The sequence below is a fragment of the Cryptomeria japonica genome, chromosome 8, assembly GCF_030272615.1.
Source record: "Cryptomeria japonica chromosome 8, Sugi_1.0, whole genome shotgun sequence".
NCBI lineage: Eukaryota > Viridiplantae > Streptophyta > Pinopsida > Cupressales > Cupressaceae > Cryptomeria > Cryptomeria japonica.
The window spans coordinates 458,567,979-458,856,336 of NC_081412.1; the positions used below are offsets into that span (position 1 = coordinate 458,567,979).

General features: G+C 36.9%; 2 protein-coding genes across 3 annotated transcripts; both read right to left on the reverse strand.

Moving 5' to 3' along the window:
* Positions 1-34,116: 34,116 nt before the first annotated feature.
* Positions 34,117-34,767, reverse strand: LOC131857724 (uncharacterized). Its single transcript, XM_059210433.1, has one exon. The coding sequence runs from the start codon at positions 34,765-34,767 to the stop codon at positions 34,117-34,119; it is 651 nt and encodes a 216-aa protein (XP_059066416.1).
* Positions 34,768-39,438: 4,671 nt separating this feature from the next.
* On the reverse strand, positions 39,439-211,066 carry LOC131061694 (uncharacterized). Of its 2 annotated transcripts, XM_057995511.2 has the most exons (14): positions 210,338-211,064; positions 195,739-195,874; positions 169,271-169,490; positions 169,058-169,158; positions 127,471-127,592; positions 127,300-127,391; positions 126,973-127,078; positions 90,752-90,906; positions 63,264-63,415; positions 60,809-60,948; positions 42,786-42,883; positions 42,122-42,384; positions 41,449-41,872; positions 39,439-40,447 (listed from the first exon to the last, which is right to left on the reverse strand). In XM_057995511.2, the coding sequence occupies exons 1-14, from the start codon at positions 210,818-210,820 to the stop codon at positions 40,357-40,359; spliced, it is 2,583 nt and encodes an 860-aa protein (XP_057851494.2). In that variant the 5' UTR covers positions 210,821-211,064; the 3' UTR covers positions 39,439-40,356. The 2 variants fall into 2 exon arrangements, with proteins under 2 accessions (XP_057851494.2, XP_057851493.2); XM_057995510.2 differs by having other exon boundaries at positions 41,449-42,384; positions 210,338-211,066.
* Between the last annotated feature and the right edge of the window lie 77,292 nt (positions 211,067-288,358).

Here is a 288,358-nt window from a genome sequence, read left to right on the forward strand (position 1 = left end):
CGCAAGGGGGCAATTCGTTTAATCATTCCATTCCTCCTTGTAGTGTTCCTCCTTTCCAATCATCTCCTATGACTAACTATCATAGTGTCCCACCACCTTACTCTCTACCTTCTTTCAATAACATAACACCTCCATCGCAATCTAACACGTCTAATATGAACTCTTCGACTGAAGCGACCATCAACAATCTTGCACAAACTGTCTCTTCTTTATAGCAACAAATTGCCTCTATGAATCAATCTAAGTTTAGTGTGCCCACATTTGATGTCGCAAGCCCACTTTCTCTTGACATTGTTCGACCTATCCCCCCTAAACATGTTGAAATTCCGCATTTGGAGCTTTATAATGGTAAGGGTGATCCTCTAACACATGTTAAGACCTTTCAAACAATATGTACTGATTTTGCTTATGACCAAAGGTTGCTTGCAAAACTGTTTACTAGAACATTAAGAGATAAAGCCCTACAATGGTATTGCTCGTTGCCTTCCTATTCTATTACTTCTTTCGAACAACTTGCAAATGCTTTTATTCAACAATTTCAAAACAATATAAGCCCTAAAGTTACTTTGATTGATTTAATGCATTGTAAACAAGGTGTTAAAGAAAAAGTGTCTGATTTCATTGGTAGATATAAGCATTTGTATGCTCAAATTTCCTTTCCAGTGCCTGAAAAAGATATTCAAAGAATCTTTATTTCTAATTTACAAAAAGATATTAGAGAAAAACTCTTGTTTTCTGAGTTTACTTCTTTCCAACAGTTGTGCGCAACTCTTCACAATTATCAACTGACTGTGAGTCAAATGGAACAAGCAAATCCTATGGCTCCGAGTGATAAGGGTGATAGTAGTCAACAACCATTTGGGAAGTTTAAACCAAACAAAGAGTCAATTAAATTCAATGAAAACATCATCAACAACAATGTGAATGCAGCATCAGGTGTGCCTCCTATTTCTAAATTTTTCAAGAAAGAAAGAAAGTTTACTCCTTTGAATGAATCATTGCATAGTATTATGAATAAGTTATTGGAACAAAATGTGCTTACTCTTCCTCCTATAAGGCAAATAGATCCTACAAAGATTAATTCACCCTATTTTGATAACAAATCTTTTTGTCAATTTCATCGTCATCCTGGGCATGATACCGAAAAAATGTTTTGCTTTAAAGGGAAAAATTCAAGATTTGATTGATAATAATACTATCTATGTTTCTGGTGTGAATGATAAAGGCAACACATCTATAGCTCCTCCTAACCAAAATCTTCAGATTTTTACTGATCCATTGCCTTCTCATACCTCTAATGCGATTGATACTATTGGTTCCTCTGTCTCACCTGATGATCTTGTGTCTATGACTCTGAATGTGATTAACTTTGTGGAACAACAGAAAATCCATAAAGAACCTTCCATCACATTTGATTCCAGTGAAACTATCAGGGCACCTGATGGTCCTTTATATATAGTTGCAAAAGTCAAGAATACACCTTGCCGTGGAGTGCTTATTGATCCTTATTGTACGGTTAATGTCATTACTGAAGAATTTCTTTTTACTTTGCAATTGAATCAAGTGATCTATGACGAAACAAATGTGGTTGTGAAACTATTTGATGCATTTTCTTCTCCTGCAATTGGTTCTATTACATTACCTATTGAGGTTCATAACAAATCCCTTGATGTGGACTTTGCTATTATTCCATCATCCGAACAATTTCGTGTGAAGCTAGGCTATCCTTGGCTATCTTCCATGAAAGCTATTGCTTCTCCTATTCACAAGTGTTTGAAATTTCCCCATAATGGTGAAGTTGTCACTGTCAATCATAGTCTCTTTAAACCTGCTAAAAGAACTTCTAGCATTCCTATTGATTACTTTTGGCCTAAACAATTCCAATCTCTTCCACCGCGAAGTGATCATCTTTTCAAATCTTATCAAAAGTGGAAAACAGATATGATCCTATCTCTAAGTGAACCTAGAACACCCAAACTTGATATTCCTATCGTTCTTGAGGAGGAAGTTCTTCCTTTGAAAGATAAAACTAATGTCTTTCCTCAAGAAGATTCCCAACCCATCCCTATGAATGTGACTATGCTTATATCTAATAAACTTCCCAAAAGTAGACCTATACCTCCTCGTCATGATGGGCTTGGTCTCCTTCCTAAACCAAATATTCCTCCTTTGTATGGAGCAGTTCCTCCTCCTTCCTCTTATAGAGAGAAGAGACCTTCCTCTTCTCCTATTATTCAACCTAAGAGACCACAACCTAAACACCCAAGTGATAAGGATGAGAATATTCCTCCTCCTCAATCTTCTCAACTTCCTACTAAGACTAGACGAAATCGTTCTGCATGTGAACATCGATGAAAGCGTCGTCTTAGAGCTCAGGCAGCTGCTTCTCAAACTTTGCAATCCCCAAAAACACCTTCAGCCAGTATTATTCCATTTTCTCCTCAACTGACGATTGAGCCAAAATCTCCTAAACATAAGATGCATGATGGTCTTGATCATGTGCGAGTTAAAGATCCTATTTTTATAAATCTTGATGATGATATAGATGAAAATGTTATTCATCATGAAAATGTTACTCCTATTCATTCTAATAGTGAATATGAATATGTTGATGTTGATAACCATTTATCTAACGAATTTTCTAAAGTGCTTATCCTAGCTCCTAGACAAGAACAACGTGGCTTGGAACATGAACATAGCCCTTGTTTGGATCTTGTGATAGCTCCATCTGCTGTGTTGGATGTTCCTCCTCTAGCGTGTTTCCTGCCTTCCCGAAATATTGATCAGCAAGATCGGGGGGTAGATGACGTGCTAGACTAGTTTCATTAGCATAGCAGAATCTCTCCTCCTCTCTTGATCTCTTTTGTTACTTCTTCTATGTGTTATTCTCATTCTTCTATTTGTTCTCCTTAGTGTTGTCTACTTGAGGACGATGCAAAACATTGAGATCTCTTTTGGTCTCTCTCATGTTGACTCAAAAGACACATGTGTTCCCTTCCTCTAGGTGACCTTCCTTGATTGGGGAATGAAGAACAATTATGCATACATACATATGATATACATGAATTATCATACAGCATACTGATCCCAAGGAAAGAGAAGTCACCTCGTGCTTTGTGTTTTGTGTCTATTATCCTTGGGCTTATCTCGCACTTGGGGGCTAAATCCTTGTGATAACGTGCTCCTTTCCCTTCTCATTTTTATATGTATCACTACCTTAAAGCAATCACCCCCGGTGAGGCATGTGCGATCACTTTAACGTAGAGGGGCATACATCCCATTCATATCTTTTCAAGATACTTCAAAATTTCTTGACAAATTTAGCTTTGCCTTGAAAATTTTTGATATCTTTCTTGCATGACTCATAGTGAGGGAACCTTACTACTGACAGTCATGGTTCTCCCTCATGATCTTCCCTTTTACTTTGTCAATCGAAGTCGTAAGATCTTTAGTCCACTGGGGGCTTGGTGTATCTTGCCTCCTTGACGTGGTGAAAGTTTTTCAATGTTGTTTCCTTGTACTTTACCGAAAGTATGAGCGTACGCTTATACTCCCGCTAAAGTGGGGGCTAAATGTAGCATCCTAAAATTGTAACACTTGCAATTTCGACTGCATTTGGGTCTTCACGATGGCGGTGCAACGTTAAACCTGAATGGAGACCCCGAAACCTGTTTATGACACCAAAAACTGCATTTTTCTACACCCTGGCCTGATCCTCGTTGCACCCTGTTGTCCTGGGAGGTGGGACCATGGCGCCCAGCGCCCTGGTCCTTCAGGACTAGGGCGCCCAACGCCCTGGTCCCCCAGGACCATGGCGCCTAGCGCCCTGGTCCCTGGCCCTATTTTGGGCCCGGTCTCTTTTGGGCATCGGGTCTTTAAGTTTGCAAATTGGGAAATAATGTTTCCTAGTCGGCCTAAGGTCGGGAAAATCAGTCTATCAGCCCTAATTGACAAGTATATAAACTACATTTCCTCTCTCAAAAAGGGAGGAGGACATATGTGTGCAAAGACACAGAAGCAATATTCAAACATTCAAACATTCAAGCATTCAAGCATTCCTTCAAGCAATTGAGCATTCTAAGTCTCCATTCAAGGCTAGGTGTTGCATTCAAGACAAGGATTCAACCATTGAAGAGGAGATCACTTACAACATACAACATACTACATACATTACACCTTCGCATGTAAGAATACAAGCATTCTTACAACAAGGTATCAGTACTTGTTTACATTACAAACATTTACATTTACAGCATTCTCATTTCTTGGTTAATTCCAAAACCGGGGTTTGACCTAAAGGCAAACCCCTCATCCCTAACCCCCCAATCGTCCTCTCTTTTCTGTGTGTAGGTTGCAGGTACGCAGCTGTAATTGAAGATCTGGAATCCTTGTGCAGAGATGAACAGATCCCCCTTCGTTTCGCGGATTTTTCGGAGGACCGTGTGCACGTCGGGCGCCATCGTCCCGTCAACTTTCGCTCAAATTTGCAGAACAGCACCGTCTCGGCATTTTACTACTAATTCCAGGTCCGCAGCTTCATCCCGTATCCCTATCTCTGTTTATAAGCGAATCTTTCCTACTTTACATGCATTCCTAGTTCAATCTTTCTATCCACATTCTTTACAAAAGAGGGTATCCTTGATGTCTAAACCCTTGAAACTCATTTAGAATCCAATCTCGAATTGTGTGGGATTGGATCTTGTGGGTTCCAACCCCTCTTTTGAATGTAAAGTCTCCCCTAAGTGAAAACCATCAACCCTAGTGACTCTCCCTTCTCTCTCGGAGTTGGGGAGGGCAGAACGACTAGGGTTCGATTTTTCCGCTTTACAGGTTCATGAACTAGAAAGTATCTTTCCTTGTAGAAAATGAGACTATCCCTTACCTTGTACAAGTTATCTTGTAAAGATCCATATAGAATATTGTTGGAAATGATATTCTTTGAATAATTAGCTTGTATTTCCTCCTTCCAATTTGTTTTTGATTAATAAAGAAGCGATAACTAAGGTGCCGACCCTTTACATAGTCAGAGACTATCAATAACACTTTAACAACAACCAAACCTTACAATTCAACAACAACCCAGACCAAACTCAAGGAGGAGTTTCGGGGGGTGGGGAAAATTTCCCCCTTCACCTATGACAAACAATAGTCCAGGAAATACTGTCATTGAGACCATCAAGAGAGTGATCAAGCGGTAAGGTCCAAGGGAGTTTCATTGAGACCATCAAGAGGGTGGTCAAGTGGTAAGATCCCTTCTTGGATATCATCAATAGGTTCAAGGGAGTGTAGCTGCAAGGCAGCAGGTGACTGTTGTAGAAACAGAGGACTGTTGCAGAAAAATAATAGGTTGCTATAGAGGAGTGGCTTCAGGAGCATAAGCATAAGACATGGAGCGGAGATGCAAGTCGAAGGCGACAGGAGTTGAATCCAATACTAGAGCCATAGGAGCTGGGACCTCACAGACAACAACAACATCATCCTCCTAAGGGATTCAACTGAAATAGAGTCAGAAGAATTGATTGTCAGATGATCTTCAGTAGCATCCTTCCACCAAGTAGCAACACCCCTACGGTGAGAGAGACAACAGTCTAAAGCTAAGTGACCTGTTGAGAAGAACCTTTGGCAATGAAAGGGGACTCCCTCGTTATCCAACGGTTGAGTCCATGGCCTATCCCAAACCATCAAAACCACATCCCTAGAAAGGGGGAGAGATATGTCGACATCAATTAATAGAGGGGCACAGGTAGAATGACCCATGCAATACATGGCGCCATCAACCTTCAAGAAGCTACCAATGGAGTTATCGATGGCCTCAAAACAAGAAGGCTCCCAGAAATGGAGGGGAAGATTGGGGATATAGACCCAAACTTGACAAACAATTAGAGATTCAGTAAGGGGGTTGAAGGAAGGAGTCCAAGGCTTAATAGAGAGAGAGTGATCCCTCCAAGCCCACAACTTTCACAAAATCAAATCACGATCATGAGTAGAGGTAAAAGAAGCAATGAAAAATCCTGTAGTACAAGGAAAAAGCTCAATACCACAAGCAACTAAAGGCTTCCAAGAATCACACACCCAAAGATGCAAGTCCGAAAGAGAAGGCCAAAACCTAGTAAATTTGCAAACCAAAGCACTATGTAGATAGAAGTCAAAATTTTCCACTACCTCCTTGCCACAAACTGCAATAAGGGAGGTTTTGACACAAGGAAGAGGACGAATACCTTTGTGTGAAGCACCAACGGATCTAGCTACGCGAGAAAAGCTTTGCCCAATAGCAGGGGGAGGAGGTTTGGGAACCACACCCTCATTAGTGTTCACAACAAGAGAAGAGCCAACACCAACATTCAACGAAATAGAGCTAACATCCAAACCCTCAGAAGATAGAACAAAGGGCCTGGTAGAAGCCCGAGGAAGCATAGCCCCAGGTGGAGCAGAAACCCCAGTACCCACATCGCCAATGATGCCAGCAATAGAGAGGGTGCATCCATCATCACATGAACCAAAACTAGGGGAGAGTCTGCACCCACACCAGTAACACCACCGATGCGAGGAGGAAGTGGGGAGAAAACAACGAAAGAGGCCACGCTAGGCGGGAAGGACCCACCAGTGCTAGAAACACTCATGTCCACCCTAGACATAGTCGCACGACCCACATAAACTCCCACGAAAGGCACAATGGATGAGATGCAAGAATGAGCAAAGGCAATAGGCAAGTTACAGGTAGGAGTCACCAAGGTAATAGTCGCCTTGCGAGCAGGAGAACCCATTTCATCCTTCCAATTTGTTGCTATCTCTAAAAGTGAACATAATTGTGGCTTTCTTGATAATGCATCAACCACTATATTCATTTTCTCCTTTACAAATTCAATGTCAAAATCATAGGTTTGGAGTGTGCTAACCCAGTTTTGTTTCCAATCATTGAGATCCTTCTAATTTAGGAACTACTTGAGGATATTATGATTATTTTTAACAATAAATCTCCCTCCCACAAGGTATTGTCCAAATTTAGACAAGAGATGCATTATGTCCCTCCTTATCATAGGCATGGAGTAGCTCCTCTCACCTCCTTTAAAATTATCTCAAATGCAATTGGGTGTTGGTTTTTGCATTAGGACAACCCCAAAACATTCACCTATAATATCACACTCAAGCTCAAATGACTTAGAAAAATCTTGACATGTGCTCATCAAATTCTTGAAGTGATCAAAAGATTGTTGCATTGATTCAGACCAAGTCAAGTGTCACATCTCAATGTTTTTTTGCATTAATAATACAATAAACTAGATGAGACTATTGGACAGTTATATTATGGTGTTTTATTTATGGATAAATGTGTGTGTGAATAGTAAGTAGGTGATATTTGTAAAATGCATGAAATTGAGATTAAAATGATGATGCATTATTATGTTGCAAGTACTTTCAATTATGATTATAGTTTTTTGGACTATCTTATTAAATAAAATATGAATGCAAATGAGTGCAGGAACAGGTTGAAGGCAAGAACATGGTTGAGGTAGAGATGACCTAGCCATTTGGCAATAGTTGGCATGATGGAAATCCTACACACACATGGTTACATTCATACTACATTTTTGAATGATTATGTTATGCATTATCTCTTACAAATGATTTAAATGACAAATGTTAGCTTATAGATATGAGACTTATTTTATGATATATTCATTTTGAAGACAAATAGGACTAAAAATAAATAATATTTTTCTATTATATATAGTCTTAGAGGAAAGTTTTGAATAGCATCCCATCTTTGGTTTTAGAAGAACAAAATAGGTTGCTAATCACTAGCTTCTTTATAAAAGAAATCACGAAAGTGCTATTTCAACTACACCCTGATAGGGCACCAGGCTTGGATGGATTTCCAACATTTTTCTTTCAGAAGTGTTGAGACATCCTAGGGAAATACGTCTTTGAAGCTACTGAATATTCAAGAGACTTTGGTAAGCTTATAAAATAAATTAGAAATATTTTTTTAGCTCTAATTCCTAAGAAATATTTTGTCACCTCTTTGGATGGTTTTAGAACTATCTCCCTATGTAATACCTTTTACAAAATACTAACAAAAACATGGAAAACAAACTTGAGAGAATATTGTCAGATATAATATCAAAAGAATAATCAAGTTTTGTCCTAGTAAGATCCATCATAGATGGGGTTAAATAATTTATCAATAAGCAATTCACTCAATTCAAAAAGTTAAATCATTAGTAATGATGATTAAAATCGATATTAAGAAGGCGTATGATCGAGTTGACTAGAGATTTTTATTCAAAGTCATGGATGCTTTTGGTTTCTCAAAAGGTTGGCTAGATTGGATATGTAACTAGATTGATAGCCCTTACTTTTTAGTTTAATTACTGAATCTCTAGAAGGTTTCTTTGATGTATCAAGAGGGATAAGAGAAGGATATCTAATGTCACATTTCCTCTTTATCATCATGGTAGAGGCAATAGAAAGAACATTAAACTATGCAAGATTGAGGGGAAACACTGAAGGGTTAAAAGTTACTAACAATCTCCCACCCATTTCTCATCAACAATTTGTAGATGACACACTTCTCTATCGTGAAACGAAGAGACAAGAGGCAAAAAATTCAAGGAGATACTCAATATATCTTCCAATGATTTACAGAAAGAGGTTGGGTAGGAACAAATTATAAATTATTTTGTTTTCCACAACTATGAGGAAAGAACAAGAAATCATAAGAGCCCCAGGCTTTAAGAAAGGTCTTCTTCCTTGTTCATATCTTGGGGTACCCTTGGATAAGGGAATTATAACAAAAAAATTATGGGATAATCCTTGTGAAAAAATCTCTAATAGAGCTATCTCTTGGAAGGGTTGATGGTTGTCTTAGGCTGCTCAAATCACAATGTTGAAGGTTGTTCTCTCCACCATTCCCATATATGTAATTTTGTTATATTTCCTTTCAATTGGAGCCAATTATTAATTAAATTGGACATTAAGAAAATTATTTTGGCAAGGCGGTGAGGATAAGCATAAGGTTGTGTTGATCACTTGGGACAAAGTTACAAATCTAAAGAGTTGGGTGGGGTTGGTATCAGACAACAAAAGCTGCAAAACAAGGCTTTGGGAGAAAAACTCATCTAGAGAATGTTTAAGGAACCTCATCTAAAGTCGACAAGAATTCTTCAACATAAATATTTAGATGATAATTTGGATTCTAGAATCTTAACCACCTCAAGCACTCCAAGGGGCTCAATAATTTGGAATTTCATGCAAGAATTCAAGCCTCTTATCTCCAATTTTCTTACTTGGATTATCAATGATAGTCAAACTACTGTGTTTTGGGAAGACTTTTGGTGTGGTATGTAAGTCTTAATAAACTCTGGAGGTGGATGTAGTTAAGAACTATCTCAAGTAACATTGTTCTTCCTTTGTGCGAGACTATTTGCAAGTGGATTTGAAGGATGTTACGAGGATTTGGTCTTGGAAGGACATGGGTTCTTTGGGGCTGCCTAATAGAGAGGTTACAAAGTTAAAAGAGGTTCTTAAGGAAAGAACAATAGTATTACGTGATGGGTAGGATTTATTCACATGGAATGGTTCTAAGTTGGGTTTATACAATGTCAAAGATGGTTATAGACCTCTTGAAAAGAATAAGATTCAAGGAGAAATGTAGATCCCAATAGGATTATGCTAGCATAAGTTATTATTGCCTAAGGCTAGAAATTTCACATAGGCAACACTTTAGAAGAATGTATTGACTATAGATAAATTCAAAAAGATGAGCTTCAAGGATCCCTCTAAGTGCAAATTAAGTAGATGCAATGAAGAGTCTATTGACCACTTATTTCTTGGTTATCCCGTTACATAAGTGTTGGATTTGGTTATGTGTGAAACTAGGTGGATGGGTTGTCTCTAAAGAGACATATTAAGCATGTTTAGATAATGGCCTCTTATTAAGAGAGATGCAACCTTCTTCTATCTTTGGAGAATGAGTCCATCCATCCTAACTTGGGAAATTTGGAAGGAGAGTAACATGAGACTCTTTTAGGACAAAGAAATAAACATAAGTTATTTCCTCAATAAATTTGAAGCTTCAATAGTAGAGGTGGTCGATAGTCCTTTAATGGAAGAAACACTTAAACACGTATCTTTTGGTGAATTGGATGCGTGTATGCAAAATAATTGGTATGGATTGAGAAATCCTCTAATTGTAGGTCTTAGAGAGGTGGATACATGACTAAGGGGGGAAGAAAGATGGAAACCACCCCAAGTGGGGTGGGTGAAACTAAAATTTAATGGTGCCTTGAGGGGTAATTTTAGATTATTAGGTACAAGCTACCTAATAAAAAATTAAGAAGGATCGCTATCAGCAGGATTTATTTTCCACTTCCTAAAGGAACAAATAATGTAGTTGAGTTTAGGGCCCTTACTTCAGGGCTTCAAAGGTGTAGAGAACTCAATTAATTGAAGTCTGAGATAGAAGGCAACTCTTCCATAATGATCAATGCATTAAGGAAATGGGTGAGATCAAACTAGAAGCTCCAACACTATTTAGAGGAACCTCTAGAGATTGCTCGATCTTTTCAATTTTTTACAACAAACCATGAGTATAGGCAAGCCAATAGTGAAGTTGATAAATTGGCTAACTTGGCCATTGAAGGGACACAAACAAATTAAAGGAAGGATGAAATTGGACTGTCATGGAAAAGGAGTGTCATGTTCCTTCATAAACTTTTGTTGTGAAAGTAGGAACTACTCTCCCCCCTCTATCATTCTATGCTCTATGTATACTAGTAGATTTTTTGTTACGTTGATTCAAAGGTCACAAAAATTTCATTGGTTGTGGGTGCATTAGGGACTAGGTCCCCTTGGGGTTCTCTGTATTGGATTCTAGTACTCACAATTGTGATAGTGGCTTTAATGGTGATTTATTGGCTAATTGATGTTAGCATGAGGACTTCCATTTTGATGTTATTACCTCTCCTTTCAAATGCAAATTAGAATGATTAGTTCATTATGACCATTAAATGCAAGTGGTAAGGTATTATGTCTCAAAATTAATTGTGAAGGAAAGCTTGACTTTAAATAAAGTCTTAGATATCAGTAGCAAATGTCTTTGGCTAGGAAATGAAGTTTCATACTCATTATTTTGCACCATTTGAACTACGAATTACTTTTCTCCCAAAGCAACATTTTGAGCCTCCACATCTTGAATAGTACCACCCTATTTTACTTTGATTTGCAAATTCTATCCTACCACATGAGATAAATTCTCTTCTTAGTATGCAATGTATCAGTCCATAAGACGGATCTAAACAATTTTGAAGATCTATAATATTTTCCAACATTTTCAAAAATTGAGATCATGTAGGTTGGTATTGCATTCATAATTGATTTTGAAAGTGTTAATTTTACACCCCTTGCGAGCCATTTCCATTTCTAGGTGTTTATAGCCAAGATGGTGTGCTACCAAAAGTCTTTTTAACTACTCTTGAGAATAGAGAAATAACTAAGTATTTGCAGTAGAGATGTTTGATGAGTAACCCATTTTTTTAAATATTTTTTTTTCTCGCCCTTGAAGGGACATTTTGGAAGATCTTCAATTTTAAAATGTTAAAGGATTGGCCAAAAATTGAGCAATATGAAAATATTACATTTTATATTACTTAAGATTAAACAACACTAGCTTGACCAAATAATAAAGTGTCATATATGAACAAAGCATGTGTGATTGGCTTTGAATACCTCCTTATCCTAATATCTTTACATTGGTTTGATTGACTTATTTCTATAAGTGATCTACTTAATGCCTTAGCCATAATTATGGACAAAAAAGGTGAGAAAAGATCCCCTTGTTTCAATCCTTGTAATGAATAAAAGAACCCATAAGTGTTCCATTAATTAAATCTAAAAAAGATGCCCTAATATGCAATAGAGAATCTATTGGCATGATTTTTTGTTAAAGCCAAATTTGATGAAGACTTTAGATAGAAATAGTCAAATTGACCTTGTCAAATGTTTTCATCATGTCTAATTTGAGAAGCGTTGCAAATATCTTTTCCTCCAAGATAGAATGTAGAACCTCATGAGCAACTATTGCTCTATCAAAGGTCTGTTAATCTAGAATAAAACCTGCTTATTCTTTTAAAATTATAAGTGACATGTTATTAGCCAATATAGTAGTGATTTCCTTAGTGGAGATCTTATATAATGTATTTCACAAAGCAATGGATCTAAAATTAGCAAAAGAGTATGGAGATGAATTCTTAGGTATTATGAACAAAAGAGTTTAATTTTTTTCATTTAAAATGTTACCTTGTTTTCGAGAGTCCTCTAATGCCAAGAGTATGTGCCCTCCCAAAATGTCCCAACATTTCTAGAAAAAAAGAGTAGTCTAACCTCAAGCACCAAGAGCCTCATCTAGAGACATTGAAAAGATCATTAGCTTTAGTTCTTCCAAGGTAAACTCAACTAATAGGAATTGGTTTTGTTCTTCAAAAACTAAATGTGAGATATTAGATAATTTTTTCTTGTGTTGAGGGCCTTTATTAGTTAGGAAATATTTGAAGAATAGATTAGCCTACTCCTCTATTTTGTCCATCTCTAAAATATATTCACTTGAGGAAGAAGTTATGGAGGATATTTTATCTCTCAATCTCCTAAGTTTGGTTGAGGCATGAAAGAACATTGTATTTCTATCTCCTTCCTTGAGCCAAATTTCTCTAGATTTCTATTTCCAATAGCTTTCTTCTCTATGTAAGATCTCTTCCAAATCAAATTTTAGATGCCTTTCTTCTTCTCATAGAGATTCATCCATTCCTAATTTAATGCCATTTTCATAATATTTATTAATTGTTCTTCTACAATGACCTTTCCTACAAAGATATTTTTTAAATGTAGTTGAATCCAATCTTTAATTTGTTGTTTGAGGAATTTTAGTCTAGGATATAATTGAAACACTCTAGAACCCACCATAAAGGGAACACTCAACCACCAGTATTTTAATAAGGAGACACACAAAGGATCTTGAAACCACAAATGGAGGCTTTTGATGGGACCTTTATCCTAGATAAAAACAAAAATGGGAAAATGATTTGACCTAGATTAGAAAGTATTTATGCGCCAACAAAGTCATGTGACAAAGAGAGCCATCTTGTAGAGACTAAAAATCTACCCAATCTGACAAGGTTGTTGGAACCTCACCAAAGATCGAGAAATTATTCATAAACATGATTAAACAAATGTTTTTCTAAAAGATGACTTGTCAATAATGTGAGAATTTATTTCACATAGATAATATCTCCCCTTTTAGCTTCAATTTATGGTTTTGAAACCATCATTGGGGTTCGATAAAGTTTCAAAAACCCTATAAACCTCTGACAAGTTAAATCATAGCTTATATGTTAAAAGGAACTAAAGTTAATTGATTTGATGGAAGAAAGCATGCATCAACCTTAAAAGTGCCATTATTGTTCTCACAAAGCTCAACAACATTAAACACAAGCTAATATAAAGCTAATGTGAAACATAGAGAAGGGATTTTAACAATTATTGCCAAGAATGGTATAAAAGGTTCTGAAATTCAATTTATAGAGTGTATCTAGGAAGATGTACATGAGGAATTCTAAGGCGGTATACAACATAAAGGATTTCAATTGTTAAGGTATATAACTATTTTTTACTCCCATAGCTTATAGGAGGAATTCTACTTTTTAGAATAATTTTCATGAAAACTTTCCTAGCACATAACTACTTGCTAAAAATAAAAATGTCATTGAATTTATTCAACTGTGTTGCAAGACATAATTTGCCTCATGTGTACGTTAATTTTATAAAAAAATATGTACAAATTTCTTGGATATGAGAATTTGTATATGGTTTAGGGAACACCTTGCCCAAAATTGGGAATATGAAGCTAGGTCACATATATTTTGAAGAGCTTTAGAAGAGGATGAATGTGGAGAACAAGTCTCTAATCACCCAAAAATTAGTAGATAGTGGTTGTTATAAGACATTGGTTTTCTCGTGGTTGGACAGTGCACAAGCTTGGTTCTAGAATGTACCAACTACTATGATACCTATACTAGAGAAATGAAACCAAAGATGAGAGGGGGGAGGGGGGGGGGGGGGGGGAGGGGGGGGGGTGAATCATATAAACTCACTATTCAATATATTCAATAGATTCAACCTTAGTAGCATTTGCTTTAATATGCAACCTAGACTGTAAATCATTCAAACTCATCACAACACATTTAACAACAGATTTAACGTGGAAACCCAAATAGGGAAAAACCATTGTGGGATTTCAGACCCACTAAGAAATATACCCTTCTAGAGTATGCTCGGTTAAAAGCCAATCCTGTTACAGATTACATAAACACATTGCTAGATGTGACCCGGTTAAGGGATTTCCCTCAGATCTGTTCGAATCTTACACTTTATTAGAAGTGACCTTGTCAAAGGATTTCAAACACTCATTTAGAATGTTACCTTGCTAGAGGGTTTACTTATAAGACTGTTAGGTCCACTCGATTAAGAGATTTTGTCATGCCCAAACTTTTGGGCATGAATGGAATAAATTTTTTTTTAAATACTTAACTTAATAACTACTTACTTAATTAAAATAATGCAACTTGTTTGGTCTTAACTACATTTTGTGTGAATCGGGTAATTAAATTCAATTTGGTGATAAAGTTAACTAGGTCAACATCGAACTAATATTCCTCCAAAAAAAGTTATCACTAATCTCCATTAATAAATAATTAAAATCTCAAGCATATCGAATAATCTCAAATTTAGATGACCCAAAATTTATCTTATCACTCTTAACCACCTAGGTTCTAAATTTGATTGTTCTAGTTATTAAACCACCTTATTAAAATAAAATCCCCATGAATTAAAAATACATTATAATTTAGGCTTAAATGGCCCTCTTGCCCCTACAAATATCATTATGTTTATATATATATATATATATATATATATATATATATATATATATATATATATATATATATATATATATATATATATATATATATATTTATTTTCTGAGTCTAATCTACCTAAGTATTTAAAACCTTCTTATAAAACCTCTCCTATATTCATTAATAATTTAAAAGAAAAAAACATTACTAAAATATTACAACCAACTATATGCTTTCATCTAATTAAAGAAATTAAACCTCTTAAGAGATTAAACCCCTTCTATATATATATATATATATATATATATATATATATATATATATATATATATATATATATATATATATATATATATATATATATATATAATTAATTACATGCTTATGAATATACCAAAAGAAAGGTGGGACTTTTATTTTATTTATTTAACTAACTCTTTTTTTTTTTATACCTCCCACACACATGTTTATTTTAAATCCAAGGTGTGTGTTTGCCCTAACCCGAAACTAGGGTTAGGGCAAATATGTCATTATATAATTTTCTTTCTTTTTCTTGTGTTGTGTGTGTGTGTGAAGTCTTTTTTTTATTTTATTTTATGAGTGTGTGTATGCAGGTGGAGTTTGGGCAGCAGCCATGGGAGGCGACGCGCGCGGGGCCGAACCGGACTGATAATGGCCGAGCGAAGGGGCGAACATTTCCCTTTTTTTTTTTGCTGTTGCGGGCGTAGGGGGAAGCAGTGCGGGGGTACCGCCGGCTGCGGGCAGCGCCGCCCACAGTCTGCGGCTCCCGCAGGCCGTGGACGTCGCCGCCCACAGTCTGCGGTCCCCGCAGGCCGTGGACGTCGCCGCCCACAGTCTGCGGTCCCCGCAGGCCGTGGACGTCGCTGCCCACAGTCTGCGGGTTCCACAGCCTGTGGACGGCGCCGCCCACAGCTGCGGGCTCCCACAGACTATGGGCGCCGTTGCCCAAGGCTGCGGCCCCCAACATACAGTGCATTAACATTTAAAACCCCTTTTTTTTTTAGGGTTCAAATAAATGCGAAATTTCTTTTTCTTATTTTTTTATATATATATATTTTTTCTTTATATATATATATATATATATATATATAGGAATATAAAGGTATGACAATAAACACAGTTTTAACTTGAAATAAACAGATTTCATTTACAATGTATAAATAATATATATATATATATATATATATACATATATATATATATACATATATATATATATATATATATATACATATATATATATATGTATATATATATATATATGTATATATATATATATGTATATATATATGTATTTTTTTGAATGACTTAGTTAGGGAGTTTATCAGCTTTCTCCTTCTTTTCTTAGTATTACTGAATCTGTAAAACATCTTTTTTTTTGTTATAGACAGATTTTCAAAAGAATGAATTATATATATATATATATATATATATATATATATATATATATATATATATATATATATATATATATATATATATATATAACTTGTGTGTTACCATTTATAACTCATTTGGGCATATTTCTTTTTTTTTAAACTAACATTTTATAACAATAACTACAATGCATTCTAATAGCAACTAAAAATATAATCTTTTTGGGTAACATAATAAACCTAAAACTAAATGTCATCATTTTTTTTTTTAAACAAAACAGACTATTATAGAAAGGTTTTATTTCTGCTATTCATGGAGAAGTACATAACTGGTTTATTTATTTGCAGCGGCATATTAACATAAAGAACATGCAGTAATAACTTTCATTTACTTGCAGAATTCATAAAAATGCATTTACTTCTCTTTCTTTTTGTAAAAACATGAAGACCTAAATACAATCTAATACATTGCTTCTTTCTTTTGCAAACTAACTAAAGTAGGAAGGACATTATGTGTTTCATTAGCAAAGTAGATACAAAGGATATATGGATACAAATGGGTTTGAAAACCCTACAATGCCCTTTTTTTTCTTTTTTTTTTTTGATAATATGAATGAAATACTACACTTCTTTCCTTGAAAATAAATACTACAATAGCTCACATTTTGTTTTTTTTATACAAACTACAACATTGAATACATTTCTTTTTTTTCTTCAACACTTTTCTTCAACATAAACAGCAACAAGCTTTCTTCTTCTTTCTTTTCCCAACCTAAGCAACCTGCAATAAAATACAACTTGACCATGGAGAGCTCACCTCCCAGCCTAGGCTTACTAGAAGCCACCCCCGAGCTTGGAGAACCAAGCACTAGACGGGTTACAAACAAGCAAACTCCACAACAAATAAAGGAAGGCACTCAACATACAACTTCCCATCCCAAGCTACACTTTCACCACATTTGTGATGAATCTTCCACGGGTGGAAGTGGACCAAGTACCAATGGGGAGATTGCAAGCCAAATACTACTCAAGCCACCTCATGGCAATACAAATGCAACAAAATACTTCCACATACCTTATGCCCCCCCAAAAAGGCTCAAGGCCATATTTACTCCCCTTATGACCCCCAAATGCATACCCAAGGCTATGCAACAAGGGTCACAAAGGACACCCTTGAGATCACTCTCCATAAGGAGAGCCTCTCACCCAAGGCTGTCATACTCCTTCCACCCCAAGATCATCCTACTCTCTCAAGAGTAGGAGATCTTGGACACTCCCAAAAACAAGAACACAAACAAACAAAAAACATAGAAATGAAACTACACATTTTTTTCTTCAACAACAATTAACATAACACTTTCTTTACAAGCATTTCTTTCCTTCAACAAAACAACATAAACTAACATAAACAACATAAACAAGAGGAGATAAAAACCAACCTTATTCTTCCAATAGGTATGCTAGATTTAGTTGGGGATGAGCTGCCCAATTCCACACAAACTTTCCTCCAAACTTTTCCCAAAATTTCTATTCTACTACTAATTTTTCAAAGCAAAAGCATAATCTCCAAAAATGGAGAGTGGGTGATTACTCACTAAGTCTCCAATTCTTGCCTAAGAAGGCCTCTCACACACTTCCCAACCCCTTGGGTGAGGTGAGAGTTCCCATTGGTTGCTCTTCCCAAACTCTTACACCTTACTAAAACTAGAAAGGGAAAAGGTGAGAGAAGATGGGGAAGAGAGTTTGACATCAAAAGGGAAGGTTGTCTATCCTAGGAGGAACTTTCTAAGTTGAATTTTCGTTCACCTTGGAAACACCACTTTTTGAGGTGACTATACAGTCACATGGGAGAAGTCACATGTTTCAAAATACCCCCAACCCATAGGTATACCCTTTGGACCTTTGGAAAAGCCTTAAAACTGACCCTAGGAGTCCATTTAACCCTTTAGAAACCCAACTGAAGTTTACCTACGGGTCAAACCTGAGTTGACCACTCCCAAGACTCCCTACCCAAGGCAAATTTGGGACCACACTCATGTTTTTGAATGGCTTTGGTAGAAACAAAACTCCCTCCAAGAGACAAGTCAAAATCAATGACACTAATCAGCACATGTGTCAAGTGACACAATAAAAATACAATATAAAATCACACATGGAATTTGTCTCTTGTAGGATTACACATATACATAAAAATTAATTTTAACACTCAAGCATCATACACTTCACAAATAAAATACGTTACAAATGGGGTGTTGTCTCTCCAAATAGACAACTCCAGGCTTAACAAATGTACATTGGTCTAGGTTTGGTTCTCCATATAAATTCCATGGTCACATGGATAATTTTCCTGCGCATCTCAATTAACACATTAGTAATTCCAAATGGTCACAATTTTACATAATCAAATACATGGATTTCATTGCACATCAAACACTTCATACATTGGCAACAATAATTCAATATCTCTGTCAATTAAATTCGATTTCACATAAGCAATTAACGTAATTCTCAAAATTGAACCATTCATAAAATAAGCATCATTTTTCTATCATCAAAATGAAGTCCTGCAATTCCAATAATGACATTCACCATTTCAAAATAATTCTATTCTAGCAACATGTAAAGTTTCATAATCATCAAGCATAAAATAAAGCATCAACATATGTCAATGTGATCCAAATCATGGAATCATATAAGTTCTAAATCCATAAAGCATAAAATAAAGCATCTATAATAGTCTCAATATGCAAATAACTGAAAATGTCAAACTAAGTCGGGGTAGGGCCTCACAGATTTCCTATCACTTACAGAATAAATAACAGTAATAAAATATATCTGCAACTTCACATCTGAAATGCTAAAGCAGATTCGATGTGCTCAATGTACTCAAGATAATCTTTGTCATAAGAATTATCTTGCTTCTTGTTGGGCTTCTCAATCTGTCCTTCAATCGGATCTTCAATCTTTTGCGCTCGGTGATCACTACAACAACATCATTGTTCCTCTATTTGCCCGCATACATTGTTCTTCAATAATTCCTTATTTATAAACAATTCCTAACCGCTTAATCTCCTTGATCACATTTTCCATGATTAATCTTAGTCATCAGATCATCGTACTTGACTAGGTTCATTGAATCCTTCGATCTGAAAAATGTTTTATCTCGCCTTGGAACTTGTATTCCTTCCTTGGTACTTGTGCTAGGTTATGACCATTTAATCTGTGTTGTAGATCTGACTCTTGTATTTTCATTGTCGTAGATCCTCAACAAACTTCTTGCACGACATACCAATCATCTATACATCTCCAGCTCATTGGCATCCTTCATTTAATAATGCTTTTATTCATCCAATGCATTCTGTTACTACTCAGTTGTTACTCGGTTAATACTGAACTTCACTCGGTGAACATTCTGCCTTCATTAACCGATATCGATAACCTTGGGGTTTACCGACTAGCTCCTTGCTCGGTAGCATAGAACAGTATCAAACCTTTACTCATGAAATCTTTTCTCCTTCTTGTTCAGTCAATGAATACACATATATAGGATATTAAAACAATCAAAATAACATAATCTCATCACTGTCTAACTCGGTAATAGTTGCCCATTTGAATAACATATTTTTCCCTTTCATTTTCACATTCATTCTGTGTCACTTACCGACATCTTTATACTCATTAAAACATAGTTCTTAAGATATGGTAACATCATACTGAATCAGAAAATCAATTTCTTGACATCAATGACAAAATAATATTATTAAGATATTAATTATCCTTTATCAGTTGTATCAATAATCTCCAACAACCATCTCAATATCCTTATACCAACAGACTTATTGAAATGCCAACAGCTAGGTCATATATATTTTGAAGAACTTTAGAAGAGGATGAATGTTGAGAACAAGTCTCTAATCACCCAAAAATTAGTAGATAGTGGTTGTTATAAGACATTGGTTTTCTCGTGGTTGGACAGTGCACAAACTTGGTTCTAGAATGTACCAACTACTATGATACCTAGACTAGAGAAGTGAAAACAACAAATGATAGAGTAATCGCAAGGTTGGATGGGGAATATTTCATCTCAATCCTTAGACTATCCCCCAAATTAAATTTTTGTAGACCTTGATGCAACGATTTCTCATAAACATTTTATTGAGAAAAAAGTGCTTACTGCAACATAAATCTTTCTTTTTTGGTTGTCAAGGCCTACTCATAAATTAAGAAACCAATTGGAGGTAAACCATGGGAAGCTCCAACACTTTCTAACCTTTCTCTCTTTTTCCTCCCTTATATTGTGATTGATGATTCACTAGGAACAAAGAATAGATTGACTAGGAACCAAGAATAGGTCAACATTCCCAAGATTCTAGGAACCACCAAAAGCTCCTATGGTGCCATACTAAGCCATTTTTACTCAAAATTATACCAAATTGAAATTTGTGGCACCCATTGAGCTCTTCTATATGCTAGCTCTTCAAAAATTTCACACACCATTTCACATTTTTCTTTGTCAGCAATTTTATCCCTGTTGGGAACCAAATCAATGTAGAAGAGGGTTGTGGAAACCGTGTTGGACTTAGAACCAAGAGGAAGTCCTCACTTCTTCACTTAGCAACATTTCTTCTTTTTCATTGCACGCTAAGGGAATACGAATATGAACGCGAACTCATTGATGGTTTCGATGGTTTGAGGAACACTGATTGACATTAATGATAGTTCTAAGTACCACCAAATGCTCTGACTAGACATTACTTGTCCTTTTTTTCCATCTGCCTTCAAATTTGACAAGGGGATACCCATTTTGACATTTTACAAATTAGAAAACTTGGCATCCCTCTTACTTAGCTAAATTTTTAGTTTTCTCAGCATAAGGTGCTTGACTTAGGGGGAACTTCAATAGAGACAAAGGGTAAATCGAGGGGTAAAGATTTTCAAAACTCAGATAAGACAAAGACTTGAGAATGAGACAAAGATAACTACAAGGAGTCAATAATAAAAATTCTAGTAGGAAGCATCCCAAAAAGGCATGCAGATAGAAGAAACATTGAAAACCACCAAACTTAGATTAAATTGGAAGAGGGAAGGAGGCATTAAGGGTCAGGGATCGAGGTTGATAAATATTAAATATCAAAGTGGTATACAGGTATGGAAATCAATGAAGAACCACTGAGCAATAGAATTATATATGTGCAAGGTTTTGATGAGATTTTGGTGATTGAAAGTATGGATGGGAGTGAGCAATGAGGGGTATGAAGGTAGGGAGAAAGGTGATGGATCAAAGGATTCAATAACACAACACTTAGGTAAATTTTAAGTCAGAATTTAAGAAAAAAAGGAACATGAGGGGAATGAAACCTCAACAAAAAGGAGGCAAGAGGAACAATGACAACTCGATGGGAAAAAATACAAACACTAAGTTTCTTGATTATTATTTAGTTCATGTTTTCTACTAAGGCAAGAATATGGGAGCAAGACAACACAAAATGAGACATGAAAATAGGGGTGCCAAAATTGGTTCTAGTTGGTGACACACCTCTCTTACAAATTCAATGAGAATTTAGATATTTGGGAGCATACCAAAAAAGGGGAACATGATGGATCAAGACTAACACACAATAGACAAGACTGCATACATGATATAATCATAACAAAAACTACCTATACTACAAGGTTTTTGAAACCTTACCCTTATAATAAGTAGTGCTTGTGTTGACCATGAACTTTTATCTCCGTGAAATCTCAATCAGGGTACTTAAGGTAGAACATTACTTGACCATAAAATTAAACAATAAGAAAGGGCCCAACCCCCAAGGCATCAATTTTTCAATGTTTTCTCTTATCATTTAACCTAGAAGTTCCTCATGACATCCCTCTAAATAAAGAGGCATTTCACCTCTTCTTTTCTTAATAAATTTCTCCCATGGACAACCCTTCTAGTTTCTTTCAATTTAGTCAACTCATGTATCCTTTGGAAAATGGCACTTACTCTATCCCTTCAACTTGTTGTATCAAACTATAGAAATGTAATTCAAGGCTTATTGGAAACTTATATTTAGCATGATATATTAATTCAAATGGACTCTTCCCAATAGCCTTCTTGTAGGTGACCCCTTATGCACAAACAACAAACTTTAATTTACTATCTCACATTGTCTTGTTTGCATCCAAAAAATTTATAATGATTTTCATGATGCACTTGTTGGTTGACTCAACTTGTCCATTCCCACGTGGATGATAAGGTGATGAATGTGTTAGAGATATCCCATTTTGTGAACCAATGCCAACAAAATATCTAGATTTGAAACATGTCGCATTATCAATGACAATTCTTGATGAAAGACTAAACCTAGTGATTATGTTATTGAGTGGAAACTCAATTACTACCTTTGAAGTTGTATTCTTTCTGGGAATTGCCTGCACCCATTTTGTGAAGTAATAAATGACTACCAATATCTATTTCCATGTATTGCTAAACTTTTCAATTATTTTTCCTATAAAATGAATACACCATTACTAAAATGGAGCATCTGTTGAAATGGTGGTGAGGGGAAGTGCACTGGCAAATTTTAGCTTGCCAAAAAACATTTGGCAAGTATCATATCCTTTTAAAATCTTGGCGACATACCTAAATAATGATAGTCACCAGTAACACACTTTCATAATCTTATGAGCAACGATCTCTGACATGTAATACTCACCACACAAACCATGGTGGCATTTCTTAATAACTCTCATAGGCTACTTTACATCTAGACATCTTAGGAGAACATCATCTAGGTTTCTCTATATTATTTTTCTTTCCATCATGACATAGGTCTAATCTTAAAGTTTCAACGTCTTCTTATTCTTATCATTCAACTTGGGAGGACAATTAAGGTTTTCCAAAGAAAATACTATATCCTATACTAAGGACACTCCTTCAACTACAATGAGACAACACCTAGATCAAAATTTGCTTGATTTATTGCAACAACTTGTAAATTTTCCTCAACCATAACTTTTATTAGGGCTTGACCTCTAAGTAACTTGGTTGTTTTCAACTCTATGTCATACTTTTAGATCTTGCTGATCCATCCACACCTTTTGTTTGATGCCTCCTATTGTAAAAAGATATCCCTAACAATAGTATGCGACACACAAGTTGTGATCTTGGACCCTACAAAGTAGGAACTAAAATTCTTCATGACATTAACAAGAGCATATGCACACTTCTCCACCATGGAATAATTCAATTAAACATCTCATTAAGATTTTCTAAAGAAAGCTATTGACTATTCATATTCCTCATCATCTTTTTGTAATTGAACATCAATAGTGTAGATAGATGTAAAGGAAAACAATTGAAAAGGCTTAGAATAATCTAGACTTGCTAACACTAGTTCCTTCTTTAATGCTTGTTTGACTTATAACAAGTAATTATTTTATTCCTTATCCCAAATTGATGATTGATCCTTTCTTAACACCTTAGAAATAGTCTTTGTCTTCTCAGCAAAGTTAGGAACAAACCTCCTAACAAAGTTTATCTACTCAAAGAAATATTGGACTACCTTAACTATTTTGGCATGAGGGATTAAGATCAATGGCCTTGACACATTTTGGATCAATCCTTACCCCATCCTTAGACACAATATTCCCTAATATTTTTTCTTCTTCCACAACAAAAATACACTTCTTGGGATTCAATAATATCCCATACTCTAAGAATATTTGGAAGATTAACACCCAAGTGTTTCTAGTGATCATTTGGATTATTGGGGTATGAAATCAAAGAATCTTGGTGTACAACCATGATTTTATCTACAATTTCTACAAAAGTGACATGCATTATTTTGGTGTAGAGCCTAATTAGTCTGCAAGAGAGAGATTTTTTGTATGTGGCGGTTGATCATGCTATTAGGCTTAAACTTTGGTGACTTTGTCAGCCATGTTTTCCCCCCAAATCAATTAACAAGAGAGTGTAGGGGGAAAATCCCCTTTTGTGGAGCCTAAGGGGATCATCCCCCCGGTAGGGGTATGGGGGAAACACCCCCATCTGGGGCTTCTAGGGGAAGCTCCCCTAGCTAGGGGTTTCAAGCAACACCCCCAAAGCAAAAATTGCCTATTATTAAACAAAGGAGTGGACTATTATTTTGGCATGCAAATTGACCTTTGTAAACCACCTAAAGGCTTGATAAATAAGTGGTTATATAATGTGAAATCATCATATTTTAATTTTCTCTTTGTTGGGTAATAGAAAATAAGTGGACGTTTGTTTCTCTGGTGGATGTAGCACACGTTGGGTGAACAATGTTAAATCTTTGTGTTGTTGTGATTTGTTATTTTTACATCTCTTATTCTGTATTATATTTAATATTGCTTATTGATCTAGTCTTCCTTAAACCCTAACATACATAGCTCTTTGAAATGTGGCTTAAACATTCTTCAACCTAAATGACATTTAAAGATACATAAAAGTTCTCGATGACTTGATTCTAACCTAAGAAGTCATCCATCATATAGATCAGGTCTGACCTTGTCACCCACTGCAACAAATGGTCCATGTTGGGAAATGGATAGTTGTCCTTGTGAGACTTAATATTCAAATTACTAAAATCCATGCACAACCTAATATCCCCAATCTTTTTTCTGACTAGAATAAGGTTAGACACCCATTTCAATTTTTAATTGGTCTAATAATACCCCCTTCTTTCAATCTCATTAGTTTCTTCTACATTTGAGGACAAGAGTAGTGTTGATAGGGAATTGTTTCTATTTGAATAGCTTTATACCAGCCATAGAGAGAATAGTGTACTAGAACAAATATTCTCTATAAGCATTTAGTTCGTCATAGGACAAAGCAAGACATTTTTTATGCTTTGTCAATATTGCTATCAACTTTTTCTTTACTATTCATCTTAATCTCTTAACAATGTAAATCATTTTAGGAGTTGATTCAGTCCCTAAATTTATTCCCTCTATATCTTCTTCACTAACAAGCTCACTTTTGTCTTATAACAATCAACATTGTCAAATGTCCTTTCCAAAGCAACAAGACCTCTAAGAATGGTATTTTTTTTCAAATTGAATGATTTCATTTCCAAAGAGACTCATTATCTTCTTCATTCTTTTCCACTATGGCCTACCAATCAATTATCTAGTTCTCAAAATGATGAATGCAATTTAAGAACTCATAAATCTATTGATCATTGTTGAAAACTTTTCAAATATACATTTTATTTGGAATACTAGGCCTAGCAAGAACTTCAACATCATACTTACACGGGGAGAGGCAAAGGAAGCATCAATTTTTGAAGCTAACATAGAAAGGACATTAAAAAAAATACATTATTTTCCATTTCAAACCAAATGATGTTGAAATAATCCAAAATTTTAATATCCCAAAAACATTTTTATACTTTCTTAATCTCTTTTCTTTTTCCAGATATGTGCCTCAACTTGAGGCACTACAAATTTGAATCACTGTGCAATTTAATGCATTTTATCCTATATTTTGAAGCCATTTTTAAACCGAGAAGAAGACCCCATACTCTAGTACATTATTGGCGCATTCAAAGTTCAATTTGAAAATGAATTTATAATCGCTACCCTCAAGGGACGCTAATGTAATTTTTGTAGCATTATCCTCTCATGAAACACCGCCCAAGTATATTTCAAGGGCCTCATATATGCTAACTTTGTTTTCCGAGTCTTTGGGAACATTTGCAATTTAATTTGGTTGATCAAATATAGTAAGGATAGAGATATATAGAAATGTCATTTCCCTATGCTTAGGGATCCTTAATAGCTCCTTGATTGACACTAGAAATTTTAATTGACTCAAAGCTCAAGCCATATTGATTGTCTACTATGCAGGTAGAGGAGTAGAGGGTGTAATTATCCCAACATTAGTGTCAAGGATGAAAAGCATCACTAGATCACCAACCATTATTTTCTTTATGTTCACCTTTTTTCAACCTCCTCTACAACCTTTTGTTTATCATTTGTTGTTTAAATTCCCTAATTTTGTTTGGAATTGTCTCCATTATCCTTTCAATTTTCCATATTATTTGTTGAAACATCAAAACCTTATTGTTTCGAGACATACACTTGTTGCAAGGGTGCATTTGACAATCACATCTTTTCCTAGGTGGTGACATCCTTGTAGTTATATTAGTTGTTCTTTCTGCATTGCAATCCTTTTGGTTTCTTTTGTTCAACTATGTAGTTGACACATTTGGGGTAACAACTTTGTCTTTGGAATCTACTTGCCTATTCCTTAGATAGTAATCACATTGCACTTGTGCGATATCAACTTCAGTGGGAACTTTAATGTCTTCATTAAAAGGCTTTTCTCTATTATACCTTTTCCTCACGTGTTCCTTGATTTGTTCAAAATATTTGTTTGGTATCTCATAATGAACATGGTGGTTGTCATCATCATTTTGAAAAATTCCTCACCCTCATAAGCATCCAATTGATCCACGTTGGCATTGTCATAATATTCGAGTGTACCTTCATGCTCTTTAAATTTTTTCTTTATCAAGTGCAACCACAATGATGCACTTGGATTGATCATGAGGATAATAACATCTGCCACATCAAAATGAATCTTGTTGAAGATTCACACGATCTGTAAGATTCACACGATCCATCCTCAAGGGATCATGAGTGTGCTTCTCTTGGTACCCTTGGTTTGAATTCCTTTGTACTACTTGTTTGTCATTTCTTCTAGGTTCCTTTGACCACTCATTGTTATATGGTTTTTTCTTTAACCTTTTACACTCATTAAAATGTGTAGGGGTAGTAGTACTAGAAGGCACACCTTTTTTCATTTCTTGCAACCTTGTATGAGAGATCGTTCATAGCTCCCATTAACTTTCAAGTTTTCCTTCAAAGTTGAGAGACTTATTAAGAGTTTTTGCATTTGGTTTCAACAATTTCACATCAAAACTTTTTCTCTTTACCAGATGCCCTCAAATTTCTCTATGTTTATGTCATTGCATAAGCTTCCCTTAATATCTAAGGGCTCTTGTCTCTCAAAAGGTAGCTCAACTTTGAATAAAATGCTCCATAATATTAATCAAGAGACATAGATTCATTTGGTATCATCAAAGGAGGTACTTTCCTCATTGTCACAATAAAATTGTTATTGAAGTAAAAAATCACTTTATTTACCCCTTTTCTTATGGTAGTCAACTCATGAATTGCAAATTTTAGATCTACTCTTTTTCCATATTGCAATCTAAGAACCCTTATAAACTCGTGTCATTAGTCTATGGTATCACGTGGAAGACTTTTGTACCATTTTTTTACAATTTCTTCTAGTGATTGCACAAATACCTTCATAAGGACATCTTCATTGTCTATCTCATATTCATCAATAACATCAATGAGATGTCTTAAGTGGACTTCACCAGTGATAACAATGGTACCTTAGAATTTTAGCATCTTTCCTCTAATCTTAATTAGAATGACGTTAGGATAATTAGGAATGCCATAAAATTTCAGTAGCATGTACCTTTACAATCCAAATGGGCGTCCCATTGGAGCAAAAATATGATCTTGTCTTCTAAGGTTTACCACAACATTTTGTCCTACATTTTTCTATTGGGGGTTTTGCTGATTTTGCTATACATTGGGTGCTTACTCATTTGGAACAACTTGTGCAACATTTTGAGGTTGAATAGCACTTTATTGTTGAGCAACATTTTATTGATTCTATAGAGAAAGATTCTAATTTTGATTGAGTTGTAGGGTCTATTGAGTAAGTTGGTCCTTCTATAGTACAAATTGTGCCTCTATTTAATGTTTCCTTTCTCTAATATGGTCCTTAAGATATATGTGTTGATCAAGCTCTCTTTGTTATATATTCATTCTCTATCTAAATATTAGAATCAACATCTTGAAATGGAGTCTAGTTCTTGTTCAAAAGTCTGAACAATATTATGCTTGCTTTTCCTTTGATTTCTCAGAGGCGAAACTAAAGGTACACTCATCTCTACATTTCTTGCACCATGATTTTGTCTATTTTCCATACCTAGCATATTCACATATAATGGTTCTTTTAGTAGTTTTGTCCCTATCATCAACTTAATCATCTAAGGTATACTAATCATAATCCTTGGATGTGGATCTTCTATCAAAGGTTCCTACTCTTTTAGTATTTCTTGAATTACGCAATGATGACTAACATGGATTTTTAGCTTTCCACTATTCTTGTCACCTTCCATTAGAACAAGTAACCTCAGGCACTTCTTGACATTTGATGCATTGGTCTCTTTCCATTCTTTTATCTTTTGAGGCAGGCTTCTGAATCTTCCTTAACATAGTTGCCACTCAATCTGAAAAAATAGAATTTTGTTGATTCTGATTATTTTCTCCTCTTGAGTGGCAACTATGTTAAGGAAGATTCAAAATCCTACCTCAAAAGATAAAAGAATGGAAAAAGACCAATGCATCAAATGTCAAGAAGTGTCTGAGGTTACTTGTTCTAATGAAAGGTGACAAGAATAGTTGAAAGCTAAAAATCCAGGTTAGTCATCTTTGCGTAATTCAAGAAATACTAAAAGAGGTACCTAATTGTGCTACAAACGAGGAATACATACCCCACCCCCTAAAGATTGCCACAACTCCGACAAGGCGGAGACTTGGGCCCCTGACAAAGGCAACCATGGGAGTCAACGATTGGAATGCTAGTAGGAAGCATGCAAAAAAGGCACATGGGTATTAAAAACCTTGACAATTGCCACACTTGAGCACATATACAAAAGGCAAGGAGGCGTCGGGAGTCGGTGATTGGATATGATTAATATTAGATGCCAAAGTGGTATCAATGTATGGATACCAATGAAGCACTAATGAGCGATAAACTTAGACATTTGCAAGGTTTAGATGGAATATTAGGGGTTGAAAGGATGAAGGGGAGTAAGCGATGAGGTGTATGAAGGTATGGAGGAATTTGATGGTCTGATGGATCGAAAAACCTAGTACTTACACAAATTCCAAGTCAAACTTCTAGCAGTAGGGGAAGATGAGGGGAATGAAAACCTGACATAAAGGGAAAAAATGGAACAACAACCCAATGACCAAAATACAAATTCTTAGTTTCTTTTGATTATTCAATTCAGGATTTTGACTAAGGCAAAAATATGGGAGCAACACATCACCAAACGAGACATAAAAAAAGGGGTACCAATAGGTGGTTTGGTCAACTCTTTTGAAGACAACCTTATTTCAGCTACCCTTGAGATGTCTCCAGCTTTTATGGACCAACGAAAATACCCAAGAATTATTTGGTTCTACAACTTTGTTGCTTTTAAGATTAGATTAGATAGAATATAATTCAAACACAAATGCACAATATTTACCTTGGGAATACCTTCCTCTTGAAGGTGAAAAACCCAACAACAAAGTATATCACTTTTATTTCAAATATGATAAGTATCTTTACAAAGAATTACTTCACACTTTGAAGTTGTATGATGATATAGATTCACCCTAGATTGTTGTATGCAATCCGAACTGTTGTATGATGATCTATCTTGATCGATCTTCTATATCAATTAATTTGCTTGAAGATGAGAGCACACTACTGAAGAATGGAGTCAATTTGCTGAAGAAGAACACGAATTGTTGAAGGATATCAATATGTTGATAGAGGAATACGATCTGATGAATGTTTGATGCTTAATCTGCTTGATGATAACTTATTTGATCATCTTGGAAAGAGGGAGATAGACAATATATATACTCACACAAGTGTGCATCCAATCAACACAACTATTCCAAGGGTCGACTTATTATTAACCAGCATGTCTCTTCATTAGGGATCATTTATATTATAATTAACACGTCTTTCAAGGTGGCAGGTCATATATTAGTTACATTTTGTCAACAAACAATTTTAATATGAAAGTCGACAATAGATAAAATTCAAACATGTTAAATGTGTAAGGCCGATACGTCACTCATACATTTTCATTTGCTATGTCGGCCTGAAGGATCCGACCATAGCTATAACATTAACACTTCCTCTTAGCTAGGGAGGAATCCTTCCCGATCTCTGTAGTGATATCCACCATGGCTACTCCCAGATGGTGGGTCCATCATGGCTACACCCATGAATGGAAATGCAAATAAACACAAGTACTTATCACAGAATCACTCATGTGATGTCGCCATCTCAACATGATGTTCACCATGGCTACTCCCAGAGGGTGAATAAACACAAGTGCTAAGTCATGGAGTCTCACATGACATCCACCATGGCTACTCCCAGAGGGTGGAACAAGGGCTTTCACCTCAAATTTATCTCATAGAGAAGAATACATTAACAAGGGCTTGCACCTCAAACTTCTCTCATAGAGAAGAATGCATTAACAAGGGCTTGCACCTCAAACTTTTCTCACAGAGAAGATTGCATTATAGTACATCTCAAGAAATCACTGATGTTGAGACTCCCTCTCAACAAGTGCTTCATTCTCCACAACTCCAAGCTTGTCTCGAAAATGCACAAACTTCACTTTGGCAAGGGGCTTGGTGAGAATGTCAGTCATTTGTATCTCAATACAAATGTATCTCAACTGAACAACATTCCTTTGTACCATTTCTCTGATGTAGTGACATTGAATCTCAACATGTTTTGTTATGTCATGGAACACTAGATTGAAAAATAACTTCACACAACTTTGGTTATCACAATAAATAACTGTAGGCTCCAACGATTGTCCAAACAATTCTGCAAGGAGCTTCCGAACCCACACTGCTTCGCGAGTTGCCACACATGTTGCAATGTATTATGCCACTGAAGACTGCTTCCTGCTACACCAAGAAATCACAATAAACCCCAAACTAAAGCAACAACTAGAGGTGGTCTTCCAATCAGTAACACTCCCTACCCAATCAGAATTAGAATAGCCTTGCAGATTCAGGTCCACACTGGAAGAATATTTCAAGCCATATCCAACTATGCCACACAAGTATCTCGAGATATGCTTGGCTGCAACTAGATGTATCTGCCCTAGTTCACACATGAACTGACTAAGTGCACTCACTGCATAGCAAATATCTGGTCTAGTGTTAACTAGATGCATCAAGGATCCAATCAACTGTGTGTACATAGTATGATCCACAAGCTCTGAACTAGCTGCAAATTCCCTCAATTTCTTCAAGTTAGTTTCCATCGGTGTAGACATAGACTTGCAATCTAAGATTCCAAATCTATTCAAGATGTCAATGGTGTATTTTTCTTGACTCGGGATTATCTCATTAGGCCTCTGCCATACTTCCAAACCTAGAAAGAAATGCATGAGTCCTAGGTCCTTCATCTCAAATTCCGAAGTCAACTCCTTCTTGCATCTAAGGATGAGATGATCTTCCCCAGTAAGAAATAGGTCATCGACATATAGGACCAAGATTAAAAATCCACCATTGAATACCTTGAAGTAAAGATTTGGGTCCACATCATTCTTGCAGAAACCCAAAATCACCAAGTATTTGTCAATCCTTCCATACCATGTGTGAGGAGCATGCTTAAGACCATATAATGCTTTCTTCAATTTCCATACATGAGACTCTTTCCCATGAATCACAAACCCTTTAGGTTGCTCAATGTAGACCTCTTCCTCGATCACACCATTGAGACAAGTTGTCTTTACATCCATTTGATGTAGTTTACATCCCTTAGTTGCTGCAATGGCAATGATGGTCCTGATTGAAGTATAGCGAGCAATAGGAGAAAATGTTTCTTCATAGTCTATTCCTTCTTTTTGAGAGAAACCACGAGCCACAAATCTAGCCTTGTATTTCTCAATGCTTCCATCGGCTGCATGTTTAATTTTGTACAACCACTTGGAAGATACAACTGACTTCCCCTTAGGTCTAGGAACAATATCCCAAACGTCATTCTTAATAATGGATTGATACTCTTCATCCATAGCATCTTTCCATACTTGTTGTTTTGAGGCTTCCTCAACACTGGACAGTTCAGTCTCAATAAGATTACACATAAATGCAACATAGCTAGAGAATCTCTGTGGTCTTTTACTTTCTCTGAATGTGCCTCTAGGAGCCGCAAACTTTTCTGCCTCCTGCATAGTGTTCCTTTCCCAAAGAGGTCTCTTTCGATTCACAACAATATCTCTAGGCCCATCAATAGGATCTAGAGGTTCAATTCGATCATCATCTACTACAAGTTCAGTGGGCTCCCTCTAAATCTCAAGAGTATGATCAATGTCCATGTCTTGAGGAGTCTCATGATTTTCATCATCTATCTCCATGCATGAACCCTTAGATTTTCTAAATGCAACATCTTCCTCAAATGTAACATCTCTACTCACTTCTATTTGCTTCTGACCGGGAATGTAAATATGGTAGGCTTTAGAGGTTTCATTGTAGCCCACAAATATTCCTCTCTTGCTAGAAGGTTCCAACTTGGTTCTTTTGTCTTTGGGTATATGAACATACACTGGACAACCAAAGATCCTCAAGTGACTAACATCAGGTTTAATCCTTGAAAAGGCTTCTTCTGGAGTCATATTCTGCAATATTCGGTGAGAACATCTATTTTGAACATACACTGTTGTTCAAGAAGCTTTTGCCCAAAGAAAGGTTTGAAGGTCTTGATCATGGATCATGACTTTTGCAACTTCAACAATAGATTTGTTCTTTCTTTTTGCAACCCCATTTTGCTGAGGGTTGTAAGGGACACAATATTATCTCTTGATCCCTGCTTCAATATAGAAATCATGAAATCTACCCGAGGTGTATTCACATCCATTATCAGATCTTAAAATTTTAATTCTTTTCCCAGATAAGTTTTCTACTTGAGCCTTAAAATCTTTAAATCTACCTAGGACTTAATCAAACTCTTTAGACCTTAAGAAATAAATTCAAGTCTTTTTAGAGTAGTCATCTATGAAAGTTACATAATACAAAAATCCACTTGGGGATGCCATTGACATTGGCCCACATAAATCAAAATGTACAAGATCTAGAATTTCTTTAGACCTACTTTCACTATTATGAAATAGACTCTTAGTGTTTTTACCCATAGCACAACATTTACATGTATTATCATGAACATGACTAAGTTTAGGAATACCTTTCACCATCTTCTCCAATGATGGAAGAGCCCTGAAATGTAGATGTCCAAGTCTTCTATGTCATAATTCACTTCAATTTGAAGAGTCATTTAGGAGGGCTTGAACTGGATGAGTGGAAAGCTTGTACAAACCTTCATGCCGATTCCTAATCACACGTGCAGTCTTGATGTTGGAGTTCTTTGGCCATGCAAGAACTCTCCCTTCCGAAAATGCCACTTGATAACCTTTATCCTCCAAGGCTGAAATAGATATTAGATTCCTCTTGATTCTTGGCACGAATAGAACATCACTTAGATGAAGAGAAATTCCAAATTCTAGATTGAGTGATGTAGCACCAAATCCTTTCACCAAATAGCATGCATCATCTTCGATGATTATTTGAAGGTTAGACTCTGTTTCCACCAAATCTGAAAGATGATCTCGATAGCCTATGATGTGTCGAGAGGCCCCACTATCAATTAGCCAGGTGTCACTATCCATGGGAACATTACTTGATAAGGCAGTTATGAAGAGGAATCCATTAGAGTTGTCTTTTGCTTCCTTTTGAGTAGAGACTTCATTAATGTTTGCCACTTGTTGTTTAGGCCTTGTCAAACAATCTCTTGCGAAGTGACCAAACTTGTCACATCTAAAGCATTGGATGTGGGAGAGATCTTTCTTCTTCTTCTTTGAATCAGATGCAAAGTCTGACCTTAGATACCCATTCCTCTTGAAGTTGCCTTTCTTTCAATTTCTTCCTTTCTTCTTAGTAGATTGGGTGGCCAGAACACGAGTGTCTTCATTTTGAGAACTTTTGACAATTCCTCTTGTAGCCAACCCTGATTCTTCTTGGATGCAGTCAACGCGAAGACGATCAAACTTAGGGAATTTGGATCTCCCACTTATACCTTGAATAAATGGCTCCCAAGAATGAGGAAGGTCATTCAATGCTAGCATGACAAGATCCTTGTCCATAACTTCATCTCCAATGGCGCTTAGTTGATCTCTCAATTCTGAAATCTTCATGAAGAAGGATATGACTGATTCTCCCTTCACCATCTTGACTTTATGAAGTTGTCGCCTCAATGCAAGTGCCCTACTTGTGATGTTGATCTCATACATCCCTTCCAAAGTTCTGAACACGTCTCTTGCATTTGACATCTTGGAAATGATGGGCACTAGGTGATCATTCACGGAGTCAATCAAGATCTTCTTTGCTTTGACAACATTCTTCTTGAATTGAAGTTTCTCCTCTTGATCTTCTGGCTCAATTAAGTCTTTCTCCTCCACAAACTCAAGAAGATCATTTTCTTCAAGTGCAATAAGAACTCTAAACTTCCACGAGGTGAAGTTTGATGTGCCTTCAAGCCTATCTTCAACCTTTAACCCATACACCATTTTCAATGTTTTGATATTGCTTCTTGAAGGTGAGAGATGAAAGAAAAAACTTTGTTGTTATACAAATCTGATTATGATCTACTTCACCGTGGCTCTGATACCATGTTAAGTTTTTAAGATCGGATTAGATAGAATATAATTCAAACACAAATGCACAGTATTTACCCTAGGAAAACCTTTCTCTTGAAGGTGAAAAACCCAACAACAAAGTATATCTCTATTATTTCAAATATGATAAGTATCTTTACAAAGAATTGCTTCACACTTTGAAGTTGTATGATGATATAGATTCACCCTAGACTGTTGTATGGAATTTGAACTGTTGTAGTTATGTGAACTATTGTATGATGATCTATCTTAATCAATCTTCTATATCAATTAATTTGCCCGAAGATGAGAGCACACTGCTAAAGACTGGAGTCAATTTGTTGAAGAACACAAACTGCTGAAGGATATCAATATGGTGATAGAGAAATACAATGTGTTGAATGCTCGATGCTTAATCTACTTGATGATAACTTATTCAATCATCTTGGAAAGAGGGAGACAGACAATATCTATACTCACACAAGTGTGCATCCAATCAACACGACTATTCTAAGGATCGACTTCTTATTAACCAACATGTCTCTTCATTAGGGATCAGTTATATTATAATTAACACGTCTTTCAAGGTGGTGGGTCATATATTAGTTATGTTTTCTCAACAAACCATTTTAATATGAAAGTCGACAATAGATAGAATTCGAACATGTGAATTTGAACATGTTAAATGTGTAAGGCCGATAGGCCACTCACACATTTTCATTTGCTATGTCGGCCTGAAGGATCCGACCATAGCTATAACATTAACATAACATGAAAAACTACTCTTATACCAAATTTCATATATAATTGCACAACAGTATTCAAACAAATGTTATCATAATTAAGTTGTTGATCTGGAAGATGAACGACTAGAATTCCACAAAAATATTGATTAAAAATGGTTTTAGCTACAATTATACGTTGATGTGTTTCTGAATAAGTGTATGACTACACTTTTGAAAACACAAAAGATATCTACAGCTTAATTTTGATACCATGATCAAGAACATGTAAACAAGTATTCAACTTATTGCCATGTGAGAATGTCCATTTAGTTTACTCCATTTAATAAGTACTGATGAAAAGGGTAAAAGAACATGAGGAAATTACAATGACATGGTCACAAGAAAATTATCCTAGAAAGACCCTCATGGGATACATAAACTTACGTAATGAAAAGGTTATGGCTTAAACAATCATTCGTCATGGCTAAACATGTATGCAAAGAATAAACTCTCTTTGGATGATGCAAATCTCCTATAATCCTCACTGTGTACGGTTTATCATCATCCTCTTCTTGCTTTGACCCCAACTCCCTTAATAATGTCATTACAATGAAACAATGTTCTATGACATTATAAATATGTTTGCGTCTTATTACCATGTCAGAAATGTTTACCCAACAAACTCCTTTCAATGTTTTGCAACGCAAAAGCTACAATAATGTAGGGACATCATGTAAGATATATTACAGATGGAATTAGTGGTTACATGAACACCTAGATTAGGATCATTTTTACCACCATAGTTACAAGACTCAAACTCACCTCGAACTCAGCAAGCTGATTTTTGACTCGGACTCGGACTTGATGCTTGGACTCGACAAAAACTCGACAAAGACTCGACAAATAGAAAAACCCAAGAAATTCAAATTTTTTAACAATTTTAAACTTGTTTCATGTATTTTTTAATAAATAAACCTCAAAGACACAATAATTTCATCAAATAGAAGCTACTTTGAACACATACACAAGTTTACATTCATCACATAAGTAGAAATGCAAATTTTAGGCTTGAGCTGAAGGAAATAAGCTAAACTAAATAACACATTAGAAATATAAATAGTGTCAAATGTCTACAAAATTCATGTAATATGAAATCCATGTCATCAAAAGTTCAAAATATACATCAACATAAAAGCTAGAGCCTAAAAGTCTAAGGCTCAGAGGAGCCAATATCAGTGATCGCTCAACTCCGCAATTCGAGGCCCAATGCTCACATTCACACTACCACAGACCAATACTTTCAAATCCAGGAAAAGGAGGTTGAGGATTTGAAGAACCCTCTCCACCAATGGCTGCCATTTCTTCTATGTGCTTCCTTTATAATTCGTTTTTCTCTTTAAATTTTTGTAATTGAGCTTGCACTTCACGTATAGCCTCAAGGGGTTCTTTTTTGCATGGGTTTGCAACATGGCATTCTATTTGTGCAATGTGATATTTCAACCAGTTAATACCTCCCCCATTATATTTTGTTTTGCAATAGATACATGTCACTTCTCCTTTTTTTGATCCACGGATGCCATGTTTCCAAGCCTTATCCTGTCTAACTTGGGCACCACTTCCACTACCAGTAGGCTGAGACATTATGCTACAATATATTATAAATGAAAAAAATCAGCATAATGTCTCTTATTCTAATTAAGTTAAGCTTAAAAATAAATAATAGAAAGAAAAAACAAAACTAGGGTTTCAAGTTCAACTTTCATATTTTTTCCATCAATACAAAATAAAACAAAAACAAAAACAAAACAAATGTAAAAAAAAATGGAAAATATAAAAGTAAGAAAATAAAAAAATAACAAAAAATGGTACTTGCCTCTATAAATTTGCTAGAAACCTCTTCCAAATCCTTCTTTAACACCTTTAAATGCTTATATGCAAGCTACAAACTTGCACAAACAATGAACAACCCTTATCCCCTCTTCAATCTATTTGCTGGTTTGCTCTTCAACGCCTCTGTTTTTTTGCTCAAAATCCTCTTTTTAACTCCTAGTGTTTGCAAACAACAAAATGACTTTTTAGGGTGGGAGACAAAACATATTAACCTTTTGTTTTATTTAAAACAAAGTTTTTTTGTTTTTTTTCACTTTTTACATGCTGCCTAGGTGGCAGAGTCTAACCCACGGGACTCGGCGAGTCTGCCAAAACTCGGGCAGACTCGGCCGAGTTCGAGTCCAAAGGCCACTGGCCTCGGGACTCGGCGAGTCTTGCCCAAACTCGCAGAGTCTTGCAACTCTAGTTACCACTTTGCTGAGATTTCATTTTAGTTTTCTTGTGTAAGTTGTGTCACAAATAGTCAACTTGGTTTTCCTTAGTAAAGGTATTTAATAGGCACATTTACAATGATAATGTATCACTAATTTGAACATTTGTAATCCTGGAACTCTTTCTCTTCTTCTCTAATATAGTGTTAGAGAAAACTTTGATGTTTCATGCCTCACAGGCCTGTGGTCTCCAGCAGGATGAAGATTGTTGCATTGTTACATACGTCTAGAGTACTACAGAATTGTTGATTTCATATAACAGATGTGTGATATGGCACAGGTGCTCATAGTATCCTTCTGTGCAATGGTCTATTACTTTCTTTGCAGCACTTCCCCTGCTTTATCTGGCTACCCCACAACAATGGTGCCCAAACGAAGGCCATTGCCACTGTAAAGCAGTACTATGGGTAGAGGTAATTTGTGGTCATCTACATCAACAATGACTATGGTATCAGCATGCTCTCACCTCTAACAAAGCCCTCCTGCAGTTAGGATACCAATTTACCTACACATGACAGCTATTATATTTTTCATTGACAATTATGCTTATTGGTTATCAACTGTCTTAAGACATTTGCAATTAGTTGTTCATCAGCTTCACTGTTGCTTGTCATTTCTTATATTTTCCTTATCTAAATCGTCCCAGATCTGCAAACTGAATGCAAATAGTCGTAATGATAACCTATTTGGTGATTCATTTCAGATCACTCATGCAGTCTCTATAGTTAGACCTGTGTTTCCATCACCTCCAGTGACCATTGGTCCCAAGCAATCTGCATCTCAACAACAGCCACAACTACAGCCAATTTAGTTCACTTCAGGAACATGGACTGTCTAAAAACTGGTTTCACAATCTAGTCATCTTTTCAGTTTGACCTTAGATTTAAACCCATCACTTATTGGTGTGCAAGCATGTTGCCATCTTTAGAGAAGGTAAATGTAAGTATACTTTTGGTTACTTGTCATTTTCTTACCTAAACTTTCATTTAATAAAGAAATCATCTGTTTAATATAGGAATATTATAATAAAATATCATATAAAGGAATAACTTAAATACTTTGGGATTAACGTCAGCCATATCATTGTTGTATGCAAAAGCTACATGTATACTAAAGGAGTATGATGAAAAACTGTATAATATAAAGTCTAGACACATCTCGGTATTAGTTTTAACTTATATCATGGTCATGAGCAGAAGTTACATTCAACTGCACACACACACACATCCTTTGACTTTTGGTATTAGTGTTTTAAGTTATATCATGGTTATGAGCAGAAGTTACATTCAACTGCCATGTCTAGCAGAACTTACATTCAACTACACACACACACATACACACGTATATCCTTTTTTTAAATGACAAAAAAGTGGTCCATTCATCTAAATGAAGGCCTGATGATATATTGAAATTATATGGTACGTACATTGCATGAGATTGTAATGTAAACATTAGTACGTATTAGATGCATATACCTTCTCTAAGTCCTTTAATTTGTCATATGTATATCCTTTTTTAAAATGACAAAAAAGTTGTCCTTCCATCTAAATGAATGCCTGATGATATATTAAATCTATCTAGTACGTACATTGCATGACTTTATAATGAAAACATTAGTACACATTAGACTCATATACCATCGCTTCTTTCAAGTGCTGCTTTAATTTGTCAATCCTTTGTTCAGCTCATTTTCATGTTATAATCTGAGTATAATGAAGTAAAGACAGACTTCTGATAAAAGTAGCATGTCATTGTCCATATACCCACTAAACTTCCTAGTTTAGAGTCGAAACCAAGAATTATTGTTTGAACAGTCAGTGTAATTTGAAACTGTCAGCCGCCCCTACCTTTCAGACTTGAGTACAACGTTATAAAATTTAAATGAATGCATGTGTACATTATCTTATGTGAAAGATGTAAACCTGCTTATATTATGCAGGTTATGACCTTACAAGCGTAAAGATCAAGAGAACAAATAAGAAATCTCCTTGACCAACAAGAATGGGATACTAGTCCTCCATGAATAAGATTGTCTCTTCAGAAAATTTTAAGAGTAAAATGCCCTTGTAGTGTAGATGTACAATGGAATTGCAGCATCCGCTCTGTACAATTTGAGCAGCTTTAGAAGATGATTAGAGGTGAACAGATCTTTGGAAATTGTGGCTACAATTCACATAACTATCTTGAGTAAAAACAGGAATATTTCCTTCCTTCAGATTACAATCATGGATTCCTGATCCCTTGATTTTTATTTACAAATCTATTATATTGTTTAAAAATACAATTCACCTTGAGATCTTTGATAAAGACGTACAACAAAGGTGATCAACTTCGTTTGAATTCTGCCTCAGTTCTTTGGGGTGCCAAAATTGAGAGCTGCCTCACAGATGAAGAGATTGACAGGGCATTTAAAGCCTTCAAAACTGGAATACTTGCTTCCTATCCACTGAAATGGACTAAACTAACTCAGAAGAGTCCAACATGTCATTGTTACGACAATCTCTCGAGTTCCATGTTTCAAGAACCTTTTGCATTGCATAGTGAACTCTGAAATATAGAAATTACAGAAGAATTATTATTTAGAAACAGTTAAAAGAGTCTAAGATAGCATGGCATTTTCAATAACTCATTCTGCAAAGAAAACTAAGGAAACAAAATAAGTTGCAAGAAAATAACTTGTTGTATAAGGCTTCTGGCTAACACACAAATAAGACAATTAAAACACTTAAAGGGAATGATATGATAATTTTTAATTTTTTTAAAAGTGGAATGTTTCAAAACAATATCCAAGTCCCATCATGCAGTCTGAGCAATCAACTCAGTTCCTTCAGTAGATTGTCATTAATGCATGTCCAAATGAAAAAAATATTGACTTCTATGGACTGTCATCCCTCCAGGCTCCAGCTATAAGGGGGATTTGGCACTGAAAGGGGTAAAAATATCTACCAAGAATCTTCTACCAAGAAACGGTCAGTTTCTTTCTGTCATATGTGGTCACTGGTTTAAGAACCTGATACCTTGTCCATTTTAAGATCGGAGGTCACTATCAGGCAGGCCTTTACAAATTTCAATAAACAAGAGTGTATGTAATGTGACTATAAAATTTTTTGGGCAAGGAACAATGCCACGGTCTAACCTGAATCCTTTCTGGAATTACCATTAAAGGTAAAAGGATGATGACAGTGATAGAGCATTTGTACTGTGGACTTATATAGATAGGTTTTTTGCCTAATCTGATATGTTTTGCAGCTCACTTTGACTCTGAATGATAAGTTCAACAACATCAAGAAACTAAGCATTGCGTACCTTAGGAAACAGTATGGCCCAACAACTGACAAGGGAGTTTCATGGTGTACAGTGCATGTGCTATAACATATTATGAACTTGGTAAGCAGCACAAAGCGGAGATACATTAAAAGAACTATTAAGATAACACTGAAAAGTTTTATTGCTTACATTAATCCCTATGTCAATCCAAGAAGATCATTTTCAATGTAAATACTAAATATATAGAGGAACTTGAGCATAAGTATATTTAACCTTCTTACCTCCATGGCATATGGTCGAGAAACATCGATGGTGAAACAACAATGTCCTTGAAACTGTCTCTATGTCTCAATATTGCCCTGTGAGAGTGATCCTCACCACGATGCCACTTCCAATTTCTCCATGAAGGCCATGTATTTTCCTTGGCTTCTGGAACAATATGAATGACCAATCCTGGAACATACATTTCTACTGGCTCTCTCTCTGTAGCATCAATTTCTAAATTTGTATCCATAGGCTCAGATATTGTATTTCCAGACATAGCTGTCTGTGTAATTGTTGACTCAGAAGAGTGCACACAAAAATCATTATTATTGGTTTCTTTGTGTCTACCCTCATCCTCATCATTGCCAGGCTTCTCTGCATCAGAATCCTGAATTAGAACTGAACGCTCTTCAAAGGAGGCATTATCCCTTGATTCTGCACCTGCAGGCAATGCAGATGTCTGCATATCAGAAATGCTTGTATGCTTATGCCTTATACTCCCAAAAGATAAGGACTCTTCAATCTCTGCAGCATCAATAATTACATCCCTATGCTTCTCATCATTCAGTAAATCCCCTTTAACTGATGCATGTAATTTACATTTAACAGGATTCCTCACAGGACGAGTAGAACTAAGTTTTGTCATGTTTGTGATGCACGAAGTTGCATGATTACAAAGGAATACCCCACCTTTTATCGTGTGTTTAATACGCCTTCGTTTCTGATTCTTATTCTTTTGGATCACAGAGCTGGATTGAGATATCTGAACAGAAACCTCTTCATTGTTCTTACCCTGAAGATATTTGTTTGCACGCAAAAGGCGCCTTGTAAGTTTGGATATTATAGCAGAATCTGTTGAAGAGTCTGCTGCAAGTGCCGCAAGTGCTGCCGCTCTCAACCGAAGGATTGAAGTAATTGAAAGCCTAGATGAAAACTCATCATTGTAGATGATACTGCAAATAATAATCAGTTAATAGTGTGCAGATTTCTGATATCAAGATTGATTACACAATCGCCATCAATTAAAATGATTATGTCAGTCAATAGCTTATATATTGAAAACAATGAAACGGAAAAAGAGGTTATTATGCTTTTCAAAGTTTTGTCAATAGTTGTGTATCCTATTAACATTAGCACTGAATTCAATTGACATCATATAAATCTCTCATTTAGTTAAGTCCTTGGATATTATGAATACTTTCTTCACGTGAAAGAAATTAATGATTATTAGTTGATTGATCATTTCTGAAGATTAAATTACTTGGAAAATGTAACTCTTGCCAAAATTAACTTAGCAACATGGAATTTTGATATAGAATACACATGATATAACCACCTTAGAAAGAGATTTTACCTTGTAACAAAACCAGAGCATGCATCAGCTATAACTGCATCTACACAGGGAAGGACACCATATGCATATACATGCATGTTTGGGTATCGCCCATACATCTGCAGATCATGGAAGTCACAAGGCATGATACATACATTTTCTATAAAGCAGAAACAAATTAATCTCTTGCAACTAAGTTCTATGGATTGATTGTAAGAACCCCTTCCAAGTGCACCCTAGATTTTCACTCGCAAACAGATATCTTACTGTTTATGCAAATTACTGTTTTTCTATTTGTATGGATTCAGATCATGTTTTGCTGATTGGTAGTGTTTTATCAAAAATATTGCATAAGCATAAAAAATATTTGATTTGCAATCTGAGCATATAATAAATATAATAAGAGCAGCAGGCACCAGATAAGGTCTGACCTTTATTAGCAGCGATACCCAAGATACAAGATATAGATAAATGCAACTATAGCAGAGAAATATGCCTGCGTTGGAAAGCACTAGGCATTCATACATCAACATTGCAATCATGACAGAAATAATACAAGTCCAGGCGTCCATTAATGACAACATCTAATCGCCATGAGGGAATCCTTTGCATCTACGAACAGCAGGATGAGCAGACTATAAAAAATCATCCCCTTCCAAGGGCCACGCCTCCAATCACCATGAGGGAATTCTTTGTATCTACAAACAGCAGGATGAGCAGAGTATAACACATCACCCCCTTCCAATGGCCATGTCTCCAATCACGATGAGGGAATTCTTTGAATCTACAAACAGCAGGATGAGCAGAATATAACAAATCACCCCCTTCCAAGGACCACACCTCCAATCATACTCCATGTCTTGCATTCAATACTGCAAATTAAGCCACGACCCTTCAGCCAAAGCCTCACGTCTAAAAAATAGACTAGTTTGATGCCAATTAAGCTCACGCCCAAGTAATATACTCAGCAGCCACTCTTGCCAAGGAATAGAGGAATCAAACCAAGGGAGAATAGTCCACACCAAAGGTAGGATCCATGCCAAGAATGCACAACAAAGAATAGACCCTCACGTCCCAAGATAAAAGCCTCATGACCCATAGGAGACTAAAACAAAGACTACAAGAGCCAGTCCACAAATATGAATCTACGCCAAGTAATAAGAGGGAGCAGCCAAGCTTAATAGAATCCCATGCCAAGAATATCTTCAAAATGATAATCTTCCAACATCCAAAATGGCATCTCCGATCAAGGCGTGCATATCAAATATCTCTTGCAATGAAATCAAAACTCCCTGCGAATTTGTCTCTAAAAGAGACTTCACAAATTTGATCAACACAACTATAGAAGCACGGTGAAATACCTGAGTGATATCTTCAACTCTGGCTAGGGCAGATAATTTCACTACCGAAACCAACAATCCCTTAAGGTTTTTGTCCTAGGGTTTCAAGCTCCAAGAATCTCTCTAAATTAGAATGAGTAAATAACCAAGCATATCTCAAATGAGGCCCAAATTGCTCTTCTATAACCATTGGAGAAGCTTCTAGACACATTTTAGGTTTTCCCTCTCTTTTTTATTTAAACTTGAGCTTAGAGAAATATTATAATAAAGTGACTATTAAAATCTCACTTAACTAATAGTTAAAATCACTTTATAAACTTTATTAAATAAATTATTAAATATTACCCTTATAATAGACTTTGATGGATAATATTAAATAATTAAATTGATTAGTTGCCTTTTTCCCGACTATAGTCTATGGAAAATAAATAGGCTAATAAGTTCATCTGGAAAAACTACATGGAAGGGGGCATTACATTGATAGAAGACAAGCATGTGCAAGATCATTTCTTCACCATATTCAGAAAAAGTTCTAACATGAATGAGAGAGCTAGCCATCTAATAAATGTTGCAAGTAGAATTGCTGGGATTAGAGATCCATCTTTATGGCTAATGTGGTCTAAAATTGGTGACAATTCATAGGGTATAACAAAGTATGCTAGGAAAAGTTTATAGTCTATTGTTTAATCATCTTTTATTTTCATCCTATGTAAGATGTAAAAAGTAGAAAAGTAGATTCCTAGTTGTTAGGCCGTTGGCCTCTGTTAACTAGTTATTTGTTTTGATTTTGGTTCTCACGTTAGCTTTTTATCTATGTTCCATGGAAATTCAGAATGGTGGGATGGGGGAATACAGGGACAAGTGTTGAGGATGGGGGTACCATGGAACAAAATTTGGGGATGGTGGTGGATATATATATATATATTATGACATGTATCTCCAAGTCACTAAGAATACTCATAAGGTGGAGCAAAAAATTGGAGGATATATTCCTCATAGCTCTTGGGCCCATGGGCCCTTCGAATGTTTCCATTTGAAAACTGTGTTTGCATCAATGAACACTTGCAAAGTAAACTTGAAGCTGTTGGCAACAGCAAGAAGGAAAATTGAGAGGGCAAGTGGGGTGGGCTGGGCTGGGCTGGGCTGGGGGTGGGGGGCTGAATCAGTTTTCCTTCTTGCTGTTGCCAACAAGTGGTATTAGAGCTAGATCCTCCGAAAGAAGCTTAACCGCTAGAGGAGATCTGGGATGGCAACCTATGTATTTAAGGAGATTCCTAGATTTGATGGAAATAATTATACTGTTTGGAAGGACCGGATGGAAGTTCATTTGAAGTGTCTTGGTGAAGATTATTGGAAGATTACAAAGAATGTTTACAATGTTCCTCGGAATGGACCAATTACTGCAGATGAGATCAAGGAAGTTGAACATAACATAAGGGCTAAGGAAGCATTGCTGAGTGCTTTGACCAATTCAGAGATGACTAATGTGATGGGACTTCAAACTACACATGAGATATGGAAGAAGCTTGAGGTCTTGTATGAAGGAGATGCACAAGTTAAAGTTGCTAAGTTGCAGAGTTCGAAGGGAAAATATGAAACATTAAAGATGGGAGAAGATGAGAACATAACTTCCTTTATGGCTAAAGTCAATGAGCTTGTCATGAACATCAGATGTGTCGATGGAAGTCTTGAGGGAGATGAGATTGTTGCTAAGGTATTGAGATCCTTGCCTTTTGCTTATAAAGATAAAGTTGTTACTATTGATGAGATCCAGAGTGTGACTACTGTGACAAGAGATATGTTGGTTGGTAAGCTTGCCGCATTTGAGTTGAGTGAATTTGGAGAATCACATGGTAAAGCTGAGACTGCATTTAAAGCCTTTGTATCCGGGAAGCAACGGTATGATCCGGAAGAGAGTTCATCTAGGGTTTCAAGATATGAAAAAGAGTTAAGAGAGATGGAAGAGTAGGAGAGAGAGTTGGATGAGCTTGAAGCACTTATTGCTCGGAGATTGCCTAAGGGAGCCGGTAAGTATGATGGAAAGTTACCTTTGAAATGTTTCTCTTGTAATAAGATAGGACATTTTGCTTCTAGGTGTCCTGAAAGAATGTCTAGGTATGATAAGCATAAAAGACATGATAGATTTGATAAGCATGATAGATATAAGAAGCATGATAAGCATGATAAGCCCTACAAGCCCTACCAGAAGTACTGAAATCAGAAGAGATGCTATTATGCTCCTGATGAAGGTGTGACAGATGAAGAATCAGACAATGGAAATGCAAGAGATGAGTTTGTGTTTATTGCTATCAAAGAAGATGATCCGGTACCAATGAATCCTACAAGCTGCATTGTTGAGGAGAAAGCTTTGGCTACTAAGATTGAGGAGAGAGATGAATGGGTAATTGACAGCGGTTGTTCACATCATATGACAAGTGATAAAAGCAAATTTGTAAGTACGGAAAAGTATGATGGTGGTATAGTAAGATCTGGAGATGATAAAGCTTGTGTGATTCGTGGTAGAGGTTCTATATCTTTTGATGGTAAGAATAACACTGATGATGTCTTATATGTTGAAGGATTAAAGCATAATCTTCTGAGTGTTGGACAGATGGTTGACAAGGGATATGATTTGCAATTCAAGAATGGTAAATGCAAGATTATGAATGGCTTTGGTGTAGAGAATGCAACAGGGACTAAAACCAAAGGCAATATCTTTCACTTGAATGCCGGTGAGAAAAGTAGTTTGATTGCTCTATTAGATGAAAGTTCGATGTGGCATAGGAGGATGTGTCATGTTAACTTTGATTGTATGGTGAGGATAAGCTCTACTCAAGCTGTTAGAGATCTACCTAAGATTGTGAAGCCCTCTAATCCGGTATGTAAAGAATGTCAGTTGGGGAAGCAAACAAGAACATTATTTAAAAGCAAATTGTATACATCTAATGGACTGTTGGATCTTGTGCACACTGACTTGTGTGGTCCTACTAGAGTGAGAAGCATGCAGGGTGACAGGTATTTCATGTTGCCAATTAATGATTACTCTAGAATGATGTGGGTGACTTTTCTAAGGTAGAAATCAGAAGCATTGGAGAAATTCAAGATATTCAAAGCAAAGGTGGAGACTGAGATAGGATTGAAGCTAAAGTGTCTGAGATCTAACAAAGGAGGAGAATTCACGTCCGGTGAGTTTGATACATTTTGTGAGAGGAAGGGAATTAGAAGATAGTTATCTACTCCTAGAACTCCTTAGCAGAATGGAGTTGTTGAAAGGAAGAACAAAACAATCTTGGATGCTGCTAAAACAATGTTGATTGAAGGAAATGTTGTGCAAACCTTTTGGAAGGAAGCTGTCAGCACTGTTGTTTACACATTCAACCGGGTGCATATAAAACGTGATTCCGGTAGGACTCCTTATGAGCTATGGTTTGGTCATGTTCCTACTGTTAGATATTTCAGATTTTTTGGAAGCAAATGTTATATAAAAAGAGATGAGGATATAGGAAAGTTTGATGCAAGATGTGATGAAAGAATCTTCTTGGGATATTCTACTAAGAGTAAGGCCTACCGGTGTTACAATAAGAGAAAAAGATTGAAAATGATAGTGGAGAGTGCAAATGTAAAAGTTGATGAATGTTTTGGTAAGCAGATCAAAGCATGTGGATATGAGATTGATCAATAGGACATTGTCTCTAAGCCTACACAGACTGAGATCTTGAAGCAAATTAATCCGGTAGAGATAGTTGATCCAAATATTGTTGCTGCTGGTGAAGGACTTCAAAAGCTTGAGAATCAGAATAATCCGAAGACTCTGAGGTATGTAAAATTGAATCACTCTGAGAATCAGATTATTGGTGATAAGAACAAGGGTGTGATGACTAAGAGAAGACTTACTGCTGAAGAGATATGCCCGATTTCTAAGATTGAGTCTAAAGATGTTGCTAAAGCATGTAAAGATGAGAATTGGGTAAAAGCTATGGAGGAGTTGAATTAGATTGAAAAGAATAACACTTGGGAGCTTGTCCCGAGACCTAAAGACAAAAATGTGATTGGCACTAAATGGGTGTTCCAGAATAAACTCAATGAAGCCAGTGAAGTGGTAAGAAACAAAGCAAGATTGGTATGTAAGCAATGTTCTCAGATGGAAGATATTGATTATGAAGAAACTTTTGCTCCTGTAGCTAGAATTGAAGCTATTAGATTGCTGCTTGCATATGCTACTTATAAGAATTTCAAAGTTTATCAGATGGATGTCAAGTCAGCGTTTTTGAATGGTGATCTTGAGGAGGAAGTTTACATTGAGCAACTAGAAGGATTTTCTTTATTAGATGTAGAAGACATGGTATGCAAATTGAAGAAAGCACTGTATGGACTGAAGCAAGCCCCTAGAGCCTAGTATGCAAGATTAGATAAGTATTTGATGAAGTTGAGATTTTGTAAAGGTACTGCAGACAATAATTTATACTTTAAGGTTGAGAATGATAACATTTAGATTGTTGAAGTATTTGTGGATGACATTATTTTTGGAGGTGATGATGATTTGAGTATGAAGTTTGCTGATGATATGAAAAAGGAATTTGAGATGTCTATGATAGGTGAGATGAAATTCTTCTTAGGATTGCAAATTACTCAGACGGGTAAAGGTATTTTCATTTCTCAATCTAAGTATGTGAAGGAATTGTTGAAGAAATTTGGGTTAGATGATTCTAAACCTGTTGGAACTCCTATGGTGACTGGATGCAAATTACTAAGAATGATGAATCTAAGAAAGTGAATCAAACCTTGTATAGATCTATGGTTGGTGGACTACTATACCTGACTCAGACTAGACCAAATATTATGCATGTCGTGTGTCTTTGTGCCAGATTTCAAGCTGATCCTAAAGAGACTCATGTTTCTGTTGTTAAAAGAATTTTCAGATAATTGAAGGGAACTGTTGATTATGGGCTGTGATATCCGAAGAATGATGATTTTATACTTTGTGCCTATACTGATGTTGATTGGGCAGGTGATGTAGATGACCAGAAGAACACTACCGACGGAGCTTTCTTTTTGGGGAAGAAGTTGGTGTCATGATGAGCCTACAGTTATTTACTGTGAAAATTCAAGTGCTATTAATATTTCCAAGAATCCGGTATTGCATTCTAAAACTAAGCATATATCAATTAAGTATCACTTCTTGAGGGAGAAAGTGATGAAGAAGTAAAATTGGAGTATGTATCTACAAAAGATCAAATTGCAGATATTTTCACTAAGCCTTTTCCTGCAGATACATTTGTGCATTTGAGAGACAAGTTAGGGGTCTCTGCCCCTCCTGATGAGACATAGGTGCATTGAGATGCATCAATCCAGTGGACTTTACAGTCTTATCTCTTTGTCCGGGTTGATGAGTTGATGTTGCTACTCAACTGAAGTAGTTAGTGAGTTGTTCAGAGCTGTGACTATGTTGTTTGGAGGAGGGAAGCTTGATCAGTTTATATCTTTGGTATTGTTGTCAAAGGGGGAGAGAAGCATGTGAAAAACTGTTTTATCTCTAGAGCTTGGTGTGCATGATCTTAGGGGGAGCCTGTTGAATTTTGCTAGTGTTGATTCATTCCTTTACATTGATTGTTTTTCACACTTATATGTTGCCATCAATGCCAAAGGGGGAGATTGTTGGACATTGTTGCTGCTAGGATATGTTGTTGTCATTGATGTCAACATATTCCTGTGTTTTGGTATTGCAGAGAATTGATTTCAGTGATCCAGAAGTCTTCTTGATCATATCACTTGATCCAGTGTTGCATTTGAGTTTTTTGTCTTTCTGTTCAGTGGTTGGCAATCTAGTTTTTGATCCGGTGAGCTCCGGTATGATTATATCTTGTGTTGCGGATTTGGGAGAATGTTTTGGATGTTCGTATGTATCTTCATTTCAAGTGGTTCGTGATTGTGTGCTTTGGAAGCTATCTTTCTTATCCGAGTTGTTGTTGAGTGTTCTTGAATGTTAGAATGTTGATCGATGAAGATTTGCATAAGTGGTGTAGGTGCAGCTATTGCGGATTGTTCTAACATGCTTTTTGGTGTTTTCTAATCATGTCCTGTTTGTCTTGGTGATCCGCATTGATTGTTGTGCGAGTTCTTGATGATTTTCTTGGTCCGATGATACTCTTCGTGTTATGCGGTATTTTGGTGGTGTAACGTGTTGATGTTGGTCTTGGTGAGATTTTCGGTGGTGATGAGCATTTGGAGATTTGATTTAGGTCCATTTTTTGCTATCTATGTCATTGTATTGGTCCGGTGGTTGATTTATGTATCATGTGATGTAATTTTATAATTAGGTGCTATGGGTTTGGCCGACCTTATAGTCAAGGTTGATGATTTGTATAAATGGGTGTAATATTCATGTAATTTGATGTCATGGTGTTAAGTCTGCATTATCAGAGAGTGGTGTATGTGTGAACAAGTGAAATCATCTTTCGGTGTGGTGTGTAAAGCAGAGATTGGTGAAGAAGAAGACATTTGAGCTTAACCGGAACTGTCATCAGGCATTAGTAGATGCCTCATTCTTTCCAAATTGTAGTTCGAATCTTTTTGTAAGGTAGTGAACCTTCCCCGAGGGTTGGAGCCTTCTGGGTCATTGTAATTTGAGCAATGAGCTCTAGGCACTGTGCCTGAATGCATGTGCATTCCCCATTGTAATATTTACACGTACTATTACAGAGTATTATCTCATTATGGTAGGTTCCCACCGTGGTTTTTCCCTTAATTGGGTTTTCCACATCAAAAATATTGGTGTTATGTGTGTTGTTATTGCTGTTATCTTTCTTTTTGCTGCAATTGATCAGATCTGAGATTGTGCTTAATTGTTTTAATCCGGTGAAAACTGATTCTCCTCCCCCACCCCCTCTCAGTTTTCCTTCTTGCTGTTTTCAACAAAAGCAACTAATTTTTGGGCTCTTTTGAATCCCCTTTAGAACTCCAGTGAAATTTCTTTGTGATTTTTTCCACCTAGGCCAACTTAGTTGATTACCCTTTCACTTTTAGGGGAATTTAATTATTTTTATCATTTCTTATCGCATTTTTTGTGATAATTCATAATTTCATATTTAGCCAACCTATTAGTGAATCCCTATCACATTCGGTTGTGATCTTTCAAAAGAACATTAATGAAACCTATTTAAACATGTTTCACTATTTCAACTATATGTTGGGAAATATATTGTTAGTGTTCACATAATATGTATGATTTTTTGTTAGAGATTGTTTATAGGTTATTATATTAGTGGCAGGAATGTTTGATTGTAATTGAGTTGTTAAAACCTAAGTCACCAAGTTCGAATTCGAAGAATTCGAATTCGGCAACAATAAAATTCAGATGAAGTTCAAGAAGGGTAAAAAATTCGAAAAAAAATTCGACATTAAATTTGCCTATATAAATTTGATTTTTTTAAATGTATAAATAATAAATTCATTAAATTGTCAAAATAATTTAGCATTTTAAATATATTTGAAATAAAATGATCAAATTTATTATTTATTCAAATAAATTAATATTATATTAAATTTAAAAATTAATATAAATATTTTTCATATATTAAATTAAAATTATTAAAAATAAAACAATATTATGAATTTTCTAATACATAATAATAAATTTAGAAAAACATTGTAATATATATGTATTTAATATTTTAACTTTTTAACTTATTAATATATAAATAAAAAATATATTAAACATGCAAGCTTAAATATATTTATTATTTAATATGTTCGAGTATACGAGAAAACTCCATGTCGAAGGCATTTTCCGCTATGGTATTCATCATATACACATACCCTGCAAACACGGTATTGTTCTCAACACCCATTCCTTTGCAAACGGGCATTAAAAAAACTACAAGATTCTAGCCAAAAGAGGGTTCTTATTGCTCATGGCTTTAAAAAATTAGTGCACTCCCCACATGCTCATGTAGGATCCTTTGGCCACTGTGGAGCCAGTGAGGACTACCCCGAGATCGTCCGTCAATAATAGTTTGTTCCCCTCATACTTTGATCTACCGACAACCCTAGCTCTGTTCCGTACGAATTTTCTGTCGAATTAGAATGAATTTTTAATATTTTATTGAAATTCGCCAAATTTCAAATTTGATGCATGAAGTTCGGCGAATGCGGTGCCTTAGGTTCAAACTTTACCCATTTTTATTTCTTTATTTATTTTATTTTTCACTTATTTATTTTTCCTTATTATTTTCTTCCCAAGCAATTGAGTCAAAATGAACAATTCACAATATTTTATTACCACATTTAATAGACAATTAAATCAAATGTATGCACTCTTATCCAACAAGATATTCCTTACACAACTAATTTATCCCTTATTTTACCAATTTCACGGAAATTAAACATTCAATAGAAAATTCATTCTTTTTAGTCATCAATTTTATTTATGACCAACGAGAAATTTAAACTATTTAACTCATGCATATACTAGTGTTTTACAACAATATCAGATTTCAAAATCAAGTCTAATTTGGGTCTGGGTTAGCACCAATAATTCACAACACATCTCATACTCGAATTGAGTATGATTGATTAATCCAATTGAATAACTTAGCGTCACATCTCTGAAATAACCACCGTTGGGGAATAATTCATACAGGTATATCTAGGTGAAGAAATAACCTTGTACCTATAACCACTCAACACACATGTCAAGTGTTCTTGCTCAATATAACCACTCAACAAAGTTCATCCTCTTTATTGTAAAGACGAATCCTTTGGCTAGTCAAAATTGAGGTGAATGTCTTGAGTTGTTCATTAGGAGTTGGGATGAGATGCAAAAATTTCCACATTCTTACCTTGACTTAATTAGCAAAATGAATTTGGATATAATTTGCCACTTTTAGGCCTCATTGGTTAGAACGCATTTTCCTGAACTCAGTAATGTGCGTTCTCTCATTTAACAATTGATGACCATTCCAAGAATTAATCTAAAAGGTTGCCTTTCTCCTATTTTTGACTTTCCATGTAAGGTAATCAGAGATACTATTTGCAATTTTTCTCTTAATGATAAAGTTCCCTATATGTGAGATCAATGGGGAATTCTTGGTTGTGAAGATTCTTTCTCATCCATTGTATCTAAATACTCTTCCTCATTAATCTAGTCCATAGCAAGTCCTTATTTGCAAAAATATTCCATGCCAGCTTCCCACTAAGTGCTAGATTATGAAAATTAAGATTCATAATATTTGCAGTGCCTTTTTTCAATGGAAATTGCTCTGTTGAACAACTCTACTATGCTTTGTAGAGCCTTGAGGTACCAATTTAATCATAGTGATTCTTTCTACAAAAATCAACCACTTGCCTCACCATGATGCCAATCTAGATTTGATGCCTCAACAGGGGGAGGCTAGAGGGAGGCTTTACAGGACCCCACAAATAAGGTGACACCCAAGCATTTTCCAAAAAGAGTTTCTTTGTGAAATCTCAAAACAGCTGTAATTCTTTTTTGCAATCTTGGAGAGATTAGAAAAAAACTCCACCAATTTGACTTCATTGATTTCCTAACTATAGGTGGCAATATTGGCAAAGAGGATAGTTTTTATTACTTTGCCTTCTAGAATGCTAGCTTCACCAAAAAGTATGGTGACATCCATGAACTGTAAATGGGCGAAAGCTTCTATGTACTTTGTTTCCTTGATTTTGTTCCAGTCACCATCAACATGGGAGAGATAGATGCTTTTCTTCAATGTCTTATCCATCAATATAAAGAGACAAGGTGAAAGAGGGTGGCACAAGTGGGTCCTCCATGTGGCTTCAAAAAGCCCTTCAGGGCATTTACCAAACTTGAAATTTGTCGAGTTGAAATGCATTTAAAGATCAATTCTCTCTAGTGTTGATTGATACCATAAACCATAATTAATAGTGATATCCAAAAATCCTTTTAGCTGCATTAAGATGAGAGACCTTAGGAGCATATTGAAATCTAAAATACCAATCATAATAAAATACCAATCGTAGACCTATATTTTGTCTGGTTTGTGTCTAGTGAATCATCATTTTTAGTCTACTTACAATCCGTGATCATTGGTGTACTGATAAGTTTGCAATCCTCCATTTGGAATTTCTTAGGCATCTCTTTGGTGTATTTAGTCTGAGAGAGAAATATACCTACATCCAACTGAGACACTTGCAATCCAAGAAAAAATGAAAGCTCTCCTATCATGGACATTTTGAATTCTGTTTGCATTTGGGTGGCAAAATCTTTGCAAACATTATCATCACCACCAAAAACAATGTCATCAACATAAACTAGTACCACAAATACATGATCACCAATTGACTTGAAATATGGGTTGCTACTTGCATTACCTTTGTTAAAACCTTGCTGAAGAAGATGTTGAATCAACCTAGAGTACCAAGACCTAGAAGCTTGTTTTAGACCATACAAAGCCTTTTTTAAATTGCACACATAATATTACAACATAGATAATCGGAGTTTGTTTGTAATTGAGTTGTTAGAACAACTCAATTATTTAGGGATGTCGTTTATGTTGTTTCCTAAATAATAGATTTGAGAATCCTATATATATGTATTATGTATTTGAATCTAAGTTGCTAGATTCTTCAAAAAATCTGCTAGGTCCGGGTTCGGTGCGAATTCCGGGCCGTTAGAAATTCGTTGAAAATTCTGGCAGGGTTCACTTTTAGCCTAGTAAATTTTCTCAGAGGAACCCGAGAGGAATTTAGGTGAATTTTGGGCAAATTTGGGCGCCAGCGGCAGAACCCGGGAAGAATTTGGGCAAATATGCCAACTTTTTAAAGTTTTTTTTTGTCTGATTTAGTCTATTCGATCCTCCAACCCTAAATTAGACCACTAAAAAGGCTAAAAAGGTAAAACCTATCTCATTTGTGCATTTGTGAATGAAAAGAAAAACTTCTTGTTTCCATTTCTAAACTTTCTTGTTTGCTTGCCATGTTGAAGAGTGATTGTTGCATGCTCTAAGCTGGTTTGTGAGCTATTCCTAAGTGGTTGCAAGTGTTGAGAACTCCTCAAAGACATTGAAGAGGAAGATTTCAACAAAAGAGGTAGGTTTTTGTTGATTTTGATTGTTTCTTTAATTTTTCTTTGCATTTGTTTTACAAAATGAAATGATTTCTCTAGTTTTACTTTTATTTTATTTTTTCATTTTGGTTTGTGGCTTTGTCTGTTGTTTAATGTTTATAGATTCAATATTCAGAGAATGGCAAGTGCTTCTAGCACTGGGAACGCCCGGTTCAAAACAGACCCAAGCTCTCCACTATGGAAATATGTGGAAATGGTTCAACAACTACTAGGTGGAGGAGGTTTCCTTTGGATTTGCAGCCATTGCTAAGAGGAACATTAAAACTCTTATAGTAGAGTAAAAGCACATTTCTGCTTTATCCCTCAAAAAGGCATCAAGTTTTGTCCAGGCAAGCCAAAAGTTCCAGGGCAGCCTGCACCTAAAACCTTGCTTGCAAACTCTACTGTACTAAAATATATTGAAGAGCAAAGACAAGCAGATGAAGCAGTTGGGAATGCAGTTACTCATACTTTGGAAAGGTCAAGAAGTAAAAGAGCAACAAAGGCCTCTATGTCTTTGGCTTCCATTTCCAATGAACAATCCGTAGAGGACCATCCATTCTTGAATTTTCCTGAACAACCGGTGACAAATAAATGAGCAAAGGGGCCCTTGGAAATGTCATTTCCAAATGAGGCTAGAGACATTGCCGAGCAAGACATAGGTAGATGCATCTATGCAAATGGATTGGCATTTAATGTTGTTTGCTCACCGTACTAGCAAAAAATTGTGAGATCAATTAATGAGGCTCCAAGGGGGTTCAAGGGCCCAGATTATGTTAAACATTTTCCTATCACACATTGTCATGTGGACCTCTGACTCCTATGCTTCTTGGTTCCATATTGGTTGATATTAAAGCATCTTTTTGATTCTTGAATTAGGGTTTTCAAATCTCTTCTCTATAAATTTCTGTTGGAGGGACCATAGACAATTGAAAACCACCATCATTTTGGATCAGCCAAGAAAGTTGATTCAGCCTTTCACTTCATCCAAGTCAAACACATAGAAGCTAAGTTATTAAGGTTTATAGTTTTGATATATATTAAGCATACATATTCAGCACATCCCCATGCATACCACCAAGAACAAAGATATTACTGCCTGTAACTTAATAACCGATCTGATCTGATCTGATCGATGGTGATGTCACTGGATGCTTTTGATTCCTTTCCTTTACATCTATCAATGTGAGGGAGAGGTCACACCTCTTCATCATGTATGCCCTTTGGCAAGAGACACACCCTTTCACCTTTAGCACCCTTTGAAAGGGACACAACCTTTCACAATCAGATCTGCACTTCTGATTCCCAAATTATCCCCCTTCTCAAATGAGGTTCTTTTCTCCCTTTTATATCTCATGTTTGAGGGAGTCACAATTTTTCCTTCCATGTCTTTTGACCATTCATAACCTTAATTAAATTTTAATTATATTTAATTATATTTAATTATATTCTTTTATATTTTAATTTTATTTTTATTTTTATTCTTTTGTATATTAATTTTATTATTATTATTTATTATTAAATTCTATTTCAAAGTGGAGGCATTACACAGTAACGGAAACCAAACAATGTTTGGGTATATAATCACAGGCTCGAAGTAATGATGCAAATTAGGAAAAACTTCCTGGTTAAAAAGGCAATGGTTCATTAAGTGGATTGTACCCTAGTTGAAAAGGCATCTAATAGAGCAATAGACATCAAAAGTGAAAATAAAACTTTCTCACACCCTAGGCAAGGAAGCAAAGATGATTTTGATGATTTTTATAAAGCCCCACATTTGGTGCAGTTCGTTTTAGCACTGTATGGAACAACACTGTACACTTATTCCCTGATCTACCACAGTAGGTTTTTCACCTTCCTCAATCATACAATCTCACCTTGCACAACCCTGTCATACAAACCTCAGCATACACCTTCCTTCAACATCTGTCCTTCATCGTATGATCCTACTTCACCTTACCGTCAATGTTTAACCATTGAATGGCCTCTCTTGCTTCATACCAAACAGTCCTTGATGGTTCATGTCATACAACCTTCTGTATTTTATAATGTTTGGCTAGTTGATCAACCTGTATGGCATCCTTCCTTGTGGCCTCCTTGCTTTGATATGACCGTACAACCCTCTAACCAAACCATATGGTCTGAATCATATGGTAAATCTAATTATGCCTCGTATTTTGCTTCTACCAGCACTGTACATCCTTCAACAAACAGCAGTATGGTATCCAGTCAGCACTGTACGACCTTCTCTTTTTTTTTGATAGGTAATAGGCCGAAGCCAATAAGGTGTACATACCCTACCCCCTTGTGGGAGTTGAACTTGTGACCTCTCTTTCAAGAGCACAAGTCCTCCACCACTAGGCCAACTCAGGTTGTACACTGTACGACCTTCTCTTGACATTGATTCACACTCGGATTTTAATTGTCCTTGTACAACCCTCAACAATTTCTGGATTTGTACAGGCGCTAGCATATTCATTCTTCATATTAACAATAAAACCCTAGGTATATTGGAATAAAAAGGGATGGGTTTATTAAAAAAAAAAATTTGTTTCCAAAAGAAAAGAAAGAAATTCTCCAATGTCCAATTTGATAGAGGAACATAATCAGTACTTTCAGGGTTTTCTGCAAACCTTAAAAATTAAAGGGCCCAAGGACGACAATCAACATACTGAACACAAGGATTTCAGTAAAAATTTCAGGTTTTGCTAACATTGTAATGGCTGAAAAGAACAAAAATTGGTAAAATACATGAACTTTGTCTTTGCCAAAAATATAGAACACTGCCTTAGATTAGGCATTCCCTAAATACAACACCCCTTGAAAAGCTTGACTACTTCTAGTACAAACTATCGAGTCCCTCTCCAGCGATGGTTCAAACATCTTTCCCAGCAGGTAATGCCAAAGGCATTAAAAAACAAAAGATGGGAGAAGCCAGGAAAAAGAAAATAGTGCCCATGCTAGAAACTCTCAATTAGATGAGTTTAATAGCCACAGAATTTAAGCCTTGGTGCGCCAACAAGCTAGATAATCATGAACTGAAGATTGCCCTTCACAAGGAAGAAGCAAATAAAATATTGCATATGCCTTAAGTGAGTGTGAATTTGAACCCTTATTGTTCTGTGTGATATCCAATTATGACAAAGATAGGCATGAACCTTTTGTACTTTTCATAGTTTAGGAGGTTCAGATCATTTATACCCTGGCAAATTTCACTATAATTTGAGGTACTCTCTTCAAGAACTTCGGTGCAAAAGCCAACCAATAGAAATCAGACACAAGCACAAAAGACTTATCTATTCAAACTCTATGGGGAGGACATGACGAGTACAAAGGTGGCACAAAAGTGAGCTAAAGGTAATAAAGGTTTGAAGAAAGAAAATCTGGCCACCAGAAAATGGTGTTGAATCATGGATATCATCTATTGCAACCTAATTGGTGCTACCTGAACCTGGGATAAGGTTATGTGGATGATCAATTACATGGAAGGGTTGCATCAGGTGAAGTCTATAGGTTGTCCTCTAGGATTAATGAGTTCCTCTCCCTAAACCACAAGGGGTTCTACATAAGTAGCAGGCTGTCAAATTCATTTTGAATGTAGTCTACACTCAAGCAACAATTGATGGAGAGTTGAGACATTAGGGCAAGTACCAGTTATGACACTAATTGGCCATTTGCTTTCAGATGGAAGTAACTGGATACACAGCTAGCAAATGCTAAGGGACAAGATGATGCCTCAAAAGATAACCAACCATTTAGAAATGCAAGATAGTGGTAATAGAGGATGCAGTCAATAAAGATGAGTGTAGCGGCTCAGATAGGATCAAGATGAGACAGAGAGAACCAAGGCACTTGAATTTTCCTAGACACTGCCCAACCCTGTTTTACCTCCTTTAGATAAGAAATGTAGTATTGAAAAGTGGTTGGGCAAATTGTGTGTCTCTCTGAATAGTAATACTATGTTGGATACTCCTTGTGGGAAACCAATCAACTCCTTGTCTGCAATTCTAGTTGTGATATCATTGAATAGATTATTTGAATAGGTGGAGTGTGCACCAATTTAGGAGCTAGTTCAACTATTCTACTGTACTGTTATACTCAGGTTCAAATAGCTCTTCTCAACCATCGAAGGAGTTTATCTTTGAAGAATTCCATCATCCAGTTCCTACAAATCAACATGGCACATTGCATCACTTTATCTCTGAATAGTAATACTATGTTGGATACATCTTGTGGGAAACCAATCAATTCCTTGTCTGCACTTCTAGTTGTGATATCATTGAATAGATTATTTGAATAGGTAGAGTGTGCACCAATTTGGGAGCTAGTTCACCTATTCTACTGTACTGTTATACTCAGGTTCAAATAGCTCTTCTCAACCATCAGAGGAGTTTATCTTTGAACAATTCCATCATCCAGATCCTACAAATCAACATGGCACATTGCATCACTTTATATAGAGCATGGGGCCTATGCACAAGCAATGATGTATGTTTCTAAGATGTGGATTTTTCTTATTCTCCTTTGATTTTAGAGGAGGCAAAGCGCCCCTGGAAGTTCATCAAGGACAACTGTCATTTAGAATTTGTGTGGATTTTCTTTACCGTTGTTTGCCCCTGCAGAACACTCTGAAGATGCAAGAGTAGTGGCTTCCAACCAGGTATCAACATGTTATAGCTTCTTCTGTTAGTCATATTTTGAAGGCCCTGTGCTCGATTGGGCACCACATTTGATATCAGTACTTGATTTTGCAAATGTCTTGTGAAAGCAATACCACTTATCATGGGCAGAGACCAAAATCACCCTCACTAATGAGGCCTTGAGCAGTGCATTGGAGGAACAAAGGAATCATTTCAGAAACAGCTTGCTAAAAAAACGTAGCCTATATAGACTTATGCCAGTAAGGCTGCTAGGTATGAGCAGGAATTATATCAGTTGAAAGATCATTGCAGAGTGCCACTTGAAGCAATGCACAGAGAAAGTCTATGCTCTCTGAGCTGAAGTGAAGTAGCTGCAATTTCTTGGGGCCACCTCTTTGGGTTCAGCTTGGGGTAATGTATGTACAAGGGCATCTTCTTCCTCAACTCTTCCTTGATCCTTGTATCTTTTTTTTTAATAAGCTATGTTGTATGAGACTAACTTTTCTTTTGTGGGGGATAATGTATAGATCATAATATATTTATGTTAATAAATGTGCCAACTTAGTTATGTTGCTATCATTACCACCTTATGTAGAGTAAGTTATACAGTTGTTTTAAACAGCTAAACCAACAGTTATTATCAACAAACAATTGCTGATGAGGTATGGACAATAATGTTACGATGATACTCCTTGTACTATACAACACTACCAATGAAATAAAAGAGTCATTTTCTAAATCATACAATTGTTCTTGTGATTCCAATCCTTTACATGTACAGCTTGTGTTTTTGGTAGTGTAGATTTGAGAGTTGACGTTATGCAGCACTTGTTTTCTACAATTGCAAGGAATAAATGCCAGCAGCAAATGAAACATATCTATGTGAGCTACATTGACAATTCATCTTATCAACAATCAAATCAAATCATGCTTATAAGTAGATGAGATCTATGAAGGAAAGACAGAGATAATAAATAATACCATTATCCCTGCTAAAGTGCCAACTGCACCTCCTAGGGAATGCCCAACGAACCGTAACGCGTACCCTTGACACTCTCCACCATCACCGAGCAGTGATGAAAGAATTCCTCTTTTTGGATGGTGGAGAACATCTTGGGAACCTGTTTAATTTCAAACGAGTCATCCAAATTGAATATGAAGTTTTGCAAGATAAAATACAAAATGATTTTATTATAAACTTACATATAGACTTCCAAAGTTGAAAAAGAAATTAATGTATCTTCAATGATGGTTGTAACATGTTTAAAACCAAAGTTCTGTCCTGCATCACTGCATAATGATTGTTGAGGAAATCAAGTAATGACATATTATATAGTAGTTTTGATTTAGTTTTCGTTGAAGAGTAATGACTTTTGTTGAATAAAAGCATATTAATATTGACATATGTTTTTAAGTTATTATGATGCATAATTAGTTCATGTTAATACAAATACTTCTCTATGGTATACTCTTACTTACATGATCTTGGGATGAGGCTGTAATATTCTACACTTTGGTATGAAATCCTTTTTATTCGTGAGCATAACATAAAGAATGGGACGATAAGATATGCAGATATGGATAGAAATTTTTGGTGCTTGTTGACAAAAAGTGTAAAATATGGAAGACCAAATTCTTCATTGAACTAACCATTTCAATTTTGATTTTTTTCAATCTGGTTACCAACAGCTTATAAAAAGTAATAAAAATAGAAGCAAAATTCAAATATCATGAATATCTAGGATTCACCTAAATGAATTTTTAGGCCAACCTGTATATAATTATGAAAAAGTACAAAAACTTAACATAAAAGATATAAAATGAAAGAGAGCTACAGGAAAAGAATTATACCTAAGAGCAGGGATATGATATCGAGAATATCAAACATTGTGAGATCAAGTTAGAAGGGTATAATTGTGGAAATTTGTTTAATGAATTAATTTTTTATATACAATGATAAAATAAAATTTTGACAAATTGCAGAACCTGGTGTAAAACTGATTCAAACATGGAAGTTACAATTGGAGCCTTCAAGCAATCACACAAATAATGTGAATAAATGATGAAGGATACACAGACTAAACGAATATTTACCAAATAGGAAATGTGTTTGTTAGGAATCTGTGTTTGTAAACCATACTGTATGAATTATAATACACTAGGATGTATTTCTAGTTTGATTACTTTAAATCATAGTCAGGTTAGTTAGGTTAGACAGCTTGGTCAATTGGATTTGTTAGGCTTGATAGGAGATTCATGAAGAATAGATTTTGTTGGACAAAGAAGTGATTTTACATCCTAGAAAATAGGATGGGAAACAAACAATATTAATTGTATAAATATCTCTTTTTAGTTTAATAAATTTGATAACAGTGTTTCAAACTTTCATTTAAGTGTCTTACATTGTCTTTTCTAAGACCAAATTCAACTTTTGGTATAACAGTGCGTGAGAAAACAAGTGGAAGTTTGAAGAGAAATATGAAAGGGAAAATAAAGTTCTAATTGACAAGATGCAATTCCAGAATGTTTTAGTTGCCTGATTGCTGATAGCTCCATTAGTTAAATGTACCTGTAGATGTAGTTTTTTCCATTAATTAGACTACTTTTTTACTAATGTGAATTTTCTGTGTAATTATACTTTAGTGAGATGTTTTGATTTGGAGCATGAGGAAAAAAAAAGTGCCTGTGTGTTGGGAGGAGATAATATTGCTGAAGGAAAGCTGTATATTTCCACAAGTGCCATCTAAAAGCAAAGGATTGAAGGAGCTTTGTGATTGCAAAGAGGCAAAGACAAGAAGTTGTGCCTACTACAGATCTGTACAAAAAAACAACATAAATATGCAGCAATAAAAGTAACATCCAGAAACAAGGCATTTTATGTTTGCTCAATCAAACAAAAAATTCAATGAACAGTGACAATTCAGCCTGAAGAAGAGCAGAAATGAAAATTCAGTCTGGAGTGGTGTCTTGTGATGTATATTTAGAATCCACAGGAAAACAGAAGTTATTAGGTCAAAGGAAAGTCCATCCCAATAACACACAGTGATATCTTTTTATTGCTTCCGAACCCTGGGGTAATTAATAATTTCAATTTTCAAAGGAACATATAGTCCCTTCTTGGAAGAAATAAAAAATTCCAGAAATAATATATATAGTGCAAATCTCCAACATTATTCCAAAGTAATAGAACCAAAAATTAGATCTCCAAAAATCCTTCCTAATTAATATCAGTTCAATATAGCCATTCAAATAACTATATTAATGTCAACCTCTTTAACATGCAAAAATATATTGCTTTAATCATTTTTTAATATACCAAATAGCAATAAAATAGATTGCAGAAGCTAATTTACTCATCTGTCAAATACATAAGCCAATACAGAAAAGAACATAAAGAAAACTTTCAGACATACAAGTTTACAATGAAGTCCCCTACCTTCATGCACTAGAGATATCTGCTCTTCATTCTCTATATTTCCATCTAATTGCATACAGAGCTCCCTGGCAGCTTCGACTATGCCTGCATGCCCAAAATGAGGGAAAGATGCAGTAACATGTTGCTTTACATTTCCCTCAACAACATTGCTACTGCAAAACCATGACTTAGGAAAGATTAACTGATTGCCAATTCTGAATATGAAAAAATGAAATAATAGATAGAATGAAATGTAATGCACTTAACAGTGTGAAACAAGAAATCCTTCTCTCCAAAACATTAAATATCACAAAAAATTGATATAACATGTTCACATTTTTAATTGTGCTAACTTAATGGATTCCAAATGAACCTGATTTTGAATGGGCAAAAAATTCCAGAGGACATAAATGAACTGAAGGTAATCAAAAATCACAATCTTGAAGTGCCTCCAATGGGGTATATTAGTCAGCAAATTGAAAAAGCCATGAAATATATAGATATTTTTGAGGGTTTAAAATGTGTATCTTGCACCCTTCACTAATAAACTAATCAAATAAAAGCCACTTTGATCATATACACAAGTATACATCAATCACGTGAGTATAAAAGTGGATTTTACCTTGAGGAAACAACATTTTTAGGGACATTATATATATTGTCAAATGTATACAAAGCTCATGGATTATGAAATCCATGGCATCAAAACAAATATAAAAATGGCAATTATAAGTCTCAAAGGGGCTTACACCACTTAACCCAACATCCATAGTTGTCCAAGTCCTATTTAGACAATTTGAGATAGGTCCTCAATGATTATACAACCATGATATTTGCTTGTTTATCAACGACACCAATATCCTACAGCTCGCCTTGTTTTCTATCCTCTAACATGGTTATGGTTACTACATCTCTAGATTTGCCTGATCAACCCATGCAAAGTCCTTGCTGAAGAGAGGACCCTTAACATCAGTGATGCAATCTGACTATGGATCAACTTCCTCTAAAGTGATGGGAGACGAGTCAATGCTAACTTTGAGGGCGTAAACTTTACCCTCGTGCTCTTCCATTGTGCCCACAATCCCCCCTGTTGCTCCTCTTCTTCATCTTCTTCCTGCAGGCACGACTCTGTTTCCCCCTCATCCTCTACGGTGGTGTGTTCCGATAGATGGAACCCTTCATCCCCACTTTCCAGTTCTTTTGTTTCTTCCGCTTCCTCAGACTCCTCCGCACTAGTAACCTCCTCCACTTCCACAGATGTGTCTAGCTTCCTCCTCTTCCGTGCGGGTTGTGCTGTGTCACCAAGGGTGTCCAGGTGAATGTAGTAGTACATAGTGGGTTTATTTGGTTCTACCCGTCCCTGAGGTTCAAATGTCCCCCAATCCTCTGGCGGTACCTGTAGGCGTACTGCATCTAGGAACAAACTGATGGCATGATGGCACATGTAAAATGCTTTGTGCTCTAATCTCAGGAAGTCGTGAATGCGTTCTGCCAGGAGTTGCCCCTAGTTGTACACTTTCCCGCATCTGATCCCGTTCATTAACCCAATCATCCATATGGCGATATCTGAAGCCCGACTTGCCTCTGTCAGGCGGCTTTTAACCAAGTCCATCAACATCCTCCACTCTTCTGGTGCGATAAAACTACGCTTCATTCCTTTGCTATCGACCTAGACGCTCTTCCACTGTTCTTCTGTAAGGTCGTCTCTGCACACCAGGTCTATCAACCATTTTTTCTTTTCTTTGGTAAGGTTTTTGGTTGGTTTGGCAGCCGCTGCTCCTTTATTCGATATGCCAAATACACGTCTGAAATCCTCAGGTTTGAATGAAACCCGCACTGTGTGCCCTTGAAAATGGATGACCGAAGCACGCTCGTGAGGGTTATAACCGGATACCATGGTCCGTAGGACTGGCTCGAACTCTTTAATGTTAAATATGGGCATCTGCACAGCATGGTCGACCTGTGCTTTTTTAAGCAATTCCTTCATCACATGATCTGGAGGGTTTTCCTCCCACCAGGTATGACATTCACTACCAGTCACACTTTCGAATGCTACATTGGCTACCGTGAGTTCCTCTGGGTCCTTTGTTGTCTTCGGTCTGCTCCTGGTTTTCCTGTTGCTGGCAGGCTCTATGGCAGTCATGGTTGTACTGCAACTGCCTTTCTCTACTCTTTTGCTTAAGCCCCTTCCTGCGTCCTTATTATAACCATCTACCAGATTATCTCGCTAGTTGGTACGGCCCATTATATCACTTCCAGTTTCCCAGCTATACGATCCCTTCCTTGTGTTCTGCGCTTCGTCTCTTATACCCTCGTGCCTTGATTGCCCAGTCAAATGCCTGCCGTACGGCCCGGTTATTCCCGTCGTACTACTTCCTTGTCTACCACTGTACGGATTTTCCTTGCTTCTGCACGTGTTGGTTTGCGTTGTTTATACACCGCTCAGTGAAGATGTGTCCCTGCCTTGTATCGTGTCCGTACAGTCAAGCCGTACGCCATACGGTGGGTCCCCTTTGTTCTTGCTCCATTTTTTGTACGCACCAACACCATGCACTGAATGTCATACTCGTATGCTGGAGGGAGGCCGTACGTTGTACGGTAGCTTTCGTTTGTGCCTCGTGCTGCATACGTCGTACAAGTACGAAAAAGTCTTTCTTTTTGCTGTGTTTCTGGTGTCGTACGTCATACGGTGGTTCCTGTTGAACTCTCTGGCGCCTTGAATCTGTACGTCGTACGGTATAACTTGTTGGGCAATCCATACACTATACGGCCCAGCTCCCTGGCTCTCTTGCCTTCCAGACTGCGTAATCCGTACACCGTACAGATTGGTCACTCCCTTCGGGACTCCTTCTGCATCTGTACCAGCTGTTCTGCTCAATGCTGTCTGACTCGCAAGTTCACCCCGCTCTCTTTCCTGCGTTGTGCCTAATGGGGTCTCCCGGCAACTTTTATAAGCACTTTTCTTTTTGAGGGTTAGGGTTAGGTAAATGTGTTTTATTAATTTGACATAAAATACTTGCTTTTTCAGTAACCTTACTTTTTCCTTACTACGTTTACTTATACTTGCCTGACATTTCAATTTTCTAACACCTGCAGATTTGGCCTTCCTTGCTTTTTCCCTGTATTTCCCCTCTTCAGCTTTTAAGACCCCTTGTTTTACCAATCGTCTTATTTCTTTTGTCTGGCATAGTTTTTTCAATATTAGCTTCCTTGCCTTCAGTTTACCTTGGTATCACTTGGCCTGCTTGTGCCTTCTGGTGCAGGCCACTAGCCGGTTGATTGAGTTTACTTCGCGCAAGAAGTTCCCTTGTCTCCTTTGTTTCCTTTTCCCCAGCCTGTTACCTTGTTTTTTCCTCCATTCCTTCCCTGGTTCGTCATTCCTCGCCTTGTCCTCCTTCCGTTTCTTATTTAGTTCCGCGTCTCTCTCCTCATTGATCCTTCTTTTTACTCCTGATGTATTGTTGGGCATCCTCGCTTTAATTTCTGAGTCGTGCAACCATGTACACACATGTGGCAGTCTTCTGTAGCATTCTTGTGTGCAGCAGGTCCCTACGTATTCCAGGTCCCATATTTTGTCCACCAATGGGGCGGGTCCCACACCCTTGTAGCGGTCGTCAATGTACCGGTCCCCGTATTGGTGGTACCATTTTACTCTTTCTCCGTCGATCTCCGGTGGTCTAGCCGGGTTGGGAATCACCCAATATAATGAGTTAGGTCCAGCCTCCATCTCGCCTGCCCCAGATGCGATGACAAACAAATCCTCTGTCTTCAGTACCATTTTTAAACATGGTCCTAGGGTTGCCCCATATTCCTCCAGGTTAAGTTCTTCCTCTAGGTCTCCTGGCTCCTCTTCTTTAAGTGGGTTCTCAGTTTTCATCCGAGCTTCTGCTTCTTCGTCAATGTCATATGCGACGTACCCTTCCCGAGCTCCTTCGTATGGTGCCCGTTTTTCCAATATCCCGAGACCCGTACCCACACAGTTGGGCCTCCGAAATACGCATTCGTGAGATGTTTGTGAATCCTGGGAATTGCTACACCTTCCACCCTTTTTGGTACAAGTCGTTCTTCTATAGTCATTGAGGGCTTTGCCCAATCGTCATCCCTCCGGTAGGGTTCCTCTTGTACTACTGGGTCTTCCTGGATCTCCTTGTCTTGACCAATGGTCCAATGTCCTCTCGTGGCATATCCTGGCATGTTGATCCCAATCACATGTTTATTTCTTTCTCTATAGATTTTTAACTTGGAACCGTTCACGGGGTCCCTGATTGGGTTGTTATCCAGAGTTGCGAGTTTCACTGATCCGTTACTGCCGACCTCTCTGATTTTATAGGGCCCGAGCCAACAGACCTTGAACTTTCTTGGTCGAAGTTTGTTCCGACCGTTATACTTCAAAACTAACTGTCCCAGTCAAAAGTTGGCTTTCCGCAAATGCTGGTCGTGCCAATGCTTTCGCCGACGTGGTGCTACCTCAGTCGCCCATTGTGCCATCAGTCTCCGTTCATCCAGCTTTACCAACCCATCCAGCCTTGCATTCATGCTTTCGGTATCCCCTAATCGATTTTCTACCGCGACCCGAAGGCTTGGCACGGTGTACTCAGCTGGTACCACTGCCTCCTGCCCGTACATGAGTTGGAACGGTGTATGTCTGGTAGTGACTTTGTATGTTGTACGGTAGGCCCATAGCACGGCTGGTAGTCTTTCCTCCCAAACCTGTTGTTCCACTCCACATGACTTGTAAATTATTGATACCAGAACTTTGTTGGTTGCCTCGGCCTGCCCATTAGCGTGGGGATAGTACGAGCTGGATAGGTTATGGAATATTTTAAATTCCACGGTCATGGTACGGATTACCTAGTTGACGAAGTGCACTCCTCTGTCACTAGTGATTCGAAGTGGTATCCCGTACCTAGTGACAATCTGTTCGTACAAGAACCGTGTCGTACTCAAAGTTGTGTTATCGGGCAGGGCCCTAGCTTCTCCCCAATTAGTGAGGTATTCTGTGGCTACCACAATGTACTTGCACCGGTGTAGGCTACTTGGTTTCAGAGGTCCCACAAAGTCCAGGCCCCATCGTTCGAATAGTTCTTGCGGCTAGGAAGGAAAGAGAGGCATGAAATCCCTCTTGAGGGGTTTTCCGGCTCGTTGACAGGTGTCGCATCCGATCACCCACTCTCGGGCATCCGTGTGTAGAGTTGGCCACCATAGCCCCGCCAGAAGCACTTTCCTGGCAGTTGCATCTGGTCCCATATGTCCACCTGCCAATCCGTCGTGTGCCTCTAGTACACCGCAAACTTCCTCCTCCATGACACACCTCCTCAAGATTTGGTCGGGGCCCATCTTATATAGAAGTCCATTAATTAGTTGGAAGGTTTTGCTCTTTAGTGCCAATTTCCTTCGTTCCCCTGAAGGCATCTCACTTGGAAATGTGGAAGTAGATAGATACTGCCCTATCTTTTCATACCAGGTTGGTAGTATTGCAATTTGGAACAAGTGTGCATTTGGAAAGTCTTCATTTACTCCCTCGGCCGGTTCTCCTGATCTGATCCTTGATAGCTGATCTGCAATCACATGGGACTTCCCTGGCCATACAACAATGGTGAAGGTGAATTCTTGTAAAAGCAGTAGCCACCGACTTACCCTCCCTTGGATGATTGGTTTATTCACTAGGTACATTAGTGCCTAGTGGTCCACATAAAATGTGAACGGTGTGGCCAACAAGTAGTGTCGGAACTTCTGAACTGCATACGCCATCCCTAGTGCCTCTCGTTCTATTGTGCTATAGTTCCTTTCTGCTTTTGATAGGAGTCGACTTGCGAAGAAGATGGAATGGTCTAGTCCTTGTGCCCCTACTTGGGCGAGGGTAGCACCAATTGCAAAGTTGGAGGCATCCACGTGCACATGAAATTCCTTGTTCCAATCCGGGTATAATAATATAGGTGCACTCACTAGTCAGTTTTTTAATTCCATGAAAGCTTCTTCTTGCTCCGTACCCCATACAAATGGCTCACCTTTCCTTGTCAGCTTATCCAATGGCCACGACACCTGCGCAAAGCCCTTGATGAACCTCCGATAATAGCCTACGTGACCGAGGAATGATTTCACCCTTGTTACGTTCGTTGGACTTTCCATGTTAATAATCACTCCAATCTTATCTGGGTTTGTCTTCAATCCTTCCTTACAAACAATGTGGCCCAGGAGTTTCCCTTGTGGTACCATAAATCTGCACTTCTTTGGGTTCAGGGCTGCGAAGGGATCGCCGTACAGTTCCCTCGTTTACTCCTTCGGTAGCAGTGGTACGTCTGTCTTTCTTCGGCCGTAGGGGCATCAAGTGCCAGAGGTACGACGCTGACGCTGACTGGCCTCCCTCTCCTCTTCCTCCCTACGACTCCGTTCCTCGTACCGTTGGAGAACTTGTTGCCGCCTAAGTTCCTTTGTTGTTTCTTCTCTTTGGTTTTGTCGTGCAATCAAGTTTCTGGCAAGTAACCTTGGAATGCTCCCAAGGAGGTCAAAGACGGGGGTGCTGACGGTGAGTTCACCACGTACCGTGCCTTCTGAGACAGCTCTCTACTGAGCCTCTCGCTGCATGTATTGTGTGATTGACACGTCCCACAACTCTAGCAAGTTCGCCGTCAACTGGTCCTCTCGTTCCTGTTCCGTGGTATTCTCCTCGTATGTGTCGCTGTCCACGACAATTAATTGTTGGTCGAACGGCCGGCCCATTAATTGCTTCCGCTTGCCGCCATAGTTATCTCCAAGTTCATTCAGGCAACGGCGCCAAAATGTTTAGTCCTAAATGTATAGTTGATGGATAATCAGATAACACAGTATTCCCTACACATACCAAGCATTCATGGAACAAAACAATGTACATTACAACATTTGATGCCAATGATAATAGATAGACCAGAAAGTTATATCTTTATTCCACTATCCCGAATTGTTCATACCTCCCCCCTTGCCAAGGTTCCAACCAAACAATATATAGACCCGACGGTTGGCCAAGTTGCCAACCGTCACCAACTCCCAACTACCCGACGGGAACCTCTCGGCAACAGCAAAACATAAACACACATAACACACTTATAATTATTATTCATACTAACATACGTTTTTACCCTTAACAAGGGTAGCACCCCTCGCGGGGGTCTGAGGGTGAGAGAGAGAAATAGAGGGATAGGCCTAGATCTTGGGAGAGTGAGGAGAGAGTGAGATAGAGAGTGGTAGAGATAGGGGATTGGGGAAGAGTGATAGTGTAGTACCCCTACCCTGTCCAAACCCTTTTTGACCTTGTTGACCAAGGTTGACTTTTCAGTGGCTTATGTGGATGGTTGATTTATTGTGATTGTGATTCTTTATTCTGGTATTATGCTTTGGAGTATGATTGGTGAATTTGATTATACATAATTTCTTATTGATGTGTAGTTGTTAACTCTGTTTATGCATTGTATTTTATTAATGAGGAAATGTTAATGTTATTTATGTGTTGCTAACGATGGACTAACACATTTGCTTCAAGTGCACGTTGCTTTATGTATATGTCGTCGTGTTGTGTGGAAGTGTATGGAGTGCGAGGAGATGATTTTCCGTCACTCACTTCGGTGTGAGACGGAATGTCACGATACTTCTTCATCGGTGTGTTTATCGTGTTTGTATATATATGTATGCATGGTTCAGTGATGCTGGAAATTGCAGGTACAAGGCATCGACTCCACTTGGCTCCACAGGTCTGAGCGTACCTAATTAACCCGATGGAAATGGAGGAGGTAGTTCTAAGGCCCTAATGTTAACCCTAGCCTTGCTTGTTGTGAGTGTCGTCAATCTTTTGTCTACCCTGTCGGTTAGCCAAGTAGACCACTTTTCCGATGTTGGTATGTGGGTCATGTCTTTATTTTATTTTTAGTCATATGCTATGTGTTATGCGTTTTGTGTATTTAATTATTCTCTTCTTGAGTAGTTAATGAGTAATTAATGTGTGTTGTGTTTTTACATGGAATTAAGGATAAATTAAATTAAGATCATTTTTGTGTTTAATTAGACAATCGATTATTCTTAATTGTCTAGTTAGAGTGAATGTTGGATTATTAGTGAAAATTAAATTATGTTTTGGGTAATTGTTGTTAAAAAAATAAAAGAGAAAGAAAGTTGTTTTTTAATTATTAGTTATTAAATTATTTATTGACTTTTGTGTTGAAAAGAAAAAAAGTAAAAGAATAATAGTATTTTTGAATATAGTCATGCAAATGTTTTATTATGAAATTAGATTTTCTATTATTTATTAAAAAATTGAACTTATGCCCTAAATGAGATTTTGGAGGAAAAGGGCTTTATAATTGGGGTGGGCTGGGCTGGGCTGGGGGGGGGCGCCCCTTACCACCACGTAGTGGATGGGGCGCTGAAACTCCTCCCCACAACATCCATGCATATTTCTTGTGCAATTCGATATGTTGTTAAAACACAGTTAACATGTTTTCGGTGATTTCAATTTTTTTTATATATTTAATGCGATATATATATATATATATATATATATATAAATTTGTAATTTTAATTTGAATGAGGTGTTTTTCTTAAATTTATTCAAATTATGTGATCAAGAAGATAGAAGAGATGGAGATATAACCTGAAAGTTGTATTTGAACTGTTGTAGTGTGAATTGAAGGATGTACAAAACTTATTGATTTCAGTGTGCTCATCCTCCTCATTGTATGTATGTTATATATGTGAAAGAGGGGTTACGTAGTGAAGAGATATGTCTTCCATGTACAACACTTATTGATTTCGGTGTGCTCATCCTCCTCATTGTATGCATGTTATATATGTGAAAGAGGGGTTACGTAGTGAAGAGATATGTCTTCCCACGTGGGAAGACACATCTCTTCCCTACGTACCACTCACCACAGCACGTTAACAAGCATTAAGGATCATTTACTTGACCGATCATGAGGAGCGCGATTTATTAAGAATCGCTTAATCACAACCCGATAACATGAAACGGTGTAACCGGTGCCAAACACAATAATTCAATTTTGATTTATTCATTATTTGTTAACGTATATACTAATAGTTAATCTATTATTATATATGTTAACATGTAATCAAATTTATGCATCGGAATCATGAAATTGCACGACCGACGTTACAAGAATTAACACTCCCTCTTAACTAGGAAGGACACATTTCATGTTGGAGAAAACATCACAATTCATCCATTGATTGTGAAGAGAAGAGATATCACACCATAGTAATATTCAAAGATATGGTTCAACAATGAATATCAAGTCTCATGATACTCACCATAACTCACAGTTATCAAGTAAGGTATGTGCACTAGCATCAAGTCACATGTTGCCTACCATACTGATAATGATTCATGGCATGTCCACGAATATTATGTTCATAATATTCACCATGAAGATCTCTATCATAATTATGGTTTATTTAATGATATCAACCAACTAATATCTACCATAATGTCTCAGAGATATATATACTATCATGACATGTCCACAGATATCAAGTCACATGATATCCATCAAGATAGATAAATTGATAATTGTAAAATCGTCACCTTACAATATCAATTTGAAACAAGTGTTCATTATTGAAAAGTCGTCACCCTTTGTAATGTACCCTTCTCATTGATGACCTTCCAGTGGTCCATTAGCCTATTCCTGAGACCCGTAGGCTAGGTGGAAGGAAGAATGAGGGTCCAACATTGATGAAGCAAGGACTTACTATTTTTAGTAAGTCAGGGAATGGCTATTTTGGTGACACTGTCCTACTGAGCTTTCTGTGCTCTGTCACTAGGCGTGAAGATCATGCTTTTCGGAGCATTAGCTCTTGACTTACTATTTTTAGTAAGTGGCAGTATGGCATAATTCTATGTCTGGCAGTGGACAGGTTCCTGATCTTGCAACAATTCAGTGGTCTTGCTGGCTCAGTTTCATCTTGGTTTTGACAGTAATCAGTACGAGAGTCATATGTAACGCAATTAAATATTATTTCCTTATCCTAAGGTTTAATATTTAATTAATCTGAATAATTGCTACTGATTTATGGAATTTGGGATTAATGTCTATTATCTCCTAAGTTTGGCAAAATTCATGTGTACTAAGGGATATCGAAATTACTTAGAGGAATATTATTTTTATTGCATCTCTAATATTTGCCAAAGTGTTTAACGTGGGTCCATGCCTTTGGCATGAAGTTTGACTTGTGGGAAATGGCCCTACACTTGGGGTCCACATGAGGTGAAATGAAATGCAAATGAAAGGAGTTGAGTTTGAAGGAATTTGCATTTGGATTTGATGGTGAGAAGTTATAAATAAGAGCCTTGGGCTCCCATTTGCTTCATCTTGAAAATTGATAATGTTATGCTGTCGGTTTGGCGACAGAACTTGAGGCTTCGGAGTGCGTCTCCCTAGTGCTTCCCGGTTTCGTACTTGAAACATAGTACCTAGCTACGTGTTGTATTCTACTACATTCTCAGAGCTTGCCTTAGACATTTTTGGTGTTGAAGTGATTCTGGAGACTTGTTGGTTTGCCTGTGGTTGAAGTACCTTTTCGATCATACTCTCTGTTGAAGCGACTGACGGTTATGGGTATCATCTCTTTCTTCCTTCCCAGCACTGGCGATATACTTTCTGAGTTTATAGCATGTTTGTTTGAGTTTTGAATTTTCTAAGCTAAATCGAAACTCTCAGGCTTAGCGTGGTTTTTTTGTTTGCATTGGGATGCATGCCAAATTAATGAGGGGTTTTTGGTAACATGGTTTTGGTTAGTTGTTGTTGCACGAGATATATTGTGGGATTGGGACTGGTTTGAAGTGATTTGGATGTATATTGAGGAAGTTATGAGTTTTTTAGCATTTTCATAGGCTGCTAATTTGTAATTCCAGCTTGCAGATTGGTTTTAGCAGAAATTCATGTTCACATTGTTATAATCTGCATTACTCTCCTTCTCTTATCTCTGTTTTTGTAAGGTTAAGTAGTAGTACTACTAACCAGTTCTGCTTTGTAATTCTCATCCCACTAAAAAAGTGGAAGAGGCTGGCTTGCCGCCTACTTTCAAGCAAGTTTGTAATTTCAGTCCTCCCACTGCATAAGTGGTCGAGTGATAGTTACATGTAATGGTCCTCCCGCTGCATAAGCGGTCGAGTTGAGGTTGATATGTAATTGCAGTCCTCTCGCTGAAATATTGTGATTGAGTGATTCTTATTTTGTGTATCTTACTTGGCTGGTTCACTGCCAAGTTTCCTTGTTTTCCCGTTGGATAAGCAGAAGGGGCCGGCTTGCTGCCCGAGCATTGCATTGCATTTCAGTTTCTTAAGCTAATGATCCCCTCAACACCGTATGCTCTCACCTTCCCACATTGGGCACTTGGTGATCAGAAAGTGAAAGAGTTACTTTCCCAGCATGTTTCAGTTTATGATTTCTAACCTTAATGGGTTAATTTCTTCTTGATGTTCATTGTTGGCCTTAAAAATAAATAAAAAAATAACTGGCATATTACACCCTTCAATAATGTTCACAGGGGGCCCATGAAGTCATGGAGTCACACACATGACAAAAAGAGTTTACACATTAAACATCTTAAATATATTAGTATATCAGAATAAATGAGACTATCTCAAAATTAAATAACATTTTCAACCATACCAAGTTTATCTCTAGAGTGTTCAACCTTGATCGTGAAGAGAGGCTTGGTAAGAATGTCTACAATCTGATCACCTGTACTAATATAATTCAGTCGGATCACATTCCTTTCGACCATATCTCGAACATAGTGATAAGGAATCTCAATGTGTTTGAAATACTGGATTCATTGAAAGCTTGATGCAACTCTGATTGTCACAATAGATGACAGTAGGATTTAAGGGCTGACCAAACAGTCCTAAAAGCAATTTTCGAAGCCATACTGCTTCTTTGGCTCCCATGGAGGCTGCAATGTATTCAACTTCTGTAGAACTCTAAGCAACTGAAGACTGTTTTCTACATATCCTTGAGATCATTCCTGATCCTAAACTGAAGCAACATCCCGATGTGCTTTTCCTGTCAACTACGCTTCCAGCCCAATCAGAATCAGTGAATCCATGTAGGTCAAGGTCTATATGTTTATATTTCAGACCAAAACCAATAGTTCCTCGAAGATATCTCAGAATATGCTTTGCAACAACAAGATGTATTTCCCTAGGTTCATACATGAACTGACTTAGTGCAGTAACAGCATAACATATATCAGGTCTTGTGTTTACCAAATACATCAGAGATCCAATAATCTGTCTGTAGAGGGTAGGATCTGCAAACTCTGATTCTGCAGCTGCTTCCTTTAGCTTGTGCAGATTTGTCTCCATAGGTCTGGTCATGGATCTACAATCCATCATTCCAAATCTCTTGAGTATATCAATGGTGTATTTTCCTTGATTAAGGATTATACCATCTGCCTGCTGCCAAACTTCCAATCCAAGGAAGTAGTGAAGAATTCCTAAATCTTTCATATCAAACTCAAAGGCTAATTCTTTCTTACATCGAGAAATGCAATTATCCTCTCCTGTGATTAGTCGATCAGCAACATAAAGAATAAGAATTAATAATTCACCATTGATTACCTTGTAGTAGAGATTTGGATCTACTTCATTCTTGGAAAACCCTCATTCCAAGAGATAGTGATCAATTCTTTCATACCATGCTCTGGGGGCCTTTTTCAGTCCATATAGAGCTTTCTTTAATCTGCAAACATGTAATTCAGCCTTATGAATCACAAAACCTTCCGGTTGCTCCAAATAAACTTCTTTAATCTTACCATTCAGAAAAGCAGTCATCCATTTGATGGACTTTCCATCCTTTAGATGCTACAATAGCCAAAACTACTCGGACAGAAGTGTATTTGGCAACAGGAGCAAATGTCTCTTCATAGTCAATACCTTCTTTCTATGAGAAACCTCTGGCAACAAACCTTGCTTTGTGTTTCTCAATGCTGCCATCTGCTGCATGTTTGATTTTGAAGAGCCATTTAGAAGATACCACAGATTTGCCTTTAGGCCTAGGCACAATATCCCAGACATCATTTTTCAGAATTGACTGATAGTCTTCTGACATAGCATATTTCCAACCTTGATGCTTGAGAGCATCTCCAACACAAGAAGGTTCTGCATCAATGATCTCACTCATCGAGGCAGTATAACTGGAAAATAGGTTAGGTCTCTTACTTTCTCTAAAGATCCCCTTTGGAGCAGCATAATTTTCAACTTCTTGAAGCATCTTTTTAGCCCAAAGTGGTCTCTTCCTAGTTTTGGGATAATGTGCTTCTAAAGGTAAGTCTTGAACTTCATGCTCAACGTTTTCAGGGGTCTCCCTCTGAATCTCAGGGGTGGAATCCTCATCCATGCTTGTAGGAGGATCTTGGTGTTCTGATTCCTTAGAGCTTTTGGAATGCTCTGTCTTCTTCAAAGATGACATCTCTGCTTAGTTCAATTTGCCTTTGACCAGGTATGTATACTCTGTAAGCCATAGAGGTTTCACTGTACCCAACAAATATCCCTTTCTTTCTAGAAGGTTCTAACTTTGATATCTTTTCTTTGGGGGCATGAATATAGACTGGACACCAAAAGATCCTGAGATGACTTATGTTAGGTTTGTTACAAGTAAAGGCTTCTTCAAGGGTTTTATTATCAAGAAGAGAATGAGGACATCAATTTTGAATGTACACAGCTGTCCTAGATGCTTCAGCCCAAAATGAGGTTTCTATATTTTGGTCAAACAACGTAGCCCTAGCAACTTCTACTACAGACCTATTCTTTCTTTCAGCTACCCCATTTTGTTTTGGGTTATAAGGTACAGTTAACTCCCTCTTAATCCCAGCATTTATTCAATAATCTTTAAACATATCAGAAGTGTATTCCCCCCCATTGTCTGTTCTTAAGGTTATGATTTTCTCATCTGTCATGTTTTCTGCAAGAGCTTTGAATTCCTTAAATTTAGAAAGGATTTCTTCAGACTTTTTGTACCTCAAAAAATATATCCAGGTCTTCCTAAAGAATAATCATCTACAAATATTACATAATATAAAAATCCCCCTAAGGAGGGTACAGACATGGGTCCACATAAATCATAATGAACTAATTCTAGTACATTTTTGGATTTACTGTTGCTAGAATTGAAAGACCCTTTAGTATTCTTTCCCAAGGCACACCCCTTGCAGGCTCCTTCAAAACTTTGACTTAGCTTGGGTAAGCCAATCACCATCTTCTCTCTCTTAGGTAGGGCATGGAAATGAAGGTGCCATAATCTTCTGTGCCAAAGTTCATTCGAATCTGGAGTCTCATGAATCAAGGTTTGAGGTGGAGTGGTGCAAAGTCTACAGAGGCTCCCTTGTCTTAGTCCAATGGTGTGGGCTTTCTTGATGGTGGAGTTCTTTGGCCAAGCAAGTACCTTTCCTTCCATAAAGGTTAATCTGTAACCCTTATCTTCCAGTGCAGAAACTGAGACAAGGTTTCTCTTTACACCAGGTACAAATAGAACTCCAGTCAGCTGTAGGGATATGCCTGACTTTATGTTGATATTGCAGGTTCCTATTCCAATAACTGGATAATTTGAGTCATCACCAATTGTCACTTCTTCATTTGAATTTTCCACAAGTGTATCTAGGTGCTCACGAAATCCAGTGATGTGTCGAGATGCTCCACTGTCAATCACTCATGTGTTGGAATTGGAGGTGACTTGACTAGAGAGGGCTGAGTAAAAGACTAGTTTCTCAGAATCACTCCCTTTCTTAATTTCTACCATTGAAGCCTGTTGCTTGATCCTGTCTGGACACTTCATTGCATAGTGCCCATATTGGTCACATCTGAAACATTGTACTTCAGAAATGTCTCTCTTCTTCTTTGAAGACCTCTTTCCATTTGAGCCGTTGTCCCTCTTTCTCTTAAAGTTATTCTTCTTTCCTTTCTCGTGGGAATTAGAGTTTAGAATTTGAATGTCTTCATTACCATTGTTTTGTTTTATTCCTCTTGTGACAAGCCGAGATTCCTCTTGAATGCAATCGGTTTTCAATCTATCAAACTTAGGAAATTTAGAACAAGCACCGATTCCTTGAATGAACGATTCCCATGAGGTAGGAAGTCCATTTAGGGCCATCATAGCAAGTTATTTGTTGTCTACTAGATGTTCAATAGTGGATAGTTGATCCCTAAGCTCAGTGATCCTCAAGAAATAGGATGTAACTGTCTCTCCTTTATTCATCTTTATATGGTGTAGTTGATTCTTTAAGGTGAGAGCCCTGCTAGAGTTGTTGATTTCATAAATGTCTACTAGGGCTTTGAACATCTGAAAAATTGTCTCATATTTAGAAATAACTGGCACAATGTGGTCTCTCACTGAATCCACAATTATCTTAAGAGCCTTCTCACTATCCTTGCTCCACTGAATTTTCTCTGTATCATCAGAGGGTTCAGGAATTTCACTTTTGACATGGGAGTCAATTTTATTTTCTTTCAAAACAAGCATGATCTTGAATTTCCAAGATACAAAATTTGATGCCCCATCTAATCGATCTTCAAACCTAACTCTGGTTGCCATTAGGATTATAGGAATGTGATCTACTAAGGGTCGGGTGAAAGTCTATAAGATCGTTACAGAATTTAATTTGATCTTCCTTAACTTCGCTCTGATACCATGTTAAATCTATTCAAATTCTGTGATCAAGAAGATAGAAGAGATGGAGATATAACCTGAAAGTTGTATTTGAACTGCTGTAGTGTGAATTGAAGGATGTACAACACTTATTGATTTCGGTGTGCTCATCCTCCTCATTGTATGAATGTTATATATGTGAATGAGGGGTTACGTAGTGAAGAGATATGTCTTCCCAAGTGGGAAGACACATCTCTTCCCTACGTACCACTCACCACAGCACGTTAACAAGAATTAAGGATCATTTACTTGACCGATCGTGAGGAGCGCAATTTATTAAGAATCGCTTAATCACAACCCGATAACATGAAACGGTGTAACCAATGGCAAATACAATAATTCAATTTTGATTTATTCATTATTTGTTAACGTATATACTAATAGTTAATCTATTATTATACATGTTAACATGTAATCAAATTTATGCATCGGAATCATGAAATTGCACGACCGACATAACAAGAATTAACAGTTGTGAGGTGTTTTGGTTTTTAAAAAAAGGGAATTATCACTTTCGAATTTAATATATAAATAAATATGTATTACTATTTATATATGTGTGTGTGTGTGTGTGTATTTTAAATTAGCAATATGAAGAGAATGTTAAACTTGACTGGATATAATCGTAAATGATTTTGTGAAAACAAAGGCTATAGGAATAATCATCAATTATGTTAGTCGAAATGATTTTAATTTGGAAAGTATTATTTTGATTTAAATATTGAATTTAGTTTTCAAATGTATTTTAAATATTATTTTCATTAATTTGAAATTGGAATTCAAATGGTATTTGTTATAGCCAAATTGGCTTAAATTGAAATGATTATATATTTGTTTTTAAATGATGGTTTATTTAGGCAACGAGTTGTTGTTATTCTTTAAGGATATATGTTTTTAAATCAAGCATTGCTCAAGACTATTTGGGGTGTATGTTTACTTAGACCCTTTCTTTATGCGTTATTCCTTGTTGAGGTATTTTTTATCATGGAAAAGTCAATTTTTGAAAGAGCTGCAATTAGAGAATGTTAGTTTTTAATTATATTTGGAGTAATCGTTATGATTCCTTAACATGGATGAGTTTAGAGTGCAAGTGTATTCGTTTGAGTTTATACTCTGCTTGGTAGATTTTTGGTGCTGATTTGTAAGAGTCATTTCCGTGTCATGATGGCATGTTGTTGTATGTAAGTCTATCGTGCAAGTAGATTTGGTAAAATTTTGGTTGTGGTTGTAATTGTTGATACATGATAGCCTCGGTAAGATAAATGAAGTCTCTCATTCAATCATCTATCTCATCGATAGACTATGATAAGACTTCAGTTATCATTCCTTCATTTGATGATTATTCTTCGATTTACATATATATAACCTTGCATGCAAATTCTGATCAACATCCGGTTCTTAACCAATGCCTAACTACCGATTAATATCGGTTGCAAATCGTAAAGCACAGAATACCGATTGGTATCGGTTTTACTTGTTAATTATATGCACACTGATTGGTATCGGTTAAACTTGTTAATTATATGCACACCGATTGGTATTGGTTAAACGCGATTATGGTTGAAGAGGTGAGATCAAGTAACATCTTGATCGGTCATGTCTAATAGACATGACCGGTCAAGGTATTGCTTGATCCTCCTTATTGGCATATATATATATATATATATATATATATATATATATATCGATCGGTGATTGTGAGAAGAACATCGAAAATTATAAATGCTCCTTCTCCATCTGCAACATACTAGATAATAATCAGATTTATTATATTGTGAATTAACATATACTTGAAAATAAAAATAACCTTGAATATAACTTGCACCTTGAATTGAAAATTGAAATACATTTGCATGGTATCAGAGCCAAGTTAATTCGAACCTGAGACTATTCAATTTTGTGGAAAATTCAAGTCAAGCATATATTCAACATCACATTTTTCAAATGGCTAGCACTATCAGATTCGAAGATAGACTCGGAGGAGGCGATGACTTCTAAGCATGGAAGTTCAGAATTAAGATGATTCCAAGAGAAAATAAAGTTGAATCATTTGTAAAAACTGATACTACAGAACCTGAGACTGAACCTGACAAAGCAACTTGGATAGAGGGAAATGAAAAGGCCATCAAAATCATAGTTGATGGGGTGAGGAATAATATTATGCCCATCATAAAGAAACATGAAACGGCCTACAACATGTTCAAAGCACTTGAAGATGCATTTGAGATATCCAATGCAAGTAGAACCTTGGCTTTAAAGAGAGAAATAAATCATATAGCTATGATCAAAGGGGAGTCAGTCAATGCCTACTTCATGCGGATATCAGCCCTAAGGGATGAGCTAGCAACCCTTGGATATGAGATCCAAAGAAAAGAATTAACACTCATTGCTCTAGATGGGTTGCCTAGTATATGGGAAACATTCGTCCAAGGCATCAGTGCAAGGGATAAATTTCCAAAGTTTGAAAGGCTAAAGGCAAACTGTCTCCAAGAAGAATCAACGTTAAATAAGAAAGGGATCAAACAAAAGAATATAGATGAAGATCTTCAAGTCCTAAATACAAACTCCAATAAGAAAAGCAAGCAGAAACAATTTAGGAAGAGGAAAGGTCGTCATGGCAAGAACACCTTCAAGAAAGATCTTTCATAGATTCAATGTTACAGATGTGACAAAGTTGGACACTATGTTGCCAAATGTCCGGAAAGAGCCAAACAACAAGCTACATTTGCCAAAGCAAGAAAATTTAAAGGGGAAGATGACTCCGAGAAGTATGTACTCTACTCAGCACTTACAAACCAAGCATCAAACAAGGTTAACTCCTGGGTGATCGATAGTGGCCATCCAGACACATTACAGGGTTTAGAGAAGTGCTAGACTCCATGATAGAGGAGAATGATGAGGAAGTGACTATCGGAGATAACTCCACACATCTAGTCAGAGGAGTTGGAACCTGCACCATCAAACTGAAGCCAGACATATCATTGCAACTTAAAGGAGTACTACATGTCCCAGGCATCAAGAGAAATCTAGTCTCCATATCAGCACTAGAGGATAATGGGTACAGAGTGACCTTCATGGACAACAGAGTGTTGGCTTGGCCAAAGAATTCATCTATCAAGAAAGCTAAAACCATTGGTCAAAGACAAGGCTACTTGTATGAGTTGTGCACAGAGCCCAACATAGCCCTAATCCATGAAACTACAGATGCTAATGAAGTTTGGCATAGAAGACTAGGTCACCTGAATTTTAGAGCTTTATCATCAATGGGAAACCTTGTCACAGGCCTACCTAAGTTAAAGCAATATCATTCAGGGGCATGCAAGGGATGTGCCCTAGGTAAAAATGCTAAGGGTGTTTTTCAAAATAGTACTAGGAAAACAAGCAAAGTTTTAGAGTTAGTTCATTCTGATGTATGTGGACCTATGTCCGTACCTTCTTTAGGGGGATTTTTGTATTATGTAATATTTGTTGATGACTACTCTAGGAAAACTTGGATCTACTTTCTAAAATGTAAAGAATCAAAAGAGATCCTTAATAGGTTTAAGGAATTTAAATCACTAACAGAAAACTACTCAGGAAATAAAATTAAAACCTTAAGAACTGACAATGGGGGGGAATACACCTCAGATTTGTTTAAAGATTTTTGTAAAAATGTTGGGATTAAGAGGGAGCTTACTATACCTTATAATCCTCAACAAAATGGGGTAGCTGAGAGGATAAATAGGACAATTGTAGAAGCTGCCAAAGCCATGATTCTTGATCAGAATCTAAATACCAATCTTTGGGCAGAAGCAACCAGCACTATTGTATATATACAAAATAGATGTCCTCACTCCCATCTTGAAGATAAAACCCCTGAGGAAGTCTTTACTAAAACAAAGCCAGATATCAACCACCTTAGAATATTTAGGTGTCCTGTCTATATTCATGTACCTAAGGAGAAAAGATTAAAATTAGAACCTTCTGGAAAAAGGGGAATACTTGTAGGATATAGTGAAACTTCCAAGGCCTACAGAATCTATGTACCTGGTCAGAGGAATATTGAACTGAGTAGGGATGTAATCTTTGAAGAAGACATAGCCTTCAAAAGAGCCCAAAGCTCAATAGAACCTGAAGTCTATGTCCCTACCCCTAGCATAGATGAAGACCCTACTCCTGAGCTTCAGAGGGAGAGTATTGAGGAAAATGAAGTTGAAACTCAAAACTCACCTAGAGAAAATTTCAAGAAAAGACCACTATGGGCCACCAAAACTGTAGAAGAAGCTCAGAAGTATGTTGCCCCTTCAGGAACCTTCAGAGAAAGCAAAAGGCCTAACAAACTTACCAACTATGTTGCTCTCATGAATGATCTTTCAAAAGTTGAACCTACTAATGTATCAGATGCACTTAAACATTAAGTATGGAAGAATTCCATGTCTGAGGAATACCAATCCATTATGAAAAATGATGTTTGGGAGATTGTTCCTAGGCCAGCTAGAAAATTTGTTGTCACCTCCAAATAGCTCTTCAAAATCAAAACATACTGCAAATGGCAGCATTGAGAAACACAAGGCTAGATTTGTAGCCAAAGGGTTCTCACAAAAGGAAGGAATTGACTATGAAGAAACCTTTGCACCTATAGCCAGATATACTTCAGTAAGAACAGTCTTAGCCATTGCGGCAGCAAAAGGATGGAAAGTACATCAGATGGATGTAAAGACAGCATTTCTTAATGAAGAGATTCCACAAGAAGTATACCTAGAGCAACCTGAAGGGTTTGAGATTCATGATATAGAATCTCAGGGCTAGGCTTCTCAAAGAATGATACAGATCCAAATCTCTACTATAAACAAGACAAAGGTGATATGCTGATATTGATTTTGTATGTTGATGACTTGTTAATTACAGAGAAAGATCAACTCATAGATCAGTGTAAGAAAGACCTTGCTAAAGAATTTGACATGAAGGACTTGGGACTCCTTCATTACTTCCTAGGTTTGGAAGTATGGCAAAATTCTGATGACATTATACTAAACCAGGGTAAATATACCTTGGACATTTTGAAGAGATTTGGAATGCTAAACTGCAGACCCCTGACCTCTCCAATGGAAACAAACCTTCATAAACTTAAGGAAGCAGCAACAAAATCACAACCCTCAGATCCTACTCTATACAGGCAAATGATTGGGTCCCTGATGTATCTTGTAAATACGAGACTAGATATTTGTTATGCAGTTAATGCCTTGAGTCAGTTTATGTGTGAACCAAAGGAGATACACCTGGTAGCAGTAAAACATATCATGAGATATCTACAAGGTACCCTAAAACTTGGTCTCAAATATGAGAGAGTTGAACTAGATTTACACGGATTCACAGATTCAGATTGGGTTGGAAGTGTAACTGACAGGAAAAGCACCTCAGGATGTTGTTTCAGTTTAGGTTCAGCCATGATATCCTGGATTAGCAGAAAACAATCATCAGTGGCACAGAGTTCCACTGAGGCTGAATACATTGCAGCCTCCATGGCTGCTCGAGAGGTAGTATGGCTTAGGAAGCTACTTGTGGGGTTATTCGGTGAACCAATGAAGCCTACAATTATTCATTGCGACAACCAAAGTTGTATAAAACTTTCAGTGAATCCGGTGTTTCATGACAGATCCAAACATATTGAGATTCCATATCATTATGTACGAGACATGGTAGATAGGAATGTGATCCAATTGGAATACATTTGTACAGGAGATCAGACAGCAGATATTCTTACCAAACCACTTTCAAGGGTGAAAGTTGATCACTTCAAAAAAGGTCTTGGTATGATTGAAATTTAACTTGCTTTGTACTCTTATACTTATTAAGTTGTTTTATGTGTAAACTTCTTTGTCATGTTAGGACTTTTATGGGTTTAACCCCCTATGTTCATGTCTAAGAGGTGATGATCTCTCAAATAATGAACACTTGTATGTAGACATTATAAGGTGACGATCTTATGATGTTCAAACCAGTTATCATGTTGGATCTCTGGTATGCCATGGATGTGCCATGATTGTGTTGTGATAAAACATTTGGATAAAATGTTAGTGCACATACCACAACTTGGATAAGTTGAGAATTTAACTATTCTCATGTGCTTATTCTTAAAGTATTGTGTGTTTAGGCAATATTGATATCACGTTCTTAGGTGATATCTTGTCATCACAAATTGATGTGATGAACGTTTGTATCACGCATTTAGGTGATACTTCATGTCACGTGCTTAGGTGATGTGATTTCTTGTATCAGATGATTGATGATATTTCATGTCACATGTCTAGGTGATATGATCCCCTAGAGAGTAAGATTATGTATGGAATATTGACCATCATGAGAAATGTGATGCTAGATATGTTGTCTTTCATTTATCTTCCCTAGCTAAGAGGGAGTGTTGATACATGATAGCCTCGGTAAGATAAATGATTGAATGAGAGATAAATGAAGTCTCTCATTCAATCATCTATCTCATCGATAGACTATGATAAGACTTCATTTATCATTCCTTCATTTGATGATTATTCTTCGATTTATATATATATAACCTTGCATGCAAATTCTAATCAACATCCAGTTCTTAACCAATGCCTAACTAACGATTAATATCGGTTGCAAATCATAAAGCACAGAATACTGATTGTTATCGGTTTTACTTGTTAATTATATGCACACTGATTGGTATCGGTTTAACTTGTTAATTATATGCACACCGATTGGTATTGGTTAAACGCGATTATGGTTGAAGAGGTGCGATCAAGTAATATCTTGATCGGTCATATCTAATAGACATGACCGGTCAAGGTATTGCTTGATCCTCCTTATTGGCATATCTATCTATCTATCTATCTATCTATCTATCTATCTATCTATCTATCTATATATATATATATATATATATATATCGACCGGTGATTGTGAGAAGAACGTCGAAATTTATAAATGCTCCTTCTCCATCTGCAACATACCAGATAATAATCAGATTTATTATATTGTGAATTAACATATACTTGAAAAGAAAAATAACCTTGAATATAACTTGCACCTTGAATAGAAAATTGAAATACATTTACAGTAATTGCTTTATTTTGGGTTTTGGTCTTGTCTTGTGGATAGACCAGTTGTTTGTTTCACACCTCCAGTTGGTTTAACCTTGGTAGAGGGTTTGTAACTTTGTATAATCAATTTGTTCCTCAACTTTATTTTTTGAACTCCTTGTGTTAGTTGGCTTTTGTGATTTGCCTTGGGGTTCTTTGGAGGTTGTCTAGTGTCATAAGGAAGAGTGGCTTTCAAGTGGGGGCCGCGCCCAAAGAGGTTAGCAGGATAACCCATCGAAAGTTGTTTTAAATAAGTGATAACTAAATTAATTAACTGGGGTTGGGATTTCAAACACTAATCAAGATTAATTATGCCCCGCTCATGGTTGAGTGCTAGTACAGACTCAGGATGCAGTGGGAAGGTCTAGAATGGCAAACCAACTACCTTGTCTTCACAAAAGTTTTGTTGGGTCTGCATGAGTCATGGATGGGGGCCGAGGGTTCAAGAGAGGCTACCAGGATAAACCACGATGGGGATCGAGGGTTCGAGAGAGGCTACCAGGATAAACCAGGATGGGGATCGGGGCCTATGGAGGCCTGCCAGGATAACCTATACCAGCTATGCGATGACACCCTTCCTTTATGTTCACTAGTGTGTAGTCATGTGTTGACTTTACTTGGAGCACTCTTGTGAGAGACATATTAGTATGCTTGTCTTGTGAGAGTACCTGATGTTCATGTTAGACCATGTGATGTTTTGTTGTGGCTTGCTTGAGGGCCTTAGTACTATCTCCTAGCACGGAGGAGTGGTTCCTTTTTGGTCCACGTGGTCGAGTGGTAGTGCCACTTTCCATTGGGTATTTGGTTTGCGCCTTCTTGCGATGGATTAGCTTCGCAAGTGCTCCAGATGTTTCTCTTGGATTCATTTCATTCTATTGTTCCAGTTGGATTCTCTTGTTTTCTTGGATCATTTTTGTATCTCTTGGACCCTTACGTGGTCGGTTGTATCATTTGTTATAAGTATGCCTTCATGGCAGTTGTAATTTGATGTAATCATTATGTAATTTATATGTAACTTGATGTATAAGTGCAATTGTAATACTAAGTTATCCTTGAAATGTAAAAGAAATGTATTATGATGTGAGTTAGATGTTAGGAATTCTATCTTTAATTAAATCATTGTTGTAATATAATTGAATGTGTTAACATGAATGAAGTATAGTAATGTTATTGTCATCTCGTTCAAAGAATGAAACAATCATTGATTTGTATATTTAAGTTCTAATAGTTAAATGCATATCTTAAATGGATTAATTGACCTTAAGGAAAGATTAGTTTAATTAAGTAATTCACGTTGGGAAACCCTTTAAGAGTTTGTGTTAAGTCTTCCGCATGTGCAACTTCAATTGCAATGTTTATCTTTTACGTTAATGTGTTCGAAATTATTTTGCGCTCTTTTAGAGTGTTTGTAGTTGTTTCCTTTAGGGTTTCTTGCCGGGGCATTACAGATAGGGAGAGAGATAGGTCTAGAATTCAGGGCAGATAAAGCAAGTGAGATAGAGAGAGCAAGAGAATGCTGATAGAAGCCTACTGATTACTGAAATTTGACTAAGTTTGAAAATTTATAAGATCTTCTAAAACCTAGAATTTGCATTATAACTCCTAGAGATTTGAAACCACTCTCAAACATCCTACCAATATATACATGCATTATAACTCCTAGAGATTTGAAACCACTCTCAAACATCCTACCAATATATACATGCATTATAACTCCTACAGATTTGAAACCACTTTCAAACATCCTACCAATATATACATGAAATACAACTTAAAGTATAAGAAGTCTTTTTCCTTTCTTATACTTAATTGTTTTATTTCATCTATATTTTCTGATGAAGAGAATAAGACTGATTTGAAGAAAAAAAAAAGAGTAGATAATTTTTTGATGCATCTGGGCCTCTTTCTTTTATGCAGTTGAGTTTTTGCCAAAGACTCGCCGAGTTTTTGTGAAAAACTCGACAAGTTTTCTATGTGAATTTTTAGCTGAAAAACTTACTGAGCAAAAAAACTCGCTAGTTTTTAGAAACTCACCAAGTACTCTACGAGCCTTGCATCTATGTGCTTAAGTATTCTGATAATCTCCCTTTTTTCCAGCTCCCTTGCTTTACAATTGGCACTAACTTTCTAGGTTTGTGTCAGCCTGATCAAAAGGGGTAATTTGATGTTACCAATGGTTTAGTGGAGATATATGACACTTTCAAATATTATTCTGAATTCCAATTTGGTCTCCAAGATTCTTGGAGTGAGAGTCTATTTTTATTGAGTCACCCGAACGAGTTCATTTATCAGCTTCCATCAACGAGATCACTCCTACACAATCAGTTTTCGATTCCAATGCATTTTGACCATTGTGCTATTTGGGTATAATTGAGAGCTATATTTAATTATTTTCACTAAGGTTTCCATTTTAATTAAAATGAGTTATTGAGCACCTCAGTGGTATAGCTTGTTGGAAACAAAATGGAAAGTTTTAAATGATGAGAAGCTTACAAAAATCTTTTAAAAGTAAAATAATTCACTTTTTGGAGTTAAAATGCTTATTAAACTAATGAAGTGATTGTAAAAAGGAGTTTCTAGAAAGTTCTCAGTAAAGCTTATAAATAAGAGGCTTGAGAGCTCATTTGGTATGTTGAAGTTTATTCATTTTCTCTAATTGAGACCCTTGTGGTTCTCGAGATTGAACTTTGTTCATCTCAACCTTTGGAGGGTAAAACCCTCATGGGAAGATCAATGTTGGTGGTGAAAGATTCTACCCTAGTTGGTTGCAGGAGAAAACATTCAGGTTTTTTTCTTGGATTCATGAATGAAGATTGAGAAACTTGTAAGGTTTTTAGCAAAGACAAATTTCAGAGTTTGGAGTTTGATATTTTCAGGAAAGATTTGGATGCCAAGTTTGGTTGAGTTCAAGAGTTTAGAGGTTTGAAAGCCATGGCATTTGAAGCTTTTAATTTGTATGTTTGATCAGCTATTGTGCACACCAAGATTGGGAGCTGAAGTTGTTTGTTTTTGGGCAAATTGGATGCTGGATTTAGACAACATTACCATTCATTGCAGAACAGATTTAAGTGAAGATCGTGGGTTTGTCTTGCTGTTAGACATTTTCAGTTTGGGGCTAATTTGTGTTGCACCGGCTATTGTTTAAACATCTGATTTATCTCGCCTTCAATAACAGTGTGGAATTTGGTATGACTGCTGGACATTTGAAGGTGAACATTGCTGGTGAGGTGTGGGATTGTTGTAGGGTTTGGACGTTTTAATGAAACATATACCAGGCGTATGCCTCTGCTCAATATAGTCGCCACTTCTTGCATGACACTCTTGGTTTGAAAGGTCTAATAGACCCTCATATTGGTATATGATTGTAGCAGCAGTTGTGGGTTGGATACCTAGTGGTACGAAGTCATATTTTGTCCCTTGGCATGGAGGAGAATGATGTTATACAGTCCAATAAAGTCTGCTCCATATTCCTGAATCTAAATGCTGCTTCCCAAAAGTAGCGTGATTAACGAAGATCAATGAAAGAGGTCAGAAATACATTTGTCTATCTCTGTAATTTTTCTGCAATAGGTTTGTCAGATATTCTTGAATCTTCCATGTAACAGCAGCTTATTATTTTTAATTTTTTTGATGTATTCAGTGGTATTGTGGTTTCATTTCCATACATTGTGCAATGCTCATTAAGGTCTGAAAACCATTATAACTGAAAATAACAAACCTGTAAACAAGTATTTAATTATTCTCAGAAACATGCCAACTATTTGACAGAATGTCTAATGATTGAGTGTGGATAAAAGAGAAAATTTGAGCAAGATTCCTTAGGGGATCTTGCAATTCTACTCATGGTAGCATTTCATTTATATGGCATTGATGCAGGATGGCAAAAGCGTACACAGAATTCAATCACCCAGGCTTCAAATGAGAAAAACTTGGAAAAAATAAGGAAACTTAAAAAGCATGAAATATTATAAAAAAGGGGGAATATTTTGATTTTATTATATCATGTTAAATATACTGGCTAGAGATTAAATATAAACATATCATACAATAAAATGCCTATCACCAGAAAACTACATAGGGTTTAAAAAAGCTATTTTACTTTTACCTACAAAAGCTTTGTAAAAGCCACAAGGGCTGACCTTACAATAGTGATGTGTGCCACATAGACCACAGTCTACTAATTTAGTAGGGCAGACTTGTATTTTTCTCCTGAACTCTCACTAAGATTAATATATAAATAAATTAAAAATTTAAATGTGGCACAAGGCTTATTATTTTAGAGTCAGCTGTATTTTTCACCTAAAAAATTATTAGAGAATAAATTTAAAAAACCCTCACTAGCATTTACTATTCAACTTCTAAATAAATCTATTGGAAGTAAAACTTTAAAATTGAAAATTCTAGTCCCTGTGTTCTATATTCTTCTTCGTTTTAGTGTAAAAATAAGCCAGAAAGGGATATACATACATATATATATACATGGAAAAAACATGGACAAATCTCAGGGATGAGGAAAATGTGATGTCATGATTAATCCTGAATTTCTTGCGGGTAATGTGACCATGATTCCACTGATAAATTTAAACTACGTAGCAGGCCAGTATACCTTCTATAGAAATGGTGATGGTGTGTGTTCTATAGAAATAGTGACAGCGTGTATTCTACATATTATTTTTGTTCAAAGAAGCATGCCTGGTTGAAACAATGTGAATCCACTTACTTGAGTAATCCATGTAAGTCTTTTTCTGAAAGCATGCATTCCCTACAAAGGCCATCTGTTAAAAGATCTTCAGGAGTTTCAGTTCCTCGGACAGCAATGACAACACATTGCAAGTGGTGCACAACCACAACGAAGTATGCAGCTTCTCGTCTTGCCTGACAAAATTAAAAATAAGTTAATGAAGAAAAAATATTCGATAAGATGTTCCAACTGCCAACCATATACGAAAAGTCAAAATAAATACAATATAGCATCTAAAATTGAAGATAAACGGCATATATTCCAAAGTAAAATATTGTATCCTTAATGGATTATAAGAAAAATTCAAAATACAGCAATTCAAAAACTTAAACATTTTTACCCATCAAAACATAGCACTTATATTTGTACATCCGAAAACCAAAGGGATAACATCTCAAGACACCGACAAATTTATCTTACACAGGATTTAAGTCCATGTCATAGAAAACGGACAACAGCAGATCACAAGGGAGATTTCAATAATAAATCTCAACTGGATTTTCGTCCATGTCATAGAAGAGCAGCAGCAAATAACAAGGAAGATTTCAATAATAAATCATAATTATTTTTTTCTATCCTTGATCCAATACCCAATGCTTTCAGCAATTCTTTCCACAAAATGTGGGTACAACAACTAGAGCACTATTACATGAAGATATTAGCATCTCGGAAAGGTATGGAAAGAGTTAGGATTGTAGAGAAGAATAAAATGTGAAATAGAGCCACGCGGTTCCATTTTCACCACCAAAAAGGAAGCATATGACATAAATCAAGATATAAATAAAATAAACCCTAATGAATTGCATATAGATGAATCGGCTTTTCAGGCAAGACATTTTAAGAAATTTATGAAAGATAATCTGATTTTATTACTGATTAGAAGCAAGGCAAGGCATAAACTGTATGGATGGCCAAGAGAACCAAATAAAACCCTGAAGCACATACCTATATCATTCTGTGGCAAATCCAAAAACTGTATAACATTGTATCACCTAATGTATGTCCAATTAGTATTACCATGTGACTCAAACCTTTTCTAGTTTTAACTCTTCTGCTCCGTCAATCAGCAGAGGATGACAAGAGGCACAGTTAAAGTTTAGAAATTAAATTATTTTTATTTTATTGAATTTATCTCAATTCTATATTCTCATCTCATAAAAGTAAATTATGTCCATAACCTCATGACAACCAAAATGTACATGATCCTCTCTGTTTTGTTTGAAAACTCCAGCAAATAACTATACTATTAATGAGGTATTAAGACAAAAGTTAAAACAATTACCAGGGAACTATTTATCAATTAATTCTAGGCAATCAGCAGTGGTAGATTTTGAGATTTCTTTAATGAAAGTATTTTTGATTCACATAATAGTCTTCTACTTTTAGACTTCTTCCATGCTCTTTCTAACCCTAACCACTACATTCAATCTGATGTCTCTCAAGCTCAGAGATCCATCCCTTGATACTAAGAAAACTTCCTTCCAAGGAAGAGTAATGGTCTAATCCAGAAGCCCAAGCCTAGTCAACCCAAAACAATGCACTTCTCTGAGGCTATCTCAAGAAGGAAAAAAGATCTGCAAAGATGATCTCAGATGTTTCGTCTCCCAGTATGCAAAATGATCCATCCATAAACCAACATTCCATTCGCCAATGCAAATAGCTGTTATATTAAAAAGGAAACCCCACAAAAGTTGTCTTCTCTATAGAGACAGAATAGAGAATCTAGCTACTCACAAAACATAACCTCATCTGATGACTCATAGGAGCTTTCCCAAGAACAAAAACACCAAGGTACTGAGTCTAGGAGAGCTGGAAAGTAACAGATCTACTGATTTACTGATGATATTCAACAGTTACTTTCTTGCAGCTTTTGCTTCTAAGAAAGAAAAAGATCTTATATTTTAAGGAGGTCCTTGTTTTACAAAAAATTCTAGCTTGTTTATGAAACAATGGATCTCAACATTCAAGATCTTCCCAGCACAATGAATATGGTGATTACTACAAAGAATCTTCTTTGTGAAAAAATCATGTCATAGGAGAATGTATTGTGTTAACTAAGCCAACTGAACTCATTAAGAGTCGTCGCATCCTTAATTGTGCTAGAACAAGTGTCAATCATAGCCTGGACTAACCAATCCCTGACAAAATCATTATAGATAGGGGGCTTAGAGAATGGGAGCAGCCATGAGGTCATGAGAACATCCTTTTCAGATATAGATTGTACCATGAACATGGACAGTTGGCAAGGGTGTGCCCATCTGAACAATCACATAATCACTAGGAAATTTCTAAAGAGGATCCAAAAAGTGGGGCACAAGAGGACACACTAGGCACATGATGCAAGAGAGAACACAACCCCCTCTGCTGCAAACACAAAACTCAAAGCACATGAACAAAACATAGACTCTGTTTACATTTGATCTGCTAATTTGCAACAAAGAATTAAAATTTAATACCAAACAACTTGCAATACATTATTACAATTTGGCCTCTCCACGACCTTAGCCTTTCTCTGCATATCAAAATTTTAACAGCCTCCACACTTTCACACTCTCTATTCTCCCTTGGCTAGTTCTTCACTGCACAGCCTAACACTGACTCCCTTCTATGCTGTCTTCTCTCTACAGCCACACCTTTATCTCTTTGTGCACCCTCTCATTTCTCATGGGTCGCTTCTCCAGCACCTACACAACAACATACACTCATACAGGCCAATACCTACACTATGCAACCACTAACCAAACCTTCTTCATTGCGTAGGTCTGGTTCTTTATTCATGCTGCTCACACAATGGCATTCTTTTCTTATAAACCTATCACATTAAATGACACTGCAAACAAATTTCATGCCATCATAGACCTTTCATATGTTGTGCAGGCCCATCTTTCATATGCTGTGCAGGCCCCTTGATTTCTCTTTGTGCTAATTTTTATTGTATTTGTTAATATGCCCTTTTGTTTTCCATGCTTCACATTCCCTTCATGGACCGAGTTTATTTCTTCTTTTCTGGACCGTTTTCTTCAATCGATGTCTTTTTGCAAAATGTTATATCACTACAATTTGGTTTTACATTATCTCAATGGCTCAATTTCCCTTTCAAATCAACAGCTTCTTTGATGGATGTCAGTTTGGACTTTATTATTGCAATTGTTGCAAACGTTGTGAAGCCTTCTCATTATGTTGCACAACTCCCTTCCTCCATGAGTGGTTGGCCATGTTTTATCTCCCATATTGCAGCCATCATTAAAAACATCTGTCCAAATCGATTTGGCGTTTGGCATTCCATGAGAGCACATTTCATTTCGGCAGACTTGTCAACTACCAAATGCATTTGTTTGAAAGTTTCTAAAGCTTTTCCATTAGTTCCATTTTGTACATATCTGGCAACGAGTGCTCTATCTGTGCTTCCATATTTACATTTTCTGCCACAATTTGCATTTAAGACCAAGTTGAAGGGTAATACACACATTCACCTAAAGGCCATATTGCAACCTTAACCATGTTTACTTTCAACCAAATGAGGATGGATATTACCAAGTGTAGAAATTCCACCATTCTCATACACATGTATGTGGCTATTTGAATCAAGTATTACTTCACAAACACGTACCTATCATGAGCCGAAACTCTTCAAAGTTCAATGGAGAGAAGCTAACAAAACTGAGACAAACCAAAAATGAAGCAAATAAACTAAAAACAAATTATTTTTTTGGAGGTGCTAATTGCTTGTAAGCCCATGTGCTCCTGCATCAGACATGCCGGGAAGGAAATTTTTTTCGTAGAACTCACAAGATGGAGTGGAGTAGTTGGACTACTCTTTCTGGTTGCTAGCGACTTGTAGCGAACTCCGTCACTGGAGTAGACAGAGATAGCTTCTTCCTCCACCTCTTCCAGCACATAGCTAGGACCCTTGTCCTCCTCCACCTAGTGTTCACCAATCACCTCTTCACGCACGTGGATTCTCCTCCACCATAGATCATCCTCATCTGCCAAAGGCACTCTCCTCTCCCCTTCTCCTTCGTGGGATCCAGCCCACCACAAATTGACCACCTCCACCAAATCACACCAACAACATCCTATATTGCTTCTGCACACAAACACACCACCTTCTGACACCAATCTGCAAAATCCACTTGTACTCTCTCTAACTCCTACATGCTGATATGAAATATCTACTTGCACTCACTCATCCCTTTTTCATCTCTTTTTCACAAATCTCAAAAAAATCAATTACCACGTCAACTGCTCAGCATCCTCTTCTACTGCTACATCTTTATCACCTCTCGTTGTGACTGCAATTTCTTTAGGTAGCCAATCTTCTTTCTTATCTTCTTCACTCTAGATGAACAACTCACAATCTTCATCAGGTTCTCGATCAACCTCTTCCTTCTAAACTTTCACCTCTTCTACTAACTCAACCTACGGGGTATTTTCACATTCTCAGCTTTCAATCACCAACTGACAATCCTCCATGACCATGCTCTCACTTCTTTCTCTTTCTAGCTGCAACTGTCCTTTCTCAACATGAATCTCCACATCCCATAGCTCTCCTCCCAAAAATGCTGCAAAAACGAGATCGACACGGGCCTCCTCTCACACCCACATCATCCTCTTCTTCAAACTCATCCTCTCTCATACGCTGTAATCTTTCACCCACATTCACTTTTCTTCGTTGCTTCCAACTCTCAATCGATCAAGATTTCGCACAACTGCAACGATCCTTTCAAGCCCTCCACAACCACTTCACACTCTCAACTTTTGTGGGTTGTCCCTCTTAGCTCTCAACTGTTCAGTATTCCTACAACAATCCTCTCGAACCTTTGAAACAACTCTATCACTTCAGCTTCACCTACAAGTCCTAGTGTAGACTCTACACACTCAGGAAAAACAGCTCTAATACCAATTGATTTAAGAGAGAACACGCTCCCCTATGCTGCAAACACAAAACTCAAAGCACATGAACAAAACAGAGACTCTGTATTTACATTTGATCTCCTAATTTGCAACAAACAATTAAAATTTGATACCAAACAACTTGCAATACATTATTACAATTTAGCCTCTCTAGAGTCTTAGCCTTTCTTTGCATATCAAAATTTTAACACTATCTCCACACTCACACTCTCTATTCTCCCTTGGCTGGATCCTCAGTGCACAGCCTAACACAATGACTCCCTTCTATGTTGTTCTCTCTCTACAGCCACGCACCTTTATCTCTTTGTGTACCCTCTCATTTCTTATGGGTCGCTTCTCCACCACCTATGCAGCCACATACACTCCTACAGGCTGATACCTATACTATGCAGCCACTAACCAAATCTTCTTCATTGCACAGGTCTAGTTCTTCTTTATTCACATAGACCACAAAATGTCCCTCTTCTCTTATAAACCTACCACATTAAATAACACTGCAAACAAATTTTGAAATATCCCTAGCCAATTTTTTGAAATTTTTGATCAACTTAATTACAACAACTATATGAGTGATCAATTAGTTCTGAGAAAAAGTATTTGATTTGCTGAAGTAACCCTAACCAGAATGGCACCGTGTGGATGAGCATTGGTCAGAGGATCTTAGTTGCTTATGCAAAGAACTCTAACCAGTATGGCGCCGGGATGGCGAGCATTGGTCAGAGGATCTTAGTTGCTTATGCAAAGAACTCTAACCAGTATGGCGCCGGGATGGCGAGCATTGGTCAGAGGGTCCCTGAAATCTAGAACTGGAAGGAACTCAACGCCAAGTATGTGCTACCCACTCCAGACGGATAGGGGCTACCATATGACGGAGTGGAACTTAAATGCTTGAATTTAATTGATTGCAGAAATTAAAAAGACACTCGACATCCAGGATGTGCTTTCAATCCCAACAGGGAGAGGAGCTACCATAGGATGGAGGTAGATAAGATAAGTTTGGTTAGCTTGACAATTACAACCAAGATCACAGTTCAAGACTGCCAGTACTACTGGCCAGATTACAATCAAAAGAAATTCTTTCACAACTCCCCTTTTTGAAGAGAGTTTCTGATTCAACATAAATCTGCACATTCAACTGCGAACCCATGGATCACTGCCAACAACTCATTTCTTCCTCGTACGATCTTCTTTCCTCCGGAAACTAGTTGCAAAATGCCTTGGTGACATGGAAACCTGCGAAAGACTCAAACAACACTGCAAAACCCTCACAATGAAAAATGGCACGATTTCCAATGCATTTAAAATGGTACGGCTGGCTGCAAAATACGATTTGTCATTAAAATTAAATGCATGAACCAAACTTGCTGAAACCCTAGGAAATGCAACGCCTATGTGAGGCAAATGCAAAGAACTAATACCCACAATGCAATTTTTTTGTATTTTCTGGTTGTGAACAAAACATGAAATTAGTCGCGGGAATTCTAGATGCAGAAAACTGAATGAACTATAAGCCTAAATGATTACAATGAAAACTCTGATGATAAACTACGGCTAAATGCAATTACATAGAGAATATAAACACCCTAGTTGCTATCTTTCAAGCAAGAAGAGATGCCTATGCTAGAAGGCTTCCATTCCTTGAAGCATGTCCAGAGCCAGACGGCTGCCCAAATACAAATTCTGCCAAAAGATCCCTTCAATCCTCCCAAGACTCCAATAAATAGCTTCACTTGCCTCCTCAAAACCCTAATTCGATTTCCAAGGCAAACCCTAATCCCCTCCTCAACATGGCGCCATCACACCTAGCCAAAAAATCAATGAAATAATATAAAAATATCACCTTGGTAAGTTTCGCCATGTTTTTGACTTTGGCCAAGGATAAAAATATTAATTAAATCCTCCATGAGGGCGCCACCCATAAAGTCCCCCTTTTAAGTGATGTTTTTAAGTTGTTGGACTAGGCCAAGGGGGGATAAGCAACTTTATAATTATAATGATTATTTAATTAAAATAAAGTTACTTGACCACACAACTCCAAAATCTGAAGCTAGAACCTGACCATGCTCCTGGAGTTAGCTGAACAGGATGTAGAGATTGCCCGATGCCCCGCGAGCCCTGCCAAAAATAGAACTTACTAAAAATAGTAAATTCTGAAAACTGCTCCAAAAACTGAGATGAAGACATCGTTGCGAAGCCCTCTGAACCATCAGAAAAAGCCGACGATGAACCCATCCAAAAAGACCTCCTCAAAAATAGGAAACCCTAATTTTACCCTCCGACTGGCCTCCGAGCTTCCTAGAAAGAGACCAACGGTTGCAGAAAGGATCAGGTTTGAGAAGGGGACATTACAGTCCGCCCTCCCCAAGATTGCTTGCCCTCAAGCAATCGCAACCCAGGATGCTGCAATATCTCATCATTTTCCCATGTTGCATCCTCCAAAGGTAGGTTCTTCCACTTCACTAAATATTCTCTGACAGTTCTATTCCTCAAAGAACGTTCTCTGACATCAAGTATCTCCTCGGGAACTAGAATCAATAGTCCTTCTTCGTCCAACGGTGGCAACTGTGAAGAAGCAATCACATTGTGTCCAAGTGCCTTCTTGAGGCGAGACACGTGGAAGACGTTATGCACTCTGCTATCTGAAGGTAGCTCTAATTCATAAGCTACAGCCCCAATCTTCCTGATGACCCTAAATGGTCCATAGAAGCGCGGTTTCAGCTTCTCAGCTCCACTCTTCTTGAGAGTAGACTGTCTATAAGGTTGTAACCGGAGATAGACCATGTCCCCAACCTCAAAAGAACGCTCTACCCGTCTCTGATCAGCATATAACTTCTGCTGATTCTGTGCAATCTGCAAATTATCTTTTAAGGACCTCATTATGTCTTGACTCTGCTGCAATAAATCCTTGGCTAAAGGGGCTTTGCTATCCCCAAACACCAAATCTGCAAAGTTGGGTGCTTCATACCCATAAAGTGCCAAGAAGGGAGACATTTTGATTGACATATGATAGGTAGAGTTGTAGCAATACTCGCCTATATGCAGCCACTTAACCCAAGCTTTCTGCTGCTCTGACACATAATTTCTCAAGTAGCCTTCCAGCCACTTGTTCACAACTTCAGTTTGCCCATCAGTTTGGGGGTGATAACTTGTGCTTGGAGTCAGCACAGTACCACTCATTCTAAAGACTTCCTGCCAAAATGTACTTAGGAACTTACTGTCCCTATCACTTACAATATTCTTTGGCAATCCATGAAGCCTAAACACTTCTCGAAAAAATAAATCTGCAACTTGGGCTGCAGAAAAAGTACTGGTAATGGCAAAGAAATGAGCAAACTTGGTTAATCTGTCAACCACCACGTAAATGCAATCCCTCCCTTGGGCCTTGGGCAACCCAGTGATGAAATCCATTGAAATGCTTTCCCATTTTTGATTGGGAATGGGAAGTGGTTGCAGCAATCCGGCGGGCAATGTATGCTCATTCTTATTCGCTTGACAAACAGGACATTCCTGAATGTAGCGTTGCACCTCCTTCTTCAGACCTTTCCAAGAAAACCTTTCGCGGATCTGCCTATAGGTCTTGAAAAAACCTTGATGGCCAGCAACTGGGATGTCATGAAAATTCACAAGGATCTTTCTTTTGAGCTTAGAATCAGCCACCAAAAAGATTCTTCCCTTATAGTGAATCAATCCCTCAACCACCTGATACTTCTCATCATGGAAAGTACCTTCTAAAATGCTGGTTGCAAACTGATTTTTGGCATAATCAGCAAGCAACATGTCTCTCCAATCTGCAGTAAGCTCACACAATGAGCTAAGATGAGGCCGTCTGGAGAGAGCATCGGCCACGACATTATTTTTCCCTTTGACATATTCAATGTCAAAGTCGTAAGCTTGCAGCTTACTCACCCATTTCTGTTGCCTCTCATTTAAATCCTTCTGGTGCATAAAATGCTTGAGGCTATTGTGGTCTGTTTTTACCACGAACTTGTTTCCCACCAAGTACTGCCTGAACTTGGCTAATGCATGCATAATGGCAAGCATTTCTTTGTCATAAATTGAATAGGATCTCTCCACACCCCTCAATTTTCTGCTCTCAAACACGATAGGGTGTTTGTCTTGCATCAGGACAACGCCAACTCCTTCACCTGATGCGTCACACTGCAACTCAAATGGTTTGGAAAAATCTGGAATGGCTAGAACTGGACACGAGCTCATGATTTTCTTAAATTTATCAAACACCTCTTGAGCTCTTTCGGACCAAACAAAGGCCCCCTTTTTGGTGAGATCAGTAAGAGGAGCTGCATTATGGGAATACCCCTTAACAAACCTCCGATAAAAACCACATAGACCTAGAAATCCTTTTAATTGAGTCAAGTTCTCGGGAGGTGGCCAATCCATTACTGCTTTTATTTTCTCCGGATCCACCTTTACTCCCCCAGCACTGATTATGTGACCCAAGTACAATAACTCCTCCATTCCAAATTCACATTTGGAAGCTTTTGCAAACAAACTTTCTGACTCTAGGGTACTAAGCACTACCTCCAAATGTTTAAGGTGCTCATCCCAAGTCTTGCTGTAAATCAGGATGTCATCAAAAAATATCAGCACAAATTTCCTTAACTGATTCTGAAAGACCCGGTTCATGCAAGACTGGAAGGTGGCTGGAGCATTAGTCAACCCAAAGGGCATGACTAGGAATTCAAAATGGCCATAGTGGCATCTGAAGGCTGTCTTTTCCACGTCAGATCCCCTCATCCGAATCTGGTGGTAGCCCGACCTCAGATCGATCTTTGAAAAGAACTTGGCCCCATGCAACTCATCAATGAGTTCATCAATTCTGGGAATGGGGTATCTATTTTTGATGGTGCTTTGATTCAAAGCACGATAGTCCACGCACATGCGCATGGTCCCATCTTTTTTCTTAACAAGCACTACTGCTGAAGCAAAGGGACTCTTGCTTGGGCGAATGAAACCCATCTCCAGGAGTTCTTGAATATTCCTTTCTATTTCATCCTTCTGCCTCTTTGGATACCGGTATGGAGTTGTGATCACTGGTTTAGCTCCTTCCTTGAGCTCTATAATGTGTTCTGAACCCCGTTCAGGGGGAGGTCCAGGAGGCAAGTCGGCAAAAACTGCACTCTTCTTTGCAAGCAGAGACTGGATATCAGGAGGTTGATCACGCTTAGCCTCAATGGGACTTGCAGGGAGGATCATACATTCGGCAACCCATTCAACTTGATCATGACGGATCAGTCTTGCCATTCTTTTGAATGACACCACTCGCGGACCTCCATTAGACATGCCTCTTAGAACTACTCTCTTCCCATCTGATTGAAACTTTAACTCCATAGTTTGCAGATTCAAGGAGATCTCTCCAAGAGATCGCAGCCATTGAATACCTAAGACAGCATCAGTATCCCCAATGTGTACTACGTAGAAGTCATCCTTGACTTCGTAGTTTCCCAACTGCATGGTCATGTTTGAAATCTTCTTGGTGCAAGAGATATGAAATCCATCTGCGACCATGACCTTGAACCCTTCAAACTCTTCAGTTTGCAGCCCCTTCTTGGCTACTACAACTTCATCAATGAAGTTATGTGTTGCTCCGGTGTCGATCAAGGCAACAATTCGCTGCCCTTTGATCATCCCACGAACCTTGAATGATTCGTTTCTTTGAAAACTAGAGAGCTGGGCCAAGACTCCACCACACTCCTTTTCATCTCCAGATTCTTCTGGGGCTCTATCACCTTCACTTTCTTCATAATCAGATTGCTGGTCGGATAAATCAGACCCACTTTCACCAGCAGAATAATATTCAATCTGATTGAACTTAACCCCCTTTTGACAAACATGATCTTGAGACCTTTTTTCTCTACACCGAAAACATAACCCTTTCCTTCTGAGTTCATTCAGGGTTTCTGGATCCAACCTGGTAACATTTGGATTGCGGTTCTTGAACTCTTGGTGTTGAGGTCTCAAGGGTGGTCTATGCTGAGGCCTTTTTCCCTTATCCCTTTTCTGAAAGGGGGAATTTGACTGAAACTTGGCCTTAGGAGCAGCCCACTCCATGTTCCTTGCCTTTTTCATGGCTTCTTGCAATGATGGAGGGTCAAAGGCTTTGATCCAACCTTTGAGAGGTTCTGTCAACCCTTCACTAAACAAAATCACCAGTCTCCTTTCCGTGATTCCAGTCACCATGACTGAGAGCCTTTGAAACTCTGCAATGTAAGCCTCGACCGTACTATATTGTCTCAGTTGAGCAAGCTCTCTGAAATGGATTTCAGGATCCTTCTTCTCAAACCTCTCGATGAGCCTAGTGGTGAACTCATCATACGTTGTGATAGACCGATGACCAAGAGTAATGAGGCCATGGTACCACCACTCGTGCGCTACTCCGTCCAGGTGCAGCGTAGCGAACTTAATCGCTTCTTCTTCTGCCATTGGCCTAAGAGCTAGATAGTTATCCAGCTTCTGAATCCAAGCTCGGGCTGAATTAGTCTCACTCCCGTCAAAGTGTGGAAGGATGACTTTGTTGACAGCTTGGTACAAATCCCCTTGATTGAATGATCTCCTTTGGTCATAATACCTCCCTTGTCCTTTGTTTTTCCTTTTATGATCCATAAAATCATTATAGGACATATCCATTTTGATGTCTTCAGGCAGAGAATCATACTCTGCTCTACCGAGTCTCAACTGCTCCACAAATGAAGCATTCTCCTCGGGATCTGGCTGGTTGATTGTAGGTGCCAGGAAAGTGGGTTTAAAGGGTCTGGAAGAAATGTTGGTATTATTAGGCACTATTCGGCCTACATGCTCATCATGCGGTTTGGAAGCACTATACTCTCCTCTATGGCCTGAGTTATTCTGAGGAGTGGTGTTCTGACCCATTTTTCCCATCATGAGGGAGACCATGTCCATCAAAGCATCCATCTTTCTTTCAAACCTCTTCCCGGGACTCAGAGATCTTTCCCTTTCCTTTCCGCTATCTTCTCTGTTGTGGGTGTGCCTCTCATTACCCCCAACTGATCTCTCACCCTCTGCCATATCAGATTCCTGAGAAGACTCCCAGTGAGCCCACAAGACTTCTGAGGCTGTTTGACCCTCAGGAGGCTGATGAAACTGAAATTGTTTCCCAACCTTCTTATCTTCTCTTGCCCAATATCGTTTTTCTCTGTCACTCATAGACAAGTTGCTCACAGGATGGCAGAATCTTGGCTCTGATACCACTGAAATATCCCTAGCCAATTTTTTGAAATTTTTGATCAACTTAATTACAACAACTATATGAGTGATCAATTAGTTCTGAGAAAAAGTATTTGATTTGCTGAAGTAACCCTAACCAGAATGGCACCGTGTGGATGAGCATTGGTCAGAGGATCTTAGTTGCTTATGCAAAGAACTCTAACCAGTATGGCGCCGGGATGGCGAGCATTGGTCAGAGGGTCCCTGAAATCTAGAACTGGAAGGAACTCAACGCCAAGTATGTGCTACCCACTCCAGACGGATAGGGGCTACCATATGACGGAGTGGAACTTAAATGCTTGAATTTAATTGATTGCAGAAATTAAAAAGACACTCGACATCCAGGATGTGCTTTCAATCCCAACAGGGAGAGGAGCTACCATAGGATGGAGGTAGATAAGATAAGTTTGGTTAGCTTGACAATTACAACCAAGATCACAGTTCAAGACTGCCAGTACTACTGGCCAGATTACAATCAAAAGAAATTCTTTCACAACTCCCCTTTTTGAAGAGAGTTTCTGATTCAACATAAATCTGCACATTCAACTGCGAACCCATGGATCACTGCCAACAGCTCATTTCTTCCTCGTACGATCTTCTTTCCTCCGGAAACTAGTTGCAAAATGCCTTGGTGACATGGAAACCTGCGAAAGACTCAAACAACACTGCAAAACCCTCACAATGAAAAATGGCACGATTTCCAATGCATTTAAAATGGTACGGCTGGCTGCAAAATACGATTTGTCATTAAAATTAAATGCATGAACCAAACTTGCTGAAACCCTAGGAAATGCAACGCCTATGTGAGGCAAATGCAAAGAACTAATACCCACAATGCAATTTTTTTGTATTTTCTGGTTGTGAACAAAACATGAAATTAGTCGCGGGAATTCTAGATGCAGAAAACTGAATGAACTATAAGCCTAAATGATTACAATGAAAACTCTGATGATAAACTACGGCTAAATGCAATTACATAGAGAATATAAACACCCTAGTTGCTATCTTTCAAGCAAGAAGAGATGCCTATGCTAGAAGGCTTCCATTCCTTGAAGCATGTCCAGAGCCAGACGGCTGCCCAAATACAAATTCTGCCAAAAGATCCCTTCAATCCTCCCAAGACTCCAATAAATAGCTTCACTTGCCTCCTCAAAACCCTAATTCGATTTCCAAGGCAAACCCTAATCCCCTCCTCAACATGGCGCCATCACACCTAGCCAAAAAATCAATGAAATAATATAAAAATATCACCTTGGTAAGTTTCGCCATGTTTTTGACTTTGGCCAAGGATAAAAATATTAATTAAATCCTCCATGAGGGCGCCACCCATAAAGTCCCCCTTTTAAGTGATGTTTTTAAGTTGTTGGACTAGGCCAAGGGGGGATAAGCAACTTTATAATTATAATGATTATTTAATTAAAATAAAGTTACTTGACCACACAACTCCAAAATCTGAAGCTAGAACCTGACCATGCTCCTGGAGTTAGCTGAACAGGATGTAGAGATTGCCCGATGCCCCGCGAGCCCTGCCAAAAATAGAACTTACTAAAAATAGTAAATTCTGAAAACTGCTCCAAAAACTGAGATGAAGACATCGTTGCGAAGCCCTCTGAACCATCAGAAAAAGCCGACGATGAACCCATCCAAAAAGACCTCCTCAAAAATAGGAAACCCTAATTTTACCCTCCGACTGGCCTCCGAGCTTCCTAGAAAGAGACCAACGGTTGCAGAAAGGATCAGGTTTGAGAAGGGGACATTACAAATTTCATGCCATTGTGTCTTTGCGCATAGACCTTTCATATGCTGTGCAGGCCCCTTGATTTCTCTCTGTGCTAATTTTTATTGTATTTGCTAGTTTGCCCTTTCGTTTTCTACGCTTCACATTCCCTTCATGGACCAAGTTTATTTCTTCTTCTCTAGACTGTTTTCTTCAATCGATGTATTTTGCAAAATGTTATATCACTACAATTTGGTTTTAAATTATCTCAATGGTTCTATTTCCCTTTCAAATCAATAGCTTCTTTGATGGATGTCAATTTGCACTTATTGGAAGCTGAGTCGGTATTTTATTTACTTTTATTATTGCAATTGTTGAAACCTTTGTGAAGCCTTTTCATTATGCTGTGCAGCTCCCTTCCTCCAAAAGTAGTTGGGTGTCTTTTTATCTCCCATATTGCAGCCATCATTAAAACATCTGTCCATATCAATTTGGTGTTTGGCATTCCATGAGAGCACATTTCATTTCAGCAGATTTGTCAGCTACCAAATGCATTTGTTTGAAAGTTTCAAAAGCTGTTCCATTAGTTCCATTTTGTGCATATCTGGCAAAGAGTGCTGTCTATGCTTCCATATTTGCATTTGCCGCCACAATATGCATATAAGATGAGTTGAAGGATAATACACGTTCACCTAAAGGCCATATTGCAGCCTTAATCATCTTCTTTATTTTCAACCAAATGAGGATGGATATTACCAAGTGTAGAAATTCCACCATTCTCATAAACATGTATGTGGCTGTTTGAATCAAGTATTACTTCACAACCACCTACCTGTCGTGAGCCAAAACTCAAAAAAGTTCAATGAAGAGAAGCTAACAAAACTGAGACAAACCAAAAATGAAGCAAACAGAGTGGAAACAAATTATTTTTGGGGGGATGCTGATTGCCTATAAGCCCGCGTGCTCCTGCATCAGCACACCCCACAACACTTCAAATCTACAAAATATAGAAAAATATATCAAGCAGGTAAACGAATTTCAGAAGGCACATAGCAAGAAAGGAAAAGACTCGAACAAATTTCAGAGCTCCAACCATCTGGAAACCCCACATGTTCTTATGGAGGAAGGGATGAATAAAAATAGTTGCTGCCCTCTGGCCCAGTTAAAGATTCAAATTCATATGCAAGCAAGAAAACAACCCTGTATTCCTCTCAGTATTCAAACCTGCAAAATCCAGAACAAGAGCTCAAACCTTGAGTAAGAAGAAATCGTTTTAAGAAGATTTTACCCCTAAATAGTAAAAGCCTATAGATCAGAGTACACTGGTGAACAAAATGAAAGGAAATTATCTAGTGAACTCCATTCAAGTTCCCCTAAGTTCATGGACAGCTTGGATACTCAAACCAACAAAATAATTCAGATCTAGACACCAGAAGGACCTAGGGAAATCATAGAGTCCAAACAGAAGCCTCAAATAGAAGAGTTCCTAACATACAAATACCCTCTTGGAAGATGAGGTGAATTGGAGTCCCCTACAAACTTCAAATGCTTGAAGTAGTTGTATAACTATTATATTGATCTAAGTCTCCTCTAAGAAACAACGTGTTCAACACATATAAATTATTAATTAATTGTAATTCTAAAGAGCTTTGGGCAGCAAACACTAAGACAATGATCCAATGGATCCAGTGACAGCCAGTGTGTTCTCTATATTTATCCCTCACAACCATAGGGAGCTTTGGCAAGTTTATTTCAATGACAAGCAAGTTTCATGGTTACCAACATCTATATTCCTGATTCCTTTACCAACATCTATATTCCTGATTCCTCAATTGGGTACTTACCGTATAGAACATCTGTGAATCCTTATGGGACAATTTAACTCAGTAAAAACTGCAGAAGCAAACCAGGGGGCGGGAAATACAATGCATGTAATGTCCCCTTTTGTAAATGCCCTAGTTTTGCCCTAAAACCACAAATTCCTTTCAAATAAGAGATGTAAGATGGTTGGAGTTATAACTTTATCAATTTCATCCTGATTGAGACCCCTCAATCATGTTAATATAAGATCAATCTTTCCTAGTAGGATTAGAGACATTATCTTAATCATCATTGTAGTTTACACAATGTGCATGTGGATTCCCTTCAGGCTTTACCCAACAACCTATCCACGTTATGAAGCACCATAGAAGATCATACAAGACACCTTGAGCTTATCCATCAAGCCTAGGAGCACGGAATGACACCCGTCATTCGGTCTTCCAACTCCACTCAGGATTACTCAACTCGAATGGACCATCAAGCTACTTGTTTTCCTTATATGCCCACATCTCCCCTCCATAACAGAACAGTAGATTGGATGAAGCTTTAGAGGAACCTTATCATAATTAAGATTATAAGGGATACGTCATAATAAAGATTATACATACATCATGCCCAGCTCTTTGTGCTTAACAAAGACTGCTGACTATTCTTAATATCTCCAATCAGAACTGTCTTTTATATCTGATTGTCTTTTAATTCTCTGTTGTTCAATTGAAGTATTTACTACTTCCTCTGTCCTTGAATACCAATCTCCAATATATATCCTCTTCCTTGGAGTGGAAGAGTCATGTCCTTCCATAATCCACGTCCCTTTCTTCCAAGGTAGTGTCTTCTTCATAGTGACCACTGCCTTTTGACTACCGCTGATTGTAATTATCTTGATTGTTATTAACTTAATAAAAATCTTTTGTGCCTCTTTAATAATGAGTTGCAGCTGCTGGCATGTAATCGCATATTCTTAATTATGCATATCTTAATAAAACATCCTCCTATATCCTATCGCTGCAGAATTGTTATCTTACGTGGTATTGGAGGACTGTCTAGTTTAATAATCTATAAGACTCTAACCTAACTGACCAAGAGAGTTTTGACCAAGGGAGAAGAGTGACATCTTGGATTTCATTTATTTATATTCCTTTTAAGGATATGTTTCTTTAATAAAATATACTTCTCTTTCCTAACTAATTTTTCTGTTATAGAGGAAACCGCTATTGCCAAATGGGGAAAAGGTCGATCAAACAATGAGTCTTATTGCCTTTGATCTACAGAAATCTGACTGCTGTTAACGAGTTATTGTTTCTATTGTCCATGAAATTGTGAAGTCTTACTTCGTAAGACAATTACAATTGCGATCGGCTGTTTCAATCAATACTTGGATTGGGTCATGACAATGCATGAGTTGCAAAATCCTTGCTTGGTCTTATTTAACAGGCTAACTTATTAGATCTCAAATTTCAGAATGGAGTTTATACATGGACAAATAGACATAAAGACCTAGGAAAGATCTCTCAAAAAATAGACAGAATACTAATGTCCAATAACTCAGTTCCTTAAAAACAAATCAATGCCAAAATTCATGACTCTACTCTCTCATACCAATGGTCCATCATTCTTAAGATCATGATGCCAACATAGTGGAAGTGTCAACTGTATAGGTTCAGAAGTATGTGGCTAACACGTCCAAAAAATTTAGGAAAGGTTAAGTAATGGTGAAAAAAACATCCAAACTACCAAGTCATTGTATGTTAAAATTTCATCAGGATTTATATTTTCCCCAAAAATAAATGTGAGTGTAGAATGTCAACTATGTTCACAATGTTTTTATACAAGCAAGAGATGGAAGATGCCCTGATAAAAATCCAAAAGCAGACAAGGGAAGATGAATTCAAAGATGCTATGGTAATAGACAAGCAAGGATCGATCTCCAAATTATCCACTCTGATCCAGAGAGAGGAACTGTGATGGAGAAAACATTTCTGTGACAAATGGATCCTTGCTGGTGACTCAAACGCTTGTTTCACAAATGAGTCCTAAACAAACATTATACAAACTCATTGTCCACTAGCAAACACAACCAAGGGAGTGAATTACCCTATGATAATGAGAACATAGAACATGCAACAAAATATTTCAAAGGCAAACTCTCTTACAAAGAATCAAGTCCAAATGCTAATATAGGTCAAGAGGAATTATACTAAATGTCCCAACGCTTCTAAATGAAGATGACAATAATTCCCTTCTCGGTCCTGTAACTGAGGAAGAACTGAAGCTGGCATTTTTCTCATCAACACTGACAAGGCATGATTTTTAGTCCTTTTCAAAGCCTTATGAGACCTCACAAAGGGAGAATAACAAGATGTTGTGGATGAATCAAATAGAAACAAACAAATCCCAAGGAAAATTAAATTAGACTTGATTGATTCTCATTTGAAAGCATTTGCAAAATTATAGAAAAAACAATTCCCAAAAGGATTGGTCATTTCTTCCCAACATCATTTCAGAAACTCAATCAGCCATTGTTCCAGGGCACCATATCAAAGATAACCTATGTTACCCCGAGTTTCCGGGACGGGGACGGCAGGGAACGGCGGGACGAGTTTCCGGGACAGCAAATTTTTTTGCCAATTTTGGGGACGGCAAAGGGGACGGCTATATAAAATATAGGGAAAATTTAAAATATATAGTGAAATTTTAAATGTTCATATGAAAAATAGATAAAGCATGTACATATACATTATATTCATATGAAAACATGGATAAAGCAAGTATATGTACATTATAGAACCTTAACATACCACATTTATGTTCAGAATTCATTGTCAATACTCAATATGCATTCATAATTGAAAATACATTGTCAATATGCCAACACTTGTTTGCATGTAGTTCATTGTTTATTTCTGGTTGAAGGATATTTTGATAGTCTTCCATTTCTATTATGACCTACAACCGCTTCTTTATGCACTACAAAGTTTTGGATGTTTGTGAAATTCTATACCAAGCTGTTATTCATATTTCTGAGTGCTTTTGGCTATGATTCAGACCTGTTTACCTTTCATAATTGTGAAAAGTCCAATATTGCAGACCTACAACCACTTTTTTACGCACTACCGCGTTCTAAGTGTTTGTGAAATTTATTACCAGGCTGCTGCTCATTATTTCTAAGTGCTTTTGGAAGTGATTCAGACATGTTTACCCATCATATTAATTAAAATCCAATTTTATAGACCTATAATAAAATAAAAAATTGTTTTTTTGAGCATTGAGTCTTTTTTTGTTTTTTAAATGTGCTGGGAAAAGGGGGACGCCTGGCCGTCCCCGGGACGGTTAGGGGATGGGGGGGACGTCCCCAAACCATATTGGGGACGGGGGGACGTCCCCTTTGAGAGTCACTGCCGTCCCCAAGTTTCCGGGACGTTTCCCACAAATTTTGCAATTTTGGGGACGGCGGGGGGACGTCCCCTAACCGTCCCCAAGTCCCCGAAACGTCCTCGGTACGAGGACGGGGGATTTTAACCCAAGGACGCATCCCCAGGTTACGTAGAAGATAATATGATATGAGTTCAAGACTCCTCTAGTCCATTAAGATTAAAAAAAGATCAGGTATTCTAAGTCTTTGGATAGATGTCATTCGAATTTTTTTTATCAAAAATAGCATTACCAACTTGTATTGAGATGTAGCATTGATGAATGTATAGTGGTATTTTCCTATTTAGTTTTAACCTAGCCCAACCCAACACAAATAAAAAATTGGAGGTTCTTTGGAGGCTTTACATGGCCAAAAATCAGCCAGTTTTTATGACTACATTCCATGGAAAAGTTTTTAAAATTACTACCCTTCAAAAAGAGTGATAGATAGACTGTTCAATTTATCCAAATTGCATGGGAGCAGGTGAAACAATAGAACACATCTTCATACAGTGCCTTTAGGTGATGGACATTTGGCAAGCAATTGCATCCATCTTTTGAGTCAACGTCCCAATTCCCATAGGTTAGATAAAAAGCTTTTAAAAGGTATTAAAAAGCAACTTGTGTCTAATTTTGTTCCAAGGCCTTATCAGATTCACCCCAAACTGCATACCGCAGCACATTTGGAAGAAGGGGAACAAAAGACATGAAAATATGACAACCTCAACTCATCACCTCTTCAAACTAGTGCAAGACAACATAATCAAAACTACAAAAAATTTCAAGGTCCATAAATACCCTCAATACTCCAGCAACGTGAATGACTTTGCTGTTGTAAGAAACTAAAAAATACCTATCCACTTCTAACTCTAGGGCACAAGGGTTCAACCCTTGAGGGGATGAACTCTGTTGAGCAAGATTAGATCAAACACATATTTTAATGGAGCCTAAATCAGCAACCACAACAAAAGCATTAGGCAAAATCAAATAACCTTGCCAATCTCCTTGTTGTGGATAAGGGGCTTGCTCTTACTCTTAAAGAAGAATACAAAAAATCTAGTGATAAAAGGAGATTCAAAAATAATTCTCAAAATGATTCAAAACCACAATAACCCCAAGAAATGCTACCATTGGAAATTGCAGGCAATAATTCATGATATTCATCAGAGATTCTCAAATTTGATAACTATAAACACCATTACATCCCTAGAACCTTAAATGAAATGGCAAACAAACTTACCAAACTAGCCAATAAACCATATGGTCAAAGCCACCTAATCATTCCATGCACATTGATGGAGAAGTAACCGAACTTTCAATGCATTTTATGGAACTATGCTACTTCCCAAAGCCCTCTATTTTCAACAATTAACCTTGTCCTTATTCCACCCATACCACCCCAAGGAAAGAATTCTTGGCTACATTACACCACGTTTCCAGGACAAGAACAATGGATGGGGGAATGCATTTTCAAGACAAATATTTTGAAAAGCCATTATTTAGGGGATAGAAAGGGATAGCTATGTAGAAAATAGGGAAAACTTAAAAATATAGGGAATCTCAAATATTTATATGGTACATTGATGAAGCATTCAGCATATACATTATAGAACCTTAATACATAACATTAGAGGTTCATTGAGATTTCATATGAGAGTCGACGCACAAATTAACAAAATTTCATCGCTTTAGTTTTCCATGTGCATATATATTATATGAATATTACAACAAGGTGCCCTAAGGCAAGTTACAATTTCAAAATGACAAAAACATAGAAAACAGCAAATACATGCATATGTATGAATGTCTGTGTGTTAGCATATATGTTAGTCCCTATGCCTTTACTTTGCTTGATGACCACCCCCACCTCCCTGTCCTTCATCTCAAAGCTTCTAAAGTTAGGAAACACCTATGAACAATGCCCCTCCACTGTGTACTCCCTTTGAATTTATTTTAACATCTCCCACTTACCCTCACACTTTCCTCTTAAAATTTTAAAGTAATTAAGAAACGTTGCCTACAGTAATCAATAAAACAACACAACCCTTGGCTCCATTTTGATTTCACCATTATTGCAAGCAACCTTTTTACAGCTACTATGAAGTTCCATGATTTTAGCCTAATCACTTTTCAAACATAATACCCTAATCACAATTTTAATTTATTAATACGGGGGGCATTAATAGATTAAAATACCATCTTGCAAATATACCAGTCCATGATGTTAATCCATGCACACTTGTGCCTCCTAAGGTTATGTGTGAAATAATTAGAAACCTTTGAACAGCAAAAAGAACTTAAAAAAAGGCAAAGAGAGGAGATGGCAGCCATTGGTGGAAGTGGAGAGTCTTCTTCCATTCCTCCATTTCGTCCATCTTCAAGTGTTAGCGGTAGTGGTAGTGTAAGCATTGGGCCTAGAGTTCATGCATCTTGGTTAGATGCATATATTTTGCCACGCAGTACTCCATGTTCCCAACCGGCACTTAAGAGCATGGGTTGGAACAAATAGAAATGCAGTGCAACTAAACGTGCAATTGGAGACAGTTGGTCCTACTGCACCATTCAATTCCATCCAGCCAAGTAATTCTTTATTTTTGTTTGTTTTATAATATATAGCTTGATTCTTTGTCTCTTGAATTTTAATACTTAGATGCATGTTCAATTCAAATTTATACTATCCATTTTACAATACATATTTTATTTAATTTATTTGTGAAATGTGTTAGGCCTCCTTATTGGGAAAACATGGTTGATGTCATTACTGTTTGTGGGGCAGAATTCATAGCCCCTAATGATGAGGCGATAAAGGGCCCCATTATGCCACAAAAGATGGCTGATGTGAAAACCACAATAGAGGAGCAGCAAGTCAAATGGAGAAAGGGTTGCACCATCATGAACAGTGGTGTGACAAATAGAATAAATAAAACATTGTTAAATTTTCTTGGTTCTTCCTCAAGTGATGGTAATTCGGATTCCTAAAATGCATTGATTTAGTGATTAACATTTTTAATTTATGCTTTATTAAATCATTGATTTTGTTTATTTTTCAAGTGGCACAACATTCATCAAATCTATTGATGCTTTAGGAAACACCATTAAGGAACACCAAAAATGTTGAATACCTTTGTCAAGCTTTGAAGGGAGTGTTGGCTAAGGTGGGTGAAGAGAATGTGATACAAGTGGTTATAGATAATGCAGCAAATTATGTTGTTGTAGGTAGACTATCGATGGATAGGCACCCATGATTGTTTTTGACTCAATGTGTTGCTCATCACCCTGATCTCATATTGGAGGATCTTGGAAAAAATCCATGGATCCAAAGCCTGTGCGTAGATAGCAAAAAATATTTGTAAATTCATATAAGATCACAAATGGGTCCTCCTCAACCTTATGAGGCAATTCACAAAGTAGAAGGAGATGCTCATGTTGATATAACAGGATTTGCAACCAATTTCATCACATTACAATCCTTGATTCAAACAAAGGGAGCTTTGACATGTGTGCTAGTTAGTGAGGAGTCGACTTCCTCATCGTATGCTAAGAGCAATGCAAGGTTTGATATGACAAATTGGATTTTTGATGAGCAAAGCTTTTGGTACCTACTATTGCAATCATAAAGGTAAATCTACTTGTACACTATTTTTATAAATATTTTTCTTTTATTTCACATAGCCTTTGGTAATTCTCCTATGAGTTGTTGATGGGGAAAAGCCCACAATGGGCTACGTATATGACAGCATGGATAGGACTAAGGAGGCCAATAGATCCATTTATGCGCGAGTTGAAGATAAGTATCACCCCATTTCGGGAATCATTGATAGGTGATAGCACCTCCAGTTTCACAAGCCTCTCACGCAACTTCTTATTTCCTCAATCTAGCATTCCAATCCCACCCTGATTTCAAGGCAAATGAGAAGGTTCTGAATGGGCTCTACACAATCATAGAGCAAATGATGCCTGATTCTGGTGTTGGAGAACAAATGGCCCATGAGATTGAGATCTTTACACTTGCGCAAGGAGATCTCTATTGAACACACAAGAGTACAAAGAGGAGGGGGGAATCGGTACTTAAACAATTTCTCTTTAATTTGATTAACAACCATTTATCAAAAGTAACTAGCTAACTGCAAGAACTATTACACAAAAGCACATAACCATAACACCATATTTACATGGAAAACCCAACAAAGGAAAAAACCACAGTGACAAAGCTACTTGGAGCTACTATCCAAACCTAGCCTTACAATAGGATAAACAGGATTACATCTTTGTTTTAGGGCATCAACCCAAGGAAGCTAGAACTCCCTAAAGTACAATTTTGCAACAAAAAGAATAACTTGATGGCTTTACTCCACTAATCAGTCAACAATATTTCTAATCTGCACCATTAACTACTTCTGGCTCACTGCCTTCGGCATTTGCACATTCTCAACACACTCTATACTTATACATATCCAATAATTTTGATCTTCTATATCCACTGCAATCTCAAAACCTCAATCAAGTCAGCTCCAAGATGACATGTAGATGAGATACGAATTGATTTCATCAGTCAGCCACATAAAATACTCTGCAAGTATTCAAAACATCAAATAGGTCAACAGTAGATGAAATATGTAGAGCATTACACACGTCGGCCACAAAACTCATAAGCCATCAGAGATAATGTGTTGCGATTCAAAACAAGATTCAACTCGGCCCGAGCACATCTCAATACAAACTCTCAAAGGGGAGTGGACACAGAAACATGGCGCAATTGTGAAAACAATGTCCTGTTGACCCATCATCCATTAGACACCCAAAGAAACAATACTGAACTGTTTTGCAGTACTGGAAGGAGATGAATATCACTATGCAAATCAAGATACATACACTTTTACCCTTTTTACATCCCTTTCAATATATGAATGATACATGGTAGCGCAAGTACATAACCATTTGTACAAGTGAAGACAGTGCCTCCCAATTCAACTATATCACTTTGGCACTATGAAAACTGAACTTGCAATACACCAAATCATTTGGAACTTGAATAGAACATACCTTGGACATCAATGAGGGCATCCTCAAAACTGCATGGCCATGTCAAACAGTACGGTGGAATGTAGAGCATTCTGGCTTGACCTGTGAGACCCTTTACTCTGCCTTAGCATAGTCTGATACACTGTCAACTCTAACTTTCTTTTTGAAAGAGGTTGTGCCATGAAATCCTGAATATAACATCTCTATAGCTCAGCAAACTTAACTTCTGAACCACAAGACAATATCTTGCTATGTGGAGGAATGTGGACCAGAAACAGTGTCTGCCTTATAAGATATACTATTATTGCCTTAGATAATTTTCTGTAACATGTCATTATGTGTGGTGTATCAAACTGATAGTAGATTACTGCAAATCACTTATAACATGTGTACTAACTACTGCATCTTACTTATCTAAATTGATTATCTTTGAAAAAGATCTCATCAAAACATTGATTCATCAAGGAAACACATTGATTATCAGTTTTATTTTGTCAATACTTTATCTTTGTCCTTAATGTGTATCCTTACTTTAAGGCATCTTACTTAGACATCCAAATAGATTATCATTAACAGTTTTATATGGAAGACAATTGATTCAGCATTGTCAATACTTTATCTTCCTACAGTTCAACATTGATTATCAGTTTTATTTTGACAATACTTTATCTTCTTACTTTCAGGCATATAAGTCACAGCTTCTTTTGGTGCTTTATATGGTTCAGTGTTCCTTACTGCCACTGGTACTTTTGGGTCAATCCCACTTTTTGTAAATTAGGTCTTATTTTCTGCCTTTGATCCCACTGTGAACAGGTTAATGGCGATTTAAATTTGTAAAAGACAACATTCTCTCTCATTCATTATAATGTCTTTCTGTCAAAAGAAATAGTCTATTACTTTTATCAACAATCAGTTCTACACTATTTTATAGAACTTTTGAAATGGTCAATTATGATTGTATTAAATATCAAGCCAGGTTTCATTGTCTCTATTTGCTATAGTTGATACTTCTTTTTGTTCTCATCTTGCTTGCACAGAAATGCACTGTACATAAGCATTACCATAAAATTATAAGTACTGAATTTACTTTATAATGATTCATCTCTCAGACAAGGTAATTTGATTCAGTACAGCTATTGACAATTTAGATTTTAAATGTTGCAGTAATTATGAACACAGAAATTTTCACATTGAAGATACCTTTTAATGCAAACCAGATCTTCCATTAAAAGGACACAGAACTTCCAGGAGTACCTAACAGGATTGGGATATCCCAGGGGCTCTCCAATTTCAGAGACACATTAAGTGCATGCACATTCATAACTACAATCCTATCTCTTCATTTTTTTCATGTGGAGGGACTTTATTCCATTTCCTTTAGAGTTGCCAACAACACTAATGCACATGAAATGCCCTGACAGGATATCACAGAAAATCTTAAATAATAACAATAAATAAGTAATAAATGTGAAAGAACAGATTGTTATTTTTTCCTCAAACAAATGGCAGCAACTGAAAATCACTTCTAAAAATTATACAAATTATTAATAACAGCCATATTTTTTGTTTGGTTTTATTGTTTATCTGTCACTTTGCATTAGGTACATCACAGTTGATTCTATAATTGTTAAAACAGTATGTATTATGTATTAGAAACTTGAAGCACCAGATTCAATCGGGTGATTTGCTGGAAGCCCTCTGATGCATGGTCAAAAACACGTGTGTCCATACTCATTTGTTTACAAAACTATACTTACTGACATTTGCTTTTGAAATCAGATCATATACAATCAAGCACAAGTTAAAAAGATCTTCAATGTCAACATTCTTGATATTACCCAGCTATTTTCAAAGTGCAAATCATATATAAAAAAGTTGGCAGAATTTTTTACTTCAATTGTAGAAGAAACTAGCATCTATGAATTCTAAATATTATCTCATATTTTTCTGTGTTTGCAAATATTGTTACATACAATATCTATCCAATCTTTTCTTTCTTCTTTTTTACGTTTTTATTTATTTTGACATGAAATTTGGGGGATGCTTCCAAAACAGCTGTTGGCGGCAATATTGTACACGAAAATAAGACTAGTTAATTAAGTTGTATATGATTGGGCGTCACTATTGGCGGATAGGATGGACGAGTTCATGACGCTGCAATACAAGAAGTTCTACATGCCGCATCACGCCATTGGGTTATTCCTGGATGCAGTCCGCACGCAGATCACCCCGGGCTCACAGCCATTGGAGCCGCAAGGGCGTGTTGCATTAGACCAGCCGCCCATATTCTATTGGTCGCACTTGGACGTCTTGGCACATGGCGCCGAGAAATGTGTGGGCACAAAAAGAAAGAAGGCTGCCATGTCCAACACGGAGTCCGACACAGAAGAGTCCGATGCAGAGGAGGATGCAGATAGCGGCAGGGAGGAATCCGCAGACACCTCCCAGGTGAGCGGAGGGAGCTTCCGATTGGCAGGAAGAAGAGGCGACCAGTTGCCTGAAGAGGGGGTAGTGGAATCGGCAGGTACAGTAGGGTCTATTTTAGAATCACAGGTGCAAGTCCACTTTACACCAACCCGCTTACCGGAGACTTGTCAGTTGGCGATGCCACTGTCATTCAGGACAGTGAGTGTAGTCACCAAAGTGCCAATTCCTAGCTTCGGGCAGCCTCGGGTGACGGTAGCGATGACACCACCACAGGTGGAGACCTTGGCTAGTGCAGAGGCTTCCATGGTGCACGATGTGCCAGAGGCTTCCATGGTGCACAATGTGTCGGATGTGACAGGACAGGATGTGCCAGGGTTGCTAGGCTATATGCAAGAGGCAATGACGGAAGCAGGCGCTCTTCATGATGACCTCAATGCCTGGTTGAGCCGCTACCAGCTTACACCTATGGCACCAGCGGGAGAGGCCGCTCTCTCTCCAGGCAGGACCATGCATTCCTTGGATATCATTGATCTGGAGGAAGGGAGTTCTCCGAGCAGTAGGGCGCTTCAGAGGGTTGCGTCACCCCCTGCAGTTGTAGTCACCAGTCCGTACAAAGAGGAGGAGGTGCCTGGGGGAGTACAGCAGGGTACAGGAGAGTTGGAGCAGTTCATTGGCGAGATGACTCTGAGAGCACAGCGGCTTGTGTCATCTGCCACACTCCAGGCGGATGCCGCCATGGTTGAGCGGATCGAGGGGCTGTTGACCTTTGCCCGCACCGGATGCAGAGAGGAGTTTGAGAGGTGTTTTGAGTGTGCCGGGTGGCCTGAGACAGAGAACCAGGCGATGCTGGAGGCTTGGCGCCTCACTGAGGGGGTTGGTGAGACTCGGATGCAATCGTTGTTGAGAGCAGTGGAGCAGGCCTTCCAAGAAGGTTATCTTGAGCTTCGGAGGACACAACAGATGGCAGCGACAGTTGAGGCTTTGTGGGTAGCAGCAGTGACAGCTCGAGAGGAGCTGACTACCAGGTTTCGAGAGCTAGAGGCTACCCTGGCACAGGCCCAGACAGCGATGGACACTTTAGTAGCAGAGAAGTCTGCCTTGCTAATACAATTGGAAGAGGAAAGGGCGTCTGGAGAGCTGTTGGAGACTTGATTGGTCGATGCACTGGAGAGTGTGGACAAGAAGGATAAGGAGGTGCTGGAGGCAGCCTATATGGTAAAGACTGCCATGGAGCGGCAAATGGTGGCAGAACGGGATCTAAAGAGGAGGACGGAGCAAGTGTATGAGCTCCATGGGCGCTTGGCGTCCACCGCTACACCACCACCAGCGCCTTCTTCATCAGCACCCCCTTAGTTTTTGATTCTGTAGTCCCCATGTATTCTCCATTTTGTTGTAAGTCGCCTGGAGATGACTTTTCTTTTTTGGGGGGATGATGTTGGCGGCAATATTGTACACGAAAATAAGACTAGTTAATTAAGTTGTAATTGTCTTGGTTAGTTGGCAACCGAGGGGTGGTAGTTGCGGTGCGACGGTTGGCGCTCACACCCCCTCGGTATCTTTATATACTTCCGAATGTAACTTGTGACAGACGACTATGAATGGAATAACATCTCTTATATTTTATCTGATATCTATGGCATTATTATTCTGCATTACGTGCTTTATCTGTGTACTTTAAGTTGTTCACCCGAGAGGGCAAACAACAGCCTCCTGCTTGTTTGCCATACTCGAAATGGCTGCCAAGGAAAAAGGTATTCTGGAACGGCAAGGAAATATTTCTTAGCCGTCCAAGAGTATTGGAAATGAGGAAATCCGGGAGGGTTGGGTAGGAAATACGTTTTGGGGGAAAATGGTTATAGATTAATCATTTCTTCTATACATTAATAAACATTATTTTTCCATTTCTCAAATGTCTTTGTTGCTCTCCAAATGGAATTTAAAAATACTGTAAAGGTGATCATACTTTCAGAAAAACTACGCACTTCAAAGGATATACTTAACAACTGTTAATCTTAGGATGCCTTTTACTAAAATTGGACTGTGTTTTCTGCATGACTAGTGTGCCTAAGTTTGGACAGTATCTACATGATTTAATTTTATATTTCTGAATATTTGTTAAGTTATATAATTAGTATGTGCTGTAATCAAGAATTGAGCCCATGAAAAGGAGACACAACATCATTATTCATTAATTGCCCACCTTAAATTGACATTAAACAAAATAGAGAATCAAATGGCATAAACTTATAAATACAATCTTATCCAAAAGATATCATGATTCTATCTTCATGTGTATCTAGATCTTGGGCAGATTCTCTGTACTTGAACACTCTGAACTTGGAAAACAATGGCATTTAAGAGTTCCATAAAATCACATTGCATTTAATCAATATATAGAAGTACTTGATGGAACATGAAATAACCCTACCAAGAATTTTGTTCCATGTATGCAATCAATTCTAATTTTTAGCTTGCTGGCATTTTGTCAAACACTTCGCATAAAATCAAACATGAAATATTCTTGAATTGCAAACACATTGAGCCGCTGCAACTAAAATTCTATATCCTAAATTCATCATTAAATTCATGTCATTGACCACAGAATTCATATGGACAATTTTTCAAACATTTGTGTTCATGGAACAATTCCACAGATAATTATTAATTAAATTTCATACTGAATGCTGCTATACAAAATATTGACAAAAAAATGGGCACATCACAATAGAAAAATTCCTGACCTTTGCCAAGGTTGTCATAGCTTCCAAAGGAAATATTTAGTTTGGACTAAAACTACAAACTTAGCTGCTCCAATCAGCTGCATCCCTCAAAGAGATCACTGCGCAATGTTGCAGGAGATTCAGTAGAGCTTAGAGTCTCTCAAATTCCCAAAAAGAAGGGCACAATTCCCATTATCTCCAATGCTTTCACTTGTTTACGAGTGGTGACCAGTTTGGAGGACCCACAAGTTAACATGGCTAATTGTTTACCTTACATATGCTGTGCCTAGTTTAGACCACTCCTAAAATTCCACAGGAACATCACCCTAACATACCACATCACCCATAAAGTCCACAAAATTAAAGAATAGGCTGCACTCAGATGTTTCTTAGTCTGTTTGGGGAGTGAGAAGCTGGCAGCTAAGTAAAGAGAATCCTATAAGGTAGGACTCTTCCAAAAAAAAGTTGTGATAGCCTAAAAATAACTCCCAATACATTCCAATGACATACACTCAGGCAAACTAATAAGTACATCCTGGTAATCTTCATAGGAAAATAACACCCAATCATAAAAATAATTCTCTAACAATAATTGGTGAATAATATTAATGTACTGAAATGATTAAAGTAATCCATAAAATGAACAAATATATATATATAAGGACATAATATAAGGGACATTACAATCCCTCTCCACTCAAGATTGCTTGTCCTCAAGTAATGATCGTTTTAACTAACTCTTCTCAATGCGAGGATTCGTAACTAACCTTTGAAGATTTGTAAACTTAAGACGAGTTTTCTCTCATCAATTGTGATCATAAGAATAGTTTTGGTTATTCCTATGTACATCTCTTCGAGACAAAGCGAGGTATGAGTTTCTTATATATTAAGATGAGGATTAGGAGCATGACACACATCTATGACCTTAATTGTGAGATGATCATGCTGACTATGCCTTATAGAATGGAGACCTTTAGGGATTAGTTCATTGCATCTTATTGTTTGTATGTTAGTTGTACCCTAACACAATTGTTCGAGAGAGGATAAAATGCTATAACATTTGTAAAGAAGTTCGATATCATGATGGATTACTATGCTCAGTCATGCTCTGTACAAAATGTGTGATAAGCAGCTTGTGAAATGATAACTACTGTTTAGAGAATAGAAGAGCTTTTGGTACAAAGGGTTATTAAGTATCACTTATGACTGCTGAATTGAATTTGAGGAAACCCCAAATGATGATTTTACTACATCATTACATAAAGATATGTCTAAATTTCTTGCTTTATAAGTTGTAGGATGGATTAGTCAATAGTCAAAACAATGAGTGAGATGAATTTCCCAAAAACATATAAAGGTTGTATTAATTAGAGAATGTGAAATATGTTTGACCTAGATGAAAACATGAAAAGTTAATAATAATGACTATACTTAACTTCACATCAATAATTAGAGTATGTATCTTGAACCCTAATATTGAAGAGTGATCGAAAATTTCAGTGGGTGGTGTGAATGTCACTATCGTCATAGTTACCAAATAGAGGTGAGTAATTTTGATTTCTTAATTACGGAAATCTGGCATCACCCCCTTTTGCCATACAATTTGTATGCATATAGATTGTTATGGTTAGATATTGATGTATAGGTAAACTTCAGCGGTGGATTGAGATTAAATGTATCACGAATATATTGAATGGCTAACATGTTTCCTTTCTCCTTTAATGACAATTTATAGGAAAACTTTCTATACTCATCAAGTTCTTATACTATCACTTCCTGGTTTGAGCAATTGTATTCTCACACATTCTTCCTTCCTATAGGTTTTCATAATATTGTCAAATCCCTATGTTGTTATGAGTATGAGACTCATGTTTGCAAAGAAGGGCCTTGGTGATTTAAAACATACACCCCATTTAGAGTGTAGTACTTAAAACATTTGCAACTACTCAAAGCATACTCATGGAATAACTAAGCATATTCAAGGAAGGCACACACACGCATGAAGTAATTATGTTGAAACATGTAAGATATGACGCATGCACATAAGGTATGAAGAAATACATATAAATGCACACAAGACATGAAGTCATGCAAATCTATAAACATACATGAGAAAGGTATATGAGAAACACTTTATGCATGAATCCAATACATCAACTATGAAGCATTTGCATGAATACATAAGACATGTCATACACATGAATACACATAAGGTGTAAAGCATGAAATATACAAATGAAAGCACATAGGACAATTGTAAAACACATAAAACATGGAGTATACACATAAGGCATGAATACATGTAAAGCATGAAGTGTATACATGAATACACAAAATGGATGAAGTATACACATGAATTCACTTAAGACATGAAGCATACACGTGAATACATGTAGCATAAAGTATACATATGAGACATGAAGCAACACACATAAATACCATAAGACATGAAGTGTACACATAAGGCATGAAATAATGGACACATGTAAGGTAAGAAAAACACACATAAATATATGTAAGGCGTAAAGCATGAAGAATACATGTAAAACATGTAAGACATTAAGTAATACACATGAATACACGCAAGGCATGAATCACACATGTAAAACATGCAACATATATGTATAAAGCATAAAGTATACATTTGAAAGGTACTAATGGAGTAATCATGCTGAAGACACATCAATTGCAAGGCGAACACATAAATACACATAAGTCACAAGGCATACATATAAAACACATATGCTGAAAAGTGAAAACATATCAGATCTGAAGCAACACAAATCATACATGACAAAAGCATTCATATAAAATGCACATGGAGTAGGCATACTCAACACACCTTACACACATATAGGAATGCATTGTTGGCCTTGCCAATACAAGTTTGCCCTGCAGGCTGCCAGAATCAGGCTCTGATAACATTTGTAATGTCCCATTTTGTAAATGCCCTAGTTTTCGCCCTAGAATCACAATCCCAAGTAAAACAAGAAATGGAATAGAGGAACATTAACTTAAATCATAAATTAGAGAAATTCAACCATAAGGAAGCTAGAATAAGGTGACTTGATAGGGTGCCCTAGAGATCCTCTACCCTAGGCCCAAGAGCGGATACACTGTCCCTCTTGGCCCCATGTGGCCCATGCCATCCATATGAGGTGGTGTACCGAGTGAGGTGTCCTATAACCGTTCCCCCTCATCTTGCAATCATCCTAGTTCCTCTACGATTAGCCTTCTTACACTTGTGATCCATAGTGGAGAAGAGGGGAAGATTGTGGAGAGTGCCCTAGAAACCACCTCTTCCTAGACCCAAAGACCGTACCCTTTGTACTCCTTTGACCTCTATGGGCTCATCTTGTCCCACTTTAAGGTGACATATCTAGAAGGATGCTCATACGCTGTACCCCTCCCACAATACTTTCACCATTTCCTTCACCATGTTTAGAAATGTTGTAATAAATATTTAAGTTCACAATGATATTAATTGTTAATTATATTCCTTAACAGCATTACATTGTATTATCATTTATGCAGTGAATGTTATCAATATTGACAGTGTTTTAATGTTATCAGCTTTGTCTTGTATTACCAGTATTAAATTCATATTAACAATATTGTACTATTTTGGCAATACCGTATCAGATTGTATTAAGTATTAACAGTATTAACATTAGATTATTATGTTATATTGGTACCATTATGTTACATCACATTAATAATATTATTATGTACTATCAGGATTGAGTTGTGTTAACAATATTAAATTGTATTAATATTAACTGTATTAGTAGTATTAATATTGAATTGTATTAGAAATATTAGATTGTATTAGTAATGTTAATTGTATTAACAATACTGAATTGTATTAATAATATTAAACAGCATCATACAAAATCATTAGCAACCCACATATCCATACCGTAGAGTTTTCTCAGTCAATGTGACTGCTGGCGTCTTCTTTCTTTCCATATTCTCCTCTTCTTACTTTCCCGTGTATGTATTGCTGGAGGAAGGTGGTCAGATTATTTAATTTTCTTGACTGGCTACAACCCTTTCTAAAGGATATGCCTCCCCCTTGAGTCGTGCCTTCTCTAATTTAAATTTGTCATTCTTAAACACAGCCCGATGCATTGGTAATATGATCGGTGCTTTTGTAATAAACAATTTTTGATAAAGGTAATGCTCATATTAATAAATTGTGAATAATTCTATTAATAATAATATGTAATGCACATTTTAATAATACCATATTATTAATAATAATTTGTGGATAATTCTATAATATTAATTTGTGAATAATAATAATCTTTTTATTAATAACAATGTACTGAAATGATTAAAGTAATCCATAAAATGAACAAATATATATATATATATCGACATAACATAAGGGACATTACAACCATGCTTTCAATCTCATCCATTTTTTCTTTATACGCATTGAAGGATTCTTCTAAAAACCTGATAGCATTGTCTCTATCTTTGATTAAACACAAATATTCCATTTTTACTGATTCCAATGTATCTTTTACAATTTGTAAGTCTTTCAAATAAAGTCCACCCTCTGTTTTCCCTCATTTTCAGCCTTTAAAGTAAGGTCTGCAAAGATCTTATGTGTGATGCAAAGTTTTGTGAGGATTGTATCTCTTTCTCATTTGTGAGCAAGAGTTGATTTTTCAATTCATGCAACTTCCAGGCCTTTGTTCCCATCCTGCAAGGTAAATTTGCTCATCACATAACCAAGATTTTGAAATATCCTCATTTGCAGGAGTAACATAACCATCAAGATCAGATTCCTCTTTTTGTGTTTCGTTGTAAACTTCCTAAATAGATGGCATGAAAGCACTATCCCAAGCAAAGAATCATCAAGAAACTTCATACCTTCAATTTTGGAATCATAGCTATTGTCAAGTTGCACAACATCAAATGGTGACTTAAATATTTTAACAAGCTCCAAATTAGAATGCTCTTCTACTGCATTCTCTGGAAGGTCAATTTGTCTATTATAAAGAAGTTTGCACACTTAACTATTTCTAATTCATCACTTTTAGAAAAGAACTCATGTACTCTTCTTTTGCGGATGCACCTGAAAAATCACCTTCATCATCATAATATTTCATGTGCAAAGGCCCTCTTCACTAAGCGTCCAACTTTTAAAACACTTTATTATCTTTCCAAGAAGCTATTTCACTAAGTTGTTCTTTTAATTATTTCTCAACATTAGATAACATTAGTGAAATATTAATGAATTACTCAATAACTCACCCAGGTTGCGAAAGCACTGAAACTGAATCAGAATCAAACTCTAATCATATTGGAATGATACTAAAGATGAAGGATGATGATCGGAGCCAACTAGGTGACTTACTGAAAATAGACATGCTCTCCAAGAAGTTTGGAGAACACCCAAAGTCTAAAAATGCTTATGAATGCTTTGCAATTCATAATGCCATTTGAGCTCAATGCCATCAACCAAAACCAAGAAAGACCGAACCACTGCACTCCAAGAAGTTTGGAGTTCTCCCCAGCCCACCTAGAAGCTTCCAAGAAAACTCAAAATCTGGCCAAAAGGTCATGGAACAATATTGCTTAAAGAGGGGACATTACAAAGAATAACACCCAGTCATAAAGTTGTAAACATTGTCCAACATAATCGAATAAATTTCTCTCTTTGAACCTACAATAACATTTTTTTCTCCAACATGAAGCCCAACTTTGAATCTTGCTTGAATCCACCTCTAAATGTTTTCTACAGATACTATGACCCTAGATGAATCACACAGTATTGGCTAGGGAGAAATCTTTCACCACCGAAATTAATCTTACCTTAGGGTTTTGTCTAAAGTGGAAGAGATGAATAATGTTCAATCTCACAGAGAAAATAGAGTAAAATGAAATATTTTGAATGAGCTCATTCTCTTCCAAGTTCACTTTTATAAGCATTTTTGGAACTCTGGAAAATTATAATTTAAAAACACCTTTTAATAATAATCCTTCAGCTCCATATAAGTGACTTTGTTTTATTATTTATTTTCCAGATTACTTAAGTCACTCAAAATTCACCTTTAAAAATATTAATATAAATTATTAAATTGTCTTTTAATTCACCCTTTGACAACTTAAATATTAATTATTTGATATTTTTTATTATTTTCCACATATCCGCCCAAAGTTGTGGAAAGATGTAAGAATAGCCTGAAAGTGAATTTTGATTTCACCAACATACTCTGAAGCTCACTGAAAATCCAACTTAAGAAAAATTGATACTTTCCAAAAATAAAATACTTCAAAAAGTGTGGAAAGCACCCAAAATGATGAAGTTGCTCCAAAAAGAACCAACGTATTCAGCTTGATCTCCTGAACACAATGCCACAATCTAAAATCTAATCCAAAAAAGCTAGCACTCTCCAAGAAAGTTGAGCTTCCAAAGATGTTGGAAAGGCTATAGAAAGGGGGCATTATAAAACAAAAAGGCATACCTTGGTACTTAGGCATATCTTGGTCATGGGTTGCCACTCTACACTACAAAGGGACAATTTCATATCAAGATACTAATGCGGTAAGAACCATATGCAGTTTGTAAACTTTATCACGCACCTTATGTGATCTGAGAATAATTGTTTGGCATGATTAAACCTCTTATGTGTGAAGGACATGCATAACTGTAATAGTTTATTAACTTAGTTTAAAAACGATCACAATGGTTTTAATTGTTGGAATCACTTTTTCCATTACACTTTTTATTATGAATATTTTCATGGATCACAGCTATATCCATTATAGAAGCAAGTCTTCATTATGTTATTCAATAAAAATTAGAGTTTACTTTTGTATTAAATTTAAAAACTCCTATTAGAATTGTAATTTATAAATCCAAAATATGGGCAAGAACAGAACCAGAAATCATTTTATTTTGGATCACTTACTTGATGAACACGCCCTTTACGCAGGGCATCCGGGGATAGATTAACATATTTTAGAAAAGCTGCTGCATGACCCCGACACCAATTATCACCTTCTAATATAGGCCTCCTACAAATACAAAAAATTCAGACAGCTTTTGTGTGCATGACTATAGCATAACTAATTGTTCAATAAATCATTTAGACAACCACATCCTTGCAAACTATATTTTCAAATGTATTTTCCATAAGCTAACAACCAAAACCATAACAAAATAGCAGTTTTCCCTACAGCTTTGAATAACTAATGTTAAAAGTTCTTCAAATAAGCAATGCAACAGGCTAAACTACCTGTTACGGCTCCAAGGTGTCAAAACCCCCTGCCGATATAGCCATGCACATGGAAATAAAATTGGATTCCTTCCAACATCAAGAAGTGGGCCCTGCATGAAACAAGACTATTAAGATTGCAATTTGATTAAATCCCAATATTAGTATATAGTATATACCACTTTAACATACCGTATATGCAGCTTCAGCAAAAGGATGTAGGACTACTGCTTCCTGAAGCTGATCTACAGGTGCCTCAGCAAACTGCTCTAATGGAGGCAAAGTTGTTTGCTGTCTCTGCAACAGGGCAACACCTGCATAAAGAACACTATTTATCAACATTGTTTAAAATTGGCATCTAACAGTGGATTGTATAAAAACACATAGGAAAAATAAACCAGCATATAAGACTTTTTTATATACTGATAAGCCAAATAAATTGTTATATTGAAAAGTACTAATACAAAAACCCCCAAGAAATGGATCAGCCAGACAAAATTTCCAGGAATCTTACACAAGATCCCATCAGTACAACGAGAAAACGATTAAGATAGAACCTAGATGAAAATCTTAGTGAGCTAAAGATAAAAACAGAGATGCAGATACATAAATAGATAAGCAAGTAATATTAGTACCATAGTATTGACACTCGGACTTGGCTTCCACTTGCAAGATACTCGTACTCAGCCAAAAAACTCAGTGTAAGCTCAGAAAGTAAAGAAACCATAAATTTCAAATAGATAATCAAATTAACCTTTGAAGAAGTGCCTACCTTCTATTTACATATCACTCTTGCAGATATCAAAAATACAATGTCCACCTTTACAAGCATCAAAACAACATATCTAGATTGTATATATTCTATAGATGTACACTATTAAATTTAATATAGGATTATTATAAAGGCTGAAATTGTAAGAAAAGCAGTGCAGCTAACAGCAGCAATACTGCTGCTACAACTTCCACGTAACAGAAAATAAAAGGAGCCTTCCTGAAACTACTTCTTTCTTTGTCCATGTCTATAATCTATCACATAACCAAAAATATTTTTGGATACTCTAATATATCTTTTTTCCTGGCTAAATTGCATCTAAGTTTAAACTTTATACAAACTTCTCTTCCACTATATTTATCCAAGTTGCAGGGTTCGCTGGTCTGAGGGCCTGGTATTGGTCCGGTTCGGTTCTGGTACTGGTCCTGGTTCGGTTCGCCTGTGGGTTCAACCAGAGTTCGTGCCCAGGCGAACTGGTTTGTCCAAGGCGAACCAAGACGAATCCAGACGCTTGGGCACCCAAAAACATTTTTTTTTCGCAATTGAAATCTGCCAGTACCTCAAAATCTTACAAATAAGTCTGACTTGACTGATAGCATTAAATTTTTAGTGAGGATTGGATTGTGAAGGATGCATGCATAACCATGTTCAAATGCAAAGGACCCATTTTCAAGTTACAAAACACACCCAGTTTGATCAAGGTGTTGAATACCACCAACATGCACCCTTATATAAAACAACCTTATTGCTCCTTACCACAGGGTTTACAGTTAATCTTGTATACCCTCAATCCTCCAATACTTTGTTTTTTCCTTACTATATACCAAAAAGTGGCAGAGGAGACTCCAAAATGTTAAAAGAGTACAACCAAGGGCTTCAGTATATCCTCAAGATTCCAAACGGGAGCATTATTAATCAATGTGAATGGGCATCAGATCTACTGGTCTAATGATCAGAGAACAACATTGGGGTGAAGAACATTCAAATCAGAATGGTAGTGCCAGATGACCATAGAAAGGCTTTAACACAAGGCATAGGAGGTGTCAACACAAGTTAATCAACCAGAGTACAGTTGGCAGGTAGCAGTGGTTTCGTCTAAGAGCTCCAGTTTGTTAGGTCTTCCTGTAATATAAACATTATTAATTACAGCTTAGAGCAGATATTTAATTGTTGAAACAATGATACTTGAACTCGATATTATTATTTTGATATTGAACTTGATGTATATGATGCTATGATATATATATATATATAATTTTTGTACTAATGAACCCAAACCCCTTTTCAAAATTTTGCCATGCCAACGTACTGGTTCTTCGAACCCGAACCAGCAACTTAGTATTTATCCCATGATTCCTTCAGACATTATAGTTTGTCCAAATGTGGAAGCAATAGCACTGTTATGGAACAGATTTCTCTATAAATCTTAACAAGGATTTCCAATAACATTAATCTGCAGGTTCAAAGATTAATTTTGCAGGTTTACAGTCAAATTTGAAGTGAAGTAACAATAAGACAAATTGGAAAAGAATTTACAGCATGAATCACTCCTGAGCTTGCTGTCATGTCAACATGGCAAAACTTGCCCCTGCATGTTCAGCTCAGGACTCTGCAAGTCTGGCAGAGACTTGCAGAGTCTCAATACAATGACTAGAGCAGCCTATAAGTAAGAGCATAGGCAAGCATATCTTCAGAAGCTGGAACATGTAATTGCACAATGGCACTTGGTAGCTTGCAAGGCAGCTCTGTTTTTTCCCTCCAAGTTCAGTGCCAACCAGCAGTAATTCTTGTCACCTGACAACTGGAGTTTGAATTCAGATTTTTGGCAGCAATGGCATATTCTACCATTGGATATTTCCTTGAATTGACTAATCTCTCAGCAGCCATTTGATCTTAGTCGTACTTAATAGAATTGGACAGCTCTCTTAGGCTTTAGCATATTGCCACAGCTTAGCAGGTGCTCAATAACCTCAGTAAAATTTGGTAACTCTGCTAGCTTTGCCTTAGTAGCTGGAGGCATTCATCTTGGTTATCTAGGCATTGTTGAATTCCCATATGATTCTCTTTCAGGCCTTGTGCATTGTTGACAAGCAGATTATGTACTTCGGTTGAATTTATTGTTCAATGGTTTTAGGTCCCAGAAATTTTGTGAGACAATGCAAACTGACATTAATATTAGCCAAGGCTATATGGATTCATGTGTCTTTGGAATGAAAATTTTGGCTGGGGTGGCTTAATACTTTGAGCTTTAGTGCAAAGTTGTTTATTAGGAGGATTTTTAGGACAGTATGGTGGAAAGATGAGTTTCAATGGGGGGAAGGGGGATCACACGTATCTAACCCTTGGTAGGGAGATCAGTTCAGTTGAGTTAGAGCCCTTTCTAATGGCTAGCTCTGATACTGAGTAAAGTTCGATTGGCTGCTTGGTCTAAGTAATCAAGTTTTGAATTTGGAGAAAAGCATGCGATAATAAAAGTGCCATTACATTTTAGTCTAGATTTTCTCAGGTACAGTTAACAACAGGGATGTCCCAGCAATAGCATTGCTTTGTTTTGTTAATATTTTCCCCTCTTCATTCAAGATTATGGTTACTCAGATAACTTTTTATGCATCTTCTACGACAGTGGTAGCAGCAGCCAGGGAATACATATATTTGCAGCTAGTTCCTTTCTTTTTTCTTTCAAGATCGATCCCGTGAAGAGCGCCACTCACTCAAGCACTTTGCAAGGAATCTAACACTCTTTCCGGTATTCATTGCAGCAGATAGTTGAGTATCTAGTGCAGTGAGGTCAAATTGAAAAGACCTTTTTGATTTTATTTTTTTTAAATATAGAGAAGCTGATGTATAAGATGACCTATTGACAGTTGAAGGATAGCATTTAGGTTTTGAATGTTCTCTACAGACAGAACATTATTCACTGTCCTTATGGGAGTAATGTAAACTTCTCGACTCCTCTGAGATGTGTAATTTTTCCACCGTGGAACTCACCTCCTTGTCTTTCCCTTTGGCCAGAACCCAGGAAGCATTTACGAATAGCTGATCAGGGTCATTGATTTGTGGATTCTTTGTAGTAGTTATGTTAGTGCCCTGTAGTGATGAGGATCATGCAAAATGATTCATATTTAGTTTTTGATTGCAAAATATCTTTAACAATCTAAAAGCATATAAGATGCATGCTGCAGTGATCAGGACAGCCAAATATCCTTCACAAGTCCACATTAAAAAAGAAATGCATGCTATCCTTTGAAGTAGAATATAGGTCTTTATTTCCATACAACTATCTTCAGATGGCATTTACAATTTTTGCATTATAGGGTCATGCAGGCAGTGAAAAAATATGGAGTCCCTTGACATCCTTTGAGGAGTCTTTTTGATAGCCTAACATGTGAGAACTGCCTCGGAGGTAAATTCATTAGAGACCTTTGTGAGGGTTACCTGCCTTGTCTTATAGTGTCTTCCCTGTCAACCTGCCAATAAGGCATATCCACTTTACATGAGCAAACTTCAGAACATCCTCCTGGACAAAAAAGACAAGATATATCCACTTTGGTGAAATGATGTCCCTGTTAGAGAAAAAGACAAGGCTGTGTGATGGTGGACATGGAAAGTCAAGATGGTTATATGGCTTGAAGTTTGTTGGTTCAAAGTTGTTCAAGTCTTTAATCAAATCAATAGCTTGGTGATTGTCTGACTGCATTTCATGAAGAGTCTGCTACTACTTGATATCAATTGTGAATGCATTTTCGGATTAATTGGAGTGTGAACAGAAAGAGTTAATCACTAATCTCAAATGAACAAAATTTATAATTGACAGTAACTATAAATGAATTTCACTAGGAGGATACATGGTTGTTAGAGTCTATTTCACATAGTTGAAGCTTTCCAGTTTTCATATTAGTTTGTATATTACTCACTGAGATCCAATCTTGCTTTTGAGTTTTTTACTTGTAAAAGACCTTGAATTTGAGGAGATAAGTCATTTCAGAGCTTAAAAATGTGGAGGTGCCCCTTCTTGATTGTCCTTGCTATAGCTTCATTGGCTAACATGTCAGTAATTTTGTTTGCAGATCATCTTTGGTGATGCAATTAAATTTGATCAAAGCTTTCAAAAAGTTTCTTAATATTCATTAAGATTACATCCTATGGCAACCCTGCTTGCACGAAATGGCAACCCTGCTTGCACGAAATGGTGTTGTAGCTTTGTTCTATCTTATTTAGTATTATTTTCAAGTCTCCTTCAACTTACAAATCGGCAATTATAATTCCTTTGCCAAACACCATCTTTTAAGGCATAGAATTCCACCATGTGATTCAATAATTTTCCCACATACTGATTATAGGCCAAAACAAAATTTCCATCTAGGCTTCTATTGTGACGTAATCACACATCGCCCCATTACAAATGGGGACCCCCTCTTTTTTGCTTTTGTTTTACTTTAGGGTTTTGGTCTCTAGTCTCTAAGTCTCATAAATCAATCAAGTTTTGTGAAATTTGGAAGAGTCATCAAAGTCAAAAAGTGAAGGAACGGTAGAAAGAATGTTTTAATGCTACGGATGGTCTCAAATAGGTTGAAGGAGTAAAATCACAATTTCTCGGGGTCAGTTCTGACAACTTGCTTTTCATAGGGATTTTTGTTTTTTTATTTTTTTTTCTAAATTTAGAAAGTTTTGTTTTTGGCATTTTGGAGCCAATCCGGGAACTTGCATTTTCGGCCTGCTTTTTTTAAAAATAGAAAGTTTCTGGTTTTTTTTTAAGTTGTTTTTTTCTTTTTTTGAGGTTTTGGATGTGGTTTCAAGTTCAGAAGATGTGTCAAGTGAGGAGAATTCATCCAGAACAAACCAAGTATGAAATAAATTTCGAATCCAGAGGATAATTTCTAAGAAGTTGATTGAAGATCACAAGAAATTGACTAAATCTGGAACTTGGTTCGAGAAAAATTTCTTGGAAAAAATTCCTAAATTCCTTGAAAAAATCCCTTGTTTCCTTGGAAAAAATTCCTGCAATCCTTGGAAAAATTTCTTGTTTCCTTAGAAGAATTCCAAGTTTCCATGGAAAACTTCCTTGAGCACAAGCAAAGTCCACCCAAGGCAAGAGGAAAACTTCCTCATCCGTGTTGAAGTCCACCAAAAAAGGGGTAATAAAGGTGACTAAGTATAGGCGCTTGGAAGAGGAAAGGTTGAAAATTTTGGTTAAGTAAAAAATATTCCTAATCCAACCTCAAGTCCGCTCATGCCATGGTCGAAAGTTCCTTGGCTAGCATCAAAGTCTGCCTAGGCAAAAGAATTTTTTAAAAAATCAAAAATTCAAAACAAAAAAAACTAAGTACAAGGAAAAATTCGCCCAACTCATGAAAGGAAAAAGTTTGAACTTGGCTGAATTGAAAAAGGAAATAAAGCAAAAAGGTTTCTAGAAGGAAGCAAAGAGGGAAAATTGCAAGAAGTTTTAAAACACAAAAACAATAAAGCACAAGGGAATTTCGATTTGGAAGCCAAAACTGGACCACATTTGTTGCCTTCAAAAATTCATTAAAACAAAAAAACAATGCAAGGAGTAGTTAGAATTTTTTATAAGATGTCAGTCTTGGCCATTCACAATTCACACTTCTCTCTTCATCTTTGAGAATTCAAACTTTCTAAGGCATCTTTCCAAGTTTTGTAGGAAATTTAGGGGTGTAATTCCAGGTTTCAAGAAGTTCTAAGGAGAATTCAAGGCATTCAAAGTTTTCTTCATTTCTTGCAGGTCTGAAGCATTTCAAGGGAAAAATTCTGAGATTTTGAACTCTAAAAGCCCTTCTTTCATTCTAAATTTTGGTTATTAGACCAATGCATAGACTTCTTACTTCAAATGTTCGAGTTTCATCCATGGAGCATGGCTGTTTTTTGTGTTTCCCTTAGTTTCAGAGGCAGAAACCCTTAAAATCAGACGTTGCTTCATAACTCTTAAGGCTTTCCAAGTCTAATTTTAAGTTCTAAAATCCTTCATGAAGTCTGATCAGACTAAATTTCAAGTTTGCAGAGTCTGATTTTGATTTCCAGAATCCTTTCGAATTCTGATTTTCAATTCCAAGTTCAAATCAAACTCTATCCCATAATTTTCATGATTTTCTGAGTCTGATTTCAAGTTTCCAGAATATTTCTAGATTTGATTTTCAATTCTAAGTTCATTATCAGGCATGAATTTCATAAATTCCTAATTATTCTAACTCTGATTTTGTGTTTCTCAGACCATACTCAGTCTGATTTTGAGTCTGATTTTCAAAGTTTAATCAGAAAATCAGAGTTATTCTTTCAAAATTTGTCAAGATAACATCAAGCTCACATATTTCTAGATTTGATTTTCAATTCTAAGTTCATTATCAGGCATGAATTTCATAAATTCCTAGTTATTCTAACTCTGATTTTTTGTTTCTCAGACCATACTCAGTCTAATTTTGAGTCTGATTTTCAAAGTTTAATCAGAAAATCAAAGTTATTCTTTCAAAATTTGTCAACATAACATCAAGCTCATTTCGTTTAACTTAGAAATTTTTCATATTTTCAGGTACTTGACGTCAACTCAAGGAAGAGACTTACAGGGAGGTGCCGATGTAACAAGGAACTATTTGAAAAGACGATGGAAGAACAACATTCGCGCTTCAAGGTGGAATCCAAGGATGAAAGGAATAAAGAAGAAGGATTTATACTTCATCAAGACATTCAAGAAAATGAAGTCAAGGCACAATGAGAATGAAGAAAATGTTTAATCATCTTGAATTTCCTTCAGAAATCCAAGAGTAAGGGTCAATATAAGGAGGTAATCTCGATTGAAGAACGTTGCAACATGAAGTAAAGAATCCCACCTAGAAATCCAAGTCCAAGGCAAGGAATTTCATGATCAAGGAAGGAAGATAGTTTTAATCAAAGTTAGAAACTTGATCATCCAAAAGATATTGCCTAAGGTATCAACACTTCTTCATGATGGAGAATCAAATCTACAAGGCAAGCTGAGGTGGCATCCCAGTCATCAATCAACCAATCCAAGGGTTCCAAGTCAGATGTGACTAGGTGCAATGAACCAGACTCAACAAGTGGCTCCTATTTTCTCATTGATTATTCAAAGTGTGGTAATTTTTCCATTGGCCGAATGGAGTTTTTTTGCAATTAACCCTAATTGGGGTTTTATCTGTTAATCTTGGTCGTTAATCTTGGATCAATCTGGGTCATTGCTTTGTAATTGGGTGCCTATATAAACCCTCCTCTCATTTGTAAAGGGAAAGATTTCTGAGAAATTGTTGTAATGGTACTTCTTAAGTGCTAGGACATAATTCATTGTTCAATTGTTGGGGTATTTTGTCTACTTTTGCAAGTTAGCATGGTTTCTTGGCTCTCCATAGAATAGATTTCATTTCCAAGTTGTTAGATTGAATGAAGGATTTGATAGAATTGCTCAGTGTGGAATGATGTGTTCATACTTTTGATAATTGGATGATTTTCAATTATTGTGCAAAGTTAACTTGAACCAGCAAATGAAACTTAACTTCTATTGCTATATTCATTGTTCAAAATGTTGGTGAATATCAGTGATATGAAAATCTTTTGACTTCCTTAGAAGATAGCACCGTTCTGGTGTAGTTGTTGAATTGGCAATTTTCGTCTCCAGAATTCATAGGATTAGATTAGGATTAGAAGTAGCTTCCTAAACCCTCATCCTTTTTTTCTTTTTTTTGCCAAGTCTTAGTAGAAGTAGGATTGAAAGGTATTTATTGAAAAATCATTCCAAAAAGAGAAAGTTACAAGTGTCGGTAATCAACGGAATCCTTTGATTGATTCACTCCCCAAACAATTGTGTAAAAGTCCCCCTTGAGATTATCAGCATATCACAATGAACCAACTGAGACCATCCGCATCAATTGGGAACCTTGGAGTCGTCTTTGTGATCACACAGTCTGTTTGTTTAGCACATAGAAGATTTTGATCAAGAGAGAATAGTTTATCTCTAGGTATTTTATTCTGAGTTACACGTGATAAAAACACACCAACAGCTTCACATCATTTGCCAAATGTATGCCGTCTTTCATGGCATAGAGTTCTACCATGTTATTTTAGAGTTTTCTTATGTGTTGATTATGGCTGAAACAAAAGCTCCATCTAATGTTCGGATGATTCCTCCTATACCCATACCTATTTCTCCTAGGTTGTTTCCAATAACTCCATCAATTTAATTTTGTCAATTGAATCAAAGGAGGGAACCATTGAAGGTGGAGGTTTGTGGTGAAGAGGCTGAACTTCTATCTTAAAGGGATCCACCGTTATTGAGTTCTTTGTAGATGTTTGATATCAACTAAGGATGATATATTTTTTTAACTACCTTAAGTAGATTTTTGTTGTAGCTTTTATTTGTTATGTAATGATGCATATAGTTGTTTCAGTTCTCAATATTCTACAATTGTGCTCTTTCCATTTGAACTAGAATATATATCCAAGAATTAGGTTGAAGAATAATTTTAGGGTTGACATATGGGAGGAGAATAATTCCCATTTTTTATCCTTCTTTTATCAAGGTTGGAGGCTAAGTCTTTATCATAAATTTCTCTGCCATAGCTTTCTAACAGGCAATGGAGCAAGAGATGCATAGTGTTTTCCTCACTTTTGGGGCAATTCTTGCAATGGCAGACCTATAAATCCTCTATTACTCAGTTGCTTCTGGGCAGAATTCTATTATGCTGCAGCACCCAATAAAGTACTTTGTTTACAGCCATTCATGTGAATTCCAAATCTTTTTTCAGATAGGGTTGTAGTTTATTTTGTTGGTCGTAAAATGGGCTTTGTACTACTTGTTAAGCTACGTTGGTTAAGTATGTTAGTGTCGTCAAGGGTAGTCCGTTGCACGACGGTTCCCCATGGGTGGTAACCGCAACCCTCGACCGTGTCTTTATATATGCTCTTGTACTTGTTGTTGGGGACATTGATGCAGAGAATGATTATGGTACTAGAAATTTTGGCATTAATGAAAGCATTGCTCTGAGTTTCTGGTTACTATTCTATCCTATGGTTATCATCTGACTGTTGATATGCAATATTAATAACACACCCCACAGGGTAAACACATTTCTCATGTTGAGCAAATCATAGGCTGAAGAAGCAGCTCATTCTCCAGGTGAAATTATTATCCATTTTAATTGGTCCTCTCAATTTGATGTTTGGATGAATCTCGCACTGAGAATAATTTTATGGATTCTCACTTCACTGCACTAGTCATTTCTATGAGCTTCTATTATTTCCATATACCATTGTGAGTTTCCAATATTTGATTGAGAAATGTACTCAGCCACTATGAACAATCCTGGTAGAAATTCATACCATTAATATTGTACACATGCAATGAAACAACAACCCATTTAAGAGAAAAGCATCAGATAACATAAAAAAAGCCTATCTTATGAAGAACTTGCCAAAGGCATTGTTCCAGTCGGAAGCATCCCAAATTTTACATTCAAAAAACCTAGTCACAAAAGATTTCTATTGAAATAAAAAAGAAAAAGATGGGCATTACTACTGAGACTCGAGGACTTAAAAAGACATTGAAGCAATAAACTTCCTTATCAAGGTGATATGGCTAACAAAATATTAAACCATTGATAAAGGGAAAAATGCTAGATTTAAATAATATAAACATATAAAAGAAAAAAACCTGTATTAAAAGTAACCACGTTGAAGAAAATGTATTCTTCTTAATTTTCAATTGATATTTGACACAAAATCTTCAAAAAATACAAACTCTGGGCTTTTAAATTTATGGTTAGCCCATCCACCATAGCACTTACCATCCAATTAAAATGGTGCATCAACCTCATGAATGTAGCTAGGGCATTCCCAAGACCAAAGGACAAAATGAATCATTTGTATACATATTATTTGTTTGCTATAAAGGTTGTCTTCCAAATTTCTTAAGACTTGAATCAGATCAGAATAACTTTGTGCTAAAGAGATGGTCCAAACTTGTAATGTCCCCCTTTTGGGATTTACCTAATTTAGTCTTGAGGCAACAATTCCAACTTAAAGAGAGAATTGTAATCTATTAATAAATATAATTTTATCAAAAAATGAAGATATTTTATTACAATATTTAACTTAAAATTCTAAGACTAGTTGGGAAGATAGAACTTATCTTGATAGCTTTCTCTAATGTGGCCCTGTATTTTATGTTGCAAGTCTCCTCTGAATCGCTTATAGCTGTTCCTGATTGCTAGATTTAATTGTATGCAACTGATTTTGCCAGTAAAGCTGCTGCTCAAATGAGTGATCCAAATATGGACAAGTAGAAGAAAATAACAATTCAAAGATGCTCTTTGGAGGAATAAAAGATCTCCCTTTAATATGTAATGTTGAAATGGATCAAACCAACATGTCCTTTGTCATTTGCAACTCTTCAATAACTAATCCATTAGTGGTCACACCCATGGTGACTAGTTAACATGTTTGACAACTCTTATTATGAGCAACGATATTAATGATGGCAATAAGGTTTGTCTTATGCTTGATACACATGGTCTCTTTGATATATCCATCTCCAACCAAATACCATCTTCTCTTGAGTCACTGATTAAACTTAGTTCAACAGGTCTAATCAGATTGCTTGTTTCTTGATACTCGATAGGATATTCTTCTTATGGAGCTTCGCTGATGGCTGTTTATGCTTGCTTGCTGTGATCGGTGGCTCTCAGGGTAACATTGATATGCGAATTGCTTAATGCCTTCATCGACTCCTCCTTGATCAGTGTTCATGGAAACTGTTGGAACCTGAATGTTCCAGAAAGCTATCACTCCTATGAGCAGATCCAATAATGGATGAATATAATAGAAAACAAAATCCGATTCATGCCCTTGGAATGAGTATCAATCCTCCTTAAATATCTTTGGTATGGAATGGTTGCAACCTTTGATTGGAATAGACATATTCCTTCACTAATCGCACCCTTCAATTATGTATACAAATCAACTTGTTATCTAAATCGCACTCCTTCATGAATATTAGTTATTTGCTGATCATAAGATGAATTGATATTTGTTTGACTAATCGATCAGTATGAAGAATGTCCCTTCTCTCCATCGCATCCTTTGAGCGAGTAACTAACCGTCTTTCACTTAACTAATGACCCATTCGTTAAATGATGATAACAATCATCCCTTTGGCAGCATAATAGATATTACTTTGGGATGAGTTGATGCTTAGTATGTATCAGACTTTCATCTATGCCTTGATGACTTATTTTGTTTCACCCTTCAATGTGGAGCATTGATATAATATTGGGTCTGTTGTGACGTATTCACACATCAACCATTGCAAATGGCAAACCCTACTTTTTTGCTTTCTAGAGTGGTTGTCTTAGTTAGTCGCCTAGCTTAGTAGTAGTTTTGGAACTTTTTAATCTCTTACTTGAGAGAGGATGCAATTCGGTTTCTAGGTCATGTCCAGGCATGAATTCCATGATTAAGGTTCAAGGTAATCGATAATCCTCAAGCAAATTTGTATCTCATCGGAAAATGAAAACTGATAGGTAAGGGATGTATGGAAGAGTGAAACTTGGAATATCAATAGCTTTCCTTGGATTTCCGAAAGGAAATTAAAGGATAAAATCTTCATACAAGGGAATCCGCCTCTCCATCCTTCCGTCCATTCACTTCCATCCTTCCCTCCATCCCATATCCTCCATTTCATATCCACATCCTTCACCTTCCCTAGCCGTGGCATCCTCCATGCCTCTCTCCATCCTCCCTTCCATCGACTTCACCTCCTAACTTCCCTTCCACTTCATCATCCTCCATCCCTTTACCACCCTACCTCCTTTCTTCCCCTATTCTATTCCTTAACCCCCTTCCTTTCCACCCTTCCAGCCCTTGCCCACCTACTCATCCTCATCTACCCTTCCTTCCATCTCACCCATTTCCTAGCCCACACCTCATAACCTTTACCTCCCTTATTCCCCCAAGCTTTCCTTTCATCTCACCCCAATCCTATCCCTTATCCCTCCATTTTCCATCACTTACCTATCCCATCTCCTACCTTCACTCCCCAACATATCCTAAACTACCTTCCACTATCCCCTTATAACCTCCATCCCATCCTTTACTACCTTTTTACCTCTCACGTCATCCTATCTTACACCTCCCAACTTCCATCCTATCCTAACCCACACCTTATATCCTAAACTTCCCTTAGCCTAAACCCCATCCCATCCTACCCTTACCTTCTACTACCCACCACCAACTCCTTCATTACCCTTTCACTCTAGCATCCTTTCCTTACCACATCCTATACCTAACCCTTCACCATGGCACCTTTACTTCTTCACATCCTTTGCCCCTTATACTTCCCTTTACCATGACATCCCTTATGCCTCCCTCACCGCGGCATATGCTCTTTACATATCCTGCACCCCCTTTGCCATCGCAGCACATCCTTCTTACCACATCCCATAAACCCCTCTCACTGCGGCATATGCCTAGCTCACTCCACACTGTGGCATGTCTACATGGGTCCATCCCTCTCCCTTACTAATCCACGTCAAAAATGAATAAAGGATGAGTGAGCACAAAACGATATAAGAAGGCCGCAAATCGGGTCAGTCAAAGCATGGACGTTGAATTTCAAATAAATAAAAAATTAATAAAATAAAAACATCACAAAACAGGTTGGCTTCCCTTACCTTGGAATTTAAAATATGTTAATCCTTAAATGAAAATTGAAATCATTAAGTCGGCCTTATTCAAAGTGGAAATCCAAGGGTAAAGGGAAGTATAAATTAGGGATTGAATTGTTCATTACAATATTGATGCATACATGGCGATTCAAAGAAAATTAACCAGCAGGGATGAATTGCAGGCCTACAGTGAATCGAGATTCGAATCAGACCTAAAAAAATAAGAAAATAAGAAACTAAGGGTAGACTAAGGAATGCGAATTGACTTGAAGGAGGTGTGAATTTAAGTGAGAGCATGCAATCAGATCTAAAGCATATTTAAGGAGCAGATACCAAAGAATCAAGTGGCAGACCTGAAAACATTAACATTCTGCACAGGTTTTGAATGATAAGGGTTTGTGAGAAAGTTTGCATTCATTTCATATGTGTCTGATTCAGTGTTTGATTGTTGTGCAGGTTTGATATAAGCAAAGGGACGAGGCATATTTTGGAGGGGTGAAAACTTTCACTTTAGCCATAATACAATTCAATTCGAAAGCAAAATGAGAAGAGCAGAAGGATTTCACCAGCATAAGTCAGCAGATATTTCATCAAGAGTTAGCAAGTTATATAGTCATCAAAGGCGAATTTGTGATCAGACATGCTGCAAGTCTGATTGAGGGATAATTTGAAGTTAATTTCAGGCTTGATTTTATCCATTCTTTGCCCTGATTTGGTGTGATCTCATCAAAACGCTGGTTGGGGGTGAGTTTAGGATTCTTTTCATCTATTTTTGCCTTAATTTGGTGAGGATTTGTCCCACACCTGGGCAAATTTCTGCAGAGCTGGCTCTGATCCTAAAAACTTAAACCTTGGCAGAGACTTTGTAAAGGTGTTATAAGGTTCGAGACCAGAAATGAAGTACATGGAGTGCAGGAATGAAGGAATGAAAGCAAGCACATGGAAGAATGAGAGAAGACATTACAACTTGAAAGGCGACCAAGAGATGGAACTCATCAAGGGATGCATATTCAAGACATTCATGGAGGAGGCATGGTAGAGAGCATCTAAACATCAAGTTTGCTAAGGTGTGCAAGATCAACATCAAGACAAGAACTCAAGCATTACAACTTCAAGGATACAACCACAACATGGGAGGTTGCTTTACAATGTCAAGATATTCAAGACTTCTAGACAAGGAGGAGATCAACGTATATATACTTCACAATTTCAACAATGAAATGAGGAAATTTTACAACAATCTTGAATTTCCTCTAGAAACCCAAGAATCATTACCAGTACATCGGGTGATTGTTCTTCAGGAGTTAATCAAAATTAGTTGATAATGCAATTTGGGAATATCTCCCTCCATCATCTCATGCACCAAATGCTTGGAAATGTTTAGTATCAAGAGATATGCCTCATTAATCTATAACTTGTCATGATCTACAAGATAAGCTAGCTAAGGTGGCACCTAGTCATCAATTATCCAATCACGTCATTCCAAGCCAAGATGTCCAAATTCAATGCACCTAGCTCATCCATCAAAGATACAATCACCATATGATGGCACAAAGTTCAATGTACCTACCTGTTGGTGGACGTTTTATCATCTACCGAACACTCAGAATAAAATACCACAAGGATATTCTATCCTCTCCTGAACAAAATCACTACTTGTGCCAAGATTGCGAGAAAGACTACAAGGCGACTCCAAGGTCTATATGTGCAAACGAGTGACTTTAGTGGGATAGCTTCTTGGGTAGTGTATGCTGAAAATCTCAAGGGGGACTTACACTCATCGACTGGTATCATCCTCGAGTTGAACTTAGGCAGATTTGACAATTTGTGCTCTATATTTTTGGGTTTTCTGGTTTAGGACTTAAAAAAAAGATAAAAAGGATGAGGGTTTAGGGATTCTATGCTACTTCTAAGCTACTTCTAAGCTATTCCTATGAACTCAAGAGATGGTAAAGATTGAGTGAAACTGGTAACGACGCCTTGTTTCGCCACACTAGGACAACTACGCAAAGCGAGTGCAATCTTCTAAGGTTATGCTTAAGATTTTCATACTTAGAAAGAATACCAACAATTGAACAATATCGTTCCAAGTAGAAGTTAAACATCCATATTAAAAGATCAGGCTAACTTTGCACATTGAAAGGAAATCATCCATCCAACAAAAGTATGAGCAATATTTCACCAATCAATACTTATCAGGTCTATCATTCATCTAACAACTTAAAAACAAATTACTTAAGCAAATCTCATCTAATTGTTGAAGGGGAATATGCAACCATTTAGCAATAAAAAGATTTCAAAACAATACTGATAATGAATATTTTATTACTCAAATAACTTTGTGCAACAATTTCATAAATTTCTCCACAACACAATGAAATGAGAGAATGAGAGTTTATATAGAGTTTTTGAAAGCACAATAAACGGTCGAGATCAATCTAAGATCGACAGCTGAGATGTAAACAACCTAACCCTAGATAAAGTTTCTAAAATAAAATCCAAGATCAACTAGAGACAAGTGGCAGAAGATGCTATTTTTTAGGATTGTATCCCTTTCTTCTAATATTCGATGAATCTGGACACAATATGGTCAACTTCCTCCATGGTGACATGTGGCAACATGTTGATCCTAAACTCTAACCCTTCCAAGTCATCTGCACATAGAGCAAAAGTGATATCCTAGTCTAATTTCTGTTTGTGAAAGGCATCTTTAATGGAGATGAGGATTGACGCCTTAGTCAAATTATTCTTCAAGACGAGTCACGCATCGGTAAAGAAGATGTCCTGAACTTTGGCCTTCAAATTTTCTAACTGCATATATCTCTCCCGGATAGTCTCTTTCCCAATCATTTATGCAACTACAAGGAAGATCTTGTCCTAAATTGCCTTTGTCTGTCCTTCTATTCTATCAACATCATCTTTTACCTTCTCCAAGACCTCATTCTGTGCAACCAAAGTCCAGTGCCAATTGCGGAAGTCATAGGCAGCCCCTGCTTCAATTATCTTCCGATCAACCAACTCTTGAGATAAAATTCCTTTCAGTTCTCTAAGGGATGGTATGATTTTATTCTAGAGATCTTGGAAATCAGCCCACATTTCTGCCATATTCTCAATCGTGGAAAGCAAAGAAGAAGTTTGATCATATGTTGATGAGATTCCTTCTATGAACTTGGTTGCTTCTTCTTTTATATCTTCTATCCAATATCTAGTTTCTCTGGCTGTTACTGCATCTTCCTCAAAACCTTTGACTACCTGTTGTGAATCCAAAAGCAAGAGAGCTTTTGGATTGACTTGATTAAGTGGCTTAGTAGTCAACTGTCGAATATACTCTTTCAGGCGCTCTACTTCTCTCTTATGCTCATTCTTCTTTTCTGTCTCCCCATCTAGTTTTGCCTAATGGAAGCAACTGAATTATCTAAGTCATCTTTTACTTGGGTCTTTGTGCTTGGGCCCAAGTCAGAAGTGGTGATCTCATACTCATGAGAAGCAATGTCTCCCTTTGCTTTGTTCACCTCAGGCATAGCTATCTGCACTATGCGGTTACCTGTCTCATCTCTCTCGATGGTAGAAAATCTCTTGGTTGGTTTCTTCACAGCAGTTTGCTCTAATCTGGCCAAGAAATCTGCCATGTCGTCCTCTTCTTGTTCTTCTACTAAGGGTGTATTCATCTTCAATCTCTCCTTCAGCCATTCAGGAACAATGGGCTGCTCGATGCCTTCTACCTCTTGGTCATCCTTTGTTTCTATGTCACATGCAATACCCTAGAGAGCAGAAATCATCCCTTTTTGAAACTCTTCCTCTTCAATATATGTGTCATGCTTTGATTCCAAAATTTTTGTGCCAGTAGGAGATGGTGGTTGTTCATCTTCTTGATGAATGATTTTGCATTTTCTTCATTAACTATAGAAGGAATTTTTATTTCAGCCAATGATTCATCAACATTTAATATGCATTTCTCATTCCCTGACATGGCGGAATGAGATGGTTCTATCCTCTACCTTTTATGAGCAGGTTCTTCATTCTCAACTGCCTTCCCTTTCCTTTTAGCACTCTCGCTTGGTCTGGCATTCTATGTTGCTTCTTCATTTGAAGAATATCCTCCTGCTACTCCCATAAGATTATAAGTCAAAGTAATATTCTTCTGCTTCAACCTGTGACACTGCTGATTAACCCAGCACCTGGTATATTTCATGACTGGCCGCATTAGGATGGTTAAGTTTGCATGATTTGGCTCTGACCACTTGATAGGAGGAAGAGGTGCATGCTCATCAAAACCAGGTTGAGTATGCTCTCCATTATCTTCTAATTGGTTTGGTATGAGAAAAGGTTGAATTTCTCTGATGAAATTTACACGTAGCCTAGAATATAACCTTTTCCTAATTTCATACTCATCAGCGGGATTTGCCCAGAAATCTTCTATATCTACTTTATGTCTGAATCTTTCTTCCTTTGCTGATCTGATGTTATTGTGAGGATCATAATTGGTTTTGGATTGGTAGAATGTGAAAGGATACCACTGCATCTCTAGCCTGGCACTCTCAGCTTCTTGCACAATTGAACAAGATTCTTCCATATTTCCAATGAAGAATGGAAAAGATATGGCTGCCTTTTGCCTTACTCTTTTGAAACTCTGATATGTTTCCAACTATCTGAGAACTTCCAACAGAACCATCATATTGGTTGGGTAGATTGGCAATCGGTAAGGATGGCCAGTGAAACCTTGGGTTCTGATATAAGTGAACTTCGGAAACTGGATAAACCAGGATCCATATTGGCTGGGCAAACTTTTAGATTCATGAGAAAGTTTGTTATGAGTACCTCCTTGCAATGTTCTTGTTATGTACATCAGGAATGCGTCATGGGCTCGGAAACTTTTCTCCTTAAGCTGCAGTTGAGGATAACAATCATATGATCGGAATTCATTCTCACCACTTCCTACTATGCCTTTGCAAATCAGTCCTGAAATATCTGTAAGTTGCAGCCAGCAGATAGATTATGTTGGAACTCATGTGGAATGTCTTTGTCCATTCCAAGTTCATAAACTGTTCGTGAAGGTTATCACTGATTATGCGGGACCAGTTGAATAACATGGTTCCTAAAGTGATTTCATCCATGAAATAATACATCCATGTCTCAAATAACTGACCCTTAGGGCTACCCATTACTCTATTCAATAGCAAGATGATATCACCATATTCTTCTTTGAAGTAAGGATGCAACAAATACTTCGGTACTTTCCCTTGAGGTCTTTTCTTCTCCAACCAAAACTTGTTCACATTTGCAGCACAGAGTTCAGACTAACTATCATAGACCCTCTGGGCCTGTCCTTTAGTTTTGTAGGTGGCTTTACTATGGTTTGGTATGCCAAATGTCTCCTAGATGGACAATTTTGAAAGATTTGTCAGGACTCTTCCATCTAGTGCAGTGATTTCATCTCAAGTGTGCTTTATAGTGCAAAGCACATTCGACAATCAGCTCAACACACTCTTTGGCTGGTGGGAATCCAGCTACCTGGACAATTCCATTGTGCATCATTTTGCGGGCAATAGGTGTAGGAATGTGCCCATCATGTCCATACATTCTTTTCTTGAATTCCTCAATATCGACATGTCCAAGGTCTGTGTCGGTGATATTCTTCCATTTGGATTTGATTTTGGACTTTAGCTATACTCCTTTGCTGGCAAACTTCATTGCTACTTGTAAAAACACATGAAAACTCCATGTTATTTTCAGAATTTAATTCTGATTTTAAATTATTTTTCTGAAAAATTTACATTCAGCCTATTAAAAGGCTAAGTCTTTGAAGGGTTTGGTGAAGAAATTGATGAAAAATAAGACAGAAAGATGAGGAAATTTAATCAAATTGAGTTTTTGAATCCTCTTTATGACTGAAATTTACCTCTGATTCTGAAAATCTGCCTTAAAATCAAAGAAAAGTGCTTAATTTCTAGACTTTTAACACTTGGAAGAATCTTCTTCTAGACAATTCTTCTTCAAAAATCCAAAGTTTATAAAATTTGAGAGAAAACTTCTCTTTAATGCTCTCCAAAATTTTCAACCTGAATAATGAATTGTGAAAGTGAATTGGTTGAAAATATATAGAGTTTAGGGTTCTTAAATTTAGAAGTTTTTTATTTGTTTTATTGTTTTCTTTTATTTTTAAATAATTTTTATTGTTTTTTTGTTTTTTTTTTGTTTTAATCTTTCCAAAATGGAAAGGTTTATTTCTTCTCTCAAAAATTCGATTTTATCCAAGAATCTTCTAGAACTTTCTAGAAATTTTGAATTTTGACAAAATTTTCTGAGTGTTGAAAATTATTTTGGGTTTTGGAAAATAATTAAAAATATTTCATGTGACAAATTTATTTCCCATCATGTTGGTCTGATTTTATGTGAATTGTGATCAAAATTTCATCTTTCTGGCATGGCAAATTTGTTCTCAATTTTAAGTCTTTGGCTAGGTATCTTCACATATTCCATTTATGCCTGGATGAATCAATGTGTCCATGTATGATTAACTTGCAAGGATTTGGACAATTTCTTCATGCCTTATGGTTTGTGATTTTGGAAGAAATTTATTTCAATTTGCACATCCTATGTCTTGGCATGTTTCATGTCAATTGGACAATCATCTTTCAATTTGTTTTGACTTTCTTTTCCCTTAGGCGAACTTGAATCTTGTTTGTCTTGCCAATTCATGTCTTGGATTGTCTTGGATCGGTTCTTGGGAGAACTTTTAGACAGTTATCTTTGGGTGAATCTTCATCCATTATGTCTTGGTGAGTTTGAAAAAAAATTTGGACAGTCATACGTCCTTTTGTCATGAGCAGATTTAGAAATCAGACCATCTAATCTTATTTGAACAAAATTTGAACCATCCTTATTGTGCTTAGCAAATTTTGGGAGTTGTCTTTGATATTGTGCTTGCTGTCCATAGTGAATTTCAAGATTGATCAGACAATTTGTCTTTCTTTCTGTCATATCTTTTTGGCAAAGTTTATTTTATCTTCATGTGATGCTTTATTTGTCCAACCCTAGGCGGACTTGGATCATGTCATGCCATGTTTTGTGAGACAAATTTCAACCTTGGATGCTTTCTTTCTTGGCAGTATTTATAAGCTTTGGACAGGTTTGTATCATACTTGGAAGATCATCACATGTGTATCAAACTTGAACAATTTTTCTTCTTCCAAGGCGAGTTTGGAGATGATTAGGAACGTAGGATATTTAGCAAACCCTTAGCCTGTTATCTTCAACCTTACTGATCATGGCAAATTGGGATTGCAGCAGTTAGACTATTTTATTTGTCTTTCAAACCCTTGAATATGTGAATTCAAATTACTTTCTCCTTGACAGGGCAGAGTTTACCCTTCCTTAGACAAGTTCTTTTATATTTGGAAGTCATCAAGGAATCTGTCAGAAGTTTTTCTTTATAGCAGAGAAGGCAAATCTTGAATATGATAAGTTATGAAAGCTTTATCTTTAGCAAACCTTCAATTTGCTATGTATGATGGTCTTGGATGAATCTTAGGTATGTATCCTCCTCCAGATTTGTCTTGCTTTCTTATCAAGGGCGGATTTGATAGTCTTCTGAACAAGGTGAAGTGCAGATTTGGAAGATTTCTAAGGAGACTATGTGCAGATTTGATTGATCTTTCTCTCCTTAGGTGGATTCAAGGATGAGCAATGGTGAATTTTTCTGAATATGATAAGATATGAAGAGATTTATTGTCTTATCATCAAACCTTCAATCTGCTGTTAATGGCGGATTTGGGGGATATGCTGCACTTCTTGAATGCTTCTTTCAAACTCTTGGTCTTGCTTTTATCCCTTAAGGCGAATTTTGTTAATTCTGCTGCAAATTTGATAACTTGATCAAACTTTGGAGCTGCTCCTTTGGTGAATTTTAGGAAGAATTCAATCTTGCTTTGAAGAAAGAAGTGTTAATGAGATGAAACCTTCTTTTATAGCTTCTTAGATGGCTTCTAGAAGCTTTATTCTATCTTCTAGAAATTCGAACTTCATTGCTTGGCACACAAGAAAGTAATTTTAAGAAAGTTTTATTGCTTTATTCCTCCTTTAGGAAGTTCGAACTCTTCATTGCTTTCTTCTAGAAGGGAGTTTGCAAATTTAGAAGTTTTATTGTTTTATTCTTCCCCTAAGAAATTCGAACTTCATCCTTAGAAACTTCCATCATGTTTTAGAAAGTTTTATTTGCTTTATTCTAGAAGTTTATTTTCTTTCTAGACTATGATCTTGACATGTCACATTTTTTTATTGAATTTAATTGTTTTAAATGCCAAGTCATCATACGTGCCATGTCATCATACTTGCCAACTTGGCAATTCATATCATCTTCATTTTATGCTATCTTCTATGGGCCCTACATCGTCTTAGACATTCTTTCTCAAGCTTTGGTGAACTTTCATATTTGCCAAGTGCAACCTTGCCTAGGCAGATTTTGAAGGCCTCAAACCAAGGGCAGACTTTGAAATGCTTTGGGCACCCTTGTTTATGCCTTGGCGGACTTGGATGAATCTTTGCCCTCTTTATTTCATGCCAAGGTAGGGCGGACTTAGAAGTAATTGTGCCAAGGCGGAGTTTGAGTCATATATGTTTTGACATATCTTCTATGCGAAATTTATATTCCTTGTGCCATGTTTTATCAAGGTGGACTTGGATCAACCTTAGGACATGTGCACATTTTGTTACGCAGACTTGGTAAAGTGTTTAGGCATGTCATTCCAGCTTGAACTTGACCACATGGAAGAGTTTGCTTGACTTTCGCCATGAGTTAGTTGACCCTTGGTAGGAGTTTGACATCTGTCGGACAATTTTAGCTTGGTCATGAGGTGCACTTAGGAGATTGTCAGACATTCTTGTGTATGAATAAGCTTAACCCCAAGCAAGAGTTTGAGTAAATCTTGCCATGGGTTAATTAACCCTTGGTAGGAGTTTTAACATTTGTTGAACAATTTTAATTGGACAATTCTCCTATACCTTGGCAGACATTGATTCTGCTTAAACATCTTCCATGCTTGACATCCTTGGATGATTTTGACTAATCATTTGCCATTTTTACTTCTTCAACTTAGGTGAAATTTTTAATGTGCCATTTCCAATTCCTTCCTTTAGACTTGATCAACAGCATGCATGCCATGTTCATACCTTGCTAGTTTATCTGGAACAGAAACCCTAATTAGGGTTTGCTTTTTTCTTTTTTTCCCTTAAAGACATAATTTTCAAAATCTGAGAACATGGGTAGGAATAATTTGGCATGAGGATTGAAACCCTAATCTCAAAAAAAGCAAAAAAAATTCAAACTCTTGCTTTTTACACTTAGAAGCAAAAAAAAATCAAATTTGAAGACATGGGCAGGATCAAAATGACCTAAAGAACAAAACCCTAAACTCATAAAAAGGCATAAATTTTGAAGCCTTGCTTATATACCTAGAGGCAAGATTTTCAAATTCCGACAAAATGGGTAGTAATAGAATGATTCGAGGAACAAAACCCATATGCCACTTTCAAAAAAGCAGAAAAAGCAAAAAATTCTAAAAATAGCAGGTTGTTCAGAAATGACCCCAAGCAATTGTGATCCTCATCCTTCGGACCTTCTGAACACTTTGACAACACTCAAATGCAATATTGAGCAAGATTTCTCAACTTGGCTCGGGATGACTTCTTTAAAAACTTAACTCTTAAACTCTCTCAAAATGAGGTTTTGTGAATATGCAGACCAAAGACAAAACCCTAAAAAAAACAAAAACAGGGGGTCCCCATTTGCAATGGGGCAATGTGTGAATTAGGTCACAACACTACCCTCAATTCTCATTGGTTAGAAATCAAGATGGACATGTGTTCAAATCAAATGTAACTTTCTCATTGGCCAGAAGGAGTTTGCTGTAGAAAACCCTAATTAGGGTTTTCATCTTGTAATATTGGCCATTGACGTGGATTTGATCCTAGCCCTTCATAGTAACAGAGAGCATTATAAAAGGCTCTTCTCTCTCATTTGTAAAGGTTAATAGTTAGAAGTTCAAAAATAGTTTAGTAGCAGATAACAGCTAAAATAGAATAGGAAGAGAAGGCAGAAATTGTTGCCAAAGTTGTAAATAAACTTCCTTTTCATTGAAGTTATAGTGGAATGTGTTGTTTCTTCTACAATAGCATGGTTGCTTGTTGAATCTTCATGTTAGATAATGATAATTAGATGGATGGAAGATTTTTGTGCATGATTGATGGTGAAGCTCCTATGTTCATACTACTAGTATTTCATTGATTGTGAAGTATCTTGCGTAGTCAAATGAACTCGTTTATCCAAGCTTAACTTCAATTGCTACTTCTTCATTGATGTGCATCATCTTGATGGTGTCTATGTTCGTGGTGGTGATTTGAATATCATATGCTTACCTTAGGAGATTGCACTAAACTTTGTGGAGTTGTTGCTCCGCATGGCAAAGCAAAGTCTAGTTGAGTTTCACCAAAGATTGTCCATTGCTCTTGCATTCTAGGAATAGACTGGATTCTCTAACCCGTTCCTCCTTTTATATTTTCTATTAATCAAAGTTAGTTAAAGAGAAAGCATCACTAGATTGCAATATTGGATGGTAAATTTCCAGCAGCATTCACACAGTTCAAGCACATTCAAAGTTCAGCATATGGCCCCCTGGATTACCAGCAAACATCAACCAATTGAGCTATCTATAGGTCAAGACCTGACTAAAGAAACTTTGGAGTCGTCTTGGATGATCATATAACTTAGCATCCAAGAAGATTTTGATTAAGAGACAATAGAATACTTTTGCTATTTTATTCTATGTTTGAGGTGTCTAAAAAACACATCAACAAGGTCCTTATCAGCGATATGAACTTCTGTGACAGCATGTATTATTCTGGGTAATATTGATAATGATCTTGCACAATCAGGTCTATGATACTTATCAATACATTTTCTGTAAGCAATGATAAAGAATGGATGTTATGGTGGTGATATTGAGAAGGATTAATATATTATTGATGGACAGATGTTCTGAAGTGATCCCCTTATGTGATTGGTATGTCATTGATACGTGCTGCCTTCATGGTGAAGAGGGATTTATCACTACTTGTGTATCCTCAGTATTTTGATTACTGCTTCAGTATGGATCATATTAACATCATGTACTTGGTGTGTTGCATTCTTCTAATTAGTGATCACTGGCAACTTTCATTGGTCATTAATCTTCCTTAAAGGTGGCAAACCTTGTATTTGCCAATTCATTAACATCTTAGTTGTTACCGTTAGTCTCTTCATAATCGATGTCTGACTATTCCTTAATCATCGCGATCCTTTCTCCATGCACGATCGCTGAACGTAAATATCTCTATTTCCATTAAAGACAATCTGTAATTTAGTCACCTTATTGATGACCATGTGACCATCTCCATTGCCGCATCATATCCATCGATAATAATATCTATGTTCAGTCTTCATATATAATCGATATGCTTGTTTATTGTTGACAATATAATTAAGAAATGCCACTATATGTGGAATGGTCTTCTAATTTTATATCGGCAGATATCTTTCATGTCTACAATGCTTCATTGTTGCCTAATGAATTGTAAGCTATCCTTAAAGAGAATACAAGAAGCTTTCTCAATATTAACAATACTTGATGGAATCTTGTTTGGGGACATCACAGAACTACTGTCAATCTATAGCAAGCATGTATATTCTTCAGTCATCTTTGTAAAGATGCAATAGTTTATAATAAAGCACCTAGAACCATCTTTCTTCTCTACATGAACAAACACCCTGCCATAAGGAAAAGTGCTATGTTCTTCTTTTATCAACCAGCGCTTGTATTGGGTGTTGTATCCCATTAATCTCTTTGAAAGAGGATAAAGTGATGCATTTGGTAGTGATGAGCCAAGAACAAGCACTAGTAAGTTTTGGACTAAAAAGTGTATCCTGACTTCAACTGATTTTTTAAGAAAACTTAAATATCTATTGAATCTGGAAAAATGTAAATCAATTTTTCCTTCATGTTGTGGCCTGGAGGGAAATTTTGACTGCGTATCGGCAATAATTTCTGGCTGCAGGGGTCAATAAGGTCTAATTGTGAACAATACAAAAGTTTTAGAAAGTAAACTTAACTAACACAGTTATTTTGTTTATAGTAATACCATATTGATATCAAGGTAGTAATTATTGCCTTGACAAGTGACTTTGTGATACTAAAGGTTGTATCCTTAACTTCCAAAAGCCATCTGTATGGAAACAAAGCATAGACACAATGTCTTTCGTAAGTGTATGGCCAGGGTTGAAATATCACAGAGATTAGGTGGAGCTATATCACAGGAAAAGTCATCATCTACAAGCTTGATGCCGTATTTGAATGTATTCTATTTGTGTCCCATCAATCTCACTGTCCAGTTTCAACCAAAAAGGTTGCAAGTGCAACATTGCCATCAAATTTAGTCGTAACTTGTACAATTATATCATATGCAATCAGATTCTTCTAGCTACCATTGACATTAATCGTGTGGAAGAAAGGATTACTTCTTTTCCTTTGCTAATTGTTTACAAATTTACTTCTTGTACAAGCTCATGTGAGCACAACCATGAGACTAATATCAGCTCCTTTCGAGCAACCACACTAGAAACCACCTATGGAAGACCAAGAGTCATGTTGATGTGTGTTTTATGCACATAACATTTCAGAATAAAATACCAAGGTAATTTCCCTCTCTTGAACAAAATCACCTCGGATGCTAAGGATAAGATCAACTAAAATGATTCCAAGGTTTCTACATGTCAGGTCTTGATGAGTGGGTAACTCAATGGTCGATGTGAATTGTTGTGTTCACTTGGGGACTTACGCAAATGTTAGGATTATCTTCTTCGATCATGAAATATGCAGAATAGGTGTGCTGACAGCTTAGGATTTAACAATGTGGCTCTGGACTTAATTCTTACTAAAAAATGAGCAAAAGGAATAGGGTTCAAGAAATCTATTCTAAGCCTAGGAATGTAGGAAATGATGAACAAATCTAGTGGAATCAAACTAGGCAAGGTCTCACAAACAGGTATTGACACAAGCTTAGTGCAATCGTCTAAGGTGTACTTAAGGATTTTCAGACTATTACCATCAAACGTTGACACCATCCAAGTTGATGCTTGTCAAGGGACGCATAATAGTTAAAGTTAAGCTTACTCAAATCTCCAATTGACCACACAAGGCGCACTTACCAGCGGCAAGAGGCTAATGGTATGGATTAAGGATTCCACACAAATATATTCAACGAATCTTCCACTCAATCTAACATACATGAAAATAAATTATAATCTAACTTGGAGGAATTGAGAACCATGAATGCAAAGACAACATTTAAAGAGAAAAATCATCAACAATCGAACAATAATTTAGATTCAAATAGCTGCGGCATATACCAACAATTCTACAAAAACTCTCCCTTACAAATAAGAGACAAGGAGGTATATATAGAGTCTCTTACCAAATGGATGGCCAAGATTGATACAAGATCAACGACCAAGATCATGCCAACAAAACCCTAGAATTGCCCTATTTAGGGTTTACATCAAAAATGGCGCCACCAACATTTGGCCCAATAAAAAGATACCAAGTCATCAAATAGGGAATCTTCTAGAAGATTCCTCCCTGCATCTCTCTCTCTCTCCTAGCATACTCTAAGAATCTAGCCAATACAAAATCTAACTCCTCCATGGAAATGCTTGGCAAGGTATCCTGCTGCAAATCAATCACGTCCAGTGAATCCGAGCAAGCATCCAAAGTGTTCTCCCAATCTGGCATGAGCTTCTACAAACTATGAACATGAATCAACAAAGAGACCAAGTCATCTATCTGACTCTTCTTCAAAGAGTCCAACTGGCAAAAATACATAAATTTCATCTTGTTTATTAATTCGGCTAAGTGTAAACCACTAGCATCACTAACATCAACACCCAATAACTCTTCAATTGAGGCAAGGATCTTCATTTGAATGTCCTGAATCAATCCCTCCATCTCCATACAGCTCAACAGGGCGTTCTCATAAGTTGATCTCTTCACGGCCAATGAACAATACCAGCCATGGATATCGTATATGTCTCCACTGTGCACAATGTCCTTGCTGACCAAGGTGGAATTAGGAATCCTCTTCAAAGCCTTGAGGCGTGGAATAGTCTTCTCCTAAATAGGCCGGAATTCTTCCCAAACTCCCTCCAAATACTGCATTCTAAATACGAGCCCTATTGTCTTATCATATACTTGGACAAACTGAGTAAGGAAATCATCCGCCTGTTTTCTTGCACTCTCAATCCACTTTTCCACCTTCAAGAGTGTATCTCTCGCTGCCTCATAGTGTGAATGTAGTCCATGATCAACTGCAATAGGGGAAATAATAGTGGGATTCTCACGCCTTATCCCTGCAATATACTCTCTAAGTCTGATATTCTCTTCTCTGTACTTCTCTTTCTCTTCTATTTCTCTATCTAATCTGGCGCTAATCACGTTAAGATTATCACCAATCTCCTGAAACTCTTGCTCTCTTGATGTACGACCAAGGGCAACTGAAGTAATCTAGAAATCCATGGGAGTAGCAATGTCCGCTGTCACACCTCCAATAGGAATAGCAACGTGCGCAATCCACATTCCTATCTCATCTCTAGCTATATGCGACAAAATCTCAGCTCTCTTGGGTTCTTTCTCCTTATTGCTCCTAGCTAGGTAATCATCAATGTTATCAATAGGCTATACCTCTATCATTTTCTTACTTTTTCCATACTGCTCATCAGCCAATCCGAAATAGCGGCCATCTCCATACCATCATCGAGACACATCTCTCAAACAAGCCCTCTCAATGCCGAGAAAACATCATCATTATCATCAGGATTATTCTTGGTCAAATTGTATACCTCATTTCCCAAACGAAGGACAGTAGGGTATCCCGGTTGATCATCATTCTCATTTGGAGGTGCAGATGTCGCTATGGCCTGTAACTCCTGAATATTCTCTGGTAGTATCACTATGTTCAAACATTGTTGGGTTTCCTTATTTTGCTCTGTTATTTCAATTACCTTAATCAATGAGACACTGAGAGGTGGTGAAGGAATGATAGGTGGAGGAATGATAGTCTTTTGTTTCTTCTTCTTCACCTCCTCAATCTTCTTCCCTTTGGCCTTGACCCCTCCTGGTGTGTTTTTCCTTCTCTTGGGAGCTTGACTCTCTTCGTCTGCATGAATCCTGACATCACTGATAGTCCTCTGATCATCTTCGGAAGTAGACTCTTCCGACTTCATCTTTTCATAAGTGAAGGTAACACCCATATCAACTAACCTATTCATCTGAATATCCACCCATGTGCGGGAGAAACTCAAGACCTCTCTCATCAATACATCCAGATCAATCTCCTCTGATTCTGACCAATTAGGCAATAAGATTGCCTTCTTCATTTCATTCTCATATTGTGGATGTGTATGATCCCTGTCATCTAACACCTGATCAGGAATGAGGAAAAGTCCACACCTCCTCATAAAATCCACTGACATTCTGAACCACATTCGTCTCTTCACTGCCTGCTCGTCCATCAGGTTGGCCCAATAATCTTCTATGTCTACCTTGTGGATGAACTTCTCTCCCCTAATCCTTCCAACATTCTTATCTGGATCAAACCTTTCTCTTTTCTTGAAGGTTGCAAATCGATAGAATGCAAGCTCCTCACTCGCAGTGCTGGCGGCTAAGGCAGACTGGCAAACCTCCAACGTCTCTGGAATAGGGAATGTCATGCCTGTCCTATGCTTCTCTCTTTGGATGGAATCAAACTCTAGAAGTTGTCTCACGACTTCCAACAAGATCATTCTGTCGAACGGATACCTAGGAAACCTATAGGGCTTGGATTGAAACCCATGAATCCTAAGGTACGTGAAAGTGGGAAACTGAATATACCACAATCCATATTTCTCTATTAGCTTTGTTGCCTCCTTCGACAATCTTTTGTGAATTCTGCCTTGCAGCATCCACGTGATGTACATGGTGAATACATCATTCACTCTCTTATAATCTTCAATTCTATACATGTTCAGCTGGGGATAGCACTCATGACTCCTGAATTGTCCTTGCCCATTCCCTACTTCACCTTTGCATATCAATCCTTTATATGAAACAAACCGTGCAAGCAGGTATACCAAGTAGGAAGTCATGGCGAATGACTTGGACCACTCTACATTCCTCCGCTGAAAGTCCAGATTGTCACTTATGATTCTAGACCAATTTACCAATGTCCCTCTAAGACAATCCTGGATAAAATAGAACATCCATCCATCGAATATTGCACCCTGCGACATCCCCATCACTCTGTTAAGCAGGAATACTAAGTCACTATACTCCTCTTTGAAGTCTGTGCACATGAGTGTCTTGGGAGCCTTGGAATGATGAAGCCTAGGCTCAATCATCCAGTCTTTGTTTATCATACTCTTACACGCATCCATCTTCTTCGTGTACCACTCTTCATATTCATCCTTAGTTGCATCCTTCATATCTACTCCGCATGGAATTCCAATTACCTCAGCAATAGCATCCTCGGCAAGGTAGGCAATGACAACGCCCTTAGGAGTTTCGATCATTCGCGAGCGAGGATCATAACATCGTACACACTCTAGGATAGGCTCGTTGCATTGTATGGACTATGGAAATCCAGCAGCTTGAAAAATACCACTCTTCATAATGTTTACATATGCTGGGGAAGGAATCTGATTTCCTACTCCAAACATCCGTTGTCGGATCAAGTTCAGGCTCAAGAAATGCATGTTTGTATCCGTAATCTCCTTCCATCTAGATGGCATCTTGGATTCTCGATAGAATCCAGTCTCCAGTATCTTCTATTGTTCTCTTCTCTCCTTAAATCCGGACTTCGACGTCGCACTTGTACGAAGCTTGAAGTTAGAACTTAGCAAAAAAATACAATATTCTTAATAGAATTCCTGACTTCCTAACGATTTTAGGCTAAATTAAAGCATGAAGTTAGGAAAATAGTCCACACTCTTGGTAGATCTTAACAATTTAAACACAAAATGTGACAAGACTAGGGTATGAAACCATGAAACCCCATGAAATCAACACCTCCTTATACTTAGAAATTTCGTGCAAATCATAGTGCAAAGGAGTATACCGGATTAAGAGTGACTAGGGAAAGGTGTGAAAGGTTGTGTTTTCACAAAAATAATGTCTAAAGACACCTTCCGCAGTCAACAATGGAGGTCACAAATCTGAAGATAACCTGCAACTAATAAATTAACCTCTCAAAACATGTTGCAATTATCTAAAAATATGCACAAACTTGATAAAAATCAGCCTTGATGATGAAACAAATCAATTTTGAGAACATAGGTATGGCTGGTAAAAGATAAATTTTCTGAAGACAAGCAGCCATGGTGAAGTTGCAGACCTGAAACAGCCTTCAAATAGTCTGAAAATGATCCCAAAATGCCTCCAAATGCAAATCACATAAAATGGCAGCTGGCTGGGCAAAAAGTTAAGTATGAAAAATGAATGTACAGCCAACAATGGAGGTCACCTTGCTGTGATAATGGCGTTTAGGCTCAGATCTGAAGCAAATGACAGCAAGTAGGAATAATGGCAGCCACCAAGTGTGAAGGGAATTTACCAAAATATGCTCCAACACTTGTAAAATAAAAATCGAACTTTTCCAGCTATGGCGCCATCCTCTTAAATCTGAAAATATCTTCAATGCACACTCCAATCTGCCAATAAAGGTCTGAAAAAATGTCTAAGGACAGCAAGCAATGATGGCGATGACAGGGAAAAATCGTGAAGTTCACCAATACCAAAATCACTACCATTCACCAAAATCGCCAAATACACCAAAAATGGCAAACTTCATTAAAATTGTGGCATGGGAGAGGTCTCAATGGCACTCCAATCAGCAAGCAAAAATGGCGGACCTCTGCAAAATCATCAAACTTGAAAATCGTCTAGCCATCAAAGTCGTCAAACTTGGAAAATCTCTATCTTCCCAAAATCAAAAATCTGAAGACAATGGAGTCACCAAGCCTCAATAGCAGCAAAGGAATGGATTGTCCAGCTGGCTGGAATGGAGGAACAGGCCTTCAATCTAACATTTCACTAAAACACCAACTCCAAAATCGCCAACTATGGAGAAAATCGCCCTTGCATGGAATCCACCTGGCAAACTTAATAATAAAATTTGTTGGACTCCTCCCTTTAAACTAACTTTCATCACCAAATTTCACCACACAAGCAATGTGGGATAAAACAATTGCTCTTATACTTGCTTGGGTGAAACTAACTTGCTTCTAGAAGGTTGAAAACATTAAATGCTCATTGCAAATCATTTATTAATTGCTTTCATCTTTTAAATAATCATTGTCTTTCATTAAAAACAATTAAAATGGGGCTCATTTATTAAAGTGTCTCAATTTAAATCAAAATGGGCCAATTGGGGAAAATCGATCGCAGTAAGGATTAAAAAATTCTCACCAAACTCACTTTAAAAATCGCCAAGTATCACCCCTAGGGGAAAATTGATCCTAGTCTGGATGAAAATCCACACTCAAAACTTATCAAATGCGCATAAAAATGGGCTAGGGGAAAATCGATATGAGTGTGGAATGAAAATTCCATTCAAAAATGAAGTCATCACTCGAAAATACCCCTCTGGTGGGAAATCATCCTCGGTCTGGAAGAAAATCCGAACTCAAAATTATGAAATGCACTCTCAGTGGAAAATCGCTGAGTCTGGATAAAAATCCGAACAAAAATCCTCAAAAACTTGTCACAAATACCTGGTGGAAAATCAACCCAGGTATGGAATGAATGCAAACGTCATCAGCAACCTATCCATACCTCCCTGGTGGAAAAATGCGGGTAGTCCTGACACTTAGTCAAATTTTAATACTTCCAGGGGAAAAACGACCCTAGTATGGATTAACAGTGGTGGAAAAATGAGGCAAGTATGGATTTCAAGGGAAATCCATGTCTAGTCTGGATTTTGAGTGGGGAAAACCATGGGTAGTCAGGATATGAGAGGAAAAGCACCTCTAGCATGGAATTTTGACCTTTTAACACTTACAATATGGATTTTACTCCGGAAAATGATGATTTTTCCACTCAAAACCAATTAGAAACTCTGAAACTTAATAAAACTCAACTGGACTTGGGCAAATTCATCAAAAATTGGAGCGTGACACAAGGAAAACTATAGGAATAAAGTGTGAAATCATCTTGAATAATTCTCTAGGAACGAGAAAACAACTCCAAAAGGTCTGAAAAACACCTTAGCACTTAAAATCACCGACGAGAACACTTAAAACACGTTAACGCTCCAAAAGGGTCTACACTTAAACAAAACTAGGATCATTGAGAAATCTCAATTTTCACGTGCTTGATCCTATAACCTCAAAAACCCTAAACGGCACTAAGCATGATCAAAACTCTGAGACTCCGGCACGAGAAACACAAAATTGCCCACTAAGCAGCCAAAACCCTAACCTAACAACGCAAAAAGCCGGAAAAGAGGGGGTCCCCGTTGTTAAGATATAGCCCTCGTGAATCTAACTGATGGTAAATCGGTTATTATATATATATGATCAATGCCTGAAAGTCATTCTGGAGAGTGTTATTAACACACAGTCCCGATATGCAGATGGACATAAACCTTGTATAAACTGCGATGAAATCACAGTGGGCTATCGTGCCCATGTGATTCTCGATCGCATTATATTAACGGAGCATGCAGTTCGGAAATTAAACATAAACAAACTAATTGTTATGAACGGTTGCCTCCGTAGGGACATGTCCATACGTGGCATGGGCTATCGTGCCCATGTGATTCTCGATCGCATTATATTAACGGAGCATGCAGTTCGGAAATTAAACATAAACAAACTAATTGTTATGAACGGTTGCCTCCGTAGGGGCATGTCCATACGTGGCAACTGCCACGTATGGACATGTCCCTACGTAGGCAACCTTTCCTCTTGTATTTAAACCGGATTCAATGATGGAGATGATCAATAACTTACGGCAATCAGTCTTCCAGAATCGCTGTCATTATTCTTCGATCCATATTTCACAACATGGTATCATAGCCAAGTTATTAAGAGAATAAATTAGACAGCCATATTACTCATAAGCATTTATCGGAAGTAAATAACAAATCGACGCAGAGGCTATATACGCAAAGGATATATCCAACTAAGAAAATATTCAAAATGTCAAGTAATATGAGAGTCGAAGATAGACTCGAAGGAGCCTCCAACTTCGTTTCCTGGAAGATACGAATCATTGCCATTCTTGAAGAACTAGAATTACAGTCTTACATGGAAGAAAATCTAGACATGCCAAATGATGATCTAAAGAAATCTACCTGGAAAAGGCGTAATAATAAAGCAAAGAAAATAATTATTGACTCAGTCAAAGATCATATTCTTCCATCTATAGCCAGGCTGCCTAAAGCATATGAAGTATTTAAAACCATTAAAAATACATATGAAGTTAACAATGCGAGCAGAATGTTAACCTTGAAACAACAACTTTTAAACATAAAGATGAATAAAGATGACACAATATCTACATACTTTTCAAGGATATCTGAAGTAAAAGACCAATTACAAGCTATTAGAAATGGGGTAGATAATCAAGAAATCTCTCTCATAGAAGAGGATTACCAATTTCATGGGAGTCCTACATTCAATGTATTAGCAGAACGCCCCCCTTGCCCAAATTTCAACAACTTAAGAATGAGTGCATTCAAGAGGAATCTCGACTAATCTCAAGAGGATTAGGGCCAAATAAAGAAGGAGAAATCCAAGCACTTAATACAAATACCTTCAACAAAAAGAAAAAGTTCTCCAAATGGAAGAGAGGAAATAAAAACCATCAGAAAAGAGATATGTCTAAAATTCAGTGTTACAAATGCGACAAATATGGGCACACTCACAGGAATTGTCTAGAAAGGAAGAAAACACAAGCTAGTCTAGCCGAAGTCAAAGGAGAAAACTCAATTTTCTTCTTAGCCCTATCAAGCGAAATAAATACAAATAAAAACACTTGGATCGTAGATAGTGGAGCATCAAGGCATATAACTGGATTCAAAAATCAGTTTGAAACACTTAACGGGCACTCAAGTGAAGAGGTTACTATTGGAGATAACTCCACATATCCTATGAAAGGAATTGGGACCTGTACTATCAAACTAAGAAATGGAGTATCTCTACAATTAAAGGATGTTCTGTTTGTACATGGAATAAAAAGAAATCTAGTCTAAATCTCAGGCCTAGCTGATCAAGGATATCGGGTTACCTTCAATGAAGATAAAGTTCTACTCTGGCCTAAAAATACAAATATCAAAAATGCCATAATAGTAGGTTCAAGAGATGGTAGCCTATACAAACTATGCAGTGATCAAAAGGAAGCACTAAATCTTGAAGTTTCAAATAATAATGAATTGTGGCACAAAAGATTAGGACACCTAAGATATAGTGCTCTATCCAACATAAAGAAGATTACTTCGGGACTGCCCCAACTAAAATCTGAACACACAAGCATTTGCAAAGGATGTGCCTTGGGAAAGAATGTGAAAGTTTCTTTTCCCTCAAGCGAGCACAAATCAAAATCTATTTTAGAACTAATTCACTCAGACCTATGCGGTCCCATGTCAACACCATCCTAACTGGATCCTTATACTACATAATCTTTGTTGACGACTACACTCGAAAAACATGGATATATTTTCTAAAGTGCAAAGACTCAAATGAAGTACTATCTAGGTTCAAAGAATTCAAGGCACTAGTAGAAAACCAGTCAGGGAAGAAAATTAAGGTGTTAAGATCCGACAATGGGGGAGAATATACATCTGACAACTTCAAAGACTTTTGTAATTCTGTTGGGATTAAGAGGGAGTATACTGTACTATATAATCCACAACAGAATGGAGTAGCAAAAAGAAAGAACAGAACCATAATTGAAGCAGCAAAAGCCATGATGCATGACCAAAACTTACACACTTCATTCTGGGCAGAAGCTTCAAATACAACAGTCTACATTCAAAACAGATGTCCGCACTCAGTTCTAGAAAACATAACTCCTGAAGAAGCTTTTACAGGGAACAAACCAGACTTAAATCACTTAAGGATATTTGGTTGTCCTGTATATATACATGTTCCTAAAGAAAAGAGGACAAAACTAGAACCATCCGGAAAAAGAGGTATCTTCATTGGCTATAGTGAAAATACTAAAGGATATCGCATTTACATTCCAGGGAAAAAATCTGTTGAGATAAGTAGAGATGTAAAGTTTGAAGAAAACACTACACTCAAAGAACCTGAGGATGATAACATTACTAAAGAAGAAGAAGATCACATAACTGAGATTGAGAGGGAGAATATCATAGAAAATCCTGAACCTTCAGACATTGAGAGAGAGGACATCATAAGAGCTTCTGAACCTCTTGTTGATGAAAATATTGAAACACCCAATAACAAGAAAAGACCTCTGTGGGCAAGGAAAATGATTGAAGAGAATAATGTAGAACCAAATGAAATTTCCAAAGAAAATAAGAGAACAAGAAATCTAAAATGTTATGTTGCACTTCTAACCGAACTCACAAATTTTGAACCAACAAATGTCAGAGAAGCTTTATCAAAACAGGCTTGGAAAGATGCTATGGTTGAAGAATATCAATCTATACTAAAGAATGATGTTTGGGATATAGTGCCTAGACCAAAAGACAAATCAGTTGTCTCATCCAAGTGGTTATTCAAGATCAAATATGCATTTGATGGCTGCATTGAAAAACATAAAGCTCGCTTTGTGGCCAGGGGATTCTCTCAGAAAGCAGGAATTGATTATGAAGAGACATTTGCCCCAATTGCCCGGTATACGTCAGTAAGAACAATCATTGCAATTGCAGCATCCAAAGGATGGAAAATTCACCAAATGGACGTAAAGATTGTCTTCCTAAATGGTTCAATTGAAAAAGAAGTATATATAGAACAAGAAGAAGGATTCACCATACATGATAAAAATTGCTATGTTTGTAAACTACAGAAATCTCTCTATGGGCTAAAACAAGCACCTAGGGCCTGGTATGCAAGGATAGACAACTATCTCTCCAAACTAGGGTACTCCAAGAACCTAGCAGATCCCAACATCTACTTCAAGGCTTCAAATGGCAATATGATCATATTGGTCCTTTATGTGGATGATCTTTTGATAACAGAAAAGGATAATCTCATTGTGAAATGTAAGCAAGACCTGGCAACAGAATTCGATATGAAGGATCTAGGGCTTCTACATTATTTTCTAGGATTAGAAGTATGGCAGAAGAAAAACTACATCTTCCTAAATCAAGGAAAGTACACCACAGATATTCTAACTAGATTTGGGATGATGGAGTGTAAGCCATTAGCTACACCAATGGAAACTAAGTTGCACAAGTTAAAAATTGAGGCAAAAGATTCAGAACCTACAAATCCCACACTCTACAGACAAATTGTCGGTTCACTCATGTATTTGGTAAATACTCGTCCTGATATCTGCTGTGCTACAAATGTATCAAGTCACTTCATGTGTGAACCTAAGAAGATACATCTAATGGCTGCTAAACACATTCTAAGATATTTACGAGGCACAATCGGACTTGGCTTAAAGTATGAAAATGTTGAGATTAAACTTGAAGGATATTCTGATTCTGATTGGGCCGGAAGTACCACTGACCGTAAAAGTACTACAGGGTGTTGCTTCAGTCTTGGTTTTGCTATGATATCTTGGTTCAGCAGAAAACAGTCAACAGTTGCACAAAGCTCCATCGAAGCAGAATATATGGCAGCCTCCATGGGAGCTCGTGAAGCGGAATGGCTGAGAAAGTTATTATTTGGATTATTTGGAAAAACTCTGAATTCAACAATAATTCATTGTGATAATCAGAGTTGTATCAAGCTCTCAGTAAATCCAGTTTTTCACAATCGATCCAAACATATTGAGATCCCTTATCACTACATAAGAGATATGGTAGATCGAAACATCATAAAACTAGTGTACATCAGTACTGAAAAACAAAATGCTGATATCTTCACCAAGCCACTTGCAAGATTGAAGATAGAATACTTCAGAAGTAAACTTGGTATGACTAGATTATAATTGAGATTATTAGCATGAAATTCCTACCATGTGTAATTTGTTCATGAATAAATAAATAAAATGTATATTGCAATATTCTAACTGTGTTCAAGAAGATGACGATCTTCTTATGTTTAAAGTTACTATTTCAAGCTGACGATCTTGACAATAGTTGACCAAGTGTCAAGATTGACTACATTAAGTTGTTGTCCCGGACTGTGCCGGATATCTTGATCCTAAAGTATGTGATCATCTCATGATTGACTTCTTAAGTGATTGTCCCGGACTGAGCCGGATATCATGATAGTGAGTCTATTGTCATGACAAGACTATATTAAATGTTGTCCCGAATTGTGTCCGAAGTCATGACAGAATATGCTCCCAAGAAAATTACTTAGATCCACTCCTGCTAAGAGGGAGTGTTAAGATATAGCCCTCGTGAATCTAACTGATGGTAAATCGGTTATTATATATATATGATCGATGCCTGAAAGTCATTTTGGAGAGTGCTATTAACACACAGTCCCGATATGCAGATGGACATAAACCTTGTATACACTGTGATGAAATGCCCATGTGATTCTCGATCGCATTATATTAACGGAGCATGTAGTTCGGAAATTAAACATAAACAAACTAATTGTTATGAACGGTTGCCTCCGAAGGGGCATGTCCATACGTGGCAACTGCCACGTATGGACATGTCCCTACGTAGGCAACCTTTCCTCTTGTATTTAAACCGGATTCAATGATGGAGACGATCAATAACTTACGGCAATCAGTCTTCCAGAATCGCTGTCATTATTCTTTGATCCATATCACGTATGGACATGCCCCTACGTAGGCAACCTTTCCTCTTGTATTTAAACCGGATTCAATGATGGAGACGATCAATAACTTACGGCAATCAGTCTTCCAGAATCACTGTCATTATTCTTTGATCCATATTTCACAACACCCGTTAGCAATGGGGCGATGTGTGAAAAGGTCACAAATTGTCACAAATTAGAAATCCACTTATTTAGAAACCAATTTACATTAGAAGCTGATATGGAAGACCAAGAGTAACAAGTTAGAAGTCCATATTAGATGTCTCTTTGGGATTTGAACTTGGGTCTCCACAATGAGAACTCAATGCTTTCACCAATTAAGCTCAACCCCTTGGACTTCAAGGTGTTTTCATTCTCCTAACTATCTTTTATTCAAGTTCAATTCATCTAACTGCTTTTTCTTCATCTTCCACACATACTGCAATTAAAGTTTTGAGGGTATAACATTTGTAATTGTAGCATATTTAAGAATGGAGGCAATCACTCCATCTAGCGGTCTGTTGTCACAGAGACGAAATATCTGAGCCTTCAACTAAGTCTGCCCTTGATTTGGTACTGATTCTGACACAAGTACTGATTCAAATGATTTCTTTATGTGTTCTTGATGTCTTTGAAAATATTATAATAGCAGAGCTGCTAGTTATCAAATTGATTGTTAGGCTGATCTCCTTGAGTATTCTCTTGATTCTAGTTCCAATTGCATGCCACCGTATCTTCTTCACAGACATTGCCGCAAAAAGGATTCATGTCCACTTTTACTTTGATTAAATTAATGAATTTGTATTTTTACTTTGACTTGACATCCAATCAATATGCATTCCAAAGAGTATTAACTTTAAAAAATTCATGTTGTGATTGCATATGTATTTATAACCTTCATTTGTATTTGAGAATCTTGATTATTTCTGTATGAAATATGTTAAATTCTGGCTCCTGCATTTTCTTCATTTTATTAATGGTAGTTTGTTCCGGCCAGAAATGGAGTTGCAATCAATTAGAAAATTTTCCATCAGAATCTGGTTGCTTATGAGAAACAAACTCGTGCATCATTTATGAAGATCCAATTCATACAAGTTATCATAACTGAGAGATGAAGAGTAAAATGAATAGAACAGAGAAATAGCAGCATATGTATAATCACAAAATGTGAGCTATTTAAACCCTATTTGAAGGCCTGATCTGAACCTGTTTGATTAAAGAACTTTATGCATCTTATGTATGAACTTGATTTCATAACAAAGATTTGCACCATTCATTTTCTTACTCTGTGTCCTGTCTTTTGCAACTTTTCTAAAAAGCTCTCCAACTATTCACCATTTTGCATTTTCAAACAATATAACCGACTCTATAAATCCAAGATGTGATTATGATTTTTTATTCATAAATAGTTTTGAGGCAGTCTCAAGCCTCTTTCACTATCATTGTTGTTATGATGTGAGGCTAAACCTCATCTAAAATATCAACCATGATGATCAATTTGGCCTTCTGATTAGCTTTATCAAACTTTCTTTGTTCATCTCCAACTTGTGCTAGTCTAGTGATCAATTTAGCCTTCTGATTAGATTATCATACATTCTTTATTCATCTCCAACTTGTGCTAGTCTAGTGACTTCCAAGAACACCCCACAAATTTTCAAACTCAAGTTTAGACCTCAGTTTTCTAGGCTAAATAATTACCTTTCAACAACTGAAATTCCAGAAGCATTAATTTTTGAGCATTTGGAACCATTTTTTATCTGAATGTGAAGGGTTCTTCAAGAAGTAGATTCCCCCTATTTCTCCTAGATGATTTATAGAGATGCTGCGACAAATATCATTGTTGCAGATTTATTTGGCATTAGATGTAGTAATTCAACACGACTTTACTAATAAATGTGGATCAAAGCTGTAGTTTGTACCAAACACTGCTTGTTTGTTACAAAAGTAACAAATAAGTGGACTGAATAAAAAACAAAACAAAATTGCTGTAAAAAATAATTGTCTTAAGTGTGATAAATCAAATTAATACAGTATTGCAACTTCTTTTTTTAAGTTTAACTATATTAATATGCACTTTTAATACTTTTTGCAACTAAAGAGAGAATAATTTGCAAGAATTTTTAATTTTTTCAATTTGGCTTCCATATTTTACAAGAACATTTATTTCTCCCTTAACATTACAAAAGTCGGATATTAGGAGGAAAAATTAAAATAAAAACATATGAACCTTTTGTTTCACATGGGCATGCCTCCAAGGCTTATAATATTTGTTGCCACATCATCTTTAGCAATCAAAAGGAATAAATTTGGAAGAAAAACCTCATGCTAATGAAAGAGAATAGATGGGAAGGAGGACAAATAGATGCCTTTTGCATAGACTTAGGCCATGGCTTATGTAGCAGTTGCAACATTACCTGTCCTGTGTCCTTGACTCCTTGGTAGTTGATGTGACAGGCTTCACTCCAACAGTGCTAGCTTTGTCTACACCAGATTTATGACCTGCATGTTCCTTTATTTCTGAAATGACAACATGAAGCAAGTCTATGACAGATAGCACTGGAGCATAGGGTGAACAAAGAAGTCACTTGCCTTGTTTCTCACACCTTGCACACTTTTTTAGGTGCAACAGGTTCTTCTCTCTTTCAGACTCCCTTTGTTGCCTCTGCAACTTTCCTATAGTCTGCTTCATGGCCTTGTCAACTGCCTATTTGGAATCATGGATTTCACTCGAACACAAGGAAAACCTTGTTCTCATACCATATTGCAAATGAATATGAAACATCAGTGCACAATGAACAAATGATTGAGGAGCCATTGCGAAATATATGGTGGATACACAGAATACTGTGCAGAACCAAACAATCACAACTGACTAACTTCTTTACAACCAACTAGCTCCCTTACAACCAACTAATATTGTATTATTATAATATTTTCATATTTATTCTAACAGTATTAGTGTTGAGAATAGTTGTTAGTTTACATTCTACAAGATGTATGAAGTTGAGAACACCTTTGCATACAACTAATTTCTGTTCTTAATGTAATGCAGCAAAGCGCCCTTGAGATTGAAGAATCATAGCTTGAAATAGAAATAATATACATAAGAAACATTAAAACCATTTTATCTTTTGCTTTGCAAAATTTTCAAAATCAGAGTTATCTAGTTGTTTCTGTTATTCATAATTAAAAATGCCTACCAACAGAATACCATGTCTCTATTCAGCATGCATTTTTGGGTACTTCTAAAGCATTTTTCCTAACAACATTATGCATACCCATTCAAACACAATAACATATAGAGATGCAGAAAAAGCATTATGAATATTGCATGGATCAGATAAAAGATGTTGCCTGCAAGAAACTCCAGATGGCCAGCACCAGCTGCACGGTATGCAACAAGATCTCCCAAAAGTCCAGCAACAGAGTCAACTTCATCAGCCTCCAAAATGCTCCTGTACATTTTGCCAAACAAGATTGGTACAGTTTATTATATGTTAGGAAAAAGAAAGCACATGATGAAGTGTAAGCCACCAAGAAACCAAGAACAGGCAAAAAATAACTTACAAATATTGAGCCCTTCCAAGGCAGCACAATACTTCTCGAATCCCGTGGTCAAACATCTCACGGTAATGAGTTTTCCATGCTCCGTCATGCCTCGCATAAAAGGATCTCCATGCTAGAACGTCTGATCCAGCACAGCATTGTGCAATTACCAAAACCCATGCCACAATTGCAAGGGCAACAACTAGAATCTGCTTCCAGACACCACCATGGCCACCTTGACCTGTTGTAATAATGCTCTACAGGCTTCAAACTCAAGAACAATTGTTTCAAAGATACATTTCAAAAAGTATTGCTATGCCATATAAATATATGCACTATTCTGTGATACGATAGCTACAAAATACTTATTATCAGATTCTAAAAGTAGTTCTGAAGATCACAAACTGTAAGAAGACTATTCCCACATGTACAACACAATTTGAAGAGGCCATTAATTAGTTAATTGAATATTAGTACCACAATAGGAATGACTCCTAATTTTGCTTGGTATATTATTTCCTTTAAAACAAAATCATTCCCTAAAGAAATCTCACTCGATAAGTCTTTAGAGTTTTAATGTAAGAGCTAGTTGTGAAAATCCTACACTAAATTTCTGATATAAGAGAAAAGACTAACAATATGACCCAAAGGATGCCCTATCATATAATGCCAACAATGTAGCAAATAGGGACACTATGCAAGAGACTGCTAGAACAAGCAGGATAAAGTATAATAAGTGTGCAAATGGTGTGGACTTGGAGATCATGAAGACACAGGATGTTTGAAGCAAAGGGCTAGCATCAACATAATTAATATTGATAGGCAAAATGAAGTTCTAGCCATTACTCATGCCGAAGGCAAGAATGTTATGTGCCCAAACCCACATACAGGAAAAGAAAGGCTCCATGAAGAAAACGCTGAAGTGGAGAATGAGAAGCACATAGGAAACACTGAGAGTAGGGGGGGGAGGGGAGGTCAATCAGTGTTTCAAGTTTTTTTCACAAATTTTCAGAATGACACCAAAAGATACACAAAAAAATCAATAAGACAAGAACACAAGATTTCTCGTGGAAAATCCTTTCGGCTAAAAAACCAGGGCATCAAAAGACTTTTAATATCTTCAAATGGGCACCAACCCAGTTTACAAAGCAATAGTCTAAAGAGAGCTCCAACTCTCCTCACAGCACCAACTGTGAATAACAGAGACACCAACCCCTCAAACATTCACCATTCCTCTCTCAAAGGACTCCGAAAAAATTACCTTCAAGTACCCACACAAACAGCAGATATTCAACACAGATATCATGATAAAATATCAACTCAGGAATGCAAAGCCTTTGTAAGAAGAGTTTTTCTATTTAACAACACTGTAGCTACACTCCTCACAATAGCATTCCCAAATTCAATGCACAACGCAAACAGTAATACTTTGCTACAACTCACGGTCACTACAGCACCACCTTCAACCTGTAGAATGCCATCAAAACTTGTAGGCCATGAAAGCAATCTACTTTTTTGTGTAATAAAGATAGTCATTCTTATCCTTTTAAAAAAAAACGGCAGCTATCTAAAAGATAATTTGGTAACAACAGCTCTCTGAGATTAATCCCACGCCTTGTGTGCTACACTATATTACTCACAAGAAGGCATATCTTTTAAAATAAAAGACCATTACCAAAGATATCATCTGCTCAACAATAAAAAGCTCCAAATCAAATTTATTTAAAAAGCGAAACTGCCGCTTCAGACACTTATGCAAAAACAACATCTATCAAACAATTTTCAATTCTACCATATCGAAAAATAATAACTCTATCAGAAACATCCACGATAACAAAATCGTGCCTCTCATTAAAGCCATTTTTTTTAATTCAAACATCACCTCCAACTTCTTAAAAAAATTCATAAAAATTACGGCAATTATCAAAAGAACACGGCATGCAGAGAAGAGAACTGCCCGAAAAAGAAATACCATCGTGCTCCCCTAAAAGAATGAATAAGACACTTAATAATTCATATTCCATGACCTCTACTAAAGAACTTATTACCACATCTGAAGAAGACATAATAAAAAAAGGTGCAAACTTCCTTCAGAAAAAAAACGTATTTCATCAAAAATGCCCCCATACTTTTCACCATATAAAAACACAACTTCAGCCCAGATTAAAGCCCACGATAGCATTTAAAAAAATAGTCTTTTCCAGAAGTGGTCAAAACACCTGAAAAATTTGGAGTCATTTCAGCAGCCAAAAGGAAAGTAACGCCCAGTATCGTGTCAATAAATAAAGTCTGAAATGACTAACATACTTTAAAGAAATTAATTCGATTCCAAAAAGGAATTGACCCCTTTTAAAATTTCAGTGATGATGTGGCATGAGAGGCTGACATAGATGTTGACAAAGATATATAGACACATACTGCTGATGCAGACACACAAGCACCTCAAGCAGCTCACGCTGCTCAATCAGGCAAACAGGTAGACAGCTCAACTAAAATGCATAAACAAACACAATTAAGCCTTTGACATCAATGAAAAATAATCCAACAGAGAATACTATGGATAACGAACACCACCACTCAAATGCAAACACAAGTATGGTAACAAGTCAATCATAATCCAAGAATAATATTACGAGGCAAGTACTTCAAACTGCCTTACTAATTAAAGTAGTGGATTTATTACAAAGTATTCCTGAACTTCAAAATGCTATTATATGGGGGAGAAATGAGATGGGGTATGCTACAGCCCAATTAACATCTAGTGAGAATTAATATCCAATAACTGAGCGTCCACTGTCAAGCAACCAAGTAATTGATCCAATGTTACTAACAATTAAAACAGCAAAGAAACTAGCAATGGTGAATATGGAGATTTTTGGAAGAAATCTCACCAAATCAATTCTTGATGGCGAGTCTCATGTGAATATACTTTTGGAAGACACTTGGAGAAGTATTGGCAAGCCAAACATTCGGCCCCCAACTTTTCAACTAGTGGGTGCAGTGTTATTATTTATTAAGTTGTCATTAGTTTTATGTCCAAAGTCATCCTATATACTCTAGTCGGTTAATACTACCGAAATATTCAGTCGGTAAGCACTAAAGCAGTCGGTTACAGAAGAAAGGAGTCACAAAGTTAAGCATACACCGAGCTGTCTAGCGAGTAACGTTCTATGTCTACCGAGCACCAAAGAAGGTATACCGAGTAATCTGAACCGAGTATAACGTGTTACCAGATTCAATGAACCTGGACACATATGTGGAAACGTGTTACAAGATTCGAGAACAGGGAACAGTTATTGCATAGGAAATTGCACTTCAAGATTTTATATGATTTTGAGGAAGTTTATCCAATGAAATAATTTCTATGTTTATTCATTCGATGAATCTTGTTTGTAAGATCGAAGCATGAACAGATCACCGTCCCAGAGATCTATTTATACAGAATGATTTGAGAATCAAAACAAGAAACATTTGTGTGTGATAGATAGGTTGAAAAAGGAAAATCATAAAAGGACACACGGAGTTGTGACTACTACGACTGTCAGAGATATTCAGAGGTCACCGAGAAAGTCTTCAGAGAACAGTTTAAGGGACAGAGTAAACAGAAGGGTTTACCGAGTTGATTTATCAATTACCAAGGTATGCTATGAGCAAGGTAATTTCATATTGAGCACATAGAATCTGCTATAACATTTCAGATGTAAAGTTGCAGATATTTGTAAAGATTTTATTGAAACATTTGAGTTGTAATAGAAACCTTTAACAGGGTAAAAGACTCTAACAAAGTCTATAAATTGTAAAGCCTTTAACCAGGTACAGCATTTTGTATAAGTGTTGTAAAATCCTTTAGCAAGGTAGATCTAAAGATCTTGATACTCCTAACAGGGTAAGCTATCAGAAATAGCTAAACATGTAGCTCTAACCGAGCAACCTTTATTATTGCAGTAGTGAAGTTGTGGGTGCCATCCCCACCGCAGTTTTTCTCTCTAACCAAGAGTTTCTGCATAACCAAAATATTTGTGTTATGGAGTGAAATGTGTATGAATGTTACTTCTATAATTATGTGTTAGCTTTATATTATGAGATCAGCAGTTTACAGTTTATGTTTATCAGTAAGATTGTTTTTGGAGAAAAGTTTTGAAGTACTGATTCACCCCTCCCCTCTCAGTACATTAGCTTTCCTTGTTGGACCTAACATGCAAATCAGCGAGGTATTAAGGTACTTGGAGTTTTAATGGAAGAATAGGTAATTATTGGAAGCCAAATTTTTTGAACTTTGTGGTCATCTCATTAAAGAAAAAAGTGTACGATGCATTCTTGGGTCAGGGTTGGCTAGTAGCAACCAAAGCCCATCACAACTAGAAAAAGAATACAATCTCCATTGAGAACAAGAGTTGGATTATATAATTGTTTTGAAAAACCAAGGTCAGTGAGGAAGCAATTTCCTCAAGTTCGTCAAATTTGGACTCTAAAGAAGAATGAACAAAGAGTCAAGGTCCAATGGAACCAAATGACGAAGGAATTTTGAAGTTATAGTCATATTTGGAGGATGAAACAAATTCTCTTCGTGTTATATTTCACTAGCAAATGGAGGATTATGATGTATTTCCATTGACTTGTAATTTTCACAAAGCTACAACTCTTAGTGAAGAGAAACCAATGAAAGAATGTAACATCCGATGCCAAGATAATTGCTCAATTTCTTTAAATTTCTGATTTTTAGTGAGTAGACATTTCGTCAAACTCTTTGCAACTCGGCAAAGGATAATTTGATTTATTTGATTGGAAAATTGATTTGATTTGAGATGGAAATTTTGCACATAATGTAAAATTAAATGATCGGCGAGTTTTCAATACTCAAATTTGATTCACACTGATACTAATTTTATGCAATATCAAACAAGGAATACAAATAATTTATAATAGCATTTATCTACAAAAAAATTTCAATACAAAGAAAATCTATACATCATCAGCATCTTTATCAAAGCAATTCTTGATACTTAATCCTTTTTTATACTACTTAATCCCTTCAAACTCCTTGTTTAGGTTACTAGAACTTCCTCTGATGACTAAAACAAGGGCAGTGACATCTATCTGTAGACCAATTTTAGTGACCGACTTGGAGACCTCCATGTTAGCACCCTCAAAATTTTCTAAAAATATTGATGAATTTTGAAAATCAAAGTTATGTTCTAGCAAGAATTCAAATGTCTCTTTGGCAGGCATGTTCTTTTTTATTAGTAACCTCTTGTTCCGGTCACCCATGACTTAAGTTATTTTCTCATGGGTTTCTTATCATTTGAAACCAGCCCCAAGTTCCCAATCCCTCTTTTTCAACCAATAACCTTAGGATTTAATTTATCTTAAATATTTTAGCCCCACTCATTCGATGTCCAACGGACATGAGTTATATGCACGTGCTTCAAAGTTATTCTAAAGTGGGCCATAGTTTAAAGGTTATCGGCATGTGATGAATGGTCTGCACACCTTGTCGAGGCTCCTAGTTTGGTCTGATGTGCAAGCTTGGTCATGTTTTGCAAGGCAACTCGAGACTCGGTGAGAGAAGAAAGTACGTCTCATCGAGTTCCGAGTAATGATTATCGGTTGCGAGGTCGAGTTAGTGCCACGGGGTGCATGTGATTGTGTGCTTGGGGCTCAATAAACTCTTGTGTTGTGACTCAGCAATCGTCCGAGAAGATGGTCCCAAGTTGATCCTTGAACTCGGGGTGTGGCAAGATGCATAGGACGATTTCAAGGAGTCCCGAGCAGAGGAAAGAAATGTTGAAGATACAAATGGACTCGGAGAAATCTCAAAGGGATAACATGTGTCAAGATCAAGTGCCAAGTCAAGCCTCTGCGGTTAGCCATAGATGTTGCTCAAATCAAAGGATAAGAATTGAAAGGATTGACACAAGGGAAATTAAAAGGCATGGAACTCGAAACGTGAAATTTATGATTAGAGGACAGGAAGATCACAACAAATCGCTCACACAAAATTAGCTCCAGAAGAGACAGTCAAAAGGCTTTATATGTGGCAAACCCAAGGAATTCAAAGCGGCGGCGTAAAGGGTTGCATGGGTATGAATGATGGAATCTTTTGAAAGAAATTGGCGGTTGGGAGATTGATAAGGATAAGCTTTAGTTTTCCAAAAGGAAATAAAGCAGAAAAGACTATGGAGTCTGGTTATTTTTAGAACCTTTGAGTTTTTCTTAGGTTAATAGCCAATGCACTTGCCAAGCATGATTATAAAAGCGACCCTCTGTGTTCGTTTGAGAGCAATTTCAGAAATGAAGCGATCATATGTAGAGAAAGACTATGTGTTTGCAAGGTGTAAATTTCGTGACACTGGGTGGAGGATATTTCAATAAATTGCATTGTAGCTAAAGGGATATTGAAAATCCAAGGGGTAGCTAAAGGGATATTGAAAGGATGCCTTTGTTGCAAAGCGCCTTTCAAGAGCTACCCATCATCATCCCTTCACCATCAAACGAATGAGAGGCAAGGGGAGAAAAGAGGAGAACAATGAGGACAAGTGGTGGATGGCTCAAATGCAGAGCTTGTGAAATTCAAATTTGAGTGTTGGAGCTGCAACCCCTGTTCTCATTACAACATTTCTCTTTGAGCTCCTCTTTCCACTTTACTAGCTTTTCTTCTAGTTCACCTCTAGTTTTGAGGATGTTTCCCTTTTGGCGTTATGGAGCTCCTTTGCTGGATTGTCTAGCTGCTCTGCTAGTTTGTGGAGCTCCTCTTCTAGTGTGTTGAGCTCCTCTGATAGCTAGTATAGTGTGAAAATTGCCCCCTCTGAGACATCTGCAATGCGATGGTGTGTTGACGTTGCTAAAATCGCAGAACTACGACTCTCTCCGGCCAACGCAAAATAGAATGCTAAGTATCCTATCCTCTCTTGAGATAAGAAAATCCCTAATGTTGTTTCAATTGATCGATGGGGATGACCTCAAGGTTTCGATTGTCAAGTCTTGACTGCCGAATAACTCAGTGATTGATGTGATTTGCTGGGAGCACAAGGGGACTTGCGATTTGCAACAAGCTAGTCTGTTTTGATTTTCGGACTGCGAAATAAAATCAAAAGGGAAAGGATAGGAGATCTAAAACTAACAAGACTGGTATGCGGGTAGACAGATTCAACATTACCAATCCCTGCTTGGCCAGAATAGCTCACAACCTTGCAAGAACGATGCAATCTTCAAAGGGACTTGGAAGATTTTCAGACTGAAAACGCACGGCTAAGCACCCAATTCTAGCGCAGCTTAGACAGACACCTGCAATTGAACTAAGCGCAATTCAAAGGCTCAGGTTAACCATACAAAAGGATACACAATCAGTATATCCTCAATGATATGAGCCTGAATCTATCAAATACCTGCACACCCAAAACAGAAAGATCTATCTGAAATGCTGAAAGAAAACATGTAAACAGGATGAAAACAAGACAATAAACACCAAATCAATGTTTATATATTGATTTCAGCTGCCTATTACAACAATTTCTGCAACATCTCTATGCTATTGCTAAGATCTAACCTATTCTACCTTCTCAAATCTAACTATAAATTCTAACCAGAGTCTAACTGTCTAACCCTTTACAAAAGAAAGGCCTCCGCCTTTTATAGATTTACAATTATGAATCGAAGGCTAGGATGGACTGCATCCAAGGGTCCTGACCTGCCTTCTAGAAGCTGGCAGCTTTGTAATAATCCCCACTTTGAAATAGAATTTAATAATAAATGATAATAATATCCCCACTTTGAAATAGAATTTAATAATAAATGATAATAATATCCCCACTTTGAAATAGAATTTAACAATAAATGATAATAATAAAATTAAAATATAAAATGATATAATTAAATATGATTAATTAAAAATTAATTAAGTTAATGAAAAGTCAAAAGACATGAAAGGAAAAGTTGTGACTCCCTCAACAATGATATATAAAAGGGAGAAGAAAACCTCATTTGAGGGGGGGATAATTTGGTAATGAGAAGTACAGATCTGATTTAAATAATAAGTGCAGATTTGATTATGAAAGGTTGTGTCCCTTTCAAATGGTAGAAATAATGAAGAGTTGCACTCTTTCAAAGGGTGATAATGGTGAAAGGGTGTGTCTCTTGCCAAAGGGCATACATGATGGAGAGGTGTGACCTCTCCCTCAAATTGAGAGATATAAAGGGAAGGAATCAAAAGCATCTAGTGAGATCACCATTGATAAGATCAGATCAGAATTGTTATCAAGTTACAGGAAGTAACATTTGTGTTCTTTGTGGTATGCCTCCCAATCTGCAGGCGACATCTACAGTGTGAACTCCAACCACAGGCTACAATCTACGTACAGGTAAGAGGGGTTAAGAAGTCTTAAGGTATATATGTGTGTGGACATGTGTGCCACACACACACATATATACTAATGCATTTTTATGAATACATATATCTCTAATGATTACTTATATGAATGTAGCAATAAAGATAGGAATCTATGTAGAATATGTATGTATATTTAGGATCATTAGAAAGATTAAAAAATATGTAAACGAAGACGTAAATTATGGAATGGAAAACAATAATGAATTATAAAATGTAATATTAATGTGATTATATGATGGAGGCTATAGGGAAGAAATTCCCTTAGCCTAATGGAGGGATTATGATAATCCCTGGTAGGCAGTATATACTGAATATCTATATGCATATATATGGCTTGGTTGACTAAGTTCATCCAAGAAGAGACGGATCTGGCCGGTCTCCTTTGATGGACTTGGATGATGAGATGCATCATCCAAGGCAAGGAATTGACATATGGTCTTCCTTGGATGGCTTGGGTGTAAGAATCGAATTAACCTTCGATTTCCTGGATGGCTTGGGTGTAAGAAGTTACATCCAAAACAGGAATCGAATTAACCTTCGATTTCCTGGATGGCTTGGGTGTAAGATGGCTTGGGTGTAAGAAGTTACATCCAAGACAGGAATCGAATTAACCTTCAATTTCCTGGATGGCTTGGATGTAAGAAGTTACATCCAAGACAGGAATCGAATTAACCTTCGATTTCTTGGATGGCTTGGGTGTAAGAAGTTACATCCAAGACAGGAATCGAATTAACCTTTGATTTCCTGGATGGCTTGGGTGTAAGAAATTACATCCAAGACAGGAATCGAATTCACCTTCGATTTCCTCGATGTCTTGGAACCAAGATGGGTTCCAAGAAGGCGAGCTTCACAGCCGCCTAAGGACATATCTTCGTACGGCATTCGTATTCTTTTTATTTTAAAGAATTGAAAGTAGTGTTAATTAAGTAATTGAACTTTAATTGCAAATTAGATTAGTTATGTATATATATTTTTGTTGTGTTCTAACAATCTGTTTTGCAGGACAATGATCTCTAACTAGTAGGAACATTACAAGCTTTAACCCATGCCTATTAAGCTCTCAGTCATCCACCCAACCACTATCTCAACTACCTGCCACTATTTGGCTTTAATTCGGGTCTATCTGGCAGTTGGACATAACTGACCACAACTGACTTGTTTCCCCTTTCTTTCAAAATATCTGAGTGGGACCCACTGGCAATTTACAATAAAACAATTTCAGTTCTTAAAACTAAATTCCTAGAATTAAATCCAGTCGTGCACTTTTCCTGAGAACGCATGATTGTTGTACTCGGAGTGTTCTTCGGTCTTTGGTCCCGGTGGACTTCAACTTTGTTCAACGGCATGCTTCCCAATGCTCGGTTGCTCTCGCACTCCTACAGCACGTTCTAGCATCTTTTTCTTTTCCAGCTTTCAGTGCCTGGCCTTGATTGCGATCCTTCTTCGATTTGCGTTTTCAGACCTTCTACTGGTTTTTTGTGATGACATCATGCGACCTGCAAACCATTGATTTCACTTTAATCAATCAATTTGAAAAAATAATTTAATTAATCAAACATTAAATTTTAATTACGACGTTTGGCTTCGAGAAGCTCTTTGTGAGATGTATCTTTTAAATGTCTCTCTTCAAACTTGGCCTAGCAAACTCGGCCAATTCAAGTGAAATGAGCAAGCCTCGCCCTTGGTTGACCCCTTGGCAAAACTCAACTCTTTAGCCAAATTGCGAATACTTTTTTAAAATACTTTCTCCTTTTCTCTGACAAAGTTTGGCCCTCTGAACCAAAATGAGAGTTAAGCGAGCTTTATTTTGCCCTAAAAGGTTATATTACGCGACTCAACACTTGTTTTCATTTTCGGCCCTGTTGAGGTTATTAATTCCTCCTTTAGTCACTCGATCCTTCTAGTATAATCAATTTGCTTATATATAAATTGTTGGGTGAAGATGCACAGCAAATGATCTTTATAAATTACACAGCAATTGTAATATCTTGACTTCACACGTATATTTTCTGCAGACCACAAACAGATATATGTGTTAGAAGAGAACATCATAACCCTCTATATCGTATACACTAAATTTACATCAGCCTCTCCTATGACGTATATGTCCAATCAGTATTGGTCTCTCAAAACCACACGCCTAGCAATTGCCCCTGATAGAAGATAAATACTCATTCAATTTCGGTGAGGGGTTGTGACCTCAATCGGGGTTGCATACCAAATGAGGGGGTGTGATGTGTAATCACCGATAGGCAAACAAGACATAATACGTGCAAACTAAACATAAATAATTAATGAAAGCAATGTGCATATTGGTGATTAGAATGATATATATATTATTAAATGTTAAAGGCCTTAAGGCCAATTTAACATTTAATTTTATCCGACTGAAGCTATAAATCATCAACACTCCCTCTTAGCTAGGGAGGATAAAAGATATTGGGAGCAATATTCATAAATCCTATGATGCTTATCTTGGGACCATAGTTTCAAGATGTGAATTGCCTTTGTCGGCGATTCTATTCACAAACTCTTGAGTGGATTGCCTCTGCCGGTGATTCTATCCATAAGCTCTTGTGTGGATTGCCTCTGTCAGTGATTCTATCCACAAGCTCTTGTGTGGATTGCCTCAGTCGGCGATTCTATCCATGAGCTCTCACGTGGATTGCCTCAGTCGGCGATTCTATCCACAAGCTCTTACGTGGATTGCCTCAGTCGGCGATTCTATCCATGAGCTCTTGTGTGGATTGCCTTAGTCGGCGATTCTATCCATGAGCTCTCACGTGGATTGCCTGAGTCGGCGATTCTATCCACAAGCTCTTATGTGGATTGCCTCAGTCGGCGATTCTATCCATGAGCTCTTGTGTGTGGATTACATTAGTCAGCGATTCTATCCACAATCTTGAGTTATTGTAAGATCGTCACCTTCCAATAACTTCAAAAAATACAAGTGGAAATCATTTGGAAGTCGTCACTTCCTTGTGATTTACACAGGGCCCATAAAATAATTATTAGTATTAATAATAATAATCAATATTTACAATTTTACCTCAGAAGTGCTCAATTATTAGTAAGCTCCCTCTCAATCACAAGGTATCTTGAGTTTCTTCAAGAGAACATATTTTTCTGAACATACGTCTGAATTTCTGACTTCAGCAAGGGAAGCTTGTAGTTTAAGTTTGAGAGGACAAGTTCTTGCAATGTGGCCATATTCATCACACATGAAACATTGTACTTTAGAGAAGTTTCTAGGCTTCTTGAATGATCGATTACCATATGTCTTTTTGTCCTTTTTCCTTTTCAAACTAGAGACTAGAACTTGAACATCTTCATCAACGGATTTCACGATTCCTCTTGATATTAGGTTACACTCTTCTTGAATGCAGTCAGCTTTTAGTCTATCAAATTTGGGAACTTTGGATCGAGCACTAACTCCTTGTCTAAAGTTTTCCCATGAGATAGGGAGCCCATTTAGATTTATCATAGTTAGCTCCTTATTATCATAAATGTGACCAATTGATGAGAGTTGGTTCCTTAATTCTGTTATCCTCATAAAATATGAAGTGATAGTCTCTTCCTTACTCATTTTAATGTTAGAAAGTGTAGCGTCCTAAAATTGCGACACTTGCAATTTCGACCGCATTTGGGTCTTCACGATGGCGACGCAACACGCAACCTGAATGGAGACCCTGAAACTTGCTCATGACACTGAAAACTGCATTTTCTTGCACCCTGGCCTGAACCTCCTTTGCACCCTGCTGTCCCGGGAGGTGGGACCAGAGCGTCCAGCGCCCTGGTCCCTGGCCCTATTTTGGGCCCGGTTTCCTATGGGGCTTCGGGTCCTTTTGTTTGCAATTTGGAAAATAAACTTTCCTGGTCGGCCTAAGGTCGGGAAAATCAGTCTATTAACCCTAATTGGCAAGTATATAAACTACATTTGCCTCTCCCATTTGGGTAAGAAGGACATATGTGTACAAGCGTGGAAACTATACTCAAGCATTCAAGCATTCAAGCATTCAAGCATTCCTTCAAGCAATTGATCATTCTAAGTCTCCATTCAAGGCTAAGTGTTGCATTCAAGACAAGGATTCAACCATTGAAGAGGAGATCACTTACAGCACATTACATGCTACAACATACAACATACAACAAACAACAACATCTATACCTTCGCATATAAGGATACAAACATCCTTACAACAAGGTATTAGTACTTGTTTTACATTACATTTACAGCAATTTCTCATTTCTTGGTTAATTCCAAAACCGGGGTTTGACCTAAAGGCAAACCCCTAATCCCTAACCCCCCAATCGTCTTCGCTTTTCTGTGTGTAGGTTGCAGGTACGCGGCTGAAATTGAAGATCTGGAATCCTTGTGCAGAGAAGAACAAATCCCCCTTCGTTTCGTGGATTTTTCGAAGGACCGTGGCGCCGGGCGCCATCGTCCCGACAACTTTTGCTCAAATTTGCAGGACAGTGCCGTATCAACATTTTACTGCTAATTCCAGGTCCGCAGCTTCATCCTATATCCCTATCTCAGTTTATAAGCGAATCATTCTCACTTTCTATGCATGCCTAGCTTAATTCTTCTATCAACATTCTTTACAAAAGAGGGTAGCCTTGCTTTCTTAACCCTTGAAACTCATTTAGCATCCAATCTTGCATTGTGTGGGATTGGATCTTGTGGGTTTCAACCCCTCTTTTGAATGTAAAGTCTCCCAAGTGAAAACCATCAACCCTAGTGACTCTCCCTTCTCTCTCCTCGGAGTTGGGGAGGGGAGAACGACTAGGGTTCGATTATTTTCCGCTTTACATTTTGGTGAACCCGACGTGAACATCCTTTCTGATTATTCATAGTTAGATCTGAAAATTGGATTCCTTGATTACATTTCCATGTTTGATCTTTTGCAAAATTTTAGAGGTTAATTGCATAAAAACCCTAAATTTTCTTTTTAAGTAATTAAACTTGTGAAATGTTTAATTGTTGATGCTTGTTTCAGATCTGCCCTTCTATTACAAATTATCAATTCATATTTGTGCTTTAATTCTGAAAATTAAGTGGTTAAGTGTCAAAACCCTAATTTTTGAAACCCTCTTGGTTCAACCTTTGTCCGACAATTTCACTGATCAAAACATCTCCAAATCGGCTGTAACTTTGGATTCCGCAATAAAATCACAATATCTTTCATCCCTGAAAATTTGGAAAAAAGTTGCGAGGACCGTGTGCACCCCGAGCGCCATCGTCCCCGACATTTTTTCCGAAATTTCGGGAGCTAGATCTTACTGTATTTTTCTGCTAAAATCCAGAATTTTGGCTGATTTTATCAATTTTAACACCTTCAAAATTACAGTCAAAGTTGGTCTAACGATTGCTTGGATTGAGGCTTCTAATCATTCAAAAATTGTTGAAATTGAAATTTGTGTCAAAATTGTGTTTCTTACAGTCCTAAATCTGAAAAGCGTGTTATCATTCATTCGAAATTTCAGTGATTTATTCAAATTTTTGCAATTTGTGACTTTTGAAATTAAGTGCTTAATTACAACAACTTTGATTTCCGCTTTCAAAATTGAATTTTGCGTGAAATTGAGTCAACTTTCAAATTTCAAAACTTGCATTGCTTTTGGTATTCCCTCTAAAATCATAAAATTCAAAATTTCAGTTTCCCTCTCTTTTTCAAAATTCAAATTTTGTATTTTTCGACAATCTTGGTAGGGTTCAATTTTGAGATTGCAACTTTAATTTGGCCTATCTACAGATCGTAAAATCACTCAATTTTTTCAGGTTAGCTGTAAAATCATCATAACTTTCATCCCTGCAAATTTTGAAAAAAGTTGCGAGGACCGTGTGCACCCCGAGCGCCACGGTCCCGGACATTTTTTCCGAAATTTCGGGAGTTTGTCCTGATTGTATTTAACAGCTTAAATCTAGAAGATTGGCTGGTTTTACTGAAATTTGCTACCTCTAAAATTCAAAATCTTCTCTCTTTCTTTAGTGCATGAGTTTTACAACAATAAGCCCTACCTACACTATTCCTGTTAGACGAAGCCTTAGAATTAAGTCTTTCCAAGGTTTAATTACTGAGGAGATGGAACCTAATTTGAATGGTCTTTTTAACCAGGACATGGGTAATTCCTCTAATCCTCTTAATGATGAAGAAGCTCTCCATGAGGTTTCTGTAGAACAACTTTCAAAATTGGATAACCAATTTGACGATTTTCGACAATGGATGTCTCAAGAATACCCTGATAGTCAAGCTCTTCCTTTAATTGAGGGTCTAAAACGTATGTTTCAAAGTGATAAGAATGGAATTGATATTTTGCGCGGTATTGCACACATTGTGGATTCGAATGTGATGCCATTGAAAAGTTGTGCCGAAACCTTAGGTTATACACAACCTCCTACTCAAGACAATCATTCTATTCCTTTGACGACTCCTATTGCTAGTATACCTACTTTTACATCAAACATAATGACTACTTCAATACAAGACACTCCTCCTATGATCACTAATCATGGGGGCAATCCCTCTTCTTCAATTAACCCTCTTCCTTCATTCAATCCGACTTCTTCATTCATTCCTTCAATGAGTGTTCCTGTTATATCTCCACAAATGAACATGACGCAAGGGGGCAATTCATTTAAACCTTCCATTCCTCCTTGTAGTGTTCCTCCTGTCCAATCATCTCCTATGACTAACTATCATAGTGTCCCACCACCTTACTCTCTACCTTCTTTCAATAACATAACACCTCCATCACAATCTAACACGTCTAATATGAACTCTTCGACTGAAGCAACCATTAACAATCTTGCACAAACTGTCTCTTCTTTACAGCAACAAATTGCCTCTATGAATCAATCTAAGTTTAGTGTGCCCACATTTGATGTTGCGAGCCCACTTTCTCTTGACATTGTTCGAGCTATCCCCCCTAAACATGTTGAAATTCCACATTTGGAGCTTTATAATGGTAAGGGTGATCCTCTAACACATGTTAAGACCTTTCAAACAATATGTACTGATTTTGCTTATGACCAAAGGTTGCTTGCAAAACTGTTTACTAGAACATTAAGAGACAAAGCCCTACAATGGTATTGCTCGTTGCCTTCTTATTCTATTACTTCTTTCGAACAACTTGCAAATGCTTTCATTCAACAATTTCAAAACAATATAAGTCCTAAAGTTACTTTGATTGATTTAATGCATTGTAAACAAGGTGTTAAAGAAAAAGTGACTGATTTCATTGGTAGATATAAACATTTTTATGCTCAAATTTCTTTTCCAGTGCCTGACAATGATATTCAAAGAATCTTTATTTCTAATTTACAAAAAGATATTCGAGACAAACTTCTGTTTTCTGAGTTTACTTCTTTCCAACAGTTGTGTGCAACTCTTCACAATTATCAACTGACTGTGAGTCAAATGGAACAATCACATCCTATGGCTCCGAGTGATAAGGGTGATAGCAGTCAACAACCATTTGGGAAGTTTAAACCGAACAGAGATTCCATCAAATTCAATGAAAACATCATCAACAACAATGTGAATGCAGCATCAAGTGTGCCTCCTATTTCTAAGTTTTTCAAGAAAGAAAGAAAGTATACTCCTTTGAATGAATCATTGCATAGTATTATGAATAAGTTATTGGAACAAAATGTGCTTACTCTTCCTCCTATAAGGCAAATTGATCCTGCAAAGATTAATTCACCCTATTTTGATAACAAATCTTTTTGTGAATTTCATCGTCAACCTGGGCATGATACTGAAAAATGTTTTTCTTTAAAGGGTAAAATTCAAGATTTGATTGATAATAATACTATCTCTGTTTCTGGTGTGAATGATAAAGGCAACACATCTGTAGCTCCTCCTAACCAAAATCTTCAAATTTTTACTGATCCATTGCCTTCTCATACCTCTAATGCGATTGATACTACTGATTCCTCTGTCTCACCTGATGATCTCGTGTCTATGACTCCTAATGTGATTAACTTTGTAGAGCAGCAAGAAAACCCTAAAAAAACTTCCATCACATTTGATTCTAGTGAAACTATCAGGGCACCTGATGGTCCTTTATATATAGTTGCAAAAGTCAAAAATACACCTTGCCGTGGAGTGCTTATTGATCCTTCTTGCATGGTTAATGTCATTACTGAAGAATTTCTTTTTACTTTGCAATTGAATCAAGTGATCTATGACAAAACAGATGTGATTGTGAAATTATTTGATGCATTTTCTTCTCCTGCAATTGGTTCTATTACATTACCTATTGAGGTCCATAACAAATCCCTTGATGTGAACTTTGCTATTATTCCATCTTCCGAACAATTTCGTGTGAAGCTTGGCTATCCTTGGCTATCTTCCATGAAAGCTATTGCTTCTCCTATCCACAAGTGTTTGAAATTTCCCCATAATGGTGAAGTTGTTACTGTCAATCATAGTCTCTTTAAACCAGCTAAAAGAACTTCTAGCGTTCCTATTGATTACTTTTGGCCTAAACAATTCCAATCTCTTCCTCCGCGAAGTGATCATCTTTTCAGATCTTATCAAAAGTGGAAAAAAGACATGATCCTATCTCTAAGTGAACCTAGAACACCCAAACTTGACATTCCTATCATTCTTGAGAAGGAAGTTTTTCCTTTGAAAGATAAAACTAATGTCTTTCCTCAAGAAGATTCCCAACCCATTCCTATGGATGTGACTATGCCTATGCCGAATAAACTTCCTAAAAGTAGACCTATACCTCCTCGTCATGATGGACTTGGTCTCCTTCCTAAACCAAATATTCCTCCCTTATATGGAGCAGTTCCTCCTCCTTCCTCTTATGGAGAGAAGAGACCTTCCTCTTCTCCTATTGTTCAACCTAAGAGACCACAACCTAAACACCCAAGTGATAAGGATGAGAACATTCCTCCTCCTCAATCTTCTCAACTTCCTACTAAGACTAGACGAAATCGTTCTGCACGTGAACGTCGACGAAAGCGTCGTCTTAGAGCTCAGGTAGCTGCTGCTCAAACTTTGCAATCCCCAAAAACACCTTCAACAAGCATTATTCCATTTTCTCCTCAGCCGACGATTGAGCCGAAATCTCCTAAACATAAGATGCATGATGGTTTTGATCCTGTGCGAGTTAAAGATCCTATTTTTATAAATCTTGATGATGATATAGATGAAAATGTTATTCATGATGAAAATGCTACTTCTCCTGTTCATTCTGATAGTGAATATGAACTTGTTGATATTGATAACCATTTATCTAACGAATTTTCTAAAGCACTTATCCTAGCTCCTAGACAAGAACACCGCGGCTTGGGACATGAACATAGCCCTTGTTTGGATCTTGTGATAGCTCCATCTGCTGTGTTGGATGTTCCTCCTCTAGCGTGTTTCCTATCTTCCCGAAACATTGATCAGCAAGATCGGGGGGTAGATGACGTGCTAGACTAGTTTCATTAGCATAGCAGATTCTCTCCTCCTCTCTTTTGTTACTTCTTCTATATGTTACTCTCATTCTTCTATTTGTTGTCCTTAGTGTTGTCTACTTGAGGACGATGCAAAGCATTGAGATCTCTCGATCTCTCTCATGTTGACTCAAAAGACACATGTGTTCCCTTCTTCTAGGTGACCTTCCTTGATTGGGGAATGAAGAACAATTATGCATACATACATATGATATACATGAATTATCATACAGCATACTGACCCCGAGGAAAGCGAAGTCACCTTGTGCTTTGTGTTTTGTGTCTATTATCCTTGGGCTTATCTCACACTTGGGGGCTAAATCCTTGTGATAACGTGCTCCTTTCCCTTCTCATTCTTATATGTATCACTACCTTAAAGCAATCACCCCCAGTGAGGCGTGTGCGATCGCTTTAACGTAGGGGGGCATACATCCCGTTCATATCTTTTCAAGATACTTGAAAATTTCTTGGCTTGAAAATTTTTGATATCTTTCTTGCATGACTCATAGTGAGGGAACCTTACTACTGACAGTCATGGTTCTCCCTCGTGATCTTCCCTTTTACTTTGTCAATCGAAGTCGTAAGATCCTTAGTCCACTGGGGGCTTGGTGTATCTTGCCTCCTTGACGTGGTGAAAGTTTTTCAATGTTGTTTCCTTGTACTTTACCGGAAGTATGAGCGTACGCTTATACTCCCGCTAAAGTGGGGGCTAAATGTAGCGTCCTAAAATTGCGACACTTGCAATTTCGACCGCATTTGGGTCTTCACGATGGTGACGCAACACGCAACCTGAATGGAGACCCCGAAACTTGCTCATGACACTGAAAACTGCATTTTCTTGCACCCTGGCCTGAACCTCCTTTGCACCCTGCTGTCCCGGGAGGTGGGACCAGAGCGCCCAGCGCCCTGGTCCTTCAGGACCATGGCGCCCGGCGCCCTGGTCCCTGGCCCTATTTTGGGCCCGGTTTCCTATGGGGCTTCGGGTCCTTTTGTTTGCAATTTGGAAAATAAACTTTCCTGGTCGGCCTAAGGTCGGGAAAATCAATCTATTAACCCTAATTGGCAAGTATATAAACTACATTTGCCTCTCCCATTTGGGTACGAAGGACATATGTGTACAAGCGTGGAAACTATACTCAAGCATTCAAGCATTCAAGCATTCAAGCATTCCTTCAAGCAATTGATCATTCTAAGTCTCCATTCAAGGCTAAGTGTTGCATTCAAGACAAGGATTCAACCATTGAAGAGGAGATCACTTACAACACATTACATGCTACAACATACAACATACAACAAACAACAACATCTATACCTTCGCATATAAGGATACAAACATCCTTACAACAAGGTATTAGTACTTGTTTTACATTACATTTACAGCAATTTCTCATTTCTTGGTTAATTCCAAAACCGGGGTTTGACCTAAAGGCAAACCCCTAATCCCTAACCCCCCAATCGTCTTCGCTTTTCTGTGTGTAGGTTGCAGGTACGCGACTAAAATTGAAGATCTGGAATCCTTGTGCAGAGACGAACAGATCCCCCTTCGTTTCGCGGATTTTTCGGAGGACCGTGGCGCCGGGCGCCATCGTCCCGACAACTTTTGCTCAAATTTGCAGGACAGCGTTGTATCGACATTTTACTGCTAATTCCAGGTCCGCAGCTTCATCCTATATCCCTATCTCAGTTTATAAGCGAATCTTTCTCACTTTCTATGCATGCCTAGCTTAATTCTTCTATCAACATTCTTTACAAAAGAGGGTAGCCTTGCTTTCTTAACCCTTGAAACTCATTTAGCATCCAATCTTGCATTGTGTGGGATTGGATCTTGTGGGTTTCAACCCCTCTTTTGAATGTAAAGTCTCCCAAGTGAAAACCATCAACCCTAGTGACTCTCCCTTCTCTCTCCTCGGAGTTGGGGAGGGGAGAACGACTAGGGTTCGATTATTTTCCGCTTTACAGAAAGTTGATTTTTAAGTGTGAGGATTCTGCTCGTGTTGTTAATCTCAAACATGTCTTTCAAGGCTTTGAACATGTCATATGCAGAATCTAACCTTGTAATGATAGGTAGTAGATGACTCTTTACTCCATCTACTAATAACTCCATTGCTTTAATATTGTTCTTTTCCCATCGTCTCTGTTCATCTTTTCCATCAGGTTTAGAAGGATTCTCTATTATTGTTTTTAACTCATTCTTCCTTAGTACCAACATCATTCGTAGTTTCCATGAATCATAGTTTGAGGCACCTTCAAGTCTGTCTTTGAATCTGATTCCATTCGTCATTTTAAAATACAAACTTCCAAGGAGTTATCAATCTGATCTTAATCGGATCTTCCTTCAGGCGGTTAGGCTTTATAGAAGGAAACCTGGCTCTGATACCATGTTGAGGTTATTAATTCCTCTTTTAGTCACTCGATCCTTCTAGTATAATCAATTTGCTTATATATAAATTGCTGGGTGAAGATGCACAGCAAATGGTCTTTATAAATTACACAGCAATTGTAATATCCTGACTTAACACGTATATTTTCTGCAGATCACAAACAGATATATGTGTGTTGGAAGAGAACATCATAACCCTCTATATCGTATACACTAAATTTACATCAGCCTCTCCTATGACGTATATGTCCGATCAGTATTGGTCTCTCACAACCACACGCCTAGCAATTGCCCCCGATAGAAGATAAATACTCGTTCAATTTCGGTGAGGGGTTGTGACCTCAATTGGGGTGGCATACCAAATGAGGGGGTGCAATGTGTAATCACCGATAGGCAAACAAGACATAATACGTGCTAACTAAACATAAATAATTAATGAAAGCAATGTGCATATTGGTGATTAGAATGATATATATATATTATTAAATGTTGAAGGCCTTAAGGCCAATTTAACATTTAATTTTATCCGATTGAAGCTATAAATCATCAACGGGCCCTTTAGCCCCTTTTGCAAGACTTTGCGATTTTGGATGTTTGCCTATTTTCGGGTTGAAACCGACTTTCGCAAATGTTTAAGTTTAACGCCCTTTTTGACTATTTCGCGATTTTGGATGGAAAAGGGAGTTTAAAAAGTTTTCCTTTTGTTTTACGCTTTCCCTTTATTTTCACTTTCGGGCTGAGAGGCAATTTTGGAAAGTTTATGAAAACAACCTTTGCCTTATTTTTATTTCGGGCCAAGGAGTCGTTTTGGAAAGTTATAAAAATTAATGCCTTTCTTGTCATTATCAAAATTCGGTCTAAAGAACCCTTTTGCAAACTTTTTTAAGTTAAACGCCTCTGAAAAGTTCACACGATTTTTCGGCAGGGAGAAGCATTTTGAAAAGTTCCAAAGTTTTAATGCTTTACCTTATTTCACAATTTTCGGGTAGAAAAGACCTTTTGAAAAGTTTGATTTTAATGCCTTTACTTCTCTCCATTTTCGAGCTAAAAGCCCTTTCTGCAAACTTCGTTTTAACGTAAAACACCCTTACGGCGATTTTCGGCCAGAATGGGCCTTTGAAAAGCTTTGGAGTTAAACGTTTTCGGCCAGATGACCCATTTCGCGGGAACTCTCCCTTTCCTTTGGTGAATTTCGGGCTCTAGAAGGGGTTTGCGAGAATTAGAGCATTTGTTCTTTTCGAACCAAAGGGTGATTTCGCCTAGCTCTCCATTCTCGGCTAAGAAGGAAGTTTTGCGAACTTTAATGATTCCTTGGATGATTTCTCAAGACTTTGGCTTCTAACGCGTTTTGTGAGACTTAGTCTTTATTACTTTTTTGGCCCTTTATGTCCCTTTCGACCAAATGAGCCTAAATTGAAGATTTTCGGGCTCCTAAGAGCTTTTGCAAATTTAAACGCTTTTCTCATATTGGCCATCTAGGCCGATTTTGTGAAATTGAACTCCTTAGGCAAAATTGAAAGACTACGTATTTTGGGAAGTTTGAATGATTTTGGCTCTTGGTCAAATGGCACGACTTTGTCCAAATTTTGAGTGCTCAAGATAAAATGCAAACTCGGCCCTTGGAGAGAAAATGCAAGACTTGGCCTCATTTTCGGGTTACTTGATCAATTTGCAAATTTCGGCATCCTCTTGCGAAATGCACGAAACTCGCGATTTCCATTTTGACACACAACTTTGGTTTCTCATGGTTGTCTTCTATTATTTTCGTTTTGAGAGCTTAAGTCATTCTCGGTCTGAAAGGCATTTTGCGCAAGCTTGACCACTTAGTTTTATTTCTTGCAGAATCCAAAAAAGGGCCGAGTTTCGAGTTATATGCCCATTTCCTCCCTCGCATTTCGGGCTATAAGTCGACTTTGAATCCAAAAGATTTTCGTTTTGGGTGATTTGGCTTTGAGGTTTGAAAGGTATTTGCAGAAGCATCCATTTCTCCCGCACAGGCAGACAAAAATTAGGGGGTCCCCTGTCAACTAACGGGGTGTGTGTGCGAGCACAACATGGTGGCACAGCTTAAATCAGTTGGACTTCAATGGTGTTTTGTTCTCCATCTAGGTGGTTTCTGGTACACATGGTCCAATTTTGTCTTGTTCTAAATTTATAATAGGGTTTATTTTTTGCATATAATCTGAAACGTATCAAAAGGAGGAAGAGCCAATTGTAAAACAGCCTGAAGCTTGTTGCATTCCTTGTTATAAAAGGAATTCCAGGGCTGTGACAAGGGGATTTTGGTCAGTCAATTTTGGATACTATTGAAAAGGTAGAAATAGGGTCTAACTCATGAAAAATAGTCCAGAACAAGAAGGATGTAAATTTCCTAGAGGGCAACATGAATTAGTTTATGGTTTGCTATGAATATTCTACAAAAACTATCTCTATGGTGTATTTCTTATTTTACATAAATAACAATATCAAGGGTTTTGTTATTTGTCTTCACAAGATTTTGTGAATGTGTAACATTGTTTGTAGGTTTTCTTCAAGGAAGAAATTAATATCCTTCATTCATGTTGCAGTAATCTCAAAAGTGTTCTATAGATTAATTGAAGAATGGTTTTTGTAGTAATCGAAGGGGTTGCACTGATGTAAGGCATCAATCTTACTACAACACACTAATTTCGATAAGTTGTTGTTAGGTGTTTATATCCAATGCGGTCCTGACTCTGTTTCATGGATTAGACACTCGTTTGCTAAGATTTCACAATCAGATTCAAAGATTTTCAAAATATTCATTTCTATTTTCCCTTTCCTGCCCTCTTCTTTCTTGTTTATGTTGTTTTGTGTTCAAGCATCTCCAGAGTGATTGATGGATAAAGGAGCATGTCATGAGAATGCTATTTTTATGTGACTTGTTCACACGATATTGATGGAGAGGCGGGATTGTTATTCTCAATGATTAATGAAAAGAAATGGGATAAACATTAAATAATTGGAGAATCTTGGGCACCCATTACTGATAAATTTGAGAATTATCCACCATTAAGTGGCCTATGGCAGTTGTGTAAGGATGAATAAAACTCTCCATAAGATCTGAAAGTAGGAATACCCTCCTAAGTTTGGTGGAACTCAAAGTGAAGAAGGCTATGAAAGCCTTGTTGAGTTGTGTTTTCTTGTCTCTAGTCTGTTGATAGTACGGACTGTATGCTCTAGGTTCTCAATCCCATATCCTAGAATTTCATTTCTCCTTAGGACTGGAGGTAGCAAGAAAAACCGTCAACACTCCACACCACCAATGCAAAGCCTATTCCACTTCCATTATTCTCCTTACACCTATGGTTAACAAATTGGCATGCTGTCACGCTTCCTACCCTTCTTCTAAAGCTTCTAAACTCCTCTTATAGCACCAAAAAGACCCCTTTATATGTGCACAATAACATGAATAAGGATGGTGAGCTGTTAATTGTAGCATTCACACCTAAACTGAGTTTGATTTCTCCCAAATTCCCACATCTTCCATAACCTTGCAAGTAAAAAAGACAATATATTGATCATTGGTCCCTTTGAATAAATACCTAGATATTGAACTTCTCTTGCTCAATATGGCACGACTATATTAAGGTGCCTTCAATCTTCCACATGTCCATGTGAATTCCATATCAACTATTCTATTGATCTCATGTCTAGCTGGAATACCAATGTTGCAATAGGAAACTAAGTTGACTTGTTTGAACTTCTTTTGGTTGCCAAGTCCTCCTCTAAGCCCATGTGTTGACTTTGGTCAGCCCTTCAAAGGTGGTTATAAGAGGATTTAAAGCCTTATTTGTTAAATCGCCTCCTTTCCTGCTGCCAGGTCCCACATAGAAGGACCAAAATGTTGAAAATATTTTTTGTTTGTCCTAAGCGCTTCCCTTGTCCTTTCACCTAGCAGCAAGTAAGAAACCTTTTTAAGCCTCCAAAATGCCCACCTCTATCATAATTCCTTATTCATGGATACCCTCAAATACCTCAATCAATAGCTCTTCAACTTTCACAATTTAGCGACCAATTGGATGGAAGAAATAATATACATGTTCGACTGGCTCTAAAGATATCAATTTAAACAAATTTATATTTACTTGTAAATCTTTATAAATTTGGCAATAAAATCTCTACAATCCTGCATAAAGTATAAACCTTTTGCACCAACTCCTTAATTAAAACTAATTCTTGAATCACCAACTTTCAATGCAATAATGAATCCGGATGAAATTGCTTGAACGGAACATACAAGTTTTCGTCTCCAAATCTCAAATCTTCAGCACACCACCAATCCCAAGCTAGAACCACACTACCTTTCAAGTTTTCATCTTTTAGGAACACCGTTGGGGCATTTGTCCCTCTAATGAGAAATCTAGCCATGGGTACAAATCTCCAAAAGAAAAATAAATCAAATAATCAAACTCAAAATTGCCCTTCCTTTTCCTCATCCTTCTTTTATAGCCTTCCGCAAAACTTTATAGAAAAAAAATATAAATCAATTCAAAATATTAATTTCTTTTCCCTCATGAAAGTGACTTTATAATATTTAATTCTATTTTATTTCGACCTCAAGTCATTTTATTAAAATAAAGTATTAAACTCATAAGCATAATTAATTAAACATAAGTTTCCTAAAAATATTAATTAAGACGACTTAATTAATTAAATAAGTTGGGATATTACAAAGAATGCAAAATTACCATCGATACGTCTTAGAGTACTAAGAGCAATTACAAAAAAAAAATAAAAGAATATTAAAAAAAAGCAATGGGAAGGAAGAGGAGAAAATATTATTCGGCACTTCAAGGAGAAAATAAAAAAAGCCCAATTACATGAAAAGTCCAATTACAAAGCCCTGCTATATTAAATCGTTAGATTATGTCCTACAACCAAGTTACATAGCACAACAGGTTCCTAAATCTCTTTTCATTGTATAGTCAAACCATTCGCACAACAATTTAAGGCAGCAATAGTTGTATGACACCATTCCCTTGACATAACATTAGGCGGCATTCAATTCATAAACTATGGCCACTTTATTACTAGAGTTGAAATAATTGGGAATACCAAAAATGCAATGTTATCAAAATAGATATAGATAAAAACAACTAATATAAACTAATATGCAATTAACATCAAAATCATATATATAATATTCCCAATTCCTTTTAATATCAATGGTTATCAATACTTATTTGAATCAAAGAACTTGAAAAAGTCACTCTCACTCTAGGAAGATTTTAGCGGTATTGGCCCTCATAACTATGGCACACTCCGAAGAACTTGTGCAAAAACACATGTACCTACTTGCACTAAAGCCCTAGCCAAGACAATCTCGAGTGTACTTTGTACCTTGAGTTGGACATGCTCGCTATGCCCCCTTCTCTTATGCCCATAAACCACCAAACCACCTTCTTACTTGAGTGATCATCAAGTCCCCTTTTCAAGTCTCACATAAATGTTTTATATGTCTTACGGGCTGGTTTTCAAACCATCACACCCTTTCACAAAGGTTGTCTTTAATAATTATTTAATAAATACATTAATTCCTCCCTTATTAATCTCCATTTTATTAAAATAATCATTTATCCTTTATTTTCTATCTCCCTTTAATGTTAAAGGATTATTTCATAGCTTCCTTTTCACTTTGGGGAAGAGGTCCCATAACACCCAACAAGCAAGAATTTATCTTGGGACCCTTTCACATAGATTGAAAGTAAAGATAATAGAATAATAGAATATATAATTATCCTAAAATTGCTCACATCCTATATTGTAACCTATGATTCTTTATCAATTATTTTATCGTTCAAAATGCTCAATCACCTACTATCTAGCTAAAAGATGGGAAATTTGAGTGCTTATAAGGGGTTTGGAAGTTACAAGCATGATCCCAATTTAATGGCAACCGGTCCACATTTGCAGCTCTTCACAAGTGCACATCATTGAAATAGAACCCTCTAATTGCTCACGATAAATCAATTAGGGAGACTAATTTATACAAAACTACCTCAAAAATTCAAGGCCTAGCCATTTTCTAGGAACAGTAAAAGAAAATACCAACAAATCATTTTATTTTCCAAAAAATCTTATCATACAACATGTGAATTTTATCAAAGAAAAAATTATCCCTTATATTTTTACTTTACAAAGAAAAATTTCCAAAGATCGAAACCACTTTCCAATATATCCTTAAAATAGGTATGATAGAGGAAGAGCTATCAATTCAAACATAAAATTACTTAGATATTAGATACCTGGGTAGCAATCAGACGAATCATGTCCATGAATTGACTTAATGATAATGATAACCAAATAAGATGCACCAACCACTAGCATCAGTGTTACAAGTACTCCAAATCTACTCCACCAAAGCCATCGTTTGTATGCCATCTGTTCCAACAAAAAAATACTTGAATTTTATGATTCTTGAGACAAGCCATTACGTTCCAACATTACTACACCAAATGCAAGAAACAGATTCTGAAATGGAATGATACAACAATCAAAACATAGACAAGCCTATACATAAAGTTAGAGGGCCATGCATCCTTTTCACCTTTAAGGAGTGAGATGCATATGACATCTTACCAAACCCTCAAGGTGAAGATGGTGGTATGACCATCACCAAACCTATCATTCCAATCCTCCATAAACATTCATCATCACATCCCTTTGACTAGTATGTCCACAATTCATGGCTCCAACCAAATCTACAATAGAAATTTTACTTAATTGAAATTAAAAAGATCAAGAAGGCCCTTAGAACAGTCTTCAACCTTGGGCTACCATACAAACCCAAGACTAAAGGCTCCCTTATAGCCTACCATACAACCAATAGCCCCAACAAGGATATGGCTCAAATGGTTAGGGTTGAATATTTGAGTAACATGCCAAGCTTGTAGGTGATCATATTTAAGCTTCATTTTATCAAATCATTTGAGAGCTTTGTATTCATAGAAATCAATAACAATGTGTACGTCCAATATTATGTAAATTAAATGAAAAAAGGATATCGTATATGTCTTGTATGAACCAAAAATGTAATATCAATATTGGGAGCTACGCTTATATAATAAAGAAGAGTCAAAATTTGGTGTATGATTGTTCCCAATGATTACCTATTATGTGAAAGACCTTCATCCTTATAAGGAGGCGCAATTCAAAGTTAAAGTCATGACAATATTAAGGGCATTCAAAAAGACTCATCTTAATATGAGAAATGACTCCCTATTTTATGTATTCACACTAACTGTACTAATAGAGTACAAAAAACATTCCTTCACCTTCATAAATGTCTTCAGACTCTTCACTGTGATTGCATGTGCCTCTTTGTGCTTGATTCAAATGTTCTGCAAGGGAAATTTCTCAATATACTTATCCTACCATATCTTTTTTATTATTCTTTGGATTAATCTCTTAGCTGTAGCATCTTCTGGACCCCTTTTGCTTCCATGCTTTTGTGCAATTTTTTTCCTTATGTTTGAGAAGTTGGTTTTTTCAAAAACACTGACACCCTTTCTTCTATTTTGGTTATTTACGGACATTGGTTTAATTTTCGTTTTGAACTCATCCTGGAAATTGACATGTCAAAACTAAATTGTTATTTATGCATCTAGAAAAGCTACAATGCAATAAGATCAATGAAATTCTTTCTATCAAAGATTCAGAATGCTTTGACCTTTATTAAGACCCTTTCTTCCCTCTGATTTCCAGTCATTCACCCAGAAATTGAATATAGCAAATAACATCAATTCTTTCTCATTATTATTCTAAGAACACTTTCTGCCCTTGCTTAATTGTCTTCTTTCTATCCATAAAATTCTTATTCAACAGCTTCCTAAAAAGATGAAGAAACAAAATAAGCTTGCAAATACTATAAATTAAGGAATATTTTACCCAGAATCTGACACTGCCAAGATACTATAAATTTTACATGCCAATCCAGCTTGGACTCGGAAAAAGACTTCCCTATTCCAAGTATGGCCTTTTACCTACAAATGAATGCTTTTATCCTCTTCTTTTTTAAAAATGACCAAGCCTTATGCTTGAATGCACACAACCTCACCAAAGCTCAATGCATGTAGATCCAATTTGACAATTTTTGGGTCACTAACCAGTTAGACAAATGAGTTAAATTACAGCTAGATAGTATCCAAAATGATTCAGCACCATAAGTATTCTACTCAATCTATGTACTTATAACCAAAAAATTATAAAATTATATGGCCGATATTTGCTGAATAGTTGTTAGATTAAGATTTTGATCCATACCGCAAGTTCTCAGAAAATCATGAAATTTGGATGACTTTTTTCATTTCTTAACAAAAAGTGTATTGGATTTAAGGTTTCTGCTAGAGAAAACATTCACCAACTGTGTTCTTGTTTTTAATCTGATGTATTAAGATTGCTCACTTAATGTTAAAAGAATCTATGTTATCACTAATTGTTCACTATAGTGCAAGGTACAGTAGGCAGAACAATGACAATAAAAGTATCAAGAGCATTACAGCAACAACAAAAAACAAGAATAGAATTAAAGCAACAATTATAATGCAGATATTTGTACTATAGTTTGTCGAATTAAGATTTTGATCCATACCGCAAGTTCTCCTGCAATTGTGAAAGATAGATGACTTCTAAATTTCATTTCTTCACAAAATTTGTATTGGATATAAGGTTTATGCTTGATAAAAATATTCATCATGTTCTTGTATTTAAGATAGCTCACTTAAAGTAGAAAGAATCTAAAGCTGCCACAGATCGATCACCATAGTACAAGGTAAAGCAGACAGACTAATGACAAAAAGCATGAAGAGCATTGCAGCAACAACCAAAATTTGTGTTTCAATTCAAGGGTTATTGGACATTAGGGAAGGAAATTCCAAAATAGTATTGGTTATGGTTCTAGTGCTCAAAATTCTAGAAATGTTAAATGGCATCCTGTCCATATGATAATAAACTAAATTTTGACGGCACTATGAAGGGGAATCCAGTTTTAGCTGCCACAGGTTTCATCCTTAGGAACAAGAAAGGTGAGTTGAAGATGGCAGGGGCATCAAGGAGAAAAGACTAACAATGAGGTGGAAGAGGAGGCTCTTGTGTCAGGTTTAAAGCAGCTTATGAAAAAAGCTATGGACGGAAATGGAAGAAGACTCCAAAAATTGTAATTCAAACAGTCAATAAGAGCTACTGCCTCAACTAGAAGATGAGAGCATACCTAGAGGAGGAACTTCCCTACAAACCAAATTCTCTGATATATACTTTGCTCATGTATATGCAGTGCAAAATGCTATGGAAGACTATTTGGCTAACTGTGATGTCACTTTACATTCCTATGCCTCAATGGAAAGTAGTGATTAATGATTGGGGAAAGCTACATGAGCATATTACTTTGGATCACCCCGTGTAGGGCATGTTAATAATTTTATAAAAGGTGGTGCAAAAGGTATTGATGATATAAGGTGGTCTTCACACATGTAGAATTAATACCACCTTAGCTGTAATCTCCCTACCAAGAAATTTCAAACACACTTGCAATTTTCTGAATTTTAACTAGCAAGCATTTTGACAAACAGAAGGTGGAACATGAAAACCATTCAACATTTTTGAGTCTTACAATATGGAACAGTTGCATCATCTTCTATTATCAAAGGCATTTGGGCAAACAGTTGTCCTGCATTAACAATTTCACAAATAATTGACTAACACAACCTTTGTTGGTATAAAATTTCTGATACAAATTTCTTATCAAGGAATACTGATATACGCTGATATATAATCAGAAATGCATACAATACTAAAAACTCATTTTTTGACCTCATAATGCAGCTCTATTTGACTGTAGATGATGCTCGTCTGAGTATAAATACTCCTATGGATACAGGTAAAGCTATAGTAATTATTTGTGCCCTGAAATTCTTAACAGCACTAGTGTGTATAGATTATTGCTTTGTGTTACATCTTCTACAGCAGTAATAATTCCTTGTACTTTCCAAACTGCTGACCACAAACAATTGTTGATGTAAAGGACTTCGCAATCTTTAAATAAGGAAATCACTTTCTTCCAAAAATCCCACGATCTCACCAAATTTCCTTATTCCTTTTTACATGGTACAAACAGCTATGGATGGTCCAAAACCTCCAGAAATAACCACAAATATCTGTATGCAATGACTTCAAATTCCAATCTCTTATTTCAAACTAAAATCTTCAATTATAGTTTACCCGAATATCAAATCTAAAAAAAATCAATTCAAGCTGTTGATGGAAAGGATTTCACAATCTTTAAATAAGGAAATCACTTTCTTCCAAAAATCCCACAATCTCACCAAATTTCCTTACTCGTTTTTACATGGTACGAACAGCTATGGATGGTCCAAAACCCCCAGAAATAACCGCAAATATATGTATGCAATGACTTCAAATTCCTATCTCTTATTTCAAACTAAAATCTTCAGTTATAGTTTACCCAAATATCAAATCTAAAAATTACCATAAAAACCAAGCATTAAACACATTTGTTAATCCAGAATGAATCCACTAAGAATTAGCTAGGTGGGTTTTCATCTACAAAACCTATTTTGCCTTAGGTGTTTTGTCCTAGAGCAAAAAATGAACAATTGCTCACCTCTCCACACTGGGGTTTGTAAAATGAAAAATGCAAAGAATTTTCTAAGTCGCTTAATATTCTTTTTAAAAAAACCTTTAAATCGCCACTTTGTACCCTGTGCCTAGTATTATCACTTTTGACCCTCTTTATAAACACTTTATGGTGTTGCCCACCCATTTAAAATAAATAAATAAACATAAGTTGCCCTTTAATTTCCCGTCTAAAGTGACCTTTTAATTTAACTTTATTTTAGGGCCAGCTATAAGTCACTTTTATTTCTTTGTAACAATTCCTTTTTTAAATTATTATATAAGTTGTCTTCTAATTTTCTACTTTATGACAACTCAAATATTTAATCATATAATTATTTAATGAATTTCCACAAAAACCGCCAAAGTTAAAGAAAATAATAAAATGGACCAAATATGAATTCTGACTACACCAAAATATTCTTAAACTCTCAAGATATCGAACATTATGAAAATTGGTTCTTTCCAAAAATAGAAAACTTATCAAAGAAATGTGGAGAGCTCCCAAAATGCCAAAACTGCATCTAAAAGTACCATTGAACTCATCTTGATTTCATTAACTTACTACCACTGTCAAAATTAGTTCCCGATAAAGTTGCCATTCTCCATGAATTTTGGAATTTTCCAAGAATGTTAAAATGGACCAAAAAGGGACATTACAATCCTCCCTTTCCAAAGTTGCTTGTCCTCAAGTAATGCCAACTAAATCACTAATTGATTCGGAAAACCCAATGTGATTCCAAGATCCCCCATCAATCTCACAGGTTTTTGTGTCCTTTTGTGTGAACATCTTGCTACATGATGCCTTCAAATAAAACCTCGTTCAAACATCTTGCTAAATGTGTAGCAACCTTTTGCAAGTATTCTGCATTTTCTTTAAAAAAAATCTTTGTTGTACCATGATTCTACCACACCATTATAATAAGAACTAAAAACAAATGTGCAAATACTTTCTGTTTTCATTTCTAAAGTTCCTGAATGATGGCCATTTTGTGTGGAGATCTATTATCCTAAATTAGTTCCAAAAGATAATTCATTAAATTCCACGACACATACCTTTGCAAGATGATCTTTATTAGTCATGTTTCAGGTTGTTCCTTCCAAGAAAGGACACAAATCAGCATGAGTGCATACTGAACAATTTATGACTGTTATAAATCACTTGATTTTCCACCGAAATCAAAATTTTGTTGCTTGAAATACTCATTCTCTTCAACTGAAAACATTTATAAACATCCTCCAATGAATTCATGACCTCAAATAAATTAACCTTGCTAAGGCTCAAGTCTGAAATTAACAACTTATAGTTTGACTTATACTAACAAGAAATAAAGAAATATGAGCATTCTTAAGTGCTGAAAATACTTTTGTTAAGGATAAATTTTTTTCCCACAAGCCATCAATTCAAAAATACTCCGTCCCTTCATAAACAATATTTGCCAATCCACCTATAAGAATGCAAATGAGATAATGTGATGGTTCATTGGAATGATGATAGCTGCACCAATTCTGATATTTTGACCCATAGCTTTTGTCACCATTGTAGTGTATACCTAAAAAAAAATTGCTTTGTTTGTTTTGTTTGAAATTCTTGTAATTTTGCAAATCAACAAACAGATGCATATGATTTGACACTACTACTATGGTTTTTTTATAAAACATTGTTCAACATACAAATCTATATTTGCAATTTTACATACCATGGGGACACGTCCACCCCCCCTCCCCTCCCAAAACCCCCCTTTTTTAGGACAAGAACATCTCCGAGACATGGGGATGTCCCTCCGTCAAACCGCCACCACCATCAAGACTTGGGAGATGCCATGGAGACGGCAGGGACATGGGGACATCTTGGGTATGCCCAAGCATCCCTCAAACGTCCTAGGGATACCTAGGCATTTCCCATCCTAGGCGTCCCAAAAAGCATTTTTTAACTTTTTTATTTTTTGAGAATTTCGTGCCCAAGGCCAAACCCTAAAGGCAAGTGGGCCCCCTCCATGCTCTCCAAACTCTATAAAACACTCACAAATCCTCATTCTTACTCACATTTGCATTTTAAGTTTTCCAACAACTAGGTTGAAGAGGAGCAAGAGAGTGAGTGAAGGAGTGGAGTGAGATTGAGGTGTTGCAAGTGCAAGAGGGGTAAGAAGGAGCAAGAAGAAGAAAAGAAGGATTCTAAATCAACTAGGAGAGATTTTTCAAGCACAAAATTTCATTGTTCATTGTTCATTTTTTTATTTTCATATTGTCATCAATTCAACATCTAAATTTTAATTTTAATTTCAAAATTGTCAAACTAGGCTGAACTAGGCACTTATAGAATTATAAGCTTATAAAATTTGAATTTATATTGTTTATTGCAGTGTCACAATGAGCTCTCATGACATGAGTGAGGATAAGGTAGAGGTTCATAGTGAAACTGTATCTGAATATGAACCGAAGGCTGAGGGGGGTGACCATGGGGCTAAGCCTGAAGCCCAAACTACTTCCATGGCAAGTGCATCTACAAGTATAGAGTGCCTCTCCGCATTACTAGAAGAGTATGCTAGGGGACCTTTTGATCATAAGTCTACTCTCAAACAATTTACACCAAAATTACCAAGCAAACCAAGGACGTTTGCATCTAGTGGCAAAAGGAAGTGGAAGTGCCACTTTAGTGATCTAGAATTTTATGGCAACAATACTGGAGCTAATGCACACCTTTTTATTTGAGGAAAAGGTGTGGATGCATATGCTTTTTTGGCGCAAGCGGCAAACCTCAAATACAAAGTTGAGATAAACAAGCTATGAGGTGTTCCTAATGACAGTGCACTTGCACCTATGCCTACTACTTTGCTCATAGGATGCAAGTTCAGTAGAGCCAGCCACACAGCTCTAGTCATACTTTGCAGACAAGAGTAGGAGTGATGCCAAGTTCTTCTTCCAGTGCCACTGCCCGTGTAGGAGAGGGTAGAGGAAAACACAAATCGCAAAGTAACCCCATATCTGATTTGTTCAATGTACAGCTAAAGGATGAGATAGATGATGCCATTAGTAAGTTCTTTGCCAATGGCATCCCATTTCATGTAGCTCAATCTCCTTATTATAAGGAGATGATGTCAAGGGTAGCAAGGGGAGGACCATCATATGTGCCACCAAGTGAGACAAAATTGAGGACCATGATCTTGGATAAGAGCTATTCCAAGATCAATGTGTTGATGGAGAAAATGAAAAAATGTTGGGTGAATAGTGGATGCAATATAATCATGGATGGGTGGACAAACATTAGCCATCGTCCATTCATCACTCATGGTTACATGTAAAGAGGGACCGTACTTTCTTAAGGCAATTGATTGTTCAGAGCATCGCAAAGATACAATTTTTGGTTTCAGGTCCTCAAGGATGCTATTGTGGAGGTTGGGCCACAAAATGTGGTCCAAGAAGTGACAAATGCAGCACATGTGTGCAAAGTTGCAAGGAAACTTGTTGAGGCAGCTTACAGACATATTTGGTGGAGTCCACACTATGTGAATCACATGAACAATGCACTCAAGGACATGGGGAAGATTGAGTGGATCAAAGAAGTGATCACTGATGCTAGAGATGTGTAGATGTTTATCTGCAACTGCTACACTACACATGCACTCTTCAAGAGCTTCTCTAACAAGGAGTTCTTGAAACCTGTTGAGACCAAATATGCATCCTATTTTATTCTCTTAAAGAGAATAATTGAGTTGCGAGAGTCACTGCAACTCATGGTTATGACAATAGATTGGAATCAATGGGCTGAGTCCAAGACAGAGCAGGGAAGTGTTGTGACCTTTTCACACATCACCCCATTGCAAATGGGGACCCTCCCTTTTTCTTGCTTTCTAGGGTTTTTGTTAGAGCCTTGTGACCTTCCTGCATCAGTATTGTCAAGTTTGTCAGTTTTGAGCGACCTGAGTTTTGAACATTATGAGTCAGTTTGTGCAAGCCATGGTTAGAACAAAGTCTGGACACCGTCAAAGTTCCTAGAAAGGCCAAAGGACGAAGATTGCAATTGATTTGAGTGGGATTTGGACAACAATCTATTTTTAGAAAGTTTTGCTTTTTGCTTTTTCCTATTTTTTTAGGAAGTTTCATTTTTGGCATTTTGAGCACGATCCCCAAAATGGCTATTTTTAGAAAAAAAATTCCTATTTTTTAGGGAACCTTGCTTTTTCTATTTTCGGAAAGTAGATCTAGGGTTTGCACTGTTCTCACTAAGATACACTAAAAAGATCGACAAATTCCTCCTAAAATCCAAGTTTTGACCCAAAAAGCTAATCTCCTAAATTTTAGGAATCTCGAGGAATTCAGTGAATGATTGAGGCACAGTTTTCAAATTTCAAGGCGATCCGGTAAAATTTGCACAAGTTATGGAGATTTCAAGTTTTGATCATGTGGTTCCTGAAGTTCATGAAGTCCACCTTGACAATGATGAAGGGATTCCTGCCAATCAAGAAAGTTCGCCCTTGGTCAAGGTCATGGTTCCTGAGATCCACCAAGTCCGCCTTGGTGTTGGTGCACAAAGTTGATAAAGTCTGCCTTGGGAAAGGTGAGGTGGGTCATGATTTTGGAGAAGTCCGTTCTACCAAATGTTAGAAGTGAAAGCAAATGTTCAAGTCTGCCTTGCCTTGAATGAGCTGAACCCTGCCCGTGAAGATGGTGCCTAAGGTTGATAAAGTCCGCCTTGAAGGAGATGGTAAGTGGTGCCCAAGATTGATGAAGTTCGCCCTTGCCATGGTGTCAAAAGTTAGTGAAATCCGCCCAAGGGATTTAGAAATGCCAAGTGAAAGGTTCCCAAGTTGAACAAAGTCTGCCATGAGTGGAGAGTTGAGGTGCGAAGAAGTAAGAAAGTCTGCCCTATCATTGCATATGGTTTGTTGAAGTCCGCCTTCTTGGTGCACAATGTCAAGCAACCCCGCCCTATCATGAGACATGGTGCAAGGAAGTGAAGAAGTCCGCCCAAGGGTGAGGGAATCGACAAATGTTTGAAGAGCATGAAGTTTACCAAGTCCGCCCTCCATGGTTCCTGAAGATGTTCAAGTCCGCCTTGAGAATGAAGATTGTGTATCATGAAGATGTCAAAGTCTGCCCTCAAGCAATGAGCCATGAAATCAATGAAGTCCACCCTTGACTAATATGAAAGGTGCACAAACATTAGGAAGTCCACCCTTGCAAGGAGAATCAATACAATAAAGTCTGCCTCATGTGAAAACTCGCTAGGTTTGAAATGAAGGAATATTCCAAGGAGATGTCATCTAGATTTGATTCCCAAGTTCAAACTATGACATATTTGGAAAGTTTTTTAAAAGAGAATATTGCAAATTTGGTTCGAATTATGAACTGAAAAATGAATTAGAAAGTTGCATTGGAAAGATAAGATGAGGATTTCGAACTTGATGGTGATGACAAAGCAACTAGGGATCAAAATGGAAACTTTCTTTGCAAACTCGAAAGACTCAATCCCACAATTTACGTAGCAAAAAAAATTGTTGCATTCACCCCACAATTTATGGTGAATTGCCTGAATTCCTATTTAAATAATTGTATTTCAGTTTTCTTTCAAAATCAGGTAGCAAATACGTGCTCTGTTTTGAGAAAGCTATGGTTCATTTTGTTGTGGAGAAAATTCTGGTTAAGGTAACAACTATTTCAGTCTTTAAAGGATTCATTCATCATCCCTAGAAATTCAACAAATCATTGCATAAACCCAGATGTGGTAAGAAAACCAATTTAATTAGAGAAATTACCAAACTATCCTCCTAGAATAAATTTTGCAAGGTGGATAAGAAACTTGCAGGCCTTAGACCCGTTAATGGGTTTCGAAGGGTTAAACCTTTTCAACAGCTGGAGAGGATTACTACTTGGTGGCCCCTGAACCCAGGGTGGATCAAAATCAATTTCGATGGTGCGGCTCGTGGCAACCCTGGACCGTCAAGCGCAAGGTGTGTTGTTAAAGATAGTAATGGTATGGTAATAGCTAAATGCAAACAGCGGCTAGACTCAGGATCCAACAATGTGGCCGAAGCAAAAGCCACTTTTCTGGTGGTTCAATTGGCTGGGAGGCTAGGTGTGGAGAGATTACATCTGGTAGGTGACTCCCAAATCATTACACATGCTATCATCAAGGGCGAAGCCCAGAATTGGAAGATAGATAGAGAGATACACTGCATCAAAAATCTCCTTACTTCCTTTCAAAGTTTCAAAGTGTCTCATGTATTAAGGGAGGGAAATAAGGATGCTGACTCATGTGCCAACCAAGCTTTTGATCTACAGGTTGGCGAACTCAGCCTAGATATATATTCCCCTAACGGTAACATTTCTGATTGATTTGAAGAGAGTGGTTGGCAGGTCGACTTTTAGTGGTGGGTGGCGAAGGTTTTTGGAGATTATGACTGAGATATAAATGAAGCAAGAGTGCGTCCTGAGAACATTTATTGTTTGCCAGCAGATATATGGAGAAATATTTTTAAACTCGTGCAGTGTGATGGGGATCTTTTTCAAATCTTTTGGTTTCATAGATGATAAGAAATGTATCTTCGATTGGAAAAGGTGTATATACTATATCCACAGCTCCATACCAACTTCGAGCTGTATTAAGGCACGTTTAATAGGAATTTGCACTGCCCATTTTTGAAAGGCTAAGTGCATTTATGGCAACTTAGCGTTTCTGGAGACTTCGCTATGGGTGTTTTGGCGTATGAATTAAGGCAAGTGTTTTTGGGTTCTGAGTTGAAGGAGAGTGTGCTTGTCATTCATCAATTCCCTTGCTGCTGGTAACGAGAGACTAGTCAGTGAAGAGCCATTGACACGGGTTATGGAGCCAAACTTTTCCCTGCAAGCGGTGAGACCCATGGTGGCATTCTGGGGTCAAATATTTGATGGCAGGTTGACAGATGTATTCAATTTTGATGACAAGGATTTCTTAACCTGAGTCAAGGTTGTTCTTGGTGAGGAATACTTGAGGGCTCATTTCAAATATCGCACCAATGCCGACGTTGCATCCATGTTTGTGGCCTGGTGCTTCAAATTGGAGAATAAAGAGAATGTGAGGTGGATAGTTAGCAGCTGTGTTCGAGAAGAATGGTGTGGGGGGCTCAAAAGTTTCATGAGGATTACAAGAGATGGGAAGGATTTCGTATGTCCCAATGGTCCTCGGCTTCATGTTAGCAAATTTTGCCCTCCTCTATGCCCATATCTCATATAGAGTGCAAACTGTAACAAGGAGGTCCATTGGGCCTCTGAACAAATTGGGATGCATGGCATTAAGGAGTGTTTGAAGGCTAGGGAGAGGCAGGATGTCGGGCGGGAGTTGGAGAAATGGGGTCCCTATGAATTGAGGTCATCACAATCAGCGTTTGCATCCTCATCGAGATGAAAAAGAGGTCGCCCATGAGGTTTGAAGAAGGCAAGGCGAACATTGTGGATAGGTTTCCCACCAGAACATAAGGATGCTGCAGATGTTTTCGAGGAGGCGACAAGAGGTGTCATGGCGTCAAGCAGTAAAAGCACGGAAATTGTCATTGCTGAATAGTATAGGTCTGGTTTATTAATTTTGTCATGAAATATTCAAGCTTCTTTGGACGCGGCTTTTTGTATTGCTATGTAAATGCTTATCAGTAGATTAGGGTGGATGTCTGAGCAATGGGTGATGGAGTCAGCTTGAACACTGGGGGGATGGTCTTTTTTGCAGTAGATTATTATAGTATTCGTTATGGAGATATGGACAATACATATGTTGATATTTTGACAACATTGTAAACTTTTGGAAATCTTAATAGAAGTAACATTTACCGATCAAAAAAAAAAAGTAACTTGCAGGCCCAAAAAAATATAAACATTTGACATGAAAACACTAAAAAAGTTAAGCCATCAAAAAAAATTCGATTGATGGCTGAGGGCAGACATTTAATCTCAACCCTAGAGGTAAGTGTCCATTGCAGTGACACTCATGTAAGAAAACAAAATATCAGATCAAAAGTAATTATCTTTGTTAATGCGTAGTTGCCTTTTCCACGCAGAAACTTCGGTATTTCTTTAAAATATACTAATCAACTCCAATTTTATAGCATGATAAAAATGCACGTGTCTACTTAAAATCTGACAGTATTATAAAAAAGAATACCTAATTAAAGAAGTAAAAACCTTTTAAATCAAAATTAAGGATAGGCTGAGTTTGAGAATATTCAAATGTGTTTACTTGTTATGAACTTTATTTGTCTTAGACAGTGAAGTCATAGAGACTTCAGTAATCTTTCAAAATGTATGTAATAGAAACAATAAAAATCTTGTTGAATAGGATGAGCTGGGGAATTTGAAAGGGGAGCCCAAGGAGAGATGATAAAGAGTTGAAATCGCGTAAAATGCAGTATTTGTTGGAATCCAATAACACTGAGAGGGGGGGTGAATCAGTGTTCTATCGGTGAGATCAATTTTAACCTTATTAACAAAGTAATTCAATAATCGATAACCATAAAAGAATATAACAGTAAGTAGAAATGATGCAACCACAAGAACATACACCATAACACGGAGATTTATACATGGAAAACCTCAAAGAGGAAAAACCATGGTGGGATTAGTAACCCACAATATCTATCCACTGGCCAAATAAATAAATATTACAATAGGGGCCTGCACATGCAAGAAGGCCAACAGCCTAGAGCGCACTGCTCAACACAAAAGGAGGCTCACTGACTACAAACACCAAATACTGGTTTACAAACAAAATTATAAACTCAAAGAATGCATCTGCTATGCTGGATGAGTTTCGGTTCAAGCACTGTCTGTACCGGTTTTCACTGTGTCCTCCTTTACCAGTAACTTACTTCGCATCCCAAACCTCTAAACCAATAACCAAGACCGACTACAGAGTATTATATTCGCATTTAGTCGATCAACATTGCTCGCACAATATCACACCACTATATATTCCTTCTCTCTGTATGTATATCCAAAATAACCTAACCGGACTAACTTAAATACCCTTCCCAATCGTAAATATGAATGCCTTATGTTGGCTTACAAAGATATTACAATTTATTTATATGTCGGCCTAGACAAAAATAAATACATTAAACTTCGTGACCGATGCAACTGATTGTTGCCGTGTAAACCTGCCGAATCAATCTCCTATGTCGGCCTCATATACCGGTTCCTAGTTTATCGGTTTCCCTTGTCTGCCGGATGACTTGAATGTCGGTTGCCGAATCATGAATACCGGTGAGTACCGGTTAAGTGTCCAACCCAAAATGATGTGTGTTGCCATCAATGACAACACAACTAAACCGGATGAGTGTCAATTGCCAACAGTATTCAAGGACTTCATAGAGGACCCGAGGAGAAATAATAAGTGTCGGAATCCAAAGGTATTCTGGGCTTTCATAGCAGATCTCCAGGTTCAAATGCCAAGAAGGGATGATAGGGTCTTGAAATTGAGTGAAGTATAGAATTCGAGACTTTCAAATCAGGGCACCAGGTTCAAACATTAATATATGACGATAAAGTGTTAAAATTTAGTAAAATGTAACACTAAGTGATCTCATAGAAAAGCCCAGGAAAAATGATAAAATGGTATTCCAGGATTTTTCAAAGCAGACCACCGAACTTAAAAACACATAGAAGACGATTAAGTGCTGAAATTAGGTGAAATAAAGCATACGGGGATTCCAGAATGGAGATTTCATAGCGAACCCCAATGTTCAAATTCCCATAAGTGATAATGAAGAGTTGAAATTAGGTGAAATACAACGTAGTGGGATTTCACAGTGTAGCTCCATGTTCAAATCCACGTAAGAGATGATAAAAGCATCGAAATTGAATTTTATGAGGCATCCAAGGACACGTGATGGTGGATGCTCAGATTAAAATCTAAGGACCAAATAATAAATTGCTGAAATTATGGATGAGAACAGGGTGCAAGTTCCAGGTGACTATAACAGAAGATAAAAGACGTCTCAATCATCATATCCAAGCTAGAAGAAGTCCAAAGAGCAAAAAAATCCAAACATTAAAAAAACAACAAGAATCCTTTAAATTCAAAACATCAGAGCTAAAGGTTACCACACAAGCAAAAGTTTACAAGCATTACAAACAACGAGAATTCTAAAAATTAAAAACATCAAAACTAAAGGTTATCTCACAATGAAAAAAATTCAAACATCACAAAACATTGAGAACTCTACAAACTCAAAATTATGATATCCATACCCGGCGCTCATGTCGGACAGCGTTGTCAACAACAAAATTGTCTGTCTGTTCTCTGAGAATTGTGGATGCAGTGATTGCTTGCGCATAGCCACTGCCAAACATCCAAACAATACGCACCCCAGCAGAAACAGCAATAATGGCGGCAGGAATCACCAAATCCCCAGAGCACTCACTACATATCAATACAGCCAATCCAGCACTCAACACACACAAAACTCCCAATACAAAAACCACAGCTCGCACATACTTCAGTCTGGAGATCGCCGTTTCCATACCAGCCATTTGCAAAGAATTATCACCCCATAATAGCGAATAATTAGATGCTGACGAAGTTGTGGAAAAATTTGGGGCAAATGAGCAGTAATTTCTGAGTTTTCTCCAATTGTTAGCAATGAGCCGCTTCTTGGAGAGAAAGAACAAATAAACTTTTAAAAAAGGGAAGGGCATAAATTTGTTGATGGTTCCAAACTTGCTGCGTGACATTACACTAGAAAGATGCGATGCATTCGTATTCTTTATGTGGAATCATGGAATTTTTCCTTTCCTGTCATTTTTTCTTGGGCTGACGAATTCATTGGTTGATCGTTTTTAGATGAAATAAATTCAGTGGTTGCTTTGAATCAAAAGTTGTTACTGAAACTCTATCTGCCCTCCGATTTCTTGTACGCTTTTCAAATCTGCCGGCTACCGCGTGAAATGTCAAAAACAGTGGTAAAATGAATCACGTTGCATTTTGCTGCTGACGCCACTGCTTAGAATAGATTCTTCGCTTGTTTTCACTTTTGTTTTTGTTTTTTTTTATAATATTTTTTTTTTAATTTGGGAGTCCTGTTTTTTAAATTTGTTGTGGATTTAGGGGAAGAGCATCAATAGCTAACATAGTTCTAATACCCACACCTTCACAATTATATTTGTATTTATAAACTCCAAGTTATTACATCTCATCATCTTAGACATTTCTACATTTTCAAACTTTCAAAATTTTTGTTAGATTAGACTATTATTGAGAAAGTTCTACTCTTCAAATTCAAGAAAGCAAGTCTACAAAGATGTTGACAATGCCACTGTTTCTCAAATATCATATATTAAAGACATGTCATAGAGACTAAAGTGTAGAATTATAGATAATGAACCCATAATTAGATAATTGTCAACACCACCAAAAAAAAAATTTATATTATAAATTAAATTTAAAAATTAAAAAAATAGTAAACTTAACTTATTTTTAATATATACATTATTTAATTATAAATCTTTACTTATAATTAAATTAAAGAATCTTTACTTATTATTTGTGTTTGTCATGATTAAATCATAATTCACTATCTTAACTTGTGTTACAATCTAAGTTTCAAAAATATTTTAAAGAAGGAAATGGAATTCATAGTTTAGAACACTATTATGACTAAATGAAATTCATACTACTAATCACTTAAATTAAAGAGACCCTCTTAGTTATGTATTTTTATTATTGTTTATTTAAACAATGGTAAATTTATATAGAATATTTGTATTTAATGGTTTATGAATTTAGATGTGTTATAATGTATAAATTAATTAAAAATAACAAATATAATTTATGATTTATTTTTTGTCATAAGGATCATAAGGACCACACCGATAGTGACATTAACATCATAACGGTTCCCTTGGTGGTACCATTAACAATGACACCCCTTAACCATTACACTGTAGAATGGACCCCCACAATTTATGAATTTAATTATTGAAGAGATATGTAAATTATTTAAGCTAGTCAAATTATATTATCAATAATTCACTTCAGATTCAATAGATAAGATCATGTTACAATAATACAACATGTAAAACCATTAGATTATTCTTTATTGGGTATGTAATAAAATCATATTTTTCATAAACACATCAAACAAAATCTCTGTCTTGGATTTTCAATTTATTTTTATTGATAAAGTTCAATGAAGTACACTACTATAACATATGATCAATATCTCATATAGCAATTACAATTGATGTGGTAACTCGTATCAACTACCTATATAATATAGACATTATATCAAGATATACATCATCATTGAACCAATCTTTTCTCTAACATAATAACATAGATTTAAGAAATAAACCTATGGAATGAGTTAGGTTAAACAAATAATTTTGCAAAGGAATTGTGTAGAAATACTAATTAATAATAAAAAAATTCATATTACATGCAACATACTAAATATCAAGTATTTGGAGATGAGAGAACATCATGTAAGTGATTTACCACAAACCACGAAATTGTATAACTCCCTCATATGTCTCAATGAAAGGCAAAAGCATATCCTTCGTAGATTGGGTCATGAGAGTACAGCTTTTGAGAAGAACCCAAAATATATGTCTAGACAACCACAACAACTCATTCACAAAAAAGAAAAGAAAAAAGAAAAAGAAAAAGAAAAATTGTAATCACAAACCCTTTGTTGTTAAATATGGATCGAAGAATAATGACAGTGATTCTGGAAAACTGATTGTCGTGAGTTATTGATCGTCTCCATCATTGAATCCGGTTTAAATACAAGAGGAAAGGTTGCCTACGTAGTTGCCACGTATGGACATGTCCCTACGAAGGCAACCATTCATAACAATTAGTTTGTTTATGTTTGATTTCCAAACTGTATGCTCTACTAATATATCACTCTCCAAATAATAACCGATTTACCATTAGTTAGATTCATGAGGGCTATATCTTAACACTCCCTCTTAGCAGGAGTGGATCTAAGTAATTTTCTTGGGAGCATATTCTGTCATGACTTCCGACACAATTCGGGACAACATTTAATATAGTCTTGTCATGACAATAAACTCAATATCATGATATCTGGCTCAGTCCGGGACAATCACTTAAGAAGTCAATCATGAGATGATCACATACTTTACGATCAAGATATCCGGCACAGTCCGGGGCAACAACTTAATGTAGTCAATCTTGACACTTGGTCAACTATTGTCAAGATCATCACCTTGAAATAGTAACCTTAAACATAAGAAGATTGTCATCTTCTTGAACACAGTTAGAATATTGCAATATACATTTTATTTATTTATTCATGAACAAATTACACATGGTAGGAATTTCATCCTAATAATCTCAATTATAATCTAGTCATACCAAGTTTACTTCTAAAGTATTCTATCTTCAATCTTGCAAGTGGCTTGGTGAAGATATCAGTATTTTGTTCTTCAGTATTGATGTACACTAGTTTTGTGACGTTTCGATCTACCATATCTCTTATGTAGTGATAAGGGATCTCAATATGTTTGGATCGATTACGAAAAACTGGATTTACTGAGAGCTTGATACAGCTCTGATTATCACAGTGAATTATTGTTGAATTCAGAGTTTTTTCCAAATAATCCAAATAATAACTTTATTAGCCATACCGCTTCATGAGCTCCCATGTAGGCTGCCATATATTCTGCTTCGATGGAGCTTTATGCAACTGCTGACTGTTTTCTACTGAACCAAGATATCATAGCAGAACCAAGACTGAAGCAACACCCTATATTACTTTTACGGTTAGTGGTACTTCTGGCCCAATCATAATCAGAATATCACAAGTTGAATCTCAACATTTTCATACTTTAAGCCAAGTCCGATTGTGCCTCATAAATATCTTAGAATGTGTTTAGCAGCCATTAGATGTATCTTCTTAGGTTCACACATGAAGTGACTTAATACATTTGTAGCATAGCAGATATCAGGACGAGTATTTAACAAATACACGAGTGAACCAATAATTTGTCTGTAGAGTGTGGGATCTGTAGGTTATGAATCTTCTGCCTCAATTTTCAGCTTGTGCAAATTAGTTTCCATTGGTGTACCTAATGGCTTACACTCCATCATCCCAAATCTAGTTAGAATATCTGTGGTGTACTTTCCTTGATTTAGGAAGATGTAGTTTTTCTTCTGTCATACTTCTAATCCCAGAAAATAATGTAGAAGCCCTAGATCCTTCATATCGAATTTTGCTGCCAGATCTTGCTTACATTTCTCAATGAGATTATCCTCTCCTATTATCAAAAGATCATCCACGTAAAGGACCAATATAATCATATTGCCATTTGAAGCCTTGAAGTAGATGTTGGGATCTGCTAGGTTCTTGGAGTACCCTAGTTTGGAGAGATAGTTGTCTATCCTTGCATACCAGGCCCTAGGTGCTTGTTTAACCCATAAAGAGCTTTCTTTAGTTTACAAACATAGCAATTTTTATCACGTATGGTGAATCCTTCTGGTTGTTCTATATATACTTCTTCTTCAATTGAACCATTTAGGAAGGCAGTCTTTACGTCCATTTGGTGAATTTTCCATCCTTTGGATGCTGCAATTGCAATGATTGTTCTTACTGACGTATACCGGGCAACTGGGGCAAATGTCTCTTCATAATCAATTCCTGCTTTCTGAGAGAATCCCCTGGCCACAAAGCGAGCTTTATGTTTTTCAATGCTGCCATCAGATGCATATTTGATCTTGAATAACCACTTGGATGAGACAACTGATTTGTCTTTTGGTCTAGGCACTATATCCCAAACATCATTCTTTAGTATAGATTGATATTCTTCAACCATAGCATCTTTCCAAGCCTGTTTTGATAAGGCTTCTCTGACATTTGTTGGTTCAGAATTTGTGAGTTCAGTTAGAAGTGCAGCATAACATTTTAGAGTTCTTATTCTCTTATTTTCTTTGGAAATTTCATTTGGTTCTACATTATTCTCTTCAATCATTTTCCTTGCCCATAGAGGTCTTTTCTTGTTATTGAGTGTTTCAATATTTTCATCAACAAGAGGTTCATAAGCTCTTATGATGTCCTCCCTCTCAATGTCTGAAGGTTCAGGATTTTCTATGATATTCTCCCTCTCAATCTCAGTTATGTGATCTTCTTCTTCTTTAGAAATGTTATCATCCTCAAGTTCTTTGAGTGTAGTGTTTTCTTCAAACTTTACATCTCTACTTATCTCAACAGATTTTTTCCCTGGAATGTAAATGCGATATCCTTTAGTATTTTCACTATAGCCAATGAAGATACCTCTTTTTCCGGATGGTTCTAGTTTTGTCCTCTTTTCTTTAGGAACATGTATATATACAGGACAACCAAATATCCTTAAATGACTTAAGTCTGGTTTGTTCCTTGTAAAAGCTTCTTCAGGAGTTATGTTTTCTAGAACTGAGTGCGGACATCTGTTTTGAATGTAGACTGTTGTATTTGAAGCTTCTGCCCAGAATGAAGTGTGTAAGTTTTGGTCATGCATCATGGCTTTTGCTGCTTCAATTATGGTTTTGTTCTTTCTTTTTGCTACTCCATTCTGTTGTGGATTATATGGTACAGTATACTCCCTCTTAATCCCAATAGAATTACAAAAGTTTTTAAAGTTGTCAGATGTATATTCTCCCCCATTGTTGGATCTTAACACCTTAATTTTCTTCCCTGACTAGTTTTCTACTAGTGCCTTGAATTCTCTGAACTTAGATAGTACTTCATTTGAGTCTTTGCACTTTAGAAAATATATCCATGTTTTTCAAGAGTAGTCGTCAACAAAGATTATGTAGTATAAGGATCCAGTTAGGGATGGTGTTGACATGGGACCGCATAGGTCTGAGTGAATTAGTTCTAAAATAGATTTTGATTTGTGCTCGCTTGAGGGAAAAGAAACTTTCACATTCTTTCCCAAGGCACATCCTTTGCAAATGTCTGTGTGTTCAGATTTTAGTTGGGGCAGTCCTGAAGTAATCTTCTTTATGTTGGATAAAGCACTATATCTTAGGTGTCCTAATCTTTTGTGCCACAATTCATTATTATTTGAAACTTCAAGATTTAGTGCTTCCTTTTGATCACTGCATAGTTTGTATAGGCTACCATCTCTTGAACCTACTATTATGGCATTTTTGATATTTGTATTTTTAGGCCAGAGTAGAACTTTATCTTCATTGAAGGTAACCCGATATCCTTGATCAGCTAGGCCTGAGATTTAGACTAGATTTCTTTTTATTCCAGGTACAAACAGAACATCCTTTAATTGTAGAGATACTCCATTTCTTAGTTTGATAGTACAGGTCCCAATTCCTTTCATAGGATATCTGGAGTTATCTCCAATAGTAACCTCTTCACTTGAGTGCCCGTTAAGTGTTTCAAACTGATTTTTGAATCCAGTTATATGCCTTGATGCTCCACTATCTACGATCCAAGTGTTTTTATTTGTATTTATTTCGCTTGATAGGGCTAAGAAGAAAATTGAGTTTTCTCCTTTGACTTCGGCTAGACTAGCTTGTGTTTTCTTCCTTTCTGGACAATTCCTGTGAGTGTGCCCATATTTGTCACATTTGTAACACTGAATTTTAGACATATCTCTTTTCTGATGGTTTTTATTTCCTCTCTTCCGTTTGGAGAACTTTTTCTTTTTGTTGAAGGTATTTGTATTAAGTGCTTGGATTTCTCCTTCTTTATTTGTCCCTAATCCTCTTGAGATTAGTCGAGATTCCTCTTGAATGCACTCATTCTTAAGTTGTTCAAATTTGGGTAAGGGGGGTGTTCTGCTAATACATTGAATGTAGGATTCCCATGAAATTGGTAATCCTCTTAGGGCTATGAGAGAGATTTCTTTATCATCTACCTCATTTCCAATAGTTTATAATTGGTCTTTTACTTCAGATATCCTTGAAAAGTATGTAGATATTGTATCATCTTTATTCATCTTTATGTTTAAAAGTTGTTGTTTCAAGGTTAACATTCTGCTCGCATTTTTAACTTCATATGTATTTTTAATGGTTTTAAATACTTCATATGCCTTAGGCAGTCTGGCTATAGATGGAAGAATATGATCTTTGACTGAGTCAAAAATTATTTTCTTTGCTTTATTATTACGCCTTTTCCAGGTAGATTTCTCTGGATCATCATTTGGCATGTCTAGATTTTCTTCTATGTAAGACTCTAATTCTAGTTCTTCAAGAATGGCAATGATTCGTATCTTCCAGGAAATGAAGTTGGAGGCTCCTTCGAGTCTATCTTCCACTCTCATATTACTTGACATTTTGAATATTTTCTTAGTCGGATATATCCTCTGCATATATAGCCTCTACATTGATTTGTTATTTACTTCCGATAAATGCTTATGAGTAATATGGCTATCTAATTTATTCTCTTAATATGCTGGCTCTGATACCATGTTGTTAAATATGGATCGAAGAATAATGACAGCGATTCTGGAAGACTGATTGTCTTGAGTTATTGATCGTCTCCATCATTGAATCCGGTTTAAATACAAGAGGAAAGGTTGCCTACGTAGGGACATGTCCATACGTGGCAGTTGCCACGTATGGACATGCCCCTACGGAGGCAACCGTTCATAACAATTAGCTTGTTTATGTTTAATTTCCAAACTATATGCTCTGTTAATATATCACTCTCCAGATAATAGCCGATTTACCATTAGTTAGATTCATGAGGGCTATATCTTAACACCCTTAGCTAAGGTATTTTTAAACAATGAACAAGGTATCACTACCCAAATTTGTTCTCCTAAAAAACTAAAAAACTAGTTGTTTGATCTCTTTATTGTCCTTTTGGCCAAGTTATTCTCATCATAGATAATTGATCGAAGATGTTTCTTAATGGGTCTTCCTTGGTGTTGTCCCCTTCACCCCCCATGTTCATGTCAATACATTAATAATTAACAAAATCCAATAAAATTCTAATTGTGGGATGTTTCTGGGTTATTTTCTTTTGTTTGTCAATTTTGAAGGTTTCCCTTACCTAATTACCATTTCACTCATCCCCTTAAAACCTTGATCTTGTGTGTTTAATTCCTTTATGTTTCAGTTTTGATCCTCGGGCTCCAACTATCCTATCATTGTCTTAAGTTTGTTTTACCATTCAAAGTTTTGTCATTTCCCTTACCTAGGTACTATGTATGTCTTCCCCCTACTCCTTGAAACCCTAGTCATTTACCTTGTGTCTCCCCTTTCATTGAGGCCTCAAATTTTCTCTTCACCAATTACCACTTTCATGTTCCCCTAACATCTAAAATCTCTCCCCCTTGTTTTGCCTCCTATTGATGCCAAATTTTTAGACTTGCCCTTACTTGGTTGCTCAATATGCCTTACCCATGATCCCTAATACTTTCAATAAACCAATCCCCACAATTCCTTTTCCCTTGGTACTCTCTCCCCCATTTGATTATCTTTCCTCATAAGTTGTAGAACCCTAGAGAGGTATGGGACTTAGGAACTTCTAGGTCCCTAGTTCCAATTCCCTCCCTATACCCAATCTCTAGTCAATTCTGGAACCCAACCCATTTCCCACACCCTATTTTTGTACTAGCTCTCACTTCCTCTCAAGGTCTAATCCCCACACTCATACTAGTTCTAGTTCACATTCTTCCTCAAGTCCCATGACCTAATATTTTCCTTGCCCCCTTTTCCCCAAACTTATTTCAAACCCCAAGCCTCCACAAGAAACTTGCACCTTCATGTTTGGTTTTCATTTCTAATTTTCTTCCAACTCATGGCACCTACCAAATTTCTCATTTTATTTCACCATATTTATGGAATTCCCCTACACTTCTAAACATGGTTCCAAATGTCCCTTCTAGACTTGAAATCTCGCCAATTTTCCATTTCGCTCTAAATAACCCTTGAAATGTGCAATATTTCACCTGCCTCCTCACCATGGTAGGAAATTTTAGCTACTAAGTTGAATTCACATTGGCTCCAAGGATGTATCCCATTGTTTTGTAGACTCTACCCATACCTTAGCATACCATTGTAATGGTGGTTGGAAATAGGATTCATTAGTTTACCTATGTAAACAAGGAATTAACCTACTTCCAAGCAACATTAACATAAAAGGGAATGAAATCAATAGATTCAACCTCAAAACTTATGCAAAAGGTTGAATGTGAATTGGAATCCACTCCTCTTTGATTGAGTTGAAAATGAGCTATGCAAATTTAATGTAGGATCTAGGATTAAGGATGTGAAATTGATAATAATCGGCATGCACAAATAGTTTAGAATCATATATGCAGACATAAAGTATATAGGTCTATAAATGATAGGTAGAGAGGAACTTGTGTTTGAAATCTAGAGTTGCAAATGTGAGACAATGGTGCTTGGATGTCATTGTCTAGGAGCTCAAATATGGACAATAGGTATATTTCTGGGATAAGGATGTTGTTTTGAGTTTTTCTTTGAAGTTTCACTGGAAAAGTGTCGAACAATGGTGCTTGGGTGAAATCATCCTCACTTTTTAACCTCGACAAAAGTTGGTTTTGAGTGCTTATGTCTGCTCTTCCCAAATATATATATTTTTTCTCTTTATCATGTCACCCGCACATACAAATGAGTAAAATGGTGTTGTTCGATAGGGTCTTGCCTAGTTCAAACCTTGAGTTGGAATTAACCCTTGAATGAAATTGATAAATTGAAAGGAAAGCTCTAAAGTAGAATGTTGAATATTATACCTCAAGCTTGACGTAGTTGATGATGCAATTATCTTTGAATGTGATCACAAGTGTTGATGAAATAACACGACATGACAAGACATATTGAATCAACCATAATATTGCAACTTGCTACTCCATAATGCTTAGATCTTGAAGGATATGGTAAGATGAAATGATGTCTCTTTAATATGTTATAATATGCTTGTGATTGGAATAATTTAGGATGAATGGATGAAAATGAATGAATAAGGATGCTCTTATATAGGGTTCTCAAGGTATTTTGTAAATTAATCCAACCTCCAATAGTCATATTGAAGTATCGTGATGCAAAACCAACTAACAAGAATCAAGCACTAACATATTCAAAATTGGGCCCATATTTGGGGGGACACTAATGTCAAAACACCCTTGTCCACCCAACACAAGGTGAATCAAGAGCACTCAATCCTAGGACAAAGGTTCAGATCACCATATAAACATATGACTTCAATTTTGCTATATAAAGGCCAAAAATATACTTGGAAGATATTTAGGAGGAAACGCACTAGGGAAAATGCACAAAAGGTAGTGTAAAATTATAAAGGGTTACAATTTATGATGATAAAACCATAAATAGATTTCAAATGCTAATAATGATAGTTCTGATACTTAATATAAGTACAGATCCAATAGCCAACAAGATGAGAGGGGGGGGGTGAATCATACAAACTTAATCTTCCATAAAAACATCAGATTCAACCTCAGTAACATATATTTCAGTAATATAACCAAAACTGTTAAACATGCAAACTCAAAATCATATGAACATCATAAACCTCATAATACCAGATTTAACATGGAAACCCAAATAGGGAAAAACCACTGTGGGATTTCAGACCCACTAAGAAATATACTCTTCTAGAGTATGCTCGGTTAAAAGCAAATCCTGTTAAAGATTACAAACACATTGCTAGATGTGACCCAATTAAGGGATTTCCCTCATATCTATTAGGATCTTCACCTTGTTAGAAGTGACCTTGTTAAAGGATTTCAAACACTCAATCAGAATGTCACCTTGCTGAGGGTTTTACAAATAAGACTGTTAAGTCCACTCAGTTAAGAGATTTTCTATCACTTTCACAAAATAACAATAATAAAATCTGTCTGCAACTTCACATCTAAAATGCTAAAGCAGATTCTTATTTGTTCAATACAATCTAGACATAGAACTAATCTTGTCTATCTATTGGGCTTCTATACTCTGTTATTCAAATAGGTCTTCAAGCTTTTGTGCTCGGTAATCACTATGTAGCATCCCTATGCATACACTTGCCCGCATGCATTGTTTATCAACAGTTTCCTATTTATAAACAATTAGGTAACCACTTAATCTCCTTGATCACATTTCTCATGATCAATCATAGCCATCAGATCTTCAATCTTGTCTAGGTTCAATGCATCTTTCGATCTGAAAACATTTTACCCCGCCTTGGAACTTGTATATTAGTCTTGGAACTTATGCCAGGGTATTGCGGTTCAATCTAAGCTGTAGATCTTCATGCCAACTTTTTATTGCCTTAGATTCATTAACAAACTTCATTCATGGCTCACCAATCATTTATCAGTTCCAGCTCATCAGCTTCCTTCATTAAATAACGCATGTAAACATTTAATGCATTCTGTTATAGCTCGGTTACAACTCGGTAACAACTGGGTGAATACTAGATTTCACTCGGTAGACATTCCGCCTTCATTAACGGATAGCGATAACCTTAGGGTTTACCGACTAGGTTTTTTGCTTGATAACATAGTATAGTATTAACCTTTATATTTACAACATATGTATGATGTTAAAACAATCTAAACATCATGATCTCATCATTATCTGACTTGGTACTAGTTGCCCATTGAATACCTTATTCATCCCCTTATTCATCATATTCTTTCCTGTGGCTTTTACCAACATCTTTATAATCTTCATATCATACTTCTCAAGATATGGCAACATCATACTGAATTAGAAAATCAATTTCTTGACATCAATGACAAAATAATAATATCAAGACAGTAAACATCTTTAATCAGTTATATCCATAATCATCAACAACCTTCTCAATATACTTACGAAATGCCAACAATCTTTCATTGTCTATTATAATGCAATATTGCCAACAATCTCCCCCTTTGGTATTGATGGCAAAACCAATTGATTTGACCTTAAAAGATTCGGATTGTTGTGATTCTGAAATGCTGAAATGCTCTCCCCCATACATTAGACTTCTCCTGTTTTCACTCTTCTTTCCAATCTGTAGTCTGCTTAGTTTTCTTTTAGTCTTCTACCTTAATAGGTCGTCTTCCTCTTTATATTAGTCTTCTCCCCCTTTGACAACAATGCCAAAAAGTAAAGAACTAAAACATAATTACTTTCTGTAAGAAGTTATTTCCTGTTGTTGTGTATCAACTGAGTCTCAGTCAGAGCATTTGTCTTCAATTCCTATTCCCTATAGTATTTCCTGTATTATTTCCTGTACACCTTTAGAAAACACCCTAAAGTGTATAAATCAGCATCAACTCCCAAAAGATATTCATTAGAGTCATCGGATTGATGCTTTCACCGAACTTGGTCAATGAGTAGAAGATAGGGGTAGGACCCCTAACTTACTTCTGAGATATTCAAAAGTGTCCCTTGGTAGTGGTTTGGTGAGGATATCTGTTATTTGTTCCTTTGTGCTAACATGCTCCAATACCACTTTCTTCTCTTGAGCTTCTTCTCTAAGATAATGATATTTGATAGATATGTGCTTTGTCTCAGAGTGCATTACAGGATTCTTTGAAATATTAATGGCACTATTATTGTCACAGAATATAGTTACTAGCTCGGTAACTTTCTCATTTAAACCTTCCAACAGTTGTTTGATCCATGCAATGTTGGTACAATTCAATGCTGCAGCAACGTATTCAGCTTCTGTTGTTGACTGTGAAACACATCCTTGTTTCTTGCTAAGCCAACTCACTAGTATTTCTCCTAAAAAGAAAGCTCCTCCACTTGTGCTTTTTTTGTCATCAATGTTGCCTGCCCAATCAACATCAGTATAAACTTTTAGATCAAAATCATTTCCTTTATGATATACTAAGCCATAATCCTCTGTGCCTTTCAAGTATCTAAAAATTCTTTTGATTGTTGTCATGTGTGTTTCCTTAGGATCTGCAGAGAATCTTGCAACTATACCTACTGCATGTGCTATATCTGGTCTGCTGTGAACAACATATTGTAGCTTTCTAATCATGGATTGGTAAAGTGTCTCATCAACAAATGCAGATTCATCATTCTTTGATAATTTGCAGTTGGTAGTCATAGGAGTACTTATTGGTTTTGAATCCTCCATTCCAAATTTCTTCAAGATTTCTTTTATGTACTTGGATTGAGTAATGAAAATCTCATTTTTCATTTGCAGTATATGTAAACCTATAAAATACTTTATCTCACCGATTAATGACATCTCAAATTCTTTGCTCATTTCATTTCCAAATTTCTTGCATAAAGAGTCATTTCCACAAAATATAATATCATCAACAAATATGGCTGAGATCAGTATTCCATTTTCATCATTCTTCATGTACATGTTGTTGTTCTCACTTGTCCTTATAAAACCAATCTTAATCAAATAAGAGTGCAATCTTTCATACCATGCTCTTGGTGCTTGTTTCAAACCATATAAAGCTTTGTTCAATTTACATACCTGATCTTTATTCTTGTCTTCAACAAATCCTTCAGGTTGTTCAATGAAAACTTCTTCTTCTAATATTCCATTCAGAAATGCAGATTTGACATCCATTTGATATATCTTGAAATTTTTGAAAGCAGCATAGGCCAACAATGTTCTTACTCCTTCAAGTCTAGCAACAGGTGCAAAAGTTTCACCACAATCAATTCCTTCTTCTTGAGCATAACCTTTGCAAACTAGTCTTGCTTTGTTTCGAATGACCTCTCCTTTTTCATTTAGCTTGTTTCTGAAAATCCACTTTGCAAACCTTGAAATTTTTGAAAGCAGCATAGGCCAACAATGTTCTTACTCCTTCAAGTCTAGCAACAGGTGCAAAAGTTTCACCACAATCAATTCCTTCTTCTTGAGCATAACCTTTGCAAACTAGTCTTGCTTTGTTTCGAATGACCTCTCCTTTTTCATTTAGCTTGTTTCTGAAAATCCACTTTGTACCGATTACATTTTTGTCCTTCGGTCTTGGGATTAGTGTCCATGTGTAATTCTTCTTGATTTGATCAATCTCTTCTGTCATAGCATTTATCCAATCTTCACTGTTAAATGCCTCTTTCACTATTCTTGGTTCAAATTCAGATATCAAACATGTGTTCTGTCTCAGTTTGTTCCTTGTCATCATTGGATCATCCTTATCTCCTATAATCTGACTTGGTGCATGATGTCTTCTGACATACTTGGCTAATACAGGCTCGGTAGGCTCTGTATGATCTTCTTCATCACTCGGTAACTGGATATTCTCTTCATTTTCTTCAACAATCTTCTCGGTAGGACTTCTCGGTTGAACATAGACAAATTCATCATAGTCTTCTGGTTCCTTGGAATTTCCTTCATCATTTCTTTTTGCAAATTCATCAATTTTCACATTTGCACTTTCTACTATTTTGTTAGATGATTTGATCAGACATTTAAATGCTTTGCTTCTAGAAGAGTAACCTAGAAACGTTCCTTCTTCACTTTTCTGATCAAATTTGCCATTTCTATCATCTTTATGAACATAGCATCTACTTCCAAAGATTTTAAAATAACTTACATTAGGTTTCTTATCATACCAAATTTCATATGGTGTCTTTAAAGTACCTTTCTTCAATTGAACTCGGTTCAAGGTGTAAATTGTTGTGCTTATTGCTTCTCTCCAAAATGTTTGTGGCACCTTCTTTTCAATCATCAGTGTTCTAGCACAATCCACAATAGATTTGTTTCTTCTCTCAGCTATTCCATTCTGCTATGGAGTTCTTGGTGCAGAGACTTGTCTTTTAATACCATGATCATTGCAAAATAAGTTGAACTCATCAGATGTGAACTCTCCTCCTCTATCTGATCTAAGACATTTCAATTGTCTTCCTGTTTCATTTTCAACTCTTGCCTTGTACCATTTAAACATTTGAAAAGCTTCTGATTTTTCTTTTAAAAACATTACTGACATCATCCTTGAATAGTCATCCACAAATACTATGAAATATTTATCACCATAATAACTTTAAACTTTCATAGGACCACAAAGATCAGTGTGTACTAGATCCAAAATTCCTTTAGAAGTGTAAGACTTACTTGTAAAGCTTGATCTTGTCATCTTACCCATCTGGCATCCTCGGCACATAGCATTCTTAGTTTTTTCAAGACTCGGTAGACCTCTTACTCTGTGCTTCTTGCTTATTTTGTTCAGATTATCGAGATTGACATGACAAAACCTTTTATACCATAACCAGGTATCATCTAACTTTGCATGCAAACACTTATTTCGAGTTGAGTCAAGGTGAAATGTGTTACCTTTTGTTTGTGTCCCGGTAGTAGCTAACTTTCCATTTTTGTCATGAACTTTGACAATTCCCTTCCGAAATTCTATTCGGTAACCTGTGTTGTTTAGCTATGCTACACTCAACAAATTGTATTTCAAACCTTCAACCCAATAAACATCATTGCATCTTGCATTATCAAGAAGTGTTATAGATCCTTTACCTCTTACCGGACATGGTGCATCATTACCAAATCTAACATAACCTCCATCATAATCTTCTAATATAACAAACTTGTGTTTATCTCCTGTCATGTGATGTGAGCATCCACTATCTATAATCCAAGAATCATTAGTGTTTATGTGAGATATTAAGGCTTTTTCTTCATACCTTTCTTCATCTGATCCATCCTTGATAGCCACATAAACTACTTCCTCTGTATCAGTCTCATCTGATTTATCATCATTGGATTCCTCATCAGTTATTAGGCATGTCTTTCTATCTCTTCTTCCGAAGTCTCGGTGTCCTCTGTAATGATTATCTTTCTGTCTATCATCTTGGTAATCTCTCTTTTCAGTAGAATCTTTGTCAGGATAGTTAGAAGCCATATGTCCTATTTTATCACAATTGAAACATTTCAAAGGTAGTTTTCCTTTATACTTACCTTTGCCTCTCGGTAACCTTTTAGCTAATAGTGCTTCAAACTCTTCTTGCTTTCTGATTTCCTCATATAATTTGTGTACTACCTCCATGTTCTTATGAAATCTTTCACTTGCTCCACTATGATCTCCTTCAGAGTACTTATACTTTCTTTCATTGAAATCATTAGATTCATCAAGATGAAAAGAACTAAATGCAGATTCAACTTTATTTACCGAAGATCCACTGTTATCAAAATTACTTAACTCAAATCCATGTAGCTTACCAATAGTAGCATCTAAAGAAACTAGCATATTAGGTACAAACCTCAATTCATTGATTGCAGAGACTCGGATTGCATAAGCTGGTAGAAGGGTTCTTAACAACTTACTTGTTTCATCCTTTTCTTCAATAGTTCCACCTGCTCCTTTGATTTGATTGACAATCTCCTTTAGTCTTGTACTGTACCGAGTTATGTTCTCACCTTCATTCATCCACATAGATTCAAGTTGTCCTCTTAGATTATCTACTTTTGCTCTTTGAACATGTTCATCTCCTTGATATATTGATATGAGCTTATCCCACATTGCCTTTGCATCATTGCAGCCTTCTAGATCATTAAACTCTGAATCGGTCAGTGCAGATGTTATTTCAATCATTGCTTGAATATGTTCTTGCTTTGCCTTTATCTCTTCCATAGTCAATGGATAGGTGCTTGGTGTGACAAAATCATTCTCCAGATAGTATACCGCATATTCTCCAACTCCTGGTAGATGTAGCTTCATCCTTTTTTGCCATGTAGAGAAACTTGACTTGTTCAACTTCGGTGCATCCCTCTTATACATCTTTGGATCTTTAACTCAATTGCCTTTAAACTTTCCTTCCAGAGTCCAAAGCTCTGATACCAATTGATAGTTCTGATACTTAATATAAGTACAAATCCAATAGCCAACAAGATGAGAGGGGGGGGTGTGAATCATACAAACTTAATCTTCCATAAAAACATTAGATTCAACCTTAGTAACATATATTTGAGTAATATAACCAAAACTGTTAAACATGCAAACTCAAAATCATATGAACATCATAAACCTCATAACACCATATTTAACGTGGAAACCCAAATAGGGAAAAACCATTGTGGGATTTCAGACCCACTAAGAAATATACTCTTCTAGAGTATGCTTGGTTAAAAGCAAATCCTGTTAAAGATTACAAACACATTGCTAGATGTGACCCAGTTAAGGGATTTCCCTCAGATCTATTAGGATCTTCGCCTCGTTAGAAGTGACCTTGTTAAAGGATTTCAAACACTCAATTAGAATGTCACCTTGCTAGAGGGTTTTACAAATAAGACTGTTAAGTTCACTCGGTTAAGAGATTTTCTGTCACTTTCACAAAATAACAGTAATAAAATCTGTCTGCAACTTCACATCTAAAATGTTAAAGCAGATTCTTATTTGTTCAATACAATCTAGACATAGAACTAATCTTGTCTATCTATTGGGCTTCTATACTCTGTTATTCAAATAGGTCTTCAAGCTTCTATGCTCGGTAATCACTATGTAGCATCCCTGTGCATACACTTGCCTGCATACATTGTTTATCAACACTTTCCTATTTATAAACAATTAGGTAACCGCTTAATCTCCTTGATCACATTTCCCATGATCAATCATAGCCATCAGATCTTCAATCTTGTCCAGGTTCAATGCATCTTTCGATCTGAAAATGTTTTACCCCGGCTTGGAACTTATATATTAGTTTCGGAACTTGTGCCAGGGTATTGCGGTTCAATCTGAGCTGTAGATCTTCATGCCGACTTTTTATTGCCTTAGATTCATTAACAAACTTCATTCACAGCTCACCAATCATTGATCAGTTCCATCTCATCAGCTTCCTTCATTAAATAACGCATGTAAACATTTAATGCATTCTGTTATAGCTCGGTTACAACTCGGTAACAATGGGGTGAATACTAGACTTCACTCGGTAGACATTCGGCCTTCATTAACGGATAGCGATAACCTTAGGGTTTACCGACTAGGTTCCTTAAGGTTTACCGACTAGGTTTTTTGCTTGATAACATAGTATAGTATTAACCTTTATATTTACAACATATGTATGATGTTAAAACAATCTAAACATCATGATCTCATCATTGTCTGACTCAGTACTAGTTGGCCATTGAATACCTTATTCATCCCCTTATTCATCATATTCTTTCCTGTGGCTTTTACCGACATCTTTATAATCTTCATATCATACTTCTCAAGATATGGCAACATCATACTGAATTAGAAAATCAATTTCTTGACATCAATGACAAAATAATAATATCAAGACAGTAAACATCTTTAATCAGTTATAGCCATAATCATCAACAACCTTCTCAATATCCTTATGAAATGCCAACAATCTTTCATTGTCTATTATAATGCAATATTGCGAACAAATAAGATGATTTATAATCAACTAGGATGTTCTCTCATGCCTCCCTGATACAACTCAATACATGTGGCCATGGTTTTGGGTGTAACTTGTAGAGGAAATGTTCGCAAGAGTATCCAATACAAGGTAAAAATTGAAATATTTTCAAAGGTTATTAAAATTAGTTTTCCCTCTTTAGTTGGTCACAAATATTTTGCAATTCCATGCATGTCAACATTTTTCATCTTCAACCTACATCCCATGCGAGGAGATATGTATTTAAGTTCATTCCTTGTTCAAAGGGTTGGTCATTTGTTGTTCTCGATCACCACAATGCAAGGTGGTCTAGGATTCAAATGACACCAATTTAATTTATCTTGGAAGTATCATACCTATGATAGAATTTCTCCATGATATTTTGTATTAATCTAAAGGAATCTTCCTAATACAACTAGGGTTTCTTGTTTGTCACATTTGTTGGAAGGACTATAATGTAGAATTTGATAAATGTGATAGTATCCTAAAACATTATAAACATCATAATGGTATTTTTTGTGTTACACATGGGTTTATATAGTTTTTTAATAGATTTTTTAGCATCTAATGTTATTAAAATTACATATTTGATGTATGTAAATACACAAATTATTAATCTTTATGATTTTAATTTTTTTACATGAACTATAAATCAATTGTCTAGTGGATAAGAATTGATCCTGAGAGCTATTGATTCAATTGTGTGCTCTTAAAAGAATAAAGCATTTGTCAATTACTAGGAATTATTTGTAGGATTTGTGCATTGTATGGTTTAGTAGTTTAAATAGGTAAGCATCATTGTGAGCTTCATCATGAAAATCATTTTTGAATCATATCCTTGGACCCACATCTTTCATTTTTGTATTGATGAGTACACCATCCATAATAGAGTTTACTTATCTAATTGGCGTGCCCTTAACCTAGTGACAACCTTTTGGGGATGAACTTACCTAAGATACAAATGCAAACTTCTTACATTATCATATATTTGAACATCACAACCTTACTTAAGGCACCTCTAAGAACATCCTCTTAGCCCAACTAAGCCCAAAGAGCATAAGATATCATTCACTCTCAATTTTTCATCCTTTAAACCCATATAATTTGTTTATGAACTTGTTGAACACACTCGGATACTGAGAGGGGGGAGGGTGAATCAATACAAACTAAAATTTAATTATTTATTAACCATTCAACCATTAAATTAGATCTATAGAAAGATATAATAGAAATAGAACATCCACCACACAATAACACCAAGATTTTTACATGGAAAACCCTAGGAGTGAAAAAATATGGTGAGGATCAACTCACACTATACAAAATAATGTATTACAAGGTTTGTTGTACGCTTACTGCCACAAAATCTCATTGCTCCATGAAGAACTTGCAAGCTAAGGCTCACTGCCTTAGGGAAAGGTACAATGGACTTTCAAAATAAGGATCACTTGTCGAGGGAAAGAAGTAATGAGATTACAATAATAAACACAATATGATTTGTTGTGGAAGAATCATATGACATATGCTAATAGTGTGGTCCTCTTTGTAGCCCAATTGCACTATCACACATATTTTACTCACTTCATAATCATCTAATATATCATTAAATTATTTCACACATCTCAACACTTCATATAGTTATTTTTCTTTAAAAATGATTTATCCTTCCATATATATCCTCCACAACATCCCAAAACATCAATTAGGTTGGCACAATAGGACTTAATAAATGAAATCTATTCAACACAACATAGGTTAGCCTCAAATGCATTAATCACTAAAAAAATTGGTTGTGGATGAATCCAAGACTTGGATAGACTTAAAATATATCATAGCATATCCTTCAAAGACAATAATATAGGTCAAGATTAACTATAATTGAAGGAAGTTAACCAATCAACTCAAATATCAACACCATTGTCAAAATTATTTAACTGTTTGTCTTCACACCACCAAGGAGAAAATAAAATCACCATGTGCACCATCATGAAACAAATGTAGATCATAAATAACCTTTATAAAAACATATCCTAAAGTAATCAATCATCAAGTGCTAGTGTAGAAGAATCTATCCACTAAACTAGTAAACATATTGTAGATTGAATAAACCATATGACAAAAACATAATGAATATTGAGCACCAAAGCACCAAAAGACCTAAAACTCACATTATTGTTCCAATACACTAACCATAACATATTCCCAAAGTTTCACAATCATACCAATCATTGTGGAAGAATGAAAAGCACTCTAGTGAGCCAAAAAGAACACCTTGCACTGACAAGCTTTGATCCAAAGGACAAACCCTTATATGTTTTTGTGTACAAATGTGAATGTCATGAAAATTTGTAGGAAGACACCTTATGTGCTCCTTAGCTCAACCCCTAAAAATTACATCCAAAGCACTCAATGCGATAGAATGCAAACCAAATTACTATTCCACAGTCATAAGGAATCACACTATTCAATACTTAAAAAAAAATCTTCAACAACCAAGTATGAATATAATCTCAAACATCAACCAACTGACTTATTAAACATGGAGACACCAACCAAAGTGACTACATCTTATAACCAAAACATAAATCATGTGTATCAATACATACCATATATTTGGACGGATACATTACCGTGAATACACCTAATGAGCCTCCAGATTGTCTTTTGTGTCTCTCAATGATTCAAACTAGCACAACTACTCTCAAATATTCCCAACACACATCATTAGATTCACCAATGACCATAACAATATTCCATTAATCTCCTCAATGACTATCTATGTCTTAGTATCTCCCTTAGAGGGTAAGATACTCTTATACTTTACCTTGAGATGAGTGAGAGTTGCATCCCAAGAAACTTTTGTTGAGGTAAAGATTCAATTTTGACATTCAAATTGTATGTACAAGTCCTAATTTATGTCAACATTGATGGATATTGTTGGTCATTGTTACTGCTAGGATATGTTATTGTCATTGATGTCAACATATTCTTGTGAATTGCTCTGGTGATTGTTGATTGGGAAGATCTTATGATCTAGTTTTGCAGTTTTGTTTTGCAGAGTTCAGTATTTCCTTCGGTATGTTCCGGTGTGATCAGATCTTGAGCTGATATTTTGAGATATTGTTTAGGATGGTCTTGTGCATCTTCATTTCAGATGGTTCATGATTTGTTTCTCCGCAGGATATCTTTCTTCATTACAGTTGTTGTTGTTTGAGTATTCTCAAGTTTCAAACGTTGACAGATGAAGATTTGATAAGTGGTGTTGGTGCAGTTATTTCTGATGATTCTAACATGTTTGCTAGTGTTTTCTAGTCATTTCCTATTTATTTTGGTGATCTGCATTGATCGTTGTGCGAGTTTTCGATGGTTTCTATGAACTATGATGATTTGTGTGTTATGCGGTTTTCCTGGTGGTGTAACGTGTTGCAGTTGATCTTGGTGTATTTTCTGGTGGAGTTGAGCATTTGGGAATTTGAATTAGGTCCATGTTATGTCATGTAAATCATTATATTGGTCTTGTGGTCGATCTTTGTATCGTGTGATGTAATTTTGTAATTAAGGGTTGAGGGTTGACCTTGTTATCAAGGTTGATGAATTGTATAAATAGGTGATGGTCCTGTAATTTTAATGTCGATGTTTTGTCTGCATTATCAGAGTATGGTGTATGTGCGAACAAGAGATTTATCTTTCAGTGTTGTGATTGAGGAGTGGTTGGTGTTATAGAGAAGACAACTGTGCTTAACCAGTACTATAATCAGGCATATGGAGATGTTATTCTTTCAATTCATTTCTTCTGGATTGTAGTCTGAATCTTGTTGTAAGTCAGTGAGACTTCCCTGAGGGTTGTAGCCTTCTGGGTCATTATCTTTTGAGCAGTGAGCTCTAGGCAGTGTGCTTGAATGCATGTGTATTCCCCATTGTAATATTTTTGCATACTATTGCAGAGTATCATCCCATTGTGGGTAGGTTCCCAAAGTGGTTTTTCCCTAACCGAGTTTGCCACATCAATCTTGGTGTTGTGTGTTGTGCTCTCAATTTTCTTATATGTCTTATTTTTGTATTTTATTAGATCTATGTTTTGTGATTAAATTTGTCAATCCAATGAAAATTGATTCACCCCCCCCCCCCCCCCCCCTCTTAGTTTTCCTTGTCTCTGTTGCTAACAATTAGTATTAGAGCTAGATCCTTCGGAAGAAGCTTAACCACTTGAGGAGATCCCGGATGGTAGTTCCGGGTGTTATCTTTAAGAAGGACAGTCCAAGATTTGATGGAAATAACTATGTTATATGGAAGAACCGAATGGAAGTGCACTTGAAATGTCTTGGAGAGGATTACTGGAAGATCACAAAGAATGTCTATTCTGCTCCTCCGAATGGACCGGTTACTGTTGATGAGATCAAGGAAGTTGAACATAATATTAGAGCAAAGGATGCATTTCTTAGTGCCTTGATTGATTCTAAAATGACAAATGTAATGTGACTTCAAACCACACATGAGATTTGGGAAAAGCTTGAAATCCTGTATGAAGGTGATAAACAAGTAAAAGTTGCTAAGTTGCAAAGTTTGAAAGGAGAGTATAAGACATTGAAGATGGGAGATGATGAGAATATACACTCATTCATGGCTAAGGTGAATGATTTGGTCCTAGGTATCAGATGTGTCGGTGGAACACTTGAAGAAGATGAAATTGTTGCTAAGGTGTTGTTATCTTTGCCTCCTGCTTATAAGCATAAGGTTGCTGCTATTGATGAGATCCAGAGTGTGACTACAGTAACAAGAAATATGTTGGTTGGAAAGATTGTTTCTTTGAGCTGAGCGAGTTTGGAGAATCACATGGAAAGTCTAAGATGACATTTAGAGCATCAACATCTATATCCAGAAAGTAGAAGTATGATCCTAATGAGTGCAGAATATCTAGATATGAAAGAGAGAGAAGAGAGATGGAAGAGAAAGAAAAAGAGTTGGATTATCTTGAAGCATTGATTGCCCAGAGATTTATTAAAGGATCTAGTAAGTATGACGGAAATTTGCATTTGAAATGTTTCTCTTGTAATAAGATAGGACATTTTGCTTCTAGATGCCCAGAGAGAATGGCTAAGTATGACAAGCATGATAAGTTTGATAAGCATGATAGGAATGATAGATATGAAAAGAATGACAAGTATGACAAGCCTTACAAGCCTAATCGGAAGTATAGGAATCAAAAGAAATACTATTATGCTACTAATGAAGGTGTTACAAATGAAGAATCAGAAGGAGATGAAGTTGTATTTCTTGTCATTAAGGAAGATGGACCTGTACCTATTGATTCCACAAGTTGTACTATTGAGGAGAAAGCTTTAGCTGCTAAAGTTGAAGAGAAAGATGAATGGGTGATTGACAGTGGTTGTTCACATCATATGACCGATGACAAAAACAAATTTATGAGTATGGAAAAATATGATGGTGGAATAGTTAGATTTGGAGATGACAAAGCCTGTGTAATCCATGGGAGAGGTTCTATTTCTTTTGATGGTAAGCATAATACTGATGATGTCTTGTATGTTGAAGGTTTGAAGCATAATTTTTTGAGTGTTGGATAGATGGTTGATAAAGGCTATGATCTACAATTCAAGAATGGAAAATGCAAGATCCTAAATGCCTCCAGCATAGAGATTACATCTGGAACTAAGACTGGAGGTAACATTTTTCATCTAAATGTTGGTGAGAAAATTTATTTGATTGCTCAGATTGATGAGAGTTGGTAGTGGCATAGGAGAAGTGTTATCTAAATTTTGATTCGATGATCAAGATCAATTCTACACAAGCCGTTAGAGATCTGCCTAAGATTGTTAATTTGGTATGTAAGGAATGTCAGTTGGGCAAGCAAACAAGAATTTCTTTCAAGAGTAAATAGTACACATCTGATGGATTGCTAGATCTGGTGCATATTGACCTATGTGGATCTACGAATATTAGAAGTGTGCAGGGTGATAGATATTTTATGCTGCTAATTGATGATTATTCAAGGATGATGTGGGTTATCTTTTTGAGGAAAAATCAAAAGCATTGGACAAGTTCAAAATATTCAAAGCAAAGGTTGAGACTAAGTCTGGTTTGAAGATGAAGTGTATGAGATATGATAAAGGTAGAGAATTCTATTCTGGTGAGTTCAATTCATTCTGTGAGAAGCATGAAATTAGAAGACAATTATATGCTACTAGAACCTCCCAACAGAATGGAGTTGTTGAAAGGAAGAACATAACTATCTTGGTTGTTGCAAGGACTATGCTAATTGAAGGGAATGTTCCAAAGATCTACTGGAAAGAAGCTATTAGCACTATTGTTTACACATTCAACAGAGTTCATATTAAAGGTGATACCGGTAAGACTCCTTATGAGTTATGGTTTGGTCATGTTTCTACTATGAGATATTTCAGAGCATTTGGTAGCAAATGTTATATCAAGAGAGATAAGGATATAGGAAAGTTTGATGCTAGAAGTGATGAAGGAATTTTCTTGGGATATTCTACAAAGAGAAAATCTTGTTGGTGATACAATAAGAGACTGAGAAAGATAGTGGAAAGTGAAAATGTGAAGGTGGATGAGAACCTTGGGAAAGAGATCAGAGCATGTGGATATGACGATGGGCAACATGTTTTTTTAGCCCTTGTTCAAACTAAAGGACCTAAGCAGACTGATCTAGTAGAGACAATTAACTCGGATGTTGCTACTGTCGGTGAAGAGGTGTAGGAACCTAAAAATTAGAACAATCAGAAGACTTTGAGGTATGTAAGATTGAATTAATCTAAAAATCAGATTATTGGTGATAAGAATAAAGGCGTGATGACTAGAAGAAGGTTAGCTGCTGAAGAGGTATGTTTAATTTCCAAAGTTGAACCTAGAGATGTTGTTGAAGCTTGCAAAGATGACAATTGGATAAGAGCTATGGATGAAGAATTAGATCATATTGAAAAGAATAATACATGGGAGCTTGTGCCTAGACCTAAGGATAAGAATGTTATTGGTACTAAATGGGTATTCATGAACAAATTGAATGAAGTCGATGAGTAGTTAGAAATAAAGCTAGATGAGTTTGTAAAGGATATTCTCAGAAAGAAGGAATTTATTATGAGGAGAATTTTGCGCTGGTGGCAGGACTTGAAGCTGTTAGATTGTTACTTGCTTATGCTCCTTATAAAGATTTCAAGATATATCAGATGGATGTCAAATCTGCCTTTTTGAATGGTGATCTTGAGGAAGAAGTCTACATTGAGCAACATGATGTATTTTCATTATTAGATGATGGAGGCATGGTATGTAAGCTGAAGAAAACCCTTTATGGATTGAAGCAAGCCCCTAGAACCTGGTATGCTAGATTGGATAAGTCTTTGTTGAAATTGGGATTTAATTAAGGTCCTACTGACAGTAATTTGTACTTTAAGATTGAAAATGATAACATCTTGATTGTTGAAGTCTTTGTTGATGATATTATCTTTGAAGGTGATGATGACTTGAGCATGAAGTTTGTTGGTGATATGTAGAAAGAATTTGATATGTCTATGACTAGTGAGATGAAATTTTTCTTAGGGATTGGAAAAGGGATATCTATATCTCAAACTAAATATGTGAAAGAATTGTTGAAGAAGTTTGGAGTAGATGACTCCAAACCGGTTGGGACTTCTATGGTGATTGGTTGTAAATTGTCTAAGAATGATGAATCTCTAAAAGCTAATCAGAGTTTGTACAGATCTATGGTTTGTGGACTGCTATATCTTACTTAGACTAGACCAAAATCTTATGCATGTTGTGTGCATAGCTGCTAGATATCAAGCTGATCCAAAAAAGAGTCATGTCATTATTGTAAAGAGGATATTCAAATACCTGAAGGGAATTGTGGATTATGGTTTGTGGTATCCAAGGAATGATGATTTCATGCTACGTGCTTACACTGATGTTGATTGGGCTGGTGATGTAGATGATCGAAAGAGCACTCCCGATGGAACATTCTTTTTGGGAAGGAATTTGGTTTCATGGGCTAGTAAGAAACAAGATTAAGTGCCATTATCTATTGTTGAAGCTGTGTACATTGATGCTACTAGTAATTGCACTCAAGTAGTTTGGATGAAGCAAATATTGAAAGATATTAAAGTTATCTATGATGAGCCTACTATCATATACTATGATAATTCCAATGCTATTAACATGTCAAAGAATCCAATCCAACATTCAAGGACTAAGCATGTGTCAATCAAATATCATTACTTGAGAGAGCAAGTCAGTGAAGAGAAGGTGAAGCTGGAGTATGTATCTACAAAGGAACAAATATCTTATATTTTCACTAAGCCTTTGCCTGCATATACATTTGTCTATTTGAGAGACAAGTTAGGGGTATCCACCCCTCCTGCTGAGAACTAGATGCATTGAGTTGCATCAATCCGATGGACTTCAGAGCCTTATCCTTTTATTCGGATTGGTGAGATAGTGCTTCTGCTTAGGTGAAGTAGTTTGTTGACTTGGTTGTGTGTCTCAGGGGGGAGAGAATCATAATTTGGTTATCTATTCTGAGATCTTTGGCATTGCTATCAAAGGGGGAGAGAGATCATGTGAAAAACTATTTTAAATGTCTTAATTTTAGGGGGAGTTTGATATCTTCTTTCTTTGCATTGACTATTTTTCACAGTCATATGTTGTCGAGTATAAGCATGGAGTTGTGTCACGCTTTGAGCCAACTAAGGGTAGTACGATCGAACTGAGTCCGGTCAGACTACCCCTGGGCCGTGTGGTGCCACGTGGCGCCGACAGTATGGTCGGACTCCCTTAGTTCAAAATAGTCCATTCAAAAAAAATTCAAACTTTTTTTCACAGTTTGAAATATGTCTAGTCCGATTAGACTTAGTTCGGTCAGACTAGCCTATGTATCATGTGATGTGGCACAAAAAAGGTGAAAAACTCTAAATTTCTAAAACTTTTCACTTTTGCTCAATTTTTGTTCATTCACCTTTTTTGCTCAATTTTTCTTCAAGTAGAATATTTTTTTACAAAAATTAAAAAACCCTTTTGTAGAGCTCGAAATCACGAATCTAGACATATAATTTTTTTAGTATTTTTTTTAATTAATTTTAATATTTTTTATTAATTAAACATTACGACTAGCTTTTTAAAGTTAAAAAAGAGGCTGATTAGAAATTGAAAAAAATATTAAATGATATTAAAAAAATGATTTTTCACTAGATGAGAGAATATTCTCGAAAAGGGTATTTTTTTTTTTTGGTTAATGATAAATTTAGTAGTCAAAAGGTGATGCAGAATGAAAACTGTCAAATTTAGCTATGTTGGACTTGAAAATATTATAACGAGAAAAATATACATCAAAATTTAATATTTTTTTTAACACTACATATATATGTTCTCTATTTGGAAAAAAAAAATCAGAAACAAATAAGTCCGTTTCATTTTTTTTGTGACGCCGACTAGAACCCCTGATTTTCAACAATGAAAAATCTGTATTTGAATTAAATAAAAAAATATCAATTTTTTTCTTAATTTTTTTAAAAAATAACAAACATAAATTTAATTCATATTTCTACATTTGATCAGTTTACATCATTACAAAATTCAATTTAGAAATGATACTTTTATGCGGTCGAAGTTAAACAGTTTTAGTTGTGTTGGTCGGTTCTTTTATAAAAGTGTGACACAACATTATGCTTTTACCCTGCCATCAATGCCAAAGGGGGAGATTGTTGGATATTGTTGGTCATTGCTGCTACTAGGATATGTTGCTATCATTGATGTCAACATATTCCTATGGATTACTCCAGTGATTGTTGATTGGGAAGATCTTATGATCCGGTTTTGCAGTTTTGTTTTGTTGATCACTGTTTTGCAGAGTTTAGTATTTCCTCTGGTATATTTCGGTGTGATCAGATCTTGACTTGACATTTTGGGATATTGTTTAGGATGGTCTTGTGTATCTTCAATTTAGATGGTTCATGATTTGGTTCTCCACAAGTTATCTTTCTTTGTGACAGTTGTTGTTTGAGTATTCCTAAGTTTCAGACGTTGACAGATGAAGATTTCATAAGTGGTGTTGGTGCAGCTATTTTTGATGATTCTAACGTGATTTTTGGTGTTTCCTAGTCATTTCATATTTTTTTATGGTTATCCGCATTGATTGTTGCACGTGTTTTTTATCGTTTCTATGAACCGGTGATGATTTGTGTGTTATGCGGTTTTCCTAGCGGTGTAACGTGTTGCGGTTGATCTTGGCGTGATTTTTGGTGGAGTTGAGCATTTACAAATTTGAATTAGGTCCATGTTATGTTGTGTAAATCATTATATTGGTCTGGTGGCCAATCTTTGTATTGTGTGATGCAATTTTGTAATTGAGGGTTGAGGGTTGAGGGTTGAGTCGACCTTGTTATAAAGGTTGATGAATTGTACAAATAGGTGATGTTGTCATGTAATTTTGATGTCGATGTTGTGTCTGCATTATGAGAATATGGTGTATGTGTGGAAAAGAGATTTATCTTTTGGTGTTGTGATTTAGAAGAGTTTGGTGTTGCAGAGCAGACAACTGTGCTTAATCAAAACTGTAATTAGGCATATGGAGATGCTATTCTTTCAATTCATTTTTTCCAAATTGTAGTCTAAATCTTGTTGTAAGTCAGTGTGATTTACTTGAGGGTTATAGCCTTTCGGGTCATTATCTTTTGATCAGTGAACTCTAGGCAGTGCATGTGCATTCCCCATTGTAATATTTTCACATACTCTTGTAGAGTATCATCTTACTGTGGGTAGGTTCCCATCGTGGTTTTTTCGTTAACCGGTTTTTCCACGTCAAAATCTTGGTGTTGTGTGTTGTGCTCTTAATTTGCTTATCTATCTTATTGCTGCACTTTATCGTATCTATATTTTGTGATTAAATTTGTCAATCCGGTGAAAACTGAATGACCCCCCCCCCCCCCTCTCAGTTTTCCTTCTCTTTGTTGCTAACAAACATTATGCAATTTTAATTTTTTTAAATTTTTTTTCTGGACTGTCCTTCAAAATAAAATTTCGACTATTGATAATCTCAAAACTAGAGGATTCTGTATGCCTAGTGTTTGTCTTCTTTGTATGCAGAATGAGGAAACCATTAACCACTCGTTCTTCCATTGTTCCTTCTCTGCTGACATCTAGGCTAGATGTTTGGATTACTTCAATATCAGTTGGGTCTTTCCGGAATTTGTCCAAGATGTTTTTAATTCATGGCATCACCACTCAAGAAATAAGTCTATAATTCTTCTATGGAGATTGGCTTTACCTCATATTTGCTGGGGAATATGAAAAAAGAGAAATGAAAGAGTGTTCAGAGATAAGGGATTTAAAGCTCAAATAATTTTGAGAAAATCAAATGAAATATGGTGGAGAATATCAACATCATGGGTGGAATAGCCAACCCCAAAGATCAGGATGATCATATTATTTTCAAGAATTGGAGATTAAAGGGAAGTGACATCTTTCAGGCTGATCCTAGAGAAGATGTGAAATGGGAAAGCCCTCCTCATGGCTGGATGAAAATCAACTTCAATGGCGCTTCAAAGGGTAACCCTGGCAATGCGGGGTGTGGTGTGGTTTTAAGGGATGAATGGGGAAAATGAAAAACCATTAAATGTACTCCTATTGGCAGTCACACTAATCATGTTGTTGAGGCCATTGCTGCTTATCATGGGATGGTTCTAGCAAAGGAAGCCAATTGTACCAGAGTATGGTGTGAAGGTGACTCTTTGAATATTATAAATTGTTTGAATAAGGTGTTCCCACCCTCTTGGTCTATAAACAATGTAATTAAAGCTGTGAAGGAAATAAGTGAAACCTTTGATATGTGTGTTTTCATACATGTTTACAGGGAAGCTAACTCGTGTGCTAACTGGGAAGCCAACTTGGCATGTCGATCTGAGAAAATCATTACCATTTATGGTGAGAGTAATCTTGTGTGTGAGGTGAAATACTTGTTCGAACTAGACCGTATCCAAATGAAGCAACGTGGCATCATTAATTATAATTCCTAATGCCTTTCCCCCATTTTTTGATGAAGGTTTACAACGGTGGTGTTGAGTATTTATTTAATAGTCATATCATATTAACAGGGCACGGATTCTAGGTTGTTTTTCAGAGAAATAATAGAAACCAGAGAGGAAATATCAGAGCCGAGATTAGGAATTCCAGTGATTTTGAGGGAGGGAGGGAACAAAAAGAGGTTTGAACCAACTTCATGTTTGGATTGGAAGAAGAACAAAGAGGTTTGGGAGATTCTACAAGAGGGGGGCTTAAGTGTTTTCATGGAGAGACTCTGCGGTAAAGACCCAATAGTTACCAAGCATTTCATAAAGAATTGGAAGAATGGCAAAGTTCTGGTTGGCACCCAGATGATGATGGTGGATGAAGATATCATTGCAAAAGCTATGGGGATGGTGCAAGATGGTATTGAGTTCTATAGAGATCGAAGTGTTTCTGAGAAGGCAGTGGATAGATTTCTTATCACAAATGGCAAAAAGAAGAAAGTGGTGAAGGTGGATAACTCCTACCAATCCCCCAAGCATATCTGTAGGCCATGGAGGTTCATGTTGTTTTCTACCATAACCTACATTACTTTGGATGGAAGATTCATGAGGGCTTATGGGCACCATTTCATGCTGCTCAACCACTTCTGCCATGGTGAAAAGGTAAGACTGCTCTATTATTTAGCTTGTTCTATGGATCATACCACTAAAGAAATGCAGAAAGACCCTCAGGGTGACCACGATCTCCATCAGGGTCTTATGGTCTTAGTTTACAAATTGTTGAAAGGGAAATCCATTGAGAAACCAATTAGAGGTAAAAATACCAGGGATGATGACACGAAAAGTGAGTATAGTGGTTTCAACTTCGACTTTGAAACTGAAGGTGAGTCAGAGGATCTCAACAAAAAGGGGAGGACTAAGGGGAAAAGAAAGAGGATTGTTGTTGATTCTGACCTCTCAGACTCCAAGGACGAGTCCTTTGAGGAGAAATTCATCAAAAGCAAGAAAGGAAAGGGAATGGGAAAACAAACCTAGAGGAACAAGAATACCACTAGGGGAGCTAACAAGGTAAAAAAGCAGATATTGATAGCTTCTGATGAGGATGCAGAGGGGGAAAAAAATGACAATATGAAGGGTAAGGAGGAGGATGAGATTCCAGATGTGGATCGTGGTGAGGACATGAGTACTCAAGGATTGCAGAATGAGGGCCAAGAGAATAAAAGGGGAAATCCTAGTGTTTGTCATGGGTATAATGATAGTATTAAGGGATTTTGTGAAACTATCAGCAAAATTGTGAAAGATATCAACAACCTGAAGAATGATATTAATGTTATAAAAAATGCTACGATAGGCGAGAAGCCTCTTTCTGAAAATGTTAAAGAATTAGTGGTTGCTATCAACAATGTTGAAGCTATTGAGGCCATGGTCGGTAAAATTCGTGAAACTGAAAATAAGGTTAAGGAAATGGAAGGGAATAGAGAGGCGAACAAGCTGGAAACTACCATGAACAACCTGGTCAATAGAGTCGACAAGATGGAATTAACTGTGAAGAGGATTGCTGAACAAAATTTCCAAATTCTTAAGGCCTATGTGGATAATATGAATATTCTGATTAACAGATTTGATATCATTAAAGACAAGGAGGGTGACAAGGACCAAATGGAGAAAAAAAGGTCATGAGAAGAGAACTAGGGCCAACACCAGGAATCAGGGTGATATCAAGGGACGAGAGCTGGATGAATTGAAGAACTCTGCGGACAACATGAAGCAGATGGCAGTTCATGCAAAAGATATTATGAAAAATATTTAGTTGTCTCCGTCTCTGTCTTTGTCTTTGTGTTGTCCTTTTGCTATCCTTTTGTTGTCTTTGTGCGGCTTTATGTGTTTTGAGTTCCCTTTTTATTTTGGTTGAGAACTATTTTTTGTTTGGGTGATCAGGAACGGTTTTCTTCCTCTTTAATGCTTTATCTTTCTCTTGATATGTAAAAAGGTTTGGGTTCCTTTCAAAAATCGGTTTTTACATAATCAAAACATTATGCAAAATTTTGATTTTCTATTATGTTTTCTCTACATCTCCCAAAATACCTGATAGAGAAGCCAACCTCAAGTCTACTTCTTCCCTCAACATACGACATTTCTTCTTAATTTGTTCCCTCTATTCTTGTAGCAAAGATAGCTGCAAATGAATTTGATCTACTTGAGCCCTCATGGAGTCATCCTTATGCTTAGTCAAATCATAGACTCTAGACAATCAAAAGATCTAAGATTGAATTGAGTCAATTTGACTTCTAATTCTTTTTATTGAGAATGACCACCTCAAAACAAAAATATACAATGTGGTAGCTTCATCAAAACCATTCTTGAACTTATTTATGTTCTCCTGCAAGGTATTGTATGCATTAGAACACCAGTCAAATACTTTTGCGATCCTTTTTTCATTGAAATCTCTTAGATATTTGTGGTTTGCTTTCTTCTCAACATGAGATGAATGATCCTTGAATGAATCCATTAGTAGATTTAATTTTTTTTTAGGACCTAAGGATGAGGCAATGTATACCTCTAGTAAGCCTTCTTGTATAGATTTCACTACATCATAAATTAAACTTGTTTTCTTCACATGTTCATGCAATAATTATTTTCTTTTAGATACATGTGTGATGTCACCCAACTAAAATTTGTGGAGAGGGGAAATATTTGACAAATCTATCTATCCCTCATGTGAATTTGTAATAACTTTGGAGTCACCACAAGCTCAAACTACATATGTAGACCAAGTAGGTCTTTGAAGGAATCAGATGATCCCTCGCCAATGTCTTGACTGTTGAAAGAAGCCTCTTGCTTATTAGCTATCTCTTCAGTCTTATCCTGAACATTCTCAAGATTGTTCTTTTCCTTCCCTTCTTCTCCTCCAATATTTGTGTTCTTCTCTGCACTTGCATTCTTAGCATTTTCTTTAGCATCAACATTCCCTATATTTTCTGAAATGTTTGATCTACATTATACTCTATGTTCCCCAAAGGAGGGTCATTCTCTTCACATCATTCCTCTATATTTTGTGTATCTCTGTTAAACTTCTTTGGAGGATGATTCATCTTACCCTTCTAAATACTATCATCCTTCTTGTCACTTCTATTCTCTCCCAAGGGCACATAAAAATAAACATATCAATGTCTTGACTAGATACATCGGGAATATCCTCTATAGTGTTATTAGGATGAACTTGAAGTCTTCAATCACTAATTCTCCTTCCTTCATCTCATTTAAAAATTTTATAGTAATTTTTTATGTCTCCTTTTGCACTTCATCTTTTCCTTCTTCACTCATGCTCATTAGGGTGTTCGGCCTCTACTTCATTCTCAACTCCTATGACTATCTTTGTGTAATATTTGTTATTTCATCCTCAGTTAATGTAGGAACAACTTATCTGATTATATATTCTTCTCTTATTTTGGCTTCTAACCTTACTGCATCATCTCTTTTCTCCTTCGATGTATTTGTAAGAGTATCTGGAAGTTGATAAAAAATATCAATTAAAGTTGAATTTCTCTTCATCATATACATTATAATTGCTTGCTCTATAATCTCATGACTATACAATGACACATTTAGATGTATTAAATTTATTTGTTCTAATGCACCATGACATTAAATTGAATTTAAAATTGCATCCAAAAAAAATGATCTAGTTTGGGAGATTTCGAAGGAGCCTTCTTTGTTTTCTTTGCTTTTCCCTTCAATTTTCCTTTCCCCTTGTCCTTTCTTTTGGAACTTCCTTCTTCTTCACTATGTCTAGTCTTCTTCTCTCTTCTCTTAAACTCAAAAGATTCCATTATTTTTCCTTCTTCTTCCTTATCTTCTTCATCAATATTAACCACATTGATCTTCTCTCTTTTAGCTTGTTGTTCTATTCTTGGTTTCTTCTTCTCAATTGTCTACGTCTTCTCTGATACAAAATAGTAGATCTCTTCCTGCTTGGTGGTGTTGTTTTACTTCCAAAAGGTGTAGGAGGTATGGTAGTAGCATTAGTAGACCTTTTATTTCTCCTAGGTGCATGGGGTGACTATGGGGCATCAACAACAAATTGGGATGCCTCAATAGTACTTCTAGATTGTACACCTAATTTCTTCTCCAAATCTCCTTTCATCTTCTCAAATTTCTCATCCACCCTTTTATTAATCAAATTATTTGATATTTATTCATAAGTACTAAACCTTTCTCATTGGGGTATTTAGGATTATTGACCAAGATGTCAACATAAGCCACCCACTTAGGTTTGGAGACTTCATATGGAAACTTGGGGATTGATGAAGTCATAGGCTCAACAACCTCCATATAGAAATTATCTTTATCAACCATAGACGTGATCACTTCCTTCTATCTTTATAATATGTGCATAGGTATTTTGTAACTCATATTCGTCTAACTCTAATTTTTTTAAAAAAACCCCCAATAGCTTGCATCACTAGCTTTCCCATTTAGAAAGTTATGCACATGATCCCTAATTTATGAACCTATTGACACATATTTTCTCCAAACAATATTCTTAACCCTAGATAGTTTTTTCATGAAATATAGCAATAAATGGATAATTAAGGTTCCATAACAAAATTGATACTTTGTTTCCTTTGCCTTGCACAAATTATTCATTAGTTGTTCTCTTATAAGTTCACAAAGATCTAAGTCTTTATCCTCTTTCACCATCTAATATACAATATGTATAGCAGTTACAGAGGTAGAACCCTCTCTATTAGTGAAATACATTTTACAGGTAATGTCCATAGAGGCATACCAAACTCCCAAATCAACAATTTCATCTATTGTAAATTCCTTTTATCGAAGTTGGCTCTAGTTAATCTTGTAAACTCATTATTCTTATCTAAATTCAATACTAGTAGCTCTTCATTGAAGCACAAACCTGTCACAAACCTTATAGCTTGTTTGGTATAATCATGTAGGGTTGATCCAAACTGAAGAATTCCTCATGAATCCAACTCAGTATAATCCAAATCATCTCTTCTTCATAAAACAACGGGAGACACTTCCAAGCATGTAATTTCTATTTTTCCACATTGGCATATTATGGTTTTCACATGAATTGGTCATCCAAAAAATGCTTCTCTTCCAACTCAAACGAGTTTGTAAAGGATATTCTCAGAAAGAAGGAATTGATTATAAGGAGACTTTTTCTCTAGTGGCAAGACTTGAAGTTGTTTGACTGTTGCTTGCTTATGCTACTTATAAACATTTCAAGGTATATCAGATGGTTGTCAAATCTGCCTTTTTGAATGGTGATCTTGAGGAAGAAGTCTACATTGAGAAACCTGATGGATTTTCATTATCAGATGATGGTGACATGGTATGTAAGCTGAAGAAAGCCCTTTATCGATTGAAGCAAGCCCCTAGAACCTAGTATGCTAGATTTGATAAGTATTTGTTGAAATTAGGATTTAATTAAGGTCCTATTGGCAGTAATTTGTACTTTAAGATTGAAAATGATATCATCTTGATTGTTGAAGTCTTTGTTGATGATATTATCTTTGAAGGTGATGATGACTTGAGCATGAAGTTTGCCAGTGGTATGCATAAATAATTTGATATGTCTATGATTTGTGAGATGAAATTTTTCTTAGGTTTGCAGATTTCACACACTGGAAAAGGTATATCTATTTCTCAAACTAAATATGTGAAAGAATTGTTGAAGAATTTTGGATTACATGATGCCAAACTAGTTGGGACTTCTATGGTGACTGGTTGTAAATTGTCTAAGAATGATGGATCTCTAAAAGCCAATTAGAGTTTGAACAGATCTATGGTTTGTGGACTGTTATATCTTACTCAGACTAGACTAAACATTATGCATGTTGTATGCATAGCTACTAGATATCAAGCTGACCCAAAAGAGAGTCATGTCACTACTATAAAGAGGATATTCGGATACCTGAAGGGCACTGTGGATTATGGTTTGTGGTATCCGAGGAATGATGATTTCATGCTATATGCTTACACTGATGCTGATTGGGTCGGTGATGTAGATGACCAGAAGATCACTATCGATGGAGCATTATTTTTGGGAAGGAAGTTGGTTTCATGGACTAGTAAGAAACAAGATTTAGTGTCTTTATCTACTGTTGAATCTGAGTACATTGTTGCTACCAGTAATTGCACTCAAGTAGTTTGGATGAAGAAAATGTTGAAAGATATCAGAGTTATCTATGATGAGCCTACTGTCATATACTATGATACTTCTAGTGATATTAACATGTCAAAGAATTCGGTCCAACATTCAAGGACTAAGCATGTGTCAATCAAATATCATTACTTGAGAGAGCAAGTCAGTGAAGAGAAGGTGAAGTTGGAGTATACAAAGGAACAAATAGCTGATATTTTCACTAGGCCTTTGCTTGCAGATACATTTGTCTATTTGAGAGACAAGTTAGGGGTATCCAGTCCTCCTATTGAGAACTAGATGCATTGAGTTGCATCAATCCGGTGGACTTTAGAGCATTATCCTTTTATTCGGATTGGTGAGACAGTGCTTCTCCTCAAGTGAAGTAGTCTGTTGATTGTGTGTCTCAGGGGGGGAGAGAATCATAATTTGGTTATCTGTTCTGAGATCTTTGGCATTACTATCAAAGGGGGAGAGAGATCATGTGAAAAACTATTTTATATGTCTTGATTTTAGGGGGAGTTTATTGGTGATATCTTCTTTCTTTGCATTGACTATTTTTCACATTCATATGTTGTCGAGTATAAGCATGGAGTTGTGTCACACTTTGGACCAACTGAGGGTAGTCCGATCGAACTGAGTCCAATCGGACTACCCCTGGGCTGTGTGGTGCCACGTAGCGCCAGGAGTTTGGCCGGACTCCCTTAGTTCAAAATAGTCCATTCAAAAAAAATTCAAACTTTTTTTATAGTTTGAAATAAGGCTAGTCCGACCGGACTTGGTCCAATCGGACTAACCTATGTATCATGTGATGTGGCACAAAAAAGGTGAAAAACTCTGTATTTCTGAACTTTTCACTTTTGCTCAATTTTTATTCATTCACCTTTTTTGCTCAATTTTTCTTCAAGTAGAATATTTTTTTACAAAAATAAAAAAATACCCTTTTGTAGAGCTCGAAGTCACAAATCTAGACATAATTTTTTTTAGTATTTTTTTATTAATTTCAATATTTTTTATTAATTAAACATTAGGAGTAGATTTTTAAAGTTAAAAAAGAGGTTGATTAGAAATTAAAATAATTATTTTTCACTTGATGAGAGAATCTTCTCAAAAAGTGTATTTTTTTTTTGGTTAATGATAAATTTAGTAGTCAAAAGGTGACGCAGAATGAAAACTGTCAAATTTAGCTATGTCGGACTTCAAAATATTATAACGAGAATAGTATACAACAATTTTTTATTTTTTTAAAAACGCTACATATATATTTTCTCTATTTGGAAAAAAAAAATCAGAAACAAATAAGTCCATTTTTAGTTTTTTTGGTGACGTTGACTAGAACCCTTGATTTTCAGCAATGAAAAATTTGTCTTTGAATTTATAAAACAAAATATCAATTTTTTTCCTAATTATTTTTAAAAATAACAAACATAAATTTCATTCATATTTCTACATTTGATTACTTTACATCATTTCAAAATTCAATTTAGAAATGATACTTTTAGTTGTGTTGGTCGGTTCTTTTATAAAAGTGTGATTCAACATTATGCTTTTACCCTGCCATCAATACCAAAGGGGGAGATTGTTGGATATTGTTGGTCATTGCTACTACTAGGATATGTTGTTATCATTTATGTTAGCATATTCTTGTGAATTACTCCAGTGATTGTTGATTGGGAAGATCTTATGATCCGGTTTTGTAGTTTTATTTTGTTGATCGCTATTTTGCAAAGTTTAGTATTTCCTCTGGTATATTTCAGTGTGATCAGATCTTGGGCTGAGGTTTTGGGATATTGTTTAGGATGGTCTTCTGTATCTACATTTCATATGGTTCATGATTTGGTGCTCTGCAAGTTATCTTTCTTTGTGACAGTTGTTGTTTGAGTATTCCTGAGTTTCAGATGTTGACAGATGAAGATTTCATAAGTGGTGTTGGTGCAGCTATTTCTGATGATTCTAACATGATTTTTGGTGTTTCCTAGTTGTTTCCTATTGTTATCGTGATCTACAATTGATCGTTGTGTGATTTTTTGATGGTTTCTATGAACCGGTGATCATTTGTGTTTTATGTGGTTTTCCTGGTGGTGTAGCATGTTGCGGTTGATCTTGGTGTGATTTCTGGTGGAGTTGAGCATTTGGAAATTTGAATTAGGTCCATGTTATGTGATGTAAATCATTATATTGGTCCGGTGGTTGATTTTTTTATTATGTGATGTAATTTTGTAATTGGGGGTTGAGGGTTGAGTCGACCTTGTTATCAAGGTTGATGAATTGTATAAATAGGTGATGTTGTCATGGAATTTTTATGTCGACGTTGTGTCTGCATTAGTAGAGTATGGTGTATGTGTGGAAAAGATATTTATCTTTTAGTGTTGTGATTGAGGAGAGTTTGGTGTTGCAAAGCAGACAACTGTGCTTAATCAGAACTGTAATCAGGCATATGGAGATGCTATTCTTTCAGTTCATTTGTTCCAAATTTTAGTCTGAATCTTGTTGTAAGTCAGTGAGATTTCCTTGAGGGTTGTAGCCTTTTGGGTCATTATCTTTTGAGAAGTGAACTCTAGGCAGTGTTCTTGAATACATATGCATTCCCCATTGTAATATTTTCACATACTACTGCAGAGTATCATCTTACTGTGGGTAGGTTCCCATCGTTGTTTTTCCCTTAACAGGCTTTTCCACGTCAAAATCTTGGTGTTGTGTGTTGTGCTCTTAATTTGATTATCTATCTTATTGCTGCAGTTTATCAGATCTATGTTTTGTGATTAAATTTGTCAATCCAGTGAAAACTGATTCACTCCCCTCCCTCTTAGTTTTTCTCCTCTTTGCTACTAACAAACATTATGCAAAATTTTCATTTTCTATTATGTTTTCTCTGCATCTCCCAAAATCCAGATAGAGAAGCCAACCTCAAGTCTACTTCTTCCCTAACCATACGACATTTATTCTTAATTTGTTCCCTCTATTCTTGTAGAAAAGATAGCTGTGCCAAATGAATTTGATCTACTTGAGCCCTCATGGAGTCATCCTTATCTTTAGTCAAATCATAGACTCTAGAAAATCAAAAGATCTAAGATTGAATTGAGCCAATTTGACTTCTAATTCTTTTTATTGAGAATGGCCACCTCAAAACAAAAACATATAATGTGGTAGCTTCATCAAAACTAGTCTTGAACTTATTTATGTTCTCCTGCAAGGTATTGTATGCATTATCACACTAGTCAAATGCTTTTGCGATCCTTTTTTCATTGAAATCTCTTAGCTCTTTGTGGTTTGCTTTCTTCTCAACATGAGATGAATGATCCTTGAATGAATCCATTAGTAGATTTAATTTTTGTTTAGGACCTAAGGATGAGGAAATGTATACCTTTGGTAAGCCCTCTTGTATATATTTCACTGCATCATAAATTAAACTTGTTTTCTTCACATGTTCATGCAATAATTATTTTCTTTTAGATACATGTGTGATGTCACCCAACTAAAATTTGTGGAGGGGAAATATTTGACAAATCTATCTATCCCTCATGTGAATTTGTAATAACTTTGGAGTCACCATGAGCTCAAACTACATATGTAGACCAAGTAGGTCTTTGAAGGAATCAGATGATCCCTCGCCATTGTCTTGACTGCCGAAAGAAGCCTCTTGCCTCTTATCTATCTCTTCAGTCTTATCCTGAACATTCTCAAGATTGTTGTTTTCCTTACCTTCTTCTCCTCCAATATTTGTGTTCTTCTCTGCACTTGCATTCTTAGTGTTTTCTTCAACATCAACATTATCTATATTTTCTAAAATGTTTGATCTACATTATTCTCTATGTTCCCCAAAGGAGGGACATTATCTTCAAATCATTTCTCTATATTTTGTGTATCTGTGTTAAAATTCTTTGGGGGATGATTCATCTTATCCTTCTAAATACTATCATCCTTCTTGTCACTTCCATTCTCTCCCAAGGGCGCATAAAAACTAAACATATCAATGTGTTGACTAGATACATCGGGAATATCCTCTATATTGTTATCGGGATGAACTTGAACTCTTCAATCACTAATTCTCCTTCCTTTATCTCATTTAACATTTTTATAGTAATTTTTTTATATCTCCTTTTGCACTTCATCTTTTCCTTCTTCACTCATGCTCATTAGGGTGTTCGACCTCTACTTTGTTCTCAATTCCTATGACTATCTTTGTGTAATATTTGTTATTTCATCCTTAGTTAATGTAGGACCAACTTGTCTGATTATAGATTCTTCTTTTATTTTGGCTTCTAACTTGATTACATCATCCCTTTTCTCCATCATTGCATTTTTAAGAGTCTTTGGAAGTTGATAAAAAATATCAATTAAAGTTGAATTTCTCTTCATCATATACATTATAATTGCTTGCTCTATAATCTCATGACTATACAATGGCACATTCAGATGTATTAAATTTATTTGTTCTAATGCACCATGACATAAATTTCATTTAGAATTGCATTCAAATAAAATGATCTAGTTTGGGAGATTTCGAAGGAGCCTTCTTTGTTTTCTTTGCTTTTCCCTTCAATTTTCCTTTCCCTTTGTCCTTTCTTTTGGAACTTCCTTCTTCTTCATTGTGTCTAGTCTTCTTCTCTCTTCTCTTAAACTCAAAAGCTTACATTCTTTTTCCTTCTTCTTCCTCATCTTCTTCATCAATATTAACTATATTTATCTTCTCTCTTTTAGCTTGTTGTTATATTCTTGGTTTCTTCTTCTCAATTGTCTATGTCTTCTCTGATACAAAAGTAGCAGATCTCTTCCTGCTTGGTGGTGTTTGTTTAGTTCTAAAAGGTGTAGGAGGTGTGGTATTAGCACTAATAGACCTTTTATTTCTCCTAGGTGCATGGGGTGACTATGTGGCATCAACAACAAATTGGGATGCCTCAATAGTACTTCTAGATTGTACACCGAATTCCTTCTCCAAATCTCCTTTCATCTTCTCAAATTTCTCATCCACCCTTTTCTTAATCAAATTATTTTATATTTCTTCATAAGTACTAAACCTTTCTCATTGGGGTATTTAGGCTTATTGACCAAGATGTCAACATAAGCCACCCACTCAGGTTTGGAGACTTCATATGGAAACTTGGGGATTGATAAAGTCATAGGCTCAACAACCTCCATATAGAAATTATCTTTATCAACCATAAATGTGATCACTTCCTTCTATCTTTCTAATACTTGCATAGGTATCTTGTAATCCATATTCGTCTAACTCTGAATATTTTTAAAGAATCCCCAATAGGTTGCATCACTAGCTTTCCCATTTAGAAAGCTATGCACATGATCCCTAATTTATGAACCTATTGACACATCTTTTCTCCAAACAATATTCTTAACCCTAGACAATTTTTTCATGAAATATAGCATTAAATGGATAATTAAGGATCCATACCAAAATTGATACTTTGTTTCCTTTGCCTTGCACAAATTATTCATTAGTTGTTTTCTTATAAGTTCACAAAGATTTAAGTCTTTATCCTCTTTCACCATCTAATATACAATATGTATAGCAGTTGCTGAGGTAGAACCCTCTCTATTAGTCAAATACATTTTACAAGTAATATCCATAGAGGCATACCAAACTCCCAAATCAACAATTTCATCTATTGTCAATTCCTTTTATCGAAGTTGGCTCTAGTTAATCTTGTAAACTCATTATTCTTATCTAAATTCAATACTAGCACCTCTTCAGTGGAGCACAGACTTGTCACAAACCTTATAGCTTGTTTGGTATAATCATGTAGGGTTGATCCAAATTGATGAATTCCTCATGAATCCAACTCAGTATAATCTAGATCATCTCTTCTTCATAAAACAAGGAGAGACATTTCCAAGCATGTAGTTTCTTTTTTTCCACATTGGCATATTATGGTTTTCACATGAATCGGTCATCCAAAAAATTCTTCTCTTTGAACTCCATTTTTGTGTGATCGTAGTTATCCAAGCAAGCATGAATGTATATGTAAACATCCTCAGTGTGAATTACATTAACAGGCATATGAGAAAATGCACCGATAGTGCCATTTGCAATAGATTTGCATGGTCACTTCTTAAAGATTGGTCTTGGTTTGTCCACAATGGATATAACCCTAGGAGTAGCCATTTTCAACTTTTGAACTGTAAGGTTTTCAAAAAAACATTGAAAAATACCTAGAAATGCAATGAGTAGGGTTTCCACATAGACACGCTTGCAAATTTTCTTCACTCCTTATCTCCTCAATCACTCTTGAATGCTTCGAATGAGGTAAAAAATGACCAAGTGCTGCATAAATACTTCTTCTATTTGCCACATTAAATATATTTTAGGATTTAGAAGCTACTAACCCTTATGTCATAACAAGGATCAATCAAACACTCAATAGACTTCTACAAGAAAGACATTTGCTCCAAAAATCTAACCAAATGACTCAAGATGACTAGACCATCACGTCCACATCATCTTTGACCAATATGCGAAAGATAAAAGCATATGTGCTTCATAGGGGGTCTAAATTTTTTGTAAACGTAAACCCCCCTAAACCAATACCTTTTCTATTTGGTTTTTGAAAGAACCATCTACACCATCCTGAGGTACAAATCAATCCCTCACATCATTATCTTTCTTTTCCCCTGACTTCTTGACCCATGTCTTTTCCATCCTCCTATTTTAATGTGTTATTTCAATCTTGTTCTAAGGTACAAAAGATCTCACATTCTTTCCCTTGCATAACCTAGCAATATGTCCTTGTTTATTATTTTATAATATGTAATACCATGCTACAAAACATTTCCACTCCCTCTCACTTTGGATCTACAATCAACAGCCTTATGGTCAAACTTGTTGCATGTGTAACAATAACCATTGAAAGATTGAGCATTCCTATCATTGTTCATATTCATGAAACCATTCCTCGTCATTCTACTTCTACATTCATTAGCTTTATGACCAAATTTGTTTTAATTATAGCACTAACCATTAAATAGTTGATTCCTTGGAGGCCTAAACGAGTTCATGTTTATTCTACTTCTACATATGGTAGCCTTATTTCCAATATTATTGCAAGAAAAGTAATTACCATTAAAAGAATGAGACTGCCTGGTTTGAGCAGTTTGATTTCAGATAACCTTTTGTAATTCTTCCTTTTGTTTTGAACTTGAGTGAAGTTGTTCATATCCTCATGTCTTCTTGGATTCATCTTGAGCCTTTTCTTACCTTTCTGATTGATTTCATTTTTGTTAGAGTCTTTTGTTAGAATAACCGATGAACAACTAAGAGGGGGGGGGGGGGGGTGAATCAGTTGTTAAGAGATTATATCAATTAATCCACTTAACAAACTTTAACCAGATTAAGTACCAGTAAAGTAGAAAAAGATGCCGGTAGGAACAAATATTAGTAAGCAATACAGCTTAACAATTAAATAGGTAATGAATTCAAAGTAACCAAACCACATAACACCATGATTTGTATGTGGAAAAACCAGAAAGGGAAAAAACATGGTGGGAAGCCTACCCACAGTCAGATGATACTTATGCAAAAAGTATGTGATACAATGAGGGGCCTACACATGCAGGAAGGCACACTGTCTAGAGTGCGTTGCTCATTACAAAAGAGTCTCATTGACTACAGAGAGGTTATAACCACCTCAAGATAAATGGACAACAATCCAGAGTAATGAACTACCAGAGATAGCATCTACCATGCCCGATTACAGTCCGGTTAAGCTCAATACCAGAGGCCTTTAACCTCTTCCTTAATCCCAATTCGATCACCTATGATCGACTAAATCTCCTTCACATATGATATTGCATTTCAAGACCACGACACTTATTCCCCATGATCTACAATGAGAACTTACATCATTTTATACCAACCCTAAGGCCTAAACCAATTAGGTTGGCCACCTAAAAGATATTACAATAAGATCATTACATAAATCCATATTACAATGATATGCCATGTCATCTTAAGACCAAAACAATAATAACCAATCTATAGAACATCCTGGTAACATGTAGAGTACATGTTAATATGATACCTATCCATAACCTAGATAGGCACCAAACCTATTCTGCGTCCACCATGCCAAAGAAATGTCTCCACCTGGTTGAAGCACGATCAGAAAACATCTTCAACATCCTCAAAGCCGCAAAAACACCACTTATGCATCCTGTCAAGATTCCTCAGTGAAAGCTCTACCGTTAAAACCTTAAACCAATACCGGTATGGGTTTACAAGAGTGTATGATAGCATCCAATTTCCAATTCAATACCAATTGACCAAAACATGCGCCAGGAACATGTAACAGATAAAATCAAACATACTCTATTGATCCAAACATATTGGAAGTGTCCAACAAATAGTCTCTTCTGTCGGTAACACTAGATCTTCTACTGGTAACCAAAACCTATTTGTCGGTAGCCAACCATAACAACTAGCATTGACATCAATGAAAAAACATCAATGCAACACATAATCAATTCATCCATAATGCCAACACCTTCTCCCTTTTGAAAACCAAGGGCATCCTTGTTCTTTTGTGGTTTCTGATAAATAAACAATCTCATCAAGCATATTACTACCACCTTTAATTTTAAAACTGTTTTCTATCTGGACTTTTGTATCCTCCAATTCCTTTCTCAAAGCAACAATCTCTTCTTCAAGTTTGGTATATTCAACAGTTTTATCATGAAGTTTGGTTTCCAAACAATCAACAACTTTCTTTCCTTCTTCAACTTAAATCTTCATATTTATTATATCATATGCCTTCTTGAGTTTATCATCATAATCTATGCTTCATTCTCATTTTCCAATTTGAAAATTTCATCTTCTTCCTCTTTGAGTTTGAGTTTGCAATTCTTGATATTTGCAATCTAAGCCTTTATCTTGATAATTATCCTTTCAACCTTATTGAATTTGGTCTTGTATTCTTCACTTTCAACTCTTGCAACATCCGGATCATCAAGAGCATGTTGGAGTTCCCCTTCTAGATCTACCTCACAATTAGTAGGATAAATATTCCATTTTTTACATTCTATTGCTTCTAAATCCACTTCAATACAAATCTCACTATTTAGTATCACTCCAAATCCTTCTATGTTCAAATGTAGGATCTACCTCAGTTGTTAGAGTGTTGCCTTTTGAGCCTTACTTTGATACCAATTGTTGAACACACTTGGATGTTGAGAGGGGGGGAGGGGAGGTGAATCAACATAAACTAAAACTTAACTATTCATTAATCATTCAACCATTAAATCATATTTTCAAAAAGATAGAACGTAAATAGAACATGCACCGCACAAGAACGCCAAGATTTTTCTGTAGAAAAACCAAGGAGGGAAAAATCATGGTGAGGATCAACTCACACTATATGAAAACGTGTATTACATGGTTTGTTTTAGGCTTACTACCAAGGAAGCTCACTGCTCCTTGAAGGACTTAAAAGATAAGGCTCATTACCTTATGGAAAGGTATAATGGACTTGCTAACTAAAAGATCACTTCTCTAAGACAAGATACAATGAGAATTATAATATGAATTGTTGTGGAAGAAGCATTTGACATATGTTGATAGTGCAACCTCCTTGTAGCCCAATTGCATTGTTACATAGATTTTACATACTTTATAATAATAAAATATGTCAATGAATTATTTTGTAAATCTCAACACTTCATATAAAAAAAATTCTTCAAAAAATACTTGATAGGTCCATATATATCCTTTTCAACATCCCAAAACATCAATGAGGTCAGCACAATAGGAGGTAACAAATGAAACATGTGACACAACATAGGTTAGCCTCAAATGCATTCATCATCAACAAAAATATGTTTTATATCAGCCCCAAGACTTGGTTAGACTCCAAATGTGTCAAAACACATCCTTCAAAGCCAATAAGATAGGTCAAGATTAACTGCAATTGAAGGAACATAACCAATTGGCTAAAATATCAACACCATTGTCAAAATTGTTTATTTGTTTACCTTCACACCGCTCCAGAGATATTAAAATCACCATACAGAGCATCATGAAAGATATACAAAACATAAAAAACCTTTCTACAAACATCTCCTTGTAAAGTGGAAAATCGAGCCCTAGTGACTCCCCACCTAGGAGAGAGAAAGGAAGTCACTAGGATGGTTTTCACTTGGAGGAGATTTACATTCAAAAGAGGGGCTTGAATCCATGAGATCCAAATCCAAAGATGTGAATTCCAAGTGGATTACAAGAGTTGAAGTGTAATTTGCCCTCTTTTGCAAATGGGAAAGTTAACTTGTTGACTCTGCAGGAAAGATAGATAAAATGGGTGAAATGAGGAGCTACTGGTTTAGGATCACACTGTAACTTCGGATTTGAGATATTTAGATTGATATGGATTTGCCCTGTAAATTTGGAGAAAGTCATCAGGACTGTGTTGAAAGTGCACACGGTCCTCCGAAAAATCCGCGAAATGAAAAGGGTTTTTCTGCCTCTGTAAATGGAATCCAAATCTGAAAATACAGCTATGCACTTGCAACCTACACACAAAAAAAGAAGGGAAGAAGGGTTATGGATAGGGGTTTGCCTCAGTCAAACCCTAGTTGAGGAATCAGCCTCTTAAGAAAGTAATTGCAAATGCTTGAATGTAAACAATGGAAATGTATACCTTGTAGATCTGCAATTTGTTGATGATGATCTCTTTGCTTCTTGAATGGAATCACAAGTTTTGCATGAAATGGCATGTAACATGACAAAACCCTAACACATACATGCTTGCAAATGAATGTTGTAATGTTTCTCCAATGGATCAATGAAGGGGACTTGATGGATGCTTGAAGTCTTTAATGCTTGATGAAGACCTTTTGCTTGAATTTTTCTTATTATCCTTATCTTTCTCATGTATCACGTCTATCGAATGAGGAAATTGAATCTCCTTTTATACATGGCTAGAGGATTAATTTTCATCCATTGAAGGCTGACAAAGAGGAGTGCAATCCTCGAAGAACAAATTGTGCAAAAGGGGCTAGACAAATCTAACTTAGGTCCACCCTAAGAGGTGGAAATAGGGGTACCACACCCCTATCCTAGGGGTATAGGGGCGCCATTCCCCTGTCCTGTCCTATCTTGGGGCCCAAACAGGGTCCTGAGACTACCTTAGGGCTCAAACAGGAAAGGTTCTTGGGGTGAAAGTGCAAGAAGAGGTCTTGATAAAGGAAAGAGATGTCGTCACCAAGGTGAGGGCCTAAAATATGGTTAAAATTGCTAGGGCTTCAATTTTATGACACTAAACTCTTGAAGTAATCACTCATTAAGTGTCAGGGCAGAAGAATCAATCCATTGAACTATTAAATGTAGTGTAGACTGGACAAACTGTGTAACATCAACATAATGAATATTGGGCACTGAAGCACCAACACACTTGAAACTCATATTATTGATCCAATACATCATCCTTAACATATTCCAAAACCACATAGCCATACCAATCAGCAAAAAACAATGCAAAGCATTCTAGTCAACCAATAGAAACACCTTACACTGACAAGTTGTGATCCAAATGATAGACCCTTATAAATTTTTGTGTACAATTGTGAATGTCATTAAAACTAGTAGGAAGACACCTTACATACCCTTAGCTTAACCCCCAAACCACACTTCCAAGGAACACAATGTAGTAGGATGCAAACCAAATTACCAGTCCATAGTTATAAGGAATCACACTATTCAATACTTAGAAAAATTTATTCAATGACCAAGTATGAATTTGATCCCAAACATCAACCAAATGACTTCTTGAAAATGTAGGCACCAACCAAAGTGATTTCATATTATAACCAAAACATAAATCATGTGTATCAATACATACCATGTATCTGGACTGATATACTACCATTAATACACTTGATGAGCCTTGGAATTGTTGTCTATGTCTCTGAAAATTTTGAATTGGCACAACCATTCTCAAATATGCGTAACACACATCATCAAATTCACCAATGCCCACAACTCATATTCCATTAAACTCCCCAATGAAACATATTTTAGTGGAGAAGTTTTAAGACATAACAATTGGGATTGTTGCTAAGGAAGAGCTATATATATTTATATTTTGAATTTTTTTGTAAGTTTAGATTAGGTGCAACTTGGAAGACAAAGCACCTTGATTATATATTACTTACAAAAATATGCTAGTAGGAAAGTGTGTCTCTCCCATTTGAAGAGTGGTGGCTATATTATGAATTAACACAAATCATTATGCAACTAAAAGTCTTAAAGTTTTTGAGAGAGGAAAATGGTATGAAGATCAATGAGGATATGGAGATGTTTTAGCTAATACAAAAAAATAAAGGGTCCAATGGAAACAAAAAAATCTAGGTATGCCACTTGTTCATAATTCTCAAGATATAGAGTTTGTCGATACTTCAAGTAGAGATGATGTATTTTTAGATCTGATGAATTAATATCATAATACATTATATGAATTAGTATATAAAAGGGTTATAAATGGTTAGACCTGCGTAACTATGCCTCTCTCTAAATAAATAAAATGAAGGATGAATAAATAACAATTTATCCCATAAGATAAATGTTGAGGATTTAAACACAAATCTTCCCTAGCCACCATGAGAAAGAAATAAAATTGGAGGTTTCCACCATAACTTCCCTACTACTTCCACTTATAGAGAAAAATATGATGAATAAATTTACCTTTCCTTGATGCTAACATTGAAGCATCTACACAATCAAAACATGAAAGAATAGTGAGGGAAGTATATGTGATAATTGACTTGATTGATTAGATTAGAAGTAAGTAGAGAGAAAGTCAAGTTTAAACATAATTTCAAGAAGAATGACTTGAAAACTATAGATTTTTCGAATAGGATCAACATAAAAATAACATTTGGTGACCCATTCCTCATGATGTCCTCAATACTCAAAATCAATTTACAAACTAATAAGATAACAATTTGATGAGAGGCCCTAATTCAAAAGGAATTCTCAAAGGTTTCCTCCAATCAGATATTCTCTTGGGACTAATAGGTATAGATAATTATACTTATTTGGTACATCCAAGTGGTTGCCAAGTCTAATACCAAATGAGATAAGGGAAAATATACCAAGATTTTAGGGTAATTACATTATAGCATGAGATGCGCATATTCTTTATTTCATCAATATCACACATGAACATGAGATTGAGGATGAGAATGTAATGATAAAATGATTTTTGCAATCCCTAGAAGAAAGTGTGGAAGAATGGTATGGAGGTCTCCTAGACAACAGTGTTACCACATACAAGAATTTCATATGATTTTTTAAATTTTAGCATGTGGGCATTCAATTAACTCTATATTTTCTATCCATCAGATCATAACCATCAAGAAGGGTTTAAATGAATCAATAATAGACTTCAATAGTAGGTTTATCATGGAAATGATGAAGGTAACACCACAATTAAAGCCTAAGGACTCCACGTGTCTTTTTCTTTATGATTGTGCATCTAATGCCAAAATGGGATATTACCTAAGAGACAAGAATCTACAACTCAAAGAAGCATATGTTATTGGCATCACTATTACAAGTAAAAATGATTTTTTCGAATAAATACATCAAGAGGATAGATTTCAAGATATCTCAACTTGACCAAAAGTCCTCAAGAAAACTATAGTAACGTATATTATAAACCTTTATTAGTGTGTCCAATTTCACACTCTCATAGCACCTATATTATTATTTTCCTTTCCTCTAAGCATTATGGGACCTTTAATGATTTAAATTAATATTCTGGGTATTATTCCACATTATTACATCATCACAAGCATATTTGGACCCTTAATTCTAGGTGTACCCTTTATCATTTCCTCTCGATTTATCCTTAACCTTAACCTAATTTCAAATTTGAAAGGATATTTTGCATACCTATGCATTGATGAGTAGAGTTTTTGGTTATTTTATATGGACTTATATTATGTTAGATTTGTCATTTTATGACTTAGACATTCTGGATGTGATGGATATAAGCCCTTTTGTGTTTAAAACTGTGAACTTTTCCATCTATTAAACAACCTTATAAATGATATGATAAATCTCTTTTAATGATATGGAAATGCTTGATTAAATGTTGGTTAGAATTAATATTGTTTGAATATGTGTTGTGCGTATTAACTTCTATGTATGCAGTTGGAGGAGTAACTAAGTCAACACAAAGACATTAGTTGTTGTTTCAGAGAGTTACAGTCCTACTCAAATAGGACTGTTGAATGAATCAAGCCGACAGTTGATGACTCTGACAAAGTTCCCAGTTGCGGTTGATGTAGTTATTGTTTGAAAACATGTGTCAGTCTATTGAAGAGATCTAGAGGATTCCATGGCCTATATTTGTGCATTAGACTAAGTCTTTGAATGATTCACCCTTCTATGATTTTATTTCTAATAAAAGTCATCCTCCTAGTTTGTTGGGAGTGGATCGAATGTGTAGTTAGTTGTTAAATTTCTTATAAATCCATCAGTTAAGTAATGCAATTTTATCTTACTTGAGTATCGAGTTTATTTTGTTTCACAATTAGAAATAATAAAGGATTTCAGTTCTGCCATCTTCATTGTTCAAAATTTCAATGTGTATGTGATGTTGTCATAATCAATAGATTTGGTTAAGGTTTTGGAGGCTCAACCAAGGGAGCCCACTTGGGGAGAATCCACATTCATTCACTTCCATATTTTTCTAAGTTTATTATCGAGTTTATATTTACTGTTTAGAATCCTTTTTATTGACTGTCCTGTAGCCACAATAACTTTATTCTGTGACTGTTCCTGCAGCCAAAGGAAAAATAGAGTTTATAATTACCAGTTAGTTAGTTTATTTCCTGCATAAAGTTACAAGATTCATGTTAAGTAGGTTAAATTTATGTTAGTAGAGCCAATGTTACAATCTAATGCTTTCCATTAATTCCTTGTTTAGTTACTTCAAGTTTGAGTTAGTATTCCTCATGAGTCTCTTGGTGCACATATAGTGCAGACCTATTTCAAGTATACATTCTTGGGTTGCCAATTAAATGGATTCCTTATTAATGAGTTAGTATTCCAATGATAACAAAGAATTGAACCCCTTTGGTTGAGAAAATGAGTCTTTATTACTAGGGCATTATAAGGAACCAACATTTTTGACGTTGTTGCTGGGGATGGTGTCAAACTAATAACTTATTAAGAATATAGAATTTAGAATCTTTAAGTCTTTGTTTCATGTCAATAGAGTTAGAAAAACCTTTGAATCACTTGAGAAACACATCACAAACCCATTACCTAACATTTTGTGTAGGCAGATTGGCAATTAGGACAAAATCTGCATGCATAGGGGAAGAAGAAGGGATGCATTAAGAAGATTTATTCCCTCTAAGTCTAACCTTAAAATAAATCCTTATCAAGCTCATTATAAGTCCTTTTGCTGAAGCTTTTGTGGAAGCTAGAAATTGAGCTATTTTTTATTTATCAAAGGGAGAACTTGATTTCTTAAACGAACCCCCTGAAGAGAATATTTTAACCCTCATTCTTTATCAACCACAAATGGGGGCTCCTAGTGGAGGAGGTCCTCCACCTCCTAATCCCACTTTTGAATTCCTATTCCTGACCAACATAATAATGCAAATTTGAAGAATAAAAACAACATCCCTCTTTCAAAGTTCCATGGTTTGGTCACAGAAGACCCAAACACCTTTTTGTTTGAGTTTGATATTCTCTATGGAAGTTATGATTATACCATTGATTCCCATAAACTCAAGCTATTCCCTGCTACCCTGAAAGAAGTTGCTCTTAGGTGGTTTATGAGTTTAGGTAGAGATGCAATAACTACCTAGGATGAAATGTTGGAACAGTTCTTGGAGAAGTATAAAGACTGTAGATGTATAAAAATGACCATATTCCTAAATGAATATTTTATGTTCATTTCTCTATTTAATTAAATCTAATTTAATTGAATCACCCACATTCTTCTATTTAAATTAAGTAAATTACTCAATTTATTTAAATTAAATTCACTAGACTTCTTTTTGCATTTAATGAATAAATCATTTTATTCAATTAAATCCCTTCTATCCACTTTTAAATAAATTCAATTTTAATTAAATAGTTTATCCTAAATTGAATAAATCTAATTTATTTGATTTCCCCAATTGCAACCAAATTGAATGAAATTCATTTTATTCAATTAAAATCCTATTATCCCTCCATCCACTTGCAAAATCCTACATCTCCCACTTGCTTCCTAAACCCTATTCCTAACCCCCCTTCTAGACTCTTCTAATCACTTCTAAATTAACTTAACCCATCTTCTAAACTTTGTCACATCCCTAAACAAAGGGAAGTCACTTCTCAAACCCTCAAAGTCTTCAATAACCATTAAAGGCTCCAAGTCTCCAACAACTTTCTCTTACAAACCATTAATGGTTAACTCAACCCCCTTGCATGATTAGAGACTTTCTCTAAACTCAACCTCCATGTAACCCAAGGGTCTCATCAAGCATTCATTGCTTTGACCATGGTTATCCCTTAATTATTTGCACAAGGGTTTATCCTTTGATAAAAGCTTAATCCAATGGGTAATCTTAACTTAAGCTTGACCCTTACCCCCTAAGATAACCATGAGGTATTCTCGGGCATTTAATGTCTCCAACCCCTTTTCTCAACCAGTATTATGTTGACATTTGTCACCATTTCATTGGTGCCAATTGCAAACATGGATTCCCAACTTTCAAACTTGGCCCTTGATTAAACCTTTCAATCTTGGCCATCCATTGCCCTGTTTTTGCTATAAATAGAGCTCTCATTCCTCCATTTTTGATAGATCCAAGTCTTTAGTATCATACTTATGCTCAAATACATTCAAGCTTTCACATTTCATATATGCTCATCATTTAGCCTCTCTTTTAAAAAGGAATTAATCTAAATATGCTAATTTAGAGTATGTTCCTTATCATATAGCTTAAATCATTGAACTAATATAGTATGCTAGGATAGTTTGTTTACTAACCTTGTCATCTTATAGTTGGTTTATTGCATTTCTAGAATCATGCATAGCTTAGGATGCATCTCATATTAAAATCAACAAAAGCATCCTGTATATGGTGAAAATGGATAACAACAATAACGATATTGAAAGACTAAATGAATTCAACCACAAAACCCTAGCCTAACAACAACAAAGATCCACCATAACATATGAAGATTACCTAAGACAATGCAAATCAAATGAAATCACAAAGATTATACCATCACATGTCCAATAGGGTTTGGATCTCCATTCTTCCTATCTCCATTGATCTTGCTTGATGTATTTGCTCTCAGATTTTATGTGCACAAGAGCTCAACAAAGAACAGAATGTGGTTGCAAGTAGGATCGCATATGCCAAGTAGTCCATTGATCAAGTAATTAGAATGATTGATTAGGGTTGATAATGAAGGAAGCATCTCATTATATAGAAGACACTATATGAAATGGAGGGATAAGATTGAGATGTGTAAAAGGAGGTCGGCTATGATTAGAGGGTAGGTAGAGAAAATAATAAAATAATGAAAGGGGTAGGTAGTGTATGAATTAAGAGATAAATGACATGTGTCATGGGTAGAAAAGGTTAATGAATTAATTAAATAAATAAAGATTTATTTAATTAATAGAAGGAGTGAGATCAATTAAATAAATAAGATATTTATTTAATTTAGGAAAAGGATAATTTAAATAAATAAATGTATTTATTTAAATGAGAAATAAGGCTAGAAGAGGATAAATGAATCAATTAAATAAATAAAGATTTATTTAATTAATAGAAGAATTAAGCTAAAGTAATTAAATAAATAAAATATTTATTTAATTAGACATGACAATTTTTGGTGTCTACATTTTGCCCCTCTTTGAGACAATGTGGCTTGTCGCGTTGTTTCAAAGAAGATGAAATTAACTGATACAGAGTTGCCTCAAGATGGGAATGATATGCCCCCTCGAGAGATTGGATGAATAAAAATGTTTGAAAAGATTGCAAACAATCTCTCGATAAGAAAGAGAGGCTAGAATGGACTGACCAGATAAAGTGACAAAGTCATAGGATAATGAAGACTGACTCGGGAAATGAGGGCTAGGGGCTAGTGTAGTCTATAAGATAGACCACAGGGGAAAATACATCCTCATTGTCATCTACACATCCATGAGAGCAGAGTGTAGAGCGAAAATAGAGCAACAACAATCAGCAGCGATGGCCTTCATTCACAGATTCGACCGCGTTTTCCGATTTCAGATGCCAGCAGAGGCAGGAGAGCCGGTAAGTACCACCAAACCTCCTCGTACTTCGATGCATTTATTATTGTCATTAATGCATGGTAGATAAGACAATAAATGCGCTTAGAATAGGGTCCAAAAAATGTCCAAAAATGTCCAGGTGCGTTGGTGTTGGTGCCAGGCGCCTCTATGCTCGCGAGGTGCGTCTGTGTTTGTGCCAGGCGTGTCTGTGCCTAAAACCGTGTTTGTGTCAAATGCGGCCATGTTTGTGATGTTTAGGCGCATCTGTGCCAAGAAGGCATGTCTATGTCGCCCAGGTGCGTCTGTGCAGAGCATAGGCACATCTATGTTTGTCAGGCACGTCTGTGTTTTTCAGGCGCGTCTGTGCAGTTTTTAAGTGCGTTTATGTCAAGTAAGCACGTTTGTGTTAAAAAAATGTGAATTTTTGTCTTCTAGGTCAAATCAACAGTTCTGTGATGAACATACGTTGTCGATTGGATAAGCTGCTGAGAGGATACACTCAAGCAGGTCCTCTAGGGAAGACTAGGATAGATCAAGGCACTTTGTGATGAACAGTGAGTACCAAGATATAGTACTTTGTGATGAACAGGGAGTACTAATGTGAGTAACACTTTGTGATGAACAAGGAGTGCCACTAGGATAGAAGCAACACTTTGTGATGAACAAGGAGTGTCACTAGGATAGAAGCAACACTTTGTGATGAACAGTGAGTGTCACTAGGATAGAAGCAACACTTTGTGATGAACAGTGAGTGTCACTAGGATAGATAGCCATATGCATTTAGACAAAAAGTAGCATTTTGTGATAAACAAGGAATGCCACTATGACTGACATGATTGATTTGCTTGACTGCAGGAGTATTTGTTGATGCTGGAGTCACGGGAGAGATTCTCGTCGATGCAGAGATTGCGACCTGAGCTGACCTTCGAGGACCAAGCTACGATTGAGACTATGGGTCTGAGACATATTTTGTATGTGCCTGAGTTTTGGGCGAACATGGGACTGTTGACTACGCTGGCGGAGAGATGGCACTTCGAGACATGTACTTTTCATTTACCGATGGGTGAGATGACAGTCACCCTTGAGGATGTATACAAGATTCTGCGGATACCGATTGATGGGGAGCTGATCCCATACGATCGAGATGGAGATAGGGAGGCCCTGAGATGAGTGTTCCAAGACCCAGGACTAGAGATGAGGGCTGGACATGTGGTGTGGGACACTATGACTGCTACAGGATTGGCGCTGCTAGTAGTGATAGGAGGAGCGATCAGTGGGTTCCTGTGTCCGGATAGGGTGACATGGGGGTTGGCTGTGGGTTGGGGAGGAGCGCTGGAGACACTGGTGACACAGCACACTAGATATGCCTGGGGACCGTGTGTGCTGGCACACCTCTACTATGAGCTGCATCAATTTGTATACCACGGATCAGTGGGTTTGGGCTACGGGGTGACATTGCTGCAGGTGTGGGCTTATGAGCATCTACTAGTGACGAGGCTGATACACTTTAGAGGCAGAGGTCATGGATGCAGTTTTGTGCACTTATATGACATGATCACGTCACAGCCACGGATTGGCAGGTTAGAGCATTGGCGGCGGGTGATAGATGATATTGACATGGTCATATGGAGACCATACCTGGGATGCGAGCAGTGGGAGGATGATGCAGTTGAGCTTCCCTACACCTTCCAGAGTAGGTATCTGATTGGGCGGACGCCCTATGTGCTGGAGAGGCAGCTAGTGGACAGGGTTGGCAGGCAGTTTGGCAGGATCCAGAGGATGCCACAGGGCTCAGGCATGTATGCATGGACTATGAGAGATTAGGCACAGTTTGGGCCCCTATTATCACATGATCAGGTAGTTATGCAGCTGGTAGAGATGATGCCCCTACCCTGGGACATGTGGCCAGAGATTGAGGATGCTGGCATGGATGCCGAGTACACAGCATACTGGGCGAAGCATCCATTCCCACGCCTGACAGATCCGGGAGAGCCATTAGATGGAGATGGTGGTGGGGATGATGATGATGGTGGTGGTGATGGGGGCAGAGGTCGACGAAGGAGGAGGGGAGCAGTTTGAGAGAGGAGAGTTGCATCACTGAGGGAGGGTGGAGAGGAGAGGCAGGCTCGGGTGGTGAGGGGTCGCGGTGGATTGCCGCTATAGGTGCCAGCAACACAGGGTCCCAAACAAGTACAAGTACAGGGATAGGGACAGATACAGGAATAGGTACCAGTACAGGCACTTGTATAGGTATAGGCATAGGCACAGGGGTAGGCACCCGTACAGGGGGAGCCACAGGCAGAGCTGGAGGGGGCTGATGCAGAGGAGGATGAGCTGATACAGCTGAGGGAGATCTGCCAAGGACAGGCAGATGAGATCCAGGAGTTGGAGAGGGAGAGGGATAGGCTTAAAGATACTGAGCGGGAGTGGGATTAGGCTATTTAGCGGTATATAGAGGCTGAGACAACACTGAGGGCTGGGAGACAGGCAACAAAGGACACAAGGGTAGGATATGCTTACGTCCTATGGGCAGGGGAGGAGATTGCCTATTGGCGGGATCTCTATTATGGTGTAGTGCCAGTGGATCAGCGGGTGAGGAGCTTCCATAGACCGTCGCGTACAACGATAGCTACGGGAGGGAGCCGGAGGAGACAGGCATCGAGTGGTGGGGTTATGGGTCCTCCACCACCACTAGATAGAGGGGATAGGAGGGATGATCCTGGGGTGGGTCCTTCAGGGGCTCAGATTCCATCGAGGCCAGGTGGCTTCGAGGGAGGGAGTTCATCATAGCCATAGAGGGCTCTCTATGTATCAGTATTGTACCATTTTTGTATGATGATGTAGACACCTGCAGGTGCTTTGTAGCCCTATGATTGTTTTGACATCATTGTATTTTGACACTTATGATATATATATGAGATGATTCATCTTTGCGGCAGCTATATGCATGTGTACCTATATGATGAGATGTTCTTATGTGATGTTTGTTTTATGTTTATGGATGCAAATATTTATATGATGTAATGCAGTATTTTTGTTCTTTTATGTTTTATATGTGTATGCATGATGCAAATGTGAATGTATGAAGTGCAGATGAATATGATAATGCAAATGTAAATTGTGCTAACAAGTGTTGTGTGCAGGATGTGATATCTATATATATGTATGCAATGCTTATATGTGGTAATACAGGTGAAACTACATGAGATGCAAATGTTTTTGGTGTGTCATTATACTCAGTCATGTGATAGCAGGCTACACAGACTCGAGAAGGACGATGGAAGTCAATCAAGAAAGGGGGATGGAAGACAGAAGATATGAAAGTAAAAGAGCTTCTTGTGCGTTATCATCATTGAGCTTTATTATGTCAAAATAGGTTATGACAATCGAGGCATATGTTCGACCCAGAAAGTCATTGTACCCGTTTGCATGGAGATAAGACAGTCACAAACAAGGAATGCCCCAGTTCACACTAGACACACAGTGTCCTCATATCCTTGGACAAGTCATATCATTACTAAGAGACAATCCACAGACAGCAAATACAAATAGGTGACGATACCCCATCCTCACCTTTCTAGTCAAAGACATCCTAGAGATAAAAGCTCTAGTCAGAGACATCTTGGAAAAGCTAAAAGATATGTCATCAAAAGATAAAATCAAAAGAAAACCAAGACTCGACACCAATATCCACTGTAGTCCTCCAGTTTAGTGTCTCTTGTCACTTGTATAAGTCTTATTTGATTGTGGTCACAATGTTTACTTTCATAAAAAGGATAGATAGCACTGAACCATAATGTTGTCTTAGTCTGTTGAAAGATTTGATTTGTTGAAGCCCGTTGTTGCTGCTGTGTCTCATCTGAAACTAACTAAATCCATGAAACTAATACTTTATTGCGGAGATGGAACTTTATTGCGGATGATGATGCAAATGCTGCTTTATTGTGAATTGTGTACAGATAGACTGAAGGAAGCTGGAAGAAACTGTACTCCTCAAAACATGTGATGTTCTCATTTCCACACCCATCACTAGATGTAGGATTTGCCTTAGCCACAGATAGGATCTAATTTATTATGGATGAAGAGGGAGGTGAAAAGGGAGGTATTATTATGAATGGCTAACCAATCTTGGGTAGATCAATAACAAGCCATGATGGGAATGGGTAAGTTTGTTATGAACGAATAGGTTATGAGTGTGTGCAAAGTGAAGTGATGAAAGAGAATCCTGAAGGAGGGAGGAGCAATGTCTCTACACATGGCGCTGGTGACCTAGTTTTAACCATGGTACTTGCCTAGGGCGCCACCGAAGTGGTTTTGACCGTTGGACGAAATTATTTCTCTTTACTTTTTTTGATTTTTCAATGTTTTTTGTGTCAAAAAGGCGTCTGTTTGCTAGGTTTTCACCAAGTAATGATTTTTTTTGTTTTATAATTTTTTTGTGTTTTTGAAATTTTTGATTTTTTTTTGTATTTTTGAAATTTTTGATTTTTTTGTATTTTTGAATTAGGATATTCCAAAGAGCTATGTGTAGAACTTGCAAAGGTGCATGCTATTGATAGGATCCTCCAAAGGTTCACCCTCTGTAGTTGAGAGCTGATATGCACTAGATCTATATGCTGCTGTAATGATGTAAGGACCAAGCCAATTTGGTTCGAACTTACCCTTCTTCTCTTTGTCTTGCTGATTTTTGGGGTTTTCTCTGAGAACCAAATCACCTACCTCAAATGTGCGAGGCTTGACCTTGTGATTGTAGCTACGACTCATTCGTTGTTGGTAAGCCTTGAGATGATTAAAAGCAGTTTGTCTTCGTTCATCCAGTAGTTCCAGCTCTTGTAAGCGGGAGACCCTATAGTCTTCCTCACTGATGATGTTTTGCAAAGAGACCCGTAAAGAGGGTAGCTCGACCTTAATAGGAAAGATGGCTTCAACACCATAGACAAGTGAATAGGGTGTAGCTCCTGTAGGTGTGCGGACACTTGTGCGGTAAGCCCAAAGTGCAGGATTAAGTTGGATATGCCAATTATGACCAGCATCGTTGACTGTCTTCTTTAGGATTTTAAGGATTGTTTTATTAGATGCCTCAGCTTGGCCATTACCTTGGGGGTAATATGGTGTGGAGAAATGATGGGAAATATGGAAGCGGTCACAAAGTTCATGAACATCCTAATTTTTGAAGGGACGCCCATTATCAGCGATAATGGAAACAGGAATACCATATCGGCAAATGATATAGTTGAGGATGAATGTAGCAATCTATTTTCCAGTGACCTGTGTGAGAGGCATGGCTTCAATCCATTTTGTGAAATATTCTGTGGCAGTGATAATGAATTTATGACCATTGGACGAAGGAGGGTGAATCTTGCCTATGAGATCGAGTCCCCACTGACAAAAGGGCCAAGGAGACGCAAGTGGTTGAAGTTCTTGTGCCGGTGCATGTATGAGGTCTCCATGAATTTGGCATTGCTTACATTTCTTGACAAACTGATATGAGTTCTTTTCCATATTGGGCCAGTAATATCCAGTCCTGATGAGTTTCTTGGCCAAGGTAGGACCACTAGCATGCGGACCACATATCCCTTCATGTACTTCACGTAATGCAATCTGAGCTTCATCACTTTCTAAACATCTAAGAAGAGTGCCATCTAAACCTCGCCAGTATAGGATATCAGCTAAAATGACATATCGAGAGGATTGGCGAATAAAAGTGCGACGTTGGTTATTTGATAGATCAGGAGGTAGGATATTGTCACGTAGGTAAGTGAAAATGGAACCATATAATTGGGACTCGGGTCCGACAACACATATCATCTCAGTAGGCATGATCTCATATGAAGGAACCAAAAGGTTATCCACCAAGAACTCATAGCGGGTCTCATTTGGAGGTAGATCAATCAGTGAAGCAATTGTAGCCATGGCATCTGTGGCACGATTCTGCTCTCTTGGTATCTGCTCAGAGTCTATCTTTGTGAAGTGTTGTTTCAGGTCATCCACCATTTGTTTATAAGGCATTAATTTTTCATCTTTTGTTTTGTAATCATCAGTTGCTTGATGGATGACAAGTTGAGAGTCCCCAAAAACACGAAGTTCCTGGATCTTCCATTGAACTGCAATTTGTAATCCTGTTGTTAATGCCTCATATTCTGCTATATTGTTAGTGTAAGGAAATGATAAGTGGTATGATTTTGGTATAGAATACCCTTGAGGAGTTATAAAGAGGATGCCGGCTCTTGCCCCATGCTGTGTGTATGAGCCGTCGAAGTACAATTGTCATGGCTTTGCATGTGATATTGTCAAAATAGATTCATCTGGAAATTCTGAACTTAGAGGAACATCATCTATCATGGGAGCATCTACTAATTGATCTACGATGGCTTGTCCTTTTATTGCTTTTCTATCCACATACTCGATGTCTAATTCACTCAGGATCATTACCCATTTGGCTAGTCGCCCAGTAAGTGTTGCTTTATTGAGAAGGTATTTCAATGGATCGATTCTTGCAACTAACTTAGTCTTATGAGTGAGCATGTAATGTCGTAATTTCTATGAAGCAAAGACCACGATGAGACATGCACGCTCAATTGCTGTGTAGTTGAGCTCATATCCTACCAATGTGCGACTGATATAGTATACTGCTTTTTTTTTGCCCTCAACAATTTGTTGTGCTAAGAGTGCCCCCAGTGCTATTGAAGTAGCTGAGATGTATAGTAACAATGGTTGATCTAGAACTGGTGGCATCAGAACTGGCAGATTTAGAAGATAAACTTTGAGCGTCTGGAAAGCCTATTGACAGTTATCATCCCATTTGAATTTGATGTTTTTATGTAGCAGGTGCTGAAAAGGATTACACTTATTTGCAAGTTGCGCTATGAATATTTGGATGGACTGGAGTCTGCCTTGTAAGGATTGAAGTTGATTGATATTTCTTGGTGGTTGCATCTCCAAGATGGCCTTAACTTTTGCTGGATCAGCTTTGATTCCTCTTTTGGATACAATGAATCCTAGGAGCTTCCCGGAGGTTACCCCAAAGACACATTTCTTGGGGTTTAATCTTACTTTGTATTTTTCCAACTGATCAAAGATGACTGAAAGTATGTCCAAATGTGTATTTCTGTCTATTGATTTTCCCAAGAGGTCATCGACATAATCTTCCATGGTTACGTGCATGAGATCATGAAAGATAGTAGTCATGGCTCTTTGATATGTAGCACCTGCATTCTTTAGCTCGAAGGGCATGACATTCTAGCAGAAAGTTCCCCAAGGACAAGTGAATGATGTTTTATGTTGATCCTCGGGCGCGATCCTTATTTGATTATAACCAGAGAATCCATCCATTAATGATAACATTTCATGACCTGCTGTAAGATCAACAATCAAGTCAATATTTGGTAATGGGAAGTCATCCTTTGGACAAGCTTTGTTAACGTCTCTGAAATCTATACATATTCTGATACTGCGATCTGGTTTACTGACAGGCACTAAGTTGGAGATCCATTCAGGATAATCAATTGGGCGTATGAATCTGACATCCAATAATTTCTCAAGTTCTGCTTTGACTAGTAATGCCACTTGTGGATGCATCTTTCTTAATTTTTGTTTCACTGGTTTTGCCCCCGGTTTAACTATCAAATGATGCATTACCAAATCTGGATCTAATCTAGGCATATCAGCGTATGACCATGCAAAGTTGATTTGTCGTTCTTTGAAGAAACTTATGAATTTTGACCTTTCTGACTCCGTCAATGATTGAGCCAGGAATATGTTGTGTGGAACCTCTTCTATATCGATGTTTGTTTTGATAGTCTCTTCTACCAACATGGATGATTTTTCCTCATATGATGCTGGGAGAATGTCAAGCCTTCCATCTTCGGGTGCCTCAGAGAGGTTTTTGCCCTCAGATACGTCCTTTCTTTTTACTTTTTTGGGGTCAGATAGTGCCACAGTGTGGTTTTCGCCATAAGACCCTTGGTTTGTTCTTATTTTCACATTTTTGTGACTGGAAGGCCTGACACCCTCACCAAAATATGCCACGCTATTGAGTTCTATAGTGTATCTCACCTTATGGTCCCCAGGAGGAAGATCATCTCGTATGCCAAGATAGTCAATAAAAGCTTCATCATTTTGGAATGTGTCAAACTGTGCAGGTCCTTCATGATCCCAGCCAATGAGTTGGTGGTGAACAAGGGGAAGGCCGTTAATGTCTTTGAAGTTAGCGGGGCTAAGAGTGAAGATGCAACTATATTCGGGTATGTCAAGGTAATTATCAAGGTCATCGATGGCACTCTCCTCATCAGTCTCGATCGCGAACGAATCCAAATTATCATCACTAGTAGCGCATTCTAGGACAGGTGTTCTCATCCTATGTGATTTCAACCTAGGACCTTGAGACAAGGACTGTGTGGAATCCTCATGGGTTGTTTCTTGACCAACTCTGAACTTGTTATAAAATTCCTCTTCTTCTGTGGGTTCTTCTAGCTCTTTGAATATCTTGGTGAGCTCGTAGTCACTGGAAGACTTGTCTGAACCCCATTCCCATTCGTTGGAATATGTGGAATAGCGATCCTCTTGTTGAATTTTGGCAGCTTTGATTTGTAAGGCTTCTTCTATCCTTTGGGTGTGGACCTTGGAAGTTAAGAAACCAAGTCCTTTCGAACGTCCCTTTTTGAAAGTCAATTCAGGTTGTAAAGGTTCAATGATGCCTTCCTTTCGTAACCCAAGAGGGCTTTTTCCATCATACCTGAATTTTTGTAGAATTTTGAAGCCTTTGCCATATTTCTCACTTGGTAGACTAATGTGATCTTGTGTGTCATCTTCAATGTCTTTGTAAATCATTTTGTATAAATCTTCCTCTTCTAGTTCACCCCATCTTTGAAAGGTAGTAGGGTCCCATTTGAGTATCATGATGGATACTTGCTTGTTAGGATGTGGTCTTCCATATTCTTTTGGGGAACTCATGACTTGTCGTAAGTACATGGTCTGATTTAAAGTGTATTCCCCCATGCCCTTGTCTTGAAACTTGCCTTTAAGCTCACCTTGTTTTGATGTCGAGGGTTTTAATGACTCAGGATCAATGTATGCCAAGGAAGGAATAGTTTCACGATTACTAGGAATGATAGTCTCAGTTTTTGATCTCATGTTATTGCAGTATATGAACGGATTAGGATCGCCGTTAACTGTTACTTCCACTCCATTATGAGGAAACTTAATGCATTGGTGATATGTAGATGGAATTGCCCTCATTTCATGAATCCAAGGACATCCTAGTAATATGTTATAAGTGAGATCCAGGTCTAGGACTTGACAAACCACATCCTTTGTAACTGGCCCAACTCTGAGAGGTAGGGTGACTGTGCCCTTAGATGAACGCTCTTCGTCATCATATGCCTTGATGGTGATTTGATTTGTAGAATTCACAACTTTATCAGAATATCCCAATTGTTTAATAGTGCTCAATGTACAAATGTTTAGACCTGCTCCTCCATCTATCAGGACTCATTTTATTCTATGTTTGTGTATGAAGGCTTCAACGTGTAGAGGTGCATTATGTGGCTGACTTACGGAGGTGTCATCGGCTTCTGTGAATGTAAGGGAATGTGGAATGGAAAGGTATCCCACCATGGCTTGAAATTGGTCCACGTTCAGATCGGTAGGAACGATAGTGTCTCTCAAGGTTTTGTCAAGAATAGCTTTATGTGTGGGGGATATGCGTAATAGCTCCAGGATGGAGATGAGTGCGGGTGTCTTCCCTAACTGTTCTACAAGGTCATACTCAGGTTTGGTTGATGAGGAAGTGGTATTCTTGGCTGGAGCACCTTGCAAAGTGATTTTACCTCGGCGGGTTGTAACATGACATTCAGAGGTAGGTTCAGAAGAAGATCCAACACCTTTTAGGACAGTCCTGGGTCTCCGGGTAGAATTCTCAGACGTTTTGTCCTTGATGATAATGGTAGAGACATAGTTGTCCATCGAGATGTGATTGATGGTTGAATCATAGTTGTAAGATGTTCTGGTATAGTTGGTTTGGTCATCTGTGGCTTTAGCTTTTCCTTTGTCATGTTTTGGGAATGGTTCCTTAAACATCTCATGTTCTTGATTAGATGAGTGTCCTTCAATTTCAATATCACCTCTATCAATGAGATCTTGTATGATGTTCTTTAGTCGATGACAATTTCCTATCTTATGACCCTTGCTCTTATGAAATTCACAATATTCATCATCATTCCACCAATTTGGTTTGACCTTTGGTTCATATGGAGGAAAATCTGGAACTGCGATTACCTTGTTTGCCACTAGTTTCTTAAAGACCGATTCAAGTGGTTCTCCCAAGGGAGTGTACTTCCTTCGTGATCTGGAAGTTGCTTGAGTATTCACTTGATTGTTTGTAGAACTTGATCCCGAAAAGATGAATTTGGGTCACACTGCGTTGGCATCAACAACACCATCATTGACTGTGTTCTTGTTTTTATTCCAAAATCTTGGCTTGTCTTTTCCTTTGAAGTCATCTTTGTTTTCCTTGAATATCTTAATGACTCCTTGTTCAATTAGGACCTTCTCTATCGCTAAGCCTTTTTCAATGACGTCCTTGAAGGTGGACAAACAAGCTTTTCTTAAGTCATAACCAATCTCTTTGTTAACATTTTGGGCGAACATTTCTACCATTTGTTTTTGTGGGATTTCACAAGAGCATCTGCTGGCTAGATTCCTCCATCTTTGTAAAAATGATGCAAAAGACTCTCCATCTTTTTGCTTGGTGTTGCACAAAGTAGTGACTGATATGTCTGTCTCTATGTTGTAGGAGAAATGTTGAATAAATGCATCTGCTAAGTCACCCCATGACTTAATACTAGGTGGAAGTTGGGAGAACCATTCCATAGCTTGATCACCTAGGCTTTGTGGGAATAATCTCATCAAATATGTCTCTTCTGCTGCTACCTCAATGCAAGCTGTAAAAAACTATCTTATGTGTGACTTAGGATCCCCTTTTCCTCTATACTTATCAAATTTAGGCGTCACAAAGTGTGTAGGAAAAGGAGGCATTGGAATGCTCTTGTCAAATGGATAAGGACATATGTCTCTCATTGTGTATGTTGGCTTCGGTGTATTTATGTCCTCCATTTTCTTTTGTAAGTCCCTGATTTGTTGCTCCAAATTGCTCTTAGGTGGAGATCGACTTCTTGGACCATACCCCATGCTTGAGGCACCAATTTGAGGAGGAGCATGTTGCATATATGGATGATATTGATCATACACATGTTCATATGGAGGAGGTCTATAATGATGCTGCATATATGGACCACTTGGTATAGATTCATGTTGAGGAACGCCATATCTATTTTGTCCATGTATACCATACTCTACAGGCATGTCATGTTCTAATGCGTTGCCCCCAAATTTGACACGAGGTTTCCTTGTGTCCAAATTTTGAGCATGCCTTTGAATATCCAATTGCTTTGGTGGTTGATCCTTAGCATTGGCATGTGATTGAGCATATCTTTCTGCATAAGACTTCCATAATGGTTTGCGAAGGTGAGTATCATATGCTTGACCATGTGTATGTGGGACCTCTGGTTTTTGAAACAAAGATGATGGTGATTCAGGCACCATATATGGTCCTCTATTGCCTCCACTATTAGGTCTCCTTTGATCCATGTTGGAGTGAGGTTGTTGCAAAGGTCGATTTTCCATTATTTGAGACATGTCAAAATCATGAGGTATCTTGGCCCCACTTTGTGCCATCATTTGTAAGAAGTATTGTCTATCCCTCCTCATTATTTCCTCAACCAATCGATTGAAATGGGGATTCATAATGGATTCTTCCACATCTGCTGAATGTATGGAAAAATTGTCCATATTGTCATTATGTGTAGCATTGTTGTTTGTAGTGTCCATGTTTTCAACATTTGGAATGTTTCTATAGGCATCCATGTCAGGTAATGTAGTATGATCAGAATTAAAAGATATCATTCTCATACTCATAAGAACTCATGTTTGCGGACTCTTGAGCCTCTTTAGTTTCTCTCCTAGATTTTTGAAGACGGGTTTCAACCATGAACTAGGTATTGACCAAGATGTGTGAGACTAGATGAAAAATGGAAAAAGTATGGAAGACCAAGAGTTGGATGGAATGTAAATGAATCTGAGGTGTACTTGCAATGTCCAAAGTGTAAGACCAAGTATGTATGTAGTAGAGTAGGTGTGACTTCCAAAGAGAGGATAGTTTCTCTTGATGAGGTAAGTTAACCTTGACTCTAAGTAAGACCAAATGAGACCCAAAGGTAAGAAACCTTGATGAGGGACCACTTAGCAAAGTGTTGTTGTATGTAGTGTGTTGACAAAGTATGATGAGGACAAGCAAGTGACCTTTTGAGTCAAGTTTAGACAAATGTGAATGTAATGTGAGGTGTGAAGCAATGATGGACTTTGTGAGACCCAAAGACAGGTTGAATGCTAAATGAAACCCTGGAGAAATGACCTAGGAAGCTCAAGAATTTCAAAACTGACCGTGTTTGTTTGCTGGACTGTAACAGTTTTTTCAATTCTGAACACAGACGCGCCTGTATACTTCACAGACGCGGTTTCCTGACACAAACGTGGCTCTGTTCAACACAAACGCGCCTCTGAGATTTTGTGCAAATTGCAATGTTGATTCTAGGAACACAGACGTGTTTCTGCCCTTCACAGACGCAGTTATACAACACAAACGCTATTATATCAGACACAAACGCGTTTGTGCAAAATTCATGCAATTTTTTCCAATCTGTGAAGTTGTTTTGTTGTGACCAAATCTGACTGTTTGACTGTTTTTTCATGACAAGAGGACACAGTGTTGATGAAGACCCAATGTTTGCAAGTGTCTAGACTCAAAATGACTCCAAGAAAAGTGTGTTGTTTGATGTAAAATTGTTTTGCATACACTTGAAGACACAAAAGACAAAATGTTTTGCTGTTTGGTCTTGAATGTTTAAAATAAGTCAATCATAATTCTTATGGCTGGCCAAGACAATAGTTGTTGATCCCACATGGAGTTTTACCCTTGAGGCTACGCTATTCAGAGCGGATACTTAGATGCTTGACCTCACTGGCTCCACCCTCGGCACTCACTTCTCGGGTCAGCCAAGCATCAGTCCCCACGAAAACTCCTCGTGGCGAACTTTGTATCTCTACTAAGAACCGTATGTGTGTGGGCCGCTACCAGAGGTCCGACCTCCTGCCTCAACAACTAGAAGGATTTGAGCTTCTAAAACAAAAGGTGCTAGTAAGGGCATCCGCTCGTGTGGCCATACATGCGACACTTTCAGCTCTGTAAATACAAAAGGCTCCCAATCGGTAGGGGTTACACCCTACAACTGATCAAATAAATTTGATCAAATGGGTTTATGGGGAGACATAGTGTCAGTATGAACTAATCAACACACGTTATCCATAGTTTTCACCATGAATACAGTTGTTTATAGTGGTTCGGAAGAGGTGGGTTTTCTCGCTACCACTTGGGTCGTTCTCTTCTCACTAGTAGTCCTAATGACCACATGAGAAGACAGGCCCTCTAAAGATTAAACAAAAAGAGCCTATTGCTCAAAACACAAAAGACAATGATTCAATTTTAGTGCACCAATTGAAGTGTTTGCTAGTCTATGAAAACAAGGCACACAATAAAAATCCAAAAACCCTTGCCAAGGACCTACAACAAAGATTTGTTAGTAGTTTGGATTGTTTCAAATGATCACCCCTTCCTACAAGCACACAAGTTAGGTAAATTTTAGATCCAAAAAGGCTTTGTGAAGATAGGGGCCTTCAACCAAATGATTTTGCTTTCTAGACAAGCTGCACCAATTTCGTTAGCTAGATCTGAAAATGTTAGCTCAAAATAAACCATATCTGAAACCCTAAATACAAGATCTAAAACTGAATCAATAAACCCAAAATTTGAAATCAGTAAATACATACGCGATTACCTGCAACACAGACGCGACTTCGTGACACAGACGCGGTTATGTGAGACACAGACGCGACTACAAAACTCAAACGCGACTCCTAGACACAGACGCGACTAAAAACACCACAGACGCGACTTAATAACAAAAACGCGCTTTTCTGGAACCTGCAAAATAAAATACTGCCAATAACACAGACGCGATTCCAGATGTCGCAGACGCGCGAGAAAAACAAAAACGCGATCCAAAAGTGCGCAGACGTGAGAATATCAAAACGCTGCCGAAAACGTCAGATCTGCAACTTCAAAATACAAAATCTACAATAAGGATGTTAAATGCAAAAGGGATAAGGGTCCCACCGGGTGTGCCAAAATGTATATGGTGAAAATGGATAACAACAATAACGATATTGAAAGGCTAAATGAATTCAACCACAAAACCCTAGCCTAACAACAACAAAGATCCACCATAACATATGAAGATTACCTAAGACAATGCAAATCAAATGAAATCACAAAGATTATACCATCACATGTCCAATAGGGTTTGGATATCCATTCTTCCTATCTCCATTGATCTTGCTTGATGTATTTGCCTCAGATTTTATGTGCACAAGAGCTCAACAAAGAACGGAATATGGTTGCAAGTAGGATCGCATATGCCAAGTAGTCCATTGATCAAGTAATTAGAATGATTGATTAGGGTTGATAATGAAGGAAGCATCTCCTTATATAGAAGACACTATATGAAATGGAGGGATAAGATTGAGAGGTGTAAAAGGAGGTCGGCTATGATTAGAGGGTAGGTAGAGAAAATAATAAAATAATGAAAGGAGTAGGTAGTGTATGAATTAAGAGATGAATGACATGTGTCATGGGTAGAAAAGGTTAATGAATTAATTAAATAAATAAAGATTTATTTAATTAATAAAAGGAGTGAGATCAATTAAATAAATAAGATATTTATTTAATTTAGGAAAAGGATAATTTAAATAAATAAATGTATTTATTTAAATGAGAAATAAGGCTAGAAGAGGATAAATGAATTAATTAAATAAATAAAGATTTATTTAATTAATAAAAGAATTAAGCTAAAGTAATTAAATAAATAAAATATTTATTTAATTAGACATGACAATTTTTGGTGTCTACACATCCCTCGTTCTTGCATTTGCCATCCCTAAACCATTTTGCTTAGTGATCTGAGAGAAAAAACATTGGTTTGAGGGACCGTGCAAGATAGAGAACCATGGAACCATCCTTGGGAAGCTGAGTTATGCTTCATAACTCCATAGCTTGCACCAAGAAGTCCTGTGGGTGTGTGAGCAAGGCTCCATAGAGCTCCGTTTTTTGCATTTTGAGTTCTATCGACCCGCTTTTCCCACATACATTTCTGGTGCCCACCGTGGGGCTCGAACCCACATATCAAATCATTTTTTTTTATTTAACCCCTTTTGCAGGTACGCGAAAAAAATGAATTAGCACGTTGGGTTAACTGTTTAGCGCATCCGGTTAATAGCCTAGCGCATCCGGTTCGTTGTTCAACGCGTTGGGTCCATCATCTAGTGCGTAAAGTCTATTTATTAGCGCATCAGAATACTAAATTTTTCTTGTAGGTTTCAACGCGAGAGAAAAACAGAGCAACGTCTCTAGAACACAGAGTAGCGCATCCCGAAGACAGTATAGCGCATCACTAATTTATCTTAGTGCATTACTGTGATTTTGTAGCGCGTACAGTTTGTTCTATAGCGCATCACAGACAAAAATAAGAAAAACAAAAATTGTAACCGAAAGTTAAAAATTAGACTTGTGGAAGTCCACCGAGTTATCTAACGTCTTTCATTGGTTATTTTGCAGGATTCTAACAACTTTATTGCAGATGGGAGCTTCGTCTTAGGATCAAGATAGTTAGATTTTTACTAACTTACTTAAGTTAGTTTAAAATTTGATTTTCTTTTCTTAAAATTGAACTCACTTTGTTTTTAGGCTATAAAAAGAACCACTACCAGAAATTTTCTTGCTTTCATAGGAGAAAACCTTTATTTTAGGCTCTAAAAAGAACAACGCAAATTTTTCTTTTTGCAAACATAGCTCTAAAAAGAACCTCACCATCCTTTGGTGTATAAAAGGATTCATTTAAAAAAAATTTGCTAAGGAAAGAACCTCACTTATGAAGCTTTGTTCAAAATCAAAGAGGGAAGTTATTCCCCTTTTCCGATTTTCTTTTGTTGACCACATCGATAATTTTGCTTTGTTGACCAGATTCTTTCACTAGATTTAATAATCATTGCTTTGAAGAACTAAAATGAACACCATGCTTTTCTTGGAGCAACATCTCCAAGTAGAGGTTAGCAAATCACTGAATTGAAGGCTTAAAAAGAACTTTGATTGCCTTGTATCGAAAGTAGAAGGTATATGCTCTCCCCTTAACTGGGTGATCAAAAAACCAGACCTCTCTTAAAAAGCTTTATTTCCTTCAAGCATTTACATCCTTTAGCAGACCTGCCTTCCCGAGGAGTTGAAATCAACTCTTAAAGCCGTTTATGGCTGGTATGAAGGGAACGACCTAAGTGGGAAACGAATTTGATGCCAAGTGTTCCAACCCATTATAATCAAAAGTGAAAAGTGACGAAAGTCCTTTTCAACAGTTGCGCACAGCGATTAGCCTTCCCCTAGTATCCTCACAATACGTAAAGCCTTTGTTCTAAAGGTTGGGAAGCCTCCTGAGGGAGTTTATCACTGACAGCCGAACAGGAAGCCTGATTACGAGCCATAGAAATAAAAACTTTGCACCGAGTCAGTAACCAGACATTTATAACATCATAGTGCAAGGGTGGGGAAGAATCCGCTCCCAAGACTACTCACCATATATCTCCCAAGATAACTACTCAATTGTGAAGCAATTCACTTTGGGTTAATTTCTGGCAAAAGACAAAAAAATGGGTGCCCTCTAGGGGGTGACATGACTGTTTGAGCTGATGGAGTATCGAGACTAGTGGGCTATGATGTTATTTATGACCTTTGAATAAAGAGTCTTTCTGAAGTGTATTATTCGTATCCAAACCTGTTAAAACATTGGGGATTTGAACACATCCTCACAGAACATACATTTTTTGGTAGATTAGGCAAAATGGTTGTACTTTTTGTGCTGTGCTTACATTTACTACTCCAAAAAATCATCCATCAAAGCTAAAAAACTCACAATCAAACCCAAAAATTGCAGAAAAACCAACTGAAGGAAAATCAAGGCAGATTAGCGCGTGGGGACAACTCCTTAGCACTTAGGGTATTTCAGTTAGCGCATCAAACCATCCAGTTAGCACGTTTGTTCCAAACAGTAGCGTTTTATCCCAAGTCCAAAACAGTGTTAAAACATTTAACGCATCAGAAAAATAGTCTAGCGCATTGAAGCATCAACTTAGCGCGTGGAAACCAAACATTAATGCATCAGGTTTAACAGTTAGCGCGTCACAGACCCAGATTAGTGCGTAACTTTTCAAACAGGTAGAAAACAAATTTTGAACAGTCAAAACTTTTGGCGCGTGTCTGGGGGCAGCCTAGTGCGTGTGGTCATTCTTTTAGTGCGTGGAATAATTTTGGTAGCACATTTCGTCCCTATTTTAGCGCATGAACAAAAACATATAGATAGGGGGCAAAACAGTGAGGAAATTAAAATTTTTTGAAAACATTTTCAGAAGCCTCTTTTCATCAGCATCAATTCCCATCAAAGCGGAGTAGCGAAAACAAACCTTTAAAAGCTATTTCTTGAGCTAAGTTTGTGTCAAAACAAACGTTGTAAAAAATCTGAAACTGATCGCACGGTAAAACATATCTATCTTATCATAATCCGAAAACCTCATCATAAGTATCAACAGAATCCTTTACCATCTTACGGATTTCATCTCAAAAACACTTGTTTTAAACAATATCAGGTTGTCAAATCAAGTCTCCATATCGGGAGACTTTTATCCATATCATTTGATACGCTTTGTCATGAAGGGACATCTAAACCTTCATTTTGATAAAGTAAGACTTGAAATTTTCAAAACAAGATCAACTGAATCCAAACAAATCAAAGGAAACCATTGATCACTCATGCATGACTAATCCCCATATTCTGAGAAGAAAGAGCCTTTATTGTAACATCACGTTGAAGAAACAACAACCTAGTTTTTCCAAATTCCTCAAGAGAAATAAGTTTTTATACATCAATCGTCAACTCTTCAAATCTCATTGAGTATTCCTTCATCACGTCAAATGTTATATCCAAAACAAAACCAATGAATTTGACAAAGAGCCTTTAAAGATGAGGGCATATTGTCAAAAGTCCGCTTTTAATCAAATCATAAACCATGGAGGAAGGATCAATCCGACATTCTTACCTGATGAGTGTATCACTTATAATACCCCGACCAGAACCACCAACCCCTGAGCAACATATCGAAGAGGATTTTGTCCCCTTCATCACTGAAAGTTTCTACTAAAATGCCTGTTACTCGCTCTCAACAAAACCGACCGAGCGAGACACACGCGGAGTCTAGTATGAATTGAAGGTTGTCAAATCCTTTTGGGGGTCCACACCTAGAGGATACTGAAATTTCTAAAGAGCTTCTTCAGGAATGTCAGAAAAGCACTTCATTCCAAAAGCTTGTAGAAAGGTTCATGGAAAATGACAAAGAAAAATATTTGCTCATGCTCACAAGTAAAGGAGTAAAACTCCCTGAAAACCTTGACGCAGATGTGTTTAGGACACACCCTCAGCATTACGAATATCAAGAACAACAACGAGAAAGGGAAATCCGAGACCCTGAACAAAACATCTCGGATCAAAACATACCAAAACAACATACACCAATGCAAAATATCCCAGAGCGAAACATACCGTTCCAAACACCGTTTCAACCTAGGATCAATACAAGGGAAGAACTATTCCCTCGGCAAAATAATGTACCTTTGGCTGCCCTTACTCAACAAATGCAAATGTTGCAAAGGCAAATGCAGGACATGCAGCAAGGGACGAGAGTACAATACTCTTTAAATGAAATGTGTCCTTATCCTTTTGACAGGAGATTACACATGATCCCTTTTCCTCCAAACTCAGACGTGCCTAAATTTGACAAATACGATGGAAAAAGTGATCCCCGTGATCATGTCAGAGAATTCTGTACCATGAGTCTTGAGTTTGCTCATGATGACACCTATCTGATGAGGTTATTCCCAAGAAGCTTGGGAGGGCAAACAATGGAATGGTTATCCAAAATTACACCACCTATCAGATTGTTTGATGAATTGGTTAACAAGTTCATAACACAATACTCCTATAACATCCAACATGCCATAAACATGCTAGACGTTTGCAACACCAAACAAAAGAACAACGAAACATTCATGATATTCCTTCAACGTTGGCGACGTATGGTATCACGATATCCTCGAGATATTCCCAAAAAGGAGAAAATGGAAATCTTCATCGACAACTTGAATGGTGAAATGAGTTACAGGCTAAAACTTGAATGCATACCGTCTTTCGCTAAATTGATTGAAAATGGCATTCAAGTAGAGTAAGCGTGTGTCAAAAAGGGAACACTCAAATTCTTCAAGGAAGGAACAAACTCATCAAACTACAATAACTAGAACAACAACAACTTGGACAAATCTTGATTCTGGACTCAAAACAAAAATGAAGGCAATAATGAGTCACATGATCCCAAATCTAAGCAACCAGTGCTTGCATTATCCGGAAATCCTCAGACTACGAAAAATCCTAAAAATGCTAATCCAAATGTTAACACATATGCACCAAACACCAATCAAGGACAACTCAACACAAACAACACCAACGATACTCAAAGCAAAAACACAAATCCAGGACCTAACAACAGTTCACGCGACAACACGAACAATTTCCAAAAGTGTGTCTTCACACTCCTGGGACAATCACTAGAATCAGCATTTAGAGAACTTCTGGCAAACAAAATTCTCTCCTTGCCTGCAATCAGCAACTATGAACCCCAAATCAAACCACCTTGGTGGAATGATTCGTACTATTGTGATTTCCATCATAACAACGGTCATCGCACGAACGATTGCATGAGATTGAAAAACATTGTGCAAGACATGATTGATCGAGGTGACTTAACGGTAGATGGTCTCAAAACAAATGATGATCATGGAGCCTTTAAAAATCCTCTTCCAAATTACAACAAAGATGGAGCTTCAACCTCGAACGATACACGCGGAGCTCATATCAACCATATTTACAACAACACCATAAATCACATATCAGCTGAAGATCATCAAGTAAATGTCATCACCATTCGAGATCAACGTGATCATGAATCTATCAATGTAACAACCCAAACTCAGAAATATGTCTTAAAAGGACATACTATGCCTACAACTACTACATCAAAAATCCAATATGATTTGGTTAGCCAACTACGAAAAACTCCAGCTCAGATATCTATACTAGAATTGCTGAAACTATCACCCAAACACAAAAACATATTGGAACAAGTGCTATTGGAAACCAATGTACCTCAAGATCTGGATGCGGACAGATTTCAAGCCATGGTCACCCATATGATAGGACCTCATAATCTCACCTTCTCAGAGCATGACAATGCTTCCTTGAGTCATCCGCATAACACTCCTCTCCATATCGAAGTCATCGTTTGCAAACACCGAGTAAAAAGAGTCTTAATAGATGGAGGAGCTGGACTTAATATATGTACTTTAAAGCTTATCCGTGCATTAGGCTTCCCAGAAGAGTCTATTGATCCCTGTAAAAAGATTACCATAAAGGCCTATGATGATGAGGAAAGGTCCTCTAAAGGAACTGTGATGTTACCCATTCAAGTGGGACCAGTGCAAAAAGATACTATGTGTCAAGTCTTAGACATAGATCTCACCTACAATATTTTGTTAGGGCGACCCTGGATACATGAAATGCAAGCAATGCCTTCTATGTATCACCAGTGTGTCAAATTTCCTTATGACGGACAAGAAATCTCCATATCGGCTGATCACAATCCATTTCAACATTGCAACGCAATGGGGGCAGCCCAGGACAGTTTAGTTCCTCATAACAGAGAAAAGCAACGATCTTCAACATCAGATCTACAAACAGCAAAGCCCAATTCATTATCTAGAGATTTCAAACAACAAATGCAAATCAAAGACCAATGTATGGGAGAATACTCTTTGGAACCCCTATGTTTGGCCAAATTACCGACATCACCTAGATCTCATGGATTGCCTACTACATCAACACATCTAGTAACTCAGCCCATCACCAAATTTGATGGTACCTTCATCCAATTGGGCACTCTAGCACATGAATCAAAAGATAAAGACATTCTTAACTGGTTATACAAAGATGAGAAGAAGATAACAGAGCAGCTCCTCTGGACATTGTTCTACCAACACACCTATATGGAAAAGGATACTTAATCATGCAACAAATGGGATATGATGGTAAAAGACCTATTGGGAAACGCAAAGAAGGAGTCACTGAACCCATAGATCTTCCTTCATAGCCCAGTAGAGACAAAACAAGATTGGGTTGTAAGCTCACTTTCCTATTAAGAAAGCCACCCCGCATAACTACGAAACCTCAATGGAAAGTAAAGAAGAAGTACAAAGAAGAATCCTGGCAGGAAGCACTATTTGAGTCAGCAAAAACAATCCGCAAGGCACGGGAACGTCAAGAACAAAAGTTACATAAGGAAAAGCTTCTAAGTCACAAGAAGGCCATATCTGTAGCAGTAGCTCATATTCAAGATCCACTATTTCAAGAACAAATAAAATCATCTCAGGATACCGTTATTTCTTCCCAAGGAGGCACAGTCTATGAACAAATACAGAAAGTAGAAGCAGGATCTGACACCGAATCAACAAAAACTATCAAAATGGTATCCATTATCAAAGATTTATTTTCACCATACAACATACCAGTTTACAGCACTGATAGAATCTAGGATGATGCCTCAGAGACTGATTCAAATGAATATGAGTGGGGTACCTGCTCAAATGCTACTATAGATATCCCTAATAACATTGGCACCATACCCCTTTCTTAGGAAGAGCATAACGCAGAAGATAAACCTCTTGAATTTGGACCACAGAACATTTATGACGCCAAGGAAAGTGAACAAAAACATTATGAACAAGTCTATACAGAAGATAATACCATTGAAGACCTCGACGAAATCTTGGACTTCTTTAAAATCAAGAACAATCATGATGAAACCTCTGTCTTGACACTTACAGTAGCAGAACTTAATCCACCCAACGATTCCTTACCACTTGTCTTTCCTGACCTCATAAACTGGGATGAACCTGAAATCCATGATATACCAATTTTCCCAGATGATGAATCTATTATCCACTACCTATGTACCGTTAACCCAGAAATAGGCTCTACCAGTGAACAAAGTAACGATGTCTGCCAATCAGGGAGTGCTAAGTCTCTCAGTCGCAAAAATGAACCAAGTAAAAGATCTGGTGCTGAAAACCAGTCAATGGCAGCTCTAGATCACAAAAAAGTAAAAATAAAGGACGCATCTGAGGGTGAAAACCTTTTTAAGACACCTAATGATGGGAGACTTGACACTCTTCTTGAGCAATTTCATAAGCGATCACCCATATTGATTGAGCCCACTCAATCAATCAACATTGGTACCATAGAAGCAGTAAAAAACATACACCTTGCAGAATCTCTGATAGAGGAGGAAAGATCAGCATTTATCATTTTCTTTAAAGAACAAAAAATTAACTTTGCTTGGTCATATGCCGATATGCCCGGAGTCAATCCACACTTAATCATGCATCACTTGTCCATCTCTTCAAGAGTTAAACTAGTCAAACAAAAGCTTTGAAAGATGAATCCATAGGTGGCACTCATGGTCAAAACTGAATTGAAGAAACTATTGGATGTCGGATTCATCCGACCCATTGACTATGCATAATGGATTTCTAATATAGTACCAGTATCAAAACCAGACGACAGTATCAGAATCTGCACTAATTTTTGAGATGTCAACAAAGCTTGTCCAAAAGATGACTTTCCTCTGCCCAGTATTGACATAATTGTAGACCTTATAGTGGGCCATGCAATGCTCTCACTAATGGATGATTTCTCAGGCTATAATCAAATCAAAATAGCCCCGGAAGATCAAGATAAAATTGTGTTCACCTATCCTTGGGGAACGTACTGTTGGAATGTTATGCCTTTTGGCTTAAAAAATGTAGGGCCTACGTATCAAAGAGCAATGACAATAATCTTTCATGACATGATGCACACATTTATGGAAGATTACGTGGATGATTTACTAGCTAAATCCTTCACTAGAGCGGAACATCTAAGCATCCTCACAAAGATATTTGATCGATTGGAGAAATTCCAAGTCAGGCTCAACCCTAAGAAGTGTGTCTTCGGGGTTACATCAGGCAAGTTACTAGGCTACATAGTCTCAGCTAAAGGTATTGAAGTAGATCCCACAAAGGTCCAAGCCATTATGGAGATGCCACCACCAAAGAATATCAGTCAACTCAGATCTCTACAAGGACGACTCCAATCAATCAGGTGATTC

Bases quoted from the DNA above. Each gene is read 5' to 3' on its own strand.
- LOC131061694 (XM_057995510.2), bottom strand. From the start codon at position 210,820: ATGTCACGCAGCAAGTTTGGAACCATCAACAAATTTATGCCCTTCCCT. The intron at 195,875-210,337 runs GTATGGATATCA...TTGTTGGAACAG, and splicing joins CTGTCCGACATGAGCGCCGG to ATGGCATACAAACGATGGCT. The intron at 127,079-127,299 runs GTAGTTTAGCCT...TTGTATTTGTAG, and splicing joins ACACCTTGGAGCCGTAACAG to GAGGCCTATATTAGAAGGTG.
- LOC131857724 (XM_059210433.1), bottom strand. From the start codon at position 34,767: ATGGTGTATGGGTTAAAGGTTGAAGATAGGCTTGAAGGCACATCAAAC.